Here is a 288,358-nt window from a genome sequence, read left to right as displayed (position 1 = left end):
GCATTCCATGCCACCAATCCAGGGCAATCAGTGACTTCTCTCATGTCTGTCTCAACAGCAATTTTTGGACTTTTCCTCCAGGAATTTGTTCAAACCTTTTTTTTTTTTTAAACCAGATACTTTAACTGCTCTTAACACATCCTTTGTCAATGCGTTCCAAAGCTTAACTATTCTCTGAGTGAAAAAAATATTTCCTCCTATTGGTTTAAAAAGTATTACTCTTGGCTCAAGTGAGATCTTTAATCCCATATACAAAAGTGTGATTCTAAAATAAACTGAACCAAAAATGTTTTCCAATCTGCATGCATAATAGGAATGTGCATTCATCTGAAATAAGAAAAATGTCAACATTTCTCATGCTGTTAACCCCGGACAGGGAAGCTCGTTGGCTGTGTTGTAAGGTGTGTCTCCTGGCTCGCAGGTGTATTATGCAGCGATTCAAGTTTCAAGTTTCAAGTTTATTAAATTTTAATATACCGACCATCAAACTAATATCTGGCCGGTTTACACAATTTATAAAAATAATTAAAAGTACAAGTAATTAAATAAATAATAGATAATTAGAATGTGTAGTAAAACATTAATGACTTTAACAAAACAAACTTGAGTGTGAGGATAAAAGGGGATGGGTGGGTAAAGTTACACTTTAGAAAGAAAAGGAGAAAGAGGGGTAGGGGTTGAAACATATGGGATGGGGAAAAATGTAAGACGTAGAGAAATATATGAAGCTTTGATAATAGTGAAGTAATTAAGTAGAAGAATATGCATCACGAAATAAGAATGTCTTTAAGTTTTTCTTAAATTTTTCAAGATTTTGTTCTTCTCGGAGAAGTTGTGGAAGAGAATTACACAATGTCGGGGCAGTTACCGCGAAGTTTATTTTACGTGTGTAGTAAAATTCTTTTATAGAGGGAATCAATAAGAGATTTTGATTTGTAGATCTCAGGATACGAGAAGAGTGATGAGGAATGAGAAGTTTATGAAGAAATAATGGTAGGTGTGAGGATTTTATTTTGAAAGTAAGTAAAATGATTTTATAGGTAATACGATATGATACAGGAAGCCAGTGGGCATCTTTTAAGGCTGGAGTGACATGATCGTATTTGCCGAGGTTATAAATAAGTTTTATGGCAGAATTCTGTATAAGTTGAAGGCGTCAAATATCTTTTTGTGGTAGACCGTTGAAAAGAGAATTACAATAGTCTAAATGGGTAATGATCAAGGAATGAACAAGAATTTTGATGGATTCGATTTCTAAGATTGAAGTTAATGAGCGTATTATACGAAGTTTATCCAATCCTCCGTCTTTTTGGCATTGGAGGGCTCATTTCCAAGCATTAGTTCTGTGGGAGGCGCGTGAGGTGGGGGGGGGGGGCTCCCTTAAATGTCGTCAGAGCTTTTTGCTTCTTTGGGACCCCTATTTACGTTCCTTGCCCCCTAGGGGACGTAGCCTTCTTCTTAATACCCTGGCTTAATGGTGCGCTCTCCTGGCCGGTTCTGGATCCCGGCATCTCTCTGCTCTGGGGGGGGAGAATAGGTTTTGGGGGGATTGTTTTTGGAGGGGTTGCCTTGTTTATTTAGGTGCCCTGGGGTCATCAGACTCCAGATCTTGGGGGGAATTTGGTCTGTGGGTTTTTCCTATTCATGCCCTTGCATTCCTCTCCATTTCAGGAAGGGGGGGAAGGGGTGATGGTGATTGTGACTTGCGGGATAGGGGGAACAAGGAGGGGAGGATCGGGGCTTTATGGGTGGATATAATTGACACATGTTTTGTCATGCTGTACTTTGTTATGCAGATTTTTGCCTCTGTTCATTATGTTCTGTTACTTGTTTTTTTCTTTGTTCTGCTGGTGTTTTCATGTCAATAAAAATTGTTTACAATCTAACCCCAGACAGGAAAAAAATAGTACACACTGTAGTGCACTGCTGCTCAATAATACACTCTGTTGAGTAATAGGGTGCAGCATTGAGCATTAAATTACAATATTTAAGAAATAAGGCACGCTATTAATGAATACTACAGCCTGTAGTAAAACCTTCCACGCGATGATCCCCTTCCAAAAAAAAAAAAAAAAGAAAAATGCCACAAATGAGATGGGGGACATTTTTAGTTTACACACCGCCGATGCCTAGTAACTAAAATGGTTAAGGGGCTGGAAGAGTTGCCGTACAGTGAGAGATTAGAGAAACTGGGCCTCTTCTCCCTTGAAAAGAGGAGGCTGAGAGGGGACATGATTGAAACGTTCAAGATACTGAAGGGAATAGACTTAGTAGATAAAGGTAGACTGTTCACACTCTCCAAGGTAGGGAGAACGAGGGGCCATTCTCTAAAGTTGAAAGGGATAGATTCCATACAAACGTAAGGAAGTTCTTCTTCACCCAGAGAGTGGTAGAAAACTGGAACGCTCTTCCGGAGTCTGTTGTAGGGGAAAACACCTTCCAGGGTTTCAAGACTAAGCTGGACAAGTTCCTGCTAAACTGGGATGTACACGGGTGAGACTGGACTCATTTTAGAGCACTGGTGTTTGACTTGGAGGGGCTGCCGCGTGAGCGGACTGCTGGGCGCGATGGACCACTGATCTGACCCAGCAGCGGCAATTCTTATGTTCTTAACAACCAATCATTGATTATAATAACATAACATAACATAAAAAAATTTTTCTAGACTTCAAATACCAATGAGTTCTATGCGGTTTACAAAATATTAACTACAAAAATATAATCATGAGGAGAAAAATCAGCACTTTTAATGAGGCATATTTGTAAGTATTTGAGAAAAAGCATGTATCTATTTTTAAGGCACTTTCAATAAAACATAAGGCAAATCTTCGTTCTAGGAATAGGGTGAAGCAGCGTCAACAGTCCCCAGAGCATTCCAAATCCTCTGGGTTTCAGATAAAATAGTACCATGGGGTTGGTTTAGAAATGGAGTTTGGTGTTAAATGAGTTTATCTGAGGTTTCCATGAATGAGTATCTGAGTGTCTCTATAGAAAGGTTTATCTGGAAGAATTAGACAGCAAGAGCCCACTTTTTGTCATATTCCCAAAAAGGTCACCTGAAAAGAGTAAGGGGTCTGGTTTGAAATGAAGACTTGAATGCAGCCTAAGGCTTAAACTGTGCTCTTCCCCTCAAACTATTGACCAGCCCCAAATCCAGCTCTGAGGGAACAGAATCTGAATCACAACATGTAAAATAAATAAACAGTGGCCCAAGGACTCCAAGGCACTAAGGCAGGGATAGGGAACTCCGGTCCTTGAGAGCTGTATTCCAGTCGGGTTTTCAGGATTTCCCCAATGAATATGCATTGAAAGCAGTGCATGCAAATAGATCTCATGCATATTCTTTGGGGAAATCCTGAACACCCGACTGGAATATGGCTCTCAAGGACCAGAGTTCCCTACCCCTGCACTAAAGGCTCCTTTTACTAAGATGTGCTAGCATTTTCAGCGCACACAGGAAATTACTGTGTGCTACATTGTGCGCTGCTATGCTTCTAGAACTAACACCAGCTTAATGCTTTACGAGAGATATGTCACTGTTTCTGTGGTGTTGCATTGTATGAAGAGTCCAGCTTCTTGGTGGTTCAATTTAACCTTTGTCTATGTATTTCTATTTCATCCCCCCTTTTACAAAACTGTGGAGCATTTTTTAGCGCCAGCCGTGGTGGTAGCAACTCTGATGCTCAGAATTCTATGAGCGTCAGAGCTGTTACCACCGTGGCTAAAATCCACACTATAGTTTTGTAAAAAGGGAGGGGGGTTAGTTTGTGATGACATATTCCATACTAGGCAAAGGTGTTTTCTGTGTTCTGTGTGTTCGAAAGACATGGTTTTCTGTTAGGATTGACGGTGTAGGATTGATCTGTACTAGTCTGGCTTATTTAGTTTTACAATGGGTGTATTGATGTACAGCTCACTGTAGTATGTAAGATGTTGCCTTTTCCTAGGTACTCATGTGTGACATGTGGCTTGTTACTAAAAGTCATGTTTTTCATACAAATGGGGGGGTGCCAAAAAATGATGGGCCCCAGGTGTCACATATGCTAGGTACGCCACTATTCACTGGTCACACTGATTGACAGGAAAGGACATGTTGGACAATCTTGACCAGGTCTTGCCAGACAACAAATCTGTGTATTTAGTATCTAAACAAATTTGTGGCCATGATCTGGATGGAGCCTTTGGAAAGTATTGTTTCACAAAAATCCATGCAAGGGTCTCAGATGCAGTAGACTAGTATTGGTCCCTGCTGCTTATTGATGGAGTTCTGGGAAGCCATTTTGAGGTTGGAGCAAGCACGGAGATGTTAAATCAAGGTACAATAAAAGTCGCCCTTTTACCACACCTTGATTCCCCTCCCCCCCGCCCCACTGATGTCATTGTTTGTGAAGAAAATTAAGGAAGATGTCATCAGTTCTACCATATTTTAGTTTGTTTTAACTTTAGTCAAGTTCACCTGTAACATGTGTCACTTTACTAACGAATACGAGTGTCTCATTCAGGTTGAAGTGTGACCCCCCTAATTTATAATAATGTTTTCCCCAAATGAATTATATCTGCAGTATTATTGAAAGCTTTGTTCTCTTTAGTATATTCCTTACCTCGGGATGTTGATGTTTCGTTATGTTTCTTAACACTGGGCAGACTGTCTTAATTGAAAATTGACGCTTCCAGCATTCTTTGGAAAGTGCTTTGAAGTCAGACTTCACATTCTTGTCAAGTACCAGATAATAAACATGAATACTGTATACAATAAAAGGAGCTTTAAAATCATGAAATAGCTCTTAGCAAAAAAAATAGAAAAACAGCAGAAAATTGTATCAAATATGCCACTACAGATTAATAGAAGCACTGAAAAATATGCAAATGTCTTTCATAGCTGCTAAAATTATAATGTGTTTTATATAAGCATTTTTCATCTTTACAGATATGCATTACAGTAACTTTTAAAAATAAATGATACGTTTATATCATTCTATTGTTGAAAGAACTTTCACTTTCAGTACAACTAATTCTAAAGAACTCTCCAGATTTGTCCTGAAGAGCTCTATTAAATCTGAAGAGTTTTATGCTGCTTGTGTATTTCTTCTCCTACTGAACAACAAAACTGTGTAATATGACTTAGACATAGTGTTTTCAGTATTACATAAATTTTACAAAGGAAATCTTCCTATATGTTTCATAGTCTTCCAACTTGCTGCCTAGTTGGAATCAATCAGAATTCAATTTTCTCCTGCTACAAATTCTTTTGGTAGTCAAAATTTTGACACAAGTAAGGTTAAATCTTCTCCACTGTAAATACAGTAGATTTTAACAACCATTAAAGAAGTACTCTTCTGAAATTTTTACTAAGGAATTATACTACAAATCATTTTTGGACTAGTGGAGACATTAAGGCCCTGATTCTCCAAAGTGCGTCCCGATTTTAGGCAGCTGTAGGCTTCCTACAGCTGTATAATCAGCCAATCGGGATGCACGTTTTTTTTTTTAAAAAAATGCTCCCCAGGCAGGCCTGAAGGCGCCTCCGGGAGCCTAGGGAGACCCGCAAGATGCCTAAGCTCGCCTAAGGGCCTTAGGCGAACCTAGGCGGCCCTACGCGTCTCCCTAGTAGAGGAGAAGCTTAAAATGTAGGCCAGCAAAATGCTGGTCTACATTGTAAGTAAACGCGGCCACTACACTTATCGCGGCAAGGGATCTCTCTGCCGTGATAAGTATAGCGGGCCGAGGCCTGTCCGATCGCTGGCAGGAAGGGTGCCCAATCCCTCCTGCCCGAAGACGCACCCTCCCCCCCACGACAATATCGATCGCTGGCAGGAGGGTGCCCAATCCCTCTTGCCCAAAGACGCACCCTCCCCCCCCGGCGCTAACAACCCCCAAACCTCCACCCCACCAAACTAACCTGTTCTTACGGCCAGATGGGTTTTGCCCATCCAGCCGGCAGGCACGCCTGGTCGAAATGAGGTGGGCCCGCCCCTTCCCGGGCCAATCAGGCCTTAGACTTAGTGGGGAGGGGCGGACCCGCTATGCCTAAGGCCTGATGGTCCAGGCTTCTAGAACCTCTCCCGGGCATCCTATACAGAATCAGGGCCTAGGTGTCTTGCGGGCCTCGCCTTCAATATAGGCGGCCTGCCTGGGGAGCATTTTTTTTAAAAAACGTGCATCCCGATTGGCTGATTAGACAGCTGTAGGATGCCTACAGCTGCCTAAAATCAGGATGCACTATGGAGAATCAGGCCCTTAGTGCTCCTTTTACGAAGGTGGTCAACAGGAGGCGGTAGCGGCTAGCGCGCGTGGCATTTTAGCACGTGCTATTCTGCACATTAAGGCCCTAACACGCCTTCGTAAAAGGAGCCCTTAATTTGATGATATATGAATTCATAAAAATAATAAAATGTACCTCCTTTTTACAAAGCCTGACAGCACAGGCCACTGCGGTAACTGCCTCGAAGCCCATAGGGATTTAAAGGACTTTGGTGCTTTTGCGCCACTGCTTTGTAAAGAGGGATTAGCTTCAACTATGAATTTTCAAGGAGCCTAGTGATGTAAACATTTTTCTAGTGTGTGATTTTCAATAACAGGTTAGTGTGACAGACTCTTGATGGCAATTAAATCTGAGTTATTTGTCGTATACATCAACTTATTTCAACCAAGATTTATAGCTTATTTCATAGAAATATAAAAAAAATAATGGCAGGAAAGGAACGCAGAACCATGAATTTTGTCCATATCTGTGGAGGAGGACTGGTCCAGCGGTTAGAACAGTACTCTAAGAACCAGGAAAACTAGTATTACAATCCTGCTTCTTCACTGGTTCTCCTGGGGACCACAGGCAAGTCTTTCCATTGTGCATATCTTCAGGTAGAGATGAAAGGTGCAGTGAGAGCAGCTCATGACCGAGTTGCACTGTTTATGGAGCTGAAATTGTGAGGATCCCCATGAGCCCTGAAGCAGTGGCTGAGATCACCATGAGATGATGAATTTTCTTCAGTTGGGTACCTCTATGATTACGTGAACTACATTTGACGACTATTTCTTTCACTACGGCTTTTATTTACCAGCTCTATCTTTAATGCAGAGACAGTTTTTTGTAGTTTGATTTTCTGTGATAAGGGCGTTGTTGTTGTTTTCTGCCTGTGAGGATGTTGCAAAAGTAGAGCTAAAGTCCTGCTCCTGCCCCTCCTTGATGACGCACTGCTAATGTGGGCTTTAGGCCCCCACTCCGTTGTATCATGTATAAAGTGTACAGTGCCTGCCACTTATATATGCATTCCAGCACTGCTCTGATATCTAGCAGAGCAGCAATGATGCTTTTACAGTCCTGCACAAAACAGTGGCCCTGGTTAAAGGGAGTGCCAACATGGGTGTGGGGAGGGAGCACAACCTCTCCGATATGTAGAGCAATCTTCTAGCATGTCTTGAGCTTGCAAATGAGGTCACGCTATTTCAGTCAGGCAGCCAAAGGATAGACCATGCTGTACTCAGAAATGTCTGAGAAGGAATCCAGATGGCCTCGGTAAGGTAAACCTCAGAATGTGCCCCCATGGTCCCATATCCACATGTGCCTGAACCAGTTAGCTAAGGGATAACACTTAAGGGGATGGCACACAGGCACCCAACTGGCAAAAATGTTTTTTTCCACCCTGCATCAGACCCTCCACCACCACCAAAAGAGAGTGTCATGGCATCAGAGTCTGAAACACTTCATTCCTCCAGTGCTGCTCTTAAACTATGTGGTGAAAGACCTATCGAAAAACAGGTGCTACACATGTGCTGAGAAAGACTACAGTGAATCAGCCATCTACCATGGCCACCTAAAGTGAAAAAGCAGGCAACCAAAACTCTCAAAAGCTGCCCCTACTCCTGAAAAAGGAAAATAAGAAAATGCCTTAACACATGCCACAATCATCACTGTGAAGTTATATGAACACTACCAACTCAGTTCCTGATACTGCAAATGTTCAACACATCTAAAAAAAATAGCAGTATCCTCCCAAATGCTTCTAATGGGGTTTTGCAAGATCTTCAGATGTGCCTCTCATGAGCTATAAGTTATGCTGCATAAGATTTTGTGCATGTAAATCTTCATTTGATCGAGCAATATTTTTTTAGTGATAGCTTAGTACTGCTTAGTAAATAATTGTTTAAATGATTAAATGTTTCCAAGAGATTTCAAACCACTTATTTGTTCTTTTGTACAGCGTCGGGTAGGGACATGTCTTTCCAACATGTTTTGCCAAAGATCACAATTAGCACTGTAATTCTTGATAGATTGACTCCTGATATTGAGCCCAAATATCCCAAACTTTTACTAGTACTTCCCTTCAATATATTTAACCTTACCCCAACTTTTCACTCACTGCCATCCCGATTGCTGCTTTGACGCAGCATCCTTTCATCTTACTTTATGATCTCTGCCAGTGCCTGTCAGCTGATCAGGCTCCCCCAATCACTTTTCACACTAAAGACATCCACTCAATTTCCTGATTTAAACCGAATGGTGCTACAGTATTCAGCTTGACTATCCATTTCTGTTTCTTGAAATTTGAATTTTCTCAGATTTCAATTACCCCAACATTGACTGGGTACATGCAGTGGTGTAGCAAGGGAGGTTGGCACCTGGAGTGGTGGCATCACCATGCTGTGTGCCTCCCCCCCCCCACTCTTCCTAGCCACTTGAGCACCTTCCACTCTTCCCCACCGCTTGAGCGCCCCCAGGTAACACTTGAAATGTTCACTGGTACGAGCAGCATCTTCCTCATGCTGCTCACGCTGGCCTTGGCTCTCTTCTGATGTCATGTTCTGGTCCCGTGATCAGGAAGTGATGTCATAAGGGAGCAGAAGCTGGTACGAGCAGCGAGTGGTAGCGGAAAGGAGTGGCAGCAGTAGCTGGTACGAGTAGCAAAAGGGAAGGCAGAAAGGATGAGAAGTGCCGGCGCCACCCGTAAAGATGACACACCCTGAGAAGATGTCACTTGGGGTGATTCACCTCCCCCCCCTTTACTATACCATTGGGTAAATGTAACATCAGAGCATGCTAGGGAGGCAAAATTCCTTGATGAAATCAAGGACTGTTTAATGGAGCAGTTGGTTTAAGAACCAACTAAAGGGGCACAATTTTAGACCTAGTCCTTGGTGAAGCACATGATTTGGTGCTGGAGGTAAAGTTTCTGGGGCTGCTTGATAACAGTGATCATAGTGTGGTACTTGGAGTGGAAGATGAGCATGACCACCAGGCTTCTCCAAACACCTGTTTGCTGCTCTACAATAGTAGGACAGGGCATAAAATCTGCAGCTGGCATACAGGCAGGTATGTCCTGTTTCATTTACATCTTAGAGAGTGGGAGGGGGGGGCGTGGCCACTTGAGGAGTGTGGACAACATGCCTATATCCCCCAGTGGTCATCTGGTCAGTTTGGGCATCTTTGATTCATTGTTAAAAATAGGTCTCCCTCAAATGTCCAAATTGTGCCCTAAACATATTCTAAAATGTTAGGAGTGGCAGAAAAATGTCCAAATCATAAATTTGCCCTTGTCCTGCCCACACCACACCTCTAATAAGCCCCCTTGAGCTTTAGATGAACTGCAAACAGTATAGATATCCATCTAGAGAATAGGCTTTGAAAATAGCGAATTGGAAGGATTTGGCAAGAAAACATCAATCTGCCCCTTTATTCCATTTTTGGGGGGATGGCTTTCTTTTTTGAAAATGAGCTCCATTTACCTGGATTTTCAAAAGGAATTTGATAAAGTACCTCATGAAAGACTCATAAAGAAATTAAAAGGTCATGGGATAGGAGGTAATGTCCTGTTGTGGATTAATAACTGGTTAACAGTTTATAACAGTTTATAAATGATCTAGAGATGGAAATAACTAGTTATGATAAATTTGCAAGAGGACTTGAAAAATTGCAAGAAGACCTTATGAGACTGGACACTTGGGTATCAAAATGTCAGATGATGTTTAATGTGAGCAAGTCCAAAGTGATGCACGTGGGAAAGAAAATCCCAGCTTTGGCTAAGTAATGCAAGGTTCCACATTAGGAGTCACCACCCAGGAAAAGGATCTAGGTGTCATTGTGGTTGATAGTTTGAAACCCTCTGCTCAGTGTGCAGTGGCAGCTATGAAAACAAATAGAATGTTAGGCATTATCAGGAAAGGAATTAAAACAAAAATGAGAATCTTATAATGCCTTCATATTGCTCCAAGGGGTGACCACACCTCAAATACTGTCCGCAATTCTTGTCACCACATCTCAAGAAAGATAAATTAGAATTAGAAAAGGAGCTAGCGCTCTTCGGCTTGGAGATGAGATGGCTAAGGGGGAGATATGAAAGAGATCTATAAAATGTAGAGTGGAGTGGAATGGGTAGCCATAAATCACTTCTTTACTCTTTCAGAAAATTCTAGGACTAGGGGACATGCAACAAAGCTATTACATAGAAACATGATGGAAGATAATGGCTAAATGGCCCATCTAGGCTGCCCATAAACATCATCCATTACTTCCTCCTCTCCCTAAGAGATCTCACGTGTCTGTCCCATGCTTTCCTGAATTCAGACACTGTCTTTGTCTCCACCACCAGGAGACTATTCCACACATCTACCACCTTTCTGTAGAAAATATTTTGGGGGATCTTGCCAGGTACTTGTGACCTGGATTGACTACTGTTAGAAACAGGATACTGGATTTGATGGAGCTATGGTCTGTCCAGGTATGGCAACTCTTATGCTCTTGTATAAATTTAAATCTGAGCTGTTTATAGCATCAATTTAATACATTAGAGAAATTACCTGAGAATGTCCAATATCTTGAAAATAAATCAAAGTTACCAGGACATGTTTCATGATCAAATAACAAACAAATATAAACACTGTGGTCATTATAGCTAGATATTGACACTAGAAAATGACACAGGGACAAATTTTTCCCCATCCCCGCAGGAACTCAATTTCCACGTCCTGTCTCCATGAGTTTTGTCCCTGTCCCTGCCCCATTCTACTACACCAAAAATACAAACAAAACCTGAAAGAAAAAAGAAAAACATACTACTCAAAGCAAATACGAGAAGGATCCCAAGACCCCAAAAAGCTATTCCAGTTACTAAAAGACATCACACCATATCTAACCAATAAAAACTCCTCCCCCCCCTCAGCAACCTTATTAGCCACATACTTCAAAAATAAGATCACAAATATTAGAGCCATGTTTAATGGAACACCTACTCACCTAGAAGAGATCTCAGCTCCCCCCACAGAGAAAGAATCAGTAGCAGCAGACAGAAACTGGTCCCACTTCTCACCTATACAATGGTCTGACCTCAACAAACTATACAACAAATACAGCCACGCTGCCTGTGACCTTAACCACTGCCCTCCATACCTATTGAAAACCTCCAGTATACTTTTCCGCACCCTACTCCTACAATGGATACAAACTCGACTCACAGACGGACAGTTCCCACAAGAAGACCTCAGCGAAATCATCATTACTCCGATCCTAAAAGACCCCAAAGGAGCTACGAACCAACCTTCCAAATATCTGGGTATATTCTGGCTGCCAAAGTTATCCAGGTACCACTGATATCCAATGCTTGAACCTGGATAACTAGTCAGCTAAAATTAGATCACTGCTGAATATTGGTAGTACCCAGAGAACTTCTTGCTTCACCCTGGTTCTTCCCTTGGACATCTGCAATGCTATACAGATGGCACTGAAGTGGTCAGTGAAGGTTTCATTGGCATTAGCTGGATTATACTGCTGAAAATCAGTGGCTGATCCCAGTTATCAACACATCCGTGTAGAAGCTGTCCTACACACACGTGCCGCTGAATATCGACCCCAAAGCTTCTGTACCCTACAATTGTCTTAACCCAGTACTTCATATGCCCTTCGTCCTATAGCCCAGGCCAATCAAATCTATTACTCAGGTAGACTGGCACCTTTCCCTCCCCGGTGGTTCACAAACTCAGATCAACCATTAGAATAGTCAATTTTGTATTTCTACACAGCAGCCCCATGCAGTACAAACAGCTGTTCCGAGACTTGAACAACTGGGGGAGAAGAGTCATTAGGAGTGGGTTGCAAAACTATCAGATAGGACCAAATTAGATTGGGCTGAGCAAAGGACAAATAGGAGGTCCCATTACCCAGAAATACACATTATTCAGATTGGCCTTGATCCTGACCATTTTAGGTTAGCCTTATTCACATGTTTTGAGAAAATTATCAATTTGTTTCTGAAATACTTATTCTCCTCATTCCCCTTCCCTCATGAGCTCACCATCTCATAAATTATTCAATAATCTAGAATATTTACTTACACTTTGATAATTTTCTATGAGCTTCATAAGGCCTGATGCACTTCTTGCCTTTTCTAAATCATGCCTAAAAATATGAAATCCATTTACAGCATGTTTTCTCATTATTTTCCCAAAGTTTAACATCTATATTATTTATTCTCATATTTAACAGTTTAGAAATATAATATGGATTTTAAGGGTACTACTTCCTTATACAGTGGTACCTCGGTTTACGAACGTGAACTCGCATGCTCAGATGCTCAAGGCCTAGCAGAAGAAAAGGCCGATCTTCGGGCACCGGCACCAAGCACAGGACATGCCGGTGCCGGTGCCCAGATGAGGGTAAGAAGCAGCGGGGGTGGGGGTGCTGGATCAAGGCGGGAGGGGGGTGCCCAATCGTGTCGGGGGAGGGTGCTGGATTGCAGAGGGGGGCTTTCGGGGGGAGCAATGCCAGTTCTCGTGGGGGGGGGGGACACGCATCAAAGCCAGTTTCCATTATTTCCTATGGGGAAACTCGCTTTGATAAACGAGCATTTTGGATTACGAGCATGCTCCTGAAACGGATTATGCTCATAATCCAAGGTACCACTGTATTTGTAAGCATGATTTCTCATACAGTATCCCTAAGGATGAGGGGAGACTGCCATCTTCTGCCTAAAGCAATATGTTGGAAAGAACACTCAGTAGTATGTTGTTCAATTAGGATTTACAATGTCTAGAATGGTGCTCAAAATGAAAAAAAAATCTAGAATTTCACATCACCAGCAAAAGAAGCTACATTACATATGCACTGAAAGTAAAACATGCCTTGGAAATACAGACTATGCAAATATTCAAGTGAAGAGGAGGAAATATAAGAACACAAAGCAAGAAAAGAAAATGCCTTGAATATGAGACATTTATTCACATATTGGACCCCTTTTACAAAGCCTTAGTAGCGATTCCTGCATGGCAAATTTGACACAGCTCATTTAGTTCCTATGGGCTGTGTTGCATTTTCCATATTGGGACTCATTACTGCAGCTTTGTAAAAGGGACCTATAATATCTTATCCAGGAAAATTAACCCAGTTCAACCCCAGGTTCAATGGCATATAATCCCAGCAGATCTCTAGTTCTCCCTATAATCCTGATAGACCAGGATGAAGGCCTGCCTGGTCCATCCAGTTTGCCAAGCTATTTGGCCACAGCATGGCTTAATCCTAGCGCACCTTTTACGAAAGTGTGCTAGCGTTTTTAGCGCATGCATCGGATTAGCACACACTATAGTATGCACTAGCCAAAAAACTACCACCTGCTCAAGAGGAGGCGGTAGCGGCTAGCGTGCATGGCATTTTAGCGTGCGCTATTCCGCGCATTAAGGCCCTAACGCACCTTCGTAAAAGGAGCCCATAGTGTCATGTGAAGCCAGCACACAAGACAATGTGCTATTATATCTGAAAGAGTTATTGCAAGGGCAACAAACCATTTTGTAAGGAAAGTAAGTATAAGTAAGAGCAAAGAAGGTCACTTTGGTTCTCAAAAGTAGTAGCTGAGAAGGTAAAGAAAAATAACCTTTTTTAGGGATATTAAAAACATGAAGCTGGGAAAAGATTGGTGGGATCTCTAGATGACCTAGGGATAAAAGGGGCTCTCAGAGAAGACAAGGCCATAGCAGAGATATTAAATGAATTCTTTGCCTCGGTCTATACCGAAGATGTGGGGAAGCTACTGGTGCCAGAAATGATATTAAATTCTGATGAATCAGAGGAACTCAAACAAATCTCTGTAACACTAGATGATGTAATGGGTCAATTTAACAAATTAAACAGTAGCAAATTGCCTGGACTGGATGGTATACACCCCAGAGTGCTGATAGAATTGAAAAATGAACTTGCAGAGCTATTAGTAATTAGTAATTTTTTTTTTAAATCCATAATAGTACCGGAAAACTAGAGGGTGGCCAACGTGATGCTGATTTTTTTCAAAAGGGTTCCAGTGGTGATTCCGGAAATATAGACTGGTGAGTCTGACGTCAATACTGGGCAAAATGGTAGAGACTATTATAAAGAACAAAATGACAGAACATAAACATGTACTATAAGAATGGATTAATGAGAGAAAGCCAACATGGATTTAGTCAAGGGAAATCTTGCCTCACCAATCTATTGCATTTCTTTGAAGAAGTGAATGAACATGTGGATAAGGGTGAAAGACATCTGAGGAAATTAAAAAGTCATGGGATAGGATGTAATGTCCTATTATGGATTAAGAACTGGTTGAAAGACAGAAAACAGAGAGTAGGTTTAAATTGTCAATATTTAGAATGAAGAAGGATAAATAGTGGGGTTCCCCAGGGGTCTGTGCAGAGACCTTTGCTTTTTAACATATTTATCAATGATCTAGAGATGGGAATAACTAGTGAGATAATTAAATTTGCTGATGACACAAAGTTGTTCAATGTTGTTAAATTGCAAGAGGATTGTGAAAAATTGCAAGAGACAGGAAGACTGGGCATCAAAATAGCAGATGACATTTAATGTGAGCAAGTTCAAAATGATGCATGTGGGAAAGAGGAACCCAAACTATAGCTACGTGATGCTGGGTTCTGTGTTAGGAGTCATTGCCCAGGTGTCATTGTTGAGGATATGTTGAAACACTCAGCTCAATGTGTAGTGGAGTTAAAGAAAGCAAAGAGAATGTTAGAAATTATCAGAAAAGGAATCGAAAACAAAGATGAAAATGCTATAATGCCTTTGTATTGCTCTATGGTATGACTGTACCTTGAACACTGTGTGCAGTTCTGGGCTCTATATCTCAAAAACTTTATAGCGGAATTAGAATAGGTACAGAGAAGGGTGACAAAAATGATAAAAAGAATGGGATGATTTCCCTTTTGAGAAAAGGTTAAAGCAGCTAGGGTTCTACAGCTTGGAGAAGAGATGGCTCAGGAGTGATATGATAGAAGTCTATAAAATACTGAGTGGAGTGGAAATGGTAAATGTGAATTGCTTGTTTACTCTTTATAAAAGTATTAGGATTCGGGGTCATGTGATAAAGCTACTAAGTAGTAGGTTTAAAACAAACCGGATAAAATATTTCTTCACACAACATCTAATTAAGCTCTGGAATTTGTTGCCGGAGAATGTGGTGAAATCAGTTAGCTTAGCGGGGTTAAAAAAAACTTCCTAAAAGCTAAATCCATAGGCCATTATTAAAATGGCTTGGGCAAATCCATTGCTTACTCTTAGGATAAGCAGCATAAAATCTGTTTTAATACTTGGGATCTAGCTAAAGACTTGGGACCTGGGTTGGCTACTGTGCTTGATAGAACTCTAGATTTTTCTCTAGCAGTTAGAACTCGAGGATAGTACTGGGCAGACATCTACAGTATATGTCCCAGCAAAGCCAAACCAATACAAATTAATCATGAATTAATAATGAGTGTGTCTATTGGGCAGTCTGGATGGACAACTTGGGTCTTTATCTGCCATAATTTATTATATTACTATGTTAGTTCATTGCTGATTTTGCTCCATTATGAAACCTACTTTGTTATAGAGATCCATTCTTGTTAAACCAGAGTGAGGCTATTACCACACACTGCTGGATTTGCTCATTTGCATTTTCTGCAAGTTGTGATTCCTGTAATTGGCACAGGAAACAAATAATCCAAAGACACTGTTGCAAATGAGCTTCAAAGATCACCTAATACCCTTCCCTATACATGAGCATAGGAAAGGATTCAGTATGCCGACAGCCTTTGATTAAAGAGCGAGCCAAATTCTGTTCCTGCTGCCACATGGAAAGATCGCTGAGAATTACAGCATGTTCACAAGAGGGTTAATATAACCCTATGTTATCATATGTATGCTTAAGTAATTTGGGCCTGGAAGGTGTCTCCTCCTACTAGCTTTGGCAGTGTATTAATTGCTTGAATGATAAAATGGTAATGATAGAACTGCAGGAAGCAGCCAATTGAATGAACAAACACCACAAGTCTGCTGCCGTTTACTCACTGATCTCAGGAGAGGCATGGCTTCTTCCAGCCATATAACATTTCCACGCTGAGCACTGAATTTCTGCCAAGAGCAGCAGCACTTACAGGCTGACCAAGATCAAAAATGGTCAAAATGATTCACACAACAAAGAAGAAATTGTGCCACTCCATGTCAAAATGTACAAAACCATCCGCAAAACAACCCCCTTTCAAGCACGAACAAAAGGAAGGAAAGAATTCTAGACTTTTACATGTGGGAAATGGGAAGGTTGTAGCCTATCCAGAGATGAAAACAAAAACAAAAACTGTGGATACAGATGTTCTGGAGATAATTTATTAAACACTGACATATAAAACCATGAAAATTCAATTTAAAAAGTACAATGATAAAAAAATACTGTGATAAAAATACGGTCCGTTTCTCAGCAAACACGCCTTCCTCAAGGGTCCTAAAAGGAAGAGGTAATAATGATAAAGAGAAAGATAAAAAATGAAAAGATAGAAAGATTAAAAAGAAAGATAAGAAGTGACTGTGATGCCAACCTGGAGCATACATATTAGTGTCTATACTCGACTGCAAGATAAAACAAGTGAGCCAAGTGTGACATGCTATATACAGAGGCTTGAAACATCGACAAGAGACATGAGAGGAAAAAGTGCCTTAGGTGTGTATTAGAGTATAAACTTAAGCACAGGAATCTATTAGGTGCCTAAGAGAAGCCATAAGAATGAAAAGTTAATAGAATGAAGAAACCATGGTGCATGTCTGATTTTAAAAACATGAAGAGTTATGTGACACAATGTAATGACGAGAAGACATTATACATACCAATGCTTTGCAACCTCACATATAAAGAAATGGACTCAAAACAGTCTATTGTCTTTAAACTATATAAAAAAGACATTATATTCAAACATGAAGAAACCATAATAGGACATGAACACATAGAATAATGCAGTTAAAATAACAGAATAAAATGACTTGGTTCTAAGACAGTAGACAATCTTAGCTATCAAATTACTAAACAAATCATTTCATATTGTAGCCTATCCAGAAGCATATTTCATCCAGCACTAGGTGAAAAGGCTTGATTTTGGTCACAGGCCCCTCTGCCTTTGAGATGGGGCGTGAATCATTGCCCTTACATTTAGGGCTCCTTTTACTAAGGTGTGCTAGTGTTTTTAGCGCACGCAAAATATTAGCACGTGCTATAGTGCGTGCTAGCCGAAACTGCTAGCGCGCCTTTGTAAAAGGAGCCCTTAGGCATGCCCCATGAGTTTAGATTTACCCCCTCTTTTACTAAAGTGCGCTAATCGAATTAGTGTGCGCAAAACGCTAATGTGTCCATAGACAACATGCACGCCGTAGTATTTAGCGCATGTTAAATCGATTAACGCGCCTTAGTAAAAGAGGGCCTTAGTGCGCTCCATTTCTAGATCTGAACTCAAGGCAAATTGCGTATTCAGACACGAGTTATGTGCCTGTTCAAATGGTTTCACAGTCTAGTTGGGCTTGAAGCAACAGAGGGTGTTCTATAAAAACCATGCAAATGTAGCAAACCAATTTTGTCAATAATATCCCAAAGCATCATTCTAAGGATTTTAGCTAGGGGTGGTACAATAGCTATATACACAATATTATCAATACTTTCTTGGCTCTAAAGTGATTAAAACAATGACTTTTTTCTTGAATATTTTTGGAAAATCTTGCAGCACCCACTCAGCTGTATGTAGAAGCCAGCCTGCTCCCATCCTGGTGTCACAGGGAAGGTGGAGGGGGAATGCCAAATATATTTAGGAAGTGTGAAGTTCCTTGTACTAAGTGGTCCTTTTAAGTGGGGTAAGATTTTGCACTTACCATAATGTAGCAGAAAATTTTAACTTCAGATTTGATTTGATATATCAATTAGTTCAACAAGGTTGGTAAGTGTAAAGTACAATAATAATAATAATAATTTTATTCTTATATACCGCCAAAGCCGTGGTAGTTCGAGGTGGTTTACAACAAACAGCAAATACAGGTACAATGTAAGATCATCAAAATACAGGAGAGCATGGTACAGAGGTGAGGCAAGAGATTTTGGGAACAATTTGGTTAGGGTGGAGAGGAGAGGCTTGAGAGGACTTGGTTACAAATTGGTTAAACAAGTTTGTTTTTACAAGTTTTCTGACACTTAAATAGGATGAGGAGTGTGTAATAATGTTACCCAGCCAATCGTTCAGTTGACCTGCTTGGAAGGCAAGTGTTCTGTTCAGGTATCTTTTGTAACGGCAGGCCTTTAGTATTGGGTGGTTAAATAGGTGTAGTCTGCGTGTGGGTCTGGATAGACATTCTAAGTTGAAATGGGGAACCAAGTATAAGGGGGCCGAACCTAGAATGGATTTGAAACAGAGGCAGACTAATTTGAACACCACTCTCGCTTTGAGGGGCAGCCAGTGGAGCTTTTGGTAGTAGAGAATAGGTGTTCCCATTTTTTAAACCCAAAAATCAATCGGATTGCCAAGTTTTGGATGATTCGGAGTCTTTGTGTGCTGGCTCTTGGGGGTATGTTCTGCAGATCTCTTGAAGTTACCACACAGGAAAGTTCTACTTCCAAGACTCCAGCTCCTGGAATTCATGACCAGGGTCTCTAGCTACCTTTGTTTCAGTGTCCTCTGCTCTAGCTCAGTGGTTTCCAACCCATTCCTCAGGTAAAGCCAGCTAACCTAGTTTTCAGGATAGCCACAATGAATGCACACAAGATAGATTTACAAGGCAGGAAGTTCATGCAAATTTATCTCATACATATTCATTGTGGCTATCCTGAAAACCCGACTGGCTGGTGGTGCCTCATGGACTGGGTTGAGAACTACTGCTGTAGCTGGTATTCCAGCCTTGGTTCTCATACTGACAACTCTAGTTCTAGAGACTCCAGCCATGGTTCTTCTTGTTTTCATACCAGAAAGCCTGGCTCCAGAGACTTTCTATGGTTGTCTCTGATTCTGTACCAAAGATCCTTACTCCAGTGTCCATGATTCTGAACCTTACCTCAAGAGATCCTGTATTCCTGAATCCAGTTCCCATGATTTCAAGGCTGATTCCAAAGACTCTTTTACTAGTTTCATTAGATCTGGAACCCATGTCAGCCCCACTAGAATGTTACTTATTGTCCTTATCCTCCTCTTCACCCCATAACAAAAAAAAAAACCTGCAAGCATGCCAGAGGAAGTCAACGGTGATGCTTTTTCATAGCTCCAAATTTGAACATATGGGGAAATTTCTATAGTTTTAAAGTAGTGATCATAAACCTCAATCATACTATGCATCTATTTTTCTCCAAAGTGACCCATTGAGTAAAAAGATACAAAAAGTGTGGTATGGAACTTATTTGTTTCACAAGATAGAGGGATGTAAACTGATAATCCTGCAACATTTCGACCTGAGAGCTATTTGCATCATTTATCAATAAGAAGGTAATTAACCCCATAAATCACATACCCCACTTAGGTACTTTTTTGGCACTTGCAGTTTCGAGAATGTGCAGCATGGAAATCAATGCCCCCCCCCCTCCCAACACACACTTTTATCAAGCTGCACTAGAGGTTTTTAGCACGGGCCTGCAAGGTAAGTGCTCCGATGCTCATGGGAATTCTATGAGTGTCAGAAAATTTACCGCGCCAGCTCATGCTAAAAACTTCTAGCACAGCTTGATAAAAGGGGTCCTAAATTTGTAAAAAAATATATATACTGCCCAATTCAGTAAAAAAAAATTTTGATTTGATTCAGCTTATTGAATCGATTTTTTGATTCGATTTGATTTTTTCTGCCCAATTGGGTGTTTTTTTCAAACATCCTGGTGGGTTTATTTTATAGCTTCTTTACCCCCTTTGGCTTCTCCTAACCACACTGGCGCTGTGGTGTAAACAAAATAAAGATACAAAAAGGACTTTTCCTCTTTCTGTTAAATCCTAGCTCACGTTTGAGGTCTAACACCAGCTCTGGCAGGATACACTTTTCAAATCTGACATATTGTAATCACAAAACAGAAAATAAAATTATTTTTTCTACATTTTGTTGTCTCGTATTCAAATATTCAAATCTTGTTGGTCCCAAGCTCTGGTTGGCTTCTGATATCTTGCTTGCCAGGGTCTCCTTCTTTCTTCTTTCTCTGTGCTAATCATCCATCTGTCATCTCTGTCCTCCCCTTCCGTTTCCCTTCCCTCCCCCAGAGGTCTGGCATCTTTCCTTTTTTTCATCTCCATCCACAGATTCACCTTTTCTCAACTACCCTTTCATCCAGCATCTCTCCCTCCTTCCCCACAACCCCAAGGTCCACTATCTCTCCCTTTCTCTTCCCAACTACACTCCTATACAGTATCTTTATTCCCCACTTCACATCATCCCTTGTGTCCAACTTCTCTCCCTTTCTGTTCCTTCCCTCCCTAAATCCTATTGTCCATCATCTCTCTCCCTCTCCTCTATTTTTAGACCTATTATTTCTTCCCCCCAAAGTCCGGCATATACTTGTCTTTGACCCCCCTTCCCTCCCTCTATGTACTTCTACATCAGGGCACCCCTCCCCTGAAGGTCTGTCCCCCTAAAGGCCTGTGCCACTATCCTTGAAGGCCTGTTTCCCCCTTGAAGGCCTATCCCCCCCCCTTAAAGGCCTGTCCCCCCTTGAAGGCCTATCTCCCCCCCTTGAAGGCTTGTCCCCCCCCCCCTTAAAGGCCTGCATCCCACCCCTGAAGGCCTGCCTGCCTGTCCCCCGTGAAGGCCTGTCCCCCCCTGAAGGACTGCTCACCCCCCCTGAAGGCCTGCCTGATCCCCCTGGCTTCCCACTGGTTTCTGGCTTCCCCTCTGGCCTCCCCGCATCGTTTACCTTATAGGAGGAGCCTGCAGACAAGATCACATAGAAACATAGAAACATAGAAGATGACGGCAGACAAGGGCCATAGCCCATCAGGTCTGCCCACTCTACTGACCCACCCCCAAGTCTACTATCCTAGGGATCCCACTCCTGGCGAGAGGTTCTCTTGGCTTAACCCTCTAAGGGATCCCACTGGGCATCCCATTTGTTCTTAAATTCTTGCACGCTGTTTGCCTCGATCACCTGCACCGGGAGCTCGTTCCAAGGATCAACCTCTCTCTCGGTGAATAAATATTTTCTGGTGTTGCCATGAAATTTCCCGCCCCTGAGTTTGAGCGGATGCCCTCTTGTTGCTGAGGGTCCTTTGAGAAAGAGAATCTCTTCTTCCATCTCGATATGGCCGGTAATATACTTAAACGTCTCGATCATGTCTCCTCTCTCCCTACATTCCTCGAGTGAGTACAGCCGCACTCGAAGAACGTAGGGAGAGAGGAGACATGATCAAGATGTTTAAGTATATTACCGGCCGTATCGAGATGGAAGAAGAGATGGAGCTGTTTTCTCTGCCGCTTTCCTGCCCCTCCTCTGACGTCAGAGGCAGGATCACAGCAGAGGAAACAGCTCTGAAGCAGTGCAAAGTTCGCTGGCACCGCGATCTTGTCTGCAGGCTGCTCTTCAAAGGTAAATGGTGCTGGGAGGCCAGGAGGGGAAGCGGGAGGCCGGGGAGGGGGGGGGAAGCCGGACGCCAGGGGGGAAAGCAAGACAGCAGCACTTCCTGACTGACCCTCCTCCCTTGCCCTATAAAGCAGGTGTGGCAGCAGCCGGCCAGCAAGATCAGCGCTGCCGCTCCTGCTTTAGGGGGCGAGGGGGGAAGGTCAGCCGAACCAATTTTTTTGTTTGATTTAAACTGATTCGAATTGATTCACCTGAAGTGATTTGGTGAACCAATTCAAATTGTGAATCAGGCAGCACTACTACTGACCCTATAGTATGCAACATTTTAAAAAATGAAAGTTGCTCAAATTTACCCCTCCAAATTTTTACAGCCTTTATATGTTATTTGTAACCCCACTTCTGGTACCTTTTCATGCAGCAAATTATGTTAATCTAATGACTCCCTAATATCATACCTGGAACTTCTAGACTTGTGCTTAAAAATTTTCTTTAAACATAAATTGCTAAAACAGCTACCTTGAACAAAATGTTTCTCCAGTTTGACAGAAGTGCTTTTCAGTCTTGCTAAATTAAAGGACAAGAGACATTTGGTTTTCAACGCAGTGCAAAGCAAAATTAATGAGAATTAGTACATAAAGTACATTTTTTGAAATGTGTGAGGTTTTTATGCCGATGAGGGTCAACCTATAGCGTGTGTGAGAAAACATAATTCCAGATGGGGAGTTCTAAGGCTTTTCCTCCCACATATATTCATATAAATATATACGTTTTTATGCATGTATATGGTTTTATAGCATTCATTAGACACTAATCCCTTCTTTTATGAAACTGCGATAGCAGTTTCTAGCACAGGGAGCTGCACTGAATGGCCCGCGCTGCTCCTGATGCTCATAGGAACTCATTGAGCATAGGGAGCAACGTGGGCCATTCAGCGCGGCTCCCCGTGCTAGAAACTAGTGCTGCCCAATTCAGGAAAAAAATTTTGATTCGATTCGATTTGATTCAGTCTATTGAATTGATTTTTTGATTCGATTCAATTTTCCTGCCCAAATGGGTGGTTTTTTTAAACATCCTGGTGGGTTTATTTTATAGCCTCTTCACCCCCTTTGCCTTCTCCTAATCACGCTGGCACTGTGGTGTAAACAAAAAAGACTTTTCCTCTCTCTATTAAATCCTAGCTCACGTTTGCGGACCAACACCAGCTCTGGAAGGATACACATTTCAAATCTGACATATTGTAATCACAAAACAGAAAATAAAATTATTTTTCCTACCTTTTGTTGTCTGGTCATTTTTCAAATGGTTGTCTTCTGATCAGGCTCTCCTTCTTTCTTCTTTCTCCGTGCTAATCATCCATCTTCCATCTCTGTCCTCCCCTTCTGTTTCCCTTTCCTCTTTTTCATTTCCTTCCCCCCGCAGCTGCAGCGATGGACCCCCACCATCCACAGATCTACCATCTCTCCTTTTCTCAACTACCCTTTCATCCTGCATCTCTCTTCTGTGTCCCTGTTCCTATTTTCCTCTTCAGTACTGTCCCTGTTCCTATGCTCCCTCCATGCTCAGCATCTTATCTCTCCCCATATCCAGCTTCTTTCTCTCTTCCTTACCTCTTGTATCCCATTCCACAGGTACAGGCTTTCTCCTACTATCGCTCCTGTCATCCTGCACCCTGTCCACCTACTTTGGAGCAGTATCTGTCCCTCTTGTACTCTTGTGGTCTTGCATTTCTCTCTCCCTCTCTCCCCATTAGTCCAGCACCTCTCCTCTGCTTTTCTCCCCCTCTTTTTGGTTTGGTTTCTCTCTTCCCTTCACCCCAGGTCTGGTATCTCTCCTCCCCTCTCTTACTCCTTCCTCCTCCTCCCTCTGCACAGGCATGCCTCCCTGCCCTGAAGGCCTGCTTCCCACCACAAAGACCTGTTCTCCCCACGAAGGCCTGCTTCCTCCAGGAAGGCACTTTCTTTCTTCCTCCCTGCGCAAAGGCCTGCTCTCTCCACGAAGGCCTACTCCCCCCTGCCGCGAAGGCACATTTTCTCCTCCTCCCCGCAGTGAAGGCCAGCTCCCCCCCCCCTCTGCAAATGAACGCCTGCTCCCTCCGCAGCCTGCACCTTCCCTGCTCTTACCTCCTTAACGCTAATAGGACAGTCTGCAGGCTCACTGGTAAAATAAGATATGATAAGAATTGCCGCTGCTGGGTCAGACCAGTGGTCCATCATGCCCAGCAGTCCGCTCATGTGGCAGCCCTCCGGTCAAAGACCTGCACCCTAATTGACCATTTAACTCTACTCTCTGTTTGCTATATATCTTTTAAATAGATCTTAATCCATAATAGAACATTACCTCCTATCCCATAACTTTTTTTAAATTTCCTCAGAAGTCTTAGAAACATAGAAACATGATGGCAGATAATTGCCAAATGGCCCTTCCAGTCTGCCAAGCTGCAGTAACCATTATCTCTTTCTCTCTTCGAGAGATCCCATGTGCCTATCCCAGGTCCTTTTGAATTCAGACACAGTCTCTGTCTCCACCACCTCTTCCAGGAGACTGTGGAGACAGTAAGGCAATAACGCACTTATAAGGCCCAAGGCAGCTAGTTAACCCCATCCTAAGGCCCAGACTCCCGTAATAAAGCAGCGGCACGGCTATAGAGCCCAGTACTGACCGGTGGTGACTCTCTGCAGTCTCAGCATGTCTTCGCTGCAGCTCCTCCTCCTCGGTCCGTGGCAGCAGCGGGTTCCCAGAGGAGCTCCCGCCTTCACTTGCATGTCCGTGGCGCTCTCCATTGCCGGCTCCTGCGAGAGAGTTGGCGGTACTGGGAGATGAGCAGCTCATCCTCCAGGCCTGAACCTGCCTCCCGGGTCTTCTTTCAACGGAGTTAGTTTTCCAGGGCTCGGGCCCAGCAGAGAGGATGCTCTCCCGCTATAACGCTCCGTCCTGTGTTATAGCGATCCCTGTAGCTGCCCATGGTCCTCAGCGGCACTTTCTCTCTGCCGCGATCCTTCCCCTGACGTCAGAACAGGGGCAGGATCGCGGCAGAAAGAACGTGCCGCTGAGGACCACGGGCAGCTGCAGGGATCACCATAACACCAGCGAGCCTGCAAGCTGCCCTATTAGCCTATAGGAGGTAAGAGCGGGGAAGCTGGGGGAGGCCTTTCTGACCGACCCTCCCCCCTCAAGCAGGAGCAGCAGCGGATGGCCAGCAAGAGGCAGCGCTGCAGCTCCTGCTTTAGGAAGGCATGGGGGAAGGGTCAGCCATTGAATTGGGAGGCCGATTTTTTAAAAAAACTGAATTGATTTGAATCGATTCACCTGATTTGAATCGGTAAATCGATTTGAATCGTGAATCGGGCAGCACTACAAGAAACTGCTATCACAGTTTTGTAAAAAGGAGACCTAAGGTCCTGATTTTATAAAACATGCCTACAATTAGGCATCTAGATTGACGCACCTAGCTGATCTAGGTGCCTAACTTACCTCCCCCCTTTTTTGATAAAACTGTAATGTGTTTTTTTAGTGCCGGCTGCGGCAGTAACAGCTCTGAGTTGTTGCACCGTAGTGGGCACTTTAAAGTGTGCTATGGTTTTGTAAAAGGGGGGGAAGGGTTAATTTTTTATTTATAACATTTTATTGAAGAAATCTAATAAATATACAATAAAATAGTCAGTACATTAAAATTCACCATATTAATTTTCCATCATATGTCTATCATTCCTTCAAAATAAATTTTCAAATTACCTATTACATCTCTCAATACACTCCCCCTGTTACCTTCCCCCTACCTTTTCTCCCCATTCACCTCTCCCTCATTCCCCCCCCCCCATTGTTTTAATTTTAATTACAACATTGTAATAAATTAAACAAAAATACAATTCAAGTAATTCCACACATATTAATATCATCCCTCCTATTCCCACCCCTACCCTAGAATGAAAGGTGACATCAAATACAAAGTATTAAAAAAAAAAAAAAAAGAGGCAAAGAACATTTCCAAAGCTTCAATGTAAAGCATTAAGAATCATACTTCTTGCTCTAGAGGATAAATTTTGTATATAAGAGTCCCAAATTTTAAAAAATAAATGAGTTCTTCTAGGAAATTTATGAACCTCCCAAACCTCAAATAAAATTAAACGATGAAATTTTTTAATTGACTTAATTGGCAATGATATTTGAAAACACCATTAAAAATGATTTAAAAAATAATTTGTCAGTAGGCACCTAACTCAGTTGACACCTACCACTTTGATGTAGGCATCTACACTGAAGCACCTACCAGCAAATAGACATGTTTAGGTGCAGATTTGGGATGAAGTTTAGGTGTGGATTGAGTTAGGCACTGTATATTAGGCCAGGAAAACCCTGGCTTAATATACTGGCACCTAATGTATACACACCTACTGGTGCCCAAGTCAATTTAGGCACCTGTAGGCCCAATTCTACAAAAGGTCCCTAACTTTGATTTGCACTTGGCAGAGCAGCTCAATTCTGGTCCTCGAGATCTACAGGCAGGCCCTGTTTTCAGGATATCCACAATGAATATGCATGAGAGAGATTTGCCTGCACTGCCTTCTTGGTATGCAAATCTCTCTCATGCATGCTCATTGTGGATATCCTGAAAACCTGGCCTGAATGTAGATCTCGAGGACTGGAAGTGCTGCTTTACTAGGCGCCTACCAAGTTAGGCACCATTTATAGACTCCGGGCCTATGTTTGCTACATTTGATTTCACGGTGAATCTTCATAAAGCAGGGCTGCCCAAGTCCAGTCCTTGAGATCTACTGGCAGGTCAGGTTTTCAGGATATCCACAATGAATATGCATGAGAGAGATTTGCCTGCACTGCCTTCTTGGTATGCAAATCTCTCTCTCATGCATATTCATTGTGGATATCTTGAAAACCTGGCCTGTAGATCTTGAGGACTGGACTTTGGCAGCCCTGTCATAAAGTGTTTTGGATTGATATTATTGATTCCACCGTCCTTTGTGTTAGAGATTCCCACATCAAATGATGAGAGAGTTTGTCTAAATGAGAAAGCAAAGTGTTTCACCCACAGTGTCATTTTCTTATACTTACAAGGCAAACCATCCTTTATATTCTAATTAACTTTCTCTGTGATGCTATTACTTTCGTTGCATGCCAGCAGCTACAGAAGTTCAATCTCAAGAACTCCTTAGGGAAAAAAAACTAACACACAAACATTATACCACTGTATCTTCTCAGTCTACCAGGATTATGTCCATTAACATAAACTTCTCAAGAGTTACTTTCAAACCAAAACACAAATATTCTCTGGGGAGTCAAGTCAGTACACATGGAAACCTTCATATAAGAAGCTCCCAAAGCTCCCTTTCTTCTTCATTAACACCTTTCACGTTAACAATGTCTTTCCATTAAGATACTGATTAACATTCAGTACATTAACACTTTCCCGACTTTTACCACATCAGAATATAAAACAAGTTAAATTCTCTCTGCCTCTCTGCTGTCTCCCTCACTGTCAGGCCAAGGCTCAAAGCCTAATTCCGGTGCTAAAACACAGATGCAAAACTTGATTAGCAATGACAGTAACCAAGGGTTTCCTTTGCATACAACTCTATTAAATGTGTGTTATCTTGAAATCTAGGTAAACAATATAAGCTTCTTTAAAGAGTGTGGTAAGTAGAAATTATTTTTTAAAAAAGGAGCTCTCAGTTTTATTCCCTACCTTTCCATTCCTCAGATTCATAGTGCTGCTAAATTCAAATATGCATTTATCTTTGTGGCTATTCAGTCAGTAGGGTACAGGCATTTATTTAAGTCACTCTCCTTGAGCTCACAGAGGGCCCCGTTTACTGAGATGTGATAAGTGCAGATACAATGCCCTAATTACTAAAAAATTGTGGTAACTAAAGGCACCTCAATGTTAATTACTAGGGGCATGCCCAGCATCTTCTCATAAAGTGAATGCAGAGGTTCAATATACCACCTTTCTGTGGTACAATCAAATCAGCTTTTATTTATTATATATAGGTACTCTTTCTGTCCCTAGTAGACTCAAGATTTTTGGTATACTTGGGGCAATGAAAGGTTAAGTGGTTTGCCTAGAGTCACGAAGGGCTGTAGTGAGAATTGAACCCAGTTCCTCAGGTTTTCAGTCTACTGCACTAATCCTTAGGCTTCTTCTCCACAAACGAGCTTGACCTCGGTCCCGGGTAAGATGATGGAAGCGCTGATTAAAGACAGCATCTGGGAACACATCGAAAAAAATGGGCAGCTAAAGTCGAGCCAGCATGGCTTCTGCAAGGGCAGGTCATGCCTCACAAACTTATTATACTTCTTTGAGGGGGTAACAAGCCAGGTGGATAAAGGGGAATCCATAGACATCATTTACCTTGACTTCCAAAAAGCCTTCGACAAGGTGCCACTGCTACGGAAGCTATGGAACCATGGGGTACAAGGGGAGATCCACCGATGGATCAAAAACTGGCTGGCGGACAGGAAACAGAGGGTTGAAGTAAAGTGCCATTACTCAGACTGGCAATGGGTCATGAGCGGAGTTCCGCAGGGGTCGGTACTGGGACCGCTCCTGTTCAATATATTCATTAATGACCTAGAGGCAGGAACAAAATGTGAGGTTATCAAATTTGCAGATGACACCAAGCTATATAGCAGGGTAAATAACATGGAGGACTGCGAAGATCTCCAAAAGGATCTGACAACACTAGAACAATGGGCCAAAAAGTGGCAAATGAGCTTCAACATAGGGAAATGCAAGGTCATGCATATAGGGAAAAAGAACCCGATGTTCACTTACAAAATGGGGGGATCACCGCTAGGGGTGAGCAACCTTGAAAAAGACCTGGGAGTAATGGTGGACACAACATTAAAGGCGTCGGAGCAGTGCACCTCAGCCTCAAGGAAAGCAAACAAAATGTTGGGTATCATTAAAAAGGGTATCACGACCAGGACGAAGGAAGTCATCCTGCCACTGTATCGTGCAATGGTGCGACCACACCTGGAGTATTGTGTTCAGTACTGGTCACCGTACCTCAAGAAGGACATGGCAGTACTTGAGAAAGTCCAGAGAAGAGTAACTAAACTAATAAAGGGCATGGAGGATCTCTCATATACTGACAGACTGAAAAAGATGGGGCTCTTCTCCCTGGAAAAGCGGAGACTTAGAGGAGACATGATAGAAACCTTCAAGATCATGAAAGGTATAGAAAAAATTGACAGGGACAGATTTTTCAAATTAAGGGGGACCACAAGTACAAGGGGGCACTCAGAGAAATTGAAAGGGGAGAGGTTTAGAACAAACGCCAGGAAGTTCTTCTTCACACAGAGGGTGGTGGATACATGGAATGCGCTGCTGGAGGATGTGATAAGCAGGAGCACGCTACAGGGCTTCAAAGAAGCTTTGGATAGGTACTTGGAGGACAAAGGGGTAGAAGGGTATAGATAAGAATAGAGGTAAATTATAGGGATAGGTTTAAATGGTAAGCTATAAAATTAGTCAGGGACCACTGCTCAGGCAATGGGCCTGATGGGCCGCCGCGGGTGTGGACCGCTGGGCGGGATGGACCTATGGTCTGCCTCAGCGGAGGCAACTCTTATGCTCTTAACCATTGCATTGCAGATGAGGTAATTAATATCACACATCTAGGTGGCTTGAACTGCTCCACAGTAGTTGCTGTGTTAAGTAACTTACACTCTCCTCCCATTCAGCCTCCCATTCTGCCAATTCACCTACAGTACAATACAAGAAGATAATAAAATCTATCTTGGATTTTTTTAAAAAAAATGATATCCTACAGGCACCACACTCTAAACCAAGAATGTCCAACCTTTTAGCTTCCCTGGGCCGCATTGGCCGAAAAACATGTTTCTGGGGTCACACAAACGTGCAAACGCTGCAGCAAGACAGAGGAGGGAGTCAGCAAGATGGTAAACACCCGGGGGCAGCAGAGGAAAACACTGCATTGCCCTTAACCGGGGCCGCACAAAATACTTCACGGGGCCGCAGGTTGGACACCACTGCTCTAAACTATATATTCTTGACAGTATGGACAGGAACAAGTAAGCAAACTGGCCAAACCAACTGATATATTTCTGCTATTGTCTACTGTGTCACTGTGTAATGATAAGTCAAAGGGGCACAGAAGGATGTGTGGAAAAGCCTAACTAGATAATTGACCCTGTGTAGGGTTACCATATGGCTCCAGAAAAAGGAGGACAGATTAAGACATCTGGGTGTTACTTCTATTGCTTTCAATAGGGCCTCTTCCATCAAACTGCGCTAGCAGTTTTTAGCACAGAGAGCAGCCTGGGCCATTCAGCATTCCCCCCACCCCCACACCCCCCCGGGCTACAAACATGCTAGCAGAGTTTTATTTAAGAGGCCTTTAATCGGTCTTCCTTTTTCTGGAGCCACATGGCAACCCTATCCCTGTGATGCACAAGTTAGAGGAATTAACAACCCCAAGGAGAAGTTCTGTTGTGTCCCAGAGTCTGTTCTGGCTTTCACAGATTAGCTCTCTTTAATCTTTTATACTATGCAAATAACAAAAAGGGGTCCTTTTACTAAGGCGCACTAGCCGTTTTAGCGCACGCTAAATATTAGCGTGCGCTAAACGCTAGCACGTCCATTATATTCTATGGACATGTTAGCATTTAGCGCACTCTAAAACGGCTAGCGCGCCATAGTAAAAGAACCCCAGAATGCATTGCACTTGAATTTCCATCTCAGTTCTCCACTGCTGCTTAATTTATTTAGTTTTACAGCCCATCTTCCCCAGGAGCCCAGAATGGGTGACAAGGATACGTACACAGAAGTTTTCAGGATCAATTACACACATATTATAGGAGCAATAATGAGCTACAGGCTGAGTGTGGATTTCTGAAGCAATATCAAGCGTAAGATTGGGAAGGCAGCAGCCCGGACTGGTAGCATTACTGTTTTATTTTATGAGGAAAACCAGATTTTTGCCTCACCAGTAGCTCTGGTTCATATTTAATCTGATAATTGCAGTGTACGGATGTTCATTTTCAAACGTTTGAATACCTGCAGTGTGTATATGTTGAGAAAATGTCACAATTGGAAATTAAAATCCTTCCAAGCATGTATTTTTACTTTCTACCCCCCTGGGATTCTGAGTGGGAGTGGGGGGAAAAAATAATTAGAAACGGATTCAGCCTATTGAGATCACTTGCTCATTTCTTCTTTCCTTTACGGATGAAATGCCAACTACTGCACAGTTTCAGCTATAAAAGTCGCCATGGAAGCAATTCTACCACTAGGCACCTTTATTTAGGCACCCTGGTGCAGCACGGTGGGAGCTTATTTTATAATGGTATCTCGGTACCGAGATTCTGTTAAAGAATTCTAGCATAATCTGACATCAGTGGACCTAACATTTATGTACACCAACCATTAATGACTTGTGAAAGCAGAGCAGGGTTTGATTCAGTGTATATTATAAAAGGCTTGTTATCAGCTCTTGAATGTCTCCTTTGGATAATGGTTAAATGTCTTATATTGCATAATATTTTAACTGCACTCCACCTAGAATTGTATATAATGAGGTCTAGAATTGTTAAATGAATAAATAATCATAAAAAAATAAATAATCCATAGATAGAAACATAGAAAAATGACGGCAGAAAAGGGCCATAGCCCAACAAGTCTGCCCACTCTACTGACCCACCCTCCTAATTCTACCCTCCTAGAGATCCCTGCCCTAATGACCCATCCCCTAACCCATTCGTGCACCAACGTGGCATGAATGTGTGTAAACTTGCAGTGTTCTGTAAGTTATGTGTGTGACTGAAATCACAGATCCCTCTGTCGTGGCTCATCAGTCAGAGCATGGAACCTGTGATTTCAGATAAGTCTGCCTTTTAAGTCATTTTTGAACCATTTCTATATGAAAAAGTGATAACCTGTGGATACACAGCTGAGTGAAGATTTTTGAATTTCAACTGAAATATATTGAAAATACGATGATTGGGTGGTGAGGCGACAGTTCGCCCCTCATTTTTGCCTCCATGTCTCTGAGCACTGGTTTCATTATAAGTTGATATGATATCTAATAAATATTATTAAATATATTAGAGTGATTTTCCATCAGATTTGCCATAGCTCCTTTCATCACTCACATAATATCCTCTTTACTGATTCATCTGACTGAGGTACTGTGGCCTGGCTTGGCCACTGTTGGAAACAGGAGACTGGGCTAAATGTACAATTGGTCTGACCCAGTGTGGATGCTCTTATGTTCTTATATATTTTTCAAGTGATCCAAAGAAGTGGTCCCCAACCCTGTCCTGCGGACCACCAGCCAGTCAGGTTTTCAGGATAGCCCTAATGAATATGCATGAGGTAGATTTGCATGCCTGTCACATCCATTATATACAAATATCTCTCATGCATCCACATGGCTATCTTGAAAACCTGACTGGCTGGGGGTTCTCCAGGACAGGGCAAAGCCAAGTTCTATATCCTTGGCACTCCAAAGCAAAGCCAAGTTCTATATCCTAAACCAGGGATCTCAAAGTCCCTCCTTGAGGGCCACAATCCAGTCGGGTTTTCAGGATTTCCCCAATGAATATGCATTGAAAGCAGTGCATGCACATAGATCTCATGCATATTCATTGGGGAAATCCTGAAAACCCGACTGGATTGCAGCCCTCAAGGAGGGATTTGAGACCCCTGTCCTAAACAGAGAGAATATAGAAAGGAATTATGTTCCTTGGCTAATTTCTAGATATTGACTTGCCTGTTTTTGTAAAGGAAAAATTACTGTTACTTGTTAAAATTCATGATCAAAATGAAATTTTGCAGTCAGTCAAAGAAGTTCTGTGTTCAATTCTACTTTCAAAGTAATGTCACAGAAGGTCTTTGAGTAATATTAGACAGTCAGGTTGCATTTTGCCTACATCTGTAAGAAATAACCAATTTGAAAACAATAGCACCAGGAAATGGAAAATCACTTGTCAGATGAGATTCTGCTTCCAAAGCTGCCATTATTATACAAATATATTCATCAGCTATGTTTCATATACATTCCTGATAACAAGTCTTTCAATAGTTCTATGATGAAATGCAGGAGGAATCTTTGTGTATGAAAATGTGTATAAAAGTATGTAATTTCAACAGGAAATATTCAAAGCTATTTTTCCTCTCCTCAAGGGTTTCTTAGTTCTAAATGGATCAAACTTTTACAGCATGCACATTTTGGAAAATAACGGCTAGTCTGTCTTCCCATTCCTACTTCTTGTGCCTCTCAACCTCTTACTAGCTCTTCCAGATCTTTCATACCATCTCTCCAACCCTGCCTTTGCTCGTCACTTCTTCCCTTCTCATCCCCTCACTACATTTCTGAAACTTCTATGATCTTCTCACCCACTTCCTACAGATTTTATTAATCTTTTCACTTACTTTCTCCATGTTTTTCTTTTGTGCATTCTCTCCCTCTAGGCACTACTTCTTCCTTTTAACCTGCTCTCTCACCCTTTTCCAAATACTTTCCCCTTTCCCCCTCCACTCTTTCTCCTATTCTTACCTACTCCCTTCCTCCTTCCAGGCACTATTTCCCCTTCTCACTCATCCATCTCTTTGGAAGCTCTCCTTTTCTCATCCCTTCCTATCTCTTAAGGCTCTTTGCTCCTTCTCACCCCTTTCATCTAGACATTTCTTTCATTCCCACCCTTCCCTCTCCATGCAGACTTTTCTCCCCTTTCCCATTCCTTCCTTAAAATATTCCCCTTTCTTATCCTTTCCCTCAAGGCATGCTTTTCCTTCTCATCCTTTGCTTCCTGAAGCTTTCTTTTTCTCATCCCCTCATTCAGATACTCCCTCCTTTTAATATAACTTGTAAAATGCTTAGAAATCTTTATTTGCCTTTAATCAAAATTTTAATAAACTTGAAACTTATCCCATTCTAATTCTTATCCCCTTCCTTCTGATACTTTTGCTCCTGTTCTTAGCTCCTCCTTCTAGATAATTAGGGCTGGTCTAAGATGGAAGGATTGTCTTCCCCTTTTCTCTTGGTCATCCAACTTATGTAGTAGGTATGTGCATCAAGTTTTTAAGGGAAACTATGCATATATTTTCCCTCTGAAAATTATGGGGTCAATATTCAGAGCGATTTAACTGACTAAAAAACAGCTCCTGGAAGATTAAGTCACCTGTTTTTGGGCTAACCACAAATTTTCAGATGCATTTAGCCAGTTAATTCTGCTGAAAATAACCAGTTAACGCTGAACTGAAAACTGGCTGTTTTGGAGGCACTCTGGGGGCAGAGTTGGCACATGCTCAGTTAAAGCCGATACTTAGCACTTACCTGGAAAGAAGGCTAAGACTGAATGTGTCTAGAGTCAGTATGTTTTCTTACTTAGGTCTCCAAGAGTGGAATAATCTTCCACTATACTGTATATACGTCAGCAGACAAATGTATGCAGTTTTAAAAGATTGTTAAAAAGACATCTTTTCTGTAAGATGAAATATAAGAATTGAATATATAATGCAATTTGTTTGGGCGCTGGTCACTACTTGAAATTTTTATAATGTTTGATATGTGTTCTGTTTGTGCAAGTATTTTGTTCTGAGGCACTTTGGCTAAGGCAGGATACAAATAAATAAAGCTATAAACTATAAAATTGCCCCTCCCCTTTTTACAAAACCGCACAAGAGGTTTTTAGTGCCAGCCAATGCGATGAATGCTCTGCGCTGCTATGACAGACATAGAGTTCCTATGACCATTGGAACAGTATATCAGCTGGCGGTAAAAACCTCTTACATGGTTTTGTAAAAGGGGGGGGGGGAGTAACTGCATAAATATGGCCATATTAACGTCAGTTCTATCTTTATGCGGTACCCCATAGCCACTGGTTCAATACTGAATATTGCACTTAGCCTCTAGAAACCAAGAAATTCAATGCTGGCATTAAGGCCCGGATTCTCTAACTGGCGCTGTTGTTGACAGCCACCTTAAAAGCGGCCACCGATCATGTGTCAATCACGCAACAGCATTGGTTAGAGAATCGTTGATCCGGCAAAGGTAGGTGCCAGAAATGTAAGCCAGGGCTTTTCAGGCCTACATTTCCGGCACCTACTTTTGATGTGAGTCGCACCTCCATAGGTAATTTATGACACGCCCACAGTGGTGTTAGGTGTTGTAAAGTGCCTACAGAGGCACAGTTCTGATGCCAGTTTTTTTGGTCTTGGTAGGCACCTTGAAAATCAGTAAAAACTGAAGTTTAAACAGCATTTTTTACTGATTTTAGGCATCCTACCAGTGCCTAAAAAAATGGCACCATTTGGAGAATCTGGACCTAAATTTCAAGGTTTAATGTCAGTGGCTGAATATTGAGACCTAAATTTACAATTACTTTTAATATACCCAAATTTTCAGCCTTATTTTATAAGATATGAAAATGAATGTCAGTTTCTTTCCAACCCCCTCCTTAAAAATGTCTTTGATCATATCAGATAACTTATGCCCATAAAATATTTATATATGAAGCCTGACAATTAAGTTCACAAACTTGCTTCCGTGTGCTTATTGTGGCAGCACTGTACAAAAAACTTGTTAAGGTTTCATAATCTTGGTATATCAGTGTCTCACAGCTTTGTTCATGTCGACGTGTGGTGGTGTCTTGCTGAGTGACACTCATTAATATTGTATGATTTTGTGTGCCATCACAAGAATGTCAGAGCTTGAATTAGAGCAACGAACAAACATTAAATTTGTTGTTAAACTTGACAAAAGTAGAAGTGAAATCAGAGATATGTTAGTCCATGTTTATGGGGATAATGCTATGAAGAAAACGGCAGTCTACAAATAGATTTTTCTGAGGAGAGAGGAAGCGTCACTGCTGAAGAAAGGTCAGGGCAGTCAGTAATGAGCAGAACTGATGAAAACATTGCAAAAATTCATCGAATTGTGCATCAAAATTGTCGACTGACTGTGAGAAGTATAGCAGACCAAGTAAACATCGATAGAGAAACAGAAAAATCTTAACTGAAAACCTTGGCATAAGAAAGATGTGTGCAAAATTGGTCCCGAAGGAGCTCACCGATGAACAAAAGCAAAGGAGAGTTGAAGTTTGCCAAGATCTTGTGAAGAGACAAAACAATGTTTTGGGCCATGCTATCACTGGTGATGAAACATGGGTGTACCAATATGACCCTGAAACAAAGAGTCAAAGTGCACAATGAAAGTCAGCCAATTTTCCACGAACTAAAAAGTTCTGCCAGTCTAAATCAAGAGTCAAAACAATGTTGCTAATCTTTTTTGACATCAGAGGGATTGTTCATTATGAGTATGCTGAGGCAACAGAGCTGCTCAGGAAATTGGACTTCTGCCAGACTTATTTGATTTTGGTTTTCAATTTTTTTCTTCCAGTTTATGAATTATTTTAAATTTTATTCCATTGTTTTTACCCCTATTCTTTTTATTTTATTAACTGAATTCTATTGTTTAACGGTTCCTCCCTTCAATTCCTTTATACATATTACTTTAATTCATTTAGATATCATTTACATAGATGGTGCTCCTATCTGTAAAGTTAGGAATTTCTATGAAATATTCTACATGTTTCTCTCCTTTCTTTCCTGCCCTCCATTGTCCTCCCTACCCTCTTCTAATCCCTTCCTCTGTAATGTCGCCTAGAGTTCGTATAGGTATGTGCGATGCACAAATGGAAGAAATAAAATAAAATAAAAATATGTACTCTCAGTGAGGGAGTTTTTAACCAGAAAATAAATAACTGTATTGGAACACCCTCCCTACTCACCTGATCTGGCACCCAATGACTTTTTTCTTTACCTGAAGATAAATGAAATATTGAAAGGAAGACATTTTGATGACATTCAGGCCATCAAGGGTAATACAACCACAGCTCTGATGAGCATTCCAGAAAATGAGTTCCAAAATTGCTTTGATAAGTGGACTAGGCACTAGCATCAGTGCATAGCTTCATATTGAGATTCAGCGATGATGTAGCACTTTTTCTAGGATGAGTTTGCAAACTTAATTGTCAAACCTTGTATGTGCATAAAGTAATGGTTTATCAATGAAATGCAAAGTATGCTTCACATATGGAAAAGGCCTTTTGCAAAATTGTACAGTTAACCATATATCCATTTAAAGGGGGTAATTTTATAAAGTTGTTGCATGTATTTGGCTACATGTGTGTGTAAATTTTCTCATAAAAATACAAACTAGTGTAACATGCATATGATGGTATATGCTTTGCTTGTAGGAGTTATGAATAGGAGATGGTACAGAGCATGAGTGGAGCTCCTTTAGTATGCATATAGATTATAAAGTGCTTGCTTATATGAATAATCTAGAAGCCTACTCTGGAGCCTGTTTAAATGTCCATGCCTAAAAGATAGGCATGATTTCCACTACTTATGCTAGTATTTTATAAAAATACAAAGCCAATATATCTTTAGAAGATAGTACCTAGATAGGCAAGGAGGAAAGTGACCATCCCCTACCGTTCATCACTGCAATACCATCACCCAGCCAGCACACCCAAGACCCGGCCACTAGACAAACCAGCTCCTCTTCAGCCCAATAAAAGGACCACCAACTAGATAGGCCTTCTCACTGGTGGGCCCCACCACAGGGCCCCACCAAAGGGCCCTTTGTGTGGACCCCCGTGTGGCCTGAGGAAGAATGAGGGGAACGAGACCACAGAACCAGGGAAAGCAGGTACAACTAAAGCTAACTGTCATCTGACAAATTCCAGACTTCAAGCCAAAAAGGGAGACAACTGGTACCTGTTCTTAACCATACTACTTCCAAACTTTTATTCCACCAAAGAAAGAGCCTAAAACCAGGCACAGGATTACCCCTCAATCCTAGATCACTCAGCTTCTGAAGGGGCACATATATTCTTTGTAAGTTTTTCTATTCCTGCTTTTGTAGCAAATAAAAAAAAGGAACTGCTGAAACAGTTTTCCAAGAAACCACAAGGTCTTTTCTTTTTGTGTTCTGAGCTCTGTGTCCCCATTTTGTTCTGTAGTTGACTTGTTTTGATATATGTTAAAAAAGAAACATTGCTAGACCTTAGACAAGACATTATTATATGCTATAATGGAAACTTCCCACTATTCCCACCTTTATGTTTGTTACCTCTTTCCAGTTGCTTTTATGTATCCTGTTACCAAATATGGTCTTTCCTACAGTCATATGCTGAAAAAACTGACCCATGTGAAATGCTATAAATATGTATGCAGTACTCTGAATAAACAGGACATTTCTTTGGCCATGCAACTGCATGTGTGTTTTTTCTTTCTAATGAGATGCCCCCTCCCCCCCCCAATGCATCGATACCAGAGACGACAGAGTATGTGTGTGAGGCAGTATTGGAATCTGAAGCTTTTCAGCTTCTGCCTGCACCATGAGAAATCCCGCTGAAGCCAATCCACAAACCATTCGTAACACCTCATTCCCAGTGGCTGAAGTAATAGTAGGCAACATAAAAAAGTAATCTTCTCACCTAGTCACAATAATAGGAGGAAAACTAGGACACTGAAGCAAGTTAAGCTCCTCACAGTGGAATCTCTCGAAGACTATGTACCAATAATAACATAGTAGATGACGGCAGATAAAGGCCCGAATGGTCCATCCAGTCTGCCCAACCTGATTCAATTTAAATTTTTTTAATTTTTTCTTCTTAGCTATTTCTGGGCAAGAATCCAAAGCTCTACCTGGTACTGTGCTTGGGTTCCAACTGCCGAAATCTCAGTTAAAACCTACTCCAGCCCATCTAAACCCTCTCAGCCATTGAAGCCCTGTCCAGCCCATCCTCCCCCAAACGGCCATATACAGACACAGACCATGCAAGTCTGCCCAGTATTGGCCTTAGTTCAATATTTAATATTATTTTCTGATTCTAGATCCTCTGTGTTCATCCCACGCTTCTTTGAACTCGGTCACCGTTTTCCTCTCCACCACCTCTTCCAGGAGCACATTCCAGGCATCCACCACCCTCTCCATAAGTAGAACTTCCTAACATTGCTCCTGAATCTACCACCCCTCAACCTCAAATTATGTCCTCTGGTTTTACCATTTTCCTATCTCTGGAAAAGATTTTGTTCTACGTTAATACCCTTCAAGTATTTGAACATCTGAATCATATCACCCATGTCCCTCCTTTCCTCTAGGGTATACATATTCAGGGCTTCCAGTCTCTCCTCATACGTCTTCTGATGCAAGCCTCCTATCATTTTTGTCGCCCTCCTCTGGACTGCTTCAAGTCTTCTTACGTCCTTTGCCAGATACGGTCTCCAAAACTGAACACAATACTCCAAGTGGGGCCTTACCAATGACCTGTACAGAGGCATCAATACCTTCTTCCTTCTACTGGATGCGCCTCTCTTTATACAGCCCAGCATCCTTCTGGCAGCAGCCACTGCCTTGTCACATTGTTTTTTCACCTTTAGATCTTCAGACACTATCACCCCAAGGTCTCTCTCCCCATCCGTGCATATCAGCTTCTCACCTCCCAGCATATACGGTTCCTTCCGATTATTAATCCCCAAACGCATTACTCTGCATTTCTTTGCATTGAATTTTAGTTGCCAGGCATTAGACCATTCCTCTAACTTTTGCAGATCCTTTTTCATATTTTCCACTCCCTAAAGTGCCAATACCCTAATCATAAATTATCTAATAGCCAACAGCCAAGCTGGCATAATCTATATCATGGAAACGTGGATTCCAGCTGAATATTCACCAACCTTGATAGATTTATGCCCTCCAGGATACAAGATAATACACTCAACAAGAAAAACAAAAAAGGTGGTGGTCTCCTATTAATACACAAAACATTCCTCGCAATAAACATCCTTGATAAATGAGCAGACCCGGACCTGGAGTACATGTTCTGCACCCTGAAGAATCACGAGGGAGGAAAAGATGTAGACTTTCTGCTAGTATACCAACCACCTGGCAGCTGGTGCACGGTGGAGGACAAACTTCTTGATCTAGTCTCCCACTGTGGTATGCTCTATTCTAACTTGGTAATACAAGGAGACCTTAACCTCCACCTGGAAATATACAATGACCCCAAAGTGCGCACCTTCAAAGAGCTACTCAAACAATTAGATATCCATAGTCCACCTCCAGTCCTGACACATAAAGATAGCTACAGTCTTGACTTTATCTCTACTCATCCATAGGACTAAACTTCCCACTAGTAGACCATATCATATGGGAATCGTTAAGATGGTCAGATTACCATTTCTCAAACTACTACCCGAAACTGCCTAAAACTTCTGTGCAAAAAACCAAAGAGACAACACAGGTGACAAAGAGAAGCAAGATCCCAGCATAACTAAGGATAAAAATTGATATATTTTGTTACTCTGAAATGTTAAATGTAGACGTAAATGCAGAAGATCCATCAAAACTGCTTATGAGTAGCATGTGCAAATATAACATAATGAATACTGTACAAAATGTGAATACAGTGGAACATGAATTAATGTTACAGAAGTGACAGCAAATATTTCTGACTAAGGGAAGCATTTTAATTTAGAGATGGAGACTTGGCTAACTAATGAAACTGACATGGATATTAAATTAGCAGGAAATGCGGAGGGATTTATTGACCACAAGGAATTTATATTCTCTGACACTTAAAGAGGTGAGAACACTAAAGTGAATATGTCCTGAAAGGAAGGTCAACTCTGTTTTACTTATGCTGCTTCAGTTGTGAAGTCAGCAAAGATGACAGATCTGATCCACAGGGGATGCTGGTCCATTTTCTACCTGTGCTTTTGATAAATCAGATCCCAATTGTTTTCTTCTGGAACAACCCTTCCAAAGAAGATTGGTAACCATATAAGCTCTGATCCAAAGTTTTCAGGCAGGCTTATATAGAAATAAAATGAATTATCTTCAATATACTAATTTCCATTGTTTGGTATTTGCTTATAATATTCTTGCAGTCTGCAATTGCCTATGCAATATATTTTTTCTTAGGTTTAAACAAAATATTTTTAATAGGTTCTTATCTGATAAGTGTTTTTAACATTTGTATTAAAAACCATTTGCTTATTTCTGGTATTTATATTCTAGTTGCATAAAAACATAACAATTGTTATATTAGGTAAGACCAAAGGTCCATCAAGTCCAGTACCCTGCTTCCAACAATGACAAAGCTAGGTCACAAGAGCAGAAGCCAAAGGAGTAGTAAGGTTCCATGCTACCAACCCCAGGGATAAACAGTGGCTTTCTCTGTCTACTGTAACAACAGTTTATGGACTGTTCTTCCAGGAATTTGTTCAAAACATTTTGAAACCCAGCTATGCTAACTGCTTTTACCATATTCTCTGGCAAAAAGTTCCAGATCTTAATAGTTCACTAAGATGCTGGCATGCTAAACCAGCTGGAACCAGTTTAGTAACCATCATTAAGGGCATGATAAGTTTTGAGAATCTGTTCTCAAGTGCCCTTGGGATGGGCCCCAAAGTGATGGGTTAGGAAATGGAAGGTGACAGAGGGTAATGGTTAATCGAGATCACTGAGGAAATGTATGTTATCAATGGTGCATCTAAAGGTTTGGTTCTTGGGCCTGTACTTGTTAACATTGTTGAAAGCGATATTGCTGAAGAGCTATCAAGTAAGATTTGCCTCTTTGTGAATGATACCAAAATCTGCAATAGATTAGATACCCCTGATGATGTGAATAACATGAGGAAGGACCTAGTAAAGTTTGAAAAATGGTCTGAAATTTGCAGCTAAGATTTATTGCTAAGAAATGCAAGGTCATGCATTTGGACTGCATAAACCCGAGGGAATGATACAGTTTAGGGGGTGAAGAACTTTTGTGCATGAAAAAGGAGCAGGACTTGTGTGTGACAGTATGTGATGATTTTAAGGTGGCCAAACAGGTTGAAAAGGTAATGGCAAAAACTAGAAGGATGCTACGGTGCATAGGAAGAGGTGTGGCCAGTAGGAAAAAAGGAGGTATTGATTCCCCTGTATAAGACTCTGGTGAGACCTAATTTAGAATATTATGTACAATTCTGGAGATCACACTTTCAAAAAGAAATAAACAGGATGGAGTCAGTCCAGAAGAAAGCTACTAAAATGGTTGGTGATCTTCGTCATGAGGCATATGGGGACAGACTTAAAGATTTCAATATGTATACTTTGCAGGAAAGGTGGGAGAGGAGAGATATGATAGAGACATTTAAATACCTAAGTGGTATAAATGTGCATGAGGTCAATCTCTTTAATTTGAAAGGAAGTTCCAGAATGAGAGGCCATAGGATGAAGTTAAGAGGTGATAGGCTCAGGAGTAATCTAAAAAAAAAAAAATACTTTTTTTACAGAAAGGGTGGTAGATCCATGGAATAGTCTCCTGGTAGAGGTGTTGGAGCCAAAGACTGTGTCTGAATTCAAGAAAGTATTGGACAGGCACATGGGATCTCTTAGGAAGAAGAAGAGATAGTGGATGCTGTAGATGGGCTTACTAGATGGCTGTTTGGCCTTTATCTGCCATCATGTTTCTATCTTTCTATATGTCAATTTATAACTGCCCTGTCGATATCTATGTTGCCTTTTTACTTCTGTTGATGTTTGAGTTATTGACAAAAAATAGTTGTTTCCATGCACATAGCTATATAATTGGTGCATACTTGCACATTCCTGTATGAATTTTAGTAAGGTTTTTCATCGGCAGATGTTTTTCTCAGATACAATCTGAATTAGACAAATTCCGACCTAAATGGCACAATTCCAATTCTATGTTCTATCTAAAATTGGGTTGTTGATCTTTAGATAGCTATAAGGTGACTCAAGTGTATAGTTTTTAAATTGTATTTAAAGAATCATTTAAGATATCATAGCTCATCATGACTCTAATAATGTCCTATTAGCAGATTGTAAACAAACCATCCATGTAAGAAAGAGAAAACAACAACAACAATTTATTATTTCTACAATGCTACCAGACATGCACGGTGCTGTACATTGTACATGAAAGAGACGGTCCTTGCTTAGAAGAGCTTATAATCTAATCATGACAGACACACAGGATAAAAGCCAGCAGAAACTAATATGCTCCTTTTTGCTTACTGTGATCCATCTACTCAACATATCTACCCTGCTTCTGAGGAAATACACAAATGGGAGACACCCACTGAAAACATTCTCTAGTGCAGGGCTGCCCAAGTCCAGTCCTCGAGATCTACTGGTAGGCCAGGTTTTCAGGATATCCACAATGAATATGCATGAGAGAGATTTGCCTGCACTGCCTTCTTGGTATGCAAATCTCTCTCATGCATGTTCATTGTGGATATCCTGAAAACCTGGCTTGCCAGTAGATCTCGAGGACTGGACTTGGGCAGCCCTGCTGTAGTGGATAAAAACAATAGGATCACCTCAACAACAAGACCAGGATCCCCAAAGTCCCTCTTTGAGGGCCGAATCCAGTCGGGTTTTCAAGATTTCCCCAATGAATATGCATGAGATCTATGTGCATGCACTGCTTTCAATGCATATTCATTGGGGAAATCCTGAAAATCCGACTGGATTCGGCCCTCAAGGAGGGACTTTGGGGACCCCTGAACAAGACCCTATCTAAATCACAGCAAGAGATCAGTTTCAAAGAGAGGAAAAGGGCTCAGAAACCTGCTTAGAAGCATAGACGCTCAAAAAGGCTGAAACTTATTGGTTCTGGATTTTCATCATGTCAACACCATTAAGTCTAATTAACAAATCTTATGTTTCATTTTAAATTTTGAACAATTTATGTGCAAGTGTTGTACTGCTATTATATAGAAAAATCAGCACTTATCTTATTCAACTCTTCACAGCAAAATCAAGTCTTATGGGGCCCATTTCACAGGCAAAGCCAGCTTCTTCAGGGGGGTCAAACATAAAATGACTGTTTGTAACGAGAACAGCTCTAGTCACAGCTTTCTGTGAAGAGAAACTGAGAATGATGTCTTCCACATTAACAGAGAATGGTGTCATCTCAGGAACTGCACCGATTGTAATATAGCATGAATATACTTTGCTATCACATGCACTGTACTCCTTCAATAAATACTGTATATACTTGAATATAAGTTGATCCGAATATAAGTCGAGACCCCCATTTTCCCCCAAAAAAGGAGAAAAAATGGTTGACTCAAATATAAGTCTGCAGCTTAATATTCAAGTGCCATGCACTGCCAGGATATGCACCCAGTGTTCCCTCTGTCATGCCCTCCCCTGCAAGGTTCTGCCCTCAGCCCCCCTCCCTGCCAAGTTATGCCCCCTGCCTCTTTCCCTCCCTGCCCTGCATTCAGTCCCATTCCCTACCAGGCTGTGAACCAAGCCCCCTTCCCTTCAAAGCTCTGAATACTGTCCCCCCTCCCTGCCAGGCTCTGAACACTTTCCCTCCTTCCTTCCCTGTACCCTCTGCCCCCTAAAAAGAACCAACCTTATCAGTGATGTCACAATGGCTTGATTATCCCGTACTCCCCTCTACCCTCTAACCCAGCCAGCAGATTAACTGTTCCCCTTAACTTAAACCACCTAGTGGTAGACCGGGACAAGAAGGATCCCTCCCGTATCCTGCCCCGGCTGACACTAACAATTACCACCCTCCTTCCTTCCCTCCCTCACATACCTGTTGGTTCCCTGGTGGTCCAGCGTGTATCCCGCGCTGAAATCCTCCAGAAGATTGCAAATGTAAGTAGCCAGCAGCGCACCCAGGTCGGCATGCAGCAGCGAGCTTTTCATTCTGCTGGCCCTGCATTGCTCCTTTATAGGCTGCCGCAAGAACTGCGAATCACACGAGAACTTGCGGCAGCCTATCAAGGTGCGGTGCAGGGCCGGCAGCATGAAAAGCTTGCTCCTGCATGCCGGCCCGGATGCGCTGCTGGCTACTTACCTTTACAATCTTCTGGAGGATTTCAGCGGGTGATACACCAGGTGGACTACCAGGGAACAAACAGGTACACGAGAGAGGGAAAGAGGGAGGGTGGTAATTGTTAGTGTTGGCCGGGGCAGAAGACGGGAGGGATCCCTCTTGTCCCGGCCTAAGGCAGGCCTGCAGGAAGTCCAGGAGGGTTTCAGGTGGTCACTGGGGGATGACCCAAATATAAATCTGAACCCCCATTTTTGGGCTAATTTTTTGGCCCAAAAATCGCAGTTTAAATTCGAGTATATACAGTACTTCATCAAGTACTTCTCATTAAATATTTAACCAAAAGTAGTAGCTCTGTTTGAGTAAAAGTTCTAAAATCATTGACTTCTAGTCTTTTCGTCCTTGACAAGAATTGAGAGTGAACTAGATCAGACTGAATGTTCCATCACTATAGTAATGGCCATAGAAAAAAAAAAAAACACAAGCAGACTCTAGTAATAATCCCTTAGTGCAAAGAGCAGCTGTCCAGCATTGCTGATTATACACTGACAGGCACAATACATGCTGTAAGATCACCCAAATGTCCCACTATAGCTCATTCTCTCTACTCTCGCTTTGTTCTTGGTTCAAGCCATTGTCCTTGGATCAGGTCAGTCTGTACCTTTACATTTCCCACTTGTCCAATATTAAAAATGTCAACCAACATATATAAAGAGAGAGAATTTTTATATTTTAGAGTGATCATAGATCAACTTAGTTTATCTGTCAGTGATCATGCATCCATAACTGTATGCAGTTAAGAAAAATGTAATAGTTCATTAATGTCTGTATGTTTGTTTGTTTTTAACTATGGTGTTTTTAAAGGCAAAGTTAGCAGTATAAAGTCTTTTTTTAGCACATGTTGGTACGAGAAAGGTGGAAGAGGGGAGATATGATAGAGATATTTAAATACCTGTGTGGCATTAGAATATAAGAATAGCCTTACTCGGACAGACCAGTGGTCCATATAGCCCAGTAGACCATTTTCACAGTGGCTAATCAAGGTCACTAGTACCTGGCAAAAACCCTAATAGTAACAACATTCCATATTATCGATCCAGGGTAAACAGTGATTTCCCCATCCCATGTCTATCTCAATAACAGACTATGGACTTTTCCTCCAGGAAATTGTCCAAACCTTTTTTTTAAACAAGCTATATTAACCACACTTACCACAACCTCTAGTAATGCTGGGTTCAACTTCCAGACAAGCACCCAAAATGTAAGAGTTTTGGAGGGGTGATGGAACAGCTAGTCAAGGGACCAACGCGAGGGGACGCCACTCTCGACCTAATCCTCAACGGATTAGGGGGACCTGCAAAGGAGGTGGAAGTAGTAGGACCTCTAGGCATCAGCGATCACAACATGATCCGGTATAAATTAGAAGTAGGGACCTCAAGGGTGAAGAGAACCACATCGACAGCGCTCAACTTCAGGAAAGGGAACTACGATGCTATGAGGAAAATGGTGAGAAAGAAACTCAGAAACAGCTCTAGAAAGATGGGGAACGTAGAGGAAACATGGTCCCTTCTCAGGGATATGGTGCAAGAAGCACAAAACCTGTACATCTCCAGGTTTAGGAAGGGGTGCAAAAAAAATCGAACAAAAGACCCAGTATGGATAACAAAAGAAGTAAAGAAGGCGATAGGTGACAAGAAAGTGTCTTTCCGAACATGGAAAAAGGACCAAACTGAGAAAAACCGGAAGGAACACAAAAAACACCAAAAGGAATGTCACCGAGTAGTTAGAAATGCTAAGAGACAATACGAGGAGAGGCTTGCTGGGGAAGCAAGAAACTTCAAAGCGTTCTTCAGATACGTGAAAGGGAAACAACCAGCGAGGGAGGAGGTGGGTCCATTAGATGATGGAGACATAAAGCGAGTGGTTAAAGAGGAAAAAGAGGTAGCCGACAGGCTAAACCGGTTCTTCTCGTCAGTCTTCACAAGTGAGGACATCTCCAATGTACCGGAACCCGAGGAGACCATAAGTGGGGATCAGGAGGAAAAACTGGAGACCATAGAGGTAAGCTATGAGGATGTCCTCCGACAGATAGACAGACTGAAAAGTGACAAATCACCAGGCCCGGACAATCCACCAGGTACTGGGTTCAATACCCTCATAGAAGGTTCAGTAGGAAGTGAAATTAATGACAAGGAAAGCCAAGAGTGGTTGCATAAAGAATATAAATAGGCTTAATATTACAGGAAGGCAATGTTTAGAAAGATACATTAAGCATATACTGGGTTACAGATATACAGAAAGAAATAGAAATAAGCTTTACAATTACAGAGTGGTTAGAGACTGCTTGTGTGTGTGTGAGAGAGAGAGAGAGGACAGTTTACCTGCATTAACATGTGTCTGGATAGGTGAGAGGCTGTGTCTGTGAGAAGACAGGGAGATGAACAAGAGTCCAGAGGAAATAGAGAGAGAGAAGAGGGAGGTGGTCCAGGCTCCAAGGAAAGAGTAAAACCAGGGTCCAGAGAGAGAGAAAGAGAGAGAGAAGGGGATACACCTTGAATTTATAAGTTTGAGACTTGTTCTAAAAATAGAACCTATTGATGTTAAGTATCCCTGTCTTTTGTAAACTGAAACAATGGTAAATAAGGTGTGGGGCATGAGAGACTGGAAAAGAAAAGAGAGAAAAACTGTCCTTTCTAGACGGTTAATTTCCATTATCACTCTGACAATGGTTTCTGATTAACCACGCAGCTGAGGCTGCTGTTCATCCTAAGCACCAGACATTAGCACATCTTAACACCTCAGGGCTGTACCAAGGTCTTTTGTTACTTTTAAGCACTGATAATTTAGATATAATTTAGGCATTCTGAGGCTGATGGTCTATCTGCACTTACATCACCCAAGATCAGAGATGAATGATATAATCTCCCATAGGCCTCTACTGACATTGGTTAGGCCAACAGAAAATGCTGACAGCTAGCAAAGTAAGCCTGGGATGACAGAAAGTATCTTTCAAGTGAAAGGAAACTTCAGAGTGAGAGGGCTCAGGAGTAACTTAAGGAAATACTTTTTTGCAGAAAGGGCAGTAGATGCATTGAATAGTCTCCCGCTAGAGGTGGTTGAGACAAAGACTGCGTAAGAATTCAAGAAAGCATGGGACAGGCATGTGGGATATCTTAGGGAGAGAAGGAGATAGTGGATACAGTGGATAGGCAGACTGAAGAACACCAGATTCATTTGGTATGATATAACATTAGATGAGCTAAGGCCACCTGCTGGTAATATTTATTGGATGGTGCTGTAGGTGAAAGGGGGGGCAGAGGGTGAGGGGAATATATGAGGTGATGTCAAGGATCTATAGAATGAGGATTGACAAGTTTATAAGAGGATGTAAGAAAGGGTTAATAGAGCTTGTAAGAATGGAAAATGATTGGAGAGGTTTTTGAGGTGATGGGGTGGAACAGTCACGGGTTTAGTCGGATATTTGTGGCAGGTTGGAGGGAGTTCTATGAGGAAAGGAGAAGAGTAGAGTAGTCTCTCCAGGAAAAATATAATCCTTCCCTCCCTCCCATGTGTGCTGGTGGTATGTTTTGTGTCAGTGTTTTTGTTTTTTGTTTTTTTTTTGGGGGGGTTACAGGTTTTATGTAAACTTGGGTGGGTTTGGTTGAACTTTTGGGGTTGGGGAAGGTCGAAGCTTTGGGCGGGGTGGAAATGGGGTTTGGCCCAATTGGAGCTGGGAGATGAGCAGTTAATAAATAAATAAATGTAACACTCATAGGCAACACCACTGGCATCACTGTGGGTCATGTTTGGGGGGAGGGGAAACATAACATAAGATTGTACTTATAAATCGCAAAACCGTATGCAGTGAACAAAAGATTAAAAATAATATAACCTTAAGGATATAAATTAGTTTGCTAAATATTTTGATTAAAGATGAGTTTTCAATTGAATTCTAAAGTACTTGTAAGAGCAAGCACTATGCAACAGTGGCCTAAATTCCCTGTCATAGAAAGCAGCCTGAAATGCTAGTGTATGTTCCAAGGATTTCTTGCTCTTACAACCTTGAACAGATGGAAAATTAAACAATACATGTGATTCTCTCCTATGTTTATAGAATGCCATGAGAAATCTATCAGTCATACAGTTTGGAGCAATACCTTATGCAACTTTGTAACAAAGACAACCCAGCTAAAACAAAACACACACTACCACTAGAAGCCAATGCAACTCACGGTAGAAATGAGTCACATGATCATATTTCTTTAGGCCATAAATTAATTTGACCCCCATATTTTGAACCAGTCTAAGCCTAGCCATCTCTTTCTTGGTACATGTCAAACAGACATTGTTACAATAGTCAAGAAGACTTAGAAGAAACGACTGAACTAAAAGTTTAAAGGTCGGAAACTCAAAATATGATTTTATGGTACGCAGCTTCCACAATGTGTAATAAGCCTTTTGAACCACAGCATCTACTTGCTTTTTCATGGTCAAGTGTTGATCTATAACAACTCCCAATATTTTAATTGTTGGATTCATGGTTCATATAAAATTCTAGGTGGAGACGCAACAAAGAATTTGGTCTTATCATGATTTAATTTGAACTTAAATTCTTTCATCCATGATTCCATCAGTTTCAGTATAGACTCAATTATTTGGGTAATATGAGATATAGTTGTATTACAAGGAATGATGATCATAATGTCATCGGCATAACTAAACAGTCTGGTATCACCATGGATCATGTTTGGGGGGATGTTATAAGTTTAAAGACTGACACCGAATTGTTCCCTGGGGGTGTGTGAAATATGCATTGGGGGTTTGTTGGTTTTGGACATAGATTGTATTGTAAGTGGAAATAATATTAAGATAGATAATAAAGCTGTGACCAATAAAATTGAGTTGTGTGATGATTGATTGATGGTGTTTACTTTCAGTTGCAGGTGACGGAGTATGAATGCTAATGTTATGGGTGGGCCATTTGGTCTTTATTTGCCGTCATGTGTCTATAATCATGGATATCTTATTCCCCTTCTTTATATTTCTTAGTTCTTCACTAATCCTCTCTTCTCTTCCCATTCTCCAGCAAGAATCTCCCCATTCTCTCTCCTCCTTCCATCCAGCATCTCCCTTCTTTCTATTCCCCTTTTCATCCAGTATTTTCCTTCTTTCTCTCCCAATCCTTCCATCTAGCATCTCCCCCTCTTTCTCTCCCCTCCCATGTCTACCCTTTTCATCTTTTTTGTTGTTCCCTCCCCCATGTCTACCTTTACATTTTCTGTTTCCCCCTCCAGAGCAGCAGCGGCAAAACAATCTTTATCAGCTGCAGTCTTCCTTCATGTGCTGTTGGCTCTGCCAGTTCCCTGACCCAGAACAGGAAGTTGACATCAGTGGGGGCACATGGCCGGCAGAATCAATAGCATGTGTATGAAGACTATAGGCCTATGACTCTTTTAGGTTGTTTTGCCTCTACTGCTGCTGGTCAAGAGAAGCAGCAGCAACAGCCTGGGTGACAGTGGAAGGGAGATGAGGAGATATTCCTGGAGTATGTGTACCGCATGTTGAGAACCCTGACCTAGACTACGATACTTGATTTACAGTACTAAGCTTTTTCCCCAAAAGCATAATATGAAGGGGGAGGGAAACCTATGGGAAATAGTTTATAGTTTATTGCTTATATTCTGTCTTTATCCAAATCAGGTCCTATGATTTCAAGGTACATGTATATTCTGCATGTCTTTACAAAACTATTACCAATAACTAAATCTTATTTGCTGTAAATCTTAGTCCAATCACACCACACACAATATAATCATTTTATTTTCCTATAGTCCTAAGAAATGTAATCTCCTCAGACATCTTTCAGGCTTTGTTACATGCATTGCAAATGTTACACTCCAACATATACAAAATTGCTTTGTTTGAGTTGTAATCTAAGTCTTTGGTCAAATTGTAATTAAATCAGCAGAGTTAAGTGCTGATAACTGATGAATACGGTTGATTTTTAGACTAAACTACAATATAGTTTTCTGGAGGGGTTGATATTTTACATTGTACTGGTTATTTGTCAGTTGCAAAAAAAAAAAAAAAAAAAAAAAACACACATCAACAAAACACTAGAGATGAATTGTTGCAAAGAATAACATTCAATATTTAGAGCCACTGTGCCTAGAAATTTAGGCCCTCTTTTACTAAGGTGCACTAACTGATTAGCGTGCTAATTGATTTAGCATGTGCTAAACGCTAACGCTTGCATGTTAGTCTTTGGACACATTAGTCATTAGCATGCGCTAATTTGATTAGCACATGCTAATTGGTTAACGCACCTTTGATCCAACCTGATCAGCTTCTTTGACTGGGTAACGGGGAAGCTGGATATAGGGGAGTCCCTGGACATCGTGTACCTGGACTTTAGCAAAGCATTCGATAGCGTACCACACCGCAGGTTACTGAGCAAGATGAGTTCTATAGGATTAGGTAACACATTGACGAAATGGGTTGGGAGCTGGCTTGGAGGTAGGCTCCAAAGGGTGGTGGTGAACGGCACCCCCTCCGAAATGATGGAGGTGATTAGTGGAGTACCACAGGGCTCAGTCTTGGGCCCAATCCTATTCAACATCTTTATAAGAGACTTGGCAGAAGGGCTTCGAGGTAAAATAACATTATTCGCCGATGATGCCAAACTGAGTAATGTAGTGGGCAAATGCACAACAGACAAAGATTCAGTGCCCGACAACATGATGCACGACCTACTCCTACTGGAGCGATGGTCTAGGACATGGCAACTCAACTTCAATGCCAAAAAATGCAAAGTTATGCACCTGGGCAGCCAGAATCCATGCAAGTCTTATACCCTTAATGGCGAGATCCTAGCAAAAACGGTAGCAGAACGAGACTTGGGGGTAATCGTCAGTGAGGACATGAAGTCTGCCAATCAAGTGGAGCAGGCTTCGTCCAAGGCAAGACAAATCATGGGCTGCATACGAAGGGGTTTCGTCAGTCGTAAGGCAGAAGTCATTATGCCATTGTATAGATCCATGGTGAGGCCCCACCTGGAATACTGTGTGCAATTCTGGAGGCCGCATTATCGCAAGGATGTGCTGAGACTGGAGTCGGTGCAAAGAATGGCCACCCGGATGTCTCGGGACTCAAGGATCTACCATACGAAAAACGGCTTGACAAATTACAGCTATACTCGCTCGAGGAGCGCAGAGAGGGGGGGGACATGATCGAGACGTTCAAGTATCTTACGGGCCGCATCGAGGCGGAGGAAGATATCTTCTTTTTCAAGGGTCCCACGACAACAAGAAGGCATCCGTTGAAAATCAGGGGCGGGAAACTACGAGGTGACACCAGGAAATTATTTTTCACTGAAAGAGTGGTTGATCGCTGGAATAGTCTTCCACTACAGGTGATTGAGGCTAGCAGCGTGCCTGATTTTAAGGCCAAATGGGATCGGCACATGGGATCTATTCACAGGGCAAAGGTAGGGGAGGGACATTAAGGTGGGCAGACTAGATGGGCTGTGGGCCCTTATCTGCCGTCTATTTCTATGTTTCTATGTTTCTTTGTAAAAGATGGGGGTTAATAATAAATACATATTAATGGACAACATATACAGGGTAATTGCAAAGCTTTAGTTTAATTATTGGAAGCATCCCAAGTATCTTACAACATAGTTGTCACAAAGACAATGCGCTTAGGGATGGGTTTCTGTAAACAGCACGGTTATCAGCAGCTGCCTAAAAAAATGGGTGCCGATCGTGTGTCAATCACGCAACGGCACTGACTTTCATCAAAGGCAGGCACCAAAGTCTACATTTCAGGTGCCTACCTTTGACGAATATAGCATTTACAGAGGCGCCTTAGAATGATAAAGGTGATAGGCTCTGGAGTAATCTGGGGAAATACTATTTTGCGGAAAGGGTGGTAGATGTGTGGAACAGTCTCCCAGAAGAGGTGGTAGAAACAGAGACTGTGTCTGAATTCAAGAGGGCCTGGGATAGGCATATGGAATCTCTCAGAGAGAGAAAGAGATAATGGCTTCTGCAGATGGGAAGACTAGATGGGCCATTTGGCCTTTATCTGCCATCAGGTTTCTATGTGTCCGGCATTAACCACACCTACTTCAACTTTAGGTGTTTTAAGACACCTCCATAGTTGCAATGAAGGCGTCATTTTTCAAGAACCTGGTAGGCACCTACATTTTTTTGTTTTAAACCATTTTTAAATGTCTTTGCCAATTAAATTAGGCACTGTTTATAGAATATGGGCCTAAGTGCTTTACAGTCATGCAGACGCATTGTCCTGCATCATTTGCAGTGTTAACAATTAACATGCAGTACCACACCACATATTGCCACTTAGTCTATGCTCCATTCCTCATTGCTCAGTGAACAAAGGAATTAGCATATATTCTATAAGCAGCATCAATCCCGTCAGTCACGTCACAGATAGGCGCTGGAAAAGTAGGCCATGGTTTTCAAGGCCTACATTTCTGGAACCTGTGATGAGCATCACAACTACAGAGGCACCTACCAGTGCCTAAGGGTACTTCTGGCATTAACCAGGCCTATTTTACCCTTAGGCACCTCCATAGTTGTGGTTCCGGTGCCCTTTGTGGAGGAGCTGTCTCTTTATAACAACTGTTTAATTCCTTTTAAATGACGCAATCTATCCCAATATGGCTGCTCTTATATTCTAATCTAACCCAATTAGAAACGATAATGCCTGATCCCTAAAAACATTTTGGGATATGCACATTTCTTTTATAATGCACCTGAGATGAAATATGCCATCCCTTTTTCTAAAACCTTGACTTATATTCAATTACACATTAAAATGAGTGAGCCTGGAAACTTCTTGTTTGTTTGTGAAGAAAATTGTATTGAAACCTTTAACTTGCTCCACTGAATCATTACTTGGGCATACTGATGTTAAAACAGTTGAGGGTTGTTTTTTTTTTTTTTTAGCAAACTCTTTAATATAATTATCTTCTCTGAACTAGTTTCATAATACGATTGATCTAAGGTTTAGTTTCTATCACTGCCTCATGGTTCAATCCTTCTGATACACAATTAAAACTTCTCTTTCTGTTCCCTCACTGAAACCTTATCTAGCACAAAATCAATACCAAATGAAAAAAAATGTCTGAATCTTAAAATATCCAACTGCAATGTAATGAAAATTTACTAAAGAACAGACCCTGCTTTATGTTAGATGACAAGCCTGGAAAAAAAAAATAATTTTATGAACTTTTTGAAAATTTCACACTTTTGAGATCAGTAACTATTTTGTTGAGAAATTGTAGCTCACTGTAGAATGTGAATCTCATTCTAATGTATTAAAATGAAAATTATGTTTTCATTATATGAGCTAAGACTGTCTTCCATCTGGTACAAGCCAACCACTGAAACAATATTACTGTAACTTGGAATCATTATGTTTCAAATAATACATTTACAGTAATTATAAAACATAATATGCAATAAAGAAGAGTTTGTTCTCTATTCCATTCACCAACAGAAGCCCCATAAAATTCTGATGAGTTGAAAAACTCCAATCAAAATATTTAAATGTAGAAGTTTTGTTAAAAGTGCCATACTAAAACATAATGATTGTTGATGGAGGAGATTGCAAGATTACATGCTGAGAACTAGTGAGAAAATGTAAGGAATATGATTTGTGCAATCTATAATCTTTGTTCTAAATGGCTGTGGCAATCTCTTTTTCTACTTGTCTTTCAAAACTTTCGAAAAGTTTAGCCCAATTTCTAAGGATGGTGGAAGTGCACCAGCAGAATGATAAAAGAGGTGGTAATTCTAGTTCTACTGGAAGAGATGGTGGAGACAGAGACTATGTCTAAATTCAAGAAAGCCTAGAATAGGCAAATGGGATCTCTTAGAGAGAGGAAGAGATAATAGTTACTGCGGATGGTCAGACTAGATAGGCCATTTGGCCTTTATCTGCCATCATGTTTCTATAACCACAAAGCTCTATGACCTCACAATATAAGTGTTAAGAGTCTTGGCCAAGAGGGAGAGGAGGAGATAGTGGATGCTGAGATGAGCAGATTGGCTGGGCTTTATCTGCCATCATGTTTCTATCCTATTGATTGGACAGAAGTGGTACTGCTGCTCCTCTGTGTCACAGATAGATTTACACTTCCTTCCACCACAAATGTTTCACAGATACTGAAGATTAAAAAAATGAACTGCCCACACCTCCTACTCTTCCTTCAAGCCACTATCTCACAGACTTTTTACGTTGTGGCACACTAATCTTGGGGCCATGGCTGGAGGGCACCCAGATATGTATGGACATCGATGCGTGATGTCATCTCATTGATGTCTGCACATGTGCGGATGTCCTCCAGTCATGGCCCTGAGTCTCCTATTACCATCAAAGGGTGGGGGAGGGGGGTATTACAGAAGGAGAGGTGGGGATAAGGAGCAGAGGTGCCGGTGAGGAGGAGAGGTGCAGGCATTGGCTGACTGACTACAGGACAATCCTGCGAGAGACACGTCCTGTAAGCTGTCAGCCGGCACTGGTGCCTCTTCTCCTCACCAGCATCTCACAGCAAACGATACACTGCTCCAAGCCATAACAGCTTATGATTCATTTTAGTAAACAGATGATGTCCTCATTTATGCAATACATATGCTTTTCTGATTTGCAACAATAGCTTGATACATACCAGAATCTAAAGCACAGATTAGTCATTTTCATTGATGCTCCACATGGCTTTCAATGCCCAAAATATGAGGACAGTTTGTAATATTTCATAATATATTATTCTCTATCAGGGTCACTTTAACAACTTAACAGGGTCATACATAGAAATCGACAGCAGATAAGGGCCACGGCCCATCCAGTCTGCCCACCCTAATGACCCTCCCCTGCCTTTACTTTGCGAATAGAACCCACGTGTCGATCCCATTTAGCCTTAAAATCAGGCACTCTGTTGGCCTCAATCACCTGAAGTGGAAGACCATTCCAGCGATCCACCACCCTTTCGGTGAAAAAGAATTTCCTGGTGTCACCGTGCAGTTTCCCGCCTTTGATTTTCCACGGGTGTCCTCTTGTTGCCGTGGGACCCCTGAAAAAGAAGATATCTTCTTCTACCTCGTGAGATACTTGAATGTCTCGATCATGTCTCCCCTCTCTCTGCGCTCCTCGAGCGAGTATAGCTGTAATTTATCTAACCGTTCTTCGTACGGGAGATCCTTCAGTCCCGAGACCATCTGGGTGGCCATTCTCTGGACCGATTCCAGCCTCAGCACATCCTTACGGTAATGTGGCCTCCAGAATTGCACACAGTATTCCAGGTGCGGTCTCACCATGGATCTATACAAAGGCATAATGACTTCAGGCTTACGGCTGACGAAACCCCTGCGTATGCAACGTATGATTTGTCTTACCTTGGAAGAAGCTTGCTCCACTTGATTGGCAGCCTTCATGTCCTCACTGACGATCACCCCTAAGTCTCGTTCTGCAACCGTTCTTGTTAGGATCTCGCCATTAAGGGTATAAGTCCTGCATGGATTCTGGGTACCCAGGTGCATAATTTTGCATTTTTTGGCATTGAAGCTGAGCTGCCATGTCTTAGACCAGCTCTCTAGTAAGAGTAGATCATGCATCATATTGTCAGGCATTGAATTTTTATCTATTGTGCTTTTGCCCACTACATTGCTTAGTTTGGCGTCATCAGCAAATAATGTTATCTTACCTCGGAGCCCTTCTGCCAAGTCCCTTATAAAGATATTGAACAGTATCGGGCCCAAGACAGAGCCCTGGGGCACTCCACTGATCACCTCCGTCATTTCAGAGGGGGTGCCATTCACCATTACCCTTTGAACCTACCTCCAAGCCAGTTCCCAACCCACTTCGTCAATGTGTCGCCCAATCCTATGGAACTCATCTTGCTTAGTAACCTGCGATGAGGCACGCTATCGAATGCTTTGCTAAAGTCCAGGTATATGATGTCCAGGGACTCTCCAACATCTAGCTTCCCCGTCACCCAGTCAAAGAAGCTGATCAGGTTGGATTGGCAGGATCTCCCCTTAGTAAATCCATGTTGACGGGGATCCCGTAGGTTCTCTTCATTCAGGATCGTATCTAATTGGTGTTTGATAAGAGTTTCCATTAGTTTGCTCACTATTGATGTGAGACTCACTGGTCTGTAGTTTGCCGCTTCTGTCTTAGAGCCTTTCTTGTGGAGTGGAATGACGTTAGCCTTCCTCCAGTCCAACGGGACGCTACCTGAACTAAGGGAGAGGTTGAAGAGCGCCAACAGCGGCTCCGCTAAAACATCACTCAACTCCCTGAGTACCCTGGGGTGCAGGTTGTCCAGTCCTATTGCCTTGTAAACCTTGAGCTTGGACAGCTCAACGTGGACACTGTTGGGCGTAAATTTGAAATCGCTAAATGGGTCAACTGAGTCAGCCCTTGTCTGTAACTGAGGGCCATGCCCTAGAGCTTCTCGGGTGAAGACAGAGCAGAAGTATTCATTTAACAGTTGGGCTTTTTCTGAGTCCTTTTCCACATAGTCTCCGTCTGGTTTCCTTAGACGTACTATTCCCCCTGAGTTTTTACTTCTGTCACTGATATACCTGAAGAATGATTTATCTCCCTTCTGGATGTTCTTTGCTAGAGATTCCTCCATGTTGAATTTAGCCTCCCTGACTGCTGTTTTCACGGCTTTTGACTTGGTCAGATATTCTGCCCTGGAGTCCTGTTCCCTTGATTGTTTGTAAGAGGTCTTGGATCAACTTTTAAAAATGGCCTCTTTTTCTTTCCTTCCCCCTCCCCCTCCCATTATTTGCATGTTAGTTGCTGACAGAGCTTGACTGTTTCTAAATTTGCAAGTTTTTTTTTTCTAGAAATTGCTTTAAGGACTTTGAATTGTATCTTCCTCCCTCCCCCACCTCCAATTAAGCATTGGGCCTGCAGCAGCTGTCACATTTGACTGTTTGAAAAAAAACAACTAGTTTCTCCGCTCCTAAATTTCTGATATCCTCTATACAGTTTCTCTGCCCATTTTATCCCAGTTGTATGTAACATTTTCTAGAAGTGTTTGATTTGTTACTATTTCAGTTGTAAGTTAGACCTGAAAATATCTGTCTTTGCATTGTCACACAATAGTTCCTCATTCTCTACTGGACTATTACATCTGAAATCTGCTAAGACTTTCTCTAGGGTCTTACAGTTCAGAGCAATGTTTTGATAGGAAATTAAATGAAGCCATTTTATAACTGCTGTGGGTGAAAGTATATGAGTGTTAGTTTCACAGTGAAGAAAGGAGCGTCTCTTCTATTCACTTGAGATATAATTCAGATCCTTGATGAGTACATACATACCGCCCATATAGAAAGAACTGATGCACCACATAGATTAAAAACTGATTGATCCAACCTTTCCCTTTGTGGAAATAATTTTATGCACAGGGCATACGCTAGCTAGGAAGGTTCAAGTCATGCCCTCTCTGAGTAGTTACTTAAAATGATGGTAGAATTAAGGAAGCTAGAACATAAGAATAGCCTTACTGGGTCAGACCAATGGTCCATCAAGCCCAGTAGCCCATTCTCACGGTGGTCAATCCAGATCACTAGTACCTGGCTAAAACCCAAAGAGTAGCAACATTCTATTCAGAATCCTAAAGAATAGCAAAATTCTGGAATCCCAAAGAATAACCAAAGATTCCGGAACCCCAAACAGTAGCAACATTCTATGCTACCGATCTAGGGCAAGCAGAGACTTTCCCCATGTCTTAATAACAGACTATGGACTTTTCCTCCAGGAATTTTTCCAAACCTTTCTTACAACCAGCTACACTATCCGCTTTTACCACAACCTCTGACAACGTGATAAGAACATAAGAATAGCCTTGCTTGTAGTAGAAAGCAAAGGCCTAATGCCTAGAGTAGTGTTTTAAGAACCAGGGAAGTCAGGGTACAAATGTCACTTCTTCCCCTAAAGATCCCTGTAAGCTTAGGGGCTCTTTTACTAAATTTTATTAAGCACTAGCATGTGTTTACCATAGCTTAAAATGGCTTACCGCAGGATGCACTCAGGCATTCTGTGGTAAGTTCCAAAACTGCATGTACTACCCAAATGCTAAAAAATGATTTTTCATTTTTATTGGAGACAGCATTTCTGGAGGTGGAAAGTAGGCATTCTTCTGCTAATAAGTTAGTGCATCTGCATTAGCATGCACTAACTGATAGCGCTGGATTACTGCATGAGCCCTCACCAGATACCAAATAGGTGTTAGTAAGTGCTCCAGCAGTAATTTTTTAAGGGTCACGCACTAATGGCAACATTAGCACATGGCCATTAATTGAAAAAATTAGGAAATTTACCATTTTCTGGCTGCTTTAAAAATGACCTTAACACAGGGGGAAAACCTATGTAGAGGCCACCTTTCACTGCAGCTTAGCAAAAGGATACCGTAGACAAATTATTTTGTCCTTTATTGCCTTTAGTAATCAGTGGCATAGTAAGGAGACAGGGGAGGTGGATTGCCCCGGGTACCATCTTGGTAGCGGTGCTGGCACCTATCTTACTCTCCACCCTCACTCTTTCCCTTCCCCTCCCCCCACCATGTGCATGCCTTCCTTTCCCCTCTGTATCTCTAGCGCCTCGCCAGCACGAGCTGCATTTCAAACCTTCGGCTCTTCCTCTGAAGTCACTTATCGGTCGCAGGACCGAAAAGTGATGTCTGAAGGAGAGCCGAAGCCAGCCTGGGCAGAAGGTTGCTCACATCAGCAAAATTAAAGAGGTACAGGGAAAGAAAGGGGTGTGCATACGTGGTAGAAAGGGTCAGGAAGGAGCGGGGTGGCAGAGAAGAGGACCGGGGGAGGGGGTGCCATTTCCCCGGATGCTTCCCACCCTCTCTATGACTGTGTTAGTAATAATGTGAAGATTCATTAAGGGCCCTTTTAGTAAGCTGTGTTAGGCACTAATGTATACCTAATGCAGCAAAAAGTGGAGTACCAAGGGATACATTATAGCATAAGATGGTAATTTTAGAATGTATGCACGTTAACCGCGTGATAAATAATTTTGTGGGAGGTTTTTATGAAAGTTAGTACATCTATATTACCATGTGCTAACTGGTTATCATGTAGATAACACAGGATCCCTTAGACCCGAATTATATAAATGGCACCTGAAGATAGGTGCCTAGATCAGCACGCCTAGCCAATTTAGAAGCCTAACTTAATTTTCTAAATTTGCTTAATCAGCGCCGTTAATTGAAAAACATCATTAAATATCAATTTTAAAATGATTTTTAAAATATAATTAGCCAGCAGGCACCTACTCAGTAGGCATCTACTTGGAGGAATATACCAGAAAGTAGGTATGGTCAAAGGCAGATTCTAGGTGGATTTTGGGCATGGTTTGACTTAAGTGCCTACTTAGACGCATTCATTTAGACCAAGAAAACCCTGGCATAAATGGAGTGTACTTAAGGGTGCTACTGAGTTCACTCTAGAACAGTGGTCTCAAACTCAAAGCCTTTGTAGGGCCACATTTTGGAGAGCCTGAGAAAAAAATAGTTAATGTCTTATTAAAGAAATGACAATTTTGCATGAAATAAAACTCTTTATAATTTATAAATCTTTCCATTTGGCTAAGTCTTAATAATAATAGCTAAAGAGACTTATGATCAAGAAACTGTTTTATTTTACTTTTTGTGACTATGATAAACATACCAAGGGCCTCAAAATAGTACCTGGCGGGCCGCATGTGGCCCCTAGCTACAAGTTTGAGACCACTGCTCTAGAAGCCTTATAGGGGGGACCTGCCTTGAAACAGCCTGGTCAATGCAAAACATGAATTCATGTCGGAATCTAACTCCCCCAATGCGTCTTTAAAGATAAATGCTTAAGAATTTCAGTCACAATATAGAGTAAATCTTGTTCAAAAATTCTTTAAAAAATCTTTAAGACAAAGTATAAAATCTGGACTGATGAAGATGTGAGGTTCATGCATTATGCTATGCTGAACAATATACCTTTGACGGTCCAAAATCACTAAAAGTTACACTTTGAGTTTTTCTGGGTCCACAGTTTGTGTATGTCCTTTATTGGAATAAACAAGACCTTTTTATATCAGTGATCCTTTGTAGAGTGTTCATTGTCCGTTCCCACTGTCTTTTGTGTGATTTTGAACCCGTGGGGTTTTTTTTGTCCTGTTGGACTTTTGGTGTTTATGTGCAGTTTTTCTGACTGGCATGTTAGCTCATGGCCATTAATGGAAAAATTAGAAAATCAGGGTTTTTTTACAGCCATGGCAAAAGGGCCTTATTATGTGGGAAAGACTACCATAGGCATGGCGAGGTCTATTTTTACTCCAGCTTAGTAAAATGACGTGGGCTAGCCCAATTACTCTCTGTGAGGCTTATTTCATAACTGTGGAGCCCTTTGACTAAAGTGTGGTAAATCTGGGTTTAATGCATTTTAATGTGGAGCTTTCTCAGTCATGTCATAATGTTCCCATTAGTTCATGCTACCTGCTAAAAAATAATGCAGGATCTTTCACCACCTCAAACTTAGCACAAAAGGAACTATATTAACTCTAGATTATTCAGTTAGCATGCTCTAATCCTAGCAGGCTAGCTGGCTAATTTGGAAATGGTAACTTTTACCTCATCCTTCTCTGCTGCATTTATTGAGTATAGTGTTCCATTTAGACATAAAACCACCATCAGAGATGAACATCTTAGGTGCCCAATGGATCTGGTTCCTTGGGGATCATATGATTTTTAACATATTGAGCCAGTGTATCCCATGCAATTCCACTCTAACTAATTTTTGATGTGAGATTTCCAATTTTTGGCAAGATTTTGTGGATAGTTCTTTGTGGAAAAATATAATAGACAACTTTTTCCTCAGGACACTCACCTCTACATATATATATATGTAGATGAAGATGTGAGGTTCATGCATCATGCTATGCTGAACAATATACCTCTGACGGTCCAAAATCACTAAAAGTTACACTTTGAGTTTTTTTGGGTCCACAGTTTGTGTATGTCCTTTATTAGAATAAACAAGACCTTTTTACATCAGTGATCCTTTGTGGAGGTGAGTGTTCTGAGGAAAAAGTTGTCTATTATATTTTTCCACAAAGAACTATCCACAAAATCTTGCCAAAAATTGGAAATCTCACATCAAAAATTACATATATATATGTAGAGGTGAGTGTCCTGAGGAAAAAGTTGTCTATTATAATTTATAGTGTATGGGTTAGCAGGTGCAAACAGCCAATAAATGGCAACATGCTTTAATGTGCTCTGTGGTGGCCTGTTAATATGGATTAACTGTCCATTAAGGACTCAATTCACTTTTGTATGCTGTATGCTTTACTTGAACTAACACATCTGTTAACTCATTAACACATGTTGATAAATGACACCCTTAGATTGTAAAGCTTCCAGGGCAGGGACCTACCAACTGAACCTAAATATGCAATTTGCCTTGAGCTCAGAAATGGAAAGGCAAGTCATTTAAATGAAAAATCCAAAATCCAAACATGAAACCCACAGGTAACAAAATGCAAGGAAATTCACCTGAGTCTCCTGCTTTTGAAATGGCTAGCAAAAAAAGGGGAAAAGGTAATCATATAGTCATGGAATAACTCACAATCAAAAAAAGAAGTAAAAAAAATGTATTGTTTGAATTCTGGCTTTGTTATGCATGAAGATAGAGGAGTGAACGTATTGACACCTTTATGCAGTAAGTAGGTATGTGAATGGCTCAGAGATCAGAGCAGCCAATCCTTTGGACCTTCTAGCTCTAGAGTAATGAGATTACTTTTCTTCATAGAATACTATCATAACCAGGTATATAAGTGTATGCTAGAGGAGTGAACACATACTCCATCCATAGAGCTACTATATGAGAGCCGCTGAAAAGTTCTCAGCCTAACCACGAAGAGAATGATGTGCAGCCATGAAACTTACAAGTTATTTCACACTTTTCTTGACACTTTTCATTCAATGAGACAAATGCATCTAGCAAAGGGGCACAAGTATAAAGAAAACCAAGCCATTGTGATATCACCGATGAAGTTGGCTCTTAGGCATTGGTGGAACGAGACATTATGACATCACAATACAAGGGTCGCTGAAAAGTTCTCAGCCCAACCAAGAGAATGATGTGAAGCTATGAAATTTATGTTAATGCGGACAAAGATCCAAGATGGCGGCAGCATAGTGGAGCGTTTCTGAGCTAGAGACCAGAGCTCCTGGTGTTACCTAAAAAAATGCCTCATTCAAAAAGAAAGGGGAATGTGCGGCCTGAACCCTTGGCGGCAGCCACTTCCCTACCTGCTCAGAGATCTATGCGAAGTTTTGTCTTCACTTCATCTCCACAAGTGCCCGGAGTGCAGTCTGCTGTATCCTCGGCGGAAGGAGCCGTCGAGGAGCTAAACTTCGACGTTTCACTCTCTCCTCTAGGTTCTGTTCCTCTGCCGCCTCCAGCTCCCACCGCTGCACAGCTGGTGGTTCTTGGTAAGGAGTGCTCATCCGGGGAAATCCCAATCCAAGGGGCAACTGCCGTGAGAATTGGAGAGGAGCATGGAGAGCTGGGACGAGTAGTACAGGCTTCTCCCCAGCTAGTGAAACCGGCAGAAATTACTCTGGAGAGCATTTGGGAAGCTCTCCATACACTAAACTCCTCAATATCAAGGACTTCAAATGATGTTTCAGCTTTAGTAAGTATAGTTGATACTCTGGGAAAGAAATTGGATGGGACTAAAGTAGAACTTTCTCAAGAATTAAAAAAGGTATCAGACAAGACTGAGAAACTTGAAGATTTAACGTCCGGGATGGTATAAGAAAGAGTTGCTCTAAATAGGAAGATTGAACAAATAGAAAATTTTAACCGCAGATTGAATATAAGAATTCTCAATTTTCCTAAAACTCTGGTGATGACTCTCATTGATTTATTGAAAAAATACCTTTCTGAAATTTTGAATTTTTCCTCTGACAATATCCTGCCTGTAAACCATATTTACTACTTGCCAAAGAAAAAAGAAATGGGACCGGATCCAGAGAATTTACAATTAAGTCCAGCTAATGCCTCTTTAAATATTATGAATTTATTAGAATCTACTATCACTGAAATGAAAGAGCAACTTTGTTGGTGCCATTTTGTGGTAAAAAAAATCTGGATATTTCCTGACGTTACTGAACAGTTTAATTTGAATTGTGGGATAACTGTTAAACCATGCCTTAATAATTGTTTTCTAAGATAGGAATCTCCTCATTAATTGCACTTGGATTTCTTGAATCTTGCTCTGATTGTGGTCTAAGAAAAAATCATATAGATTATGTATTTTTGTTTAATTTCCTGCTTGCACAATTCATTCTGTATTTCCTAACAAGTATATTCTTGAATATAATTTTCAAAGTCTTAATAAAAAATTTTTTTTTTTTAAAAGAAATTTATGTAAAAATGCCACATTTTTCATTTAATTTAATATAATTGAAATGAAAAGTATCAAGAAAAGTGTAGATTAACTGCGTGATCTGGATAGCCCCTATTTCAACCCAGACACCCCCACCTCCCTATAACCCATTCAATGATTGAGAGACCACACATATATATAGTTTGGAATATAGCCGCAGCTCAATTTATTAAACAAAACAGAAAATAAATAATTTGCATATATTAACATCCTCAAAACAGTAAACATCAATATAACAATATCAGCAAGCTCCTCCCGAGCTACCCGGTGTAACCATCAATGAATTGCCCCCGACCCCGCCATAAACAGCAAGAGTCTGAGGGGTGGCATGCCCTCATGCCCCTTTAACCGGGTCAATAGACCCCCAGGCACGGCTCCCAGCTGGCCCACCGCTCATCGCCGGTTGAGCCCCAGCACCCAGCAGCTCGGGAGACCGTCAACCCGAGCTACCAAGGCCACCAATAAAGGGCGGGTAGGTGGGAAAAAAAACGCCCTGGAGGACCCCGAAAAAGCTGAGTCCTCCAAGGTCCCGGTTTTAAGCCCTCCTCCGTGCCGCCCATGCTTTGGCTTAACCAATCCCGCACCAGCTTAATGGCGTGAAACGTCCTTTCACTGTTCCACTTCCTATTCCTAAACCTCCCTCAGCAAACCCTGCCTCATGGGCGACCTAGGGCTCCCAGCCCCGTGTTATCCTTCGCCCATCGAGACGGGCTCTCGGGCTCCTCTTAACTTGTAAGATTTTTGGCTCCATATCATCTTCTTGGTTGGGCTGAAAACTTTTCAGCGACCCCTAGTAAATGCATGTGCACATAAGTGCTCATTCTGCTCTGCCCATGTGAGCACCCACTTGCAAAGTACAAAGTATCAAAGATATGCAAATAGTTACAGAACAGTACATTGTTGGTTATAATTTGGCCAGATATATACTTTATGTGTGTGTAAATGACTGGAATACCAGCACTGAAGTACCTACATCAGTGGTTCCCAGACCTGGTCCTGGAGGCACCCCAATCAGTCAGATTTTCAGGATATCCATAATGAATATTCTTGAGAGAAATGTGCATGCAGGCAAATATCTCTTATGAATATTCATTGTAGATAATCTGAAAACCTGAATGGTAAGATGCGTCCAAGAACAGGTTTGAGACTCACTGGCCTACATGGAAGCTAACTTTAAGGGCTCCTTTTACTAAGGTGCACTAGCGTTTCGCTCCGCGAAAAATACTAACGTAAGCTCTATGGAGGTGTTAGTGTGTAGCACGCGTGGCAATGTAGCGCATGCTAAAACCGCTAGCGCATCTTAGTAAAAGGAGCCTTAAGTGTCTCCTTATAGGTCCTTATAGGACCTCTTTAGAGTTTTTTCATAGTTCTAAACCTTTCTCCAAGAGCTGATTGCTGGGAGACAGATGGAAAGAAAATTCACATTAAGGCTTTTTTTTTTCTCCTCACTGATCACATTAATTTTTGCTTTTTTGGAGGGTATTTGGGCAGGCTGATATGGCGTTTTAATATCAGCACTTAAATTCGTGCTCCCTTGGTACACTGGTTCCTACTTTATAGCAATATGAAAACATCTGTTGCCAATGCCCTAGGCCAGCATCTGTAGTCTGTTATTGCTAAGAGTTTGATTCAGTTAATTTTTATGTTACAGCAGTGCATGCTTTAAAACAAAAGATATACTTACTCTTGTTAGGCTTTGTACAGCTTTGCTACCCCTCTACAAGAGCTTTAGTTTTGTAAATGGTTTCAGCTAGTCTGTGTGTGAGTGCTTAATAAACTTTAGGTTCATTTCTCTCCTTTGACTTCGTGGGTATGAGTTTGCATTGTTTGAGAATTGCTTCAAATATTAATAGGTTTTCTTCTGCTGTACTCCATTGAATTCCTTTAAATATTAGCTCTTTTAACCAAATTGTCTTTTTACAAAACAGTCTAATCCAGGGCTGCCCAAGTCTTGTCCTTGAGATCTACTGGCAGGCCAGGTTTTCTGGATATCCACAATGAACATGCATGAGACAGATTTGCATACCAAGAAGGCAGTGCAGGCAAAGCTCTCTCATGCATGTTCATTGTGGATATCCAGAAAACCTGGCCTGCCAGTAGATCTCAAGGACAAGACTTGGGCAGCCCTGGATTAGACTGTTTTGTAAAAAGACAATTTGGTTAAAAGAGCTAATATTTAAAGGAATTCAATGGAGTACAGCAGAAGAAAACCTATTAATATTTGAAGCAATTCTCAAACAATGCAAACTCATACCCACGATGTCAAAGGAGAGAAATGAACCATCTGTCTCCCAGCAATCAGCTCTTGGAGAAAGGTTTAGAACTATGAAAAAACTCTAAAGAGGTCCTATAAGGACCTATAAGGAGACACTTAGGGCTCCTTTTACTAAGATGCGCTAGCGGTTTTAGCATGCGCTACATTGCCACGCATGATACACACTAACGCCTCCATAGAGCTTACGTATTTTTTGCGGAGCGAAACGCTAGTGCACCTTAGTAAAAGGAGCCCTTAAAGTTAGCTTCCATGTAGGCCAGTGAGTCTCAAACCTGTTCTTGGACGCATCTTACCATTCAGGTTTTCAGATTATCTACAATGAATATTCATAAGAGATATTTGCTTGACTTAATACTCATCCTATCTCCTAATGGGTTGATTTTTTTATGTTTTTTAGTGCCCCTAGCCTTGATAAAGCTCTGCGAAACGCGTTGGCAGAGGGGAGTATTGAATTGAACGTTGGAATAAAAGATATGTTCCACCATTATTTACAATGGAATGAAGATATAGCTTTTTAAAGATAAGTTCTTTAAAAACTTCAGATAGATGCACCGATAAATATGACAGTGGAAAAATTATTTAAAAAATTTTGTTTATAAAAAAAAGTATTACATTATAATGATTGGGGATGTATGAAGAATTGACAGACAGTTGAAGCGCTCTCGCTTAGACTGGTCATATCTGACACCCCATTTCATACTCACTAGAAGTGTAATTATATATTTTTGTTCACTTTTCTGTTTCACACTTTACGTTTGAGAGTACAGTTAATAAAGCCCATTTCTTTAGGCCATAGATGAGGTGAACGGCGGTGTTTTGGATCACTTTTAGTCTCCTGGTAGTTTTCTTCGTGGCGTTCAGGTAGATAATATTACAGTAGTCTAGAATACTGAGAATGGCAGATTGCACTAGAAGGCAGATTGCACTAGAAGGCAGATTGCACAATTTTATGAAATATCTGCAGTAACACACATAACATAATTATCTAATTACCTGCTAACTAGCATAACAACCATTTAGGGCTCCTTTTACAAAGCCGCGTTAGTGGTTTAACACGCATAATAGCGCGTGCTAATTTTCCAGCTGCGCTAGCCATTACCTCCTCCTCTTGAGCAGGCGGTAGTTTTTCGGCTAATGTGGGGGTTAGCACATGCTAAAAATGTGCGTGCCATAAAGCCGCTAACGTGGCTTCATAAAAGGAGCCCTTAATAGTTATAATTTTTTGTTAATTGGTGCTAATTGGCACAGATTTACTGTTATGCATGTAATTGCACTTAATTGATAGTCTATAACTAGGAGTAAAATGTCACCGAAAAAATAGACTCATGGCGCTATTATATAAACCATCTCCAGAGTTAGACATGGTTATAGAACCACATGTAGCACCTGCCCACACAACTAACATTTATATGCAGGTATTTATGCCAATGAAACCAGGCCTAACTTAAGTTGAAAACCCTGTTTAAATAAAAAGCATTTTAAAATGAAAAATGGTAGTGCCTACTTTTGCCTTAAAAAAAATGGTGCCTGCATCATGCCTGATAGCTGCCATTGACTCATGTTTGAGTCCTAACAACTTGATGAGCATCATCAAGTTTTTGTGGTATAATACAGAAGTAGATTGTCGGGTCTTTCTTCTTCACAGTATAAATTTGATGTTATCACTGTTGGTGCATCAAACACAATCCTCTGTCTCCAACAATGCCAAGCTGTTGCTGCCCAGATGGGTGGTACATCGTTAGTCTGACATATCCATTGAAACCTGCCCCCCCCCCCTCCCTTGGGAAGCCCTGCTGGTAGTGAAATTACCAAAGGCATAGATTTCGGCTTCTCAGATGCACATAAGTCCCAATGGCACGACAAGCCCATATTCTATGACAGAGGTACTTTACAATGCTTAAAACCACTGTAGGCATGGATATTGCTTGAAGTGGCATTAGGCATCATAAAGTGCCTTCATAGGTAAAATTCATGTAAAAGGTAGGCACCAGAAATATAGGCCTTGAAAACCATGGCCTTCATTTCTGGCACCTACCCTTTCTGAAGCAGTGATTCTATTATAAATGGTATGTGATTGACACACAGTCAACGGCCATTTTTAAGATGGCCTCTGAAAACAGCACTATTCATAGAATCCATGCCTTAATGTTTATACTTAAGTTGTACGCATATTAGGTGTATCGTATAATATTGCACCTAAACTTTTAGAGCACCCACAATACGTCCATGTCCCCTTTAGAGATCCGCACATTAGAATTTACATGTACTACTTTAAAGAGTATGCATAGGAAGTTGTACATGTAAATTCTAATTAGTGCCAATAATTGTCTGTTAATTGGCAATTATCAGCACTGATTGATCAGTTAGCCAATTAAGTTCTACATGCAAATTGACAATGTACACAGATTTGTACATGTAACTTTGGGTGCAGTAGATAGAATTGGGGGTTAATGTGCATATCTATAGCACATAAATACAAGGAAGTGTGGATGTGGGAAGGATATGGGTGAGTCAAGTCCATGCGCAGAACTTATATGCTAATGTTATAGAATGCTACATTTATATCAGCCATTGATATAGGGCCTGTTTTACAAAGCCACGCTAGCAGCTGCAGCGCTGTAACGGCCCCGAAGCCCATAGAGATTTAAGGGGCTTTAGGGCTGTTGCCAAGTGGCAGCCGCTAGCACGGCTTTGTAAAACAGGCCCATAGTGTAAGTGGTTATGCCTAAATGACAACTTACACTAGTATTCTATGGTCTTTATTTTAGAAGTTGTATTTGTGTTTTGGACATCTGAAAAGTGGCATTTAGACATCCATATTGCATACATGTTAAAATCCTTTTTTTTAATATATATATATATATATATATATATATATATATATATATATATATAAAGTTAGGTTATGGACATCTAAATCTGCAGTATGTCCATATGGCAGAGGGATATGGTCTGGGTATGTTTTAAGTGGAACTAGGGAAGGGCCAAAATATGGATGCCCAACTTTATAACAAATGACGGCAGATAAATTCCCATACAGTCCATCCATTCTGCCCAACAGTCACATTGATTATCAATTCATGATTAAACCAACAATCCAAAAACATTTAACAAGCTAAATTCAATTGGAGGCAAGGTGGGAGAGGGGAGATATGATAGAGACATCTAAATATCTATGTTGCATAAATATGCATGAGGTGAGTCTCTTTCAATTGATAGGAAGCTCAAGGTTGAAATTATTGGTTGATAGTTGAAGCTCCCTTTAACTATAGTTAAAGCTGTGCACTAGAGGATTAATAGGTGATAGGCACAAGGAGTAGTCTAAAATAAACCTACCTTTTTACAGAAAGGGTGGCAGATGCATGGAATAGTCTCCAGTAGAGGTGACAGAGACAAAAATTGTGTCTGAATTCAAGAATGTGTGGGACCGACACATGGGATCTCTTAGGGAGAGGATATAGTGGATGCTGTGAATGGGCAGACTGGATGGGCCATTTGTTTTTTATCTGTCATCATGTTTCTATGATGTCTCCCTCTCCCTAATTGAGATTTATATCTCATAGAATAACAATATGCATACTTACTTAATCCTGATCTGTCTTGGCCTATTTTTGGACACAGACCATTGAAGTCTGCCTGGCACTGGCCTTAGTTTTGCCAAGTTACACGCATTCGGCATGTGACACATGTAATCAGACCCCCTTCTCCAGCTCACATGCTTAAGGAGCCCAATCTCATTAATTTTTAGCAGTGGTTTTCTCCTTCCCTGTGGCTCAGGTATCTCTCCCCACTGCCCCGTTGATTGCAGCACCTTTCTCCCTCATCATTCTCCCCCAGCAATCCAGCACCTCTTCTTGCTGCAATAAATTTTTGTATGCAGTGCTGGCATCATCAGCAATACCAGGCTGCTTCAGCCTATCCTGAGGGCCTTCCTTCAGCTGTGTTCCAGCCCTTTCTTTCCTTGTGGGTAGGATAAACTGAAGCAAGACCCCTGGGATTGACTAAAACAACCTGGTATTGTTGACGGTGCCTGCCCTGCATAAAAATCAAACTTGGCAAGAAGAGATCCTGGATTGCAAGAGGAAGGACAAAAAATGTGAGAGGTGCTATAAGGGGAGAAGGGGGGGGGGGCAGGAGACAATGAAGGACACAGGTACTGCATCGGGGGTGGGGTGGGGGCAGTGAGAGAGACAGGTATTGCATTGGGGGCATGGAAGAGCATAAATGTTGCATCAGGAGGGATAGGGAGGGAGAGAGGTACTGCATTAAGGGTGGGTTAAGAAGAGATAGAGGAGCTACATCAAGATAATGGAAGGAGATAGGAGTTGCATGGGGGGGTCAAGGAGGGAAGAGGTGCTGCATCAGGAGGTGCAAGAAGGGTGAGAGGTACTGCATTAGTGTAAGTCTTTTTTTTTTTAATCTTTATTCCTTTTTATTTCTTTCAACAAGTGTACAATATTATTACAATTAATTCACATAACTCACTTGACATTCTTATACAATATTATTATACATGTTTTAATTCCCCCCCACCCACCTCCCATCCCTTCCCATATCAATAAAATAATCTATCCAAACATATACATACTTAGACATCCCTCTTCCTTAATACAATTAATCATACTTTAACCTATCCCTCCCCCCACCCTTTCTTCCTCAAACTCTTTTTTCATTTTATTATATACATTAATGCACAACAAATATATCTCATCATAGTACATATATCCCCTAATATTTCATAACAACATATTTCCAATAATTTTACCCCCTTTCCTTTTCTATTCATACATATATACCATGTTTCTTATATCCATTAATCAGTTGAAATATACCGCTATTTAATTGGATTATCCTATCCCCCCCACCCACCCCCATTTCTACAAATTATCCCCTAAGGAATTGTCACAAGGTCTTGTCACAAGCCACCGGATACTCAACCGTAAAAAGTTTTAGCAGAACATTCCAATGTTCCACACAATTAACTGTAAACCGATCTGGTAGTGCTGGGAATGGGACTGGAATGCAGACCAGAGTTCCCTAAGTCATTGTCACATTATTGGCTCAACAAACAATTTAACCAGGCTTTCTTTGGAGCAAATTTAATTTTGAGAGAATGGCTACTGAAAGCTACAGGCTACTAGGCTCCTATTTGATTATATGTAGGGCTGCCCATTGATTAATTACAGCTAAAATTTTTAATTGTATAAAGTACCCCCCCCCTTCACATTTCCTTCTATACTCGTATAGTGGCAAATATAGACAGCAGAAGTAAATTCTCAGAACTGAAATGTTTTAATTACCAAAATGAAAAGAAATAATTTTTCTTACCTTTGTTATTTGATGATTTTATTTTTCCTAATAATTTTATTCCATCTTTAAAATCATTGCCTTTAAAAATTGTCCTGAAATTCCCTTCTTTATGCCCAATAGACTGCCAGACTCTAGCACATTCCACAAAATGTTCTTTATTAAATGTCAGCAAAATAAAAAAATGAACATAGCTGTACAGTTCCTTTTTAAACATAGATTCTAAGCAATCCTGATCCAACAATGTATTCTTGTTAAACAAGAGTGCTTTATCTTAATACCCTTCTTCAACAAATAGAGTTTTAAAGGTAAACTCTAGCTTCCTCTTTTCCCAATGCTGCACAGAGTCAAACAGAACTCCTTTAGGCAATACAAACGATAAGGAATCAAACCCTTTTTCCATTTCCTTAGGGCTTCCTATTTTCTATTATTATTACTAGTCATTTCTACTACTACTTTCTCATGTAAGACAACTTTGTACCACCCAGAGTTTTACTGTTCCGCACTGACTTTTGCTTAAGGCTTTTGTTTTCTTCCTGTGCATTCTTGCCTCAACCAGGGGCATACTTCTAAGTCAAGTTCCCTTTCCCCTTTACAGGCAATGCACTGCCTAGGAGATTAGCTTCTTGCCACCTTTCCCTTAACTCTTAACACATCTTTTCTTAGCCAGGCAGCTGTGTCTTTTGTATTGCTTAAGGGCTGATTCCTATTCCAGCTTCCCTTACTCCCAGACATACAGCCTATCACTGGAGATCCTGACCTCTTTTTCCTCCCTCTTTTAAGAAATCCATCTTATTCCAGGGCTTCACCCACTGCCCTGCTTCATAGCTCCTGATCCAGCCATTTTCTCTATTTTCTGCCTTCTTCCTTTATGTCAGCAGGCAACTGTTTTAACTTGTCTCCCTCTGACCATTTACAATGGTGCCAATTAGCACCAGCTGGAGAGAATTGCTGCTTACTCAGCCCCTCCCTAAGACTGCCCTAGCCCTGGACTGTAGGCCTCAGTGTTTGCTGAAACATGTAGTTCAGCCTAAACAAACTTCGACTTTCTTACTTTTAAACTGCTGGACATGTGTTAATATATCATAATGTTTATCTTTGCTGGAGCAACAAGCAACCTTGGTGTGCTTGTCACAGTCTATAAATGTAAATATTCTTTTCAATTATATTAATTATAGAAAAAAAATGTCAAACTCATCTATCCTCAATAAATAGCAATAAAAATTTTTCAGCTATTATTCATCTTATTTATTATGGAACTCCAACATGAATACACGTTTCAAGGAGCATTCCATACAAAATACCAATAGATACTATTAATCAACTAATAATATTACACAACTTTTCCAAACTTTTGCCATCCCAACCTACCTTTTGGAAACATCAACGCCATACTTTATCTTTTCTCAAAAATGGTGGCAGCATCTCAAATACCTCTTCAAATAGATTATTATCACATGATTTCATCAACCAATCAGAGATCCACACTACAGATACATCACTTTTTCAAATCAACGCCATCTGCTTCAGCATTCAAACCATATTTCATAGCCATATTTAATTTATATATCCACCTTTGCTTATGATAATTTAAAAATCTTTCATAATGGCCATCCTCTTGTTCTATCATTCATCAGCTAAGATCCTCAACTTAGTCTTTCTTTTCTTGCCAATGCGATACAAGCAGAGCTTGTATCATATCAATTGTAATGTGACATTTATGTTCTAATGTCTTTCACTCCTACCCACATATACCAAATTGCAAGGACACACTACAATGTGTATCACCTGTGAACTGGTGCAGTCAGTATGAGATCTAGCCACAATCTTTAAGCAAGACTGAGGGTCTACCCATTCCTTACCAACTATACTCAAAGCACACCATTGGTAACACCCATAGCATCCGTGTTCTCCACTCATAGTTTCACTCGTTTCACTCAATTTAACCTTTCTCAGACATTCCCCTATATTCTTAGGCCTTTGATACTCAAAAACAGGTACAACTGAAAAAATCAGATGCACCTGCACCACTTGCCAATGTTTTCTAATTAAAGCCACTAAGGGCCAAATTCTGTAATGGATGTCTAACTTTAGGCATCCACAGTGTGGACGTCCATTGACTTATACATCCAAATAAAGTGGATAAAAAGTTAAATTAATGACTTTAACAAGCCTTAACTGGAACTTAGATGTCTAAATGCTGGATGTGATTCTACAAATAGACGTCCATCGGGAAAAGCTGCGCCTATAAAACAGGCATGGACATGGCTTCGATTTGGACAGCCATTTAGAGAATCACATGCTGCTCAATGACTGAATGTGTCTACCTAATAGCTAAAATGTAAGCTTTGCAAAACCAGGTCTACTTTTGAGTGTGAGCTGGGTACTAGGTAGACGCGAGTTAGATAGACGTGACATAGGCAACACTTAGGCGTGCTATAAGTGTCCATTTATGAGTGAACTATGCTTTTAATTTGGGGGTATAAAGGACTCCAGGTTGATATTAAGCTCAAAATACATGAAAGCATATGAAAAAATATATATATTGCATACTAAACTTCTATTTTTGTGGTAAAGAGAACTCCTATTTGATAATGCTAGAAAAATATTTTTAAAAATGCATTATTTAAGCAAAGCACATGAAATATATATATATATAATAAAATGCTAGAGCGTGCATGCGTCTCGGAAATTCATGCGGTGTGGCGCCGTGAGTTGTGCTTCTGTGGCAACATTCTAACTTCACGGCGCATGCGGGGGCTGAAGGTGCGCGACTGTGCTCTCTCCCTGCCTCGATGCATCACCGCCCGCCCTCACTCACCGCTGACTCTCACTCGCTGCCTGCCCGCGTCCTCGCCTGCTGTCACCTCACTCGCCGCCGCCAATCCTCTTCAGAGCAGCCTGCGATTGTGGCCGGCTTTAAAGAACCTCGCAGGCCGCTCTCCAATCTCAGTAGCACGATCCCTCTGACGCACAGGATCGCGTCAGAGGGAACGTGCTACCGAGTTGGAGAGCAGCCTGCGGGATTCGCTAAAACTGGCCACCACGATCGCAGGCTGCTTTGAAGAGGAGCAGGCCAGAAGACGCCGGGATGGAGGGGAGGGTAAGAAGGGGATCAATACCGGGAGCCAGGGGGAGAGGGAAAGGGAAAGGGGGCTGCTTTGGGGGGAGGGGTGTGCTGGGGGGAGACAGAAGGGGCCATGGATAGGGAGAGGGAAAGGGGGCTGCTTTGGGGGGGAGGTGTGCTGGGGACAGCTTTGCTCTGGGAGGAGACAGAAGGGGCCATGGAGAGATAGGGAGAGGGAAAGGGGGGAGGTGTGCTGGGGACAGACAGCTTTGCTCGGGGGGGGGGGGGAAGACAGAAGAGGGCCATGGAGAGACAGTTAGGGAGAGGGATTCTAGCACCCGTTAATGTAATGGGCTTAAAGACTAGTATATATATATCTATCTATCTATCTAATATAATAAAACGGTAAGCCGCGCATGCGCAGTTCCTAGGGGTGGGTCCGTTTTCCGTGAGCTGCAGCTAGGAAGTGGCATGCGCGGCTTACGGTCTGGCCTCGTGGCCAGAGTGCATATGTGAAGGACAGATCGTGAAAGCACAGCCGGCGACTCCCCCCCTCACTCACTGCCAAAACCAACACCTCCTCCTTCTCGCCGGCTCACCCGCTTTTAAATGCTGTCTTAACGCTGGCTTTGCTGTCTTCTGTCCACTGCGGCCCACTCTCTCTGACTACTTCCTGTTTCCGCTAGGGTTGGCCGCAGTGGATAGAAGACGCCAAAGCCAACGGCTGTAGCCGCCGATCTCCGTTCCTTTGGGGGGAGGAGGGGGGTCTGGGAGTAGAGGGATCGCGGCCACTCAGTGCCCCCACCGAGGAGCCCAGCAACTTTCCGCTGTCATTTGCCGCCCCCCCCCCTTCCTTACTGCGGGCCCGACTGGTGATTTAAGCAGCGTGTCAGCAGTCTTCACACGCTGCTTCGGGCCCTTCTACTGCCCTGATTTGCTCCGGACGTGCCACAGTAAATCAGGGCAGTAGAAGGACCCGAAGCAGCGTGTGAAGAGTGCTGACATGCTGCTTAAATCGCCAGTCGAGCCCGCGGTAAAGGAAGGGAAGGGAAGGGGGGGCCGCAAAGGAGTCGGGCCCACGTTTGTAATCGCGACTGTGGGAAGGGAAAGAGGGTAGAGGAAACGCTAATGCAGGCACAGGGAACTGGTGTGGGGGGAGGGAAATGGAAAGGGGAGGGAATGCAGCTTTGCACAGACAGACAGAGGGAGGAAGGGACACAGAAAGACACAGGGACAGGTGCACAGGGAACTGGTGTGGGGGGAGGGAATGCTACTTTGGACAGACAGACAGGGAGGAAGGGACACAAAGACAAGAAGAAAGACACAGGGGCAGGTGCACAGGGAACTGGTGTGAGGGGAGGGAAATGGAGGGGGAGGGAATGCAGCTTTGCACAGACAGACAGAGGGAGGAAGGGACACAGAAAGACAAGAAGAAAGACACAGGGACAGGTGCACAGGGAACTGGTGTGGGGTAGGGAATGCTGCTTTGGACAGACAGACAAAGGGAGGAAGGGACACAAAGACAAGAAGAAAGACACAGGGGCAGGTGCGGGACAGCGGGAGTCGCATCAGGAGGGGTGCGGGATGCCGCAGAGGGAACTTTTCCAATGGGTGCAACTGGGCGGCTGTCGGGAGCCTCTGATCAGGGGCAGAGCAAGGTAAGTGTATCATAGGGATAAGAAGAAGGATGTGGGGAGAAAAAGGAAGGGACGCCTACTGCTGGACAGGGGGAGTAGGAAAGTGCTGCTGGACAGAGGGGAGGTAAAACAAAGGAAGAAGGCCTGCTGCTGCATAAGGAGAGCTGTGAAGGGGTGATGGTCGACACAGGGGAGGTAAAAGGAAGGGAGAATGGACAGGGGGAGCAGGCAAGGGGTGGTGATGGACAGCCAAAGAAAAAGAAAGACAGAAAGAAAGAAAGCGGCTAAGGAGAGAGAGAGAAAGAAATAAAGAGAGACACACACACATATATTCTAGCACCCGTTAATGTAACGGGCTATAAGACTAGTATATATATATATATATATATATATATATTGCATACTAATCTTCTATTTTGGGGCTAAAGAGGATTCCTATTTTATAATAGAAAAATATGTTTAATAATGTATTACTCAAGCAAAGCACATTAAAAAAATATATATTGCATATTAAACTTCATTTCTAAAAGGTTAAGAAAATAAAAGGAAATACACTACTCAAGCAATGGCTGCAGTAGTTCAGAGCAAGTGGACATGCCTGGTGCACAATCTTGACATACTTGTGACATCATCAAGATGCACCTAGATGGCAGAATGTCACTACAAAATAAACAAAATGCACTGCTTCCATCTTCCAAAGATCATGGGTTCAAATCCACACAACTCTCCTTAATTCCTTCATAGCTTCTTTTTGGTCTCATAAGATAGTATGGATTGTGGACTTTACCATTTACATTAGCACTCTGCCCTTTCCAGGGTCCAGAGGGAAACTTATTTTTACCCTAAGATGCCTATGATCTCACATGGCAGGAATCCCTGCCTAAAAGAAAGTGCCTTTGGCTCTGTGGTTAAAGGCACTGCTTCCATGGGTGGGAGGAGAAGTCACGGCACGCATATGGGGGGAGGAATGGGAAGGAGAAGTGGAGACAGAGAGGAGGACAGGTGCCGACACCCCCACCAAGATGAAGCCCAGGGTGGCTCGCCCCCCACATCTACCCCACTCCCTTACTACACCACTGTCTGATGTGCATTTTATAAAAGCAAGAAGGAACCTTTCTGGGCTTGTAATATAAGGTTGTTTTTATGTGGCATCATAGAATAAAAATGCAAACAGTAATAGCCCGAGAACAAATGAGCTCTGAGCTGTTTTTGTACACTGTCCACATACTGAATATTCTAAAAACCTTATTGTTGCTGCACAATACAATATTTGCAGAATATAGTGATCCAAAAGTACATTTATAGCACTTTGCTCTTTTCATGAAGGATGATGGATGGTTGTATTTCTCTGGACTTCATTGTTCACCATGTCTCTCTGAGTAAATGCTGAACACCATAATAAATTCGCATCATATATTATTTGCACAACCTCTGTCTGATCCTGAAGGTCGTTTGGCTATGAAGGCTGCTAGCAATCTCTAGCAAGACTTTGTCTGTTGTCTAGCTGTCAATTAAAGTGAAATTTGTCAGTTGGTATGGAACCAGGATTCAGGTGAATATGGAGCATTACTGGCTGTTTACTGATTTATGATTTTCCGAGAGGATTTTATAGAATTTAGCTCACTCACAAAATAACATTTTTCTGCTGTTGTGACTATTATTTCAAAAGTTTCTCCACTTACCTTTGATTATCCTAAGTAAATAGAATGAAAATCAGCCACTGTTTGTTATGCTTTTCACTTTGGATTCATCATTTGCTTGGCCCATTGTAGCTACTCAATGCTGTTCAGTGGTAATATACCACTAACACTCTGGGTTTATGTTGTTTAGAATCAAGCCATGCTGAAACATAGTAAACAAAATACAAAAGTGTAATCTAAGCATAATTGATGTAACAGAACACTTTCCCGTACAATACTCTAAGGATTAAAAAAAAAAAGACTTCAGTTTCTGTGGCATATAAATGCAAGACTAGTTATAACTCTCACCAAATTCTTTCAAGAAATGGAAAAAGGGCAAAACTGAAGAGAACTGGAAAGAACACAGGAAATATCAAAAAGAATGTCACCTCGTGGTTAGAAAAGCAAAAAGAGAATATGAAGAGAAACTAGCCAGGGAAGCACGGAATTTCAAACCGTTCTTCAGATATGTCAACGGGAAGCAGCCGGCTAGGGAGGAGGTGGGACCGCTGGATGATGGAGATAGGAAGGGAGTGGTGAAGGAGGAGAAAGAAGTGGCGGAAAGACTAAACATGTTCTTTTCGTCAGTATTTACAAAAGAGGACACATCTAATATACCAGAACCTGAACAAATCTTCAAAGGAGACCAAGCAGAAAAATTGACATCCATGGAAGTAAGCCTTGAAGACGTACACAGGCAGATTAGAAAATTAAAAACTGACAAATCACCGGGCCCGGACGGAATATACCCTAGGGTACTGAAAGAACTAAAGGAGGAAATAGCGGAACTACTAATCTATCCCTGAAAACAGGCGTGATCCCGGAGGATTGGAAGATAACCAATGTTACGCCCATCTCTAAAAAGGGTTCGAGAGGTGACCTGGGGAGCTACAGACCAGTAAGTCTGAGCTCGGTCCCAGGGAAAATGGTGGAAGCACTGATAAAAGATAGCATTAAGGAGCATCTAGAAAGGAATAAACTTATGATAACAAGCCAACATGGATTCTGCAAGGGAAGATCATGCCTGACAAACTTATTGCACTTCGAAAGAATTAACAAACGGATGGACAAAGGGGACCCCATAGACATTGTATACTTAGACTTCCAAAAAGCCTTTGACAAGGTACCCCATGAATGCCTACTTCGGAAACCGAAGAACCATGGGGTGGAAGGAGACGTACACAGATGGATCAGAAATTGGTTGGCGGGTAGGAAGCAGAGGGTAGGAGTGAAGGGCCACTACTCGGACTGGAGGAGGGTCACGAATGGTGTTTCGCAGGGGTCGGTGCTTGGACTGCTGCTATTCAATGTATTTATAAATGATCTAGAAACAGAGACAAAGTGCGAAGTAATAAAATTTGTAGACAACACCAAACTATTTAATGGGGCTAGGACTATAGAAGACTGTGAAGATTTACAAAGGGACCAGAACAAACTAGGGGAGTGGGCGACGAGATGGCAGATGAAGTTTAATGTAGAGAAATGTAAAGTCTTGCACATAGGAAACAGAAATCCGAGGTACAGCTACACGATGGGAGGGCTGTCATTGAGTGAGAGTACCCAAGAAAGGGACTTGGGGGTAATACTGGACAAGACAATGAAGCCATCGGCACTGTGCGCAGCGGCCGCTAAGAAAGCAAATAGAATGCTAGGTATAATCAAGAAGGGTATTACAACCAGAACGAAAGAAGTTATCCTGCCATTGTATGCACCCGCATCTGGAGTACTGCGTCCAATATTGGTTGCCGTACCTAAAGAAGGATATGGCGATACTCGAGAGGGTTCAGAAGAGAGTGACACGCTTGATAAAGGGTATGGAAAACCTTTCATACGCTGAAAGATTGGAGAAACTGGGGCTCTTTTCCCTGGAGAAGCGGAGACTTAGAGGGGATATGATAGAGATTTACAAGATCATGAAGGGCATAGAGAAAGTGGAGAGGGACAGATTCTTCAAACTTTTGAAGACTACAAGAACAAGAAGGCATTCAGAAAAATTAAAAGGGGACAGATTCAAAAACAATGCTAGAAAGTTCTTCTTCACCCAGAGGATGGTGGACACCTGGAATGCGCTTCCAGAGGGCTTAATAGGACAGAGTACGGTTTTGGGGTTCAAGAAGGGATTGGATGATTTCCTGAAGGAAAAGGGGATAGAAGGGTATAGATAGAGGATTACTATACAGGTCCTGGTTCTGATGGGCTGCCGCATGAGCGGACTTCTAAGCATGATGGACCTCTGGTCTGACCCAGCAGAGGCATTACTTATGTTCTTATGCCTCTGCTATAAACATAAATTCAAAAGAAATATTTACCCAATATACCATAAATAATATGTAATCCTTTCTAAGGTTAGCTGATGATCTAAAAAGTGAAATCATAATGCATTCATTTGCTCCTCTCCATTTAATTCCAAAGGAGCCTCAAATATTGCTTTATAGTAAGTTTAAAAAAGTGCAATAATCAAGCATGAAATTTCTAATAAATAAAAAATCACATTTGGGAAAATACTTCAAAGGGCATTTTTACTGAATGTTTAAGGATTAGCTATAGCCATGCAGTTTTGTATATTGTTTCAAAAATCCATATTTCTTTTTAGAAAGTGTGCACAACTTTGCAAGTGTCTCTATTACAGATGCTTTCAGTGACTCAAAGGCTGATTAACTTTGATTAAAAACAATAAAACTCATTTTAATTTCTACCACTAAGGCCTCATTCACATGGAGGGGAATTTTCGATAGGACATCTAAGACTAACTTTAAACATTTTCAGACACCTCTTATTGTAATCTGCCTAGAACTGAAAGGTTAAGGTGGAATAGGAAAGGAAGCAGGGAGGGGAGGGGTCAAATCAGGGGGATGCTAGGAATTATTTTTTAAAAGGTATAGTTAACAAGACTAATAATGTTATAATGTCTCTGTATTGCTCTATGATGCGACCTCACCTGGAGTATTGTGTTTAATTCTAGTCGCCATATGTCAAGAAAGATGTAACGGAAGTTGAAAAGGTTCAGAGGCTCCTGTGAAGATCAGAGGAGTCAGAAGTGACATGGTATAGGATCTGGAGGATCAACTGTTTCTCAAAGCTCTATTCTAGCCCTTTCTCTCTTTAATATCTTTCTTGCACCTCTCCTTACTCTCATTCAGTCATACCATTGTCTCACATTCTGCTATACTGATGACATCCAGATCCTATACCATGTCACTTCTGACTGATCTCTCGCAATTTAATGGCTGCCTACACAAGGTTTCTTCCTGGCTCCTTGACCACTGTCTTCATCTCAACACTACTAAGTTAGGTATCTTTCTTCAGTTGCCTATATTGTTTTCCCCACTGAACCTTGTAACTACTTGAACCCTGACAAGTTATTCTATCGATAAATCCAGATATCTTATACTTGTATTTCTATACCACAACATGTAATTTACTTAAATCGTTGTAATGTAATTCTCTCGGTAATGTCCTGATCTCTTTTTACTGTAATCCGCTTAGAACCGCAAGGCACAGGCAGAATAGAAATCACAAATGTAATGTAATGTAATGTAAATGTATAGCCATTCACATCCCCAACCCACAGATTCCCATGCCATTACCTCCTTCCGTTAATAACTCTCATAGGCCTTTCAGGACTTCATAAAAATCTTTGGTTTCACCTTCAACTCTGCTCTCACCTTCAAACTTCACATCAACAATGTTCTTCATACTTCTTTGCCCTCCATCATGTGTAGGCCATCAAAAGCACTGTTATCCTCCGCTGCCATTTGTTCTTTTCTTTTAGCACAACTCATCACTCACCTTGACTATTGCAATTCACTCTTCCAATGCAGTCCCTCAAGAGACTGCAGCTTGTTCAACCCAGTTTGTCTCCTTCACAATTTGAAACCTTTTGATCATATCACCCCTTTCTCTAGCAAGAGCACTGACTCCCATTCTCAACACACATTCAATTAAAATATTTTAGCACTTATATTGAAGGGTTATCTCCCTCATTCCCCTGACCTACCTCACTCATTATTCTAAATCAGGGGTCTCAAGTCCCTCCTCGAGGGCCGCATTCCAGTCAGATTTTCAGGATTTCCCCAATGAATATGCATGAGATCTATGTGCATACACTGCTTTCAATGCATATTCATTGGGGAAATCCTGAAAACCCAACTAGATTACGGCCCTCAAGGAGGAACTTGAGATCCCTGTTCTAAATACTGATCCCTATACCCTTCATTCACTTCAATTAGTTCTGCTTGTGATTCCTTCTTTGCTCTTATTTGCCTGGATGCTATTTGATCATCCACAATCAGCTATGCAAGTCCTAAGCTCTGGAACTCCATTCTGCTTCAACTCCAACTGGGATCCTCCAATATTATTGTAAGGGTATAGTCTTTATAAGCTTATTTTGCTGTGCAAGAAATCACACAAAAACATTGTCTCTCTTTGTTATCTGTAACTATGACTACTGGCTGTGGAATTTCCCACTCCCTCCCTGTGTTCATGAGAAATGAAACTTATCTTTCCCTATAAATACTACACCCATTATTAGCTTGTGACTATGCATGTACAAATGGGAGGATTATAAATATGTGTGGTTCTTCTGAATAAAATCATCATCTCTTTGACTATCTGTGTTTGTGTGTGTTTTCTGTCCCCGGATGCATCCATAGTCAGGACAGCAGAACAGGCTAATATAAATTGGGACCTTGTCGTTTCAGCTGGGGGCTTGTCCAGGATGGAGATGGTGCCAGTCTAGTGAGTATCTGTTTTCTAGTGCTCACTGGTCTCTGCCCTCTTCCACACCCTTATTTGATTATTGAGGCTTTTGACAAGTCTCTTGAGGTTGTGGTGATTTTGGCAACCCCACAGATATCTTGTCCTTTTGGGAAGGACTGATTTAACTAAGTACTTGTCCTTTTGGGAAGGACTGATTTCACTAATTACCTGTCCTTTTGGGAAGGACTGCTTTAACTAATTACCTGTCCTTTTGGGAAGGACTGATCAAACTAATTCAAATGTACAGACTCGCCTGTTCTGTTGTTTTGAGGAAACTTTCTCGCATGCGCTTTTTTTCTTTCTATAGCATTGCATATTCCGGTGTCTTGTGTCTTACTACGTTGTATTTTGTTATGGGTCAGAAAGGCACTAAGGATCCTCCCCTTCCTAAGAAAGACGAGCCTTGTAAAAATGAAACAGGAAAAAAACCCCAAAACAACATAGAACTGCAGCTTTGGTATCTTTTAAATCTGTTTGTGCTCTCTATTGAGCCGAGTTGTGTGTCTGACTTACGTTACTGGTTTCTGTCTGTGCAGAAAAAAAAATGGCATCTGGATTTTCTTTTGTTCACTTGAAAAACAGTTCCCCACGCTGTGCCTCTGGGCAGAAGTGCGAGCTTTCACCCCTCCTCCACAGAGGATTGATTGCATGGCTGAGGGCATGCAGAACAAAGGATTCTTCTTTAAGTAATTTCAGAACTCAGGTTTATTTGCATTTTAAAAGGGTTTATTGAGACTTTGTGTAGTTTGACTATGTTGATTTAAGTTAAACGGGCTTCTGGGTTTTCTTTTGTTCACTGAAAAAAAAACGCAATGAGAGTTTTCACCCCCCTCCTTTCCCAGAAGGCGGGGTTTTGGCTGTCTTTTTTTTTCTTCTTCACAGAGTTTTTTTCTCTAGGAGGAAAGGGGGAGAGCGAGGATCCTATCCTGCAGTGATAATGACAGTGTGTCTACTTACATAAGAAAATACTACAGCACTTTTGACTAGAGTTGAAACATCTTAACCTACAGTTCCAGCACTGTGCACATTTTGAAGTTTGAAGAGGAATAGGAGTCAAGCACTTTTTCGTTTATGGTTTTAGGGATTTCAATATATTTTGCCTAACATAAAAATAAATAAGGTATGCTCATTAGTTCTGAATTGGTTCCGGCTTTACACAGTCATGCTTGGACTAGACTAACTCTCCTAATCTTATGGTTTAGCGACATTTATATAAAATCAAAGGTGCTTTAAACACCAAAGAAAAAAAAGTTGAGGGCTTAGTATTTGGAATTTAATTGAGTTTTTAACTTGGAACCTTGGTCAAAGAAAGCACTGGGGAGATGGAAGAAACAATTTGGGGTTAGAAATATGGGAAAGGTTGTAGAATGTGGATTTGGTGACAGGATAGTGTACGTTGCTAAAAATGATGTGTTATGTGTTGAAAGGTATGTGCTTGTATTCTGTCCTTATTATAGGGATATTCTAGTTGGAATAGGCAGGTGTGAGTAAAGTTCCAAGTTATTTTTGTTTCGGTAAGCTCTTTGGGGTAGGAACTGTATAAAGCAACTATGAATTGACACTAACTCATATGTTCTCGTGGAAAGTGCAATTTACTTTTGTTTTACACTATACTGTACAAGTCTCTTTTGATGCAGCTTGTTGGCAACTGATTTACCACCGGTATCTGGCAAGGGGCGTTTCCCCTATCACTTTTATTTTTTCATAACAATGGGTATGTGTTTCCTTATGATGATAATGTGAAGTGTTTCTTCTCTTTTCTCTTATCAAGCAGTTGGAATACATACATAGCTATCTTGGATCAGTTTTGGCACAAAGCATCTTTTGCTGAACTAAAAGAAAATAAATAAATAAATAAACAGGAAGAAGAAGTTGTGCTTCAAGTAACCTTGAATTGACACTGCAATACTTCATACTACCTCTGTACCTAACCCTGGACACTGTATTGTGCTTTACCTAGTAAGATCTGCCTATTTCTGTAGATTGAAGCCAGTTGTGTCTCTGATTGCATTATCTCTTATGACTGTGTGACTTGACTGAAGACATGCCCTATGAATAATCTTTGCTTACAATTTAGTTGGAGTCGGATGACAGCGGCAGCCTTGGGAGACCCTTGATAAAGCACTTTTTGTGCGAAACATGTCGGGTCTGACTCCCGGGTTCAGCTGAGATAAGTATTGAACAGCTATTCAGACATATATATTTAAATAACAACATAAAATGTAAAATTATTCAAAAACTATTTATTAAAAAACTATTTATTCACGAAGACAACATATGCAACTATAGCATAAAATGAAAAACTAAATGAACATAAAAGTAAATCAAACAGACAGCCAATGATGAAGTGCCACAGTAAACTTCCCACAGTATAAAACTATTACAGTGGTGGAGAGGTGGGGCTGAGGCGTCTTTTTGAAAACTAAGTATTGATATTGTACAAATCCAGTACTTATTGAGAAAGGCTATGAATAAAATAGGCAGAGCAATGGAGCCCATTGACTAAATTGTTTGTTTTCTCTTTCAGAAGTTCAAGCATACGTTTAGACTTCAGACCCTTTTCTGATTAATGATTATTGTACCATGTGTTACATGAAACTTTACTTTGCTAGTTCTATGTTCTATGATGTTGTTTTCATAATCGTGTTTATTTGCAGATTTAAGTTCAGCCCTGACTCCATGATGGATGACAGCTAGTTTAAGGCCTACTGGAGCTCTATTTTTGTTTGTGCCATGTACGGTAATCTCTGTGTTGTCTGTCTGTTTGGTTTGTGGGGTACCCCGGAAAACATACCATTGGCCATTTTTGGAGTTTTTCATCCCCATTTTTTGCATTTTTGTTGTTTCCTATCTAAATTGCACAATATCTTTTTTGGTTCTTGTTTTCATGGCCTGAGCGCTACTTAGTTAGGGGTTATATTATTACGACAAAGGTTCTATAGAGTGTTTATTCCATGGTGCCCACTGGATCTGCTCAATTCACACATTTCTGGCATAATGGGGTTTTTTGTGCCCTACATTGAGTATATCTTTATGGTCTCTTTTGAATTGTTTACTAGTTGTGTGCAACCCACACCAACTTATCACCCTTTATGATACCTGAATTCCTTTCAAGCTGGTGTGTCTCTCCCTGTCTGTGCAGACAACTTTCTTTCCGAGTATGGACCTTACCAGTTTAAAGAGACTGATACCCCTGCAACACCACATCCTAACCTTTTCATTTCTTGGACTGGAACTGTTTACAAGTGTTTGACTGTAACTGGCAGTTTGTGGTTTATCACAACCCCCACCTGGTGCCTTTAGCAGGTGCTGAGGGCCCCCTCATTACCCTCCTCGCCCAGTGCCTTTGTATTTTGATGCATGCATGTTATTTGATGTTGCTTATGGTCATGGTGCTGCCCCTCATACTGTTCCTCAATTGGCAGCATTATTGTCTCCAATGTGTTCTCTAGCTTAATGTCTTTCCAGTAATGTCCCTATGCGAACACCTTCACTCCTGGAGGAGCCTGTCCTTTATGGGAATGTGTCTCATGTGCTATTTTCTGTTATGTTTCCTCTGTTTTTCTGCACATATGAAAGTAGATTTTGTTTTTCCTATCACAACTAGGCTGGGTTTGAGTCTCTTATTCCCCTTATTACTATCAATCAGTATGTTGATTGGATTCATTACATTTATTATAATCAGCAATGCTTTGTGAACTACACTAGGGCCGCCTTGCAAGATATTGCTGATCAGTTAGGCCCCACTTCTCAGATGACTTTCCAAAACCGCATGGCCCTGGATATGCTCCTTGCTGAGCAGGGGGGTGTCTGTAAAATTCTCCCCAGTACTTTCTCCTGTTTCACCTTTATTCTTAACAATACAGTTCCTACGGGTAAGGTTACTATGGCCATTCAGAAATTAGAGGACCTCTCTGCTGAGCTCAAACGTAACTCTGGTTTATCTAATCCTTGGGACCAGTACTTTAGCTGGATACTAGGATGGGTTAAACAGTTAGTGTTATAATCTTTATTATTATTTGTACCCATGTGGGACACATATATTCCTTGTAAGTTTTCTATTCCTGTTTGTGTAATATATAAAAAAACCCAAACAAAACAGTTTTCATTCTGCTGAACAGCTACAAGGTTATGTTCTGAGCTCTGTGTTTTATATCTTTTTCTGAAGCTAGCTACTTGTGCCAAGGTCATTCCTCCTCATGTCCTGAACCCCGCACAGCTGAGTGATCCTGATTCTCCTGTAGACAAGAAAAAACACATTTTGTTAAGAATGAAACATTTGCTCAAACCTTAGGCAAAAGGACAGTTTGCTGAATCTATAGACCAGACTTTTAATGTCAGCAATTGTTTTATCTGTGGTGGGACCGGTATGAGAGAACAGTGGCTATGAACACGGCTGGATATGCTAGACCTGCCTTCACAGAACCTATCTTTCACATCGGCCCCACGACTTCCACTGTGGGCCTTGCGGACTTCCATTATTGCATCTTCAAGTTACCAGGACCTCCTCTTCAGCACCTGCTCCATGGAACTTCCTACGCCTGATGGCCAGCTCCTGATGGTTGCTATTGGCTCTGTGGCCTGTTTGCTTACCCTTGCCTGCCTGCTCACTGGACTGTTACATGTGTACTTGGATCCATCCAAGCTCTTTTCTGCTACTGCTGGCCAACGGCGAATGCCTGGGAGCCCCTGTGTTCGATGCTAGGGGTTGCCAAAAGCAGTTAGCACTTTCCACCCCATACAGATTGGAAAATGGGGTGACAACTAGCCTGCTGAATGGATAATTGCTGCTTATGGACCTGCTACGTGGGCCAAAGATGGCTCCTGGGGTTGTCGGACCCCAATCTACCCGCTCAACTGCATACTTCACTTGCAGGCTGTTCTTGAACTTTTGCACTGCCATGTACCAGAATCGCCTGTCTCTAGATTACTTGCTGACTGCGGAAGGTGGCGTCTGTGGCAAGTTCCACCTTTTTAACTACTGCCTTGACCTTGATGATGATGGTACCGTGCTCGAGGAAGATGTGGACCGCATCACCACACTGGCTCATGTTCCTCTTTGAACCTGGCGTGGCCTCCCTGCTGACTGACTCTTTCGCTCTTGGCTGCCTGCCTTGCCTGGTTCCTGTGATTCCGTGTTATTGTCAACTCTGCTGTTTCTCGCTCTACTGTAGCCCTGGCTAGTACCTACCGGTCCCTAACACAGCTCCCGACCTTCCCGGCAGCTATGACCCCCATGTTTGCTGTTCTTGGTGATTTGCACATGTGAAGGCATTATTTATTATTTATACTTCTTTTCTAAGGTTTTCTCTCTATATATGTGATCTCAGATACCTGCTGCCGTTTGGTTATGACGTCATCTTCATGATGTAAGGGGGGATTGTAAGAGTATATTCTTTATAAGCTTATTTTGCTATGCAAGAGATCACACAAAAACATTGTCTCTATGACTACTGGCTGTGGAATTTCCCACCCCCCTCCCTGTGTTCATGAGAAATGAAACTTATCTTTCCCTATAAACTACACCCATTATTAGCTTGTGACTGCGCATGCACAAAGGGGGGGAGGGACTATAAATATGGGTGGCTCTTCTGAATAAAATCATCATCTCTTTGGCTATCTGTGTGTGTGTGTGTTTTCTGTCTAAACTAAACTAAACTAAACCTTAAGTTTGTATACCGCATCATCTCCACAGAAGTAGAGCTTGGTATCCGTAGTCAGGACAGCAGAACAGGCTAATATAAATTGGGACCTTGTCGTTTCAGCTACCTTCAAGTCTGCTCTCAAAACGCACCTCTTTACTCTTGCCTACTCCACATCTTAACAGATGATACCTCTGCATTTACGTTCCATTCTGCTTTATTTCCGTTCCCTTAACTTATGTATTTTTAAAATTGCATTGAAACAAGACCCATGAAATATATTAAGCTGTGGTAAATAAATAAATAAACTTATGGTTTATGAAGAAAAAATCTCAAGGACTCCACCAATAGCAGTGTGAGCTGGACTTCCAGTGACATCATTAGTTACTAAGGGAGAGTATCAATATAAGAAGTAGGAGTGTCACTTGTAGCCAGTATATAAATTAAGGAAGGAGTCTGTAAATCAAGGGAGGAGTCTAAAATTGGAGGGAACAGCTTAGGGTAGAAATACTGTAGCTCAGAATCAAACCATGTCTTTGGTTTCTGTTTCCTGGCCTAAACTCTTGTATGAGGGAACACTCTCATGCCTTTTACCTAGCCAGTTAAACACGGCATCTATAGTTAGCTCTGCTGTACTTACCCCATTGAGTACCATATAACTAATTAATTGTCAGTAGCCAGACAGGTGATAGAAGCTGAAGAGACGTCTGCCCTGTCCTGAGTATAAGAGGAATGGAGAAGCACATCACCTCTTTGTTAAGGAGAGAGAGAGGATGAGCTATGCTAATAAATTATTTCTAACAGGATCCTAATCCACCTTATTCTTAGACTTAGGCACCACTTAGGATAAATGTGAATAGAGATGTTGGATGGGGAGGGCAGAAAGGAGGGAAAGAGAAAAGTCACATTCAGGGAGAGGGCAGAGAGTAAAAGTTGAACTCATAGAGGAAGAAAGAGAAATGTTAGTTGGGGAGGGAATGAGGCCCAGAGGAGAGGAAGCATGCAGGAGGCAGAGAGAAAGAAATGTTGAAGGGATAGGAGGGAGAAATGTTGGAATGGGAAGGGGGCCAGAAAGGAGGAAGGGAGGGGAGATGGATTGCAGGAACTAGAAAGGAGGAAGGGAGAGAGAAATGTTACACTGCGGAGAGGAGAGATGACTCAAGGAAGAACTGTTACCAGCAGTTCTAGAGTGAATTGTCCCATCTAACCCCAAGTTCTGGAGACTCAGGACCCACCAGTCTCTCATCAAAAGAGAGTGCCAGTTCTGTAAGTTCATTCCATCATTTATTATTAAACACTGCTGACTGCTACATTTGTATAGATATTGGATGGATATTGGAGATATTGTAGATATTTATTTGTATTGAACTCTGCCTTAAGAACTGCCTCTGCTTATAACTGAACCATCATTTGATTATCTAAATATCTCAAGTAAATTTGAATTTGCTCAGAGCATAACAGTTCAGGAACATAGGTAGAGATATGTGTGGCCATAAAAGGTACAAGAGAATCTGGTGTACTAATGGTGCACCCAATCCATTGGCTTCCCTTGTTGGCACAATGCAAGTGAAGAGGGGAAAGGGAATGAGAACTTGTATACCGCCTTTTTGTTGCTTTGGCATTTGAAAGCTGACATTCAAAGCGGTGAGTACTGGAGGATTAAGTAACTTGCCCAGGGTCACGAGGAGTAGCACCAGGATTTGATCTCACAACCTCAGGGTGCAGAGGCAGCATTCAGCCTGTGAGCTACAGCCCTTCCTCTATAGGCAAAGGCATATGGGGAAATGCTGCATTTCAATCTTGCCATGCTCCTGAAACAACTGGTAACATAGTAACATAGTAGATGACGGCAGATAAAGACCCCGAATGGTCCATCCAGTCTGCCCAACCTGATTCAATTTAAATTTTTAAAATTTTTTTCTTCTTAGCTATTTCTGGGCAAGAATCCAAAGCTTTACCCTGTACTGTGCTTGGGTTCCAATTGTCGAAATCTCTGTTAAGACTTACTCCAGCTCATCTACACCCTCCCAGCCATTGAAGCCCTCCCCAGCCCATCCTCCACCAAACAGCCATATACAGACACAGACCGTGCAAGTCTGCCCAGTACTGGCCTTAGTTCAATATTTAATATTATTTTCTGATTCTAAATCTTCTGTGTTCATCCCACGCTTCTTTGAACTCAGTCACAGTTTTACTCTCCACCACCTCTCTCGGGAGCACATTCCAGGCATCCACCACCCTCTCCATAAAGAAGAATTTCCTAACATTGCCCCTGAATCTACCACCCCTCAACCTCAAATTATGTCCTCTGATTTTACCATTTTCCTTTCTCTGGTGTGGTACTGAATGAGAGAGTGAGAAACTTGCATAATACTTCTAGCCTCCTGACGTAATCCAGTCCCAGGCTTTGGTCCCAAAATCTATAAATAATGTTAAGTGTGAGATTTTGGTCTGATTTCGGGCAACTACGCAGCCGCCTAGGTAAAACTAACAAAAGACTAGGAACTCCAATTACATACAGTACAATATATCTTTTGGGCATATTGCATTAGTTTACTTGTGTCAGTTCTTCTCTCTGTTGTCTTAAACCCTTGGAAAACAACTTATTTATCTTTAAGGAATGTGTCAGAAGGCCACAACTTCTATGTTTTTCAGGGTTTCTTATATGACAGCATCCTATGAGCAAGCAATGCAGAAAACAGCATTTTTGATGATAACATGTTTTCTGAACATTTTCATAGTCACAAGCTCACAAGCTTCTTCATGACTTCTCTGCAGCATTGTTTTTTCATGTTCCTGACTTCTTACTCCATCTCACTACCTTCAAAAATGCTAGAAATATGAGAGGAGGAAGGATTATGATTTGCTGTGGCTACATCTGCCCAGGAACAGTATGCAGTAAATTCAGATCGTTTCAGCCACTTTTCTTTCAGGATCTCACTACCAGAAATAGAGGAGAAGAGAAACGCAGATGACCTGCCAAGTGGTTCCGAATGAGGCTTAAGAACCAGCTCTGAAGAATGTCTACAGTTCCAGATAATAGATGATGGCCTGAGAGCCCCCATTTTTTTTTTTATACTGACAGTTTTTGATTAATAGATTAAAGTTGAAATAGGAGGTAGGGTAATATGTGTGTGTGTGTTAATATATATTTTTTCCTCTATTGTGTCCCCTCCTGAGGAAGCTCCTTTATGCAAAACTCAAGTTTGGGGGTGGGGGGTATCGATGAAATAGAGACAACACACTGAAGTCACTGGTATTGTTTGACTTTCACAAGGTTGCCACAACACCATCTATAAACCACAGGAACTACAGATAAGTTATTATTTCATCAGTTCATTGCACACACACAAAAAAAATATTTTCAGAGTAATGTAATGGGGGTTGAGACAGTGAAGATTGTGATGGTCCTAATGGCAACCGATGCTGTGTTATTTCACTTTGCATTTGGGTTGTGCATCTGAGCACTTCGCATTATCACTTTTTGATGTGTTTTGTGAATGTTTAATTTGAAGAAAAACGTTGGTGATTATTGCAAGCATGTAATGATATCACCAAGTAATTAGTTGATTAATAGATTAAAAACAAAAACTGTTCTACTGTATGACACTTTCAGGACTAGATTCAAGAAAGAGTGACAGCATTCAGGTGCTGGGATAGAACTTTCATCATAGAATACTAGTGCAAGCCAGTCCACAGTTTTGCAACTAACATTAGACACAAGTTATATCCAAGGCTGGTGTAAGTGCTCACACCTAACTTTTGCCAGTTAGGTGCGTAACTTCTTTGTATAACTTGCACATCTAACTCCTAGAGATGCCCTTGACACACCCCATGCCCTTTTCCATATTAACACCCTGAAACTTCTAGAATAGTGACCAAGGGCAATTCCATATTTAAATGCTAATTGGTGCCAATTAATACCAATTAAGTTTGCTGTGGCAGATATAACACCAGAAAATCCAGAGCACCTCATTTTGGAGCCCTGGATTGAACTGATTTGCCAATTTACCTTGTGGATTGCAATTGGTTTTGCTTTGAGCCAATTTACCTTGAGGATTATCACACGGATTACAATATAGTCACATTGAACTGACCTGTTTGGTGTACTGTAGTATCCTTTGTTGGGGGACTATCGGTCCTGAGGAAAAATAACACTTTCCTTCTGAGTTGCCTAGGACCCTTATTTAAGCACCCTCTAACAGGATCTTACACTCAACAGGAAAGTGAAACACAAGTGGATCTGTGTGATTTAAAATAGCCTGTTTTATAGATGTACAGCAGAGGTAAACAGCTGTTATGAAGAATTTAAATATTGTTCATCAAAAATTAGAGAATGCTAATAGACAGAGACGGGCATTTTCGATATGACGCCCAAATCCGAGTTTAGACATTTTGTGAAACATGCACAAAAATTAAGTACAGAACATGACAATTTTCGAAACTAAAACTATCAGATGTGCTTGTCTTCACTGCATCTATCTTTTTGAACCATTTTAGAAAAAAAAAAAAAAAAAGAACACACAAAAAAAGACTTTGGGATGTAACAGAAGTCAGCATTCTTAGTAGATTAGCCAAACAAACATCCCAGCAGAGCAATGGGGCACTCTATGGGACACTGCAGTGAACTTCATATAAAAGGCCCCTGGTACAACCCCCTTATTGTATGGTGAGCCCTCCAAAACCCACCCAAAATATAGTGTACCCAACTGTACATCACACCAATAGCCCTTAGGCCTACAGGTTTCATAGATCATTTTGGACCCTTGTTAGGTTACACAAATTAGATAGTTCTAAATCTAATAGATGCTGGCACTGTCATCTAGACATAGGGACATTGGATCATTTGTTGTTCTATTGTCCTTTGATATTCAGTTTTTGGAGGTCAATATGGGGAATGATTAACCTTATACTGGAATCAGCAATCCCTTTGACGTATGAGGCAGTTATATGTGGAACTTTGCTGTTCATCAAGCCTCCTATGGATCGCTTGGGTGGGGGGGATATATTTTTTGGTTCATTTCTTGATCAAATTGTTGGATGAGAGGAGAGGGATATTTATTATCTTCTTCATTATTGATGGAATTTAAGTGCTTATTTTGTAATGAATGTATGTATAATTTATGGCACTTTGTATTAGTTTTGAAAATTAATAAAGATCTATAAAAAAAGAATCCCTATGGGTGTCGAAACAATTACCATGTCCCACTGCGATAATCACCTTTGTAAAAGGGGGCCATAATAAATAGATCCCTAAATAAAGCAGAACATTTGATTGATCTAGGGGGAAGTTATCAATGTGGGCTACTGCTAAAATGAGTTATCTTACCAGAAGTCATTTAATAAAATGGGAACCTGTTCTGAAATAGTACAAAATTTGATAAAAATAACCTGTCTTAAGGGTAGCCCATGCTAATAACTCCCCCTTGATACTTTTTCTTTTCTTTTTGGGTTTTTTCCCCCCATACTATGGGCTCCTTTTACGAAGGCGCATTAGGGCCTTAACACGCGGAATAGCGTGCACTAAAATGCTGTGTGCGCTAGCCACTACCGCCTTCTCTTGAGCAGGTGATAGTTTTTCAGCTAGTGCGCGCTAATCCAGTGCGTGCACTAAAAATTCTAGCACACCTTTGTAAAAGGAGCCCTATATTTTGTTAATTTGAAGTTTTCAGCTTTATAGTTTCCCATCATTATTTCTTTATCCCTACATCTGGCATCTCTTGGAGAAATTCATTCTATAAATTAAATTATGGGTAACTAACTTACTTTGAGCATTTTCTATCCTTCTCTTCCTCCTTCCCCCCCACCAATGCTGCAGAGTTCTTTAGGATCTCTCTTATTGTCTACATCAGTGTCTCTCAAACTGTGTGCCATGGCACAGTAGTGTGCCCTAAAGAGATTCCGGGTATGCCACAAGAGATTTCAGAATTTTACTTTAGTTTAAAAAAAAAATTCCCTTCATAAGTATACATTAGAATAGAAAGCAAGTACATTGCGCACACAAGAATCTGTCAATGTTATGAGTGTCTGCATGCGTATCCCCCCAAGAAGGTCTCTCCTATCAGAAACCGCCCACAAACGCTCCTACAGCCACTTCATCCCCCATCTCTGGAACCAACTCCCCCCACAAATCAGACTACAGAACTCTATGATGACCTTCCAGAAAGCAGTAAAGACCCTCCTCTTCAACTGAAATTCTAACTGCAAACTATCCCTTGCCCCCCTTATATTCCCCCTCCTTTCTGCACTCTCCTATACTTAAGTTGGGTTCATAGACAACAGCGCGAAAGACAAAAGCGCGCGCCGACAATTGAGCGCAGCGCGCACCACTGCACTGCTCTAAATTACAGTTTTTAGGGGCTCCGACGGGGGTTTTTGTTGGGGAACCCCCCCCAGTTTACTTAATAGACATCGTGCCGGTGTTATGGCGGGTTTGGGGGGTTGTAACCCTCCACATTTTACTGTAAACTGAACTTTTTCCCTGAAAACAGGAAAAAAGTGAAGTTTTCAGTAAAATGTGGGGGGTTACAACCCCCCACACCCCCCACAACGCCCCCACAACTCGGCGCGATGTCTATTAAGTAAAGTGGGGGGGTTCCCCCCACACACCCCCGTCGGAGCACTAAAAACAGTCATTTAGAGTGGCGCGGCGGTGCGCGCTGCGCTCAATTGTCTGGGCGTGCCTTTGTCCCGGCGCGCTTTTGACCTGACACCCTTAAGTTGCTGTATAGTCTTTGAACTGTCCAAAATGTACTTAAGTTACTGTATAGTCTTGTACTGTCCAAAATGTTTTCCATTGTGAATATTGGCTTGTAACCCATTCTGAGCTACTGGGAGGAAGGGATAGAAATCTAAATAAATAAATAAGGATGCAACCACTCAGACAAGCATCAGTCTTTGATGCAATTGGTCCTTGAAAAAGCTAAACTTACATGCTGTTGTTATTTTTTATGCAGTAGTTAACCTCCTAACTTGAGCATCAAAGCAATGAAGGCTTTGTTACCATTTTGATCTTCCTATATTTGAGAACTTGGATTTTTAGCTTTGACAGAAATTATTATTATTTTTAATCTTTATTGATTTTATTAAACATATCAAAAGTGCAACACATATACATTCAAAAATTAAAAAAAAAACAGCACTTACATACTTGCAAATTACTGAAATCTCTTTACCCACCCATCCCCCCTTCCATTCCTTCCTGGATGCGCATGGGAACTAAAATCAAACCTGACGGGTGATACTAATCATTAAGGTCTTTAACAAATGACTCCAATGGACTCCAAATTTCTTTAAATTTCCTAAATTGACCAGATTTCTCTACTAGCATTCTTTCATAATGATAATATAAGAAAGGGCTCCTTTTACGAAGGCGCGTTAGGGCCTTAACGCACGGAATAGCGTGCGCTAAAATGCCACACGTGCTAGCCGCTACCGCCTCCTCTTGAGCAGGCAGTAGTTTTTTGGCTAGCGCGTGCTAATCCGGTGCGTGCGCTAAAAACGCTAGCGCACCTTCGTAAAAAGAGCCCAAGGTGTTCCCACCAAAAAGTAAAGTTCAGCCTATCCCAAATTTTTCCAATTTCTGGTAATTAATTGTATAGAAACCCCAGTCATAATAAGAAAAAGTCTGTCTTTGGTTTTGTCAATTGGACTTTTTGATTGTAATGATGTCCTAAATAAAATCACATCATATGACAGCGGAATAAAAACACCTAAGACAAAATTAATTTTACCCCAAATTGATTTCCAAAAATTGAATATCAATGGACAATAAAATAAGAGATGATCCAGTGTCGCTATTTCAAGATGACAATATCAGCATCTATTTGACTTTGTATTATCCAGTTTTTGCAGTCTGACAGGAGTCCAAAATATTATATACTAGCTGATGCCCCGGCGTTGCACGGGTATTTAATTATAGCAATAACACTGTAAATGGATTCAAATAAAGATACTTTATAGTGGTGAATGAAATTATTTTTTTACAGCTTAATAAAAAGTACAATATTCAAATTATAATGTGAAATATTTGACAAAATGATTACAATACAACTAACGCAAAACGTGATTATAAACAACAATTTTAGTTTCACCTCCTGGAGCAAGAACATATAAATTCTTGGGTGAACCCACCCTTGAGCAAGCAACATAGAGTTGTGGGCCGTGAGACCCCCAGAACATATCACCCCAGGTAGTGAGGGATCTGCATACCAAGTTTCGTTCAAATCGGTCAAGCCGTTTTTGAAGTACTGTGAGAATGGCAGCTTTTTACATTTTTTCCATTGACATGAATGGGTGAAATCTGATTTTCTGTTTGTAGCTCCACCCACGTGTGCAGGTGGGCCGCGAGAGCCCCAGAACATATCACCCCAGGTAGTGAGGGATCTGCATACCAAGTTTCGTTCAAATCGGTCAAGCCGTTTTTGAATTACAGTGAGAATGGCAGCTTTTTACATTTTTTCCATTTACATGAATGGGTGAAATCTGATTTTCTGTTTGTAGGTCCGCCCACGTGTGCAGGTGGGCCGCGAGACCCCCAGAACATATCACCCCAGGTAGTGAGGGATCTGCATACCAAGTTTCGTTCAAATCGGTCAAGCCGTTTTTGAAGTACTGTGAGAATGGCAGCTTTTTACTTTTTTTCCATTGACATGAATGGGTGAAATCTGATGTTCTGTTTGTAGCTCCGCCCACGTGTGCAGGTGGGCCGAGAGACCCCCAGAACATATCACCCCAGGTAGTTGGAATTACTGTGAGAATGGCAGCTTTTTACTTTTTTTCCATTGACATGAATGGGTGAAATCTGATGTTCTGTTTGTAGCTCCGCCCACGTGTGCAGGTGGGCCGCGAGACCCCCAGAACATATCACCCCAGGTAGTGAGGGATCTGCATACCAAGTTTCGTTCAAATCGGTCAAGCCGTTTTTGAAGTACTGTGAGAATGGCAGCTTTTTACTTTTTTTCCATTGACATGAATGGGTGAAATCTGATTTTCTGTTTGTAGCTCCGCCCACGTGTACAGGTGGGCCGCGAGACCCCCAGAACATATCATCCCAGGTAGTGAGGGATCTGCATACCAAGTTTCGTTCAAATCGGTCAAGCCGTTTTTGCGTGATCGCGGCACATACACACATACACACACACATACACACATACATACCTCCGATTTTATATATATAGATAATAGAAAAAAACAAAGTTTGTCGCATAGATGCTGAAGCCGTGCAACACATCCTCCTAGTCCAAACCCTTGGCCATTAAGTAACAGAAATATTTTGTTGTGTTTCCATACACCAAATATCTCTTAAACTTGTTTTTTGGTTTGTTGGAGAGATATTCATATATTAATTTATACCATTTGGAGGCCTGGTGTCCTTGAACCTCCACTTGGAAACATATGGAGGAGTGTGTGGCGCATGAAGGAGAGTGTGGTGCAGTGGTTGGATCTACAGCCTCAGCACCCTGGGGTTGTGGGTTCAAAACCCCGCGCTGCTCCTTGTGACCCTGGGCATGTCACTTAATCCTTCATAGCCCCAGGTACGTTAGATAGATTGTGAGCCCACCGGGACAGATAGGGAAAATGCTTGAGTACCTGATTGTAAAAACCGCTTAGATAACCTTGAGAGGCGGTATATAAAATCATAATAAACTTTATGGCTGGCAGACTATGGGCTAGTTTTACTAAAGTATGCTAGTGTTTTAGCATGCTCAAGATGAGCACGCTAAATGAAAAATACTAACGCAAGCTGTATGGAGGCATTAGCGTCTAGCGCATGTGGCATTATAGCGCATCCTAAGCATGCTAAGGTAAGACCGCTAGCGTACCTTAGTAAAAGGAGCCCTAAGTTGACTTACCAAAGCATGCCACACAGGGAACAGAAATTAAATTGAAAACAATGAATGATTGCAGATGGTGGATGATGAAATGCGTGTTTGCTTGTCTGCATTTTGAGTTAATTTGCACTCAAAAACAAGCACATCTATTGCATTGATTACCAATTCTACTTTAGTTTCACCATTGTTACAATTACCCATACATGGCTTAAAGAACTTTAAATAAATAACTCTCACATTAAATTTTTTGTTGGTTTTGCAATTTTATAATTTCAATTATAATGTGCCAAGAAAAACATTTGTTCTGTTTAGTGAGCCGGAGCTAAAAAAAAACTTTGAGAGACACTGATCTACATCATTGCTTTGTATAAAATATTTCCAAACAGAAAATTAAGTACTCCCACTTACAAGTGAAAATATCTATGAAAGTATGCTAAAGATTTTATAAGACCAGTACTGTAGAGAACTCCATATACTGCAATTTTTTGGATAACGATGCAAGTTTCTCTGTTTATGCATTTGTCCTTTCTGAAAATTGACTTTTCCTGGAGGACACATTAAAAGGAGAAAATAACAGGTATTCTATTCTTGTATATTTAATTAGGATAAAGAGGAAGTGTAATAAAGAGTATTCATTAATCTTAGTAGGGAAGATTTTCCATTGTATAAGTTTTGAAGTACGCTCATTTTTTGAATATGATGATGATGAATGGGTGTCTGAACCTTGCAGTGTGACACCTTTAGAAATCTGGCAGTCTGCCTGGTGATTAGGGAGATGAAAACCAAAGACAGGGACAAAGGCATGAGAGCTGCAAGGAAAAATAAACAGGTTGTCTAGGATCTGTAAACCATAGCTACTCAGATGGGAATTATAACACAGGAATTCGCACCACGCTCAGATTGGTCACAATAAAATACACCAACTCAGATATATAGTGGCAAAAAATGGGCCGCAGCTTTATTTTCATTAAGAACAAACTTTAATAAAATCAACTTATCAACATTTTCAAAAACGGTGTAGCTTATTCTCAAAATTCTGGAGCTACTCGGTGTCAAACTAGCTCCTCTTCCAAAATTCTCCCACATTCCCCAATTCCCTTACAGCAAGACTCGCGGTGCCGCAGAGTCCAGCCGCCACATATGGCAGTATCGCACATGAGCAGTTACAAAATTTAGTCACCAAATCTGTTGCATAGCCACACTGATCCAAAATTGTTTTCCCAACATAGCATTTTTTCCACAACAAAACTGCGACCAACCCTCCCCTCCCCCCCAACAAAACCCTCAAAATATAGAAGCCCCAAACTAGGGAAGGGCGGGACAATTTTCCCCACCAACCTTAACCTTTCCCACTCCCTCCAAACCCCTAGTTCTCCACTGGCCAACAATTCTCCTCAGAAAACTCCTCCAATCCCAGAGCCTCTTTTCCCAGCCAATCCTTGCTCGTTCTCACCTACACGTATCCCTACCTCTTACTTCCACCCCTACCCTTACCTAACTTGCCTAACAACCCACCACCCATCCTTCTACCTATCTACTATTATTTAATTAACCCTTACCCCTCCAAAACCATCTTCACTGGCTCATCCAGCGTTATAAGCCCGCAGATTAATCTGCAAGCCACTTTCTGAAAGGAAATGATTCCTATATCTGGGCGTCTTCCTTATTCAAACCTTTAGCAGAAAGTACTTGTCATACAAATGAGAAAACTGCTAAATCTGAAAATGAAATCCTGGATCAGTTTATAATTTTACACCACTGCTTTTCTTCTTAATGAAAACAGATTAAATAATAATAATAATTACTCACCTGAGCAGGTATAGGGCTGTCAGACTCTGGTTTCTTGGGCCGCTGTTTTTGACGAATGGGGGCGCTGGAACTGACAGAAGTTGGCCCAGAGTTGTTGAATTTGCTCCTGTCCAGTTGTTGAATTTGCCCCTGCCATTTTGGTGCTCTGGAAGGGAGAGGCAGCATTTTGTTTTTTCTCTTTTTGTTTTGTTTTCTCCTTCCCCCTCTCTAGCCCTGATGACCATGGCAATGTTTTTTCTTTTTTTAAATTTCCTCTGGAAGCCACTGTCCACTGTTTGCTGATGCCGGGGATGCTCGGAGGAGGGCTTGAGAGCGCATGCATGCATGGCTGCACATGTGCAGAAGAGGAGGTAGTTTGGCGTCGGTAATACGCGCTAAAAACAGGGCTGTGCCAGCATGCCGAAAAGTAGGCTAGAGTGAGCCTGGCTGCTGAGGGAGGGCTGAGAAGAGCAGAATTAGGCCCAGATCAGCACCAGAAGGCTGTTGGGGACCTGGTCTGATGATGGCCAGGTCCCAGAGATTTAGGTAGGCCAGATAAAGGCCTGGGCTAGTTGGGATGGCTTGAGACATGTGTGGGAGCTGCAATAGCATGCCAATTCATGGGGGGGGGGGGTGCCCCAAATACAGTGTAGGATGTCCCAGAGGAGTTCTGGGTTTTGGCCCAAAGTGTGGCTGCATCAGGATTCTGGCAGGGAGAAGCCAGGATCCCAAAGTTATTTTAGAGGCCACAGAGGCCAAAAGAAATCATGCATGTGCACAGCTAGTGTTCATGTGCATAGAAGGGAAAAGCAGACAGAAAAAGGCATGGGTTTGGAGGCGCAAAAATTACCACTTAAGCTCACCCAAGGCTATTTCCGGACAAAACCACAACCCACACCCAGCCTTGGGCTAACTTAGGTGTCCCTAGGCATCTCCCTGCACCCGTAACAAATGACTACAGTGTAGGCAGCCTGCCTCTTTTTTTTTAATGTGCATTCTGATTGACTGTCAGATGGTGGTAGGACTCCTACCGCCACCTACAATCTTTCCCTGAATGCTTCAATGTTTAGAACACCATTGGTAGAGGACATCAAAGTGTACATGTTTATCTATTAGTGAAATATGTTACATTTCTGTTATTTTCCACAATAAAGTGCAGATATTGAAGGTTCATTTAATAAAATATTGCTACATTTTTATGGGCATAAGAACATAAGAATTGCCGCTGCTGGGTCAGACTAGTGGTCCATCGTGCCCAGCAGTCCACTCCCGCGGTGGCCCCCAGGTCAAAGACCAGCGCCCTAACCGAGACCAGCCCTACTTGCGTACGTTCTAGTTCCATAGGAACTTGTCTAACTTTGTCTTGAATCCCTGGATGGTGTTTTCCTCTACGACAGCCTCCGGAAGAGCGTTCCAGTTTTCTAATACTCTCTGGGTGAAAAAGAACTTCCTTATGTTTGTACGGAATCTATCCCCTTTTAACTTTAGAGAGTGCCCTCTCGTTCTCCCTACCTTGGAGAGGGTGAACAACCTGTCTTTATCTACTAAGTTTATTCCCTTCATTATCTTGAAGGTTTCGATCATGTCCCCTCTCATTCTTCACTTTTCAAGGGAGAAGAGGCCCAGTTTCTCTAATCTCTCACTGTATATTTTTATCAGTGTTTCATTGCTGAGTGAGAAAACAAAAAAGTTATAGCTATAATACAAAGAAATGTGTTCCGTTAAGCAAAAATAATAGCAAATTTTAAGAAAAAAGGATCTTTATGTAATCAGTGGCTTTGAGTGACCACAGGATGAACTTTTTATTATTATTATTATTTCTGATCAAGCACAATCAAGTTCCTGTGAAAAACTTCATTGCGCGGCCAACTCTAGTACAGTCATAGAATGGGATCATTTACATGCATAATCCAATTGGTATTTAATTGGCAATAATTATCAGCAATTGGCTTTAATATGCACTACTTGGCACTAATTAGTGCAAGGGAGGGACAAGAAGAAAATTATGTAGAGCCATGAAACTTACAAGTTATTGTCTTATTAACTTATACAGGCAAATCCAGGTATTGAAGAGTGCCAAGGATGGACTGTTGAATAATTAAGCTGATACTCTGTTTTTGAAACAAATATGAATATCTGAGGTGTCTCAAGCGTGAAGAAGAAGTTGTGAAACATGGTCATGTTGGAGAGGCTGTTCTTACTTTGATCAAATTTAAGATAAGTCTTTGATATACTTTAAAACTAAGCTACGGATGACAATTTGAGTGAAAAATAAGAGATTTAATTCATGATTATAAAAGAGAACAATTTAATGGACTTATGAAGAGCTGGGCTACAGGACTGAGCATGGAAGAGACTCTGCTCATGGTAGCCATCTAAAGATCCATGAGAAACGTTTATAATAGTTCTGACTGATATTAAGAGTTTATTGATTGCATTTGTGAATCGGTTAGGTTAGAGCCATTAACTGCAGGTTTGACATAGTAGCTAGGTGGGAGCATTTACAGCAGCCTTTGGCTGGAACTGCTGTTATAGTACTAAAGCTTAGTGATCCTTAGGCAACCTTTATTGAATCTACCCCTTATTGTCAAAATATAGGAGTGTAGGGTTATTGGCTATGATTTAGGACACTGCTTTAATAAAGATCAGTTTGAATGAATTGAGCTCTCTGTTCTCTTAGTGCAGTGTCCCACAAACATTTTGACACTGGTGCATATTAAACTTGGTGTCGCGGTTGGAGGGCATCTGGAAGTCCATGGACATTGACGCAGTGATGTCACACACATGCATAATGTCATCACATTGACATCCACACATGCACGGAGGCCCTCCAGCCACTGCCCTGAGCCTATTTCTGCACCAGTAGGGGTTACTGACGGAGGAAATGTGCGTGGAGAGGAGGAGAGGTTCCAAGCGCCGGCTGACAGTCTACAGGACATGCGTCTTGTTGCGAGAGGCACGTCTTGTAAGCAGTCAGCCGGTTCCTTTCCACCTCGCCGGCATCTCGAGGCACACCTGGAATCTTAGTGGTTCATCCCTTCAACCTAGACAATCCATAATGCATAATGTAGTTATCTCTACTTCTTCCTTTATCCACTGGTGGGACAGTGGCTGTTCCTTCATCTCCTTTTTTAAACTCCTTAAGAAGTGTATTTCCCAAATCTGCATAGCTAATAGTTTATGGATTTTTATGGATTCATCTAAGATGAAAATGGATCAGTGCCTAGATGTTAAATCAGAACCTGGGGCTTAGCATTAGGGGGATTATGACAAAAATCAGGACACTAAGATATACAGTAAAGCCCAATATGGTATGCTTCTTTTTGTTTTCCATTAGACAGCCACTAGGGTGCTGTCAGCAACAGCTGAAGGAAGACAGCCATAATGAATTTCAAGTCTCTCTTCAATCTAATGTATTTTCAAGTGCCGTTTGAACTGCTGAAGAATAATTCTGAGATAACCCCTTACAATGCTGAGATTTATTGGTTTTGTTATCATTTAAACAATCCTAAATGAAATGTGAATGATTTTTCACCGTGAGATGGAATAGTTGCATCTCCTGGTCATCTCAGCAGCTTATAGGGCATACATTTAAAATTACTTGTTAAAAAATAGAAACAAATTCCTTTAGCCCAGCTGTGTACCACTCATCTGCCCATTCATTGCCTACTACAAATAAAGACATCTCGTGGTCCATCATGCTTGTTTCATTTGATTGTAAATCATTCTTAGATGCAAAATGTACAGAGATAAATAATATAATATTTGATCAAGTGAGCAATTTAAATTCATGTTTTCTACACTTAAAACCCAAAGGGCTTGCTATTTTAGCATTAAACAGTTCACTAAGAAAATGTTTTTTTTTTTCTTCTCCTGCCCATCCAGCTTTGTATTTCTTTCTACTGGCAAACATATTTCAACATTTATGAGTTGGTCTTACCATGATTCTGCTCTATGCAAGGGTCACTCTCAAGTAATAGAACTACCAAAAAATATTCTACGATCCACATTTATCAAGTCTGAGAGCATTAGCTAGAAAGATGCAGGAGTCAAGCATAGAGTGAAGAAGATTAAAAAGCCCATAATCAAGTAGGCCTTTACCAAATATATTATGGGGACCACATAGACAGTTTGGTTTTAAGATATCCACAATGAATATGCAAAGGGTAAATTTTACAAATACTATTTTTCAGAGTGGGGCACTTTTACTAAAATGCGGTAAGCACTTAGGCCCTGATTCTATTTGCGGTGCCTAACTTGTAGGCATCATTGAGCATAATTGTCAATCATCTGCTAGGTGCCCTTTATAGAATTGTGCCTAAGTGGTCTTAGGCATCGGTAGGCATTGAAACCTTAGGCACATTCCCATTTAGCTAGGGTCTTCTTGGCCTAAATGAGTGCACCTAAGTTAGGTGCCTCCTGGTGCCTAACTCAAACCACACCCAAACTCCACACAGAATCTGCCCCCTAACCATGTCTACTTTCTGGTAGGCATCTCAGAATAGATGCCTTCCTCAAAGTGGTAGGTGTCTACCGGTACCTTCCAGATAACTTTTAAAATTGTTTTTAAAATTACTTTTTAATGGTGCTTTTCAATTATCAGAGCCAATTAAGCCTAATGAAAAATTAAGTTAGGTGCCTAGATCGACTTGGCACTTAACATCAGGTGCCATTTATAGAAACTGGGCTTTAGGGCTCGATTTTATATATGTTGCCTAAAACATCAGCGCCAACTAGTGGTGCGCTAAGTGCAATTCTATAAAAGTCCAAGCAATTGGGAGTAGCGATGGTCCATCCTCTGCTTGCCCTCTGTTCCAGAGGGATCTCTCATCCATGAGGGGGTAGGAGCCCTCACTTTAGAGTGGCAAATCCTACTCCCCTCCCAGCTGTTCCCCCTCCCCGCTTGTGTTGGGTTCCCCCCTCCTTTTCTTCAGCACTATCCCTGCCACAACTCGTGGCAGAGATACCTCACTTGCTGCGAGTTACCCACACCACCAAATGCCTCATGCTGCGGCCATTCGCATTAATAAGGTGTCAATCCTGTCGGGCATATTACTAATGAAAATGTCCAAACCTATGTCTGAAAGGTGCATCCCATCTGGTCGATATAAGCCCAGACAATCTTCTGTAATTAATTCATGCCCTATAGTGGTGCCCCTTAAGGAGTATATAAATTTGCACATCCACTTGTTCAGTTTTTGTCTTGTTTTATCAACAGATTTGTGTGATCTCTCGTTTCTCCACACCCGACGAGGTATGATGTGGGACAATACTAGCCGCGTACCTCTGCACATGTCAGCTATCTCCAGCATGTCACGATGCATCTTTTTTATTAGTTCAATACTGTGAGTAGATGTGATATCATTACCTCCCAGATGTACTATGAGTGCCCACGGCTGAGGTCGGGTCAATAACAACTCAGAGATGGATGGCAGCAGATGGTCCCACCTCATGCCTCGCATTCCAAACCATTCCAGCGTGACACCGGATGCGAACTGGCCCAGGCCTATATCCGCATTGCGGGATTGCACTTTCCTGCTCGCCCAGTGCACGTAGGAATGGCCGCAGATCCAGATTACTTTCGGCCCTAAACAAGACAAAATTGGGACAAGATTGAATTTTTTGTATTACACCAGATGGGGTCTAACGTAAAGCTGGTATCGGTTAGACCTCCATCTGCCGATCTCCTGAATCGTGGTGCTTGGTAAACCCGCTTGGCTAGCTGTGGTGGCTGCCCCAATTCTAAATAAATGTGAGCTATAATGTTTACTGCTCAGACCTATGTGTTCTAGAACTCTAGTGAGTACCCTTGTGAGTGCATTGGAATGGCAGAGTAGGTGTACTGTCACTTTTGGGTAGTCTGACAATGCTCTGACCGGGCACACGCTGTTGCCCGATATTGCCCGCAGTGTAATTCTGCATCTTCTTGCCATCTGGTCTGTCTTGGACCTACGTATGTGTATGTACAAATTATCCTGTGTCAATTCAATATCTCCCCGCATTAGCCCAGTAGCCTGCCGCGTATTGGGTGGGACCAGCTCCCCCAGCCTGAGGGCTCCAAAAAAGGCTAAGGTGAATGCAGCCTTAAATAAACAGATCTCCAGCTGGGAATAACATATTATGGGAAGAGATCGCAGCAGCGCTTCTAGAATGGCTAATGTAATGGGTCTTCTGGCATCCGGGGTCCTGGGCCGCTGTATTGCTCAACCCTTCAGTATGTGACGTATAGCAAAGTGATTGGTGGGATTATTGACAGCTAGTGCCTTGGCAATAAACCCAATTCCCGCTATACGGGATTGCACATTGGATAGTGATGCTCCGCACTCTTTCAAGTGGAGCATGTATTGAAGCAACACCTCAGGGGATGAAAAGGATATCTCATGTAGCCGGTTATCTGTGCAGACTTGCAGGAAAGAGGAAATCCCTGCGTAGTATTTCCTCTGTGTTGCCTCAGTTAGGGATGCGAAGATCATTTGCCATACGTGGGGGGGCCATACTTCCAGAGCTCTGGAGGCAAAGGGGTCCTGTGTCTGTTTGCAGCTGGGGCATAGCGACGAAAATCCTCCATCTTGAAACGAGAAAGAGCATCCGCTATGTTATTTTTTATACCCGGGAAATGCAGAGCCCTGAAATACACTTTAAAACTAGTTGCCTCATAATGGATACCACCCCTTGCAATATAGCATGTAAATGGTTCACTACCTCCACTACCGCCGTGTTGTCTGATCTAAAAACAATATGATGATTGGCTAGCTGGGGAGCCCATAATGCAATAGCAATGAGTATTGGGAAAATCTCTAGAAATGTAATATCCCGAGTAATGCCGGTTTCATGCCATAGCACGGGCCAACGCTCAGCGCACCAGGCCCCTTGAAATAGACCCCAAAACCTGTACTGCCGGAGGCATCGGAGAACATCTGTAACTCGTCGTTTGTCTCCGGATGCCTCTGCCAGAACGCTAACCCATTGAAAGATTGCAAAAATTTGCACCAGACTTGGAGATCCGATCTCATCTATGCGATGACTCTTATATAATAATAATAATAATAATAATTTTATTTCTTATATACCGCCAAAGCTGTAGTAGTTCGAGGCGGTTTAAAACAAAGAAGGGCTGGACAATCAGCGAATGAGTACAATCAGCGAGTACAGATACAATTAATATATGTAAGCAGGGAATAGGAGCAATGTAAGGGGTCAGAAGAAGGGAGAGTAAGAAGCAGAGGAAAGATAAAAGAGATTTTGGGGGACAGGGGTCGGGTAAGAGGTCTTAGGTTACAAATAGGTTAGTTTTTAATACTTTTCTGAAGTTTAGGTAGGATGAGGAGTGCGAGATAGTATTGCTCAGCCAATCATTTAGATGACCTGCTTGGAAGGCAAGTGTTCTGTTCAGGTATCTTTTGTAACGGCAGGCCTTTAGAGATGGATGGCTGAAGAGATGAGCTCTGCGAGTGGGTCTGGATGGACAGTCTAAGGTGAGATGGGGAACCAAGTATAAGGGGACCGAACCAAAAATGGATTTGAAACAGAGACAGCCAAACTTGAACTGCACTCTTGCTTCCAAGGGTAGCCAGTGGAGTTTTTGGTAGTAGGGAGTTATGTGTTCCCATTTTTTTAGCCCAAAGATCAGTCGAATTGCCGAATTTTGGATGATACGGAGTCTTTGAATGGTTTTTTTGAAGGAATGTTTTTTTTTGAAAGACCCCAGGTGGATAATGTTGCAGTAGTCGAGTAAGCTCAGAATAGAAGATTGCACCAGTAAGCGGAATGAGGTTGCATCGAAGTACTTTCTGATGGTTCTTAGTTTCCTTTTTTGACTAGTATGTCAGTGTGGTGACTCCAACGCACCACAACTGTCACTAAGGCCATTCTCCGTGAGAATATTCTACCCATGGGAATAATACGTGATGCAAAGGCTAAGCGCCCCAATAGCGATTGAATTTGCTTTAGAGTAGCCTTCTTCATTCCTGCAACGGTTACTATCTCTACATAGAAACATAGAAACATAGAAGATGACGGCAGATAAGGGCCATAGCCCATCAGGTCTGCCCACTTTACTGACCCACCCTCAAGTCTACTATCCTAGGGATCCTCTACCCTCAGTGGTCTCAAACTCGTGGCCCGGGAACTATATGCGGCCCACCAGTATGTTTATCAGAATCACAAAAGTAAAATAAAACAGTTTCTTGATCATATGTCTCTTTAGCTATTAAAATATTATTAAGGCAGCCTAAAGGAAAGATTTATAAACTATAAAGAGTTTTACCTCATGCAAAATTGTCATTTCTTTAATGTAATGTAATGTAATGTAATTTATTTCTTATATACCGCTACATCCGTTAGGTTCTAAGCGGTTTACAGAAAATATACATTAAGATTAGAAATAAGAAAGGTACTTGAAAATTTCCCTTACTGTCCCGAAGGCTCACAATCTAACTAAAGTACCTGGAGGGTAATAGAGAAGTGAAAAGTAGAGTTAGAGGAAAAATAAAAATAAAATAAACATTTTAACAAGACAGCATTGATCTAAATACTTTGGAAGGTAGAAGAGAGGAGAGAAAGGAATAGAAGCAGAAGGGGGAGCCGTTGAACAGTAGAATTCTGGAGAAATTTAAATGATAGAAATAGAACAAAACAAAGACAAAAGGCAGAACAATAGATAAGATTAAAGATAAATCATAAGCTGGAAAGAAAAATAAAATAAAACTTTGTCTTCAATCCACGGTTTCAGCGTCAGTGATGAAGTGGAGCAAGTAAGTTTAGGAGGAGCGATTGACGTTTTCTGAAAGGGCTTCTTCAGGGAAGACATTATCTATTTTTGCTGAAGCTCTCTAAGTACCTACAAATCCAAAATATGGCCATGCAAAGGGTTTGAGTTTGAGACCACTGCTCTAGAGGAAGATAATTTGCCAATGTATACAGTACAGCTATGTCTGGCTTTGGAGATAATGAGGCTACATCTGAGTATGCCTTCCTCAGGCAATTCGTGAGCTGTAACCAGCAAAATTGTTGACTGATGGGAATGTGATACCATGATGAGAGACCTGCAAAACTCAACCAAGACTGGAGATGAGTGACATGCTTTAATGTCCATATACCGCATTGTTGCCAAGACAGCCAGGATACAGTAGCATTTTGAATTTTGATTTTAGGATTATTCCATATGGGAGCTTCAATAGAAACAGCCCAGGTGTTATCCATCAAATTATCCACATGTGAGAGAACCACTTTGGCTGAGGACAAGATAAGATTTGATTTGGTAGAAGGAGATAGTTCAGAACCAGCCAATATTTGCAAATATTGTGCACCATATTTAATCTGTTTGATTAGTAACCAACGGGGAGGATCATCCATTGCATTGGGAGCAATCCAAAGTGAATATTGGCGCATTATAAAAGAAACATGATATTTAAAAAAAACAAGGAAAGTTAACTCCACCAACTGACTTGTTAGCTTTAAGCTTACGAATACTGACACGTGGCTGCTTGTTCCATAGAAACCTAGTGAGAATCGTATCAAGATTAGAGTAGAATGAAGGCTGAAACAGGAAAGGGAGCATATTTAATACATAGTTTATTTTTGGTGAGATCATCATTTTTATGGTTTCTAATTGGCCCCACCAAATTAGTTTAAGTGGAGACCATCTAGATGTGAGATCCTTGACCATATATATTTAAGATGTATTCCGAATTATAGGATCTAGAGTCTTCCAGAGTGGGACCAAAGTACACACCTAAATACTTACTGTCTCTTTTACAAAGCCGCACACCAACAGCCCCGAATCCCTTTAAATCTCTATGGGCTTCGGGGCCATTAGCGCAGGGCAGCCACTAACGTAGCTTTGTAAAAGAGGACGTTAATCTTGGTATCAGACCACTGAAATCCATATTCAGCATACTCAATCTTAGTTTCAGGGCAGTTGATATCTACATTTTATTTTTATATGCTTTCATGACAGCTTTTTATTTTTGTTTGTATTAAAGACTGAGCAATTAATGCTTGCAAATGTGGTTATCTCATTTCATTTTCATTTTATGTCTCATCTGCATTTCAAGCCTTGACAATGATGTTTTGGATAATTACTCATTTGGTACTTCCAACCATTCTGGTTAGTTCACTGCAACTGTCCAGCTGACTGAAATATTAATGGGAGTGTATTTATTTCTTCATTTTCTGGCCACCCTTCATTTACTTTAAGTACTGGCTATTATTTTTCTCAATGCTGTCATCCCCGGAGTGTTTGATCAATATGTTTTTTGTTTTTGTTTTTCTGGATAGACATAGTTAAGTTATCTACATATGTCATACAGTTGTCCTCATTGCAGTATGTTCACACAAGTTGATCTATAATTGCTTTCATGTCTGACTCTGTATTTTTAGAAGTTGATATTACTTAAAATGTCCATAGGGTATCATTTGATTAAAAGGACTAATTAAACACTTGCAGTATTATTCTGCATTGGCCATCTGGATATACTGTAAGCATAATGGTTGCATCATTCAGAGCCTATTATAAAACTAAAAGTTATCAGTGGTACATATTTGCATTTGCAACTTGCTCAATGATATTTATAGTAATTAGTCATGATACTTATAGAATCTAACAGCTTTCATCATATGATGAAGCATCTGCCAACATGTTAACAGCTTATAATGATCAGAAAATAACCGGCATAATCTTTTGCTTCTCCCCATTATCAGACTGAATATTACAACAAGCTCTAGGGGCAGAAGCTGGCAAGCCTAGAATCAGAAGACCCAGCAAGCCAAAAATGTCTTTCCATAGCCATCACTCTTCAGTAATACATTAGAATGAGCATTTTGATAATATTTCTAAGTGGGACTTTGTTCTTAATTGACATTGAAAATGTCATTCTCTATTGCTTTATGGTGCAGAAATTATTTTTTTAAAGCCTTATCTAAAAGCTATTTGATGTTCTGTTTCATATGTTCTGAGAACCAATCAAAATGCCATGAAATCTATCCAGATTTTCCCTTGCACACTTTGTAAACTGTATTTCGCTGCTGAGCATTTTATCGGGTTGTAGCTGACAGCATTTTAGTTTACCAAGCAACAATAAAACTTTGCAGTTCAAACATTTGTTCTGAAAAGATTGAAACAGTTTCTGCTAGACTGAAGCTGCAAAGCGCCTGTAATTTCCAATTCACAAAAGTGTCTAGTCTCTGTCTACCTATGTGGCTTTGCAGCAAGGTGCCAAGGTATAGGATAGTCCTGAAAATTTAGCTTCCTACTGTAGAAATACCGTTTTATCTTTGCTACTCTTACAAAATATAGAAGAACAGAGGGCCATATTCTATAAATGGGACCGTGTTAGGCAGCAGTAGATGCCATACTGTTGCCTAATGTAATTGTCTTAATTGACTTTAACCGGTGCGGTATTTGACTGTGTCAATTTAATCCCCCTCCTCCCTTTTTACAAAACCACAATAGCAGTTTTTAGTGCAGGCCGGCATGCTGAATGCTTTGCAATGCTCCCAACGCTCATAGGAATGCTGAGTGTCGAGAGCAGCGCAGAGCATTCAGCGCACCAACTTGCGCTAAAACCACTATTGCAGTGTTGTAAAAGGGGGGAGGGATAAAAGTAGATGCCAAGACTCATCTATAGTGTGGGCGCTGTCATTGTATTTACAGCACGACGTCTAATTTTTTTTCTGTTCAGGGACCAGAATTATGAAATTTGCTTCCAAATGATCTCAGATTACAAACTTCACTTAATATTTCTTTAAAAAAAATAAATCTTAAAACATTTTTATTCACTGATGCCTATTCATAAGCATATTTAGAATTTATTTTATTTAAAAAGTACTGCAGAACATGCTAGTTGGGGCATACAGACCTAATTTCTTGTGTTATCCTCCTTCCCTTTGTCTTTTCTATCACAAATTGTACTTCATCCCCTTTTTCCATTTTATTTTATATTATGTTTTTATTAGATTTCTTTTTTTTACTTATTTTATATATCAATTTGTATTGTAAGCCGATTTGATTTGTAGGATATCAAATAATAATCATAAACTTGAAACTTAGGGCCTGTTTTACAAAGCCGCGCTAATGGCTGCCGCTTGGCAACAGCCCTAAAGCCCTTTAAATCTCTATGGGTTTTGGGGCTGTTACCACGCGGCTTTGTAAAACAGGCCCCTAATGGTGCCTTATGCCTAGGTGGGCATTGTTATTTTATTTTAGCATTTATATACCACTTATGCCTAAGTGGTTTACATTCAAGTACTCAAGCATTTTCCCCTACCTGTCCTGGTGGGCTCACACTCTAGTGTACCTGGGGCAAAGGAGGATTAAGTGACTTGCCCAAGGTCAGAAGGAGCAGTGTGGGATTTAAACCTATAACCTCAGGGTTCCACACATTCCCCTAGGTTTTAGATGTGGAGCGGGACTTAGGTGCCATTAGGCACGATTAATTTAAGAACTTGGAAGCCTGCGATATGGCCAGTAAAATGCTGACCTACATTGCAGGCATCTAAGTTTTTTCTTAGGTGTCATTAGCAGTGATGCTGTTAATGGCTTCTGAGTGTGACTGACATGCAGCTAGCGTCCATTTATGTAGACATAAGAACATAAGAACATAAGCAATGCCTCTGCTGGGTCAGACCAGAGGTCCATCATGCCCAGCAGTCCGCTCACGCGGTGGACCATCAGGTCCAGGACCTGTATAGTGATCCTCTATCTATACCCTTCTATCCCCTTTTCCTTCAGGAAATTATCTAACCCCTTCTTGAACCCCAATACCATACTCTGTCCTATCACACCCTCTGGAAGTGCATTCCAGGTGTCCACCACCCTTTGGGTGAAGAAGAACTTCCTAGCATTGGTTCTGAATCTGTCCCCTTTTAATTTTTCTGAATGCCTCTCGTTCTTGTAGTTTTTGAAAGTTTGAAGAATCTGTCCCTCTCCATTTTCTCTATGCCTTTTTCATGATCTTGTAAGTCTTATCATGTCCCCTGTAAGTCTCCGCTTTTCCAGGGAAAAGATCCCCAGTTTCTTTAATCTCTCAACATATGAAAAGTTTTCCATACCCTTTATCAATCGTGTCACTCTTTTCTGAACCCTCTCGAGCATTGCCATATCCTTCTTAAGGTACGGTGACCAATATTGGACACAGTACTCCAGATGCGGGCGCAGCATCGTCCGACACAACGGCAGGATAACTTCTTTCGTTCTGGTTTCTTGCTAATACCTAGCATTCTGTTCGCCTTTTTAGAGGCCGCTGCGCACTGTGCCAACGGCTTCATTGTCTTGTCCACCAGTACCCCCAAGTCCTTTTCTAGGCCACTTTCACCCATTACCAGCCCTCCCATCGTACAGCTGTACATTGGATTTCTGTTTCCTACATGCAAGACTTTACATTTCTCTACATTAAACTTCATCTGCCATCTTTTCGCCCACTTTCCCAGTTTGTTCAGGTTCCTTTGTAAATTTTCACAGTCCTCTTTAGTCCTAACCCCACTAAATAGTTTTGTGTCGTCTGTGAATTTTGTAACTTCGCACTTCGTCCCTGTTTCTAGATCATTTATAAATACATTGAACAGCAGTGGTCCGAGTACCGACCCCTGCGGAACACCACTCATGACCCTCCTCCAGTCAGAGTAGTGGCCTTTCACTACCACCCTTTGCTTCCTACCTGCCTACCAAATTCCGATCCATCTATGTACATCTCCTTCCATCCCATGGTTCTTCAGTTTCCGTAGTAGGCGTTCATGGGGTACCTTGTCCATCCGTTTGTTAATTCCTTCGAAGAAGTGCAATAAGTTCGTTTGGCACGATCTTCCCTTGCAGAAACCGTGTTGGCTTGTTTTCATCAGTTTGTTCCTTTCTAGATGCTCATCAATGCTGTCTTTTTTCAGCGCTTCCGCCAACTTCCCCAGAACCAAAGTCAAACTTACTAGTTTGTAGTTCCCCGGGTCGCCTCTCGATCCTTTTTTGAAGATGGGCGTAACATTAGCTATCTTCCAATCCTCTGGGATCACGCCTGTTTTCAGGGATAGATTGCAAACCTGCTGTAGCAGTTCCGCTATTTCCTCCTTTAGTTCTTTCAATACCCTAGGGTGGATTCCGTCCGGGCCCGGGAATTTGTCCATTTTTAATCTATCTATCTGCTTGTGTACGTCTTCAAGGCTTACCTCCATGGATGTTAATTTATCTGCTTGATCTCCCTTGAAGACTTTTTCAGGTTGGGTGTGTCCTCTTTTGTAAATACTGATGAAAAGAACATGTTTAGTTTATCCACCACTTCTTTTTCCTCCTTCACCACTCCTTTCCTATCTCCGTCATCTCCCACCTCCTCCCTTGCCGGCTGTTTCCCTTTAACATATTTGAAGAACGGTTTGAAATTTTGTACTTCCCTGGCTAGCCTCTTTCATATTCTCTTTTTGCTCTTCTAACCACGAGGTGACATTCTTTTTGATGCTTCCTGTGCTCTTTCCAGTTCTCCCCGGTTTTGTCCTTTTTCCATTTCCGGATGAATTTTTTTAAATCTCCTATCGCTTTCTTCACTTCTTTAGTTATCCACGCCGGGTCTTTTGTTTGGCTCTTTTTGCATCCTTTTCTAAATTTGGGGATATACAGATTTTGCGCCTCACTCACTGTGTCCTTGAATAAAGACCAGGCTTGCTTTACAGTCTGCAATTTTTTTGAGCTGTTCCTAAGTTTCTTCCTTACCATTACCCTCATCGCTTCGTAGTTTCCTTTCTTGAAGTTAAAAGTTGTCGCTGTGGTTCTCTTTCACTTCAGTATTCCTACTTCAACTTGATCATATTGTGATCGCTGTTTCCCAACAGTCCTACTACTTCCAGTTCCTTTGCAGGTCCTCTTAGCCCATTAAGGATTAGATCCTGAGTGGCATTCCCTCTCGTCGGTTCTCTGACAAGCTGTTCCATGAAGCAGTCCTGTATAGTCTCCAGGAATCCAGTCTCCCTAGTGCATTTTGAGTTTCCAAGATTCCAGTTTGTCCCAGGATAGTTGAAGTCTCCCATAACAATCGTGTTACCACTTTTACATTCTCGCTTCATCTCGGCTTCCATTTCTTCATCGTTAGCTTTGGTTTGCCCAGGTGGATGATAGTATAGGCCCATCTTTATCTCGGGCCCTTTCCTTCCCGGTATTTTAACTCATAATGATTCCAATTTGTTGGTCATCGCTGCTTTTTCTACTCTGGTCAAGTGTATACTTTCTTTTATGTATAGGGCTATTCCTCCTCCTTTCTGACCTGACCTTCTTTGCAAAAGAGTTTGTACCCCAGCAGTGCTATGTCCCATTTGTTTTCTTCATTCCACCATGTTTCAGAGACCCCTGATAAAGGTACCATTTACAGAATCCAGCCCTATATTTTGTTTCTTTATAGACACATAGGGGTAAAGTCTCAAAAGATCACTGACATTTAGGTGTCAGGATGATGAGCACTAAGTGCAAATTCTATAATGTCCATGGGTCATTCCCTACTCCTAAGGCCACTTTTTACTGCAACTTAATAAAAAAAAAAAAAAAAAAAAAAACCCTTAGTCCACACTGATGCTATTATCTTGTGGGGAAAAAATTGTTGTTTTTTTCTTAAGTCGAATTTTACCAAGTTTAGGGATCCTTTTACTAAGGTGTGCTAATTGATTTAGCGTGTGCTAAATGCTAAGGCGCTGATTATATTCTATGGGTGCCTTAGCACTTAACGCAAGCTAATCTTTAGCGTGCCTTAGTAAAAGGACTCCTTAATGCATAATATAGTACATGTTATCTATTTATTAGAAATTATTTTAAACCATAGATCTACAATATTAAGAGGGTATGTATTGAGGTGTGTTACAGTTCTAGTAATTATGTTTCTTTATTTGGATTTATCAAATCACCTTTATGAAGAGATTCACTCAAAGCAGCGTACAGCAGGTACAAGTTAACATAAAAAGCACAATTTTGTTAACAGCATAACAATAGCAAAATGGTCAAATATAAACAGAAATACGATAAATGAGGTACGTAAAATTGGAACTGGTAAATTGAAACCTAAAAATAGAACTAATATGAAACAGTATCAGAAATGCCTGGGGCGGTGGTGCCCCTCCCCCACCCTCATCTCCACTGCCATCTCCTTCCTGCCACACGTACCCCCCTTCCCCCATACCTCTAGTCGAAGTTGTTGCTCACAGCGGTCAACAACATGTTCCTTATGACCCCATTCTCTTTCCTTCTGACATCACTTCCTATGTGTGGCACCTGGAAGTGACATCAGTGGAAGAGCCGAAGGGGTCAGGAAGAGTACGTTGTTTACTGCCGCGAATAACTTCAACTAGAGGTATGGGGGAAGGGAAGGGCCCACGTGTGTGGAGGCGAGTAATGGGAAGAGGCAGAGGAGGAGGGGTGCCAGTGCCCCCACCAACATGGCACTCTGGGTGGTAGCCCCCCCCCCCTTTTACTACTCCACTGATTGAGACTATCTGGCTATGCTGTAGCCTGAGGTTGCCCAAGTCCTGCAGATCATTCAAAGATGCTGAAGTTGCATATGGTGCCAAGGCTCAAAGCTGCTGGTACACTTCTGATAAACCGTGGCTGCATGCTTACCTATTAGGCGCAGTTCTTGTATGAGGTCCTCCAAGCCTTGCTTGTCTGTCTATGCTACATCCGAAGAGAAGTTTGACTGTGGGCCCTTTACCCTGCTTCTGGTTCTTCTCACTTTGGGTGCTGCTCGCTTTTCTTTTGCCTGCTGAGCTTTCTGGGCTGGGGCTATAACTGTGGAGACACTACTAAGATGGAAGAATATAATATTAGATGCCAGCCACCAGCTGTGTATTCCATCCTATAGGAGCCCAGTAAGCAATGAACATTTTTACAAAACCACAAGTGAAAAGGCCCAACCTCCCTCATATTTCCTCCCCCTTGCAATAAATATGAATTTGTTAATTCATATTATATTTTTATTATTATTATTTGGGATAGCACCACCACCCTACTTTCCCCTTGTATATGATTCTAATTTTGAAAATCGGGTCTCCATATTATCCAACTTTTTGCCCTGGGCTTCTGTACTAAAGCCATACTCTGACGGTTTTACTCCTAAATCAGTCACTTGAACTTTCACTGTATTAAACTGTTCTACTAACACTTTCCCAAGATTATGTATTGCTAATCAGATTCCAATGTTAAAACAAACAATTTTCAATATTTAACAAATAAAAAAAAAGGAGAAATCTTGTATTCAGATGAGGAAGAATCTTTCACTTCCACCTCTGGTTGTAAATCTGCAGGAGTTGAAGTGATTCCACCACTCCCATCTGTGGCCACAAGTCTCACCATTCCTTGAACTTTCAAATCTACACCTGCAGAGTGGGGAGAGGGCTGTCACTGCTCCTCAGGGTGGTGTTTTAGCCCTCCAAATGTTACAAAATATAAAATGTGGCCCCCCCGATAGAAAAAAAAGTTTGAACAAGCCTGACCTAGATAATTATCCAGCTATCCATCCTTTTGTTAACTGGATAGTTATCTGCTTATCACTCCTAAATATGTCTGAGATCTTTCCAGGATTATAGGTTGACAACTCCTCATCTCTCGATGGCCCACTGGAGTACAACAAAGGAGAGATCATATTTTTGGTTAGCACCAGTTCTGTGGAATAAAGTACCAGAAGAGATCTGAGGAGAAATGAAATATAAAAAATTCAGGCTGTTGTTAAAAAGCCATTTCTCTTGGGAACATATGGACTGATAGTGTATCAGTGAATGATCTTATCTTGATTGAAATAATAGGTTTTTCTGTTAAAATATTGATTTCTTTATTCTATTTTATGATTGCAAACCTCCTAAATATGATGAAATGTAGTGGTGCATCAAGTTATTTTAATACCTGGTTCTAATTTGGTTGTTAGCAGCCAGCCTTTAAAGAAAGACTGACTGCCACTGACTGATTATTGTCCCTGAAATTTATTTGCATAATAGTACACATTGTTTGCATATCTAGTTGCTAACAACAAATCAAAACATAAATTACTGTATATTTGAAATCAATCAAACCTGTTTCATTGTGTCTTTTATTTTGTTAAAAAAAAATGATGACACATCCATAGCATGTAATACCTGGGAAAAAAATCCCTTATATGAAGAAAATAATTTGTATAATATCAGTTGTTTCCTTCAGTCTACAACATTCATTTTCTCAAAATTCACCCACAGGTATGCAGATTTACCTACTTTTTGAGTCAATTTAGTTGGGATGTTTTTTTAAGGAAACGTATATACACTATTAAAATGACTTCCAGTTTGGAACTGACACTCATTATTAAAAGCAGTTATTAACACTCCACTCACATATTATGAGAGTTTGGACAAAACGTATTTGACTTCTGCAAATTAATGCTAAACCATCTTAGACATTAAAATAATGAAACAACGCTCTATAAATGAGAATACTGGATAGATATTTAGTTCAATACAGCTAACAAAATCTTTTAAGATTTTCATTAAATAGCTAATTTAGAAGCTTAAGGATTACTTCTACTGAAATATTCTTTAACATATTATGAGTTTAAAACAGTAATAGAAAATTGTAAGAAACTTGCCATGCTACTTCTTCCTTAGTACCTTAATCTTAGTGACAGAATATCTACCAGGTATCCTTCATCTCGTTTCCCAATCTCACCTATATTTTATTAAATATACCACAACAACCAGCAAGTTCAGAGTGGTTTACAATAAGAACAGAGTAAGTTTGTATGGTTTGTATGGTCTGTATGGTTTGTCTCCCCCACCTCCTTTCTCATTGTATTTATTTGGTCAAGGATGTTTCAGATTGGTTTTCAGAATCAAATTCCACTTGGGTAGGGGTCATTTTTAAAACAGCTAAAGGCATGAATTTTTTAGTTAGTGTAAAATTCAGCTATGTAAAAAGACATCAAAAGGTCCTCCTGTATAGATCAGCTATAGTCTGACAGACTGAAATCTAAACATTCCTGCTATGTCTGCCCTTAATTCCACACTTCAAAACAGACTAAAATTGTTGTATGGTTTGAGACCAAGAAGTGTTTAAAGCAAATAGTTCTTTTTCTACATAATAGCAAAGTTGCTTTCTCCATTTTGTATTGAATGATAAGAGGATAATGGAAGTGTTTTTGCATGATATAGTGATCATTCTGTGGCTTTTTGTGTTGACCAACTTAAATGTTTTGAGAACCTTGGGACACAGAGATGATTATACTTTCAGTCTCGTGTATTTTAGTGTGACCAAATCTTCCCAACCTTTTGTCTTGGGAAAAAATGATGGACCTGCCAATTGCTGAGACTAGTGACTTGTGCTGTCTCTAGTATTGTGTATAAATGGAACATTGACGGCCTTTTTTACAAATCCATGCTAGCGGCTGTGCTGTGCTAATGGCCCCAAATCCCAAAGAGATTTAAAGGGCTTTGGGCTGCTGCCGCATGGCAGCCGCTAGCGTGGCTTTGTAAAAGAGGCCTTGAGTCTGTAAAACATGGGATGGAAGGTTCCCTTCCCCACCCTTTTTCAGTGGAGTTACTAATATGGATAGAGCACAGTAACAAAACCCTTCACATTAATGATGAACCTTTAAAAAAAAAAAAAAAAAGAACAGAGCAATATAACATTGGGGATATACAATTTCCAAAAACATTAAAAATGTTTAACAACACTAATAGTACAAAGCATTTATTAAACAGATATGTTTTTACCTCATACCTAAAAGACAAGACCCATCAGAGAAACAACGATCCAGTATTTTGCTCCAAAACTACACAGTTTGAAATGCCAGCAACTTCTCTATATATCACCAATTTTGGTCGACTACAAATAGCTGAATAGGCAAAATGATTAGTTCTACGTGTTGCCCGCATCTTATCTGGTTGTCTTATTGGGCAACCAAATAAGATGTGGCTAACCCACGCAAAATATCAAAGAGCACACAAGCAAATTTAAGCATCACTCTAGCTCAGGGGTGGGCAACTCCGGTCCTCGAGGGCCGGAATCCAGTCGGATTTCCCCAATGAATATGCATGAGATCTATTTGCATGCACTGCTTTCAATGCATATTCATTGGGGAAATCCTGAAAACCCGACTGGATTCCGGCCCTCGAAAACTGGAGTTGCCCACCCCTGCTCTAGCTTGCACAGGTAACCAATGTAGTCTGTTACATGGTCATATTTCTTCAATGAAAAGATCAGCTGGAAGGCTTCTGACTCAGCCGCAGGACCCGCGTAGGAGCCGCCACCCGTGGCTTTGTGCAAATAAATGACTGTAACAGGAAGGAGGAGGGAGCCAGCCAGAAGGTAAACACCTGCCTAAGGGAGGCACGTACTTGAGGCACAAAATGGAGGGAGGGTGAGGGGTGTATTGGGACTTGTGAGGGAGACCATTTGGTCTGACCCAATATGGCTATTCTTATGCCCTTTGCAGAGTTTTGTATTTCTTACTTGATGTACTTCTTTGGCACTAAAGGGGAGTTTTCTGTAGCAGTTACTGAGATGAAATTGCATCTGCCTTGACATCTCTGAAAAAAAGCAAAATATAAATGATAGTTAATTAAAATGTTCTCTGCATACAATGTGTTTTCTGTGGATTATGTGATTAACATTATGTATTGTTAATGAGATTATATTGTGTATGTATATGAATAATGAATGGGAGAAATGGCATTACAATTGGTACTATTATTATAGAGCAGGGTCTGGAGTGAAGCTTTGGTGGGGTTTAGGTATGGTTCCCCCCAACAACAAAAAAGCATTCCACTGCCTATGGTGCACTCAATTAGGCCAAGAAAATTCAGCCTAAATGGAGTGCACCTAAGATTTCAATGCCTACCAGCACTTAAGACTGCTTAGGCACCGCAAAGCACAATTCTATAAATGGCACCTAGAGGATGATTCTATAGCCTACAATATTAATGTCAATGACAAACCATCCTTGTGAAAAGAATGATGAACTGGAGATATACTTTTCTCTTATGTTCTTTTATTCTTATTTTCTTATTTATTTACTTTCCTTTTATATTAATGGCATTTATAGACCATCAATTCAATTTTTCATATCCAGACGGTTATGACTCAATAGGGATACGAAAACCTCAAGTGCTCACAGCAGTCTGATTTAAAGAACTTGTCTTTGTCAGAACTGCTTCATGCAAGCTATCATTGGTTTCTTCAGTCCCCCTATGCTGACAATACTGTAACTTTATTATCTTAAATTTAATATCTTTTATTTTATTTTATTGAGTATCTGTCAATAAAGCAACGTCATAATCTTAATCTTAATCATAAATGCCTAGCCGCCTTTTACTGGACCCGAAAGCTTTCAGGCATTTCCAAATACTTAGCTTTAATGCACCAGTGGTTAACGTTGGTGCTTAATATTCCCAGTAAAAGTGACAAGATGTCAAGATGTTCCGGATTTTTTTAGATAGGGACTGGTTCAGATGTTTATGAATAATTCAATTGATAGTCTTTAAATGTTATTAATCTAAGAGGAAAGTAAATAAATAAGAAAAAATAACATAAAAGAAAAGTATTTCTTTAATTCATCATTCTTTTCACAAGGAAGGTTTGATCTAGAGGATGATTTACAACTACGCTCAATTGCGTCTAGGAGTTAGGCTCTGTTTATAGAATCAGGGCTTATATGTCTATGCCCATTTTCTGCACTCTGGGCCCTCTATGAACTAGGAACTATGGCCCTGATTCTCCAAAGTGCATTCCGATTTTAGGCGTCCTACAGCTGTCTAATCAGCCAATCAGGATGCACGTTTTTTTAAAAAAAATGCTCCCCAGGCAAGCCTGAAGGCACCTCCGGGAGCCTAGGGAGACCCGCAAGATGCCTAAGCTCGTCTAAGGGCCTTAGGCGGGCCTTAGGCTGAACCTAGGCGGCCCTACGCGTCTCCCTAGTAGAGGAGAAGCTTAAAATGTAGGCCAGCAAAATGCTGGCCTACATTGTAAGTAGACGCGGCCGCTATACTTATCGCGGCAAGGGATCTCTCTGCCGCTATAAGTATAGCGGGCTGCGGCCCCCTGACCAGGAGGGAGCCCAAACCCTTTGCCCGAAGATGCACCCCCCAACACTAACGACTGCCCCCCCGACACTACTGACCGCCCCCCCCCCGACAATATCGATAGCTGGCAGGAGGGTGCCCAATCCCTCCTGCCCGAAGATGCACCCCCCCGGCGCTAACCTCCCCCCCCAAACCTCCACTCCACCAAACCTGTTCTTAGATGGGTCTTGCACGTCTTGAGCCGGCAGGCACGCCTCGTCGAAATGAAGCGGGCCCGCCCCTTCCCGGCCCATCCCACCGAAGCCTAAGACCTGATTGACCCAGGTTCTAGAAGCCTGGACCAATCAGGCCTTAGGCATAGTGGGTCCGCCCATCCCCATTTAATCTAAGGCCTGATTGGCCAATCAGACCTTAGACTTAGTGGGGATGGGCGGACCTGCTATGCCTAAGGCCTGATTGGTCCAGGCTTCTAGAGCCTGGGCCAATCAGGCCTTGGGCTTCGGCGGGATGGGCCGGGAAGGGGCGGGCCTGCTTCATTTCGACGAGGCATGCCTGCCGGCTCAAGACGTGCAAGACCCATCTAAGAACAGGTGTGGTGGAGTGGAGGTTTGCGGGGGGGTTAGCGCCGGGGGGGGGTGCGTCTTCGGGCAGGAGGGATTGGGCACCCTCCTGCCAGCTATCGATATTGTCGGGGGGGGGATCGGTAGTGTCAGGGGGGGTGCGTCTTCGGGCAGAGGGTTTGGGCACCCTCCTGGTCAGGGGGCCACGGCCCGCTATACTTATTGCGGCAGAGAGATCCCTTGCCGCGATAAGTGTAGCGGGCCGTGTCTAATCTAACCCGTTTCTCTAACCCGCGTCTGTAACATGGACGCCGGTTACAGAATCGGGGTTTAGTTTAGGCCGATTCTGAATAGGACGCCTCTCCCGGGCGTCCTATTCAGAATCAGGGCCTAGGTGTCTTGCGGGCCTCGCCTTCAATATAGGCGGCCTGCCTGGGGAGCATTTTTTTAAAAAAACGTGCATCCCGATTGGCTGATTTGACAGCTGTAGGACGCCTACAGCTGCCTAAAATCGGGACGCACTTTTAGAGAATCAGGCCCTATGAGCGTCAGGAACAGTGCGGAACATTCAGAACTGTTCCCTACACTAATAACCGCTATTGCGGTTTAGTAAAAAAAGCAGGGGGGGTGTTAAAGTGCACAACAATGTATCTTGCTGAGGTCAGCTGAGCTCACTAGTGTTGAAATATGTTCATCTGTATGGACACAAGAAAAAGGAGAAAATTCTAAAATCAGACAATGTCAGCACACCATCTTAATCAGGATTCTGAAACCAGGAAAACTTATTAGTTTGTTAGTATTGCCCACAAATAATAATTCAGATTGTTTTTTTAGATTACTAGTAATAATAATATAAAAAAGGCCCTGTACTAAATAATCAGATTATAGGGAGCCATGGAACTTTCTATCATAGATTACTGTAACAGTCCAATTCCGGCATTAACAGATGTTTCTGTTATCTCTCTTTTCCAAATGTCTTTCTGAATATTGGAATATTCTGAAGTAAATCTATTTTTAAGGATATGTCTAGGACTATAACCTCTATAAAAACTTATACAAACAAAAAAATGAATAAATTGAGAGGTTCACACTGATCTTAAAATCTCTGCATTTTCTCCTGATATTCTATCTACCCAGTTTAAAATTTTGGTTCTGGCCTATTAGCCCTCACAGCTGTGTTACACTCTCCCTTAGCTGTCCTCTTCACTGTATGTTCACTATGACAAGACCTCCTAGCCATGCCAACTGGTAAGGAACTGTACCTCACAAACACAAGGAAGAGATCCTTCTCAGCTTTTCCTCCATCATAGCAGCAGAGGTTGAGAATTGGCAACCTCCCCCTTTCCACTTGCTAACCTGTGAGATGTTTCCAGGTTCAGTCTCAATCCTAAGGAACTTTTTGCAACTAAGTTTATGAGGGCTGTTCAAAAAGTGACAGTAATAGGTGGGTAGCAGGCAATTGGCAGCCCCATCACAATAACGCACCTGCCCATTCTTCACATTTGATACAGAGTTTCCTGGCCAAACACAGGCTCCCTACTCTCCCGACATGGCTCCGTGTGAATTCTGGCTTTTCCTCAATCTGAAAATGCCCCTGAAAGGGACCAGATTTTAGTCAAGAGAATTCATCATGCAGAATGCGACTGGCCAGTTGTGAGCAATCTCAAAAGAGGCATTCCAGCACTGCTTCCGATAGTGGTAGAACACTTGGAAGAAGTGTGTGGCAGCCCAAGGAGAGTACTTTGAAGGAGATTAGTATAAGATTGTTGTATCTGAATAAAAAAGTCTGATACTTTTTGAACAGCCCTCGTGTCTAACTTCATATCTCCATCCATCCATATATCCGCAAATCTAAAAATAAATTTAAAATCCTTGCGGTTTATAATAAAAGTGTAAGGGGGAGGGAGTAATCCAATAAAATATGAAAATACAATGAACAAGACAAAACATAATTGGAACATATGGAAAAGCCTTTCAGCACTATAGAAATTATAAATAAATAGTAGCACTAGAGATTTCAGGATTCTGTTCTCTCCTGATTTTCTTCCTATCTCTCCTACTGCATTTTCAAGAATATGCTATGGTGGATCCTCCTCCGCTGCTATCCTACTATCAATCGGTTTACAACAAGGCTCTGCCCTAGGACCTCTCCTTTTTTCCTCTATACATGCTCCCTCAGTGCATTGATTCCCTCCCATGGTTTTCAGTATCACCTTTATGCTGATGACTCCCAGATCTACCTCTCTGCATCAGATATCTCTGCAGGAATCCAGACCAGTGTCTCAGCCTGCCTATCTGACATTGCTGCCTGGATGTTTCACTGCCACCTGAAACTGAATATGGATAAGACTGAGCTTCTTATCTTTCAATCTAACACTGCATCCCAGTTCCCCATTCTCTATTTTTGTGGACAACACTCTAATCCTACCTGTCTTATCTGATCACAGCTTTAGCGTCATCTTTGACTCCTCTCTTTCCTCATCTGCTGAGAGTTGTTGCTTCTTCCTCTATAATATTACTAAAATCTGACCTCTCCTCTCTGAACGCACTACCAAAATCCTTATCCACACTCTGATCATCTCTTGCTTAGATTACTGCAACTTGCTTCTCTCAGATCTTCCTCTCAACCATCTCTCTCCTCTTCAATCCATCCAAAATTCTGCTGCAGGACTTATATTCGCTGCATGACTGACTTATATTCTGCTGCATGACTTGCACTCACATTACTCCTCTCCTCAAGTCACTTCATTGGCTCCCCATCCATTTCTTAATACAATTCAAACTCCTCTTACTGACCTCCAAATTCATTCACTCAGCAGCCCCTCAATATCTCTCCTCACTTATCTCCCCCTCTATTCCCTTCCGTAAACTCCATTCCTCGGGTAAGTCCCTCCTATCCATACCCTTCTCCTCCACTGCCAACTCCAGACTTTGCCTCTTCTATCTTGCTATGCCATATGCCTGGAACAGACTGAGTCATTATGTCAAGCTCCATCTCTAGGAATATTCAAATCCAAGCTGAAAGCTCACTTTTTTGTGGTTGCTTTTAACTCCTAACTTCCACTCACCATAAGATACGTCCATCTTACCATTCAGTCTGCGAGAAACTCCACAATATGTATATGTCCTGTTTGTCTAAATTAGGTTGTAAACTCTATTACATGTTAAATGCATATGTACAGTGCTGCTTATGCCTATCAGTGCTATAGAAATGATAAATAGTATTAGTAGTAGAAGTAAAGGACTGATTACAATAATATCAAGGGGTCATTGGGAGAAGGAAGAAAACATTAGGATTTTTGAAAGCATATTTATTCAGCAAAAGAAAATTTGACCATCAGAGACCATGTGTTAAATAGTTGTGAAAAATAAGCTTTTAATTATGCTTTGAAACTTATCAATGAACTTTCAATACGGAGATAGAATGGAAGGGAGTTCCATAGAATTGGAGCCATGACTGAAAAGGATGAATTTCTGTGTTTATTTTGCTTTTATAAAATAGACTTCTAATGTAGGCATCATATTATAAAAACCAGGCAATAAGGTCCTGATTCTATAAACAGTGTCTAACTCCTGGGGACTGTTTGGTGCAGTTGTCAATCAATTGCTAGGCGCCATTTACAGAGTCATACCTAGAGACATCTAAGCATTCTTAGGCATCGGTAGACATTGAATTCTTATTAGCACTACCATTTAGACCAGGTTTCCTTGCCCTAAATCAGTGTATCTCACTAGTGTGCCTCCTGAGATTCCAAGTGTGCCGTGGCACACTGAGGATGAAGAGAGGTGCCTGCCAGCTGATTTCCCTACACGGTACAGCACCAGCGCTGCCCAATTCGCCGAAGGCCTGCATGTTTCCCCCTTCTCTCTAGCATCCTCCAGCTTCCCCCCCTGGCCTCCTGGTCTTAACTTTAAAGCTAATTACAGCAGCCTGCAGAGGATCGTCAGTAGGTGAAATTATTTTGTTATCACTATAGTGATTGAAATGTGTCAGTTTTGAGAATTTATATCTGCTGTGTATATTGTGTGTATATGAAAAATGAATGGAAAAAAATTGCATTACAATTAGTAAAGGGGATGGGATATGGGGCAGAGCTTGGGTGGGCCTAGGGAAGTCTGTGGTTGGGGTACTCATTTGATATTTGTTAGACTTAGGGGTTACTTAACTTGAAGTAGTTGAGAAACACTACTGTAGGCAATCAGCTGGCGCCAGTGCCTCTCCTTCTCTCCAGCCCTCTTCCCTGCTGGCACCCCCTACTGGCGTCTCAGTGCCCATCTGGATGGCCTTTGCACATGCATGGACTTCTGGGTGCCTCAAGCCATGGCCACTATCTTTAGTGTGCCCCAGCTCGAGAAAGTTTGAGAGACACTGCCCTAAATGATTGCACATAAGAGAGGCACCTACCGGCACCTAAGTCAATCCACACCCAAACATAAGAATATCCTTACTGGGTCAGACCAATGGTCCATCTAGCCCAGTAGCCCGTGTTCATGGTGGTCAATACAGGTCACAAGTACCTGGTAAAAACCCAAATAGTATCAACATTCCATGCTACAGATCCAAAGAAAGCAGTGGTTTCCCCCATGTCAGTCTCAACAACAGTCTATGAATTTTTCCTCCAGGAACTTGTCCAAACCTTTTTATAAAACCAGCTATATTAATCGCTCTTATCACATCCTCTAGAAATGCATTCTTGATAAATTGGCCATATACATAGCAAAATGCATCTGCGGATGATTACAGCCTCTGGATGCCATCTAAAACAATGCAGAAATGTTACCACTTAGGCAGTTGGAACTGAACTGAGCTAGTGGGCTTAAGAGCTCTACTGTATAGTTATACTGTACTACTATTTATGTTGATGGAAAGTTCTAGAAAGTTCTTAAATTTACTCTAAGAGGCCCTATTACTAAGGTCTATGGCTAAAATTAGTGCAGAAGCTACCTACTACCGATTTTGGCCTGTGGCAATTCATAAATTACCATGGATCAAAAAAGCACAGCTCATAGGCATGTCTGCCAAGAGGCAGGTTTCTGTCCACATCCTCTGTGGCAACAGCACATCTGAAAAGCACTTACTGCCTGCATTTTTGCAGGTAATAATGCCTCCTGCACTAACCCAGCACCACTGAATTGTGGGTTTGCAAACCTACAACACACCCCTTCCTCTGCCCATCTCTGCTCAAAGCCTCAGTAAACTTTACCACCTCAAGTTTTCAAGTTTATTAGGTGTTTATATACTGCCTATCAAGGTTTATCTAAGCGGTTTTACAATCAGGTACTCAAGTATTTTCTCTCTCTATGCTGGTGGGCTCACAATCTATCTAATGTATCTGGGGCTATTGAGGACTGAATGACTTGCCCAAAGTCACAAGAAGCAACATGGGGTTTGAACCCACAACGCCAGGGTGCTGAGGCTGTAGATCCAACCATAGTGCCACACACTCCTCCACCTGAATGCTGCACAGTAATTTTTTTTTTTTTTTTTACCACAGCGGCAAGTGCAATGAAACTGTGGTATTATTTGTCACATGACAATATCCTTCCATGCCGTAGTAAAAGGACCCTTAAGTTTTCTTAGCTTGGAATCAATCTGGATGTTCTGCAAAATAACTAAATTTTAAAGTATTGATGTCCTGGTCACAAAAGCAAAGTTTGAGGGAAATGATAGCCATTTTCCAAGTTTTCAGGTTTATTAGATTTTTTTCTACCTCGTGACTTGGTGAGAACATTCAGGGCAGCTTACACTTTATAGTGTAGGAAGATATATATAGTGATTGCTATAGTCACAGTTAGGTGTAGTAGGATACATACAGTAGCTGCAATGGTCATAGTTGGGTATAAAAAACTGGTAAATGGGGTGGACAGGGATGAATAACATAGTATAAAAGAAAAGAAGGGGAGGAGATAAACATATGGAGGGCTGCATTATATATTGGTGAGAGATTTAATGTGCATCAGAGGTTAGTGATCGCAACGATAGTGGTTGGGAGTTCCATAGCTTTGGGACCTTGATTGCAAAGATGTGGGATAGGACAATAAGGAGTTGTTTTTCCACTGATCTTAGGTTCCTGGAGGGTATGTATGGAGTCAACTGACATGCAAGGTATAGTGGTTCTTCTGTAGTAAAGACCTTGAAGGTTATTAGGAGTATTTTGTTTGTGGCATAGGTAATTAAGAAAGAACACTTATTATCCAGGAACATAGTGTTATCAACAATGATTAACCCAATTAAAAAAAATTAACCCCCCTCTTTTACGAAACTGCAATAGCAGTTTCTAGTGCTGGGAACCGCGCTGAATGGCTCGTGCTGCTCCCAACACTCATAGGAACTCAGTGAGCATCAGGAGCAGCGCAGGCCATTCAGCACGGCTCCCCATGCTAGAAACTGCTATCGCAGTTTCGTAAAAGGAGGCTTAAGTTTTTTCATATCTAGCCAACCTAGGCACCTATCTAGATGCCTAATTGTAAGCATCTTTTATAGAATCAGGGCATAAATGTATTGCATTCATCGCCATCTGGTATTCCTCTTCCAGAGGCCAGAGTTGCTATGTCTATAAAATCATAGCTTCTGCCCCAGCTAGTAACTTAAATACCCTTCAAGTACAGCATAATATCTCCACGTAGCTCACTTCTTCAGATCAGATATACAACATCAACTCTTTCTGATCACAGATGCTCTTATTGCATGGTTAGAAAAATGAATCATTCAACCACTTTTATGATCTCTTACTGAAAGGAGTAATCTATCAATATAACTGGTACAATTTATTGACCACCTAAGGCCAATGGCAGAAAATAAATAATACAGATAAAACAGAAATTGATGGCAGATAAAAATCTCAAAATGCATTCAATCTGTTACATCGTTACGAATTGCAACAGCACAAATCTGTGCTATTAGCCTCTGTTTCTCACCTCTATGGACCTTCTTTCCTCCTCCATGCTTTTTAAAATTCCCCTGTCAACTTCACTGAATAGTTGTTCTATGCATTTATCATCCTTTCTGTGAATACTTTCTTCACCTATTCCTGTCCCCACTCACCATATACAGTATTTTAAATGTTGTTCTAGAATTGCTTTCTATTTAAATTATTTTCTTTTTTTTTTTTTGCACCTATAAATAGCTCATTTGACTGGCAAAGATATATATGGGAGTGGAATAGAGTTTGCACTGTTCACAAAAGAAAGTATGAATAACTAGAAAAACTGAAAGTGGATAAATCCATGGGCCTAGATGAGACACATCCAAGGATACTGGAGCTCAGAGGTTCTGGTGGGCCCTCTTAAAGATTTTGATACTCATAGATCTTTGGATACAGGGGAGGTTCCATGGGATTGGAGAAGAGCAGATGTGGTCCCTCTCCACAAAAATGGTAACAGAGAAGAAGCGGGAAACTACGAGAATTGTGGAGGTGCTGCCAAAGGAAAGAATAATGCAAGTTCTAGAATCCAATGTCAAACAAATATGATTGATTTATTTGACTGCGTTACCAGAAAACATGATTGAAGGTACATGCTAGATGTGGTCTGTTTGGATTACAGGAAAAACGTTGACATGGTTCCTCACAGGAGGGTTGTGAACAAATTGAATGGGCTATAGTTAGGGCTCAAGGTAGTGAACTGTTTAGAAACTGTTTGAATGACAGATGTGGTATGGAATGGAATTCACTCAGAGGAAATAAAAGCATATAATGGAGTGCCCCAAGGATTAGTACTGAGACTGATTCTATTCAACATATTTGTGAGTGATATTGCCAAATGGTTAGAAGGGGAAGTTTGCCTCTTTTGCAGAGAGCATTTGCAACAGAGTGGACACCCTTGGACAACATGAGAAGTAATTTAAGGATGGTTTAATGTTTGATAGTTAAAATTTAATGCAAAGAAGTATAAAATGATGTGCATGGGAGTGTAGAAACCCCAAAAGATTGTATTTGCTAGGGGGTGAGAGGCTATTAAACATAGACTGAGAGAGAGAGACCTTGGGGTTGAAGAATATTAAGACAGCTAAACAATGTGAAAAGGTGGTAGCCATAGCCATAAGAACATAAGAATAGCCTTACTGGGACAGACCAATGGTCCATCAAGCCCAGTAACCCATTCTCATGGTAGCCAATGCAGGTCCCTAGTACCTGACCAAAACCCAAGGAGTAGCAACAGTCCATGCTACCGATCCAGGGCAAGAAATGCTTTCCCCCATGTCTTTCTCAATAACAAACTATGGACCTTTCCTCTAAGAAATTGTCCAAGCCTTTCTTTAAACCAGCCAGAAGGATGCTAGGCTGCATATTCAGTAGAATAAAAGGAAGTGTTTTAAGAAAAGTGTAGATAATTTCCTTGAGAAAAAGTTCATAGTTTGTTATTAAGAAAGACATGGAGGGAGCCATTCCTTTCCCTAGATAGGTAGCATGGAATATTGCTACTTCTTGGGTTTTGGCCAGGTACTAGTGCCCTGGATTGGCCACCATGAGAATGGACTACTGGGCTTGATGGACCATTGGTCTGACCCTGTAAGACTATTCTTATGTTCTTATTCTCTTAGGTGTTAATGTCCCTGTACAAGTCCTTGGTGAGGGCCCATTTAGAGCATTGTGTCCAATTTAGCAGGCTGTATCTCATTAAAGACATTAAAAGACTTGAGGCAGTTAAGAGAAAGGCACTCATGCTTATTTATAGTCACATGTCGCCAATCACCAATCAGATGTCAGAATAACTCTTGCAACAAAGCAAGTTTCCGCAATCAATTTCCAAGCTGAGCCCCACTGGAGCAACTGCATTCAAGGTAAATATCCACCTCTGCTCTTTATAATTCAGCAGACAATCCCTGTCCCCTTCTACCCAACCTCCCTCTTCATTCTATCTTCACCATCAGGGGTGTCTACTATGGATCATTCTCAAAGAGGCAAACCTTTCAAACAGCCTAAGGGAAAATTATTTGATGTTAGTTCCCTAGTAAGCTGAACTCTTGCATCTGGAGGAGTAAAGAAAGGGAGGAGGAGTCATAGACATTATGACTCATACTAACTAGCATGAATTTATAATTCTTTATTTCACACCATTTAGAATAACCCAACTTTGACTAGACTCAAAGCCACAGCTAAAAGAGTGAGCGCAGTATGGATATATATATATATATATATAAAGATAATTATACAGTATAAGTAGCAATATTAATTATGTTTTTATTATATGTAAAGAAAAAGTACAATTCTATTACTCAGTAAAATGCTATCCTAGAATGCTATCACAGTAGAAGCATGATTCAATAAAGGGTTTGTGAGATGCTTTTATAGAATCGAGTAGGTGCCTATTGACCAATTTTTTTTTTTCAATGAGTTGTTAAAGTTTATTATTGAAGCTATTAAGGTGGTTTGAGCAATTAAGGCAGGTGCCTAAATCACACTTTGCACCAATTTTTCCAGCACTGAGTATGAAGATCCATTTACTGAATCCAGCCCTTTATGGGTCATGGTGTCATAAGGTTATGTCCTATGAAGCAAAGATATATTAGCTTAGATACAATATATATAATTCATCCTTCTAATAGACTCTATAATAATGATTCTGTAACTCAGAGAATACAGGCCTATTTATTTTATCCATTGGGTGGCCTAATTTTCTGGTTTGAAGAAAATGTAAGCTGTACTGAAATAACCTTGCACCATGATTCTTTTTTTATGTGGGGTGCAAAGTGGTTCTGCTTACAGTTTTTGGATTTTATCTTGGTATGTTATTGGATGTTTGTTTGGGGGGCTTAAGTACTTGTTTTTTCATGCTATTCTTTGTATGGCTTTGTTAATTTCTCAATAAAATCGTGAGGGGACAAATGATTCTTAACATATCCCATGACTTTAGGGTAAACATTCAACCTTTCACATAGACATGTTTTAGCAGCTTGGATCAATACTTGCTGATAGATCAGTTCTCATATCAGTTCAGGCCTAGTAAGTAGCAAAGCCTAATGACCTAATTTCCTATCATTTGTAGCTCCTAATACAACTCTAAAACTAAGCATAACAATATCTCTGTTTTATGAGTATTCTAATATATTCCTATTTATGTTTGCCATTTATATCATGCTTATATTGTGTTTAGGGTTACCAGACATACGGATTTCCACGGACTTGTCCTCCTTTTCGAGGATATGTCGGAGGGTCCGGACTGCTTTTCAAAACTCGGCACTTTAGGGGTGGTTCCTTCTTCACACCTGAAAGTTAGGCCTCTCCCTGATGTCATAAAGCCTGAACAATCTTTCCAACATGAACCATTGTCTGTAAGAAGAGAAAAAGAAGTCATCATCTCTGCCTGCCAGGTGCATTCTGGGTGTGTTTCTCCAGTCAAGGACATCTGACTATGCCTACATGCGCAGCCCGTGTGAATATGGGGGAGGCATGAGCTTCTATGCTGTTCTTATCTACTAAGGCGCCTCTCTCTCAAGGCCTATACGAGACTTTACACAAAGGCTATTGATCCAAGTTCTGTTTCTGGATTGGTCCTTGGAGGTCATCTGATGAAAACTAAGGAGAAGGTGGCTAATTAATTACTAATCTATGATGGGATGTAAGGAAGCTTGGATCTTCGCATAGGTTTCTCTACACACCTTTTCTAATAATCATAAGAACTGATAAGTTACCTCTTGTGATTAGCTCTCTGTCTGAGAGTGAAGAAAACAGAATTGCCTATCCAAACAGATCTGGTTTCCCTCATACAAGGAACTGTGGCTGACAGACTGTACAGTTCGCCTAGTGAATAATGGACTCTTGCTGACCGGAAGGAATTCTACAACCTGTTACACTGAGGAAACGGATGAATTCCATCTCCCTAGCCTGAAGGGTGAGAAAGGAATTATATATATTTTCTTTAGTGAGGCTAGATAGAGATTTTATTGGTTTTCAGGAGAGGAGATGTTAATTATTCTTGGTGATAAACTGTAATAGATTGCTGCTATAATCAGGACTTATTTTTATAAGGAATTACCTAGTATGTAAGAATTAGTTGTATTTCCTCATTTACTTAGCAAGTATTGTGTGATAATTATGTACTGAGTTATATATGTATTCAGATATTTTGTGAAGAATAATTAGTTATTATTTACTGCTGGCTTGTGAATGATATTTTTTTATATCTATAATAAAATTTTTTCATATAGCTTTGGTCTCTGTATTCATATAAGTAGGCAAAAATTACTGAATCCGAGAAGGTGTTTATGGGTTGCCCTAGAAACTAGATATGCACGTGACTTGTTTATATAGCCATAATTTGTTATATTCATAAACCTACCTACAGCACTTTATCCGGGTTTTGAAAAGCTTCCTCAAAATCGCATCAGGCATGCAAGGATGCCCCACGATGACATCATGCGTACATGCATATGCGCAAGACATCATTGTGTCACATGGACGCATGTATGGATGCCCTTCTGCCCAATGAGAACAGGCAGCGGGGGCAGGGCTGGGGCAGGGCTAGGGCAGGATTGGGGATGGGACTGGGACATAATAAGGTGGGGGATGGATGGAACTGGGCGGGCCTGGGGCAGGTCTAGGGGTCTGGATTTTACTAATGTAAAATCTGGTATCCTTAGTTGTGTTTGTCATATCTCTGTTATATGAATGTTCTAATATGTTGTTTGTCTCTGTATTAATTTGTATAAATTAATGCTTTGTTTTTAATTTTTTATACTATGAATTGTTGTTATACCCTGTTATTTTTTAATATATTTATTAGATGAACACCGCTTTGAAACCCAATTTGGCGCAAACTTTTAATAAACTTGAAACTTGTATTAAAATATTTAATTTGTATTGCACAGACGTATCTTATCTGTGTTATCGTGGGACTAGGGAGATGCGTAGGGACATTTAAGCTTGCCAAAGGCTGGGCATTGCGTGGTTTCAACTGGAAGTGGCCTTTAGCGAGTTTCTCCATGTTTCCATGATGATTTTTGCTTATGATCATGAAGGCATCATCATCACAGACAAATTTCCATGTGGAAAAAGTATCACAGCAGTGTATTATCGTGATTTTTTTGCAAAAAAATGCACAAAACCTGACCTCAGTTGCTCTTGGCTGGGCCACTCATTCTTCACGACAACGTTCGCCCGCATATAGGGAATGTCATTGAAAAACTACACAAATACGGCTGAGAAGTGTTAACTCATGCTCCCTACAGTCCAGGCATGAGACCACCAGACTTTGACCTTTTTCCAAAATTGAAACAACCTATGCGTGCATATTGTTTTGCATCTCTGGAAGAGATTTCTTCCACTGAAACCCGAGCCATTTGGCAACTGAACAAAAATGGTGTCTTGAATGGAATAATGAAGCATCCCGGACATTGGGATTCATTCATTTCAAAGCAGGGAGACTATATTGAAGGATTGTAAAAAAAACTGCTTGAAAAAAAATAAAACATGTAAATTTTAAAAAATAGTGTGCCTTTTTATTTTTAAAATTAATTGTGTATTACTGTATATTTTATATTTCGATTTTGGATTCAGTTTATTATGTTTTGACCGCACTTTGATGTACAAGATGTATATGCTTGGTAATATTATAAAATTCTATAAATAAATAATAATAATAAAAAAAAAAATAGTGTGCATTATTTATGAAATGACCCTCGTACATTAAGAAATAATAATGTAGACTAATGCAGACTTAGATGGGCTCTTTGGGGCTGATTCTGTATAGGATGTCAGTCTCAGCAGCTGTCTAAGAAGTGGATGAGAATCACACACCGGTGTCCTATCTATCTTAAAGAACAGACACCCTATCTCCTGAATCTCTAACCAGTGCTCATGTCACCGGCACTGGTTACAAAATTACACCTGCCTGATCACAAAGATAGGCAACTTAGCTGCCTATCTTTGCAGAGGAATCCCTTGCCATCAGCTGATCATGGCAAGGGAATCCTGAGATAAGCTGAGTTGGCTTTGGGGAGTCATGCTGGCTCAGCTGATCATGGGGAAAATACTCCTGCCACAATAAGCTGAGCTGGTAGTGGCATCTACTTTTAGTGCATATTACCGCACAGTGCATTGATACATCCTGTAATAAGTTTCAAATGTGCATGTGCTACCTATGTACTAAAAAGTATTTTTTTAAAATTTTTTTTAGCTGAAGGAGCATGTCTGGGGTTGACAGTGAGAAAAGTGGTACTTGAACTCTGACTTCTTTAAATCACAGCCTGCTCCTCTAACCACAAGGACTGCTTGTCCACCCCATGGCCATCCCCCACCCCATCCCCTTTTCTAGTCTTCTCTTCAGTGTTTATATCTTCTGTTTTCTTTATGAAGCATAACTAATTAGACCCTTTTATTAGTTTTTGGTCTGAAAAATCTGGGTCAGACTGTTGGGATTCTGCCAAGTCACATTCAATGCAGGTCTCTCTTGGCTGAATTTCTGTGTAGATCCATCAGCTTGTTAAGTATTTTCTTTATAGATTTAAGTACATAATACAAAATCAGTCAGCTGTAATGTTGTGTAGAATGAGATTCTCAGATTTTGTACCTGTTTTACTACTGCTCTTTTCTTTTCTTTAAAGTATAATTAGCAATAATCAGGGACCCTAAAGTATTTCCATGAGAATACTGGTTATACATCTGTTCTCGTAATTGTAGCTGAGCATCCATAGAACCCTAAAAGTAACAAGCATTTGCACTACTGCAAAAACATATGGTAACCCCCTGCAGAGCTAACAAATGTTTATTGCAATCATATCCCTAGAACAATAAACCTTATCACAATAGAAATAAATCCTGTTTAAGAATGTGATTCACCGAACTTGCATAAACACTGCTCTTTGATTGCACATCCCTTACTATCATGCAAACATTATGCATCTCTTTATTGCTTAATGAATGTTTATTTTTGTAATATTTATTATCATGCATTTAGGGCTGGATTCTGTAATAGTACCTAAATCAGAAGGCACCTAGAAAAAAAGGCACCGGCCGCAGGTCAATCATGCTTCGGTGACATTTACACAACTGTGCCTATCAAAAAACGTAGGCGCCGTTAATGTAAGACAGGGTTTTACTGGACCACATTGCAGGCACCTACGTTCTTTGGAGCATCGTGCCTAGCGGCGCCTATCTCTGTCTGCATTCCCAAACACGCACACTTAGGCATTAGGTGCCGCTAGGTATCATGCGATAGGCGCCTACCTTTTATAGAATGATTTAGGTGCCTTTAGGCCAATTAATAATTTTTTTTCAAGAATGAGCTTGTAAAAGGTCATAATTGAGACTATTAAGGTGGTTTGGGCAATTAAGGTAGGTGCCTAAATCAGCACTCAAAGGCGCTTAACTTTAGGCACCTCTTATAGAATCTGGCCCTCAGTGTAAATTTTTAATACATTTCTGTGCTTTCTATGTTAGTCTGCTTGCTTGCATGGAAATAAAGGCTAATATTCAACTTGGGTAGTCAGCCTGTTTTTTTTTTTTTATATTGGCCACCATGGCTTAATCCAGGGATCTCAAAGTCCCTCCTTGAGGGCCGCAATCCAGTCAGGTTTTCAGGATTTCCCCAATGAATATGCATTGAAAGCAGTGCATGCACATAGATCTCATGCATATTCATTGGGGAAATCCTGAAAACCCGACTGGATTGCGGCCCTCAAGGAGGGACTTTGAGACCCCTGGCTTAATACAATCATTATTTTCAATTAAGAACATAAGAAGTGCCTCTGCTGGGTCAGACCTGAGGTCCATCATGCCCAGTAGTCCTCTCACATAGCGGCCCAACAGGTCCAAGACCTGTGCAGTAATCCTCTATCTATACCTCTCTATCCCTTTTTCCAACAGAAAATTGTCCAATCCCTTCTTGAACCCCAATACCGTACTCTGTCCTATCACGCCATCTGGAAGCGCATTCCAGGTATCCACCACACGTTGGGTGAAGAAAAACTTCCTAGCATTTATTTTAATTTAGTGACCAGCACTGAATATGTACATTTCTTAGGGATTTGCATACATTAGGGGAGCCTTTTACCAAACTGTGGTAAAAAGTGTCCTTAGCGTGTCCTTATATGGGTTGTTCCCATACTCTAAGATCATTTTAACCACAAGGGTAAAATGGCTGATTTTTCTATTCTCAATATTAATGGTCAGGGCTTTCATTTTACCACCAGTGCATGGCGATTAGTACATGAGTTCCTACTGCCACCTATTTTGTACATGGTTAGGACTCATGTGATAACCATGTGCTAATCAGTTGAGACCCCTTTTGCAAAGCCACGGTTGTGAGTGAGTCCTGGTGCGGCTAATATGTAACAGCCATAGGAACTAAATGGACTGCATCGTGTTTGCCGCATGGGAATCGCTATCGCAGCTTTGTAAAAGGGGCCCTTAGTGCACAGCATTGTTGTTGCACTAATTGATTAGCGCAGAGCACACCCACTCTCTGACCCCAGACCCACCCCAGCATTAAAACATAAATTGTATTTTTTAGTGCATGGGTAGCGTACACTGATCCTGAAATTACCCCAAACACATGCCTTGCAGTAAGACAGTTTAGCTGCAATAAGCACGCCTAAGAGCTTACTACACATTAGTAAAAGGACCCCTTAATTTGGTATCATGGTGATTCCAGATACAGAATGCAACTTAAAACAATTTTCAATGCCATCTACCCCTAGTCACGTAATCTGGTGATTTGAAAATTGCTCTCTCAATCCATTTAATAATGTATGTTAGGTTTCATAGCACACACACCTTTAATAGGATTGGAGTCATTCCACAGGGTGACATATTTAGGGCAGATCTGGACAACACAACATATAAATGGAAATTGTTTTCAGCAAAAAATCTGCCATATCAAAAAACAGGTGCAAAGTCTGCAGGTCCTTTGCAGTGGTATATCTAGGGTATGTGATATCCGGGACCTATCATTTTTTACACACACACACACACACACCCCGGCCCATCATTTTTTGACAGGCCCAGCCCATCATCTTTTTGACACACAGCGCTTTGTATGCCACTGCTACAGTTCGAAAAAGGCAAAGAAGCCAGCGGGAGCTGCAAAAGTGTCCTTTAAGGAACACCCTCCTGATCTGGCTCTATCCTGCCCCCTTCGTGACACCACTGGACAGCATTCTCAGCCATTGGTTGACCTTGGCTGGGTTGCAGCACCCAGGCAAGGTTGACCAATGGCTGAGAACGTTGTCCGGTGGTGTCACGAAGGGAGCGGGATAGAGCCAGATCGGGAGGGTGTTCCTTAAAGGACACTTTTGCTGCTCCCGCCGGCTTCTTAGCCTTTTCTAGGGCGTAGGGGTGGACTGGCAGCCACGCTGAAGTGCAGGTCCCAGGAGGTTCCGGACCCAGCCGGCTGTGTACCCCCCCAGCCCTTGGTACACCACTGGTCCTTTGTAGCAGTTGACCGTATTCAAATTCAAGCTCTTTGCAAACTTCTCCCATAGATTTTTATTTGTACTGAATCTTCCAAGATCAAACAAAAATTATTAAACAGTTTTATTAAATTCCCTACCAAATGGATCATACTGTATATATGGCACTGTGGGCATTTTTAAGATAAAGCAAAATTCCCTTGTAAACTGTTTTAAAGTTTATTCACATTCTATTTAAGTGAATTGATTGACAGCAAAAGAAGGAAAATGTATGAACAAATTTACAATGCAAAGAGCCTCAAAACCTGTCTAGAATTTCTTCCTCCAGGTATATGGGGCAATTCATTACTGGTGTCCAGCTGCTTGTGTCTTAATGCGATGTGAAAGCCCCCAGAAGTTTTGGGGAGATAAAAGAGTGGATTATTTTGTTGAAGCAATCTTCAAGCACAGGAAGGCAGAGCTTATACACTCCTGCAGTGTAATATGTTCTATCAGTGGGTAACCAGACAATTACTATACTCGACTAAAGGGAACTGCAGGAGGTGGGACATTCACTGATGGGTAAAAATCACCCACCACTATTATTTACACATATAAATAATAATATCATTCAAAGCTGAAAGGGAAGAATATTTATCTATCTATATATCTACAGTATATATACTGTAGGAAGGTAGCTAGAGGGGCATTTTCAATAATGTGTCTAAGTCCAACTTTGGACATACCCACAAGACGTCCAAATGTTGGGGTTGGGAAATATCCTATTCAAACCCACAAGTCATCCAATTTTTTTTTTAATGACCTGTTCGGATTTCTTGGCCTTTAGGACTTCTAAATTTGCTGGCAATTTTTGAATACAAAAATGCCCATATTCAAAACGTCCACATCAAGTCCATTTGGATGTGGGAGGGACCAGCATCTTAATGGACTGGCCATGCAGACATCCCAACAAGGCAGTGAGGCACCTTAGGGGGCATTGTTGTGAATTTCACATAAAGACTGCCAGGTACATATTTCACCAGAACCCGCTTTTAGTGCATGGCAAGCCCTCCAAAACTCCCCCAAAATCTACTATACCTGTCTACCACCCTAATAGCCCTTATGGCTGCAGGTGTCACCTATTTGGCAGTATGTTTTGGGTGGGTTTTGGTGGGATCACACTTTCTACCATAAATGGAGTGGTTAGAGTGACATATGGACGTGGGTCCTTCTCTCTATGGTTCACTACAGTTCTAGAGACAAGTATGTCCTATTTTATTTACATCTTTAGGGTGGGGGGGGGTCTGTGATCATTGGGGGAGTATGGAGGGCCATACTTTCATTTCGCCAGTGGTCATCTGATCAGTTTTGGTACTTTTTTGACCCTTATTCGCTTTTAAAACAGGTCTAACTCCAAACATCTGGACATCTTGAAAAAGTTTTGATTATCCCTGTAAAACATCCAAGTGCTAACCCCACTCAAATCCCACCCAAACTATACCTGTTATACTCACCCTTAACATTTAGACATCCTGGAGGATGAATGCCCTGCAATACATCTAAAATGTTAGCTTTGAAAATTGGCACTTGGACGTTTTGGTGATTAAAACATCCAAGAGTCGGTTTATGCCATGATTTTAAATGTTTTTCTCTTTTAAAAATGAGCCCCATATTTTTCCTTTTCACCTTTGAATGGTATTATTTATATGTGTAAATAATAGTGATCAGTTATTCTTATCTATCATCCCTTCAGTAAGTTGATTCAGGCAGCCAAAAGCAAAAGCTATTTTAAAAGGTTTTAAACTTTTTATCTGTAACCCAGATGAAGCTAACACTGTTCTCCGGGTACTTGGTCAAAGCTGCTTATACCATTTCAGGCGGGTGTCCTTGTTTTGTAGAGTTAACTCTTGGGCATGGCACTTTTTAAGACATTTTAATTTCAGATCATCATGAATTATCCTAACCACAGTTGTCTGGCTTATTCCTGCTTCTCATGCTATTTGGTGAGTTGTTTGGTATGTTTGTGGCATGCCCTCCAGACTTGTTACAAGATCATGTACAACATCAATGTGTTCTTGTGTGCGAATCAAGCACAATCATCTGCTGCCTGGCTTACGATCCACAGTAAAAACTAAAAAATAAAAAAGGAGTATATAATTACTAAATTGCTGGTAACTCTATTCAACCAATACAATTATTGCCAGCCTCTTCATAAATACTAAAAATAAAAAAAAAATTTATAAAAAGATTTTTATTTTAAATAAATACTAAATAACGTATATGTGAGAGTGTGTATAAAATAAAATAAATAATTTATATAAATATTGAAAAGTGCTCAGTGTCTTATCTCTTACATGCGAGCCACATGGACATCACCAAGGGACCATCATTCCACCTTTCAGTTCCTATTCATTGATTTATTGTATTATAAGAATGCAACATAAAGAAAATGAAAATATATATATATATATATATATATATGTATATATATTGCACTTATCTTATGAAGTACTCTACTTCTGTGGCTCTGCAGATGATCTAGTCAGGTGATATGTTGTGATAATTGATTTCTAGATTGGTGCAAAACAGTGCAGCAGTGCAACATCGGGAATATTTCCCACTCCTATATTGGAAAGCTACGATCCACAGTGCCACATCAAGGCAATGTTTGTTCCAATCCTTCTGTGGGAACTCTTTCAACAATTGTTGACTGCTGTAACCTTTTAACAGTACCAAGTTCTTTATCAGAATTCAGTCTTCTGCAGTGAAAACAGTTTTGATACAGAAATTGTTTAGAAACTTTCTGCTTCTGCTGTGTTGCGATGGGAAATATTTACAACATTTTACATAAAGCTTCTTTCAGGACACGATACACTAAGGGGGTCCTTTTACTAAGGCATGCTAGCCATTTTAGCGTGCGCTAAAATGGCTAGCGCGCCTTAGTAAAAGGACCCCTAAATGTCATAAGAATCGGCTGAGTTCTGTGGAAGATACAACAAAATACATTTTGGTGCGGTTCAGTTCACAGTGTGTATGTGTGTATATATATATATATATATATATATATATTGTAGAAGGCAGCTGGTCCCTAATCCTCAGCACTGCACCAGCTAAGCAGAACTACAAACAAAAAAAACAAAACCACATGTTTTGTTTCCCCATACTCTGGGTGTTGGAGCAAGTGTAACCAAGTTCAGTCCAGTGCTTCCACCAAGCACTAATTTATTCAAAACAACAGTTTCAAAACAAAGCATAAACTTCTTGTCACAAATGAAAGGCAAGTTGCTACACACTGAGTCTGTAATGTAAATGCAGGATTACTTTTCCTCTTGATTCCACTTTCAATTCAGCAACTTGCCTACAACTCCCACGATTCTTAGATCCATCAAATATGGTGGCTTTCTGCCACACTTTATGCACTGGTGCTGTTCAGACAGTTCATTATAGGCTTTGTTAATTATGTTTGAATCATGTATACACCATTTTCCTTTGCACTAAAGCTCTCCTAATCATGCTACAGAACTGGTCACTGAGTCCTTTACAGGAATTGCCTGGACTCAGAGAGAGGGCAAATCTGCCTGGCTGTACCCCTCACATTAAACAAAACTCCTTGGATTGGATCTTTAAGCCTTAGCAATATTGCTGTTGTGCTTATCAATTAGAGAGGGACAGAGTTATGGATTCCCATCCCCCACAGTAAATCTTATGGGAACTGTAACTGCTCTGAGACGTGTCAGCTTTACTGCTCAGTGTTTCTCACTGTAACCCACATTCAGACTAACACCATACTCATTTCTTATGTTCTAGTCCTCTGGCTCCCACTGCATTTCATTATTTTCTAAGAAGCCTATTGTATCACATTCCCCCTCACTCATGCACATGTCACACTCTTCCTGAATATTACTTTCCCCAACACCCACCCAACACTCACCTGACATTCCCCAATACACCCAAAATACCCTGATACCCCCATACATTCACCTGACATTTTGGAACACCTACCCAACACTCCCCAATACCCACCTGACACTCACCTGACATTCCCCAGCACACCCCGACACCCTCAGACACTTACCTGACATTCCCCAACACCCACCCAATACTCCCTAATACTCCCCAACACACCCTGATACCTCCATACACTCGCGTGTCATTTCCCATCACCTACCCAATACTCTACAACACCCACCCAACACTCACCTGACATTCTCCAACACTCCCCAATATGCCCCAATATCCCTAACATTCTCCAACACCCACCCAACACTCCCCATCACCCACCCATCACTCCCTAATGCTCCCCAACACAACCGGATACCCCAATATTCCTCAACAACCACCCAAAACTTTTGAACACCCACCCAACACTCGCCTGACACAACATTTTCCAACACTCCCAGACATTCACCTGACATTCCCCAGCACCCACCCAACACATACCCGATACCCCGACACTCCCCAACATACCCAGACACTCCCTCACACCTCAATGTGAGAGGGGCCTTTGGTATTTATTCATTCAATTCATTCAATTTTCTATACCGTTATCCCAGGGGAGCTCAGAATGGTTTACATACATTTATTCAGGTGCTCAAGCAGTTTTCCCTGTCTGTCCCGGTGGGCTCACAATCTATCTAATGTACCTGGGACAATGGAGGAATTAAGTGACTTGCCCAGGATCACAAGGAGCACCGTGAGTTTGAACCACAGGGTGCTGAGGCTGTAGCTTTAACCACTGCGCCACATTCTGGCCAATCAAAGTTGTAGGGCACTTCTAAATGCACTGGGAAAGAGGCCTAAGAATCCAGTTGGCCCAGGTGCCTAAGGCCCCTCATATGGGAGAGGCCTTAGGCATCTGACCCAATCAGTGTCTTAGGCTCTTCCCTGGTGCATCCCAGAATGCAACGTGAAAGGTAAAGCTTACAATTTTGAAAGAGGCAGGAGGGAATGGGCATCCCTTTTGCTGGCCATCTCCTAAAGGTAGAGGAGTTGGGAAATGTCAGGGGGATGTTGGAGAGCGTTGGGGAGTATTGGGGTATGTCAAATGAGTGACAGTTGGGTGTTGGGGAGTATCAGGGTGTGTTGGGGAGTGTTGTGGAATGTCAGGGGACTGTTGGGTGGGTGTTGGGGAATGTAGGGTGAGTGTCTGGGGGTGTAAGGTGTGTTGAGGGATGTTGGAGAATGTTGAGTGAGTGTCAGGTGTTGGGGAATGTCGGCTGGTAATTGAGGTGTGTCAGATGTTCGGGGGATCAACGGGGCCAACAGCAGGAGGAATTGGGCACTCCTCCTGCCGCCAACAGTCGGGGGTGTGGTTCGGGGCTCCGGCAGGAGGGAGTGGGCATCTCTCCTGCCAGTCAACTTATGGGGGGAAGGAGGGGTTCGGTGGTTCCCTGTAGCTGTTCAGCTGGTCACAGCAGGGAGATTCCCTTGTCACGATCACCTCAGTGGCAACACAATTGTCTAAAAGGCACCTGTGACATGGACGCCATTAGGACAGTTGTGATTCTCAAAAGATGATTAGGCGGCTGCTGAGACCAGGCATCCTATATAGAATCAGGCCCTTTCTGTCTCCACCACCTCTACTGAGAAGCCATTCATGCATTCACCACACTTTCTGTGAAAAGGTATTTTTTGAGGTTACTTCTGAGTCAATCCTCTTTCACTTTTATCTTATGCCCTCTCATTCCAGAATTTCCTTTCAACTGAAAGAAACTCACCTCATGCACATTTATGCCATGTAGGTATGCCAAGAACTGATGCTGGAAAACCTTACTGTACTAGCACAAAACCAATCTCTTTTTAGATCTGTAAGTCATCAAGTCGCTAGGACTCGAGCTCAAGTCAATGGCATCTAACAACATCTCTATCATATCTCTCCTCTTTTGCTATAACTCCAAAATATACATATTGAGATCTTTAAATCTGTTCCCATAATCTTTATGATGAAGCCTGCCAACCATTTTAGTAGTTATCCACTGGACCAACTCTTATGAAGGTGCAATCACTAGAATTTTATACAATATTCTAAATGAGGTCTCACCAGAATCTTATACTGGGGCATCATTACCTTCTTTTTTCTACTGGCCATTCCTTTCCCTATGCACCCAAGAAACGTTCTAGCTTTCACCGTCACTTTTTCAACCTGTTTGGCCACGTTAAGGTCATCACATACTATCATATTTCTCTTTCAACATAAAAGTTCTTCACACCTTAAACTGTACTGTTCCCTTGGGATTTTGCAGCCTAAAAACATGACCTTGCATTTCTTAGCATTAAATCTTAGGCCTCCTTTTATTAAACTGCGATAGCAATTTTTAGCGCCGGGAGCCACGCTGAATGCCTCGCTTTGCTCCCGATGCTCATAGGAACTCTATGAGCGTCGGGAGCCGTGCGGGGCATTCAGCACGGCTCCCTGCGCTAAAAACTGCTGTTGCAGTTTCATAAAAGGGAGTATTAGTTACCAAATTCTGGGCCATTCTTCAAACTTTGCTAGGCCCCTCCTGATGTTTTCCATACCATCAGTGGTGTCTATCCTATTGCAGATTTTGGTATCATCTGCAAAGAGGCAAATCTTACCAAACAGTCCTTCAGCAATATCGCATACCAAAATGTTAAAAAGAACAGGCCCAAGAGCCAAACCTTGCAGCATACCATTGGTAACATCCCTTTCTTCAGAGCAATTTCCATTTACCACTACCTCTGTTGCCTTCCATTTAACCAGTTTCTGACCCAATCCGTCACTTTGGAACCTATTCCAAGGGCCCTCAGCTATTTATTAGATACCTATGTGGAACACTGTCAAAGGCTTTACTAAAATCTAAATATAATACATGTAGCGCTCTCTATTCAATTCTCTCACCATCCAGTCAAAGAAATTGATCACATTTGTCTGACAAGATTTACCTCTAGTGAATTCATCCTGCATCAGATCCTGTAGTCCATTGAATTTCAGAAACTTCACTAAGCTCTCTTTTAAAAGTGTTTCTATCAATTTACTTGTCACAGAAGTATGACTTACTGGCCTGTAGTTCCCTACCTCTTCATTGCTTCCACTGTTGTGGAGAAGGCCCACATCCACCCTTCTCCAGTCCTCTAGTATCACTCTCAACTCTAGCTTTGAAGAGATTAGCCAGCAGAGACTCGAGAGCTTCCCCAAGTACCTTCAGTACCCTCGGATGTACAGAATCTAGCCCTATCACTTTGACCACCTTTACTTTGGCTAACTCCTCAAGAAAACAGTCCTCTGAAAATGCTCAGGGTCTACCACACTACTATTTGCATTTGTCTTCTGTGGTCCTGATCCCAGCGCTTCAGCTGTGAACACAGAACAGAAATATTTGTTAAGCAATTCAGCCTTATCTTTACCAGCTTCCACATCTTCCTCTCCTTCACCTTTGAGTATGAATTTCTTATTTTAAAGATGTAAGTTATTCAAGTTTGCAGCAGAAATAACTTCCCAGTATTAGTCTGTGACATAAATGAGGAATAGCATTACTAATCAGGATAATACAATTAATTTCATAGGTCAAGTTTATTTTTTAATTAGAATGGGATCTAGAAAAATTAATTCAGATTTTTGGGTAGAGTGGATTAATGAAACCTGATGCAGCTGATAAAACTGAAATCCTTTATTAATAGAGCCCTCTAATGAATGAATATCATTTGCTAAGAACACCCTACGTATATATTCTACCTATTTATAATGTACAACATCATCCCAAGCTGCTCTATTGTATCAATTTATGCATTTAAAATATTTTTTACCTGCATTATCTAGTGTTTCTAAGCAGGGTACAAATAATTAAGATATACACAATAAAAATAATACAATACAAAACAGAAAGACATAACATCTGGAGTAGATAATGAGAAAGAAGGAAATTGGTATGATATAAACAGTAGCCACCTAGCCCTATCAAAAATTAAGGGTGTGCATATGGAAAAAAATTTCAACTGGTTTTCAATCTGTGTTGCCTTTTTCTCTTCTTTTTTTTTTTTTTGGGGGGGGGGGCAAGGTCCAGTCTATTTCACACTTTTTAAATAGAAAATTAAACACATTTAAAAAGCTTGTAAAAGTGTAATAATTGGCACAATACTCATATATTCATAGGGTTAACGGGCTAGATTCACTAACCTGCCCGTTCGTGACCGATCCGTTTCCGATCCGGGCAGGTTGATGTATTCTGCAACCAAGAATATTCTAATGGGGGCAATCGGAGGCACGCCCCCATCTGGCGACACGGATCACTAGGTAGCGATCCCAACACATGTGCAGACCATCTACTTTGCCTGTAGATGGTCTGTGCATGTGTCTGCTATCTGTTTTTTTTTGTTTTTATTTGCCCTGACTCTCATGCCCTCTCTTGCCCTTCCCCACAGTGCGAGCTTTTGGCTTTAACCCACGGGTTAAAAACACGAGCTTGTGCTGCAGGAAATTGCGGCAGAGAGCAGGAGAGTTGGGGGAGGCAGAGAGAGTCGGGGCAGGCAGAGAGCAGGTCGTGGCAGAGAACAGGAGAGTCGGGGGATCCAGAAAGAGTTGGGGCAGGCAGTACTCCGAGTGGAGCCTCACCCAAAAAATAGCAGAGCAAAAAGCAGAGAAACCTGATCGGGGCAGAGAGCAGGGTAGCCATAGCAGGAGAATTGGGGCAGAGAGCAGTTTTTTACACAAGCGACTGGTCCTCACCAGTCACTTGTTCTTGATAGGCCAGCCAGTCGGTGTGTCATGAAAAAACTGTTGTGAATCGCGTCCTTCCTGCTTTGCATACCAGTTCCCCTCATTTGCATGCATGGATCGGGAGGTGATCGCTACACAGGTTAGTGAATCGGGTCGGAGGGAAATTGGGTCGCAAAGGAGTCGCAAACCGATCGGTACATGATCAGTTTGCTTAGTGAATCTAGCCCAATGTGTCTTAAATCAATTTAGGACACAGAGAAATTTTAAAGGCATACTAACGAACCAAATTGGCGTTAACAAATGTATTCCCTACTAATCAGGGAAAACGAAGAAATTTTGCACAGGTTAGCATATGGGTATGGTTTCAGCTAGGATTTTACAATTAGACAATAAGCTATAACGAAAGTGTAAAGCTAGTCCAGGTGATGGTTGAAGAGTGTGAGAAAGAAATGAAGCTTGTAGCAGAACTGGGAGTGAGATCACAAAGGGAAAACAAAATGATTGCTTGATCTTGAAGAACATCTTTCTTTTTTCACAACATAATGCACCTTAGTATAGGGTTATCATATGGCTCCAGAAAAAGGAGGACAGATTGAGACATCTAGATTTTACTTCCATTGCTTTCAATGGAAGTAAACCCCAGATATCTCAGTCTGTCCTACTTCTATTGCTTTCAGTGGAAGTAAAACCTGAATGTCTCAATCCGTCCTCCTTTTTCTGGAGCCATATGGTAACCCTACCTTAGCAGGTCATCAAAGATCAAGTGCAAATTGCAATGTGTCTTAGATAGGAGTCCAAATCTCCTGCATCTGAGAAAAGAGGCTGCTGATAGCACTGCTGGCATCAAGAGATCCAGATAAATAAGAAAATGCAAAATAATCATTCTGGTGCCTGCTTCTTGCAAAATCGGCTGATTTGTCCTTATCCAATTAAAGATAGAAAACAATTTGCTCTATCAGGTGCAGCAGAGTGTACAAACAGTGTCCGTTAGCATCTGCTTTGAATATAAAACTGTACAATCAACGCAAACAAACTATTTTTCAATTTGAAGTGCTTTATTGTATTTCTATAGCAAAAAAAAAAGGACGGGTGCTGGAAATGACAAATTGCAACATCCAAGCCTTCTTCACAAATTACTCATACACCTTAAATAAGTGGAACGGCATAAAACTCTCTAGCGAATGATTACGGTAAACTTTTAATAAGCCATAGTGACATGCCTTATTGTTTGGAGGACCATGCTGTCTCAGAAAGAGTAGTATAAAATCCCCAGATAGTAAGGCACATCCCTACTGTACAGAGTAGGATTTCAGATTCTATTCCGAGTGATTAGAATGTCCTTATGGTCTCTTCACCTCACAAACTTTAAAGAAACAGGACATGTGAGGATGGACTCTGCTTTTATTTTTCACATATCAAAGCCATGAAAATAACTAATAGAAGTTTGCAATAGTTATACCTTATCTGGCTCTAGGGAATGCATCGCTTCTTTACAGTGTCTTTCTCTGTATAATGCATTTTTGTCACATCTATCGACTTCATGATGTTAATAATAAGAAGCCAACTAATGTGACTGTTATACAATATATCAAACATGGAAAATGCAATGGCAGCTACATACAGCAGCTGTATCTATGCCGTGGGGGATTGGAGACAGGAAAAGGTAAGAACAACACAGGTTTGTTGAGGAGCTATGGCCCATACACAATGAGGTAATGTGTGTACAAGGGGGGGGGGGATTGTGTGTTCTCAGTAGAGATATATTTGGGTATCTTCTAGAAGGAAAAGTCCGCATTAACATTTCAGACTGAAGTGCTGCTGATAGCAGCATATGAAGAATCCATATTCTGTTTCAATTACTGACCGAAACCTGTCTCACAAAAACACCTGTTCAACTGATTTTTGTTTAATGAGTTTGGGAAGGTTTCTCTCTCTGATCTCAGAGTAGCTCTATCATCCTGACATTTAATTTTGTTCTACTTAAAAAAAAAAAAAAAAAAAAGTCTTATAAATATAGAATCACTTAGCATCTGGTATGTGATCTGCTAACATCTGTCTCCACCATTATAAAAGACAAGAGATGTGCAAAATTCATTACCGTTTGCTCTTCTCTTCTTTTCTTAAATCACAGGCTAATATTATTGATACTAAGGTGTTTAAACTGCAGAACCTCTCCAGTGCTTTAATGAGGTCCTATGCTCAATATTCACAAAGGAAGATGAGAGCTAATAATATAGTAATGCAAGTTACTTCTCTCACCTTTTCTTTCTCCTTGTAATATAGCTCCATTACAGCAAAACAAGCTAGGGATTAGAGTATAATAATTATCTGCAACCAAAAGAATGACTGGCAAGTGAATAAAAGACAAGTCAGTACTATAATGCAATAAGCCCAGCCTGACATCACACTAGGTCTGCATTTTGCTGCATAAGTATAATGGAAAGATCACAACGCCCTTCAGTCTCATTCCACGGGACTAAAGTCAAGGATGCATCAACCTCATTAGTCCTTCTTAGCCACCATTCCAATCTGAATCACCATGGACTGAGAAATGTACTGTGAATTCTTCTCTGTTTCGGTGATTGCTACCTTCTAAATGGATGCAAAAAAGGTCAGGTGGCACAGCCAGCAAACATCTTCTGCCTAGGAAAGCCAACCAGGGTACTGCATCACACTTTGTTCCTTGTAAATATATGACCCAAACTTTCTTCAGCAGTTCTACAAGCCCTGAATTCAATCATTTGTACATATTTGTGAATTTTGAATTTATTTATGTATCCTATACTTGCAATTTTTCTTTTCTTTTCTTTTTTTTATTCGTTTCCCAATAAACTTCTCTGGTTTGGAACAAAAACCCAGCATGAACTTATATTTTCAAACCTTCTTGTAAAAGTAAAAATGATATCTTATTTATTTATTTTGATTTATATCCTGTCCTCCCCAAAGAGCTCAGATTGGGGTACAATTTGCATTCACAATTCTTTATAGAATTTGCCTCAAAAGTAGCCATACACAATTTAACATCTGAATCAGACTTTATACACTAGATGAAAGCTGGGTGGTCTCAGGAGATAACTCCATAATTCTGCAGAAAACTGGTCAGATCAATGCCAGAACACATAAAGACTGTTATTAAATATTTTTTAAAAGACATTACTAAAAATACTGGTATCTAACAGATATAGTCTGGCATTAAAGTATATTTAAACATATGGCTACAAAGGTTTTGCGATCAAAGAGAAGAACACCCTGCCTTAAAAGTACAAAAAATCCAATAAAAGGCAAGGTAGACGTCTATTCAACCAATGGGTAAACTGTATTAATGAAAAAAGCTTTTATTCCTAGTTATAGTCCCAACTAGGATCCAAGTTTCGGCGCTATTAAAAATGCCTTCCTCAGGGAACACTGTAAATGTGAGCCTCTAAAACATAGTGAGGAGCTGACACCTGTTCTGCTTGTAACATAGTAACATAGTAACATAGTAACATAGTAGATGACGGCAGATAAAGACCCGAATGGTCCATCCAGTCTGCCCAACCTGATTCAATTTAAATTTTTTTTTTTTTTTTTTTTTTCTTCTTAGCTATTTCTGGGCGAGAATCCAAAGCTTTACCCGGTACTGTGCTTGAGTTCCAACTGCCAAAATCTCTGTTAAGACTTACTCCAGCCCATCTACACCCTCCCAGCCATTGAAGCCCTCCCCAGCCCATCCTCCACCAAACGGCCATATACAGACACAGACCGTGCAAGTCTGCCCAGTAACTAGCCTAGTTCAATATTTAATATTATTTTCTGATTCTAAATCTTCTGTGTTCATCCCACGCTTCTTTGAACTCAGTCACAGTTTTACTCTCCACCACCTCTCTCGGGAGCGCATTCCAGGCATCCACCACCCTCTCCGTAAAGTAGAATTTCCTAACATTGCCCCTGAATCTACCACCCCTCAACCTCAAATTATGTCCTCTGGTTTTACCATTTTCCTTTCTCTGGAAAAGATTTTGTTCTACGTTAATACCCTTTAAGTATTTGAACGTCTGAATCATATCTCCCCTGTCTCTCCTTTCCTCTAGGGTATACATATTCAGGTCTTCCAGTCTCTCCTCATACGTCTTCTGGCGCAAGCCTCCTATCATTTTCGTCGCCCTCCTCTGGACCGCCTCAAGTCTTCTTATGTCTTTCGCCAGATACGGTCTCCAAAACTGAACACAATACTCCAAGTGGGGCCTCACCAATGACCTGTACAGGGGCATCAACACCTTCTTCCTTCTACTGACTACGCCTCTCTTTATACAGCCCAGAATCCTTCTGGCAGCAGCCACTGCCTTATCACACTGTTTTTTTCGCCTTTAGATCTTCGGACACTATCACCCCAAGGTCCCTCTCTCCGTCCGTGCATATCAGCTTCTCTCCTCCCAGCATATACGGTTCCTTCCTATTATTAATCCCCAAATGCATTACTCTGCATTTCTTTGCATTGAATTTTAGTTGCCAGGCATTAGACCATTCCTCTAACTTTTGCAGATCCTTTTTCATATTTTCCACTCCCTCTTCGGTGTCTACTCTGTTACAAATCTTGGTATCATCTGCAAAAAGGCACACTTTTCCTTCTAGCCCTTCAGCAATGTCACTTACATACATATTGAACAGGATTGGCCCCAGCACCGAACCCTGAGGGACTCCACTAGTCACCTTTCCTTCCTTCGAGCGACTTCCATTAACCACCACCCTCTGGCGTCTGTCCGATAGCCAGTTTCTGACCCAGTTCACCACTTTGGGTCCTAACTTCAGCCCTTCAAGTTTGTTCAACAGCCTCCTATGAGGAACTGTATCAAAGGCTTTGCTGAAATCCAAGTAAATTACATCTAGCATATGTCCTTGATCCAGCTCTCTGGTCACCCAATCAAAAAATTCAATCAGGTTCGTTTGGCACGATTTACCTTTTGTAAAGCCATGTTGCCTCGGATCCTGTAACCCATTAGATTCAAGGAAATACACTATCCTTTCTTTCAGCAACACTTCCATTATTTTTCCAACAACTGAAGTGAGGCTCACCGGCCTGTAGTTTCCTGCTTCATCCCTGTGACCACTTTTATGAATAGGGACCACATCCGCTCTCCTCCAATCCCCAGGAATCACTCCCGTCTCCAGAGATTTGTTGAACAAGTCTTTAATAGGACTCGCCAGAACCTCTCTGAGTTCCCTTAGTATCCTGGGATGGATCCCGTCTGGTCCCATCGCTTTGTCCACCTTCAGTTTTTCAAGTTGCTCATAAACACCCTCCTCCGTGAACGGCGCAGAATCTACTCCATTTTCTCGTGTAACTTTGCCAGACAATCTCGGTCCTTCTCCAGGATTTTCTTCTGTGAACACAGAACAGAAGTATTTGTTTAGCACATTTGCTTTCTCCTCATCACTCTCCACATAAGTGGAGAGATAGATTCTCATGGGAATGGGGACTCTTGAGGGAGGTTGGACTTGACGAGGGAGGGTTCTTGAGTGGGCAGTCTTGTTGGGCTGTTGGCCCTTTTCTGCCATCATACTCTATGTTTCTATGACTTTCCTCCATGCTGCAAAAGTTTTGCTTCAGAACAGAGATGTTGCCTAATGGTTAGTGCAGGGGACTATAAACCAAAAGAGACACAGGGTCAAACCCCGTTATAACTCTTTTTATTTTTTGTAAAAGTGGTCCTTCCAGGACCTGAAAAATACCTACTCTACCTTAATGTACATGACTTCAATAGCCTTTAGACTTTCAGGTGTCTTATATGTTATATTTTTAGGTAGGGTAGATATTTTTCTGTTTCTGGAATTTTATTAATAAAAAAAAAAGTTGACATGGGATTTGAAGCCTTGTCCCTTGCTTTATCAAGTCACTATACTAACCACTAAGCTACTTCTTTAACCTGCTAATAGCTTTCTCCAGAATGTCCATAATATCTGCAGCTAGCGTAGAGGCTGGTATTTCTTTCCAATTTCACTTTCAGGAGAGAGGGAAGGGGACAGTAACCACTGGAGAATTAAGGAGGGGTCATGCCTTGATTCCTCCAGTAGTCAACTGCTCAATCAGAGCATCTTTTTGTAAATTGTAGGTAACTAAAAGAGGTCTAGATAAAAGCATTCTTCTTTTTAGACATGGACCTTTGTTCCCATTTGAAAATACATGTTGAAGATGCTACTTTTGGGTCCCCCTAGTCCCAAAGCAGACCCACCACACCCTTCCCCTTTCCTTGAGATTATTCTATTTAAAAATGTTCAAATAAGTTATATACTTAGCTTATCATGCTACTGGGTTACATGATCCGACATGTTTCGCAACAATTTGCTTTATCAAGGATCCCCCAGAGCTGGTCCACCGTCCCCACAGGTCTACCCTCCCTCCCTCCACGTGGGTCTGGCCTCTTGGACCCCCATTACTTACCTGATGCAGCAGCAGTGATCCTGACCTACCAACCCCTTCTCCCTCTGTGCACCAAAGCAGTAGCAGCAGTCCTGACCCATCAACCCCCAATTCCTTACCTAAAGCAGCAGTGGCAGTGCTGTAAACAGGCTGTTCGCGGCCAGCCCCAACAGGGCCTTTCCTCTACCGCATCCGAAGTGATGGATCAGGACTGCTGCCACTATGCTGAAATGCTTCCCTGCTGGGTGGTTCCTCCCTGAGATGCTTTTCTGCTTGGCCATTCCTCCCTGCTCGGCGGTTCTTCTACTGCGCATGCGGAGGCACGGAGTTTCAAGTGTGCATGCGTGGCTAGGGTTTTATTATTATAGATGATGTGACACGGAAAGTTGGTATATCAAATCTCTTCCCCCCTTTACCAGCTTCCATTCAATATCTGCTCTCCACTTTCCTCCAGCAGCTGCCCACTTTCTTCCTCCCCACTTCCTTCCAGCATTTGCACCTCTCTCCTCACCACTTCCCTCCAGCATCTGCCCCCTTTCATCTCCACTTTCCTCCAGCATCTGCCCTCTCTCTCCTTCTTCCTTCCAGTGTCTGCCCCTTCTCCTCCCCACTTCCTTCCAACATTTGAAAAACTGAGTTTGGCTTCTTCATGATAATGGGGCATCCTATATATGGAAATTTAAAGTGTACAATCCTTTTGCACCAAATTAATTGTGAATAATGATTTTCTGTACCATACACCCACTTTTCTTTGAGAAAATAACCAGCTAAGTGATGTGAGAAATTCTCCAGTGATTAAAGTGTAAGATAAGAAAGCTGACTTCAAAGCATGAAAACGATTGCCATTACAAGCAAATGAGCCCAATAAAATTACAGAACTAGCCAAATCTAATCACTAATACTATTTCATATATTTACCTGCATCAGGGAAAAACTGAGAACAACTCTCACCAAACATGATTTTCAAGTAATCCTTCACTTCAGTGACAAATTGAATAGCCATTTCCCATCTCCCTGAGACACATTACCTATAGACAAACTCAAAGATCCTGTGATTGCAATCACAAGTGAGATGCTGCTGGCATTAGTGAAAAGCCTTATGTGCCAGTCTGCTGGACTGAAAAACATAAATCAAACTGCACAGCAGTCATCATAAAGACAAGCTGTACCTGTGGAGACAAGCCCACCCTGAAAAGCTCTCCCGCCAAGCAAGCAATATCACAACTGAGAGTAAAATAAAGCATTTACAAGAGAAAACCGTTGTTAAGAGACCACCACCATGATTATCTGAATATATTTTGCTACCAGAACTCTAGAAATTTACCTGTATGTAAATGAGGTACTATGGTAGCTTGTCAAACACTAGTATCCTGAGAATAAAGGTATAAATAACCTGTTCCTAGATAAAGATGAAACGTTGCATTTCTCAGTTTTGAGAATATGGCATATTTCATTGCTGGGATACATAATCCAAATGAGCTTTTCTGAGGACCTGTCGATCATTCATTTTAGAAGTTAAATCTAAAGAGATCTCTCTCAAAGGGCTTCTGATATACTGTATTTATCTGTAAAATATTCATCCAAATATCAGAGCTCTGGAAAAGAAGTCCTAGAACTAATGATAGTTTATTTTTCAGTGCTTGTTTAAATAATGGCATTATCCCAGGGATGCATCCCTACGTAGGCTTACTCAGGCTCAGAGACCCAAAGATTCCAGGAAGGTGGGGAGGGGGAATTCTCTTTATCAAAATTAGCTTTCTATAGCAACCTATCTGTAGTCTATTGATTGTGTTTTTTAGGAATGTGATAAATCTATTTGCTGAAACCCTGACATTAATGCTCAGCCAGGAAGGGGGATGGGAGCCCTACTACTACTATTAATTATTTTGCTTATACAGAGAGCACTTGTGTGTACAATTGGGTGTTCAGGGATCATTTATACACATAACATAACTATACACCCCTCCCCCTTTTACTAAGCTGCAGTAGAGGTTTCTACTGCAGCTCGCAGTGCTAAATGTTCTGACACTGCTCCGACACTCATGGAAGAACCGCCGAGCAGGGAGGCATTTAAGGCAAAGTGGCAGCAGTCCTGATCCACCACTTCGGATGCGGTAAAGGAAAGGCCCTGTCGGGGTGTGGATTTGGGAGGGATATGGGCAAGTCCAGCTGCAAACTATCCCCTCTAAACTCTCTCCCGCCAACAAACCCTAGTTAGTGACCCTCTGGTCCAATCTACTGTATTACCTCCCCAGGAATTTCCTATGAATGTCCCCACCCCAAGCTGTCCTTAATTTACCGCACTGTCCAGCCTTGTCATCATGCTACTGTATTATAGTATATTGTATTGCCAAACGTACTGTCCAATGCAACATACTGTGAATGTTAGCTTGTAACTCGTTCTGAGCTCCCAGGAGGACAGGATAGAAATCAAATTAAATAAAGAAATTGAACACAAAGGGCCTGATTCAATGAATGGCGCTGTTCAGCATGGTTGTCAATCAACCACTAGGCATCATTTATAGAATTGCATCTAGTGGCCCCTAACTCAGCTTAGGCACCGGCAGGCATCATAATGTTAGGCTTTGGAATATTAGGCCAGGCACCTAACATAGACGCCTACCGACGCTTAAGTCATACCATGTAGAGAATGACACAGGGAAAAAATCTGTCCCCATCACTGCCCTGTCACCGGACCACTGTCCCCTTCACCACCCCATCACCGCCATCCCATTCACCGCCCCGTCCCCGTTTCTGCAGCATCCACCCTTCCCTCTTGCCACCTCACTGCCATTCGGCGCCCCTCACACGGTCCGTGCATCTCCCTCTCTCCCCCTTACCTTCTCGACGCGTTTTAAGGTTTCAGAGTACTTGTTGAAAGCCGCCGGAGCCTACGTGTATCACATGCATGTGTAGGTGGAAGCGTCTCTTCTGACGCAACCCAACCGGAAGTTGCGTCAGAGGAGAAGCTTCTGCCCACACACGCACGCGATGCACGTAGGATCCAGCGGCTTTCAACAAGTTCTCTGAAACTTTAACACACGCTATAAAGGTAAGGGGGAGGGAGGGAGAGAGATTCATAGGAAGGTAGGAAGGAGGGAGGGGGACCGCGCGTGATAGGTGACCTTGCGTGTTCCCTCCCTTAACTGCGGAGACAAGGCCATTCACCGCTCTATGGAGCAGAGGATGGCCTTGTCCCAGCACCTGCAGTGAGTACATTCCCCCCTCCACCATTTTGCCATGTTACCTGCGGCTATCCATGGGTAACATCCAACGTGTAATTCTCTAATACCATGCCTATTCTCTTCTTGTAATCATGGCTACTTTTGGGGTAGGTGCAGGTGTGCAGGTAGGCAGGGGTAGGCACCTTGGCTTAGGCACCGGTAGGCGTCGCACTGATTTCCATGTGTAACCATGGCAAACCCAACCTGTAAACTGCCTATGCCCAGCGAATTAGGATAAACGTGTACTGGAAAACCTGCACTGCAAGGATAATTATGGTAAATTGTAACCGGTAAACTGTATTTTATGTATGTTAGTATTAGACCCCATAGTATGTGTCAAATTAGGATAAAAACTTGTATCGTAAACTTGTACTGAAATTATGGCAAATCCAGTGCAAATCATAACCTGTTAACTGAATACTATATATGTTTAGCGCAGGCCAGCATGGTGAATGCTCTGCGCTGCTCCTGACGTTCATAGGAACTAACCAAAACCTTTCTAAGACATAAACTCCCTCATTCTATAACAGGTTGCCTGACTAAGTTTGTAGAACACAGTCATTAACATGCATAAGGGTTAGAAAGCTCAACTGTTATTCTCTATGCGCTGAAATGGCTTAGCATATAATTGTAAGAGTGCGTTCGCAGAGGAGAAGCATGGGCAGGGCACAAGCAGGACTGACATTTACATACTTAAAGAACACTATAAATGACATGTCTAAATGACAGATTTAGGCACTAGCATTTATGTCAGCCATAGCCTGGCATATTACTATTACTATTTATTATTTCTAAAGCGCTGAAAAGCATACACAGTGAGGTACATTTTAACATACAATAGACGGTTCCTACTCAGAAGAGCTTACAATCTAATTTGGACAGGACATTTCGGGGTTGGGGAGATTATGGTAGAGGAAATGATACAGTAGGTATAGGTATCTGACAGCAGTGACTGGGAGTTAGGAGTTGAACACAGATTCAAAAAAGTGGGCTTTTATTTTATTTGTTTTATTCTTTATTCAATTTTTAAACTACAGAAGTGCACAAAAATAATACATTTACATAGAATATTAAAATAAAGCACATTAAACTTATAAAAATTTATATAAAAAAAAGAAAATTATTTCCCTCCCCACCCTTCCACATATTAATCCACAAATAGATACCTTCAAGAACAATCAATATATACCCCTTAAACCAATTCCAAAATGTACCCCCCCCCTCCCCCACCCTCCCATCCTGGATGTGCATATTAAAGGGACATCTAAAGAGATCAGTCTTTACAGTATTTAGTTAATGGTTCCCAGACATCCATAAATTTCTTGTAAATTTATATATATATATATATATATATTTTTTTTTTTTTTTTTTTTTTTACTAATTCTGCTTGCTGGGTTGTGCATTAACTGCCAGTCTCACAATATTTAGTAATGAAGGAATGCTATATGAGTATATTATTGGAAGTTTATTTCTTGGTAAAGCCACAGTTTCCAGTTTGAATTTTGTGAAACTAAATAAGGGTCAGGAAGCTTTAATTTGTAGAGAAATATATATATATATATATATATATATATATATATATATATATATATATATAAAATTTTTTTCTCTCTCTTCCTGTCAGTAGTATGAGAGCTGATCAGTATAGGAGGAGGGGGTCTTAATGTATTGTATTTGGGAACAAGAAAGTTTAATTTCTATTAATTTATTTTAATTAAATTTATATTTGTTAGGTTTCAATCTACATAATTGTAGATATTGTTATTAACAATAACTTATTATTAATGCTGCTCAATATTATTAATCAAAAGTGGTCTTTTAGCTTGGATTTGAACACTGCTAGGGAGGGAGCATAAATGTTAACCCTTAAATGTAGTAGTGTTTATTTATTTATTCAATTTTTTTCTATACTATTCTCCCAGGGGAGCTCAGAATGGTTTACATGAATTCATTCAGGTACTCAAGAAGTGTTGATGTCAACTTACTCTAGTATTGCACAGTATAGCAGCAATTACATGTGTAATAGATTACGTACACTACTCACCTAATTGGGCCACCTAAATGATGATGCCCAGTTACAGAATTGCCCTCAAAGTGGTTTTGCATGTAAATGTAATTATATTATAAATTTAAATCTATCTCCAGCATGCCGCGTCCACATTTCATGCGCTGACTCTCTTAGAAGGTCACTGAGTGTTTCATTGTATATGCTTCTCCAATTTTTTTATTCTAATCAACAAAGGTCAACATTTCTTTACACTCCCTGTAACATCGCTTTCCCCTTTCCACCTCTGTGCTAGCTGTTTGCCCACAATGTTTACTCCTTAAAATCTTCACAATATAAACAATTTTAATTTACCACTAGAGTATCAAAGTCATTTATCATTCAGGGAGAAATTGATCCTTCTGCCTTTCTGTGACTTCGGTTCTACGCTGAAGATTTCTGCCCCGCTTCAGATGGTCACAGATTATTTTATTTTCTCTGCTTTCCTCAGCACATGGAAAATAATATCTATAAGAAGTTGCTCTGCACTTTTTTTGTTTGTTTGTTTTTAATTACAGAGGACGTCGTCATAAAATCTGCAGTTTCTCTTTATGTTTTTCAAGTGTCAGCTACATTCTGACAACCTTTGCTGCAATCCGCAGTTTAATGTTGGGCTTGCTTTTGGTTGATCAAACTGTAATTACACTTGTAATTAGAAAGGAATATGATTTACTACTTTTCCTGTTAATTGTGTTATTTTAGATAAACACATTTCTCTAATGTGCTTGCACTCTTTGAGCTCCTGCCACAAAGAATAACTCATTGCATATAACTTTTTGCACACTGGAAAAACTTGGCTCGTTCCTGGTTATGTGAGGTAGGAGGACACTGTATGAACCTTGGCAGGGCTAGTGTTAGAAATGTTATGGTTCATGATGGTCATTTGGAAGGGGGGAATCATAGGCAGCCGGCAGGCTTCACTTTCTTATTTTGTGGGCAGGTTTGGTGCTTGCTATGGCACAGGAGCCCAGTTGTCTTATTTGCACCTCTACCCCACTCCATTTTGGCCCTGAGCCTCAAGATGGAGGACAATTGGGGATTTCAAGGTGCTGAAGGGACTTTGTTTAATCCGTGAGCTTATTATGTTTGTAATGTTTTTGTGTGTGTGTGATATTATTGTGACTGTTTCTTTGGAAGCTTCATTGAATGGATTGGGCTATCTGTTGACCTTATGGTTTGGGTTGAGTTGGATGGAGTCAGCTCTGCTCTGCTCATCTATTTTCTAAACTAATGTAATAGCAGGAAATAAAGGAAAGGTCATTTGCATGCAAGCTAAGTTAGACTGGGTTCTCCAACTAGGTTAGTATGGGGAGTTTGTTCTTTAATTAACTTAGGGGCCCTTTATTCTAGGGTTACCATATTTTCGTTAAATAAAATCCAGACCCATAGCCATGCCCCCAGGCCTGCCCCGTTACACCCATATTACGCCCCAGCCCCACCCCCTCAACCTGTTCTCGTCAGTCGGAAGGGCATTCGCATATGCACGGTTGCAACACGATGATTTCACATATGCATGCACATGACATCACCGCATTGCATCTGCGCATGCATGAATTCTTTTCAAAACCCAGACAAAGTGCTGGGTTTTGAAAAGCCATCCAGATGCCCAGACATGCCCTCTAAAAAGAGCACCTGTCCGGGTAAATCTGGACAACTGGTAACCCTACCTTTATACTAAATTGTGGTAAAGTTCTACATCTAATTTTTCCTTGTATGGAAGGCTAACCTCTAGCAGTAGCATCACAAGACTATCACTAGGGTCACTGGTGCTACTTTAGAACCCAGAGCCAAATGGGACAGGAGCAGAGGGAGACTGGTTACAACAGCCCATCAGGAATGGCCCCTGGGTAAGACCTGGCAGTTCTTGGGAGCCCAGAGGGTGAGTGGATCAGATTGAGGCATGGTGGAGATTGCACTGGGAAGGTAGTAAGAAAGGATTGGGATATTGGGGGGAAGCTATGGTGATTCCAGAAGTGAAACCGCACTAATGGCAGTCATGACAGCTAACGCATGGTTCCGCTACATGCACCGTCACCATTGGCAATGCTTACGACTTGCTCATGTCAGGCCCAGTTTCTATCCCTACCTCTGTTAAACAGCTACCATGGTTTTCTCATGGCTGGCTTAACATACAGTAGACCTTAGCTGAATGCAGTTTAGTAAAAATACCCCTTAGATTCTTTGAAATAAAATAATATATTTTCAGATTAAGTATTAAGGTCCCTTGTTCAAATACTTGTTCAGCTTGTAGCAGTAAAGAATACTATAGCACATATGGCAATCTGACATACAGGTTATATTTAAGTTCCCAAATAGCAATGACTATTATTCAAGAAACTTCATATCTGAATGAATAAATGAATAAATTGCTAAACTTGAGACAAAGCAAACAGATAATCTAATTAGTTACCTGTCATAATTAGCACTCTTTGGAGTCCTCACTAAACTGCTACTTAGTAAACCTCACATATCTTTTCTTTACAGCCAACATACATACATATGCCACCTTGGAGATCATAAGGGGTAGATACTGACATTTGAAACAAACTGACTTTTCTTCACCTTGGACTATGTAAGAACTTCAGTTCAATCTAAAGAGGATGACTTTACTTCCCTTTTGGAACTTTCCTCAGCTCTTTTTTTTTTTTTTTTTAAATAACCCATTTCAAAAAGCAAAACAAATACAGACTGAATCTAGGAACAGTCCATATTTCAGCAGATCATTTAGCTACTTAATCTCTTAGAAGGTCAGATACATTAGAACATTTGCGCTAATCCAACAGAACCTTTGGCTTGAGATATAGGAAGTCAGGGAGACTAAAGTGGGTGGAGTTTAAGGGTGGGGCTAATCCAGAGTGGAATAGGGTATGATGAGGCAAATGTAAATCTTTGGGATCATGATGCCTGCGCCTTTGGGAGAACTTTTGGACACAGCAGAGCAGGACCCCTTTACTGTGTTTCTCTGACTATCTTTATAAAATAGACAACCCATGCTCCCCAGAGTAGCTTTTTTATTCATTTTTTTATTGAAAGCAAGAACCTGTGCTTGTCTCTTTCTGTTCTATTGTCTATATTTAAAAACTGTGAACCGTTTTGATATCAAATGTTGGAATAAACTGAACAAACTTGTCCCAATAGCACACAAATGCCTACACAAAAAAATCACATCTCTTTTGCAATTGGTGTAAATGTGTACATGTACTCTCTACTTGCATTTGTTTATTTTATAAAATATTCATGCATTTTGCAATTCCACCCCTAATCTGCCTAAACTATGCCTATATGCAACACAAATATTATTACCATGCGAACTTCTGCACATATATTAATGCTGCACAATTTTATAAAAGACCTTTACAGCAAGAAAAACTGGCTTTGCATGTGGAAATTCTATACAATCTTTATAAAAATTTCTCCTGTATTCCTTGGGCTGGAATCGATGCTGAGCCCCGATGCCAGAACCCCGCCCCCTCAGCCACAGAGTGCTAGCTCACCACGGGGAAGCAGCCAGTCCGAAGAGGCAGACTCCATTTCCCGGGAGGCTGAATCGAGTGAAGCACTGGATAAGAACATTGCTGTGGATAAAATACCAAAGGGCCAAGAAGAAAGACAAGACATACATGGGGGAAAGATACTGGGAATAGCACAAGCTAGATCAATGCCTAAACCTATTAATGTTACCTTAGACTCTTTATGGGAATTGGTAGCTGCATTGGGACAGACTTTGTCACCACAAATAAAGGACTTAGAAAATAAACTTTCTGAACAAAGGGAGGAATTAAATGGATTTAAACAAGATATAATAGTTGTTAAAAAGAAGGTAGAAAAATTTGAGAAAGAGATTTTGGAAGTAAAGGAGGTACAAACAACTTTAATTAGAGATAATCTTAATTTAAAAAGAAAGATGGAAATCTTAGAAAATAATAATTTAATAATAATAATGAATAATCTTAGAATACTGAATTTTCCAAAGGTATCCTTATTGTCTGCCAAAGAAGCTTTAAAGAAATATTTTTTGGAAGTACTTAATGTTCCAGAAGATGCTTTTCCTCCCATTTCAAAAATATATTATGTTCCTACAAAAACTGTAGAGGAACAACGCCCGGTAGAGGGTGAACAGATGGACTTAACCACGATCCTGGAAATCTCAATGAAAGAGGTAGCTAGGCCAGCAACTTTACTAGATACAGTCGTCCTGCTACCCGACAAGAACTGGATATTAAAGTTATACTTCAAAAATAGACATAAAGAATTTATGGGACAGAGAGTTTTAATATTTCCTGATATGACAAAAGAAACCCAGAAACGTAGAAAACAGTTCTTGCTTCTCAAACCAGGGGTTACTGCGATGGGTGCCTTATTCTTATTACGGTATCCATGTAAGTGCATAGTAAAGTATAAATCTTGTAATTACCGTATTTAAGACGACCCCCAATTTTACAGTTAAAATATAGAGTTTGTTATATACTCGCCATATAAGACTACCCCTTCTTCCGCACACCTTCTGCACAACAAATAAAACTTAAAAGAACATCAGAATTTATTTCAACAATTTTAATTATTCACTAAAGCTGAATAGAACAATAAAACCATGGGAGCTGCCATGCTATTTGTTTTCTAAACTGTTAACCAAACTGAAACTGTCAATGATAGAAGGAAGATAACACATAGAGGGAGAGAGCAAGTGCGGGCAAGTCCCTAGCAAGTTTGCTGGCATGACAGTTTTCCCTTTAAAAGCCTTCAAAAGCCTCCTGTTCGCCCCCGCAACTTCCTTAAGGGCTAGACTCCACACACGGCCGCATGTGCGAGAGACGTAGTAAAGAGAAAAGGGGTGGGGCCAGAGCGCCGCTGCTTCCCGCTGCGCAGGATGAAGGAGCTGGCACCCTTGTCGCACTGATGTCCCGCCATGGCCCCGCTGATGTCCCGGCAGGTTTACTAGTACCGTAAGCACCGTAAGGAGGTAAGGAAGGAGATGTTAGGGCATGTAAAGTAAGGGCATGTAAACAGTACCCGGCGTATAAGACGACCCCCGACTTTGGGGAGGATTTTAAGGTACTGAAAAGTCGTCTTATACGCCGGCAAATACGGTATGTATTTTTTGAACCTTCACAACTAACGGGCTTTCTTTCCATGGAACGTCTTGAAGGGGAATTAGTAACAACTTAGTTAATTAGTTTTATCCTGTGAATTACTCTCAGCTATCCGCCTGATTGATAAAATATTCATACTTAGTTTTTCTTTTCATTCAACTTTACCATCTTGGATCCTTAATATGGGACTCTAAAATTTGATTAAGCAAATGAGTTATTCTTTAATTTTGTACTTAGTTTCTTTTTTTGTAATAGTGCTGATTGCTTTGATCATATTCTGTACAAGAAGTTATTCTTGATAATGTTTAATACAAAAAATAAATAATTTAAAAAAAATAATAATTTCTCCTGTATATCTACACATGTTCATTCTCCTGGTCCTTTAATTGCAAACCAGGCACAGTTCCTCTGTATGTTTGCTTTAACCATCTTCTGTATTCCCTCTGAGTTCTCTGTACACTGGAAAGTTCCTTGTATTTTTGATAACTTTGTAGCTCCTTGTGGTATGCATGGGATATTGACACAGTAAATTGACTAGATCCTTTATAGGCATAGAGAGATCCACCAGTCCTAGATTAGATTAGATGTTTTCTGCAGGATTTAGATGTTATTATTCTCTAATGTCTTCTAGGGAGTATAGGAGGCATTGACATCACCCAAACTTCAATAGCAGTTAGAATGTGTGAGGTACCTGAATGTCCCTGATGAAATATTAAAAGTATATATGAAGAAATGGAGAGTCATGCTGAGGCCATAATATTATTGGACTTGTTGAAATAATTAGTGCCGATATGTACAAGTATTGGTGCTCTGTATGTTATTAATAAAGAGGGTAGTACCTCAATACATATACCCCTGCTGTCTGTAAAAAATGCCAATAATTGTGCACGCTGTTTTGATCATATTCCCAAATTGTGCATGCAATTTAATTGAATTATGAGCTGATTAGCACCAATAATTGTTACTTTTATTCACAGAAAAGACAGGAGAAAGTAGTTGAAGCCTGCAATATTGCTTAGAAAATCCCAAACAGCAAATGCATGGGACATGAATAGCGTTACCACTATAGCCACTAACACGTTTCCAGTAGAAAAAACATCCCAGAACCTAGATAGACAAACATGGCTGCAAATATCCATTAGAGATCTCCATTCATGCTGCTCACATGCCATATATTCAGTGATGTGTTGTATACATCATACGAGGGGATCCCTGCAGGGAATGCACTCTAGAAGTCTTTTGTGAATCAAATAACATGATTTCAGTAGGTTACATTATCCTAAATCAGCGATAGGGAACTCCGGTCCTCGAGAGCCGTATTCCAGTCGGGTTTTCAGGATTTCCCCAATGAATATGCATTGAAAGCAGTGCATGCAACTAGATCTCATGCATATTCATTGGGGAAATCCTGAAAACCCGACTGGAATATGGCTCTCGAGGACAGGAGTTCCCTACCCCTGTCCTAAATGAAAAATGTTCTTCCAGTTTATGCAGAAACAGCTGCAACAAATTATAAGGCAAGGCAGCTTGTTCGTAGACACATTACTCTTTTATAGAACATTAACAATACAAGAAAATCATGTTCTTACTGCAGGAACTTTGCTGTTACTATCCCTGCAACACAAACAATAGAATGGCTAAAGCAAATGTTAAGTATTGCAGAGCATCCCACAGTTTTAAAATCTTTTTTAAGTTGGAGACCATAGATTTTGTATTTTAATTAATCTTTGACCTAAGCATAAACATAATCATCACTGTGATGCCGTTGATGACCCTTAGGCTGTGTGGCATTCTTTAGTGTCAGAGCAATTTAAAATAGTGCTGACAAGAATTAAGTAGCACTAATGTCGACTTTAAAATGTCTGTTGGTTTTATCAAGCAGTGTACTCATCGGCCATTTACTGCAGTGAAATTCCTTGGCTTGCAGTATTCTCTGGAGATTCATCTCTCAAATTCTGAAATAGTTTTCCCAGTGAATAAATACTGCCCTCTTCTGCTGAATAGTTAGGGTACTTCAAAAGACTTTTAGGACAATTTCAAATCAGTCTTCCCCATGAAAGGGCTCTAGGTGCATTACTAAAATTTAATAAAAAATAGCATAGTATCAATGTGGGACTATAAATACATATTAATATGATTATACATCTATCACTTTAATAGTTCTCAGAATAAAAGACAGATTAAATAATATATTACTCGGTCCATAGCAGGTTAGATTCCTGGTGCTTTGAAAGATAAAATAACACATATTCAGGGGGCCAAATATTCAGAAAATGCTGAGCTCCTATATCAATGCTCCTAAGGATAGGTTCATGTGCCAGACTAGGGAGCATAACTTTGCAGCTGAAAATTCATCTTAATTTAGGAGCTTAAATTTAGGCCTGCCATTTGTTTGTCTAGATTTATGAACCTAATTTAAGAGCCTAACGCTGAAAATCAGAACTAAGCACCAAACTTAGGCCTTCTTTTATTAATCTGCAATAGAGGTTTCTATCACAGCCCAGGGTGCTTAATGCTCTGACGTTCATAGGAATTCTATGCGCGTCGGAGCATTTAGTGCTCTGGGCCGTGGTAGAAACCTCTACTGCAACTTAGTAAAAGGGGGGTTATTTTCCCCACCCTAAAGTCACCCCTGTTGCCACCCATATTTTTTGCTACTAAATTTAAAGAGTTTAGGGGTCAATATTCAGCCATCAGCAGAGAGTTTTGCTGATTACCAATAGCATTATTCTCGGACATTCAAAGCTGGGACTTGTGTGGGCTTCAGTTTTAAATATCCACTTATTTTTTAAGCTGGCTGACAAATAGTTGCTTAAGTCGATATTCTTCACTTAAGTATCTATGGGTTACTACATAAAAATAGGAGGGGCATTTTTGTGGTCCATTTATGCTGTAAACCTGGCCACTTACAATAAGGGCTGAATATCGGCCAAGTGCTGACTCTGCCTCCAGAAGTAAGCCAGTTAGGTGCCGCTGAATATTTGTTGTTAGTCCTGGCCAAGGGATTTAATTAGTCAGTGGCTCACTATATCATATCAGGCCCTTAGTGAAATTTTGAGCAAAAATGTAAAATTTTCAAAGAAGCCAAATTATCAGCATAACTCTCAAAGGGTCTCTTTTACAAAGCCACGGTAGTGATGCTGCCACGGTAAATGCACCAAAACTCATTCAATTCCTAGGGGTTTTGGTGCATTTCCTGCATCAGCACCATGGATTTTAAAAGGGGCCCAAAGTTAAGAGCATAAATCCTTTGACTAGTGGGTTCCATTTTTTGTTTGTTTATTTAGAATTGTATTCCTGTATTTTTCTTCTGAAAATTATACTATACTTCCTAATACCAATTTCCTATGTAGTGGTGGTAGATTTGGATGGTGCTGGTAGCAAAGCCCAAGGACTCCTATTACTAAGCTACGATAGTGTTTTTAGCGCACGCAGGATTTTAGTGCGCGCTAAATCCACGCTATATGGCATTAAGGTCTAGCGCTCAATGCTGGCATTAAGGTCTAGCGTGTGCGGCAATTGAGCGTGCACTAAGCACGCGCTAAAACCGCTACCGCAGCTTAGTAAAAGGAGCCCCAATGGCACATGTCTAAATAAGAAACTAGATGACTTATAGCAGGATTCATCTTGAAATAACATAGAGTGGCAATGGCTAGTTCTAATGTCTGCTTGCAGAATTTTCATCAACTGTATGCAAAGATTATTTTAAAAAGTCAGATTGCAAAGTATGCTTTATTTGATAATGGATTCTATCAGGTGACTGAGAGATCAATAGATTAAACAGGCAGCATCCTGATGTCTTATCTTTTTTTATATAATGAAAAAATAAGTGTAGACTCTTTTTAAACAGGCTGTTCTTTATATTGTGATAATCAATGTTTTCTTCAAAGCATATGGAAAAGCAATTATGTTAAGCAAAATATCAGTTCTAATAGAAAGGCATATGAGCAAAAGATTCCTGGACACAGATAATGGAGCTTTATTGTGTTCAAAGTTCTGAAATGCCAAAAAGAACAGAAAATGAGATGTCTCTTTTGGACATGGCTGAGTCTCTTAGTACAGTGAGTTGTTTTTACTTATTTAAACCAAAATACCACTAGCTAGCTCATTAGCCCAGTGGAAAATAATGGGCTGCTCTGCAGGATTCCTGGGTTTGATTTGTGAATGCAGCTTTTGCTTTGCTAGGTTGGCCTGATCTAAGGGTACTAGACAAGGGCTGAACAGTCCCCTATGGAAAATGAATCACATTATATCATTAGACCAGAGGATCTCAACACATGGTATGCGTACCCTTAGTGGAGCCACAGTTGTCACCGCTGCCACCCTTGCAATTAATTTTTCAGTCTTGGTCCCGTGGTCCCTGATTCTCCCATGCTAGTCTGTTGCTTCAGTGGGTTAGTGGCAGCAATTCCTAAATGCTGGGTCCCACCCTATGTTAGAACTTCCTGTTTCTGCCCCAGTGGGATGTGACAGAGGAGAGGCTTCCAGGCTAGTAGCAAGAAACATGTAGTAATTGCTGCCGCTAATCCATTGAAGCAAGAGGGAGCATGTTAGTTGTGAGTGGGGCTGGATTTGGGGGAGGGAAGGAAGGAAAGAAAAATGTTGCAGGAGGGATGAGAGTAGTGAGAGAGAGAGAGAAATGGACATGAAGGGGAGGGGAGGGATAGATGGTGCATGGGGTGAGAGCATGTTGTGAGTGGGGTTGGAGAGAGATGAACTGGGGGTAAGAAGGAGAGATGGGGATGGGGCAAGGAAAGAGGAGGGAAGGGACAAGAAATGAGAGAAAGCATGCAGGAGGCAGAAAGAATTGGACTAATGGAGAGAGAGAGGGAGAGATATTGGATGGGGAGGGAAGAAGAAATATCACATTCAGAGGAAAGGGGGAGTGGGCAGAGAGTAAAAAGTTGGACTCAAGGAGGGAGGGAGAGAGATGTTGGTTGGGGGAGGGAATGAGGACCAGAGGAGAGGAAGCGTGCAGAAGGCAGAGAGAAAGAAATGTTGGACTGGTGGAGGGAAAGGTGGAAGAAATGTAGGACTGGGAGGGGGGGGGCTGAAAGTAGGAAAGGAGGGGAGATGATGGACTGCAGGGGGAAGAAAGGAGGAAAGGAGAGATAAATGTTATACTGGGGAGGAGAGATGACTCAAGGAAGGGAGAGATGTCAGATTCGAAGAAGGGTGATGGAAGGAGGGAGAGATATCAGACCACTGGAAAGAGATGGGGGAGGGAAGGAGAGAGAGATGACAGACCAGGGAATGGAAGGAAAGGAGGAAAGAGAGGTATGCCAGAATGTGGGAAGCAGAGGGGAGAGATGCCAGACTACTGGGAGGAGGAAGGGAAGTAGGGAGATGTCAGATCACTAGCAGGTGGGAGGGAAAGAAAAAGAGAGATGTCAGACCACAGAAAGGGTGAGAGGGAGAAAAAGGAAGGGAAGACAAGAAAAAGTAGATTTTGAGAAGAAAGCAGAAAAATGGAAAAAAAAATTGAACGTTAAAAGTTAATGCCAAAGATGGGTGTAGGGCAGAAAGTAAAGAAGGAGAGAAAAACAGCCAGTGGATAAGAAGGTCCTGGAAACATAGTTAAGAGCACAGACAGAAGGAAGTTCAACCAGAGTCTGGGAAAAGAAGATTAGAAAAATAAAATCATCAGACAACAAAGGTAGGGAAAATGATTTTATTTTCAGTTTTGTGATTGAAATATGTAAGCTTTGAGAATTTACATCAGCTGTCTATATTTTGCACATATTTGTCTATTTTTCTGTAGCAGTTACTGAGGTGACATTGCATATTTTAAAGTCATCTGCCTTGACCTCTTTGAAAAAAACAGAATATAAATAGTAATTAAAATTTTCTTTTCATACAGTGTAATTTAATTTAGTAGTTACGATTTTGTATTGTTAATAAGATTATTTATGTATTTATTTGTTCATTTTTATAGCCCGTGGAAGAAATTGCATTACAATTAGTATTATTATTATGGTAAGAGTTAATCTAGAATACCGCTAATACCAGACAATACACATCAGTATTGTTAGCCCGACAGACTTGAAGGACTATGGCCTCAGAATCGGAGCCTACGCACAGCAGTGGAAATCACAGACTGAGGATAATCCGCGTAGTACTACAGCTCCTGCTCCAATCATTGGCCGATGTATATATTTTTTAAAATAGTTTTTCTAAAGCATTTCAATAAAGCTAGACCCTATACCCCGAACTTCAGAAACTTTTCCAGGGATACTGTGTATATGTAATAGCCAGGATTTGAAAAAATAGACCAGAAAGACTTATCTTGTTGCTGACTTGTCTTTAAAAATAGATTCGGTCGCTAGTGTCTGTTTGCCGACGTGGCCAGCGTTTCGCGGGAATTTTAAACAACCGCTGCGTCAGGGCCACCAGGACATTCAAAATCACAGGCTCAATCAGTTCACTCGGTCACAAATTTTCAAACCCCATTATTATTATTATTATGGGGCAGGATCTGGGTGGGTCTGCGGCAGAGCTTGGGCTGTTGGTGGTCGGGGGTACTTGGTTGATATTTGTTAGACTTAGGGGGTACTTGGTTTGGGAAACACTGTACTAGACCAGTTAAAATGAGAAAAATACATAGGTAATTGTAAAAAGTGATATAGTCTTAGCAGGACTAGTTGCAATTAATTCAAAAGCCCAATGGGGCAGAAATAAGCTTCTAACCTCTTAGGTGTGGCCTAAATATTTGAAGCTAGAGAATGATATGGGGACAAATATATCCTCATCCCTGTAGGATCTATCTCCATCCATGTCTCATCCTGTTATGCCTATGGCCAGGGGGTAACTGAAACTCAGCATACTACGTGACGTCTCCTCAAGTCTGCTTATCTGACCTTCTGACCTCAGTGACATGGGTGTTGCCAAAACAGAGAACAAAAGGACAGTAAAACCAGGTTGACCAGGTGTCCAAGTGAAGACAGCTGGTTTCTGCAACAAGTATTCTTATCTGCTATCCTGACCTCCGTGACCTGGGTGCTGCCAAAACAACAACAAAAGGACAGTAAAACCAGATGGAAAGCTGGTTTCTGCAACAAGTCTGCTTATCTGCTATCCTGACCTCCGTGACCTGGGTGCTGCCAAAACAAAGAACAAAAGACCAGGACCGGGTGTGCCTGAATCGTAGTGAAGGACGCTGGTTACTGCAGGATCAGCTGTATAACTATGAACTCAGCAGTTTTCACCTTATATAAGAACGGGACTCTGCCCCTAACATTAGAATCCAAGACGTTGCAACCATGGGACAGTCCTTTGGTCCACCCACCTATCAATTGCAGGGATTCCCATTTGTGAAGGATGGTTGTTGCCTGAGATCACGGTGAAGCTATTTTATTCTTATATTCATATATATATATATATATATATATATATATATATATATATATATATATATATATATTAAAAGGTTATTGTCTATGCTTTTATATTGTCATAAGTGGCGGAACATATTGGTACCAGAAGTGGGGTTGATCAATGTGGTCAGAAAAGCTACCCAGAAAACAAGGGGTTGAGGAGCAGGCTCCCAATCCCTCCATTCCGGATTGGAATGACAGTATAGGTAAATTAATGGCCACTGAGTGGTCTGTAGAAGCAGGATTATGTGAATCCTGTACTTTTGGAAGTGGGGATCCACATGAATTATGTGCCTCCTTACAAAAGGTGAAAATCTCAAAAGGAGAAGAGCAAGAAGGAATTTCTAGACAAGGAAGGATGATTTTGTCAGCCTGGAGGAATTTGCATGAAGCTAAACATGAGTTACAATTGAAATTAGGAGATCTGGAAAAGAAAATGTGTAATCAACAGCATGCCATTACAATGCTACAATGTCAGAATAAGTTGTTAATGGATAAGGTAGACACCTATCAAAATGTAACAGAAAAGGCAGCTGTGCGATGTGCACGATATAAATACAAGAAATGGAGGCGGAAAGTGAGTTACAGAAAAGTTAAAATCTTAATTTATCATCTGGCGGATGATTGGAATCCAAACAAACGGGATGGGGATATTTGGGATTCAAATTCTAATAACAGTGAGGAGGATATATGTGTTGAAGGAGAACAGGCAGAAAGTTTAGAAGCAAAGCCTGTGAGGAGACAAAGATTACAGGCAAATCTGCAGATAGGAGAAAATCTGACTAGAAATAATGTTATGGAGGATGTTACTCAACAAGAAGTGATGGATATGATGGCACGCTTTACACAGCAGCCTGGAGAACCACTAATACAATGGGTAATTCGGGTGCAGGAGCTGGGCGCAGCAGGGATTATGTTGGATGCCACAGATGCCCCTAAATTTGTTCAAATTAGTCAAGAAGTAGCAGTACAAAATGTGTTACGGGAGGATCCTTATCCTGCAAAATATGCCCAATGGTCTTTATTAGAGATAATTAGTAGGGGTGTCACGAGGCGATATCCACTTGAATCTGATTGGCCCTCAAATGATAAAATTTGGTATACATTAAAAGATGCTCAAATGAGAATTAAGGAGGAGGCTATGAAGGTAGCCTTAGTAATAGGTCACGCTGACACATATATGTCATTACCTTTTACAGTGTCCATGAGAAATAAAATTATCAAGTATGCTGCACTGGCATACAAACAGCTAATGATAACTTTGTTGATCAATCAAACAGACAGGACTATTTTGGAAGCCTTAGAAGCGGTCCGACAGTTAGGAGATCGGGGGAACTGGGGACCTCAAAATACTTTTGATAAAAAGAGAAAAGGACAATCCAATTCAAACAGGGCTAATCGGGTGTCTCAGAGGAATATGTTTTTGGCATTAATAAAAGATGGTGTAAAGAGGGAAGAAATAGATGGGAAAGATACAGGGACGTTATGGGAAATGTACAAAAGTAGAGGACTGGGAAATAAATCTATATCTCAAGCACAAGTGAACAAAGGAGAGAGGGAGGATATTTTGGTGCCAACGGCTCCTCCTGAGGAAACTGCTTCCATTCTTTATCCTGATTTTAAAAGGTGGAAGTGTTGGGAGGATCAATGATGTGAATGCCAAGCCTCAGTGTTTGCCTGGACCAAATTAGAACAGCGTCTGCATGTAGAGATAAATATTTATTGGAAATCTGGGGAGCAAAAGGTACAAGCTGTAGTGGACACTGGGGTGGAGGAATATAAATATCAGGATTGGGGGGGAAATTATACAAGCGGTACAAAAAAAAAATCCATTTAAAAATTGGACAATTACCAATTTGGGAATATACTGGATTGATCAATGAGATTCCTTAAAATATAATAGGGATGGATATCTTAAAAGGGGTAACATTACAGCTTTCAATGGAATCTATAGTTTTGGTAAATTGCCAAATATTCCTATGAGATCAGTAGTGGTGGGGAAATTATCCAAACCAATAGTAGTACCGATCTCCACTAAAATTGTAAACATGAACCAATGCATTTTTTATTATTCCTATAGTGGAGCAATGTCCAGAACAATTTGCATTCACTTGGCAAGGGAGGCAATATACATCTACCAGACTACCACAAAAATACTTACATAGTCCCACTTTCTATCACAAGATTATAGCAGAACATTTAGATAATTATACCTTACATGCAGGAGTAGAACTATCACACTATATTGACTAAGTGGGCAAAAGGATGCCGAGAGGTGATAGAGAAAGTTAAACAGAAGATTGTAAACTTCCCTTCTCCCCAAAGTAAAAAAACAAACTTGGGCCTTTTTGGATTCTGGAGGCAACATATATCACATCTGGGGTGACATATGGGGTAGGTTGGACAAATAAAAGAGTAGAAATATTGCTAAGTGACCTTTATAATGTATAAAGTTTTGTTAGATAGTATAAGGAAGTTGCACTCCAAGTGATTTTGCAAATGTGTCTTTTACCTCAAACTCTAACATTGTGAACCACTGTACCTTCACGTAAACCTCTCTTGTATGTTTTATAGATTAAAACGTCCCTGCTTGCATTCTCTTATGATTGTGTGACAGAGCTTGGAAATGGAAGAAGATAGAAAGGAGACCAGCAAAACTATAGAGCAATTAACTTAAGTTTCTATCTCTCTTTCTTTTAGAAGCTTAGCATCCAGACATGGTCATTAGAACCAATTTCACTGTGCCATATTTAAAATACTTCCAGCACTTGTGACCTGATAGTGGGAATCCAATGGATACCAAATTTGTTTATGACTCTTTTGATTAATAGTGTGCTTATTTACAGAGAAAATTCAACCCTGAATCATTGCCGATGGAAGAAAGCATGCTGGAGCTCTGTGTTTGTCTGTTTCTGTTATGTGTTGTCTGTTTTAGTTTATGGGGTACCCCAATAAACATCGCGCATTGGCCATTTCCAGAGTTTTTCCACCCCTTCTATTAGTCCAAATGATACCATATCCCTTTCCAAAAAAGATTCCCCCACATACAAGAAAGTTTCTTATGAAAACCATGCTCACAATGATTTTATGCTATGGCTCATACAGCCCAATTATAATTTAGTTAGGGGTTATATTATAAGAGGATATCTGAAGAGAAAAAATTAGAAAGCTTTATACCTGGTAAAATGGTGCTCATTGGTATTTGATATTTACTAAATAAAATAAAAAATGGTCTCTCTTTATTTAACCTACCAGGTATAAACAGTGCAGTGCACATCTCTGACATAAGTTATTTTGGTATTACCATCAGTACGTGTTTATGGTCTCTCTTAAGTGACATAATAATTATGTCCAGAACATAAAAAGGTGTATTTTCTGAATGTCCTACTGAATACCTTTAAGTACATTAGTGTTGTTTCTCTTATCTCAAACAAATACTACCTTACACACAAGTATTGTGTCACATGTTATCACATTCTGTACATAAAGTGGTTTTTCTCCTTTTTCTTTTTCTTATCTTCTCTTTTATCACTATTGGTGTTTATTGTAACTAAAGCATTGAAGCTAAACAGTCATGATGAAATATTTTCCTTGGAAAATCACGTACTGGGAAATGTTATTCCATATAGACTTTCATCCCTTTGTGATAGAATTGGTCAGCTCTGCTCTCTTATTCTTATGATTTGGCTAATATGCTGGGTTAAGAGAAAATTTCACCAGATCGAGAAGATGATGACATGCAACCAGACATACAGTGCCGTGCCATGATGCTATTATGTGGCACCGACTTGGGAATAGAAGTGAGCCTATATCCTGCCGCTTCACATTAGGGCTAGTCTCTGGGGGTGGTGCACTTGACTCTTACGTGAGTGAAGGCATGTGAGTGGCATAGCAAGCCTATTGAAACTGGAGCATAGCCAGACCCTAACCTAAGCTGCTAAGAAAAACGGGATACCAGATAACTGCAGTCATCGATGGTGAATATGAAGCTACCCTAAATGTATGTAAGCCATGAGTAAGAGTATAAATATAATGTTAATAAGATTATTAATTTCCATGATTCCCTATACGTGATACTTTCAAGTAAAATGCCTAATTAGCAAGAAATATTAGTGAATGCAAGAATACCAGGTTTAGAATATAAGGAAATAATTTATGAATGGAAAATTAATTTTCCTATTTTACCTAAATGTAGAACCTGAGGTATAGTAAATACTATTGTTTCTGAAATACAGGCTGGCAAACAAGCATATTTTGGCTCCAGAGTAGCAGATGTATTGAGATGGGAAGGTGAATGGGTGCCAAATACTGTACATAATCATGAACTAACACTACGATATGATCAGTTAATGTTACATGTCGTCAATGATAACTGTGTTTTGTTTTTTATACCACAAAGAATTAAATTTATCTCATTGATTTAAAACCACACCCTTAGATAGAAAATGATGTAATTTTGAAATGAAACAATGTGTCCTTTACGGTAATGCCTTTGACATTGGGACCCCAATTAGGGTTTCCCACTTATCATGGGCAACAAATAGATGAACAAAATAAAACAAATGTGTCATCTATGAACCATGTTCTTTACAACATACCTACAATTTGTGCCAAAGGACCATTCCACCGCAAGGTTATACCTTTATACAAGAAATATCACATAAAAATGTTTGTGTTGCTAGCAGTACTGTTGAACTTGTGATTCCTGCTATTCAAGCTCCCTTTTCAGTATGTTTATGTTAAATGTAAATATTAATTTTTCTTTTGCCGATGTACTTACTCCAATTATTTTATTGCCATCTATAAAGAAAGCCATGCAAAATATCGCAATCCTATAGATACTGCATTTTGCAATACTAACTTGCATTCTGTGGCAGATCACATTGAAGCTACCACTGCACACCATTGGTGGGATGCTTTTACTCTTCATCCCTTACTCTATATTTTTGTTTAGCTATCCTTATGTTAACATTTCTTAATTGTGGGTTTACCTATTGTGTATACAAACGGACACTCTCTCCCTTTATTTGGATGACTTCTTATTCGGAGGTGCAGACTTGAGGATCCAGGGGTGGACTGTTATGCCTATGGCCAGGGGGTAACTGAAACTCAGCATACTACGTGACATGTCTCCTCAAGTCTGCTTATCTGACCTTCTGACCTCAGTGACATAGGTGTTGCCAAAACAGAGAACAAAAGGACAGTAAAACCAGGTTGACCAGGTGTCCAAGTGAAGACAGCTGGTTTCTGCAACAAGTCTGCTTATCTGCTATCCTGACCTCCGTGACCTGGGTGCTGCCAAAACAACAACAAAAGGACAGTAAAACCAGATGGAAAGCTGGTTTCTGCAACAAGTCTGCTTATCTGCTATCCTGACCTCCGTGACCTGGGTGCTGCCAAAACAAAGAACAAAAGAACAGGACGGGTGTGCCTGAATCGTAGTGAAGGACGTTGGTTACTGCAGGATCAGCTGTATAACTATGAACTCAGAAATTTTCACCCTATATAAGAACGGGACTCTGCCCCTAACATTAGAATCCAAAACGTTGCAACCATGGGACAGTCCTTTGGTCCACCCACCTATCAATTGCAAGGATTCCCAATTGTGAAGGATGGTTGTTGCCTGAGATCACGGTGAAGCTATTTTATTCTTATATTCATATATATATATATATATATATATATATATATATATATATATATATATATATATATATATATATATATATATATATATTAAGAGGTTATTGTCTATGCTTTTATATTGTCTGTGTGCTTTTCTGAGTGTCACTGATCATCCCATTTGACAGAAATAAGTGGCAGAACACATCCCCACAAATTCTGTCCCTGTACTTGCCTCATCTCTGCAAGATCTGCACTAGCCTCGAACACTTTAAAATCATAAGTGTTTGAGGCTTGTACAGATAGATCCTGCGAGGACAGGGACAAATTTGTCTTCGTGTCATTCTCTATCTGAAGCTTTTATACAGACTGGAATCTACTGTCACTGTCACAACATTGGGGGTTGGAAGGGGGTCAATGACCACTGGAGGATTAAGAGGGGATTTAAAGGGCTTTGGGACTTTTGCCACATTGCAGCCTCTAGTGCGGCTTTATAAAAAGAGTGGGGTGTTCGTCTTAACTTAGGTCTAAATAAAAAAGTACTTCTTTTTTCCTCTGGACACTGTTTTTTGTTCCCTTATAGCTGAAAACTGCCCAGATTTTTAGCCCACCCAAGTCCCTCCCAAAGCATGCATCCAACACTCCCCCTAGTGATTTAGACAAACTGCAACATAAAACTTCCTAATTCTGAGTTTCAAAAATTAAAACTTAGAAGTTTTTGCAAAAAAAAAAATGTCTATCCACCACTCTGTACCAGTATTTATAAGTTTGTATTGATGTAATTTCTAATGGGATAATGGTAAATATATTACAATTGTAACAATCATTAGGCATATCAAAGTCTCAAGCTTATAAATGGTTGCAGTTGAAACAGGCCATTTAGAAAGGGTTCCCTGATTGGCGCAACTTAAAAAATCAGTATAGTTTGCCGGACCTATGTTTCCAGACAGATTTGCAAGAGCATCAGGCCGCCAAGTGGTATAAAATAATATCGGAATATTTGAATAAAAAACCTAAAACTAGCCTAAAAGACATTTGGAGCAATGAGATTAAGATACTCAATGGCCACGGATTTGGACTTGGAGGATGAGATGTACAGCATCAGCATCTATGAGACAAATTTGTTTTTTTTTTCTTTTGCATAGAGTTTTTAGACCCCTGTTCATTTGCAGAAGTTAGATAGTTAAAAAATCTAATAGATGCTGGCACTGTCATCTTGAAATAGGGACATTGGATTATCTGTTGTTCTATTGTCCCTTGATACTCAACTTTTGGAGATCAATATGGGGACAAATTAATTTGATATTGGAATCTTCGATTCCGTTGTCTTATGAGACGGTAATCTGTGGGACATTATTGACAACTAGACCTCCATTAGACAAGTATAAAAGTAGGCTCCTAATTATTATGTCAGGGATTGCCATGCAGATGATTACTAAAAATTGGAAAAATTGGGACAGGCTTAACTTTTCCTTTTGGTGGGAGTCTTTATGTTTATGTTATAAATTTGAAAAAATGAATTCAGTTATATTAGGTCATTATAATTTTTTAAAATTAATATGGGGCCCATTAACGAATTTTGTTAACTCCGAGTAGTCGTGTATTGTTTTATTTTTAACCTGGATGTGTGTTTTGCACACACATCCAGGGAGGGTGGGAGGGAGAGGGAAAAGGCATTTTGTATTCTTTTTGATTGGTTTTAATGAAAAGTGTGTGTGAGGGGGAGTATATTTTGTATTGATATTGATTGAATATAAGTGCTGTAAAATTTAATGCACTTTTGAATGTTATGTGAAAATTAATAAAGAATTAAAGAAAAATAAGTTTTTATCTTTTGAAAATGAGCGCCATAGATATCTACAGTTCTATGTATCTTTTTATATCTATATTTACATATCTCTGCGTAGATGTTGATAAATAGATAAGCACAGACACATTGCTAAGACTTTCTAGGTCTGCTAAAAACACAGAGGCAAGGCTTAAATCAACTAGGACTTTTCTTTAAATATTATGAAGAAGCAAACCCCTGGCTAATTTTAGTTCTCCCAACATCACCCTTCCAGTCATGGTACATGGGCTTGTCATGCCACTGGGGCTTGCTTACATCTGTGAAGCTGAAATCTATGCTGTCAACAGTTTCACTACCAGCAGGGCCTCCCAAAGCAGACTGGTTTCTGTGGAGAGGTACCACCCATCTGGGCAGCAGCAAACGAGTAGTGTTGGAGGCGGAGGATCAATTTTGATGTAACAATGATGACAACATTGAATTTATATTGGTCAGAAGAAAGGCCTGATAATCTACATCTGTATTCTGCCATGAAAACTTGATATCATTATCAAGTTACTAGGATTCAAACACATCAATGGCATCTAACCTAACCAACATAATGATCCTTTAAAAATGCACAGTTGAACATCAGTCTTTTAAATATTAAACTTTGTTTGTATATATGTAAATTAGGGCAGCTTTGAAATGCCATTTATGAAAGTACTTGAGCAATTTGAAAACTGTCCATCCTTCCAATCAATATACCCTGATGCATCCTTGAATTTGCATGGCTGTCAGGATCTATTGTTTTGTTTTGACAGCAGCAGTTCCTTGCCATCTTGCCCCAGAAGATGCCACCCTAGGTGGCTGCCTAATCTGACTGATAGTTAAGCCAGCCTCATGCACTAGAGGACAAATAAGTTCTCTAGGGGAGATGGAAAAGTCTCTCATAGTTCAGGAGCTGCTCAAGTTTAACTACAAATGATGTTAAAAACAGATACCATTTGGGGTTTAAATAAGCTTAATGTGTCTGAGTACAAAACTTTACACTAATATCATCCACCGAGGACGAGAGAATGTAATTTTCTGTTGCAAAGGTACAGTGTGTTACCTTTAATGTTTACAACATCTACTGAGGTTAAGACCTGAATTTAAGTGCTAAAAGGCTTCTCAAATGACTACACTTAGATAACTACACACTATTCAATTATTGCCATTAGATAACAGGTTTCCTTTGGGAATACAAATTGTAAAAGAAATGTCTTAGGCTTTTGCAATTTAAACTTAGAGATAAATTTTGCTGTTTGATGTGGAGCAATAGCCAGCCTTAAACCCTAAAAATAGAAGTTTGTCCTACCTTCTTAAGATGTGTATACTTTTGCTGTAGTGTTTTAGTATAGCATGTGAACATTATTCATTGTAGAAGATTAAAAAAAAAAAAAAAATCTAGTTCAATGGGTTTTTGTTCTGAATTTTGGCAAAATTCTTACAGTTTGTCCCTATTACATGGGACAGCCTTTGCTGTCTATACAGTATGCCCAGAGTTTTTCATGTCTGTATATGTGAGTTCTGTAGATTGAACCAAGTCCGGTGGCATAGTAAGGGGGGTACAGTTCACCTTGGATGCGTTCTTACTAAGGGCACGGCACCCCCTGTTCTTCTAAGCCCCCTGCTCCTCTCCTTGCCGCACGTGCATGCCCCCTGCTTTCCCCAGTACCTTTTTTTACTTCCCTGATGTGAAGATGCTACCCACGTCAGCATCGGCACTCTCTCTGATATCACTTGCAGGACCTGCGCCAAGGAAATGACGTCAAAGGGCACGCCAACACCGACATGGGCATGCTGCTCATGCCAGAGAAGTTAAAAAGGTACGAGGAAAGGGGGTACGCGCACGACAGGTGGAGTCGGGGAAGAGGGTGGGGTTGGGGTACCACCACCCTGGACGTCACTCACCCTTACGCCAGTGACCAAGTTCAATGTTTATAAGATTCCCAGTGATTAGCCTTTGTAAGCATCTGTGCTGCTCTCAGTGCTTGAAGCTTGTCTGTCTTTGGGCATGCTGAGAGGAACAGATTTCCTTCTCCCCCCCCCCCCTTTCCAAATGTTCTCTGAGAAGAAGGAGCAGAAGGACATGGCAATCGACTGTTAGAGCTGACCCTTAGTAGCAGTGGTGTAATGAGGATATGAGGTGCCCAGGGTGGTGGTGCCTCCCCCATGCCCTCCTCTCTACCCCACCTCCTTCTTTGCCAACCTCCCTCTCCTTCCATGCCACACTCGCACCCTCCCTTTCCCATCCTATACCTCTTTAAATCTTCGCCAGCATGAGCAGCTTCTCCAGCCTGCTGCTCCTTCTGGCTTTCCTTCTGATGTCACTTCCTGGCCCCATGACCTGGAAGTAATTTCAGAGAGAGCTAGGTCAGCGTGAGCAGCAGGTTAGAGCAGTTGCTCACGCTGGTGAATTTTTTAAAGAAGTACAGGGGTGGGGAAGGGAGGGCATGAGTGTGACATGAGGGGCAAAGAGGTGCAGGCGCCCCTATCAAGATAGCACCTGGGGCAGTCTGCTCCCCCCTTACTACACCATTGCTTAGTAGTATTCCAGTGCATTAGAGAGTCTGAACACTCTACATTGACACAGCACACAACATCTTATATCCCAATTTAAAGTATATACTGTATATAAAATTGGATATACTGTATGTATTAATGTATGTGTTCCAGCATAACTCTGAAACACATGGACAGATTTCAACCAGACTTGGTATACATATCAATTACTATCTGGGGAAAAATACTGTGGGGGTGGGAAGGGGTGACATGTAAAGAATTATTGAAAAAGACAGATATTGCTTTGACCAATTGTGTGAAGCTTGGGGAATGATGTTACACAATGCTGTGCTGTCATTGCTGTAACAATGCCTCCAAGGAAATGTAATGTAATTGGCAAAGTGCAATCAAAGCTACATCTAAAGCTTCAGAGACAGTCCAGCAGCATAAAGCCTGACTACAGGATATGAAAGAGAGAACTGCTACATCAAGAGCTTTAGAGACAGTACAACAGCATTACGCCCGACTACAGGATATGAAAGATAAGTGTATAATCCATAGATTTTGGGCTCACTGAGACATTTCTGATGCCGTTTAAGTCCAAGTTTAGCCCCATAAAGAGGGCCATTCTTGCTGCAGAGATTGGGATATCCGGGCAATGCTGGGTGATCAGCTAGTCAAACATAAAAGATCATAGTGGTTTTTCATCTTGTGACTGGTAACTGGTCACTGCTGTAATCTACCATTGCTACTGCTGTCAACTGGAGCAGGTGTGAGAGTAGCTCTTTTATTAGCTACTAGCTGATGCCCCGGCATTGCACGGGTATTTAATTATAGCAATAACACTGTAAATGGATTCAAATAAAGATACTTTATAGTGGTGAATGAAAGTATTTTTTTACAGCTTAATAAAAAGTACAATATTCAAATAATAATATGAAATATTTGACAAAATGAATACAATACAACTAACGCAAAACGTGATTATAAACAACAATTTTAGTTTCACCTCCTGGAGCAAGAACATATAAATTCTTGGGTGAACCCACCCTTGAGCAAGCAACATAGAGTTGTGGGCCGCGAGACCCCCAGAACATATCACCCCAGGTAGTGAGGGATCTGCATACCAAGTTTCGTTCAAATCGGTCAAGCCGTTTTTGAATTACTGTGAGAATGGCAGCTCTTTACATTTTTTCCATTGACATGAATGGGTGAAATCAGATTTTCTGTTTGTACCTCCACCCACGTGTGCAGGTGGGCAGCGAGACCCCCAGAACATATCACCCCAGGTAGTGATGGATCTGCATATCAAGTTTCGTTCAAATCGGTCCCACAGCTTTTTACATTTTTCCCATTGACTTGAATGGGTGAAATCAGATTTTCTGTTTGTAGCTCCGCTCACGTGTGTAGGTGGGCCGCGAGACCCCCAGAACATATCACCCCAGGTAGTGAGGATCTGCATACCAAGTTTCGTTCAAATCGGTCCCACAGCTTTTTACATTTTTTCCATTGACTTGAATGGGTGAAATCTGATTTTCTGTTTGTAGCTCCGCCCATGTGTGCAGGTGGGCTGCGAGACCCCCAGAACATATCACCCCAGGTAGTGAGGGATCTGCATACCAAGTTTCGTCCAAATCGGTCAAGCCGTTTTTGAATTACAGTGAGAATGGCAGCTTTTACATTTGTTCCATTGACATGAATGGGTGAAATCTGATTTTCTGTTTGTAGCTCCGCCCACGTGTGCAGGAGGGCCGCGAGACCCCCAGAACATATCACCCCAGGTAGTGAGGGATCTGTATACCAAGTTTCGTTCAAATCGGTCAAGCCGTTTGTGAATTACAGTGAGAATGGCAGCTTTTTACATTTTTTCCATTGACATGAATGGGTGAAATCTGATTTTCTGTTTGTAGCTCCGCCCACGTGTGCAGGTGGGCCACGAGACCCCCAGAACATATCATCCCAGGTAGTGAGGGATCTGCATACCAAGTTTCGTTCAAATCGGTCAAGCCGTTTTTGCGTGATCGCGGCACATACACACACACATACATACACACATACATACCTCCGATTTTATATATATAGATATATGGTATATAAGTAGAGTAATAAGGAAATACAGGATATACCTTTAAATAAATCTACTCAGATTTGTAGCAATTTTATGACAGTTTTGTAGAATTTCTTCATGCCCTAGTTTGTAACAAATAGGGTCTTTTAGAGACTACTATAATTTAATTTTTGGAATATTACAACCCACTTTGTTTATGAAGGAGGCACATCTAAGGAATAAAAGACTGATACATTCAGATAAAAGGCTCAACGATATTCTGGTGGACTTCTCTTCTTCGGTCATTAATGCCAGCACTCCTGTTGATAAATGAACTATCTGGATTTTCTTTTAAAGTTTCCACTATTCTGTTGTCTGTTCTCATCGCTGACAATTTACAGTAGCAATAAATTCCTGGGCAGAGAACATAGATAGCAGAGGTTAAATGTTATAAATGTTGACACCATTTTTAAAACATAAATAAAAAACTTCTAATTATGTTCTGTAAAATATTTCAAAGTGCAGCATATGTAGCAAGTATTGGTGATAGCTGCACACTACATGAAAAATCACTTTAAAGTTTATATTATTAAAAATTTTACATGGGCTCTACTAATTCCTCTGCTTTCCTAATCATAGCCATCTCAGCAAAGACATCATATCATATATTAGTTTATCACTGTGAAATGTAAATACAGGTCACTGTTCCCTTTGAGTGGGAGTCCTCCACCTACAGTCTTGCCAGTGGGGGGTGCTGTTTCATTTTCAGTTGTGAGAGACAGATAAACTCTGTAGGACTCTAGGAAACCTGCCTGTCCCTAAAATTGAAAACACAATATTGAAGGACCCCCCCCCCCCCCCCCGACAGCATTGCAGTTGGAGGATGCCCACTCAACTTAGAGGGAACAGTAACATAGATACAATTTAAGAATAAATTGAGAGGTAAATGGTAAAGGGGTTAGCTTGGCAATGAGGTGGGAATCTGAACTTTTTTCTCCACTCTCACTTCCACTGGTGGGGTACAGAAAGGGGAAGGCACACTTTCTGTTTCCATCTACTTATGCTTTATTCTCTCTCATAAACACACACACATGAGGCGGCAACCTCAGGCTGCACTCTTGAAAGAGTGGCATCTTGCTGCTCCCCTTCCCGGCATCTAATGCTTTCACCCTTCTCTCAACAATAGGCATTTTTCTCATTCTACCCCCACTCTCCCCCCAAACACACACATACCCCGACATTGCATCTACTTTTAGTTTCTTTAAAAGTTCCCAGACTGCAGTACCAATTCCCTGTCACTGGTCCCAGCATCTTCTCTCCACTGCGGCCTGATCCAAACAGAAACAGGAAGCTGCCAGAGAGGGTGGGCTGCAGTGGAGAGAAGACACAGGGACTGGCAGCAGGGAACTGGTACTACCGCCCGGTAACTTTTACAGAAAGCTAAAGGCAGACGTTGTGGCTGCAGTTGGGGGAGGGATAGAATGGGAAAAATTCCACTTGTGGAGAGAAAGGTAAAAGCATTAGATGCTAGGAAGGGGGCGGTACAAAGGGCTAGCAGCAAGATGCTGCTCCCTGAACAGTGCCACCTGAAGATAGATATTGGACTCAAGGGGAGGGAGTTGGAGAAGGGAGAGATGGACTCAAGTGGGGAAAGGAGGAAAAGATAGACTCAGGGATGGTATAATGGAGGGAGGGCTAAATGTCAGTTATGGCAGATGAATGGAGAGGACGGAGGAGCTACATGGAGGACAGGGAGAGATGGCGGGAGGGGGGTAGAAGGGGGATAGGGAGAAATAGACTTTAGGAAGGATGGAGGTGGTAGGAGAGGGAGAAATGGCCTTGGGGAAGGATGGAGAGGACAGGAAAGGGAAAGATGGCAAAAGGGGTGAAAGGGTGTCAGGGAGAGATGGCAGAGGGTGTAAAAGGGGGAAGGGAGAGATGGACTTGGTGAAGGGGGAAAAATAGGGAGCAAGAGAGATGGACTTGGTGGAGTAGAAAAATGGGGAGAGAGAGAGGAATAGGAGGCTGGGGAAGGGGCAAGATGGAAAATGGGAGAGTTAAGGGGTGAGAGAAGAACATAAAGTTGATAGGTAGGTGAAAAGTAGAAAGGAGTAGGGTGAAATTTGAGCGGATAAGGGCAAAAATTAAAAAAGGAAAGAAAGAAAGAACTAAAAAGGAAAAATCAGTATGTCAGAGACATACTGTATATTGAAGAATCAAGGCAGAGGAGAGAGGAGAATTCAAAAAGAAACAACAACCACTGGAAACAAGAAAGACAGAAAAGCAGACAAGTAACTGGAACCAGCATAACAGAACATGAAACCATCCAGAACACAAAGGTAGAATAAAGTGTTTTATTGGAATTTATTAATTGAAATATGTTAGCTTTGGGAAATATTAATTGCAGATGTCTTTGTACTGTATTCAGTAAAAAAATATGGATCCCCTTTTCAGGTTTTGTATTTCACAAAGTGTCTGGTAGTGGAGAGCTTTGTGTTGCTATTGCTCAGATAACATGAAAATCAGGATGGATTTTTTTTTTTTTTTTTGGTATGGTGACTTCCATGCACATTGTGGTGAGGTAGAATATCAGCACCCATATAACTAATTTTATTATGGTTTGTTAAACTGAGCTTTTCTTTTGCTTTCTTTCTCATTTTGCTCCTTGTTTGAGCATTATATTATCTCCTTTGTGTTTTTCTGCTGAAAAGCAGTGTGGGGAGAAACACGGTTCTTTAAGTTTGTCTGGCAGGATCTAATGTTTTGCTTTTAAACATGGGTGACCTGGGCCTAAAAGGAGTGGGGTGTGAGGCTCTGCTGTCATTTTCATCTTAAAATTACTGTCCTTGGCCAACAGTGCATTGCGGAACCTCTTTCAGAACCAAATGCTCGCCTCCTCAATATATTATTTTTAGCTATTAAGAACATACATTGAAAGAATTTATCCAATGTAGAATTCATGGTCTGGTGGAACACTGTATGCATCACTACAAGGTTTGAAGGGGCAATCGCAGGAAAACATCAATCCACTGGCACATTTCTTAAAATCTGGAGCCCTGTCCAAAATTACTGCGCTTTGGACCATTGACATACAGTAATTTAAAACATAGAGGGAAAAAATAAAAAAATAAAACGTCTAAGTCTCCTTTTGGCCTAAGACCCTAAACGTTGAAGGTAGAAGCAGGGAAAATGTCCATTCTCAAAAAAACAGTCCAAAAGGAGTTTTAAAAAAAAAAAAAATAATGGCCTGCCTCTACGTTCAGCTGTTTAAATGCCCAGACCACCACTATGTCTAAACTTACACCATATAATCAACCTAAAAAAAAGCCTAAGTCCCAAACGCCCAAAATGGCTTTTCGGCGAAGGAGGAGCCACCTAAAAGCTGAATTCTGTAACCGGTGTCTGTCAAAAACAACACCGGTTACAGAATCCAACCCCCCTCCCCCCCAGCCCCAGCAATGATCGCAGCAGGTGAGATGGCTTATCTCCCCTGCTGCGATAGCGATACCACAAAGTGCTGCCAAACACGGCACTTGGGATCACTATCATAGCAGCAGAGATGATTCATCTCTCCTGCCGCGATGGTGATTGCCCACCCCCGAACCGTGGCACTTCAGGGTAAGCATTGCGGCAGGGCATCTCCCATGCCGGCGATCCTCACCCTGAAGTGCCGCGGTTCAAGGGATGGGTGATCGCTATTGTGGCAGGAGAGATGAACCATCTCAACCGCCGCAATTCCACACCTACCCCCACAATTGGTTCGGGCAGGAGGGCGCCCAAGTGTTCCTGCCTCAGCGTCTCCCCCCCCCCGACTCAATCCGGGCAGGAGGGAGCCCAAGCCCTCCTACCCCAGCGACCCCCTCCCCCCACTCAATCTGGGCAGGAGGGAGCCCAAGCCCCCCTTCCCCAGCAACCCCCGAATCGATCCAGGCAGGAGGGAGCCCAAGCCCTCCTGCCCCAGCAAAACCCCCTATCCCCCATCCCCAATAAGATATGGGCAGCAGGGATCCCAGGCCCTCCTGCCCTTGATGCACCCCCCATGATCGCCCCCCTACAGCCAACTTTTTTTCAGGTATGGGTTGTCAAGGGTGGGGGAGTGTCGAGGTGTCAGCGGGGGGCTTATGGGGTCGGCAAGTGGGGGTCGATTGGGGGGGGTTCAGGGGGCTGATTATGGGAGGAGGTTGCGTAGAGGGTAGGAGGCCCTGTGATCCCTCCGTCCCATATCTTAGTGGGGGTGGGGGAAAGGGGGTTTCGCTGGGGCAGGAGGGCTTGGGCTCCCTCCTGCCCGGATCGAGTGGGGGAAGGGGGTCACTGGGGCAGGTGGGGCTTTGACTCCTTCCGGATCAAGTCGGTGGGGGATCGCTGGGGCAGAAGAGCTTGGGCTCCCTCCTGCCCCATCCAATCGGGGGAGGGGGGATTGCGGCGGGAGAGATGGCTCATCTCTCCTGCTGTGATAGTGATCGCCCACCCCCATGAACCGTGGCACTTTGGGGTAAGTATCGCTGGCAGGGGTGATGCACACCCCAGGGGGGTCACGGGTCGGCAGGGGGGCCAATCGGGGGCTCGGGGGGGCAGTCATTGGGGGGAGGGGGTTGTGTCGAAGGCAGGAGGGCCTGGGATCCCTCCTGCCCATATTGTAGTGGGGAGTGTGGGGTAGGGGGTTGCTGGTGCCAGGAGGGCTTGGGCTCTCTCCTGTCCCGATCCAGTCTGGGGGGGTCACCGGGGCCAGGAGGGTTTGGGCTCCCTCCTGGCCCGATCGTATTCGGGGGGGGGGTCGCCGGGGCCAGGAGGGTTTGGGCTCCCTCCTGGCCCGATTGTACTCGGCAGGGCGGGCACGATAGCCGGGGCAAGAGGGCTTGGGCTCCCTCTTGCCCTGATGTCATCAGAGGTGCCGCGGCTGCCACAGGGAAAGAGGGCTTGGGCTCCCTCTTGCCCCGATGTTGTGTGTGTGTGTGTGTGTGATGTATCGCTGCAGGGAGATGCCTCATCTCTCCTGCCGCGATGCCATCACTCCTCTACCCGAACTGGTGCAACCCGTGGCAGGAGAGATAGGACATCAGTCACAGTCTTCAACTAAGAAGATAAGTACATTGCTACTCTATTTCCTTATTATTTTTTATATTTGGAAACACGTGAAGTTTTTTCTGACAATTGACTGTTGTGGAATTTGTCTATATGTTTTTGTGGTTGTAACTTCTTGTGCCCAAAGCTGAGTGTGATTCCTGGCACCACACCTATTCTATAAAAGTAGGGTTACCATATATCCAGGTTTTATTTCAATTGAAAGCAATGGAAGTAAGCAGGACAGATTGAGATATCCGGGTTTTACTTCCATTGAAAGCAATGGAAGTAAAACCCGGATGTCTCAATCCATCCTCCTTTTCCTGGAATCATATGTAACATTATATAAAAGGTTCAGCACCAATTTACACTTTGATTCTTTGATAGTTACCCAGGACTGTCTTAAAAATGAAACTGTGGAGTTAATATTCTCTAATTGATAGCTGTAGGTTCTCTTTCAACCCTCTTGGTTGAGGCATGCAATTCTAGAGAAACTGATGACGAAACGAGAAATGTAGAGCAAGTTAGTCTGAGTCATCTCGTGAATGTTTGCTTTGTACATAGCATATGCTATACCATTTATATGCAACTTAAATGTAGCACTTTGAATATGGTATCATAAATTTCATGAAAGATACCTGTCCCTTATAGTCATTCTTACCCTAAAAGATTGAGCCAATCAGAGTAGATCTGCTGTTTTATGGTAATGAGATTGCTCTAAAGACTATTTTAGGCACAGGTTTAAAGCTATTTCAAACATTAGGAAACAGCAGACTAAAATAACACCAACAAACCAGAGAAATTGCACTTATTCAGGCAGCCATGACTGCCCTACGGACCTGTATGGATTTCAATATCCAGCATTTATTTATCAGTTTTTGACTTGTCTTCAATTGTGGGGTCTTTTTACTAAGGTGCGCTAACCGATTTAGCATTCGCTAACTGATTTAGTGTGCTAACCAATTTAGCACGCATTAATTGATTAGCATGTGCTACATGCTAAGGCGCCCATTATATTCTATGGGCACCTAAGCATTTAGAGCATGCTAAATCAGTTAGTGCACTTTAGTAAAAGGACCCCTTTACTTTTTGATGGATCTCTCCTTAGGGAGAAATTGTCTAACCCCCTCTTTTACGAAGGTGTGCTAACCGAATAGCGCTCTAATCGAATTAGCACACGCTAAATCCTAATGCGTCCATAGACTAACATGCGCATGTTAGCATTTAGCGTGTGCTAAATCGATTCATGCGTGCTCCTCATTTAGTGCACCTTAGTAAAGAGGGCCTAAGTTCCAAGGATACTGAGTTTCCTGTGGTAAAAATATTGTCTTGAAGATAGGCAGATATTTGTAGTTGAACAGTCTCTCCTTATTCAGAAGTGATGTATTCAGAATAATATAAAACTTTCTGAATTAAAATAAAAATGAATTGAATATGTTTATGGTGATCCTTTTAATGGTGATTTTTATTCCCTGGAGGCAATGCAATAATCTTCTTTTATTTTTAACTTGAGAAGCCATGCTGTGTGTAAATTTATCTAATTAACATTTTAAACATAACTACCCTCTGATCTGTAAAGCAATTCCTGATCAATGAAGTGTGCTAATGACACCAAGTGTCATTAGAAAGGAAGATTTAATTACAATGTACTTAGTTCTCAAGTGCATAATATATTTACCCAAAAATATAATGAAAGAATGACAAGAATATTTTGATCCTACTTGAAATGAATGCTAATAGCGACTGTAGAATTATTAATCAACAATACAGTGTAGAAGATAATTTCCAAATAAGATCAAGAACTGATTTATTACAGAAACTATTTCCTTGAATGAATTCATACATATACCAAAAGCTAAGAATGAAATAATCAAAGGTTTAAACTACAATCTCATGGCATCCATTTATTTGGGAACTCAGGTAATAAGAATCTTAACACTAAAGAATACATGCTTTGTTTAACCCAGGGGTGTCCAATGTCGGTCCTCGAGGGCCGCAGTCCAGTCGGATTTTCAGGATTTCCCCAATGAATATACATGAGGTCTATTTGCATGCACTGCTTTCATTGTATGCTAATAGATCTCATGCATATTCATTGGGGAAATCCTGAAAACCCGACTGGATTGCGGCCCTCGAGGACCGACATTGGACACCCCTGGTTTAACCGATGTCTTATGTCTCTGTGATGTCATCAGGATGACAGGCCTAAAATATTAAAAGATTTTGTAGATGGCATCCATATTTATGCCCCAGTAACAGATTATAATATGAATGTATTGGAGATGTCAGTCCGATTGCTTAGACCACAAATGTAATTGAATATTTGTAAGCAAACAAAAGCGAGGTTCAGAAGACAATAATAATAATAATAACTTTATTTTTTTTATACTGCAATACCAAAACAGTTCTAATATCCTAAACCAAATAGAACTTTGGATGAAGGCCTTCAAACTCAAACTGAACACAGAAAAAAACAAAAAAAAAACTAAATTCTTCCTAGCCTCTCCCAACGAGCAGATTAAAGACAACATGATCCAAGTGAACGGCAAAAATTACGAAATTGCCCAATCTATTAAAATACTAGGGATTACCCTTGACAGACATCTAACACTAGAAAAACACACTGATCTAATGTTCAAAAAATGCATCTCTACTCTTTGGAAACTTCGCACTATCAAAAAACTCTTTGACGAGTCATCCTTTCGTCTACTAGTACAAGCCTCCATCCTGAGTACTCTGGACTACTGCAACATCATATTTTTGGGAGTTTACAAAAAATCACTCCACAAGCTAAGACTAATCCAGAACACAGCAGTCCGCCTCATCTTCGGGCTAAAAAAATGGGAACATATCTCCCCATATCTCCAAATTCTTCACTGGCTGCCAGTAGAATCCAGAATACTTTTCAAGTTCGCCTGCATCAGTTTCAAAGCCATCTTCGGAATGCTTCCAACTTACCTAGCTTCCCAAATCCTCACCAACTGCCCACAAAAGATCTCCCGCAGAACTAACCTCTTCACTTACCCATCCCTGAAATCATGTCACTACATGAAGTACCTAGACAGAATGCTTTCATTCCAAGCAGCCAAACTGAACACATGGCTAGCAAAACCAATACTCGAGGCCACATCATACACTGACTTCAGAAAGTCTCTGAAGACCCTTCTCTTCAACAACACCTAAGTTTCTCCCCCTCACCCAGCTATATCCCCTCCAAATGCCCACCACACCCTTCCTTCCCCCTCCAACGCTTATGGCTGGGTTCCTTTCTTACTCACATTGTTTATTTCCTCCCGTAATTCAGCGTTTAACTCTTGCATCCTGTTCAAATTGTAATATCCTGTATCTTACTGTAAAAATCCTGTACCGGTCCACTCTGTAAATCACTTTATCCTATGGTAAACCTCCCCGGTACCTGCTCACTTTGTATTAACCTGTATCGTATTGTAAACTTCTCCTGTTCCTGGTCACTTTGTAATATCCTATTCAATTTGTATTAACCTGTATCGCATTGTAATCATCTCCTGTTCCTGTATCTTGTCCCTGCTCTCTTTGCAATATCTTCTCCTCTCTGTAAACTTCCCCCATTATCGCTTCCAAATTGTAATTCCCTGTATATTATTCATTGTAATTCCGACTTATTATGCACACTCTTCAACTTAGCCTATATATCTCAAATCCCTGGTTCCAATTCCTAGCTTATTTCCTGTTCCAAACATATGTATCTTGTTGTAAACATATGTCTCCTGCTGTAAACACTGCACGACCTTCTTTGTAAACCTTCTTTGTAAACCGCTTCGAACTTATGGTATAGCGGTATATAAGAAATAAAAAATTATTATTAAGTGGTTTACAATAAGAGAAAAACTGACAGCAAGTGAAATACTGTCAATGCAGGCAATAAAAGAAATACAAGAAGTATCGAATAGATAGCTCTTTATAGATTTTCTAAAAGATTGGTAGGAGAAACTAGTTCCCAAAACAAATTTATTAAATACAAAAGCTCTGGATCAATGCACTGAAAAATATAACTAAAATGGACCATGTTTCAGCACTATTGTCTGCATCAGGGGTCCAGTTTTCTTGCAATCTGGAGCTGAATGCCATCAAATATGCAGCTTGCACCACTAATCGCTCATTGCCTCTCAGTTCTGAAATAGATGAGCACATACCGACTTCTTGGTAGAAATTGAACATTTGTAAAACAGATGTCTTGCAGATGGTTAAAAAAAATGTCCATTGGAAGATGTTCGGCTTGACACTATGGGGATCTTTTATTACGGTGTACTAACCGATTTAGCACACACTAATCTTTAGCATCCTAAAGCAAATTGAGCTCTGGATGATAGCCTTTAAATTGAAACTCAACACAGAAAAAACCAAATTATTCTTGGCAACTCCCAACGAAAAGATAAAAGAAAATACGATTCACGCAAACGGTCGAGAATACAAAATCGATCACACCATAAAAATACTAGGCAAGCACATAACCCTGGAAAAACATACTGATCTACTGTTCAAAAAATGCATTTCGGTCTTATGGAAGCTTCACACCATTAAAAAATACTTTGATGAATTGTCTTTTCGCTTACTAGTACAATCATCCATCTTGAGCACTCTGGATTATTGTAATATCATATACCTAGGAGCTTATAAAAAGACTAATCCAGAACACTGCGGTTTGTCTAATCTTCGGTTTAAAAAAATGGGAACACATTACCCCTTACTTCCAAAAACTCCACTGGTTGCCTGTGGAATCTAAAGTTCTCTTCAAGTTTGCCTGCATTAACTACAAAGCCGTTTTCGGAATGCTACCAGCTTACCTTGCCTCTCAGTTCACTCTAAACTGTTCCAACAAGAGCACCCGCAGAATACATCTATTCAATTATCCCTCCCTGAAATCATGCCAATTCAAGAAGTTCTTTGACAGAATGTTATCATTCCAGGCAGCTAAACTGAGCACATGGCTTGGAAAACCCATACTAGAGGCCATTTCTTACGCTGACTTTAGAAAACTACTGAAGACACGTCTGTTTAACAAAATCTAAATCTCAAAGATGTCCTACTTATCTCATCTTCAAAGCATGTTCTACCTATCCCATCATCAATTCCCAACATCTGTCCACATCTTAATCACGCCACTGTAATACCTTTCAATCCTTAGAGCTATCTGATGAACTCTTTCAACCGTTATTGTATTTCAGAATGAATTGAGTCCATGTTTTGAGCCATATATTGATGTGACTGTTTTAGACCATTTGCACATATATTTTATTTGCTACTATTAAAGAGGGGTTTGAAAACCAAGTACGCTCTGCTCTTTTACTTGGATTTGGCTTCTTCTTGTGCAGAGGTAACTGTCTCCTTTGTGGTTGCAGGTACCATTGCAGCCCATAATATGAAACTTGGGGGTTCTTTTATTAAGGCACGCTAACTGATTTAGTGCGCGCTAAATGCTAAGGCATCTATTATATTCTATGGGCACCTTAGCATTTAGCGCATGCTAAATCAGTTAGCACACCTTAATAAGAATAGCTTTGGTTATCTGAATGAGCTCTGAGCTAGCTAGGACTTTGAAATTTCCCAGGATGTAAAATGAGTATCAGTTTCCAATTGCAACCTTTGATATTACCTTCTGATTTGACTATTGTAAACCCAAATGTCTGCCATCTCTGGGCTAGAATATTGCAATATAGTCTGTGAAAGTCTACCACAGACCTTCAAAGGGAGATTACAATTAATTCAGAACGCAGTGGTTAACATCCTTTGTCTGTTTCACTGTTTAACAATCATACTTTTGATTAATATGTGTTATTAATGTGTCATTGATACAATATTTTTAGGGGAAATGTCTTATAAAATGTTTTAATTTGTGTTTGTTTTTGTAACTTGCCCTGGAGCAATAGGATTAATAAAAATATATTCTAATAATATTCAGGTCCATGGTTTCTTGCCTTTTGAGCCCTTTCTCAGTTATTAGCCGGCCCACCCATATAATAAAATGCTTAGAAACACACAGAGGGACTTTTACTGAAGATAAGTGCAAATTATCTGCATCATGACCCACAGGAATAAAATGAGTCCTATGGCAGATAACATGTGCCAATCTTTAGTAAAGGACCTCCATAATATGCTAGCAATAAGGGTGTGCATGGAAAAAATGGGTCATTTTCAGACTGTGTACCCTTTCTTTGATTCTTCTCACATATTTCAATAAAAAAATTCAACATGCCTTATACATTTTTAATTGATGGTAAATCAACTTAGTTAATATTAATTTGTAAGCTAATGTGTAGTAAATTAATTTCACACCTGCAAAATTTTTAGGGCACCTTAACATACCAAATACACATTAATACATACACATTCCTAGATATCAAGTAAAGACAGTGGGCTCCTTTTATCAAGCCGCGGGGTTAACGCGCACAACATTTCATAACACGCTAACCCCCGCACTGTCCAAAAACTACCGCCTGCTCAATAGGAGGCAGTAGCGGCTAACACGGCCGGCGGTTTAACGTGTGCTATTATGCTTATGTCAGACACCGGTTAGAGAATCATGTTTTTAGGTGGACTTGTCTCTCTCTGCCTAAAAGGTCTTGTTTTGAGTATTTGGGACTTGGGCGATTTTTTTTTAGAATAGGGCTTAAAGGTGCACATAGTGGCATTCTGGTTGATTAAACTCCTGAACATACAGGTAGGCCATTCTAAAAAATAATTTAAAAAAAAACATTTTGGATGTTTTTTTTCGAGAATGGACATTTCCCTGCTGTCTACTTTGTGTGCTTAGGGCCTTAGGCCAAAAGGGGACTTAGATGTTGTTTTTGATTATGCCCCTCTAAGAATTTTAAGTGATAGAGAAATCTTTTTAAAACTTTTTATTTAGTAGCATACTAAGCTCATCTATAAAAATAGCATTAGGGAATTCTCTACATTACTCAAAAATTTGGAACCACAGGTCCTCTAAAATGATAATGGCTAAGCAATAATTAGTAATTCATTGGCTCTCAGATGTCACACAATCAGATTTCAAACTAAGTAGATATTGAATTATGTATAAATACATATTCTGAAAACAATTAATTTTTAAATTCAGCAGGTAGCATGATAAGCAGGCAGAAATGCATAAATTATTCTAGCAGTAAAGTATTTATTCCACTCTCTCAGTCAGGCATATTAATAAATAATTTGAGCCAAGGTTGGGACCAGGTAAATTTAGTACTTGTAACAGCGAGAACATGTTTTACTGCAGGTTATCCCTGGTCATCCTGAGAAGCTTTACTATCAGCACTGGAGATGATTGCCTTGTTTTCTGTTTTATGAGAGCTTGGATCAAAGCAAGCTTTCCAATATATCAGAGCAAGGTAAGTGTTCTGCTGCACATGAACCTCTGAGCCATGCTCAAATCAAACAGAAGTGATTTAGCACCAGGTACTGTATATTAAAACCATGTAATGGGTTGGTTGATAATACATCATTTACCAAGCCGCATAAGTACTCAAAATCCTGTGTCTGGTTGCAGAATGACATGAACTCAAGTCAACAGTGATTAATGGGAGGTCATCTATACTCAGGGGAAATAGTAAAACACAAATCTAATATTTACTACAAATTTTAAGTAAAGGTATGATGGAAATTGCAGAATGTTATATCTACTTTGAAAGGAATTTATATTTGAATTTGTATTCAAAACTCTAAAACTAAAAAACAAAGGCTCAACATCAAAGCTACTTATCTGGGTAGCAGCATCCACTACCCAGCTAAGCAGAGCTGATCAGGGCCATGCCCAGATTTTTAGCAGCATTATTCAGAAAATACCACTGAAAATCCTTGCAGATTATTAAAGCTCATAATTGAAGTCGGTATACTAATTAAGTTAGGTGCATAGTACTGGGATCCGCACCCAATTTTGGGTGTGAGGAGTTCAACAACTGAAACCAGGTATAAAATCTGGTGCACATGTTGGATGCAGATCTATAACATTGCACATTTTAAGGAAACACTTATGACCTACCATTCCCCTTCCATGACCAGCAGATCCATACAGAAGCATGTAGGTGCTATTGTATAAATGGGAGTGTAAGTGTGTTTTCATGTAGCTCTGCTGTTTCTTCCCCATTCGGCTCCTTATATCAGTTAGAATGCTTTTCTGTGATGAATTTGGACACAGAAGTACCACCTAATGATCAATGCCATATATAGAATTCCGCTGAGTATGAGGGGGATTGTTAGGGGTGAATAGTCCTTAACATTTCATTTTGTTTCAATTTTCTTGCTTATGGGAATTTTTCTTTTGTTTTTGTTTTGGGCAGTGCAAATAGTGCAAATAGTGCAATGCAAATAGTGCAGTCAGTAGTCTAACCATTTCCTGAAGAGTGCACATTCTTTCCTCAGAATGTATGCTTTTTTTTCCCCAAAAAGTGCTACTCTTTCCCAATAGTTCATACATTCAAACCATCAGGAAACAGTGTGTGTGTACTCTTTATACATGGAGGGGCATAATATAAAAAAATCGTCTAAGTCCCCTTTTGGCCTAAGGCCTTAAACATTGAAAGTAGAAGCAGGGAAAATGTCCATTATAAAAAAAAATGTCCAAAAGGAGTTTTTTTTATATAATGGCCTGCCTCTACGTTCAGCTGTTTAAACACCCACAACACCACTACGTCTACACTAACACCATATAATCAACCTAGAAAAAGCCCAACTCCCAAACGCCCAAAACAAGAGCTTTTAGGCAAAGGAGGAGCCAGTCCTTCGCCTAAAAGCTGGATTCTGTAACCAGTGTCTCTCAAAAACAACACCGGATACAGAATCCCCCCCCTACAACGATCCAGGCAGGGGGGAGCCCAAGCCCTCCTGTCCCGTGGCACCCCCGAGCCCCCGACTTGATCGGGACAAGAGGGAGCCCAAGCCCTCCTGCCCTGCTGAAACCCCCTACCCCCACCCCCACTAAAATACAGGCAGGAGGGATCCCAGGCCCTCCTGCCCTCAACACAACCCCCACACGACTACCCCCTGAATCTCCGATCGGCTCCCCCACCCCCCTCCCTGGGGGGGCGGGCATGGGGGTTTGCATCGAGAGCAGGAGGGCCTGGGATCCATCCTGCCTGTATTTTAGTGGGGGTAGGGGCCAGGGGATTTAAGCAGGGCAGGAGGGCTTGGGCTCCCTCCTGCCCCGATCGTGTCGGGGGGTTCGGGGTGCCACGGAGCAGGAGGGCTTGGGTTCCCTCTTGCACTGATATCAGCAGGGGGGTTGTGGCTCGCCAGGGCAGGAGGGCTTGGGCAACCTCCTGCCCGGATCATTGTCGGAAGGGGGTGATACATCGCGGCAGGAGAGATTGGCCATCTCCCCTGCCGCGATGCGATCACTCCTCTACCAGAACTGCCACAACCCGCGACAGGAGAGATTGGGCATCTCTCCTGCTGTGGGTCACAGCAGTTCAGGTAGAGGGGTGATCGCATCGTGGCAGGGGAGATGAGCCATCTCTCCTGCCACTATGGCTGCTGTGGGGGGTGGGTAGGTTGCCGGGCTGCTGAGCTGATCGTGCCAGCCGTCATCAGCTCAGCGGCCCCTTTATCGGCACTTATACCTGTTTTGACTTGGTCTAAGTCAAAACGTATAAGTGCCGACTAGGCAACCTGTCAAATGTTTGGTTATCTTAATAAACCTCGAAAATCTTTATGAAACACACTAAATCCTTGTGAGATGGCTAAAACACAAGACAAAGTGTCCAAACTGGAACTATTGGAGAAATATCATTAGGATCTCAAGCGCTCACAGCTAAAAGCCCGATGTATTTTTCAAGCTAATAACCATAGGTGAGCTATCATTGGTCCTGTGAATTCTCCTATTTTAATTTATTTTTTATCAAAAACTATTTCTATAAATAAATATATATATTTTTTAGTATTTTAAATATGATATAACTCCTATTTTGCTTCATAAAAGCTGCATTGCAATTCTTTCTTTAATTCATATACTGCTTTTCGATTGATAGATAGTATTCTCTCACTTAAAATTGTAACTTAAAGAGTACTTAGCTTCATGACGACGGAAGATCTCCATTTCGCTCATTATTTTTTATAAGAGCTTCATCAGGAAAAGCACCAGCATTACCACTGCAAATGAAACAACACAGCGCTCAAACTTCAAATACTTAACATATTTTACTATAAATACTTGTGTTAAGTGCTTGCATTCAAGAATACTATATGGCGGTCCTTCCGGTTACACTTTTAAATATCCTATTTCTCTCCAACGTTTTTCAGGAACTCCTTAACATTTTAAAGCACCTTTAAAACTTTTTTATATAAAACTTATTTTTAAACTTTTTTCTTTGTTCCTAATCAACTACTACCAAACCGCTAAACCTTATGTCTTTTCTATCTTTTTTTACAGCATCTATGGGTTTACTCCAATTCTTATTTCAAAAACATGAAACATGCGATTTACGCACAGCATTCTGTAATCGTGAACTAAGCTTACTCACCACATTTGCTAATGTTAACCGAATTATAAAGTTAACATGTCGGAAAACTGCGGATCGCAGAAGCACAAAGTGCATATCCTTATTTCTCGCCGTCTTCAAAGACACCCAGCTCAAAACTAGTTTTTAAAAGATGTGAGGGCGTCTGATGTCACATCCGCTTCCGCCTACTTTGTGCCTACACTATGTCATTAAAACTAAGCCCTCAATGGATTATTACTCAAAAAAAGACCTGCCAATTGATAGCTATATTTAAACCTTGCGGATGTAAACAATGTAGGCAGTAGGGGGAAAAAACTGCTACAATCTGAACAAAGATGGATTGACCACCTACATTGTTTACATCCGCAAGGTTTAAATATAGCTATCAATTGGCAGGTCTTTTTTTGAGTAATAATCCATTGAGGGCTTAGTTTTAAGCTAACCGAGAAAATATTTAAAATTGCTTTGAGAAGTCAATCCAAGATCTTTTGGGCTGTGCATAAAAAATAAGCATTGCTAAAAAATAAGCATTGCTAAAAATCAAAATAAGTATTGCCAAACAATTTTTGGTTCTACTTTGGCAAAATTCTCTGTTGACATCTATGGTTGGCGATTTATGTTATTTATGTTGTTTTTTTTAAAAAAATTTCCAATTGAAAACGCTTATTGTGAATAACTGCAATAGGCGGTTTATGGTTTTCTACAAAATCTTCCATTTGACAATACTGACTGATACATTTGCTTGAATGACATAGTGTAGGCACAAAGTAGGCGGAAGTGGATGTGACATCAGACGCCCTCACATCTTTTAAAAACTAGTTTTGAGCTGGGTGTCTTTGAAGACGGCGAGAAATAAGGATATGCGCCGCAAAGCAGAGAAATATATAGGGGAGGTTACCAGCGGGGTAATGTGGGCGGGGTCGTCGGCGCCGCCGCTTTGCGGCGGCAGTCTTTCAAGAGAACGAGAGGGCCTGTAGAGAGTGGAAAGGACAAACATTAGAGAGGTAAATGAAAAAAACAGTAGACAGTTGTTAAAATGGATAAAATTATCAGTAAATCAAGTTAAAATAGATAAAATATAAAAATATAAATACCTGAGGTAAGAGTTACATACAATGTAGGTAAAATAAACTTGAAATGAGTTAAAATTAGAATTAGATAAATAAAATTAGTAAAACCAGTCAAGTTGAAATTTTAGCGTTGAAAGAATAAATCAGCAGGCATAACAGTCAAACAAAGGTTTGGACAAGTTCCTGGAGGAAAAGTCCATAGTCTGCTATTGAGACATACATGGGGCGGTAGAATGGAATGCTGCCAGGTATTTGTGACTTAGATTGGCCTCCGTGAAGATGGGAGCTAGACAGACCATGGGACTGACCCAGTAAGGCTAGTCTTATGTTCTTATGTTAACCTGGGACACCAGTCTGGGATAGGGATCAGGAAGTGATTAACAAGCACAGCAAGCAAGGTACTGCCTAAAGCACTTGCCTTAATATTCACTGAGATTGTGGCAAGGCAGTGGAACCCACTAGGTGGTAGAGAAGGCTGATGCACCCTCGTTATAAAGAGAACTGCCTACAAACCTTCTGTCCTAATAGGCAAAAGCCAGAACTTTAAAGAAAAGAGGCTTAGATGCTGAAAAGGGCTTTCTGAAAGAATGATGTTAAAATGGGCAAGAAGCCTGAAGAGTCTGAGGCTGTTTTGAACCATGTAATTGTGTGACTTGCTGGGAGTGAGAAATTGCCAGTATTTTGGAACTGTGAAAAAACAGTCTCGTTGAAGCAAGGATTTGCTAATTTTTGTCTTTGGCTCAGGCAAGAGTCTAATAAAAGGACATCTGCATAAAGAGGTTTTGGATGCAGAATTTACTCTTGGGTATATAATTCTGATTTGGCCACTCCAAGGTTTCTGCTCGGCTTGGTTTTTGGCATCCTGCCACAATAGGCATTCAGGTTAAGGATTGCAAATGTCTTCAATTAATACAAAACTGCTATCAAGCTCAACATTTGTCACTGCAAATTTGATCATATCACCGCTTTATCTCAGCAGACATCTGACACCTTACTTTCCCTCCAGATCACTCGGATTTTCTGACCAAAATTATTTGATAGTCCCTACTTTCTGTGAAATCATATCAGACATCATTCATAGCACTAGCTTTATTGCTCCAAGCACCTGAACACCAGACTCAACTTTTCTCATACCTTAGACCGGGGCTGCCCAAGTCCGGTCCTCGAGATCTACAGGCAGGCCAGGTTTTCTGGATATCCACAATGAATATACATAAGAAAGATTTGTCTGCACTGCCTTCTTGGTATGCAAATCTCTCTCATGCATATTCATTGTGGATATCCTGAAAACCTGCCCTTCCAGTAGATCTTGAGGACTGGACTTGGGCAGCCCTGCCTTAGACTATAGTCTTCCTTAGATAAATTTAAAATTGAACTCAAAACATTTCTCTTTTCCGATGCATGCAACTGATCCCTTTCTCTTTCTTTTGAGCGGAACTGATCCGGACCATCTGAATACAGAAATTATACCATATGCTTTACCCCCACTTTATTATCTTTTCAGATATTGTAGTAGATTCCCCTTTTCTCACTGTCATGTCTAGTCTGGCATACTCCTCTCTATTCTTAGTATAAATTGTGAGCCGCTTACAGATGCCAAATATAGACAGGATATTAAATATTAAATAAAAACTTGGAAAGTTGGTAAACTTGGTAGGCACCACGCTGATTTCCACACAAAACTTTAATTAATTGTTTTTTTAAATTCCTTATTAATTGGCCTTTAATGGCATTTTCAGTTATCACGCTATTTAAGCCATTTATGGAATCAGGGCCATAGTGACGTGAATTGCGATTACTCTTAGGCCCTTTTATAAAGCCGTGGTAGCAAGTCCCGGTGGGCTTCGTCACATTCGCCACGTGGGAATCGCTACCGCAGCTTTATAGAAGGGGCCCTCAGTTTACAAGTGAAAATGATTTATAAAATTACTCTCTCAGACTAAAGAAAACAGAGCTTCAGGGTACAGTTGCTAAGTGCTTAACACCATTGTTTAACGGTAATACTTTGGTTCTGTTAGACAGTCATTTTACAATTCTATATACTCCGAACGAAAGCAGGACCAACAGTAATGGGTTTATGTATAGGATGCCAATAAAAAAAAAAAAAAAAGACAGCAACAACATCAAAGGATGCATTTAATCTCTTATTTCTTCCATGTGATGGACAACGGACCAGTCCTTTCCTATTGTTCTTGTCTCATTTGCTTTATTTCAGAGTACAAAGCAGTGAGGGATGTTTTCAAGGCCTGCATTTTTCAAACCTGTATACATTATAAGCCTCCTATTATATTTCATCATGTAGTTAAACATACTGCAAGAATACTTTATTACTTCTATACCTGCCACTGGTTCTGCAGTGAAGCTGGGGAAAGGACAAATCCATGGAATTGAACTGAGTCATTTACATCTCAATAGAATGTGCAGTAAGCAGCCACTTCATTTCATTCCACACTTAGAATATTACAGCAAGAATCATTATACTATACCACAGCAATTAGACAAAAAGAAATGGGAGACAGGATAGATGGATCCTTTATTAGCATTATGCAGCATAATCACATGATTGGTTTTAGATGTTTCTATTTAAATTCATGTAATTCTTACATTTCTTAAGATAAAATATGTCTATTACAATATTCATGTGCTGCCAGTATGACAAATACAAGATGAATCAGTCATTTCCATAGCTTCGTGATTGTTCATTCAAGTCCTTGCCTCCACCATTCACCTGACATTGGGATTTTAAAAATTCATTTCCCTAAGCTGGGTTGTTCATTTTTAAGAAGCTTTGTTTCTCTGGGCCAGCTGTTATAGTCATTTACAAACTAACTTTTTTGTATTTTTTTTAGTGTTGCTTGCTCTATCCACTCATTTTCTTTTCAGCTTACTCTGTTCATACTTCCTTTCTGGCCCAGAAGTTTTAATTTATGTAACAAATGTCAGCAAAAAAAAACTGTAGAGTTTTTTCTATTAACCAGTGTTGCTTTCATTGATTAATAAATATAATGTATTTCTAGGTTCTTCCTCTGAGCCCTGTGCAAAATGTGAGCTTTTACAGTCTGAGTGTATGGTGCAGTGGTTTGAGCTACAGCCTCCTCACCCTGAGGTTGTGGGTTCAAATCCCATGCTGTTCCTTGTGACCCTGGGCAAGTCACTTAATCCCCATTACCTCAGGTACATTAGGTAAACATAGAAACATAGAAAATGACGGCAGAAAAGGGCCAAAGCCCATCAAGTCTGCCCACTCTACTGACCCACCCCCTAATTCTACCCTCCTAGAGATCTCACCCCTAATGACCCTTCCCCTTAACTCTGCCCTCTTAGAGATCCCACATGGGCATCCCATTTACTATTAAAATCTGGAACGCCGCTGGCCTCTATCACCTGCACCGGAAGCTCATTTCAATGAGCAACCACCCTTTCAGTGAAGAAATACTTCCTGGTGTCGCCATGAAATCTCCCACCCCTAAGTTTTAGCGGATGCCCTCTTGTGGCCGAGGGCCCTTTGAGAAAGAAGATATCATCTTCCACCTCAATGCGACCGGTGATATATTTAAACGTCTCAATCATGTCTCCCCTCTCCCTATGTTCTTCGAGAGAGTATAGCCGCAATATATTCAGCCTCTCCTCGTACGAGAGATCCTTGAGCCCCAAGACCATCCTGGTGGCCATCCGTTGAACGATTCAATTCTCAGCACATCTTTACGGTAATGTGGCCTCCAGAATTGTACACAGTATTCCAGATGAGGTCTCACCATGGCTCTGAACAATGGCATTATGACCTCGTGTTTCCAGCTGACGAAATTTCTGTGGATACAACCTAACATTTGTCTTGCTTTGGATGAAGCCTTCTCCACTTGCTTGGCAGTTTTCATGTCTTCACTAATGATAACTCCTAGATCTCGTTCTATTGTAGTCCTAGCTAGGGTCTCACCATTTAAGGTGTAAGTTCTGCACGGATTTTTGCTACCAAGGTGCATGACCTTACATTTTTTGGCATTGAAGCCCAGCTGCCTGGTCGAGGACCAATGTTCCAACAAAAGCAGGTCCTGCGTCATACTGTCGGACAGATTGTATTCACTTACTATGTTACATAGTTTGGCGTCATCAGCAAATAATGTTATTTTACCTTGAAGCCCCTGAGTTAGGTCCCCTACGAATATATTGAAAAGGATTGGGCCCAAGACTGAGCCCTGTGGTACTCCACTGGTCACCTCCGATATTTTAGAGAGGGTACCGTTTACCATCACCCTTTGGAGTCTACCACTCAGCCAGTCATTGACCCATGCTGATAGAGTTTCTCCTAATCACATCGATTTCATCTTGCTCAATAATCTACGGTGTGGGACGCTATCAAAAGCTTTACTGAAGTCTAAGAACACGACGTCCCTATCTGTCCCAGTAAGCGTGTGAGCTTACTGGGACAGATAGGGAAAAATGCTTGAATACCTGAATATAGTGGTATATAAAAAAATAAAAAATAAATAAATAGTGTATTTCTAGGTGCTTCCTCTGAGTCCTGTGAAAATGTCAGTTTTTACAGTCTGATAAGCGACAGGGATAAACAGCCACTGGACCTTACTTTAAAAGAACATTCTCTCATTCTCAGCCTGTTGAAAAAATATTAATTAAGACGCCAAAACTGCTTAAATAAATTGGCATGATCTCTCAGGTCAAAAATTAAGTCCATAGCCATACAGAAGGTCTCAAAAATGTTCTTTTCTTCACAGATTTTAGCACATCGTCTGTAATTTTTACCTACTCAAAATTCAAAACTAGAACTAAAGATTTCCTCCAGGGCTGGTTGGTTGTGTGGCATAGTGGTTAAAGCTACAGCCTCAGCACCCTGAGATTGTGGGTTCAAACCCACGCTGCTCCTAGTGACCCTGGGCAAGTCACTTAATCCCCCCCCCCCATTGCCCTAGGTACGTTAGATAGATTATGAGCCCACCGGGACAGAAAGGGAAAATTGCTTGAGTACCTGAATAAATGCATATAAACTGTTCTGAGCTCCCCTGGTTGAACGGTATAGAAAATTGAATAAATAAAAAAATAAAATAAATTGATTGATTGATTGATTTAAGTCATTTGTTATATCACCATTCACTAGAAGGTAGTATAACAATTTATATAACTGCAGATTGTTGTTAATGTCAAGATAATACACCACAAATAAACCATATAGGGAAGGAGAGAAGTAAGAAAATTATAAATCCAAGACAATAAACAGCTATAATACATATAAGGGAGTATAGACAATTGGAATGACTGAATTATATATAGTAACTTATAACCTAGTGGCATAGTAAGGGGAGTGTGGGTGGGGGTGCGGTCCACCCTGAGCAAGGGTACAGCACCCCTCCTCCTCTCTGCCCCCCCTCCCCCCACGCTCCTCTCCTTGCCACAAACGCACACCTCTTGCCTTCCCCCATACCTAAATTTTAAGAGCAAGTCAAAAAAGGAAGTGTGGTAACAGGAGGGCTATGGGCGGATTGTGGGCATGTCTCAAATTTACACATGTAATTAAAGAATAAGGGGCATCTACTCCTAACTTAAGGTGCAAGGATTTGCGCCACATTTCTGTTGGTGCACATGGCCATGCCTAAAGTTAGGCACGACTCCGGGGCATAAGCACTATTCTTGCAGGACACAGAAATGGGGGAAGGAAGCTAAAGTGATTGAATGCTTAAACGCCCACGTGTATTTTCCCACATGAGCTCTGCTTACAGGTGCAGATGGGCAGGTAATTTTGTTGTGGACCTTGTCATATACCTAGGTTTCTGGAAAAGTGTGAGGTCCTTCAAACTGAGCTTTTGGAAATTGTCTGAAACTAACAATAATAAATAAGGTGAACTAATAAAAATAATTAAAAGAAGCAGGAATAACATATTTGCAAGCTCATACTTTGAAGAATCTAACTATTCTGCTTCTTTTGAAGAACCTATTCACTTTTTTCAAGATATAGAAGCATTCATTTGTATATAGGAGAAACAGAAAACATCTAGCAGTGACATGCTAGCTCAGTGAGCTATTGTGGGCCGGACTACTAGGCAAAGAAGGTACAATAAAGTGCTAAAGCATTGCAAAGCATGTACAAACATAGAACATAGAAACATGACAGCAGATAAAGGCCAAATGGCCAATCCAGTCTGCCCACCCACATTAACCATTATCTCTTCCTTTTTCTAAGAGATTCCACATGCGAGTCCCATACCTTCATGAATTCAGACACAGTCTTTGTCTCTGCCACCTCTACCAGGAGATAATTCTATGCATCTACCACCTCTTTTGTAAAAAAAAAAAATAATTTCCTTAGATTACTCCTGAGCTTATCACCTCTTAACTTCATTCCATGCCCTCTCACTCTGGAGTTTCCTTTTAATTGAAAGAGACTTGTCTCATGCGTATTTATGCCCCATAGGCATTTAAACATATCTAGCATATGTCCCTTTCCCCACCTTTAATCCAAAGTATACTTATTGAGATTTTTAAGTCTGTCCCATACATTAGAGCACTGAGCATTTTAGTAGCCTTCCTTGGGACTGACTCCATTCTGTTTATGTCTTTTTGAAAGTGCTGTCTCCAGAATTGTACACAATATTTTAAATGAAGTCTCATCAGAATGTTATACAGTGATATCAATACTTCCTTTTGCCTACTGGCCATGCCTCTCCCTATGTACCCAAGCATCCTTCTAGCTTTCGCTGTCACCTTTTTAACCTATTTGGCCACCTTAAGATCATCACATACTATCATACCAAATTCCTGCTCTTCTTTCATGCACAAAAGTTCTTCACCCCCCTAAACTATACCATTCCCTGGGGTTTTTGCAGCCAAAATGCAAGACTATGCATTTCTTAACATTAAATCTTAGCTGCATATTTCAGACAATTCCTCAATCTTCACCAGGTCCTGCAGATTTTGGTATCATCCACAAAGAGGCAAATTTTTCGAGACAGCCCTTCAGCAATATATTTAACAAAAATGTTATATAAAATAGGCTCAAGAACCGAACATTGAGACACACCACTGGTAACATATAATCTAATCTAATCTTCCATTTGTGCATTGCACATACCTATACAGGCTCTTTCCTCAGAGCGATCTCCATTGACCACCTTCCACTCAACCAGTTCCTGACCCAGTCCATCACTTTAGAATCCATACCAAGGGCACTCAGTTTATTTATTAGATGCCTATGTGGAACACTGTCAAAGACTTGGCTAAAATCTAAATACACCACATCTATGCTCTCTCTCTCTAGCCAATTCTTTGGTCACCCAATCAAAGAAATTGATCAGCTTTGTTTAACAAGACCTGCCTCTAGTGAATCCATGTTGCCTCCACTGGTTTAATCCACTGGATTCCAGTAACCTCATTATTTTCCGTTTTAAAAGAGTCACCTAGACATAAGAATATAAGAATAGTCTTACTGGGTCAGACCAATAGTCCATCAAGCCCAGTAGCCCATTCTCATGGTGGCCAATCCAGGTCACTAGTATCTGGTCAAAATCCAAGGAGTTGCAACATTCCATGCTACTCATCCAGGGCAAGCAGTGGCTTCACCCATGTCTTTCTCAATAACAGATTATGGACTTTTCCTCCAAGAAATTGTCCAAACCTTTCTTAAAACCAGCTATGCTATCTGCTCTTACCACAACCTCTGGCAATGCATTCCAGAGCTTAACTATTCTCTAAGTGAAAAAAAATTTCCTCCTATTGCTTTTAAAAGTATTTCCCTGTAACTTCATCAAGTGTAACCTAGTCTTTGTAATTTTAGATGGAGTGAAAAATCGATCCACTTGTACCCATTCTACTCCACTCAGGATTTTGACTTCAAACTATCTCCCCTCAGCCATCTCTTTTCCAGAGAATAAGTACCTAGCTTGGCGTATATACAAAAATAGAGAAAATGTTTCCACAGAAAATCAAGCAAACATAGTAGAAGTGGCAATCCAGAGAGAGCACTGATGCCACAGAAGTTTATTGTTTATTTGAAGTTCCAAAACACCTGACTATTTCAATCTATATATAGAGAGAAGTAAGGAGATTACATGTGTAAATTTGAAAAATGCCCACAATCTGCCCATAGCCCTCCTGTTACTACACTTCCTTTTTTGACTTGCTCTTAAAATTTAGGTATGGGGGAAGGCAAAAGGTGTGCGTTTGTGGCAAGGAGAGGACCACTAGGCTATAAGTTACTATATATAATTCAGTCATTCCAATTGTCTATACTCCTTTATATGTATTATAGCTGTTCATTGTCCTGGATTTATAATTTTCTTACTTCTCTCCTATATATGGAGCCAAAACTTGACTGTATTTGAAATATGATAATCTGACTAAGCAGCCTGACTTTGGGAACAAAACTGATTAATACAACCAGTGAATCAAAGTATATCCATTCAGAATATCTCATGGATGGCTCAGTACATAAAACCGGTGTACCGTTTCTTCTATATCTCATTTTGCATAGGCCATGTATTTCCCACACTTCTTTCTCTTGGCTATTAGTTCATGGAGTTCATTGGTCATTTTTTGGGAGAACGTATCAGCAAACTCCACTACCCTATGCACAGTGTTCTTCAAGTGCATGCCCATGAAAAGCTATAGGATGTTATGTGGGATATAAACAGCATTTTGAAAGGATTTTTTCCCACTAGATTCCAAGGCCTACACCTCTTTTCCTAATGGCACAAGGCCCACAACTCTTTTTCCTAATGGCACCAAGAAGTGAATCTTGTACTGTTGGACCTTTGGAAAGTTGCAGCTTTTTAAATCCTAGAGACTCTTAGACTTCATATATAGAAAGGGGGTTCTCTCACATTCTCATCTTTGTCCTTTAGGATTCTGTAAATGAATACTGTAACCATGGAAATTTTCCAGTGATTCTGCTCTGAGTTCTTCCATTTTTCTCTAAAGGAAATGGAATGGTCTTTGTTATCTTTCTGATAAACTCAGTGAATGAAAACTTTTTTGCAGGACATTTATGTCTCTCATATTGTGGTAGGGATCTTCTTCAGATGCCCAGAAGTGCTTTGTTTCAGATTTTATTACCACCTGAAAAAAAAGGGGAGGGATGTTAACTTGAATGTAAACAGATGGTTCATATTCAAGTAATCTTCTCTTTCATTCCTTCCCTCTCTCCCTCCCCTATGGCATCCAGCATTCTTGCTATTCCCTCCCTTCTCTGAAGTATCCTGCACCCACCAACTCTGTCCATAGCCCTCCCATCTTCTCTCCAGTGAAGACTGCCAGTATGAAGACCACTTGGGCTGGAGCATAGTAGGATTGTGCTTACCCCAGTTCACCACTAGACCACCATGGCTGTAAGGTAGACTCATAAAAGGGCCTACGGTGGGTCCAGGAGGAGGGAGGCTGGGTACATAGCTGACCAGGGCAGGACACCTCAGGGAAAGGAAAGAACAGCATGAATGTCAGGCAAATCTGGATCCAATTGGCAACCTTATAATTGGCTAAGTCACACATGACGGTGGCAGATGGGAAGGCACATACTTGCACAGTAAAACAATCTCAAAAGCTTTGTATAAACAGGCTCTATTAGTTGACATCACCCACATGTGAGGCTAAACTATCCTTCTTGTCTTCAAAGAATTCAGGTTATTCATGGTTTAGATAGCCTTCCTGCTAATTTACTAACCTCCCACTGATTATCTCCTAATAGTCCAAACAAATACTTTTATAACTCTCTTCAGAAATCTTAATTTTCTGATAATAGTGCTTGAATTTAGTGAGAGAAGGGACAGTAAAAATAAAGGACAAGCACATCACACGTATTTTTCTCTAGCTTACTCTTCAAATATGCTTTCAGTAAGAAGAAAATATTACTTTGGTAAAGTAGTTTCAGAGTCTTAAAGAGATTTGACCTGAGGCTTCAAAAGTTCAGTATGAACCAGTGCAATCTAATAGAAGAGGTGGTTCTTGTGTTCATTCTAAAATTTATGAGAAAAACATGAACCACTATGCTTTTACAGTCTGCTGGTCTGAACTGAACCATCTACAAATATCCATTACAGATTGTTATGTGGCCTCTAAATGACTTCAAATTATCTGTTCTATGCTATTATGGCCAACCAAATTTCTTGTAAAGTAATATTCCCTGGAACTGTACCAAGAACATACTGCTTAGTTCTCTTCTATTCAACAATGACTTTCTGTATCTTCAAAATATCAACTGGAGACAAGAAACTTCTAATATAAACCTTTTAGCAGAGGCTAAAAGAACACCCTCGTTGGACTGGTGCCAGACCTATACTTAGTGCTGCATTTGCTCCAATATAATCAGTGACCAATATCGCACATAGAGAATGACATGGGGACAAATTCTCCCAGTCCCATGGGATCTATCTCAATCCCTTTCCCATTCCTGCAAGTTCAGTCCCTGTCTCTGCCCCACCCCTGCAAGCTCTGTCCTCATCTGCACAAGCCTCGAACACTTTAAAATCATAAGTGTTTGAGGCTTGTGCAGATGAGGACATGGGTTGAAGGGATGGTCCTAAAAGATAGATGCATAAAGCTCTAAAAAAATCTAGAAAATGGTCATTTTCGAAACAGAAAGTTAAACGCCTTTTCTGGTTTGAAAATGGTAATTTTCTTTACTGGATTTTTGGACAATTTCCCCCAAACATCCAAAATCATTTAGATGTCATAATGAAAATGTATAAGAGCATAAGCATAGTCTTACTGTTTCAGACCAATGGCCCAGGAAGTTTACCTCCCTAGCATTCCCTGATGTAACATTTAGCCAGTCAACGTTGGGGTAGTTGAAATCACTTATATATAAATATCTTTATCCTCTTTTATTGAGAAAGGGGATGATTTAGCGCCTGTGTGAATTAGTGCCTGCAATCATGGATTTGTGGATATAACTTACAAGCCCTGGATGAGGTGATAGCAGTAGGCGTGCTGGCCAGCTGTTGGTGACTGGACCTCATGATTTGAGCTAAGTACTGTGTGGATAGAATATCGATTCAGACTGTTTGAATTTTTCAAAGGAGTGTTGGACCTTTTGAAGGCTGAACTTTTTCTAAGCTGTGGGGTTTCCACTCCAACATAGTGCTACCACAGGACTTGTTCTCACGTGGTTGCTGTTTTGTCTTCCACGGTTGCTAAATCATGTCTTTCCTTTTTGATGGGTCTTCCCTATTGTTGAAAGAGGAGGAAAATTAAATGCTGCTGGAGTTTTTATCTGACCAACGATGATTAAGGGGCTTACTCGCTTTCAGTTTATGCTGTTTTGATTAGCACCTTTACAAAGAGTGAGGTCCTTTTTTCTCCACCAAGTGTTATATATTATGACCCTTCTTTCTCAATACAAGAGGATAAAGCTATTTATATATAAATAATAACATTTATCCTTTCCTAGTTTTGATTGGTAGTTGAAATCACCCATTATTATACTGTAGCCCAATTTTCCAGCTTTCCTAATCTCTGAAAACATTTCTTCATCTCTCTGATCATTCTGTCATGGGGGATGGTAGTATAAAAATCAATCTCTCTCCTCTGCTAAGTTCATTTAACCTGTACCATCTTTTAATCTTTGTACCATCTTTTAATCTTTGTAAACCGCATAGAACTTCACGGTTCTGCGGTATACAAGATGTTATTATTATTATTATTATAATAACTCTAACTTCATATTCTTTCCCTTCACACATGGAATTTCTATCCATATGGATTTCACACTGCTATCTGTGTTGTGCAGAATATTTATTTTGTTTGATTCAATTGGCTCTTTAACATATAATGCCACCCCCTTCCAATTTGATCTAATCTATCCTTGCAATATAATTTGTACCCAGGTAACACAGTGTCCCATTGATTATCCTCCTTCTACCAGGTCTCTGAGATGCCTATTATATATACCTCATCATTCAGTGCTATATACTCTAACTGTTTTATTTTTTAGACTTCTAGTATTTGTATACAGACACTTCAAATTGCATTTATTTCCTTTTATCTACAGGCTGCTGAGAAGATGACTGGGATAACTTCCCATCTTTACTCTGCTTTCCTCTTGAGCACTCTTGGCTTTATTTCACCATTTTTGAAACCTCTCTAATGGGACTCCCTAACTGTCCTGATTCAAGAGGTACTCCATCTGCTCCTGGGCATCTCTAAGTACATCTATTAATATTAACATATCTCTTGGAGTAATTATTGTAAGATGGGGGAAGATAAAAAAAATGTAATTTATTACTTCTCAAAAAATTCTCTAAAGATTCACACTTTCCTCTCAGACTGATCACATCCTTGACAATTGTATTTTACAAAACTTGAATTTCTATAACATCCTTTTCCAGCTTGCCAACATGATTAGTTAAAATATTCAGAGTTAAATCATCTTTGTCAACCCTTTTTCCGGCTTCTGAACTTTTTGTGCTAACCCATTAATCTGGGTAACAACAACAATTTATTATTTCTATAGCATTACCAGGCACACAAAGTGCTGTACATTGTACATGCAATAGATGGTTCCTGCTCAAAAGAACCCTAGATCAGTAGTGTGGAATGTTGCTAATTTTTGTTGGGGTTTTTTGCCAGGTACTAGTGACCTTGATTGACCACTGTGAGGATGGGCTATTGGGCTAGATGGACCATTTGTCTGACCCAGTAAGGCTATAGTTATGTTCTTATGCCTACTCTAGTTGCACATCAGGGTTCCAGGTAGGTAGGATTTGAGTAGCACAGCTGATGTGTTGTTTCTCCACTGCTCATTCAGAAATAACTCCAATAGAAAACCCCACAAGTTATCACTGGCAAATAAGAAGATTTCAGCTGCAGAAGAGATATGCTAACATTGGGATGAAGACTGATATCCAGCCTGAAGACACAGTGGAACTTCCACTACCTGCTGATGCCTCATACAGGCATGCTCCCGATTCTTCATTCTGTGTTTCAGGCTTCTTCATCATGAATTGATCTATCAGACCCTGTGCATAAATATGGCTCTGTTGAGAAGAGCGAGCAATAGCTTCCCCCTGTGTTTAACCATAGTAAAAAAAGGATAAAATTTATCTTCAATAGGAAAGAATGGAAGAGAGCCACAGAAAAGAGCAGCCATCTTAGATCAGGATCAGCTAGTGTTATTCTGGATGGGCCGTGGCCCTTATCTGCCGTCTATTTCTATGTTTCTATGGGATCTATTCACTGAGTTAGGTGGGGAAAGGTCATTGCGGTGGGCAGACTGGATGGGCCGTGGCCCTTATCTGCCGTCTATTTCTATGTTTCTATTTATATACCAATGAAGTATTTTGTATCTGTTTGTATGCTTTATATCTCATTTCTGCATCTTCTTTAATAACACTGGACAACAAATTTTTCCAAAGATTTTGCTTCCTTAAAACAAACTGGTGATTATGATAGACCCCTTCAAAATAAACACAAATATAATTTCCCACTGACTGTATCACATAGGAGTTTTGAGAATCACGATGGCATCTTTAATTGACTATAATATATTCTAATGCACAAAGGTTCTGATAGTTTGACGTGATTATAAGCATTTTCCTGCTGATTTTTATTTATATTTATTACATTACATTACATTAGTGATTTCTATTCCGCCATTACCTTGCGGTTCAAGGCGGATTACATTCAAACTAAAAACAAGAATTACATTCAAAATTTGAAAGAATAGTGCCCAACAATAGTCAGCCAGCATTGATGGGATTCCAGTTGCCCTGATATATTTTTTCCATAGTAGCAACATCCTGGTGAAACCTTTTGCCTTGTTCATTGCTGACTGCACCAATATTTGCGAGAAAGAAGTCCAAGTATGAATGTAGAAAGTTCATCTTCAGTGACATGTTGCACTTCATGGTTTTGTATGCTCTAAGAAGTTTGGCAACAGTTGAATATAGTTTGGTGCTCTGTAACTGCCAAGAAAATTCTCAACAACATCCTTGAATGCTATCCAGGTGATTTTTCTGACTTGACTAACAAATCTTCAAATCTCTCATCATTGATGATGTGTCTGATCTGTGGACTGACAAAAATGCCTTTCTTAATCTTGGCGTCAACTATTCTTGGAAACATCTGCCTTAGATAAAGAAAACCTTTGCCTTCCTCGTTCATCACTTTTACAAAATTTTTCATCAGTCCAAATTTTATGTGAAGAGGAGGCAAATCCCTGTATGTGAACTGCTTTTATATAGCTTTTTCAGGCAGCATCCATCAAGCCAATGTACAAGCATGCCCAGGCATGCTCAGACTGCATCATTTCTATGGACGTGATGGAACCTCCCTGAATGTACGCCTGGATAAGGTATAACGTGATCCAGCAAGGTATAACGTGATCAATAGGCCTATTACACCCTGAATGGTGAGATCCTAGCGAGGACTGTAGCAGAACACAACTTGGGAGTGATCATTAGCGAAGACATGAAGTCTGCCAATCAAGTGGGGAAAGCTTCATCCAGGGCTAGACAAATCATGGGCTGTATCTGTAGAAGTTTCGTCACCTGGTCCGTACCAGGGCCATAAAACATTTAGTATCTGAAACTCAGTCTCAGTCACCTTCACAGTCACTCACAGTTACTCCAGAGCTTGGGCGTAGGCCGGGGCTGGACAAGTCTGGTAGACCAGAAGAAATGCAGATCTTGGTGCTCCAGTCACCCATTCAGTCTCCCCAGTCTGTTGGGATGAAGAACAGACAAGAGCCAAGAGGTAAACTGGAATTAATTGAATGGTTTATTAACTTGCTTGTAGGTAGAGACCTTCAACTATTTACCTATTCACAGGTGTCAGTCATCAGGTTCAAATACTTTAATCTTTCCTAAGTGTTTCTTCTCTATCCCAACTCCCCAGCCAGTAAAGAGTCATAAGAACATAAGAATAGCCTTACTGGATCAGACCAATGGTCCATCTAGTCCAGTATCCTGTCTTTGCAGAGGCCAATCGAAGGCACAAGTACCTGACAACCCCCTCTCCCCCCCCCCCCCCCACACAAAGTAGCAACATTCCATGCTACCAATCCAGGCCAAGCAATGGCTTCTCCCATGTTTGGTTCAATAACAGACTATGGACTTTGCCTCCAGGAAATTGTCCAAACCTTTCTTAAAACCAGCTATATTAACCATTCTTATTACAAACTCTGGCAACATGTTCCAGAGCTTAACTATTCTCTGAAGGAAAAATATTTCCTCCTATTGGTTTTAAAAGTATAATTTTATAGATATCAAGCTTTTATTTTGCATCAGGGTATGTATTGGATCCTTCCTTCCTGAATTTATGAAACATCTGGATAGTCACTTCATCTCAACTACATGTTGAGTATCAAGCTTACCAGACTATAACAACAATATGATTTTTCAGTCAACAAGGAAAACGCTAAAATTTATTGATCAGTTAATTCCAGTCCCGATACATAAAACCACCAGTCAGTCCCTATGGTTGAATTCCAAGATATTAGTAGGCAATTCTAAAATCCTATGGAGGCATTGGTTAAAGGCAGGCATTCGAACATTAAGGGCTCCTTTTATGAAGGCGCACTAGCGTTTTTAGTGCACACACCAGATTAGTGCGCACTAGCCGAAAAACTGCCACCTGCTCATGAGAAGGCGGTAGTGGCTAGCGCATGCGGCATTTTAGTGTGCGCTATTCCACGCGTTAAGGCCCTAACGCGCCTTCGTAAAAGGAGCCCTAATAATTATTGATGATAAAATGGCTTCTTTTTTGCAATTTCAACAATCATTTGGAATTTTGAAATCTCAAGGATATAAATGGATGCAGTTAAGGCAGGCCATTCAGAAAACGTTCCCTGCATGGCGTGCTTTAGTAAATCAACATAGCTTGCGGGCCATATGTTTCCAAGTGGAGGCTCATAGTCACCAGGCTTCCCAATGTTATAAAATCATATATGAATATCTTTCAAAGGAACCAAAATCAAGTTTGAGAGATATTTGGTCTATGGAAATACAACAAAATATCTCTATTATTCAGTGACCACGGGTTTGAACTCGACGGCTGTGTTGCACTGCGTCAGCATCTATTAGACAAACTTTGTTTTTTCTATTATATAGGCGATTTTGGACACCAGTCAGATTACAAAAATTAGATAACCCCAAATCAAATAGGTGCTGGCACTGCCATCTTGAAGTAGGTACATTGGATCATCTTTTATATTGCTGTCCATTAATATTTACTTTTTGGAAAACTATTTGGGGCAAAATTAACTTTGTCTTAGGTGTTAATATCCCACTGACATATGAGGTGATCTTATTTGGGACATCGTTACAATCCAAGAGTCCAATTGACAAAAACAAAGATAGACTTCTGATAATGACTGGGGTGGCCATACAATTAATCACCAGAAATTGGAAGAATTGGGATAGGCTGAATTTTACTTTTTGGTGGGAAACACTTTGTTTGCATTATCGTAATGAAAAATCGTTAGCAGACCAATCAAGGCAGTTTAGGAAATTTAAGGAAATTTGGAGTCCATTGGAATCATTTGTTAAATATCTTAATGATTAATATTACTTCCAGAGTTGATTTTAGTTCCATGCATCCAGGAAGGGTGGGAGGAAAAGGGAAGGGGAAATAGATAATGGGATTAAGCAATTGGCAAGTATGTAAGTACTATTGTTTTGAATTCTTGAATGTATTTCTGTTACACTTTTGATATGTGGAACCACGGAGTGGAAGGCGACATACAAAGATGGGTTAGGCACTGGTTGGCGGGCAGGAAGCAGAGGGTGGGGGTGAAGAGCCACTACTCAGACTGGAGAGAGGTCACGAGCGGTGTCCCACAGGGGTCAATACTCGGACGCTGCTGTTCAATATATTTATTAACGACTTGGAAACAGGGACAAAGTGTGAGGTTATAAAATTTGCAGATGACACCAAATTCTGTAGTAGGGTTAGAACAGTAGAGGAATGCGAAGAATTACAAAGGGATCTGAACAAGCTGGAGGAGTGGGCAAATAAATGGCAGATGAACTTCAATGTGGAGAAATGCAAGGTCATGCATGTAGGGAAAAAGAACCCGAGGTTCAGATACAAAATTGGGGGGGGGGTTGGTACTGGGGAAAGTAACCTTGAAAAGGACCTGGGAGTGCTGGTGGACACCACAATGAAGCCAACAGCACAAAGCGCAGCGGCCTCAAAGAAAGCAAATAGAATGTTGGGTATCATCAAGAAGGATATTACAACCAGAATGAAGGAAGTTATCCTGCCACTGTATTGAGCGATGGTGCGCCCACATCTGGAGTACTGTGTCCAGTACTGGTCGCCGTACCTGAAGAAGGATACGGCGATACTTGAGAGGGTCCAGAGAAGAGCTACATGTATGATAAAGGGTATGGAAACCTTTCATATTCTGACAGGCTAGAGAAACTGGGGCTCTTCTCCCTGGAGAAGCGGAGACTCAGAGGAGACATGATAAAGACATATAAGATCATGAAGGGCATTGAGAATGTGGAAAGGGACAGATTCTTCAGCCTATGGGGCACTACAAGGACAAGAGGGCATTCGGAGAAACTAAAAGGGGACAGGTTTAGAACCAATGCTAGGAAGTATTTCTTCACTCAGAGGGTGGTGGATAACTGGAATGCGCTTCCGGAGGGTGTGATAGGAAAGAGTACTTTACAGGGTTTCAAAGACAAATTGGATAAATTCTTGAAAGAAAAAGTTATTGACGGATATAGATAGGGAAGATATAGGATAAAGAAGGGTACAGTCAGAAGGATATAGATAAGGAAGGATAAAAGGGATTGAAGGATATAAAGGATCACTTACAGGTCATGGACCTGATGGGCCGCCGCGGGAGTGGACTGCTGGGCGCAATGGACCTCTGGTCTGACCCAGTGGAGGCAAATCTTATGTTCTTAATATAATCAATAAATAATGTTTTTTAAGTATATTCTTGTATCCCCTAGTCTTTGTAATTTTTGATGGAGTAAAAAATCAATCCACATGTACCTGATCTACACCACTCAGGATTTTGTAGACTTTAATCATATCTCCCCTCAGCCCTCTCTTTTCCAAGCTGAAGAGCCCTAACCTTTTTAATCTTTCCTCATACAAGGGGAGTTTCATTCCCTTTATCATCTTGTTTGCTCTTCTTTGAATCTTTACTAATTCTATTATATCTTTCTTGAGATAAAGCAAACATAGTAACATAGTAACATAGTAGATGACGGCAGATAAAGACCCGAATGGTCCATCCAGTCTGCCCAACCTGATTCAATTTAAATTTTTTTTTTATTTTTTATTTTTTTTCTTCTTAGCTATTTCTGGGCGAGAATCCAAAGCTTTACCCGGTACTATGCTTGGGTTCCAACTGCCGAAATCTCTGTTAAGACTTACTCCAGCCCATCTACACCCTCCCAGCCATTGAAGCCCTCCCCAGCCCATCCTCCACCAAACGGCCATACACAGACACAGACCGTACAAGTCTGCCCAGTACTGGCCTAGTTCAATATTTAATATTATTTTCTGATTCTAAATCTTTTGTGTTCATCCCACGCTTCTTTGAACTCAGTCACAGTTTTACTCTCCACCACCTCTCTCGGGAGCGCATTCCAGGCATCCACCACCCTCTCCGTAAAGTAGAATTTCCTAACATTGCCCCTGAATCTACCACCCCTCAACCTCAAATTATGTCCTCTGGTTTTACCATTTTCCTTTCTCTGGAAAAGATTTTGTTCTACGTTAATACCCTTTAAGTATTTGAACGTCTGAATCATATCTCCCCTGTCTCTCCTTTCCTCTAGGGTATACATATTCAGGGCTTCCAGTCTCTCCTCATACGTCTTCTGGCGCAAGCCTCCTATCATTTTTGTCGCCCTCCTCTGGACCGCCTCAAGTCTTCTTACGTCTTTCGCCAGATACGGTCTCCAAAACTGAACACAATACTCCAAGTGGGGCCTCACCAATGACCTGTACAGGGGCATCAACACCTTCTTCCTTCTACTGACTACGCCTCTCTTTATACAGCCCAGAATCCTTCTGGCAGCAGCCACTGCCTTATCACACTGTTTTTTCGCCTTTAGATCTTTGGACACTATCACCCCAAGGTCCCTCTCCCCGTCCATGCATATCAGCTTCTCTCCTCCCAGCATATACGGTTCCTTCCTATTATTAATCCCCAAATGCATTACTCTGCATTTCTTTGCATTGAATTTTAGTTGCCAGGCATTAGACCATTCCTCTAACTTTTGCAGATCCTTTTTCATATTTTCCACTCCCTCTTCGGTGTCTACTCTGTTACAAATCTTGGTATCATCTGCAAAAAGGCACACTTTTCCTTCTAACCCTTCAGCAATGTCACTTACATACATATTGAACAGGATTGGCCCCAGCACCGAACCCTGAGGGACTCCACTAGTCACCTTTCCTTCCTTCGAGCGATTTCCATTAACCACCACCCTCTGGCGTCTGTCCGACAGCCAGTTTCTGACCCAGTTCACCACTTTGGGTCCTAACTTCAGCCCTTCAAGTTTGTTCAACAGCGTCCTATGAGGAACTGTATCAAAGGCTTTGCTGAAATCCAAGTAAATTACATCTAGCATATGTCCTCGATTCAGCTCTCTGGTCACCCAATCAAAAAATTTAATCAGGTTCGTTTGGCATGATTTACCTTTTGTAAAGCCATGTTGCCTCGGATCCTGTAACCCATTAGATTCAAGGAAATACACTATCCTTTCTTTCAGCAACACTTCCATTATTTTTCCAAAAACTGAAGTGAGGCTCACCGGCCTGTAGTTTCCTGCTTCATCCCTGTGACCACTTTTATGAATAGGGACCACATACGCTCTCCTCCAATCCCCAGGAATCACTCCCGTCTCCAGAGAGTTGTTGAACAAGTCTTTAATAGGACTCGCCAGAACCTCTCTGAGCTCCCTTAGTATCCTGGGATGGATCCCGTCTGGTCCCATCGCTTTGTCCACCTTCTGTTTTTCAAGTTGCTCATAAACACCCTCCTCCGTGAACGGCGCAGCATCTACTCCATTTTCTCGTGTAACTTTGCCAGACAATCTCGGTCCTTCTCCAGGATTTTCTTCTGTAAACACAGAACAGAAGTATTTGTTTAGCACATTTGCTTTCTCCTCATCACTCTCCACATATTTGTTCCCAGCATCTTTTAGCCTAGCAATTCCATTTTTTATCTTCCTCCTTTCACTAATATATCTGAAAAAAATTTTATCTCCCTTTTTTACATTTTTAGCCATTTGTTCTTCCGCCTGTGCCTTAATCTAAGGCCTGATTGGCCAATCAGACCTTAGACTTAGTAGGGATGGGCGGACCCGCTATTCCTAAGGCCTGATTGGTCCAGGCTTCTAGAGCCTGGGCCAATCAGACCTTAGGCTTCGGCGGGATGGGCCGGGAAGGGGCGGGCCCGCCTCATTTCGACGAGGCGTGCCTGCTTGCTCGACGTGCAAGACCCATCTGTAAGAACAGGTTTGGTGGAGTGGGGGTTGTTAGCGCCGGGGGGGTGCGTCTTCGGGCAGGAGGGATTGGGCACCCTCCTGCCAGCGACCGATATTGTCGGGGGGGGGGAGATCGGTAATGTCGGGGGGGGGGCGATCGGTAGTGTCGGGGAAGGCGGTCGGTAGTGTCAGGGAGAGGGGTGCATCTTCGGGCAGGAGGGTTTGGGCAACCTCCTGCCAGTGATCGGTCAGGGGGCCACGGCCCGCTATACTTATAGCGGCAGAGAGATCCCTTGCCGCGATAAGTGTAGCGGGCCGTGTCTAATCTAACCCGATTCTCTAACCCGCATCTGTAACATGGACGCCGGTTACAGAATCGGGGTTTAGTTTAGGCCGATTCTGAATAGGACGCCTCTCCCGGGCGTCCTATACAGAATCAGGGCCTAGGTGTCTTGCGGGCCTCGCCTTCAATATAGGCGGCCTGCCTGGGGAGCATTTTTTTTTAAAAAACGTGCATCCCGATTGGCTGATTAGACAGCTGTAGGACGCCTACAGCTGCCTAAAATCAGGACGCACTTTTAGAGAATCTGGGCCTTGGTGTACAGCGGCAGTCAAAAGGCCTAAGCTGCGTTTAGATACATCTAAAACCCATTTCGCTTATCAGCACCTGGACGACCTGTCTTTTAGGTCGTCCAAGTTCTGATTTAGGCGGGTTTTTAGACGTATTTCTATTTTGATTATGAACCTCTTAGCTTTTGCATGCCATCATTTATGGGAAGGGATGCATGCTAAAAGGCCTCTTTTTTTTTTTTTAGCTTAGAAATGTAAATTTGATGGTGCTGGTAAAATGCTATACTTATGCCAGGATTTTTGTTAATATTATTGTTAATATCGTCAGATATATATACGTATACTAAGGTACAGAGACTAAATAAAGAAAAGAAATAATGATACTTTTCTAATCACTCAATAAAATCAAATTGCTAATGTTGCAAGTAGTCAGAATATAAGGAAAGAAAACTCTGACAGCCTAGAATACCTCTGAAAAATCACCCCCTTTTATCAAGCTGCAAAGCTCAAAGTGATGCCTTTCCTTTTTTTATATATATTTTCCTTTGTACAATGGCTTCTTCTGATGTGTATTGTGCCAAGAACATAAGTGTTTTTCCCACAGCCTTAAATCTTTTATAAAAGGCTCAATATCTAGACAGCCTTTGCTAAAATTTATTTAAAAAGTTGATGTCCTGTCTTGGACATCCTTTTCTGCCTGGATACCCTATACAAATTTAAGACACATTAGCTATAACACTGTCAGGTTCACTACCAAATATTACTAACTTGTATTTGTTTGCTTATGAGCATTGTTTGATGCTCTACAGACCAAAACATATATCAATGAACATTTCAAACAAAAACGTGGACAAGAGTGAGATGAATAGTGCAGAATATGAGCACTGACAAAGACTCAGAGTGTTTGTTATATATAATTCAGTTGCGTACAAACAATGCCCAGAATTTTTACAATGGATTAGATGAGGCAGGCAATAGCCAGAGTGTTCATTTTGCTCACTTTAGAAAATTTGACCCCTTGGGTATGCCAAACTCCAGGCGTCTAGAGCAGGGGTGTTAAAGTCCCTCCTCGAGGGCCGCAATCCAGTTGGGTTTTCAGGATTTTCCCAATGAATATGCATGAGATCTATTTGCATGCACTGCTTTCATTGTATGCTAATAGATCTCATGCATATTCAATGGAGAAATCCTGAAACCCCGACTGGATTGCGGCCCTCGAGGAGGGACTTTGACACCCCTACTCTAGGGATATGCATTTATTAGCAGGAAGATTTCGAATGTTTAAAAAAAAAATCATGCTAAATTGACTTAATGCTTGTTAATCTATGAATTACTGAACAAGTCAATTAGCACTTTTTAAAGTTATAACATATTAAAATATATTTATGAACCCCAAAAATCAACCAAAAAAACCCCAAATAAACCTTACCAAAATTTTTTTAAATTGAGGTAAAAAGCACAAACAATCCCAAAATAAGTGAGATATTTGAGGCCCCTTTTTATGGCACAAATGTTGTATGTGTTACACATACACAATATGCGCCATTTAAAAAAAAGAAAAAAACACCCAGCGCTGATGGCCCTCCCCAATGACCCCCATGAACTGGCACTATGACATCCCTCCCCCCCAGGAAGCAACAATGGCAGGAGGGATGACTCCTAGCTCTTGCCTGGACGAATACTTCATGCCATGCCCCCACCCAGTCATAGACCCCCCTATGCCACAGTAGTTCTCAAATACGAGTGGAAAACTTACTCTAAAAGTAAATTTCAAAGAACTGAGTTTTACGTCAAATTAAAACACTTGATAAGAACATAAGAACATAAGAAGTTGCCTCCGCTGAGGCAGACCATAGGTCCATCCTGCCCAGCGGTCCGCTCCCGCAGCGGCCCATCAGGCCCATCGCCTGAGTAGTGGTCTATATCTATCTATACCCTTCAATCCCTTTTTCTTCTAGGAATCTATCCAAACTTTCTTTGAAACCATTTAATGTTTTCTTGTCTACAACAGCCTCTGGAAGCACGTTCCATGTATCCACCACCCTCTGAGTGAAAAAGAACTTCCTAGCGTTTGTTCTAAACCTGTCCCCTTTCAATTTCTCCAAGTGCCCCCTTGTACTTGTGGTGGTCCTTAATTTGAAAAATCTGTCCCTGTCTACTTTTTCTATGCCCTTCAGGATCTTGAAGGTTTCTATCATGTCTCCTCTAAGTCTCCGCTTTTCCAGTGAGAAAAGTCCCAACTGCTTCAACCTGTCGGTATATGGGAGATTTTCCATTCCCTTTATCAGTTTAGTTGCTCTTCTCTGTACTCCCTCAAGTACTGCCATGTCCTTCTTGAGGTACAGCGACCAGTACTGGACACAGTACTCCAGATGCGGCCGCACCATTGCACGATACAGCGGCATGATGACTTCCTTCGTCCTGGTCGTAATACCCTTCTTAATGATACCCAACATTCTGTTAGCTTTCTTTGAGGCTGTAGCGCACTGCGCCGATGCCTTCAGTGTTGCGTCTACCATCACTCCCAGGTCTCTCTCCAGGTTACTGACCCCTAGCGGTGTTCCCCCCATTCTGTATGTGAACATCGGGTTCTTTTTCCCCACGTGCATGACCTTGCATTTCCCTATGTTGAAGCTCATTTGCCATTTTTCGGCCCACTTTTCCAGCTGCGTTAGATCCTTTTGGAGATTTTCGCAGTCTCCCCTGGTTTGAGCCCTGCTGTATAGTTTGGTGTCATCTGCAAATTTAATAACCTCACACTTGGTTCCCGCCTCTAGGTCGTTTATGTAGATATTGAACAGGAGCGGTCCCAGCACCGACCCCTGCGGAACTCCGCTCGTGACCCCTTTCCAGTCTGAGTAATGGCCCTTTACGCCAACCCTCTGTTCCCTGTTCGCCAGCCAGTTTTTGATCCACCGGTGGATCACCCCTTGTACCCCGTGGTTCCATATCTTCTTAAGCAGCCTTTCGTGTGGTACCTTGTCGAAGGCTTTTTGGAAGTCAAGGTAAATGATATCTATAGATTCCCCTTTATCCACCTGGCTGTTTACCCCCTCGAAGAAGTGCAATAAGTTTGTGAGGCATGACCTACCCTTGCAGAAGCCATGCTGACTCGGTTTTAGCTGCTCATTGTTTTCGATGTGTTCACAGATGATGTCCTTAATCAGTGCCTCCATCATCTTTCCTGGGACTGAGGTCAGGCTCACTGGCCTGTAGTTTCCTGGGTCTCCCCTTGAGCCCTTCTTGAAGATGGGTGTGACATTTGCTATTTTCCAGTCCTTCGGGATCTCTCCGGTTTTTAAGGATAGGCTGTATATTTGTCGAAGTGGCTCCGCTATTTCGTTTTTTAGTTCCTTGAGTACCCTTGGGTGAATGCCGTCCGGACCTGGAGATTTGTCGCTCTTTAGTCTGTCTATCTGCTTGAGTACATCTTCTTGGCTTACCTCTAAATTGACCAGTTTTACATCTTGGTCTCCTTTTCCGCTCTCTTCAGGTTCTGGGATGTTGGTTATATCTTCCCTCGTGAAAACTGACGTGAAGAACTCATTTAACCTGTCAGCTATTTCTTTCTCTTCCTTTACCACTCCCTTCCTGTCTCCATCATCCAATGGTCCCACTTCTTCTCTTGCCGGTTGCTTCCCCTTGACATATCTGAAGAACGACTTGAAGTTTGTTGCTTCCTCTGCCAGTCTCTCTTCATATTCTCTTTTTGCTTTTCTAACCACTCGGTGACACTCCTTCTGGTGTTCTTTGTGCACTTTTTGGTTCTCCTCTGTTTTGTCTTTTTTCCATTTTCTGAACGATGCTTTCTTGTCGCTTATCGCCTTCTTCACTGCATTTGTTATCCACACTGGGTTTTTTGTTCTGTTTTTTTTGCACCCTTTCCTGAACTTGGGGATGCACAGGTTTTGCGCTTCGTGCACAGTTCCCTTGAGTAAGGTCCAGGCTTTTTCTACGGAATCCATCTTCCCTATGTTACCTTTGAGTTTTTTTCCCACCATTTCCCTCATGGCATCATAATTTCCTTTTTTGAAGTTGAGTGCCGTCGTTGTGGTTCTTTTCCCCTTTGATGATCCAATTTCTAGCCTGCACTGGATCGTGTTGTGATCACTGTTACCTAGCGGGGCTAATACTGTCACCTCCTTTGCTGGCCCCTCTAGTCCGTTGAAGATTAGGTCAAGAGTGGCGTCACCCCGTGTTGGTTCCTTGACCAGTTGCTCCATGAAGCAGTCCCTCATGACCTCTAGGAATTTGGTCTCCCTTGCGCAGTTTGAGTGCCCAATACTCCAGTCTATCCCTGGATAGTTGAAGTCCCCCATCACCATCACCTTTCCGCTTCTGCATACCTGCCTCAGTTCTGCCTCCAGGTCCTGGTCGATTTCTTCAGGTTGTCCTGGTGGGCGGTAGTACAGACCCATTTTAATGTCTGCCCCAGTTCCTCCCTGTAGCTTAACCCATAGTGATTCCAAGCCATCCGCCTGTACTGTTGTTTCCATCCTAAAATCAATGTGATTTTAACATTTCAGCAAGATGTCAGGTTCAGGCCAATTTTATATCATGAAGCCTATAAGTAGGTGCCTGGAGGAAACCTAATTTCCTTCACAGAATACTAGTCAGGGTAAGACTGTAGTTTATTATATAACTCCAAGTATGTACAGGGAACCATACATAGTACCATGTTTTGGTGAAAATGCACCTGCCTCAGGGGTCAAACCACTCTACAAAAGCAATAAATAGAAAATCACATGTATGAGTTACATTAGAAAACCAAATCAAAACCATTTAAAAATGTATACAAAAACAAATTTAAAATGAATTAAATTAAATTAACACCTTCCCTTTTATCAAGTTATGCTGCCAAGCAGTGCGAGCTAAATGCCGAGCCACCCATAGGAATAGAATGGGTGGCTCAGCATTTAGCTCATGCTGCTCAGCAGCGCAGCTTGATAAAAGGAGGATTAATAAAGCTATACTGCTAAAATGTATAAAATATGAAAAGCACAAATTAACTCCACCCCCCTCCCCCCTTTTACAAAACCGCAATAGCGTTTTTTAGCGCAGGCCGACGCATAGAATGTTCTGCACTGTTCCCGATGCTCATAGAGTTCCTGTGAACTTCGGGAGCAATGCAGAACATTCAGCGTGCCAGCCTGCATTACAAACTGCTGTTGTGTTTTTGTATATTTTCAGTTGATTACATTCTCAATTAATTCCATATGCAAAACAGTCCCACAATAATAAAAGTACATAAAATATATATTTATTGCAAAAACAAGTAAAACCAAAACATACATAGCCATAGAGAGCACAGTGATAAGTTTATAAGTGTGAAGGTGATGTATAAGAAAATATAAAGACTAACCTGTACCAAGATACATGGAGAGGAAAGAAAATGATGTTTTTGTAGGCAATGTATAGCATTTAAACAACAACAACAAAAAACTCTCTATAAAGCTAGGTGCCTAAATCCCATAGCAAACAACCCATTTTTAGATGGTTTTGATTTGGTTTTCTAATGTAACTCATACATGTGATTTTCTATTTATTGCTTTTGTAGAGTGGTTTGACCAAAGTGTAGCCAAAGTATAGTCAACAGCATTTAATTTTCTTGAAAACAGAAGAATGCCCCCAAAATTCAACTGCTTAATACTCTTGGCTCCAGCATTTGGGCAATAATTCTCCTGTGCATTTATTTTCTTTTCATTAGCCTATTGCTAGCACATATATCACACAATGCAATTCTGTTCTGAGACATCAATTAAAGGTGTCTTTCTTTACATAGCACTCTCTCATTGGTAATAAATTGCATTGTGGGAAATAATGAGAACTTTTGGGTAAACACATTTGTACAGTCCATGCTAATTAAGTTTTCATTATCAGCAGAGGTAAAATAACTGAAGGTCAAGAACCAATATCTTTAGCATCTTTTTCTCTTAATGTTTTCACTAATTAGAGGTTATTTAACCTCATTCTAGTTAGATAGTGTTTCATTACAAAACACAAAATCTTATTTGTTGTTGTCAGTCAAATCCAGGCTTGTAATTATCCAGGCTTGCTTTATGGCCTTCTGATAAATGTGGCAGTGATAAATGTCGCATAATGTTTCTTTAACAAAATTTCACTAAATAAGAATGTTTATTTATTGATTAAATTTTTCTATACCATTCTCCCAGGAGCTCAGAACAGTTTACATTAATTTATTCAGGTACTGGAGCATTTTTCCCTGTCTGTCCCCGGGGGCTCACAAACTATCTAATATACCTGGGGCAATGGGGGGATTAAGTGACTTGCCCAGGGTCACAAGGAGCAGCGTGGGTTTGAACCCACTACCTCAGGGTGCTGTAGCTTTAGTCATTGTGCCATACTTTTTTAAAAAATCTTTTATAGTAAAAATATTAAGAGAAATGTTACTGAACATAGCAACAATGCTTTTAAGTAGCTAGATAGCATCTTATTGTGTTACTAGAAACTTTACTTCATGAACATTTGGGTCATCTCCACTATTGCTTTCATTTAGCTATGCATTCTTATGTAACCGAGACCTTGCATCAAATACTAGGAAGTAAACCAGATTTCCTGACCAGGCCTCAAGTACCCCCAGATGTTCTGTTCAGTGAAGAAATCAAATGTATTGACTGCCCCATCTGAGTAAAACCAGAATAAGTAGCTCAAGGCCCCACTATCCACACTATTTTTTAAGTCTAAAATAGTGTCAGCAAGCTATGAGCAAGTGACACATGAAAAATGACTGAGTAGAATTACTGGACTGTACAATGACCGGGCAAAGTAAACGCTCCAAAAGCTTTTCTGAAAGTATTTTAAGTTACGGTAATCTAATGACCCACATCTTGTTGGCTGAACCTTTGTTCTGCATTGCCTTTTGAGCAAGTATAGCTACTGTACAATTTATTCTCTTAGAGGTTTCAAATTCTTAAAGGAGAAATTCCCAGAGTTCTATTACAGACATACAGTAACAATTCATATATAATAATGAACATGTAGCAAACCAGTAATTTCATCAGCTTCTCTATGAAATGCGAAGGAATCTTATTTCTTCATCTAGAATACTGATACAGCTCATAGTTTATAAGCTGTCCCATACCCAAATTGTCTGTCTTCTGGTACTCAATTTCTTTTTCGATATGTAGTTTGCAGTGATTTCCCATACTATGGTAGGAATAAGCACAGGACACTAAGGTCCAGATTCTATAACAGCCGTGAAAAGTTAGGCAGTAGTAGCCACCCTACTGCCACCTAACTTAGGGCTAGTTGCACTAAAGTCAGCAGTCAACGCTAAACCTGTTTTCACAGCTATAGCAACGATCGCTTTTACCGACCCAATGCACAAAATGGCCTACAACGTGTTTTTCCAATCGATTGCCCGTTTTCCGATCCAGATAAAACCAGAAAAACCAACCGGTCTAGACCTGTCGGTAACTGTGTTACCAAACAGGATTGCCTGTTTTACTTTTTTTCCAATGGTACAGATATTTTGCATGGGTTACAAATGCAAAATATCTGTCCCATAAAAAAAAGAAAAAAGTCCCGTGCCACCGATGATGGCCCTACCCAACGAATGTGGCACAGGGAATCCCCTACCCCAAGAGAGAAAACTGGCAGGAGGATGCCCAATCTCTCCTGCCAATAGAGGCCCCCTCACGAACTATCCCCTCCCCCTAAAAATGGCAGGAGGGATGCCCACTCCCGTCTTCTACCAGATACTTACCCAAATCTCCCCCCACTACCCGAACCCCTCCCATACCTTAGTTAAACATTGGGAGCTAGAGGGAAGCATGGTCACTTCAGTTCTTATGCCCGCCTGTTGAAAATGAAGGGTCTTCCCTTATCCAATGCACCATGTGATGTATAGGGAGGAGTCTAATGAACTGATTGGCTCAGATGCCTAAGGCCTCTCCCAAGGGTAGGGGCCTAAGGCATCTGAGCCAATCAGGGCCTTAGGATCCTCCCTCTGTATCCCAGATGCACAGGGAGGGGCCTAAGGTCTGACATCATGGGATAGGAGGCAATGTTCAATTATGGATTAAAAACTGGTTATTGGATAGAAAACAGAGGGTAGGGTTGAAAGGCTATTTTTCTCAGTGGAGTAGGGTAGATAGTGGTGTGCTGCAGGGATCTGGGCTGGGACTGGTGCTATTTAACTTATTTATAAATGATCTAGAAATTGGAACTACGAGCAAGGTGATTAAATTTGCAGATGACATTAAATTGTTCAAAGTTGTTAAAATGCATGTGGACTGTGAAAAACTGCAGGAAGACCTTAGGAAATTGGAAGACTCGGCATCTAAATGACAGATGAAATTTAATGTGGACAAATGCAAAGTAATGCACATTGGGAAGAATAATCCAAATCATAGTTATCAGATGCTAGGGATCATTTAGGTGGTCAGTACTCAAGAAAATGATCTAGATGGCATTGTAGACAATGCGCTGAAGCCTTCCACCCAATGTGCGGCAGCAACCAAGAAGGCAAACAGGATTCTAGGAATTATTAGAAAAGGGATGGTTAACAAGACTAAGAATGCTATAATGGCTCTGTATTGCTCAATGGTGCGACCTCGCCTTGAATACTGTGTTCAGTTCTGGTCTCCTTTTCTCAAAAAAGATAAATCAGCACTAGAAAAAGTTAATAGAAGAGCGACCAAGAGTGTTCAGCTTGGAAAAGAGATGGGTGAGGGGAGTTATGATTGAAGTCTACAAAATCCTGAGAGGTGTATAACGGGTACAAATGGATCAAATTTTTACTGCATCAAAAAAATTTACAAAGTCTAAGGGACACTCGATGAAGTTAAAGAGTAATACTTTTTAAACTAATAGGAGAAAATATTTTTTAACTCAGAGAATAATTAAGCTCTAGAACGCATTGCCAGAGGATATGGTAAGAGAAGTGAATGTAGCTGGTTTTAAAAAAGGTTTAGATAAGCTCCTGGTGGAAAAGTCCATAGTTTGTTGTTGAGACAGACATGGGATGGTAGCCTGGAATGCTCCTATTATTTGGGGTTTTGCCAGGTTCTTGTGACTTGGATTGGCCTCCGCAAAGACGAGATACTGGGCTGGATGGCCAACTGGTTTGATCCAGTAAGGATGTTCTTATGTTCTTAGAGTAGTAGATGGTTGAGAAGGGTCAGTGGCGTGGGAGGTCCAGGACTGGGTAGGGCATGACACTGGGTATTCGTCCAGGCAGGAGGAAGCAGTCATTCCTCCTGCCTGTTTTGCTTCCGGAGGGGTGGAAGGTGTCACAGTGCCAGTTCATGGGGGGTCATCAGCGCTGGGTGATTTTTTTTTCTTTTTTTTTAATGGAGCAGATTGTGCATGTGTAACACACACACAACATTTGTGCCATAAAAAGGGGCCTCAAATATCTCACTTGTTTTGGGATTGTTTGCGCTTTTTTTTCTCAATTTTAAAAATTTTTGGTAAGGTTCATTTGGGGGGTTTTCGTTGATTTTTGGGGTTCATAAATATATTTTAATAAGTTACAACTTTAAAAAGTGCTAATTGACTTGTACAGTAATTCATAGATTAATGAGCATTGAGTCAATTTAGCATGATTTAAAAAAAATATATATATTAGAAATCTTCCTGCTAATAAATGCATATCCCTAGACCAGGGCTAGGCAATTCCGGTCCTTGGGAGCCAGAGCCAGGTCAGGTTTTCAGGATATCCACGATAAATATGCATGAGATAGATTTGCATCTCAAGAAAGCAGTGCATGCAAATCTCATACATATTCATTGTGGATATCCTGAAAACCTGACCTGGCTCTGGCTATCGAGGACCAGAATTGCCTACCCCTGCCCTAGGCAATAGTGCTAATCTAGTATTTACTATTCCCCAGTGTACAGGGTGATATTTACAAAGGCTGCTTTCTAATTCTAACAAATATAACAGTCATTGTACAACATTTGTGCATTGATAAGAAATGAACAGTTTCAGTTTGTGTTGCTGATGAGCTGGCTTGGTGTCAATGATATGGTACAGAATGGCTAGTTATCTGTAGTAGAAAGGAAAGTGAAATGATAGATATGAGCAGCAGCTCAGCTCATCTGAAATTGGCTTATGCCAGTTGGTGGCTGTTTTGAATGCCCCCTGTGAGCGTATAGTGCTGTGCAGCTTTAGAAAGAGAAAATCACATTTCAGTTAAAATTCAATGCTAATTCCATATAGCAAAGAAAAACTTTTCAGTGCTCTGTATTAATATAGGTAAAACTGTCTATGCATCGGTTCTTTTTCCTCAAAATAAAAGATTTATTATCATTTCCACCCATGCTTGAATATTAAGTTTGACCCCAACCGGGGTTGCCAATTGGTTCCAGGTTCTCCCGATAGAATTGATTCAGTTCTGCGTTTATCCTATTTCATGCAGTGAATTTTAGTTCTCATTTCCCAACTGCATTACCAGAAAAGCTGAGTTTGAATAACCATTATTTTTTTCATTCAGATATCGTGAGCAATGTAATGTAATGTAATGTAATTTATTTCTTATATACCGCTACATCCGTTAGGTTCTAAGCGGTTTACAGAAAATATACATTAAGATTAGATATAAGAAAGGTACTTGAAAAATTCCCTTACTGTCCCGAAGGCTCACAATCTAACTAAAGTACCTGGAGGGTAATAGAGAAGTGAAAAGTAGAGTTAGAGGAAAAATAAAAATAAAATAAACATTTTAACAAGACAGCATTGATCTAAATACTTTGGAAGGTAGAAGAGAGGAGAGAAAGGAATAGAAGCATGATGAAGTGATGAAGTGGAGCAAGTAAGTGTAGGAGGAGCGATTGACGTTTCCAGAAAGGGCTTCTTCAGGGAAGAGACTTGGCCGACAGTCCCAGGATGCCTATGTCTCCTCCCCTGAGATGTTCTCCCATCCATGCATTCCCTCCCAGACACACTGCTCATGCCCCAGCCGCTCCAAGGAGGCTGCCCCAGATGTGCTTGCAGTGAATGCAGGATTCTCTCCTCTGCGGGAAAGCCGCTCGGAGCTGACAGTCGATCTTCTTAGCGGATTGCAGGGGGGAAGAGTTCACACTCTTGGTAGTATCGGGTCTGTGTGCTCTCGGTGGTTGTGGTTGGTCTCGTTGGGTGATGCAGATATTTTTTGACATTGAAAACTAGCAGTTAATTTTGTGACCCCCAGAAGAAGCCTTTTGGTCTAATGGGTCCCGTTGGGACACGGCTGTATTATAGATAAGTCTCTTTTTTTCTAAAGTCTTTGGGGCTCATAATCAAAATAAAAAATGTCTAAAAAGTGGCCTAAATGAGTACTTGGATGTTTCTAAAACCAGCTTAAACCTGTCCCCTGCCTCTAAACACATAGAGTGAAAAGAGGCGGGGAAAGGGCGGGAGGGGGTGGGAGGTGGAATGACCAAGAAATAGCCATACAGTAGGTATAACCAAAGGTTTAGGCAGGTTGCCTAGTCGGCACTTGTACGTTTTGACTTAGACCAAGTCAAAACAAGCATAAGTACTGAAAAAGGGGCCGCTGAGCTGATCACGGCTGCCGCGATCAGCTCAGTGGCCCCAGCAACCTGCCTACCCCCTGCCGCAATGATCGCAGCAGGAGAGATGGCTCATTTCTCCTGCCGTGACTGCAATCACCCAGCTCCCCGAACCGCGGCACTTCAGGGGGGTGGGCGATCACCATCGCGGCAGGAGAGATGACCAATCTATCCTGCCACGATCTACCCTCCCTCCCAGCAACAATCAGGGCAGGAGGTAGCCCAAGCCTTCCTGCCCTGGCAAAACCCCCTACCCCTCCCCCCCGACACCCACTAAGATATGGGCAGGAGGGATCCCAGGCCCTCCTGCCCTCGATGCACCCCCGCACCGATTGCTCCCCCCAAACCCTCGCTCGGCCCCCTCCAAAGCCCGAGACCTCCCCACCTGCCCACTCCCCATGTCCAACACCCCCCCCCCCTTACCTTAACAACGTTGGCCAGACGGATGAGTTCCTAACCTGGCCAGCCAGGCCGATTGGCCCAGTCGTCTTAAATCCCGCCCACAGTTGGGACCTGAGGCACCTGGGCCAACCAGAATTGGCTCAGTTGCCTTAGGCCCTGCCCTGCAAGTGGTATGGCCATTTAAACTGCTAAACGTAGAGCTAGGCTATTCTCAAAAAAATCCCCTCATTTTGGACATTTTTTTTTTAAATGGACATTTTCCCTGCTTCTAATTTCAACATTTAGGGCCTTAGGCCAAAAGGGGACTTAGACGTTTTTTTTAATGATGTCCCTCCACATCTCAAGAGTTTCTCAATATCATAACCTTCTTGGTTTGGAATTTTTATGATTCTCTTGTTATGTTTTTTTAGACTATTATCTTTTTAAGATATAGGCTTGCTATTCCTATATAATCAACATATTTGAGTTTGACACTGCTACATATAGGTTACAAAGTAGTCAATGTCATGGTGGTATGGGAGATATTGTCACAAGTAGAATCTAAGTTTGACACTTTATTTTGTGTTTGGTTCACACACATATTCACAAGAGAGGTTTTTTGAAGAATCCATGATTGAAATCTGGAACCAGTCAGACTTGAATTTATTCCTGGTTCAACACAGTTCTGAGCAGGTTTCTGAGATTCTGTTTCCTCTCTTTTAATATAATTTCTGTTACTTTATTTACCAAAGTTGAAACCATACGTGCAATGGAATAAACCTAGCACTGGATCAACCTTGTCAGGGAAACCTGGAATGATTTATAGTGCATAATCCTTTGTTGCTATTATTCTTGTGTTACTTTTGCTGTCATTATTTACTTGTTAATAAAGTTTTTTAATTCCCATGTTTAGGGGGTTAGTTATTAAGATGCAGTAAAAGTCAGGCTTTTGCTGCACCTTCAGTTCCCTCAAAAATAACCTGCATACCTTAGAACCACAGTCAGCTGGTAGAAAAGGGGGTGCTTTGGGTGATCAATGTTGGGAGCATCAAGGGCATAATATATTAGAAGGGCATTAGGATAATTGGATATTTGAGGGATATTGGAAAGGAGATCTGATAGGGGAGCATCAAGGGGTCATTATTAGGGGGTTATTGGGAGGGGGATCAGTTGGTGGTCTATATCGGTGGTCCCTGACCCTATCCTGGGGACTTTTTCCATTGTATGGAAAATGTGTAAATAGTAGATTTTTCAATTAAACAAAAAGCTTCTAATTAAATATTATTGTAGTAATTATACTGTTATAGAAGAAGCTTTATTTATTATAATCCCCACTGATAAGAAATTCTTGGTAATTTCTGTGGACAGACTTTGCCAATAGACATTTTAATAAACATTGGCTTTAGATAAAGAGAAGATAGCACATGGAAACATATAAGTTTGAATCAAGAGTGTAGAACTGTCTGAATATTTAAAGGATTAATGAAAAATGAATCAGCGTGAAGCTAATCTGTGAAGGAGGATGTCAGGGGTGGAGAATAGGCATAGAAGCTCTATTCAGTTAATCAGATGAAATTAGTAAATGCTAACTGAATAACACTGACTTAATGCAGGAGCCCAGACCATCCTCGGGCCTGCCCTTGTTTTTCTTGGCCTGCCCTGCCTGAGCATAGCCACAATTCCCTGGGGCCTTATTTGCAGCTCAGCATTACCTTCCCTGCAGGTCCTGCCTGGGTTTATTTCAACCACATTTCATGGTTTTTAACATGCATTAAGATTTTTCAGCCTTCTGCCCAATCCTGGTCCTGATTGGGACCTAATCCTAGATCTGTACTGCTCAGACCCCAAACCCTTCCAGAGGTCCTTTTCTGCTTCTGTCAGCACCTGCCTTGAGCCTAAAAGCCCTGCTGGAACCCCAGGTAAATATTATTTTATTATTTTTCACTTGTGTGCATTAAACAAGAGCGTGAGTATAGAGCACCTTGGGATAGGAAGTAATCACTGGCCCTTCCAGATATGGGATTAAACATTTCTGAAATCTCAGCCTCATCATTCAACCATAAACATGAAGGGCATCGTAAAGCAGATGTGAGTTAGCTGGCATGTAACAAACTTGGCAGTTAATATGTGAGCAGAATTGGCTTATTCTACAGACAAACAGATTCACCAAAGGAATAGAACAGACATTTTTTTGCATAAGACTGGTCTAGAGATGAAAAGGGCGAAAATGGTCAGTATGGAACAGTTGCACAAATAGAGCAGGTGCAGGTTCAGTGGGACAAATGTGTAGATGAATGGTAAATCTGCAGCATCAGTATAGAATAGACAACTGCAGATAGTTGTGTGCAAGATAAAGTAGCATTAATTAATTGGTAGATAGGCAGCACATAAGTCACTTGAAGTAAGGTTATCATGCCGCTGTACCGGGCCATGGTACGCCCCCACCTGGAATACTACGTCCAGCACTGGTCGCCATACTTGAAGTAGGACACAGTACTACTACTTGAAAGGGTCCAGAGAAGAGTGACTAAAATGGTTAAGGGGCTGGAGTTGTTATACAGTGAGAGATTAGAGAAACTAGACCTCTTCTCCCTAGAAAAGATGAGACTGAGAGGCAGTGGCGTACCTAGCATATGTGACACCCGGGGCCCATCATTTTTTGACCCCCCCCCCATCTATATGAAAAATATGATTTTTAGTAACAATCCACATATCGCACAAGAGTGTACCTAGGAAAAGGCAGCATCTTAAACACTGCAGTGAGCACTAGAACACCAACACATACATTGTAAAACTAAACAAGCCAGATCCCGCCAGTCAATTGATCCTGCAGTCAATGCCAACTGAAAACTATGTCCTTTTCATACACACAGAACAGAGATACACCCTCGCCCAATATGGAATAATCACAAACTAAAAATAGAAATATGTAGACAAAGGTTAAACTGAACCGCCAAGAAACTAGACTCTGCATACAATGCAACACCACAACACCACAAAAAAGAGTAGCACATGTCCTCTAATACTGTGCAAAATATAAAGACAGTAGATGTAAATTTGCAAAAAACTGATACATAACAATCACCACTTTACAAATTAACAAATAAAAATAAAACAAATAATGAGAAATAAGAAAATACCATTTTATTGGACTAATCCCCGTAAGCTCGGTCCCCATTCCTGCAAACCACCTGATTCCTTCCACACAAGCCTTGAATTGTTTTATATTGAACCTATTATATTAAAGTATAAAAAGAAACAATATTCTGTACAATTGTCAATTTATAAATCAGCATCTTCTCTCCACTCTCTCTTCCCCATTTCCCTTCAGCGTCCTCAGCCCACTCTCTCGCCACTTTCCTTCAGCACATGCACATAAAAACAAGCAAGTAATTTTATATCATTTTCATTCTATTCATTCATAGAAATTAAAGTCTAAATAATGCCAGTCACATAACAAAACATGATTTTACAAAAATAATTCCCTGCACAGTCAAGCCTGCAAGGATTACTAGATGTCTTTCAGCAGCTACCCTCCCTTCCCTTACCTTTGTGGCCAAGTCAAAATGATCTACCAACAATAAAATTTTAAAAATACAAAGCACACTGTACGCAGAGAAAATGTTAATTATCATTTATATTCCGCGGGTTTTCAAAGAGGTCAAGGCAGATGACTTTATGCAATGTCACCTCAGTAACAATTATACAAAAATAGAAAAATATACCCCCCTCCCTTTTTACTAAACTGCGATAGCGTTTTTTAGTGCAGGGAGCTGCGCTGAATGCTCCACATTGCTTTTGACGCTCATAGGCTCCTTGCACTAAAAACCGCTATTGCGGTTTAGTAAAAGGGGGCCATAGTGTAAAATATAGACAGCATATGTAAATTCTCAAAACGGACACATTTTGATCACTAAAATGAAAATAAAATCATTTTCCTACCTTTGTTTGGTAATTTCATCAGTTTCTGGTTGCACTTTATTCTTCTGACTGTACATCCAATATTTCTTCCCTTCTTTCAGCCTCCTTTATGCTTCCTTTCCTCCAGACCTCATTCCCTCCAACCTTTTCTTTGTTTCATCCTGCCCCCTTCTTTCTTTCTCTCTCCATGCCCCATTTGTTTCTCTATGTCTGTCTTTCTCTCTCTCCATGCCCCCATTTTTTTCTTTCTTTCTTTGTTTCACCCTGCCCCTTCTTTCTTTCTCTCTCCATGCCCCCTTTCTTTCTCTATGTCTGTCTTTCTCTCTCTCCGTGCCCCATTTTTTCTTTCTTTCTTTGTTTCACCCTTCCCCCTTTCTTTCTTTCTGGCTCCCTGTCCCCCCTTTCTTTCTTTCTCTCTCTCTGTGCCCCTTCTTTCTTTCTCTCTCCATGCCCCCTTTCTTTCTCTATGTCTGTCTTTCTCTCTCTCCGTGCTCCATTTTTTCTTTCTTTCTTTGTTTCACCCTGCCCCCTTTCTTTCTTTCTCCCTGCCCTCCCCCATGCCACCGCCATTGGGAAACATGCTGCTGCCAACACCACCGGGGAAAGTTTGCCACTGCAGATATCGGGAACAGGCCGGCGCCGAGTTCTCCCTCCATGCTTTTCTTCCCCACGGGGCCGACCAACTCTCGCTGCCTGACATCAATTCTAATGTCAGAGAGGACGTTCCGGGCCAGCCAGGCAGCGATTGTCTGGCCCAAAATGTCCTCTCCGATGTCAGAATTGATGTCGGATGGCGAGAGTTGGTCGGCACCGCAGGGAAGAAAAGCAGGGAGGGAGAACTTGGCGCCAGCCTGTTCCCAATGGCTGCAGTGTTAGCCTATTCCCCGGCGGCAGCCTATTCCCCGGTGGGTGGCCAGCTGTGCACCCCCTTGGGGCGTGCACCCGATGCGGACCGCCCCCCTGCCTCTTCCTTGGTATGCCACTGCTGAGAGGGGACATGATTGAAACCTTCAAGATAATGAAGGGAATAGACTTAGTAGATAAAGACAGGTTGTTCACCCTCTCCAAGGAAGGGAAAATGAGAGGTCACTCTCTAAAGTTAAAAGGGGATAGATTCCGTATGAACGTAAGGAAGTTCTTCTTCACCCAGAGAGTGGTGGAAAACTGGAACGCTCTTCTGGAGGCTGTCATAGAGGAAAACACCATCCAGGGATTCAAAACAAAGTTAGACACGTTCCTGTGGAACTAGAACGTATGCAGGTAGGGCAGGTCTTAGTTAGGGCACTGGTCTTTGACCTGGGGGCCACCGCGGGAGCGGACTGCTGGGCACGATGGACCACTGTTCTGACCCAGCAGTGGCAATTCTTATGTTCTTATGATATTGCAAAAAAAAAAAAAAAACAACCCACAGGATGCTGGAGAGATCGACTGCGTAACAGTCTAAATTGTGTAAAGACAATATGAAAGTCCCAGAGCCCTGAAGAAACGGCTGAGACCCATGAAACTTTGGCTGCATACGAGACATCATTAAAGTCAGACAGCACAAAATTGAAATTCCAATTGAAAAATTGAAAATTTAAAAGGCATTTAGTCACTCTAAGTGGAAGTTTTTTGAGCCGATGATGTGGGCGGAGGTGGTTTGAGCTTATGCTCTACCAAAGACCTGAGGCTTTTTCTTCCGTTAGAAGTGACTTTTCAGTAGGAAAAAAAGTGGTGCACTTGTTATTTATTTATTTATTTAAACTCCACTTTCACCTATACTATGGGTTCCTTTTACAAAGCCGCGCTAGCGGTTTTATCGCATGACCGGATTAGCGCGTGCTAGCCGCAAATCTACCATGGCTAGTAGTGGCTAGCGTGTGCGGCAAGTTAGCCACGTTATTCCGTGTGTTAAAACCCTAGTGTAGCTTTGTAAAAGGAGCCCTATATGTATTAGTTTCACTGTAAAAAAAAAAAACCAAACATTCACTGATGTTGTAAGGGTGGGAAGCGCCCAAGGCAGTGGCCCCCCTCCCCTCCTTGCCCTCTTCTTCACACTCTGCTCCCCACCCCCACGCCCCCGGCCATGTGCACGACCCTTCCTTTCCCTGTACCTGTTTAGCTTTCCCGGCGTGAGCAACATCTCAAACTTCCTGCCCGCGCTGGCATTGGATCTCCTTCTGACATCACTTCCTAGACCTGAAAGCAATGTCAAAAGAGAGTGCTGAGGTCGGCATGAGCAGCAGGTTGGAGCTGCTGCTTGCACCAGCAAAAGCCAGAGGTATGGTGTGTGTGTGGTGGGTGGGGGGGGGGGGGGTGAGTGAAGGCACGTGCACAGGAGGGAAGGAGTTGGAAGGAGCAGGGAGGGGTGGAAAGGAGGAGAGGTGAGGGCACCCTCAACATGATGGTGGCTGGGGTGGTCCACCCCCCCCTTACTGTGCCACTGCATTCATTTTATTCATTGTTAGAATACACAGTTCTTGGCGCCATTATCAACTTTTGCTCGCCAAATAACACTAAGTTATGAACGTGGCTGGCTTAATTTATAATAACTCTTGCAGTATGTTTGAGAATTCTGGCCATGTAGTAAGGGGCAAGCAGTTGTTTCCAGCAGTAAAATTGTTGATTGGTTTTAGTAGCCTACTGAGAATAGAAAACCACATTTCTCTTTTACTATTATGATAAAATGTCAGAAGAAATGCATGAAATCTTAAATAGTCACTGGAGACTGCCATTCCTAACATATCAAGGCATTGCTAAGATGGATGTTAACATCTGGATTTTGTCAAAGAATAACATCTTGTTAAATATTCAAAAGAGTACAGGAATAAATTATTTTAATTTCTAGATAGGGAAAGAAAAATGTGCGGGGGTGGGGGGGTTGGTTACTGGATGTTTCTGGCCTTTATAAGGTATTTATTGTATTGGGTTTATGGCAGTTTTGCTGGGACCAGAGAACATGAAGTATCTGCCCAGCTAAAAAAAGCCAAAAAGGATATGGAAGTAGAAACTTAGGGCTACATTGTAGGTGCCGCTCTGTGCGGTTTTCAGTCACTGCTAGACATCCTTTATTGAGTTCCACTAGCAACACTTAGGTATGCTTAGGCATTGTTAAGGCATCCTAGAGGTAGGTGCTGGCTTTACTTGGCCTAATTTACCGATGCCTAACTTAGATGCCTAACGATGCCTGTAAGCCATGCCTATTCTCTGCCCCTAACCAAGCCTATAATTCAGATAGGCATCGTTAAGCATCAGAGGGCACCTCAACTTAGGCATTGCTTTGAGTTGCATCTTAGTTTAAAAAAAAATTTTCAATTAACTTCAATGGCACCTAGATTGGTGGTGCCTAGCTGATTTCGGCACGGAATTGGCTTAAGTGGAATGATTATTGAAAACACCATTCCATTAAAAGCAAGTTATAAAACACTTAAAATGATTAATTAAGGTTCAGCATCAAAACTGGCATAGCGCCTACTGGCGCATACACTGAAGCTCCTACCGGCACCTACCAGCATCTACTCACAAAGTAGGCATATTTAAGGGCGGAGTTTGGGTATAGAAAGCATTATGTGTTGGTATTTTAGGTCAGGAGAAGGATATAGCCTAATATATTGGTACCTAATATTATGATGCCTACCAGCGCCTAATTCGATTTAAAGTAGGTTGGCACGATTCTACAAATGGTGCCTAAATTTGATTGACATAGTATAGGCACCATCTCCCTAAGTGCCTACCAAATTAGGTGCCAATTATAGAATCAGGGCCGTAGTCTGTATTGGTGAATGAAGAAGCAGGACTAAGGACCAAATGTGTTTTACTTGTTACAACTGTGACCATGATAGACATCCACTGAAACACGGACCTGTCAGGTCTCTTAATAAATTCATCTATTGATGTTCCTGCGTTCTGAAGGCTCCTTGTCCTTCTGTGTTTGTGCCTCTGCTGCTTGTGCTTTGGATTCCCTCTCTTTGGATTTCAAGCAGTCATGGATGCAATACAAAGGCTAGCTGATGCAAGACTTTTGGCTCAATCTCATCAGAGCCTGAGTTCTAGGAAAGCCCCCAGAACTAATTGCATAAGCTTGCATCTGCTCTCCATCTTTCTCCTTCCCCTTATCTCTCTGTGGACCAGGAGAATTCCAGCCTGCAGGAATAAAGTAAATGATACATCCAATGCTTTTGAGCCAGTGAAGGGCTCAAGGACCCAGGACCTGCCAAATTCCTGCCCCCTCCTTTGAGTTATTAACTCAGGAAATCTGTATTGAAAGGTGTGGAGTAGTGGAGGGACATAGCAAGGAATCAACCCATTTTTAAATTTAACTCTTTTTTTCAGCCACATTGTGGACTACAATCATGTGCTTCTGGTAATCCCTGGTTCCAGCTGGCAGCACTGTGTTAATGCTGCAGATGCCAGCAAAGCAGGTGGACCAGAGGAAGGGTTTGAGGGAGGGAGAAGAGGAAGCAGGAAGTGGTGCTGGTCTCAAGGAAATGTTGAGGGAAAAAGAGAAGATGGGGATGTGCTTGTCTCCATGGCAGGAGAAGAGGGAGGAAAAAGACTTTGCACAAATAACAACAACAAAATACTACTGTGGCCCTATGACATATATCCCGAGTGCTGCTGAGACACAGTGGTGGAGAACAATTGGGTTGCAGCCATTATCAAGTCCAGTTTTATTGCTCTTTGACACTTTTGCATTGTCTGTAGATATGGCTTCTTACAGTATAATGCTGTAAGCATATAACATTGGCCGAGCCTTCTGGAATATAATGGGGGGGGGAGGGAAGAGTTAAAATGAATATTGTTGGAGGGGTGTAATAATTTTTGTGTTGGTGGGTAAGGAAAAAAGGAGTCAGTGAGGAATGGAGGATGGGTTAAAAGGAAAGGAGTTAATAGATGGGATGATAGAATGGGAGGTGGGATTTTGTTGAGGAGATGTGAGATGGGATTGGCTGAGGAAGAAATTTGTGAGGAGAATTTGGCAGGTTTCAGGCATTTGGAGGAGGGAGGGAGGGTGAGAGGATGTTGGTGTAGTTGTAGAAATTGTTCCCGCTCTTCCCTCCCTTTCCTTTTCTGAAGAGGGTGGTTGGCGATTTTGGTGAGGGTGGGAGGTACTTTGGGTTGGTCGCAGTTTTGTTGCAGAAAATCATATGTTTTGGGTTGAGTTTTAGATCAGTGTGGCTTGGAAAAGATTTGAGAGCTGATTTTTGATCTGTTCATGTGCGACACCGCCATGGGTGGCGGCAGGACTCTGTGACATCATGAGTCTTGCTGGGATTGGGAATGGGGAAAATGTGAGAAATTTTGTGAAAGGAGCTAGTTCGACACTGAATAGCTCCAGGACTGGAGATTGTTAAGCTAGAATGAATTTTATTGTATTGTTGTCAATTTTTAAATATTGTTGAAGCATTGTTTTGATGAAAATCAATAAAGCTGTGGCCCGTTTCTGCCCTACTTGATGTGTTATGAATTGTATAATTGGATGTGAATGAAAGAATGGTGTGAGTGTCAGAGTTATAAGACTATGGAGAAAGGTCGAGACCAACATATTAGATGCGGCCATGGTCATGGACAAGAATAGATCAGCATCTTTCATGCTCCATTAGACTCTACTAGATTACCAGGAAAATAGGCCTGAGAGGTGGTTTGGGGCTTGGATTGTCAAGCAAAGGGGGCTGTCACACATGGGTGAAGTGCACAGTTATACAAGCAAATCATAGAATATTATGAATGTGCATATTTTGGCAATATAGGCACAAGCATTTATTCCTGCTCTATGGCATGTGTAAGTGTATATGCTTAAAATATACAAAGGTATTTGCTCTGCTACATACCATGTTTCCCCCAAAATAAGACTTACCCTGAAAATAAACCCTAATCGGGATTTGCCGGCACTTCTTCCCCCCACCTCCCGGCGTCCCCGCCGCCATGCAGTCATCCTTCCCTCACATCCGAACTGCCAACCAAGAGTGAGCCCTATATACCGGTACCTCCCTCCAAATCAGCGTTGGGCCGGCAGCATTCTAAAAAGGCTGCTTCGACCTTCTCCGCCTGTGAATTCTCTCTGCCGCATTACTAATGACATCATCAGTGACACAGCAGAGGGAATTCACTGGCAGACAAGGCCGAAGCATCTTAACAAAGTGCCGGAGCCTTGAAGTTGTGTGCGGCTGCCGGAAAGTCCTCCTCTGATGCAACTGGAAACAGGAAGTTGCATCAGAGGAGGACTTTCCAGCAGCCGCACGCAACTTCAAGGCTCCAGCAGCTTGTTAAGATGAAAATTAAAATAAGCCAGAAAAGGGAAGGAGGGAGGGAGATGCCCAGACCATGATCTTCAACGAGATCCTCAGTTAACTACGGGGACAAGGCCAGTCACTGCTCCACAGTACATCCCCGCAGAGCGACCATTTTCTTACATCACCATTTCGGCAGGTTACCTGCGGATAGCCATGGGTAACACTCACCATGTCATTTTCTACATTGTAACTTCCTGAGTAACTGACCCAACCTCTTGTAATATAATCCAACTTTGAACTGAATAGCTAAAGGTGAAATAGAAAACCTGATTAACATAACATAACATGTATGTTTTCAGATCCAGTTCATTTAGAAAAGTTTCAAGATAAATCTGTTCCTTAATTTAATTAAAGTATAATTTGATATTTCTAGAAGCTGGAAGAAGATGGGTTAGGATACTTCAATTTAATTATTGTAATTGTATTGCCTGTCATTATTGGAATGCTTAGTTTGCTATCTTTTTTTAAATTATTAATTATACCTTTCAGAGTTGTTGCATTCTCTATGTTGTGGACTAGAGATGGGACATTTTTCCCTTTTGTTTGGAATGTAATTGCTGGAGATTTTCAATTCCTTTATTTTCTCCCTTACTGTATTAATGTAATATTATAAGTGCTTAAATAAAGAAAAAAAGGAAAGGAAAGGAAATCCATGCTGGGGCAGAGCAAGGTTGATTTATCCCATTACCCTGTCCCCAGTAATGGACAGTCCAGGTCACAAATACTCAGCAGATCCTAAAAAGTCAAATTATTTATTGTAGTTCATTTTCAGTGATTGACATTGGCTCTCCTAGGTTTACCTGGCTAATAAAATTTTACAAACTTTTCCTCCAGAAACTTGTGCAAATCTCATTTGGATCCTGCTGTGCTGGTCACCTTGACTGCATTTTCTGGCAACAGATTGCATAGCTTCATTATACACTTAATACATTTAAAAAAATGGCTATGATCATTATTAGTAGTTATTAAACAGCACATCGGGTTGTCATTAGAGCAGTTTACATAAATCTCATTTTACCCTCTGAGATTCAGTATCTAGTAGTCAACTACCAACTCGCAACCCACTTTGATTAGTCTAAAAAATTCAGCTTCTCTGCTGACAACTGTCCCCAGGCAGTACAATTCTATGAATAAGGAAACATTTAAACTTTGAATAACATAGAAAGAATTAAGAGAGAGAAGTGATTGAGTCAAAAAGTGTGTTACTTCAGAATTATATTTCACTTTGGTCTGAGCTGCAGAATTCATTTGCTGGTGGCAGTGTTGTGTGACAGGCTGTGCAGATGTAGGATGCATGCTCAGTGGTGTTATTAGGGGTGACAGTGATTCAGGGGTAATAGTCATAAGCAGGCTTTTAAGTAATCCGTCAGTGACAAACCGGCAAGTCCAAAACTCTGACTTCTGAGTATATTATGTGCTTATATATGTGGAAGTCCTGGAACATTTCTATTTATAGGAAATTGTCTCAGATTAGATATAGAAATCATTCCAAGAGTTTTGAAAATTTTTGATAGGATTGTAAACTGAATTATTCTAAAATGTATCATAAAAATGTACCCCCCCCCCCCACCCCATGGGCTTCTGCAGCGGTAGCACTATCGGGCTTTGTAAAAGAGGGGGATAGATTGAAAACATTACTAAGAGGGGTGTTTTATAGTCATATCATGCAATATTTGTCCCTTAACATGAATTAAAGGGCAATAATGCACTCTATATTACCATAACAAATGTTAAATTAAATTATTTTATGAGACATAGTAATGAGATGCAAAGCATGAAAATGCATGTAAAACACTTCATTAACATAATTTCTACTGCTGCCTTCCTCCTCCGTCCTTATGAAGTTGCCCTCTGCCTCCTCCCCTAACAAAAAAAACTCCATCCTATAGACCAGTGGTCCCCAATCCTGTCCTGGTTGGACCACCAGCCAGTCAGGTTTTCGGGATAGCCCTAATGAATATGCATGAGGCAGATTTGCATGCTTGTCTCCTCCATTATATGCAAATCTGCCTCATGCATATTCATTAGGGCTATCCCGAAAACCTGACTGGCTGGTGGTCCAACCAGGACAGGGTTGGGGACCACTGGTCTATAGGATGGAGTTTTTTTTGTTAGGGGAGGGGGCAGAGGGCAACTTCATAAGGACGGGGCAACTTCATAACTTCATAACTTCACTTAGGGCTCCTTTTACTAAGGTGCGCTAGCGTTTTTAGCTCGCACTAAAGATTAACGCATGCTAACCACGCGCTAAATGAAAAATACTAACGCCAGCTCTATGGAGGTGTTAGCGTTTAGCGCGTGCGGCATTGTAGCGCACACTAAACGCGCGCTAAAAATGCTAGCGCACCTTAGTAAAAGGAGCCCTTAATTATAAACTCGTATTTTCAATGAATACTAATACTGTATAAAATGAACCTTTACCAATTCCATATATGTGTTACAGATCTATCCCCAGTGTTATATAACCCAGCCTAAGCCAGGTAGTCTTTTAATAAACCACATATAATTCCTTGCCCTCTTGCTTTAAATTCCGCTCTCCAACAAGACACTGTTTACAAGTCAATATTGAAAGATGATCCAGTAAATTTCCACTTACCTGTTCACAAAATTTTTATGGGCTCTTAGGGCTCCTTTTATTAAGCTGTGACAGCATTTTTAGCGCACACAGGATTTTAGCGTGCGCTAAACCCGCACTATGCGACTAGAACTAACACCAGCTCAATGCTGGTGTTAAGGTCTAGCGTGCGTGCGCTAAGCGCACTAAAACCGCTATCACAGCTTAGTAAAAGGAGCCCTAAGTATTTTAAATGTTCCACTGAAATCGAAATTGCTTGTATTCAATACTTTACATAATGTTCTGTAGCAACAAACAACCAGCTCGACACCAGATCGTGTTTCGTTGATATGATCCATAACAATTGTACTATAAAATATAAGCATCGAAGTAACAGTGACCTGTTTACTTTTTAATCATAGAATCAAATAACATTAATCGTCTTAAAAACTTATTAACATACCTAAGTATAACTTTATCCAAAACTTTTTAGCAGCTAAAGGACCAAGCAAGACTCTCACTGAGAACTGCAAATGCATGACGGGGTACTGAAAAGTTTTTCAGACCAATCAAATTCTTAAATTCTGAGCATTATTTTGCCAATGTAGTTGAAAAGAGAGTATTATCTTATTTTGATAAGTGCCAATTTGTAGAAATTAAGTTCTATATTTTTGACATTGTTTCAGATCATTGATTGAACCATATCCACATCATTCTCTCCATGGTTGAGCTGAAAACTTTGTGAAGAGTTTCAATCTCTGGTAACCAGAACTGAGATTGTCATGTCATAATGCTTCATTCCACCAATAAGAGCCAGCCTCATTAGTGATGTTGGGGGGCGCAAGAGGGTGCAGAGATAAATGGCAGCTTGATTACAGCGCTGCAGCAAAATTAGATTAAAATTGATATTTCATCAGAGTTTTCTCTCAACTTATACGCTAATTCCTGTCACTGGGGAACACATATTATGTGTACTACCAAAGTTAATAAGAGACATAAACCGGAACCTTCTTCGCCGAATAAAAAAACAGAAGACAAGGATGAGGCCGACACCATCCACACGGTCCTTGCTGAAATTCATGCCATGCGTGATACGCTTAATGAGATGTGGGATGAAATAACTGAAATGAGATCTGATTTAGCTTCGCTGAGAGTGGATTTCTCACAAATTCGGCTGCGGATGGGTGAACCGGAAGCCAAGCACACGGGCACTCAATCTTCCGTCTCCACGCTACAACGCTGGCCCTGGTCGAAAAGGAATTAGAAGAGACAAATTTGAGATCAAGACAAAATAACTTAGTGATGTCACAATGGCTTGATTGTCCTATTCTTGGCTCACTTTTATTACATATGAAGAGGTACTGAAATGTTGCCAGGCCAAACAACCAACTTCCTAAATTCTGAGTGTTATTTTATTTTGTTAAGTGACAACTTGCAAAAAATAAATTCTAAGTTTTAACATTGTTTCGGATCATTGATTGAACCATATCCACAGCATTCTCTATATGGTTAGGCTAAGAACTTTTCAGCACTCTCTCATACCAAAACAAAAAATGTTTTCTAGTAATCCCTTGCACCATCTATTAATTGACATTACATCTAATGATTGGATCACTTCATAAATCGTTACAGAAATTGTACTGAGAAATAAAAAAAAATCTTTCAATTTCAACTAAAATTCTACAGTTATTTACAAGTTCTTATGCATATGGATTTAAAATTTCCACAAACAAAAGATAGAGAAAAAGGATGCTTCTTTATAAAACCATCAATGAAGGGCAGGAGGAACAACAGTCTGCTTGCTAACTAAACTATATAGAATTCTAGAGGATGTTTGTACAACACTGAAATAATGACTATGAAACCATGGAACAAAGACAAGGTGCTAGACACATTTTTTTAGCCCCCTCCACAATGGAATATTATCAAGTTTGATGAAGGTACAGTAACTTCTCTAAAATGGCTTTCCACCCATCCTGTCCTTTTTGTACTTTTAATTACTATAGTCAAATCTGCCTCTTGCAAACATAATTATATAATGTCAAAAAACAGTAGTTGGCCAGAAGTCAGCATGGCATGTAAGGACAAAAAGACTAGGAATCAACTCAGTAAAAATAATAATAATTAGATACCCTCAAGGACTATTTGGATACCATTAAGTAATGTCAGGTTTCAATTATTGCACCATAAATTAGTATTTTCTGACTACCACACATTTGAAAAGATGGCAGCAGTGGGTCAAAAAACAATAGAAAGGAAATTGCTTTTGAAGAGGTCACCTAGCACCTAAAACTATTGGAACTACTCTTAACATTGTATATGTGCAAGAAAAGTTCTCCCTATCAAAGTTACTTCAAGGACTCCGAAGTGTTAGTTATAACAGTGACTCTAGTGAGAGGGCCATTTGTTCAGATAGTCTCCGTTCTTTTGCAATGCCTTCTAATGAGCACTGATCTATTTCATCTTTTGTCTGTTGACAGAAAAAAAAATGATTGCACCTCTACCATATAAGATAAATCACTGAATATGACATTTCAGTAATATGGTAATATAAGGTGACAAAACTTTTCTAGATATTTTAGTGATGAGGGAATATAAAAATAGTACTCTGGGACTTACAGGTCCTTTTAATTAACTATGGATTGGTCACTGTGGAACAGGATATTGGGCTATATGGACCATTGGTCTGGCTATATGGCTATGCTTATGTTCTTGTGTTCTTATGTCTGTGCATACAGGTTCTGCATTAATTGTTAAGGAGTGCTTTGCTTCCTCCTACAAGTTAGTACAGAGAAAAATCTTTTTCTGTGCATCTAGTGCACAGCATATAATGTAAATGTATTTTATACTTATAAATATATGTAGTCAGTCCCTTGTAAAATTACCCCTCCCCCCATGTAAAGTCACATGATGCCAAGTAACCTTGTACTTTTAATTCAGATGTGAGTATGCTCAGAAACATAGGGCTCCTTTTATCAAGCTGCGGTAGGGGTTTAATGTGCGTTAAACCGCCTGCTGCACTAGCCGCTAACGCCTGCATTGAGCAAGCGTTAGTTTTTTAGCCCGCCGCGGGGATAAGCGCGTGCTGAAATGTCCAACACGCTAACCCCACAACGTGGCTTGATAAAAGGATTCCATAGTTTAGACAGATTGTGGGTGGAATTGTGATTTACATTCATTGTTTATAGAATATATGGTAGAAATTCCCTTACATGGCAGACTGGCCCCTCCTAGTGTATCCCAGAATGCACTACCCAGGATAAGGTGCTGCCATTTTGAAGAGGGTAGCATCAAAGACCAAAGTGAGTGGGCATCATTCCTGCCTCTTTTGAGGTATAGAGGTTTGCAGGGGGAGGGGGGTGGCTCGTGAGGGATTAGGGGGTAATGGCTTACTACTAAATGCCAGAGGCTACTTTATTTAATTCGGGTCAAATGAGGGAGGGAGGGTCAGGTTGGGCTAGTTTTTTGCCAGCCATTTGCTTTTTTTAGAATGTTACCCTGACACTTATGCACTAACAGGAAGGATGACGTTTTTCAATGAGCTGTGGATTACTGCCATTATCTTAAAATGGAAATAATTTGCATGCTCACTGAATAATGCATCTTGCAGTCAAGTTTTAGCTGAAAGCTTTTGGAAGAAGCCATTTAATCAGTAGCTCTACTGCGCAAATTTCTGCATTGCCCCCTCTGCAAACCAAAATCCCTTTTCCTGGGGTAGTTATTCTTTGGGGGATGAATTATCAGTGTCTAATTGCTCAGGATACCTGCTGTTGATACCTGCTTTATTAATAAAGTCTAGAAGGTGACAGTTGCTCAGGAATAATATGGAATGTAGGTAAGTTTCAGATGATCTGGAAGCCCTTTCTCTAATGTTCTGACCTGTAGGAGGCTTTCTGGTAAACCTCTATTTCTATTTGGTCAACTCATTCTCTAGTATTGTTTTTATGCCTGCTTTGTAAATATTATTTTTAATTTAAATCGCTTAGAAATTATATAAGCGTTTAATCAAATTTTTAATAAAACTTGGAAACTTAGTATGATCAGTTCATTCCTCCAGCCAAAATTTATTAGTTATTCGATTGTTTAAGCAAATGAGTTTTGACGATATACGTCAATCCTGCTTCAGTGTTCTGGCTCCTCTCAATATTATCTCCCTATAAAGATCTGTCTTGAATTGTCCCTCCCAAAATTCAGATCAGCACTAAAGACTTACTCCCCTCTTTTACAAAACCTGATAGCGCGGACAAGTGCAGTAACTGCCCCCGAAGCTCATAGGGATTTAAAGGGTTTGATGGCTTTTGCTGTGCAGCAGCTGCTAGTGTGGCTTTGTGAAAGAGGGAGTTACTGGGGTAAATATTCAGCTAGCAGTGGTAAAAATTTTGCTGACTGCCAGTCTTATTCCTGGATATTTGATGTTAGAAAAAACTAAACAGATACCAGGAGCAACACTAAAATTACTTGTGTTAAAGTGCAAAATACAAAAAAATCTCCACAAGTTTAATTCTTCAAATATATTTTTTTTAAATATCATGAACAACAAAAAGAAAAAGAACATTCAGTTGCGAATGCCACATAAAAATGTGCTAACAGAATGCTAAATTATATATAGTGCTCAGTCATCAACCAAATAGTGTCATAAAAATGCCAGCATCGGTTGTACAGAGGGACCATCATAGCACATGGAGAGTCCCTCTCACTGCCCTCCAAGTAACATAATATAAGACTATTAGATGTATTATATAGTAAAAAATGATGAGTATAACCGTTACTTATGTGACATTCGTAACTGAATGTTTTTTTTTTTTAAATATATAATCTTTATTCATTTTTAATACTTTCATTAAGTGAAAGTATTAAAAATATTTTTAATACTTTCATTAAGGAAAATAATATATTTTACACTTTATACATCACCTAAAGTCTTTACAATATATAATGAGATCAACATATTTCCCCCGTAAAAATTATTATATATAAAGTTATTGATAAAGTAAATTCATACGCTTCCAAATATGCAAATATTTAATTGTGCAAACCCCCACCCAATCCTTCCCACCCACCCAACCCATCCCCTCTTTTTTTGTTGTTGTTCATGATATTTTTTTTCCAAATATTTGAAGAATTAAACTTGTGGAGATTTTTTTTATATTTGATGTTAGGCCACATCTAGGCTTCAGCATTGAATGTCTGTTTTGTTTTTTTGTGTGTGGTGCTGGCTAACGCAGAGCCACAATATTCAGCACTTAAGCAACTATGAGTTAATGTATAAAGATAAGATAGCCTTTTATGTGGCCCCATTTATGTGGTTAACCTGACTGGTTACGTGCGGAATAGCAGTACTTGACCAGCAAAGTGCTGACTCCACTTTCAGAATGCCCCCAAAATAGCTGCTTTTCCCTTAGGCTAACCACTCATTTTCAGCGGCAATAACCAGTTAAGTGCCACTGAAATGAGCAGACAACCCCGGACAAGTAATTTAACCAGTCAAGGCCATTTCTGACTGGTTATAACACAAAACATAAGAATAGCCTTACTGGGTCAGACCAATGGTTCATCTAGCCCAGTATCCCGTCTTTGCAGAGGCCAATCCAAGTCACAAGTACCTGGCAAAAAATCCCAATAGTAGCAGCATTCCATTGATAATCGATTTGACTATTTTTGTCAGGCATTCCAATATTCCTGAATGGGGCACTTATTTTGGTTTGGTAAGAGTCCCTCTGGAATTCGCAATATCCAGCACAGTCCTCATGTGTCTTAGTTCTTAGTTTTTAAGTACAGTATAATGATTATAATGTAGGTATCCTATCATGCCCATGTGTGGCACAGTGGTTAGAGATACCCTCAGCACCATAAAATTGTGGGTTCAAATCCCATGCTGCTCCTTGTGACCCTGTGCAAGTCACTTAATCCCCCATTGCCTCAAATACATTAGTTAGAGTGTGAGAAATGGGAAAAATGTTTGAGTACCTGAATGTAAACCACTTAGACCAGGGGTAGGGAACTCCGGTCCTCGAGAGCCGGATTCCAGTCGGATTTTCAGGATTTCCCCAATGAATATGCATGAGATCTATTTGCATGCACTGCTTTCAATGCATATTCATTGGGGAAACCCTGAAAACCTGACTGGAATACAGCTCTCGAGGACTGGAGTTCCCTACCCCTGACTTAGACTATTAAAATATTATAGATGTTTTATTGCAAACAATTTTGATATCCAGTTTTATACAGAGATATATCAAAATAAATTGAAACAATATTTTCTGTGGGTAAGCCTTTACATTGCTGGGGCTATATAGCAATGCAGAGAAAGAAGAAAGATGTTGCTGGGTATCTGTGTATGGGCAAGAGTCCGAGATGTCCTTTCTGTCTCTGTCCATAGATCAGTGGGAATGGGAGGGGAGGGAGGAGTTTGTGGGTCCACTTGAGCATCCTGTTCTTGGTGCTGAGCCTGTGTTGGCTGTTTATTTTGGCTTTTCTTTTCCCTTGCTGTAAACTCGCAGTGCGATTTAAAGGGAAATCACGTGTCTCCTTCTTGGGAAGAGTCAGCTGTTTTGCTACATGTGAGTCCCAATGACATAGAAAAAGGTGGAAGAGAGGTTCTGGAAGCCAAATTTAGGTAGAAAATTGAAATCCAGATACTCTATGGTACTATTTTTAGAAATGCATCCTTTTCTATTAAAAAAAAAAAAAAATAGGTGCCTAGTCCAAAGTGCATATTCAAAAGTGGGTGGGGTTAGGGGCAGATCGTGGGCATGTTTTTGAGTTAGGCGTCATTGTGTACACAACTTAGGCACAGACATTTAGGCAAGGAAACCCCTGGCATAAACGCAGCGTGATTAAAGTTAGGACGTTTAGGAAAACCTACACAATGCGCCTAAGAAGCGCACTTAGTGCCGCAGTAGTCAGCACCAGTTTTTTAGATGACATATATAAAATCAGGGCCTTAGGTGCTAACATTTATACCAGCCACAGGACATGACATAAATGTTAGCACCTAAGGAGGAATTCATCAAGGTGTGGTAAAGGTTATTTCTGTGGTCCAGGAGCATTGGGCTGTACAAAGCCATGACCCAATGCTCCTGGGCTAAACAGATGAAATCCCTCCTGGACCCAACCCCTCCAAATACTGACCCTCCCCCTCTTACCCCAACCCCCTATGTAGGGCCTCCCCAGCTCCCCAATACCCCTAGTAGCTATCTAAAAAGTCCATGGTGGTCCATGGGGGGGGGGTCTGGTGGAGTCCAGGGGGGATCATCCAGGAGTGATGGCATGTCATTTTTTAGACCTGTAATGTTAGGAAAATTTCTTTATATGGAAGTATGACCTCTAGTGGTAGACACGTGAGACTGCTGCTAGGGGTACCATTTTGATTGTAGCACCCTGAATCCCACTGGAGGACCCCCTGGACCACCATGGAATTTTGAAGTAGCCACTATAGGGTTTGGAGGTGTCAGGGGCCCTACAAGGGGGATTGGAGCCATGGGGCAGGGAGTCAGTATTGCTGCAGCCCAGGAGCATTGAGCCATGGTTTTGTGTGACTCAATACAATAACCCCAGCAAACAGCTAGGGTCATTTTACCATCATTTTTAGACCCTAATGCGACTTGCAGTATATCACCACAAGTATTCTCTCTCCTTTTAGAATCTAGCATTCCCCCTACATAGTCCAATATCATCCTGCCCCTCCACAGTGGTCCAACATTTCCTGTCTTCCTCTCTCTTAATGCAGTCTAATATCATTCAACTGTCTCTCTTCTCCCAAACCTCTAGTACTTCAGTACACCACCTCTCTCTCTCTCTCTCTTCTCCTTCCCCATGCCGTCCAACATCTTCCTGTCACTCTACAGCATTTCCCTTCCCCTTCTCTTCCCCATATTACAGTCCAACATCCCCTTTTCCCTTCACTTCCCTTTCCATAATCTCTCTCCTTCCTTGGTACTCCTGTACCATTGCAGCAAGTCATCCGCAGCCAGACCCAGAGTTCATCTGAAACAGGAATGGCTAAGACTAAAAGCAATGCAGCAACTTTCATTCTATACCCATGTGAAAGGCCTGCTGTGTCCCCCCCCCACCCAGTCTACACAGGAAGTCAGCATCAGCAGGGGTGTCAAAGTCGGTCCTTGAGGGCCGCAATCCATCCGGGTTTTCAGGATTTCCCTAATGAATATGGATGAGATCTATTTGCATGCACTGCTTTCATTGTATGCTAATAGATCTCACGCATATTCATTGGGGAAATCCTGAAAACCCGGATGGATTGCGGCCCTCGAGGATCAACTTTGTCACCTGTGTAATAGTGGTTAGAAAATGGTAAGTCTCCCATGTGGGCACAGTGAAAGGATGAGATTGGGATAAGGCAGGAGGAAACAGTGATGGCCTGTGTTCTGTGCAAGAAAAGTCGTGCACTAGAAAAGGTAAAGAACTAGATTCAGTAAACGGCGCCCAAATTGGAGCACTGAAAAAAATGAGCACGGAGAGCTATTCTATAAACGGCGCTCTGAGCTGAGTAGCATTAGGATGCCAGGATTCACGCACAACACTGAGTATGAGGATTTATACCAATTAAAACCTGGTATAAATTCTCACATGTAAATCAGACATGGATCCCCTGAATTCTATAATAATGTGTGCATTTCTAGTGAATGCCTCTGACCCCACCCTCCCATGGCCACACCCCCTTTTCAATTGCATGCTAAAAGACTTACATGTGCATCTTTATAGAATAGCGCCTGGTAATTGTTGCTCATTGGTGTCAATAATTGATCGTTATCAACCAATTATTGGGAAAACTGGATGGGAGCCATATAAAGAATCCAGGGGAAGTATGCATGCCCAAGCCTAAATGCGCACACCTTAGATGGAACATAGAAACGATACATAATCTTTTATAACTGTTATCAAGCTGCACAGGGTGCAGCTTTTTCTACATGGACTTTTGGTAAATATGTGCTCAGTTTGATTCTACCCTTCCTCCAAAATATCTTATTATTTCTTTACAAATGAGCTCTCTCTAATGACTCCATAAAACTTAAGTACCCAATTAACATGGTTTCTATTTCTAATTCTTTTTATCTATCCTGAATGACTTAGCTATTAAGACAATCAGGCTTTTAAAAAGTTTGCACCCTGGCAAAATGGCTGGGCACTTACTGCACTATAGTTTTGTTATAATTGGAATATGCAATCCAGAATGCTAAAGGCATTTAAACTAATAAAATCATTAACATGAAACAGCCACCCAGAGACCAGGTTCATAAATGTGCATTTTATTTCATTCGCCACTTTGTTGCAGTAATATGAAATTCAGTTTGTTCCCAGTGGTCTTGATCTTGGCTGATAAAAACAATTTAATAATTTATGTACTTCAAAAGTACTTCAGTCCTAATTTGACTTAATAGCTGTCACCGTTTCTTAAGGCATGAACAATAGCATTAGGCGGTTCAGTATAGATAGCATACAAACCTCATTAGCATTTTAAAGTGTTTTCACCTTTCAGACTAATTAAGAACATAAGAACATAAGAACATAAGCAGTGCCTCCGCTGGGTCAGACCACAGGTCCATCTTGCCCAGCAGTCCGCTCCCGCGGCGGCCCGAACAGGTCACGGCCTGTCTAAGTCACCAGAAGGGGCCTCCTTGCCACCTTGGTTTCCCATTGAGTCTTATCTTCCCATCGAAGTCCTAACCCTCTGGTCTTGCACATGCACGACCTGGTTGGATTTCTATACTTATTACTTGGTTTGCTTTCTATACCTGTGTTACATCCCAGCACCTCTCTCAGTATCCCATGATCCCCCTATCCTTCAGGAATCCGTCCAATCCCTGTTTGAATCCCTGTACCGTACTCTGCCTGATCACTTCCTCCGGTAGCGCATTCCAAGTGTCCACGACCCTTTGGGTGAAGAAAAACTTCCTTGCATTTGTTCTGAACCTATCTCCCTTCAGTTTCTCCGAATGCCCCCTCGTGCCTGTTGACCCCTTCAGCCTGAAGAATCTGTCCCTATCCACCCTCTCTATGCCCCTCATGATCTTGAAGGTCTCTATCATATCTCCCCTGAGCCTCCTTTTTTCCAGAGAGAAGAGCCCCAGCCTATCCAACCTCTCGGCGTATGGGCAGTGTTCCAGCCCTCTTACCAGTTTCGTTGCTCTCCTTTGGACTCTCTCAAGCACTGCCATGTCCTTCTTGAGGTACGGCGACCAATATTGAACGCAGTATTCCAGATGTGGACGCACCATAGCTCGATACAATGGCATGATGACTTCCTTCGTCCTGGTTGTTATGCCCCTCTTTATGATGCCCAGCATCCTGTTGGCTTTTTTCGAGGCTGCTGCGCACTGTGCAGATGGCTTCAGTGATGCATCCACCAGCACACCCAGGTCTCTCTCAAGACTGCTGTCTCCCAATAATGCCCCCCCCCAATTTGTATTTGAACAACGGGTTCTTTTTCCCTATATGCATGACCTTGCATTTTTCCACATTAAAGCGCATTTGCCATTTGTTTGCCCAGTCTTCCAGCTTGTCCAGGTCCCTTTGCAGGTCCTCACACTCCTCCCTAGACCTAACTCTGCCGCACAGTTTGGTATCGTCTGCAAATTTTATAACCTCGCACTTTGCCTCTTTTTCCAGGTCATTGATAAATATGTTGAAGAGTAACGGCCCTAGCACCGATCCCTGTGGCACACCGCTTGTAACTCCCTGCCAGTCAGAGTATTGTCCCTTTACTCCGACCCTCTGCAGTCTACCCGACAACCAGTGCCCGATTACTTTAATCTTATTGTTATAAGCTTCATATGATAGCCGTTCTCTTTTGGAGATAAATAAATGCTGAGCATCCATAAAAAGAAAAATGAATGCAGGGGTTTGTAATATCAGCACGCTTAGTCAATATTGGGGATTATCATAATTTGGCAAGAACAATTAGAATATTTCAAAAGGCGTGTATAATAGGATATAAGTGTATTATGCAATTTTGGTTATCAAAAGAAGCGCCTAGTTTTTGGCATTGGAGGAATCAATTTCATCGTCTATTGTTATTTGAGACTTGGGAAGTTAGGCGTTCGGCTAGGAAAATTCTTATGTTTTTGGAAATTTGGGATCCGTATATTCAGAATCTTTCAACTAAGGCAAAAAGTTTAATTCTTAATGATTTACATTGAAGCTATGATTATTTATCTAAAATTCCAGTTATTTACTTGTATTATTCTTTATTTATGTCAACTTTCATTGGGTTTTGGGGGATTTAGTATGATTCATTCAATAAAAAAGTTATAAACTAAATTTTGGGGGAGGATAGGGGGGGAGAGGTCAATAAAAAAAGGGAAGGGGTAGGAATTAGGGGGAGGGTATTGAGAGATGTAATGGGTATTTTGGAAATATATTTTGAAGAAATGAAAGATATTTGATGGAAATTAATATGATGAATTTTAATTTAATGACTATTTTATTGTATTATAATATTGTATATTTACTGATTTCTTCAATAAAAATGTTATAAATTTAAAAAAAAAAGAATATTGAAAGCTGTAAATGCTGCTGTACATCACTGTTCACCTTCACAGGCTTCCAACCTTCTTTTACATTTCAACTGTTTAGAATTTATTTGGTTTCCACATATTCCACAGAGCAAGATAGTAATGTGTCATAGCACAGTCAGCCTTCCATATCCATGGATTCAACCAATCACAGAGCAGACCACAGCTCACTCTCGCCTCCCCCCCCCCCCCCCTCTTCTACTCCACATAACTTGACAGCCAGTTTTCAGTCCTGCAGCAACAGCAGCAGCCATACTCAAAGACTGCCTGTGGCCTGCACTGGGTCTTTCCCTCCGTCCCAGCCCTTCCCTTCTGATGCAACTTCTTGAGTGAGCCAGGTCAGAGGGAAAGGCCTGGTGAGGATCTCAGGCAGCCTTTGAGTACGGCTGCCACTGGTGCAGCAGGCCCAAGGATTGGCTCTAAAGGTACACTGGGTGCGGGGGGAGGGGGGGGGCTGAGAGAGAGAGAGAGAGCAAGCAAGGGAGGGAATTAAGAGAACTTGAGTATATGTGAAACCAATCCTGGAACCAATCCCCCCCAGATACTGGCATACTAAGGATAGAAGGCACCCAGGGCAGTAGCAACCACCCTCAACATCTTTGCCACCCTTCCCCCATACCTCTTTAGCTTCCCCGGTGTCAGTAGCATCTCCAACTTGCTGCCCACACCAGCATTGGTTCTCGGATGTCTAGGCTCATAACAGACTTAGACTTATTTTTTATTATGCCACTCCACGCCACTAATTCTATCCCATTCAGTGTAGAGAATGGCATGGTGACAAAATTCATCACCGTTCCCGTCCCCGTGGATAACCGCGGGAAACCATCTTCATGTCATTCTTTAAGGATAGAGGGAAGAATCAGAGTATGAATGGCCACAACCACTGACCCTCAAGCTTTGCTTTGAAGAATGCCAGTGTAGAACGACCGAGGTTGAAATAGACACTAGAAAATGACATGGGATTATTTCCCGCGGTTATCCGCGGGGACGGGAACGGTGATGAATTTTGTCACCGTGTCATTCTCTAATTCAGTGTCTTCATTAGTGTTTTCTGTTCCATGCTATAATATATATTGTCACAAACCCGGCACTGGAGTTAGGTTTGTGCCAAGAAAAGGACAAAAAACCCTAACCTTTAGGAGAACGGATCAATGTGGCAACCCTTCTAACAGCAGACAGCAAGAGCAGGAACCCTGGGAGGAGGGGAGGCAGAATGAGTTTAGTAACTTTTCTAAGCCTAGAGCAGCCCCTAGCAAAAAGCACCCTAGTAGGCAGGCTCTTAATCAGGCTAGCACTCAGCTGCTGAAGCTAATTGAGCAGCAGCAGAAGGCTCAGCAAAAGCCAGCCCATCCCCCACTCAGGTTAGGGCGTGGCTTTCTCAGGTCTGGTCAAAGCCAGCAGAACAAGCTTGGAGGAGGCAGTCTGGATCCAGCAGTGGAAGGAGACTCTTGGCCAACAAATGAGATCGAGATGGAAGACTTGGAAGCTGTCCCCTTGGTGAACCAGCCGGTCTGCTCTCAGTCTGAGGAAGAGATGGACACTTACCTGGAACCTGAGGAAGTGCCTATGGAACTAAGCTAAGTTTGATTTTGGCTTTTTGGATTGCTGACTGTGTTTTGTTTTTGAATGCTGAGACTTGTGCTGGGAGAGTGAGCATTACCAAGCTCACTACTGAGGGACTGTGCAATCTTTCAGAGGAAGTATGTTTTGTTTTTCTTTCCTCTGTTTGGAGAACTGTGCCACTGAATGTTAGTAGGAATTGAGGGGAGAATCAACAGAAAATCCTCGGGTTGGGATTGTGGGGCCAGTATTAGCAGCATTTAATTGTGGATTCAGCAATTCCCCGCCTCCCCCAGTTTACTGAAGCTGGTTGGAGAGGCCTGATTGAAGCCAGGTAACCTCAGTGTGCTTTATTGAGAGCAATGAACTTTCATGAAGGACTGCTACAAAGACTGTGCAAGTTTATCAGCTCCTGTTTTTGCAGTTTTCCTTTTCTTTTGTGAAAAGCTGATTGAGGACTGTTGTACTTACCCGAGGAAAGGCTGAGTGCAGTCTCAGGCAAGACCAAGTTCTGTTTATATTTGTTTCTTGTGTTTTTGCCTTAAACTTTTGAGCATTAAGCACATGGCTGAATGAAGCTAGGTTGTGCATTAAAGACTTATTATTCTGAGGAGAACCAGGCTGTTCTGAACTTTATTTTGGCTCCTCATATTAGCACCAGCAGGGCCTTCAACCCGTGAAGGCACGCCAGTGACTGCATTTTGCACACCTCCCGGTAGCCATTCTGACTACTCGGTACCGGGGGTGCGACAATATTAATATCACAGATATATACAGGTATGCATATAAGAACCAACAAAACCAATTGCTGACCTGCTGTTAGTGATCTGTAACCTGTCGCTAAAATTGTCTGTAGTACCTGAAGATTGGAGGGTGGCCAATGTTACACCGATTTTTAAAAAGGGCTCCAGGGGAGATCTAGGAAATTACATACCTCATTTCAGTGCCGGGCAAAATGGTAAAAACAATTATAAAAAATAAAATTGTTGAACACATAGTCAAACATGATTTAATGCAGGGATAGGGAACTCCGGTCCTCGAGAGTCGTATTCCAGTTGGGTTTTCAGGATTTCCCCAATGAATATGCATGAGATCTATTTGCATGCACTGCTTTCAATGCATATTCATTGGGGAAATCCTGAAAACCCGACTGGAATATGGCTCTCAAAGACCGGAGTTCCCTACCCCTGATTTAATGAGATGGAGTCAGCATGGGTTCATCTCAGGGAGATCTTGCCTCACCAATTTGCTTGACTTCTTTGAAGGTGTGAATAAACGTGTGGATAAAGGTGAGCCGATTGATGTAGTGTATCTAGATTTTCAGAAAGCTTTTGATAAAGTTCCTCACGAGAGGCTCCTGAGAAAATTAAAATGTCATGAGATAGGTGGCAAAGTTCAGTTGTGGATTAGGAATTGGTTATCGGATAGAAATCAGAGGGTAGGATTAAATGGTCATTTTTCTCAATGGAGAAGAGTAAACAGTGGAGTGCCGCAGGGGTCTGTACTGGGACCGGTGCTATTTAACTTATTTATAAATGATCTGGAAATTGGAACGACAAGTGAGGTGATTAAATTTGTAGATGACACTAAAGTGTTCAAAGTTGTTAAAACTCAAGCGGATTGTGAAAAATTGCAGGCGGGCCTTAGGAAATTGAAAGAGTGGGCATCCAAATGGCAGACAAAATTTAATGTGGACAAATGCAAAGTGATGCACATTGGGAAGAATAACCTGAATCACAGTTACTAGATGCTAGGGTCCATTTTGTTGATTAGCGCCTAAGAAAAGGATATGGGTATTATCGTAGACAATACGATGAAACATTCCGCCCAATGTGCGGGGGCAGCCAAAAAAGCAAACAGGATGCTAGGCAAAAAGGGATGGTTAACAAGCCTAAGAATGCTATAATGCCCCTGTATCGCTCCATGATTCGACCTCATCTGGAGTATTGCATTCAATTCTGCTCTCCTTATCTCAAGAAAGATATAGTGGCAGCAGATAATGTTCAAAGAAGAGCGACCAAGATGGTAAAGGGGATGGAACTCCTCTTGTATGAGGAAAGACTAAAATGGTTAGGGCTCATCAGCTTGGAAAAGAGACGGCTGAGGGGAGATATGATTGAAGTCTACAAAATCTTGAGTGGAGTAGAAAGGGTACAAGTGGATCGATTTTTCACTCCGTCAAAAATTGCAAAGACTAGGGGACACTTGATGAAGTTGCAAGGAAATACTTTTAAAACCAATAGGAGGAAATTTTTTTTCACTTAGAGAATAGTTAAGTGATGGAAAGCGTTGCCAGAAGATGTGGTAAGAGTGGATAGCGTAGCTGGTTTTAAGAAAGGTTTGGACAAGTTTCTGGAGGAAAAGTCCATAGTCTGTTATTGAGAAAGACATGGGGGGAAGCCACTGCTTGCCCTGTATCAGTAGCATGGAATATTGCTACTCCTTGGGTTTTGGCCAGGTACTAGTGACCTGGATTGGCCACAGTGAGAATGGGATACTGGGCTTGATGGACCATTGGTCTGACCCAGTAAGGCTATTCTTAAGTTCTTATGTTGATCTTATTAGACACAGACATTTATTCCCCTTCTGAAATGGAGAATGCATATTTATTTTTTAGTCCCATCCAGAATATACACAGACTATGCCCTCTTGTCATATGTACATTTTCCAGTTTTAGATTTTTTTTTTTTGCAGGGCCACTGAAAAGTTCTCAGTCCAACCAAGAAGAGAATGTTGGGAAGCACTTTTCTTGACACTTTTTGTTTCATTTCATTTCATATCATTTCATATCAATACCAGTTAATTGAGAAGCAGAGCTAATGCCGGACAGATTTCCGCAGTTTGTTCCCTGATCATCGCTGGACAGATTCAGCTTCAGTAAGTTGGAGAACAAGGCCATTGCCAAACGGACTTCTATGGTCTGTGCTCTTATCATGGCTAGACAGCTAGGCTATTCTTATGTTCTAATTTATACTGTATATATTTACAGAGATATCACAAGCTTGAAGGATATGATTTCATCTTCAATTTGGCTCTAGCATGCAGTAAGCAAAAGAACCTCTTCATCTTTAGAAGGCATACAAAATTAGAGATATTTTCAGAGCAGGTAAAATTATTTTCATGTTTGATCTAAAGATCCTGAACCCAAAGTTGTATATATCAAATATAAAATATGGGGATAATTCCCAAACAGGATACTTTTGTAAAATTTATTTTCATAATACACGCAAAAAAATTTGTAAAAGTACCAAATTGATTCTGAGAATTGATCTTAATGGCAGACATTCTCTTACACAAATTTACACCTGCTCTGAAAAAGGAAATAAATGTGTGCATGCATTCTGTGTTTTTGCATGCTTGTTCTATGAAATACATATTTACAAGGTAACTGCAGCCTTCCTCTGCCTGAACTAAGCATGCAGGGTTTGGTCAACCTGGTTACTTGTACATGTGTATTTGGCTGTACAGATCTAGGTGGGGCCAGCATTCTTAGTAGACAGGTCACACAGACATCCCAGCAGAGCAATAGGGCACCCTAAGGGAAACTGCAGTGGACTTCACATAAAAAATCCCAGGTGCACATCTCACTATAGCCCCCTAATATTGCATGGTGACCTCCCCCCCCAAAAAAACCCACTGTACCCAACTTTACATCACACCAATAGTCCTTTTGCCTGCAGGTGACCCCTATATGGGGTACAGTGGGATTAGGATGGGATTTGGAAGGTTCACATGTTCCATTACAAGGGTAGTGGTTAGAGTGGGGTATGGGCCTGTGTCCCTATCTCTATGGTTCACTATACCATCTACTAGGCTACGTCAGGAACCTGCTTGCTGCTCTAATAGGAAAGGCCATAACATCTGAAGCTGACATACAGGCAGGTATGTGCTGTTTCATTCACATCTTTGAGGAAGTGGTATAGGGTAAGTGACCACCAAGGGAGTATGAAGGCCATACTTATGAAAACCTCCATGGAGTGGGTTTCTGACAGAGCTTGAAAAGAAGAAAATCTTTGTGTATAGCTGGTTTAAAATCAGTATTTATCTGTTTGCATTGGAACTGAATGGAACAGTCGTGACTGCCTTCTATTTGTGATGCAGGAGAATTGCATCCAGTTCACATAGGTTACATGGCAGAAGCAGTTGGATAACACCTTATGCAAATCATGCACTGAGGGATGTACACACAGACATTTGGGAAGAATGTTATAACTTTTAAGGGACTATTTCATGAATGTGAATAAACCTTGCGGATCCAAATGAACGAGGGATATAAATTGAGAAGAGCTGAATCAGAATAGAGGAATTGGAAATCCATTACCCATGAGTTCAATGGAGGGAGAAAATGGTGGGGAGGCATACTAACCTCATGTAATGTATAGGGAGTTGAGCTAGAGTTGGAGTTTGGTGGAAATGAATTTTATACTGCACAGAGTTATATCTATGCATTATACTCAATTAAAAGATAGCTCTCTAGAGGGAAAACCCTGTTATTGGCTACTGTAGAGCTCTTATGAGAGCTGATATTCTCAGTACCAGCAGAGTTATACTACTGGAGGTACTCCTGAAGAAGAGAAGATCAACAGCTCTTGGGAGCTGGAAGCTCAGGGTTGAAGAAGAAAAGGCTAGCAGTCCCTGGGAGCTAAGCCAAGGCATGCAGCCTTTGGTATCAGCTCAGGGCAGAAGAAAAAGGCCAGCAGAGGCACTATCAGTGCCTAAGGGCCTGGAAGGGTAGAGGCAGCCCTACTACTGGTGGTTGCAGAGCCCTGTTGAGAGTTGGTAGACTGAACCCCAGCAGGGAACTACTCCAGAGGCTCCTTTTGAAGAGGGACAAGGCTACCAGAGTGGAGTTGGCACTAATATCCCAATGAAGGAGCAAGACTACTGGAGTGCAATTGGCACCAGTAGCCCAATGAGGGAGAAGGTTCCCTAGAAACAATCAGTGGAGGGGGAGAACTCTTGAGAGCATAGCGGTCCTCAAAGCTTAAAGGAGACTGGAAGAACAGCAGCCACCTAACCCTGAGAGCTTCAACAGATGGGTGAGATCTTGGGGGACTGAGTGAGGGGAGAATGGAAAGGAGAGGAGGGATTTAGGCACACAGCCTACCTATTGACTAAACAGAAATTTGGGAGGAGCTTGCTGCTACAGTGTTGTCACAACTGAAAGAGTTTTAAAGGTTCAAAGGACTGTGAGCTAATGGTTTTGGATATCTGAAACACAAACTATTAACTGCATAAATATTGGTTTAAGTGTGTGCATATCGAATCTGGAGAAAGTTGTTTGTGATAAATGGCATTGTGATTAGTCCTATGTACATAGTTTTAAATAAACCTGTTGAATATATTAGCCAAACTTGTTCACAGAAGTTTGGGGGGATTTATCCTGGGGGGCGAGGGTGATCCCACCTGCTAACGCTTCTTTTCCCTTAGTTGAGGCTCCAAGAGCTAACTAAGTGAGGGACCGATGGAGATTGCCTTCTGGGGACTATAACCAGGCCGGGCCCTGGACCCAAAGCTGCCCTGAAGGGGGTATTACACTTACATCCGGTCACTTTGGGCACCTTTTTGACACGTATTCATTGTTAAAATAAGTCTAGCCCCAGATGTCTAAATTGTGCCCTGGTTGGCAGAAAAATATCCAAGTCATGAGCCCACCTTAGCACCGCCTGCACCATGCCTCTAACACGCTCCCTTGAGATTTAGACGAACTACAGATGAACAGCATAGATATCTGTCTAGAAAATAGGTTTCATACATAGCTAATTGGAAGGGTTTGGTGATAAAAACATCCATCTGCAGTTTCATGTCACTTTTTTGGGTGTCTTACTTTTTTGAAAATGAGCCCCTTAGTCACATGGAGGGGCATAATCGAAAGGAATATCTAAGTCCGTTTTCATCTAAGCTACAAGTCGTCCAAAGTAAAAAAACAGCCTAGGACACATTTTCAAAAAATACGTCCAATTTTTTTTTTGTTTTGAAAATCATCTAACTATACGTCCTGCTGATCTGATCGTCCAAGCTGCTAAATCATCTATCTTTATACCACATTTTCATCCAACTTTTCGTCCAAATCAAAAATGCCTAGAACAAAGCCTGTTGGACGTGGGAGGGGTCTGCAAAGTGATGGACTGAATACCCAGACATGGTACCTAAATAGTGGGGGTACCTTACAGGGCACTGCTGTGAACTTCACAAAAATGGTGCCATGTCCTCACCTCATTACAGCTCCCTTATAGGTCATGGTGAGCCCTCCAAACCACCTCCAGAATCCTCTAGACCCACTTATCTACCACCCCAATAGTCCTTATGGCTGCAGGAGCCACTTATATGCCAGTAAAAAAGGTTTTGGGGTATATAGGGGAATGTACATGTTTAAGTATCAATGCAGCGATTACAGGGGCTTATGGGCATGAGTCCTCCTCTCCATGAGTCCCTAACCCACCCTTAAGCCACCTCTGTGCTGGATGACTAGGCTTTCCTATGCCAGGCTGTCAGGTGATGATGGTCTGGAGGCTGAAGTTTAAAGATGTGATTAATATTTTTAGGGGTGGGGGGGTCGGTGATCACTGGGGTAGTGTGTGGGGTCTGTTTTATGTGTTTGCAGTGCTTATCTGGTGACTTTAGGTGGATTTTTGTCCAAGTTCCGTCGATCCTGGGCTGTATATTTTTCGGTTATACATGCTATACAACTAAGTCTAAGCCGGCCCACATCCCGCCCAACTCCTGCCCTCGACACTCCTCTTGAAACGCCCCATTTAGCTTTGGTCATTCAGCGGCACTATGAAGGCCTAGGTCATTTAGAAATACGTCCAAAACCTGTTTTTAATATCGGCACTTGGACATATTTGGACAATGTTCATCCAAGTGCCGACTTAGGCCGGTTTTTAGACATTTTTCTCTTTTGATTATGAGCCCCATAGCCCTTAGAACTAACCATACTTTTAATGGAAGTAAAACCTGGATGTCTCTCAGGAGCCATGTGGTAACCCTAAATCCCTAAAGGAGATGAAGCGGGTTAACTGACGCTCAATTCCCTGATGAAGCTTGGTTGTGAAACAGGGAGCCCTGTTGGATACTGTGGAGATAAAGTGCAAGGGGTGAGGAATATTTAGCCGCTGTGCCTAGTACTCATGCTCCACTGTGCGGGTTGTTCCTGCTTCCACATCTCGGCACTACTACAAAGATCATTTTGAATACTACATTTTCAGATAAGTGGTGGTATTTTGATTTATTATTAAGGACTACATAATTAAGAGTTCATTTCCACTTATGTTGGAGTTTTTGACCAAGGATGTGTCTGCTGGTCTCAAAGTTGATATTTTGAGACTGGCTTGTCTATATGGGAAGTTTTTTGTTACCCCTATTAGACACTGAGGTCTTTTCTTCATTTTTTATGTATTGATGTATAGATGTTTGTAATGCTGGATATAATTGGATGTTATTTGGGGATATATACTTTTTTGGGGCATCCTTTCTTGGTTGGGAGTTTTATTGTAAACCCTAAATCTACTACATGATAGTACAAAGAGCGTGTTCGTTGTTACATGCATACTGTGCAAGCTAGAATATTGCAATTTTACATAACAGCAATGTACTTTCACAAAAAGTATGATTTACAACCTGCATTGACAGCAGATATGAAGGAGCTTCCAGCAGCACAGTCAACTGTATAGCACACTTGAATTAATCTCAAGACTCATCTTTTACTCTTTTTATTCCAAAAAGATTCTATCCTTTTCTTCCTACAGTGGATATTATTTAATAACATGCTGTATAAATAACTCTTTCCGCATCTTCATCTTTTCCGTTTATTCATTTTTAATCCTACCATCTTGGTCAGAAGTTAAATTATTCCATCCTGGCTCAGTTTTTTGCTCATTTCCTGTCACAATATTACTGTCAATCTTATTCTTAATAGACCCACAGCCATATTGTTATCCTTGGTCCTGCTGTCATTTTCATTCCCTGTAAGACACCATTTAAATAGTGATTTCAGGGTTTTTCGGCTAACACTTCTGTTTTCATAAGAAGCTAAAAGATGTTAAGTACTGCAGGCAGGAGCATCCTGAGCCAGAAATGTGTCCTGAGCACACGCCCCCAAGCACTCCCGCCCCTCCCACTGCATCACAGCATATCCTGACCATGCACAGGAAGCCATTGGACAGGGCACAATTTTGGCACTCCCATCCACATCGCTGTACATACTTTGCTACAGCCCTGATTGCAGGTTATAATTGGAGAAATGAGATTAGAATGTATGGGATTTCCCAAGAACAGGTTTGTCCATTGCTCTGCCTCTTCAACATTATTCTAATATGGAGGCAATAATAGTGTTTGCTGTACTTGATCAGATTATAGGTATATGCTCTTCAATCTCCCTGGCAAGTAGCTCTTCTGACTCTTCTCCCAAGGCACTGGAAATTAATCAGGAACATAACCTTGAAAGGTCATTTATTTGGGGTACTTAATATGGTCCAGATTTTATAAATGGTAAAACCAGGCCTGGGCACCTCTAGGCAGGATTCTATAAATGGCGCTTAGCTGTTGATTGACAACCGCGCCGTGTGGCACCTACAATTTAGGTACTGCTAGGTGCTCTTTATAGAATTCTGGCCCTATATACCTTTAATTTTTTTAGGTTAAAAGCAGAGCTCAAAACCCTGGTACCCATTACTTAGAAATGTACCCTAGAATTTTGTGCCCCAGTAAGTGTTTTTATTTATTTATTTTTTAAAATTTATGTAACATGGGGCCTCTTTTACAAAGCCGTTAAGCGCGGGCCGCTGTGGTAACGGCCCCGAAGCCCATAGAGATTTAAAGGGCTCTGGGGCTGTTGCAGCGCGGCATTGTAAAAGAGGCCCATAGTATCTGCAATTTTGTGCCCTGGTAAGATGTTTAATTTAGCACTCCTTTTATCAAGCTGCGTTAGGGTTTTTTAACGCCGGCCACAGCGATAACAGCTCCGACACTCATAGGAATTTTATGAGGGTCTTAGCTTTTACCACTGTGGCCGGCGATACAAAACCCTAATGTGGCTTGATAAAAGGGGGGGCCTTGTTTATCTTTACAATCTACCAGCAAAAAAAAAGGTCTATTCTGTTCACAAAAGAACACAAAACCAGCACATAGGGTTTTTTTTATACATGGTTTGAAAATGTAGATTATTCAGTGCAAATCAGTGAAAGAAACTTCTACTTTAATATAGTCTGAATTTAATATTTTAGACAGCACAACATACAAAAACGTACATGAGCATGAATACTTTACAATGCACATTATATCATAACCTTGCCATCCATCCATCATTTTTCCATTGAACTGTCATGTAGACATCGAAGAAAATAAATGCAACTATATTTAAGTGAGCAATCTTACTGCACCTAATATTGTTCTGCAGTACATTAACATTTTTACATTTTGATCTACATGAGATGATTTGTCAATCAGCTATTCAGTCACAAAACACAGTACTGAGATATTCTGGGTGTGCTCATCAAGACTCAGTCTGTTCAAACATACTTCCTAGAACAATGTTTGAATTTTACTGTCCTCTCAACCAATCAAAATTCTATCCAGAATGTAAAATTATGCATTTTTATTGCAAAGACTTAGGGGTCCTTTTATCAAGCTGCGGCAGGGGTTTAACGCACGTAATACTGTGCGTTAAACCGCCTGCTATGTTAGCCGCTAACGCTTGCATTGAGCAGGCGTTAGTTTTTTAGCCAGCCGCGGGGATTAGCGCATGATGAAATGTCTGACGTGCTTGATAAAAGGACCCCTTAAAGTTACATTCTACAAAAGAAAGCCATCTGTATACTGCAGAAGTACATACAGCAAGAGTCATTTTATACTGTTTACAAGTATTACTGTAATATTATTATTTCTTTAGTCCTCCTAGATGTACACACTACTGTACATTTATATGAGTACAAAAGGGATAGTCCTTAGTGTACCGTATTTTCACGTAGATAACGCGCACCCGTGTAAAACGCGCACACGGGTATAGCGCGCGGGAAACCGACATATATTTTTTTTAAAAATTGTATACCGCGCACACTCGTATACCGCGCATGCTGCCCGACTCTCCCGTCACCGCCCGACTCTCCTTTCGCCCGCCCCGACTCTCCTCTGGAGACCCCGACTCTCCTTTCCCCCTTGAAGTCCTGTCCCCACCCTGAAATCCTGATGCCCCCCCGACGTCTGATTCACCCCCCCGAAGGACCGCTCACCCCCCCACCCCAAAGGACCGCTCGCACGCACCCGCACCCCCACCCCAAAGGACCGCTCGCACCCCCACAGCCTCCCGACCCCCCCCCCCCCATCATGTAGAAGCTCCTACCGGTGTCCTGCTGCTTCCTCTTGGCGGTCCCGGCCCTTCTGTGAGCCCTGCGCCTGCGCTGCTTCTTCCAGCGGTCCCACCCTTTCTCTGATGTCAAGCCCTCTTGCCCCGCCGACTCCCCGACACGATCGGGGCAAGAGGGAGCTCAAGCCCTCTTGCCCCAGCCAACCGCGGCACCCCCGACATGATCGGGGCAAGAGGGAGCTCAAGCCCTCTTGCCCCCCCAACACCCCGACATGATCGGGGCAAAAGGGAGCCCAAGCCCTCTTGCCCCGCCGACTCCCCAACTCCCCGACAATATCGGGCCAGGAGGGAGCCCAAGCCCTCCTGGCTCTGGCGACCCCCCCCCCGCTAGTTGTTCGGGCCAGGAGGGAGCCCAATTCCTCCTGGCCCTGGCGACCCCCCCCCCCCCGCTAGTTGTTCAGGCCATGAGGGAGCCCAAACCCTCCTGGCCACGGCGACCCCCCCTACCCCCACCCCGCACTACATTACGGGCAGGAGGGATCCCAGGCCCTCCTGCCCTCGACGCAAACCCCCCTCCCCGCCAACAACCGCCCCCCAATAACCTCCGACCGCCCCCCCAGCCGACCCGTGACCCCCCTGGCCGACCCCCATGACACCCCCACCCCCCTTCCCCTTTGTGTAGTTGGCCGGACAGACGGGAGCCAAACCCGCCTGTCCGGCAGGCAGCCAACGACGGAATGAGGCCGGATTGGCCCATCCGTCCCAAAGCTCCGCCTACTGGTGGGGCCTAAGGCGCCTGGGCCAATCAGAAACATGGCTTATGAACAAGGGGGTCCCATTCTCTTGCAAAAAAAAAATACTCAGTGGGATATCCATCAGTCATGACTCCTTAAAAGGGGAGAGGGAATCAAGATAATTCTTAATTTAAAGGTAACCAGGTTACCATTGCCAGAGATATAAGATTCTGAATGTTTACTGGTGAAGACAAGAAAACATAACTTTCCCAGCCGTATTTCTGACATACCTCCTGCCGACCTATACTTCCATTAGGAACAGCTCTCTAATTAACTTTTTTTTATTGAATGAACTTATTGAATGAACTCTTCATTTAAGATTCCAGAGCTAAGACTGTTGGGTGATTTTAATTTACATCTTTATGATACAAGAAGCCTGAGAGTAAGAGACTTTCAATCTAGTTAGAAATCCCTGGAGCTATGGCTTATAATATGTTTCCCTACTCATATTAAGAAGCATCTGCTGGAACTAATTTTGGCCACTAGGAAGTTTGATGGTCAAAGTTCTTCATAATATACACTCCTTTCCTGTCACTTTGTTGGACCATTTTGTTGTCTTGTTTTAAATGGAAGGCTGTATTCAAGCTACCTGGGCTAAAGGGAAATTAGGTCCATTATTTTTAGAATCCATATTGATACCATAGCATTCCAGAAAATGTACCTGACTGTGCATCCTCAAGGTCTATGTTCTGTCACTTAGGAAGACCATGGGACTGAGAAAAGGGGTGAAGGTAGGGACTAGAAACCAAGAGCTAACCAGTCTCCACAGGAAGTTGCATAACAGAAGCCCTTGCTGAATCACAAAACCAATCCCTGGAGATAAGTGCAGAGAAAGGAAACCACCTGAACTCAAAAAAACAGGTCCCCTAGCTCCTCTAAAGTAGTGAACAATTATTCTTCTCCAATCCAGTAGCTGCATGAGGCTTAAGGCCTTTCTACTGCACTATAAGAGGTGGAGGTTGAGAATCTTCCAGTTGGAAGGCCTTCCAACTGTGTAAGAGTCTTAAAACTGCACTACATGTTAGTTACTCCTTACTTGATCGAGTCGCATTGGCTCCCCATTACTCATTGCATCACGTATAAAATGTTGTTGCTGTTATTTAAAACTCTATCCACAAATGAACCATCATTTATAAATCGGATGCTTATCCCATATAATTTATCACGCACTCTTCGATCTTTAGCACAAGGATTACTGGCAGTCCCTTCTTTAAAAGTGGTAGGTACCAGACGTCATCATGACATGTTCTCAATAGTGGCCCCCCAGACTTGGAACTCTTTGCCACAATACATAAGAGATGAAAAGGAACTCAGTCTCTTTAAAAATAAATTAAAAACTTTCCTTTTTAAAGATGCTTTTAGTCTTTAACAAAATACTTTTAATTACTGTAGTTAAGTCATCCCTCCTTATGTTTTTTCCTTGAATGTTCCCTTTCTTCTTTTCAAAACATTTATTATGTAACTTCTCCCCTTTTATCATTATGTGTTCTTGTTTTCGTCTGATTATGAGTCTGTTTTTTACCTCTTATTTAATATTACTTGTATGTTTTTTAAAATGCTTATATCTTATTGTAATTCACTTAGTAAATTATGGATAGGCGATTCATCAAATTAATAAAATAAACATAATGGAAGAAGATACTGAATTGGTGTTATATATTTTTACTTGTAGATTTTACCTGCTGGATTGTCTTTCCCAACCTAATTGGAGCAGAACTATGTGGATTTAATTCCTGCCTGTAGGTGGCTGTAACTAAAAAAAGAAAGAAAAACTATAAGGGTGGTGACAGGAAGTCAGGCTCTTGTGATATCCTTGACCTATCATAGATAAGTGAAGAAGGTGGCTTGAAAGGAGACTAGCTCTCTATTTGTGAAGATTTTTGGAACAAATGTTTTGGATTATGGTGACCTGTTGAGTGAAATTAAGAGATAGACTTGATTTCCAGGACCTCTGGGGAAGACCTGGCCCCCTCCTAGGGAGATTGTTAAGACTCAGAAAGGGGGAAGACATAACAGTTTCATTTAGAGGACAGAGATTCTGTGCCCAGAGAGATCTTCACGATCACTCAGCTCATGCCCAAAGGTGAATAGCATATTACCAGAGGCCTTCACAGTCCCTTGGCCCACACCCACAAGTAAGTAGCACATTACACTTCTATGGATTATATAGTGAAGGCATTGGAATAAACCTTATTAGAGCTCTCCCAACAGAAACAGAAGGTGACAAAAAGATGGCAACACTCGGGCCATAGTTCAAAGAAAATATACATTCTAGAATGGGAGATGGGTAGATTGGAGCATAGCTGGAGGAAAAAAGTAAATGAGGTTTACAAATCTGCTTGGAAAATTAGGTTTTAAAAAAATCAAACAATTGGTCTGCAGACTGAAATAGGATTCTGCAATCCAGTATCTTGAGGAAGGAATTGATGTGTAAAACTTAGAAGAGGGTATCCCTAATAGCAGAGATTTCTATGAAAAAAAAATAGTTGATACACAGGAGACCCTGTTGAGAGGATCAGTTAATTCATTGCCATCAATGTTAATGGAGATATCACCTCTAGGGAGGATAAATTTTATATAGTACAGCTTAGAAAAGAGTATTTCACATACATTGATGATCCAGAAACTGCTTACAAAGATTTGAAATGCTCCTCAAAATTAGATTGTACCCTACCAGTCCTAGTTCTGCTACATTGAATTCCCATAGATCCACAAGTAAGGTTTATACTACATATTATGTTTGATATTTCAGGCATGTCATTTATTTAACAATTTCTATACTGCTCAATCACAACATTCTAGATGGTTCACAGGAATATTGGGACCAGTTGTTTTGGATATATTTTTGATGTAATATATGCACTTTGTTTTTAGATTTTTGCTTTTGTGATTTTAATAAATTCCTATACCTTGTACATTTTCTTGCAGTATTGTTTTGTTTCGCAATCACCATGGGCCAAGCTAGGGGTAGGAAACGAGGATTTCAATCCAGTCAGATTTTCAGGATTTATACAATTAATATGCATGTGATCTATTTGCATGCACTACCTCCATTATATGCATATTCATTAAGGAAATCCTGAAAACCAGACTGGATTGCGGCCCTTGTTCCCCACCCCTGGTCCACGTCATCATACACGTATGAAACATAGTGGCCATGAGCTGTGTGGTAAATGCATGGCAGATGCCAAGTATACTCCCACATTTACACACAGACTATGCTAACCTCATCTTAATTTTTGTTGTTGACATACAGTAGAGCAAAAACCTACCTCACTTTAGTAAAGCAGCCCCATAGTGTATAATCTTATACTATTACCTCCATTGAGTTTATTATTACCATATATCTAAAAGCCATTGTTTCAGTCACAAAATTCTTATTAGTGTAATTACTAGGCTCAGCACTGTTCCTTCTGATGGTTTCCTGCTCCTTATTTTATGCTCATATGTAGACACTGCTCCCTTTTTGCAGGATATCCCTTGTCAATTATTTTATGAATAACTATTCTCCAATATTAGAATCTACTTACAGTGCCTGTCCTATATAGTTTTCCTGCTTAATTTTCCAAGTAATGCTTGTTGCAAGTTTCTGGGTTTCGCTGCGTCTTGTCAGGTAGAAGCTGACGTTTCAGCCCCCATGATGTGGCTTTCTTCAGGGTATACTGTGAGGTCTGCAGTTTGTCTTTGTAAATAGTGGGTCCACTGACCTGATTGGGAACAGGGCAGTCCGTTGGTCATCAATTTGAATTTTGGTAGGAAAATAAGTTGGTCTCTCTTTTTCCCATAGAATGGAAAAGTCTCTGGTGAATTGAAGATGTTCTCCTCATGAATCTGGGTTATATGACAAGACGCAGCGAGACCTGGAACTGGCAACTAGCACAATGGCAGTTGCGGAAACCCTGAGAGAACATATTTCCATGTAATATTTCTTTCTCTTTGTTTTTTTTAATCTGCAGGTATATAGAGTGTAACTTGTACAAAAAGGCTTACAGTTTACAAAGGAAATAGGTAAATGTAGGAATTATGTCTGTTTCATTGGAAACCTGTGTTGTTCTACTAATGTCATATTAATGTTTTCTTTAACTGTGTGTTTTTTAATCGCACAATTAGGTTTTATTTTGTTTTGCTTTTTGTTAAATGCATACGTTTCTGTAAGTGCTATATTTTTCTCTGTGTGTTTGATCATCCATGCTGGCCTATATATTGGTTATAATTCTTTTCTCTCTACAGAAAAATGCTGACTTGAGTGGGAAAGCTTAAGAACAGCCTCAGTGGGCCCTCCCTGTCTCAGCTTTTATTGATGGGCAGCAATTACCATCGGGAAGAGTCGACAAATCCAAGAATGGTGACTTTGCAAAGTAATGTAGAGTCATTTCAGCTGACCGTTTATTAGAAAGAATCTCAGCAGAGATTTGAAACGTGAGATTCATTAGCATGTGGGGTTTTTTTGTGTGGTTTTTTTTTTTGTTGTTGTTGTTCTTAATCTTTTCAAACCTGAGCCCGGGATTAAATTTATGGTATCAGCAGGAAATGTAAATCGCTGCAGACACCAACAATGTACACTAGTTTTAAACCACAGGAAGAAAAGCATAATCTAGAGCAGTAAGTACATTTCTGTTTAAATTGTATGTATTCTGCCTGCATATGGGCAACAAAGCTATCAAATGGCCCATTATTCATCTCCCAGCTTCTGCTTCTGAATGAATGAATTAAGCTATGAACCTTGTTTAAAGATGTTCTAGAAGTAAGGAAATACTAAGATGCCTGAGGGGCACTTAAATTGTCCCTGCATGTGGTGAAATATTGAATATAAAACCAGAGCTTGCCAATAATAAATGTACTGTTGATTTAGCCAGTGCAGGCTTAAGTTTATTGTGTAATGGAATACGACACACACACAGTGCTGCAGTCACATGCATGACTTAGTGTTACCAAGGAAAAGAGAATGGGTTCTGTTTTTGTATCCTTTTGCAAAATATAGTTATTTGGGGGTTAGCATTACAAGTAGGCATTGTTACTGCTGGGCATCTGAGCCTAAACTCTAAATCTTCTTTGCAATGCCCACATTTCCTTTCCATGCTGGTGCATGCAGCTGCTTAGAGAGGAAGGTTTTTCCTACCCTCCATACTGCCTTTTTGTGGTGAGCCTGTAACCCTCAGTGACCTGCGAGATGTACTGATTTTACAGTATGCTACCCTTCCAATTTAGTAGCATTGGAATGAGAAATGAAGATTGATTCTGCCATACCAGTGGGGATCTCCATGCCCCTCCAGCTGAAAATCCCCTAGATCACCTTTGCCATGCCATCAGGCATCGCCAGACCCTGACAGATGGAGATTTGTGCCTTTGCTATGCCAGTGGGGATCAATTAGGCCCCACCAGCAGACAACCTTAACGATGAAGCCTCACTTCTTCTGTCAGCTGTACAGTTGATAAATATAGGAGGGACAGAGAGTATGGAATTGTGTTATTGGTAAAGGAAGAGAGTTTGGGGTAGAAGAAAAATGGTTACTGCGGATCGGCAGGCTGGATGGGCCATTTGGCATTTATCTGCCATCATGTTTCTATGTTTCCATGAAAAGCATAGTGATATGTAATTGTTGGAGTGGAAAGATCATGGGGTGATTGTATGGGGGAAGAGCGAGTTAATGAGTGAGTACGGGGGAAACAGCTTGAGGATGAGTGATTGTGAAGAATGACTGGGAACAGGCCCAAGAACAGAACTTTGAGGCACATCACTAGTAACATCCCTTTCCTCAGAGCAATCTCCATTAATCACTACCCTCTGTCGCCTTCCACTCAACCAGTTCCTGACCCAGCCCGTCACTTTGGGACCCATCCCAACGGCATTCAGTTTATGTATTAGACATCTGTGTGGAACACTGTCAAAGGCTTTGCTAAAATCTAAATACACCACATCTAGCGCACATCCTCTATCCAATTCTCTGGTCACCCAGTCAAAGAAATTGATCAGATTTGTCTGACAAGACCTACCTCTAGTGAATCCATGTTGCCTCTGGTCCTGTAATCCACAGGATTCCAGAAACTTCACCATTCTCTGTTTTAAAAGTGTTTCCATTAATTTGCTTACCACAGAAGTCAGACTTACTGGCCTGTAATTCCCTACTTCTTCCTTACTTCCACTTTTGTTTAGAGGGACCACATCCATCCTTCTCCAGTCCTCCGGTACCACTCCCAATTCTAGAGACTCATTTACTTAGTATGTTCCTCAGTGTCTTTAATCTCAAACTTATGCATAGATAGTATATCCCCCATGGTCCTCCCTCTTTTATAAAAGACAATAGGACTCTCTTGAAATAGCTGTAGAACTGACCAATACCGTTTCAAAATAGCAAAAAAAAAAACATGCTAAGGGGAGTATAAGGAAGGACCCAAATCAGGAGACCATCTTGTATCTCTCTGCTACTTTCCTGCAGAAGCAGAGACCTTTAAGCAAAATAGGCACATAAATAAGCTTTACGGATAGCCATTTTAGGGTACCCACGTTCTCTAAAGCGATGCAATAATATTACTGCCAGTTTCTCAAACTCCTCCTGGGTAGAACATAACTTAAAGATCCTCAAGAATTGACTAATGGGAATATTGAATTTCATAAAATATGGATGATAACTAGAAAAATGTAGGAAATTATTACGTTCTACTTCCTTTCTATATAAAATAGTTCTAATCTGATAATCAGCACCCCTTATTACCGTATTTTCACCCATATACCGCGCACCTGTGTAAAACGCGCAAACGGGTATAGCGCGCGGGGAACAGAAATTTATGTAAAAATATTTTACTATAGCGCGCACACGCGTATACCGCGCATGCTGCCCTGACTCACCTTTCGCCCGCCCCGACTCTCCTTTCCGAAAGACCGCTCACACCCCCACCCGAAGGACTGCTCGCACCCCCACAGCCTCCCCCCCTCCCCTTCCCGCATGGAGAAGCTGCCTACCGTTGTTTCCGGATGCCAGTGAGCCCAGCTGCTTCCTCTGCCCCATCTCTGAGCCCTGCGCTATGCTGCTTCCTCTTCCGGCGGTCCCGCCCTTTCTCTGACTTTTACATGTATTTATATATAAAAAAATTTAGTTGCATAATTTGTTTTTTTAACATGCATCTTATTTATTTTATTGTCATTCTTAAATATATATGTTACCTAATTTTATCATTGATGCTTTGCATTATTCATTGTTGAAATTAATATGCTGTCTTTATTAACATATATTTATTTATTTACTATTCCTTTGTTGGTTTTGAATTATGCATATATTTGCTATGCTTCATTTATGTTTTTATATATTTTTATATCTCTATATATATGTTACATTTTATTAATTTATTCAGTATTTATTAATTTATTCAGTAGATTCATGTTTTTAAACTATAGACTCTTGATGCAGGCCATTTGGCCAAAATACGTACATGTCGTTTGTTTGTTTTTTAATTTATTTATTCATTTTAAAAGCCATAAGTAAGTGCAAAATATAATACAATCATATAAAAGAATCTTAGCGCTTTGTGGTTGCCTTTGCTGTTTTCCCCTTCATGAGACTTTAGTAGATTTGTGGACAGTGTGGTTTTCCTTGGTTGTATTGGAATTTATGTGTGGTTAATTTGGTTTATGGAGTGTGTGTGAATATGAGTGGCTATAGAGGTGTTTGGATGAGCTAGAAGAAGTAGGGGTATTTTTGTTATGTTTAGGTGTGGTCAGAATAATGGTGTGCACAGTCAAAAAAGGCTCATAAACTTGGAAGTAGCACAACAATAATATTGTCCCCCAATGAAGGCTATTTGACAGCTGAAATGCTCCAAGATTAATTTGAGCGTCTGATAGTTCATGGTCCCCCAACTTTGGTTCGGCTGGAAGGCTACTGAGATAAGTGTTGTTGCTCTTCTATAAAGTACATATTCAGAAGCACATAATTAATAAATGGATTTTAAGATTTAATAATACAATAATAAATAAAACAATATTTAAAGATTGATTAAAGGGTTGTACCCCCCAGTTAGTTAGATAGCTTTTTTAATTAATTAAAAATAAATAAATAAATAAATAATTAAGGTTAGGAAGGAGGTTTTGAAGTAAATGATTACATCACATGCATTCAGGATGAGGACTTGAAATAACATCTAAGTCACAGTTCTTCAACCGCCGGTCCGCGGACCGGTGGCGGTCCGCAGAAAATTCCTGCCGGTCCACACAGGACCGGCGAGATGGAGGCCATTAAATTTCCTGCCCCGGTGGTGTTCGCGGAAATCTTCTGTTCTTTCCAGCCTTGGGCGATCAAGACAGGCTGCCGACGTCGGCCATTCCCTCTGTGAGTCTCGCCTATGCGGAAACAGGAAGTTGAAACAAAATAGGCGGGACTCAGAGAGGAAAGATCCCGATATCGGCAGCCTGTCTTGATCGCTGCCCCTGCCTAGTCGCCGAAGAGGGCCGTGGGGAAAGTGCAGGCAGAGAGGAGATGGTCAGCGTGCACGGGGAGGTCAGCGTGTCGATTGGGGCCATCAGCAGCATTTGTGCTGAGAGTCTGCCCACATGCAGGATGCGGCGGGTAGGGGCCTCTGTTTCATCTTGGGCAGCAGGGCCTGCGGTGCAAAGCTGTTTTTGCCGGCTTGGGGGGGGGGGGGGTCGCGAATGTGCAGGGCACAGCAGGAGTAAGATCATGGGGAGCCTTCAACAGTGGCTGTCTCCTCTCCTAGCAGCTCTGTACTTACCAGGGCAGTGATTCACTTTGGATCACTGCTGCAAGCAAGTCCTGAGAGCTGCTGGAAGGACCTCACCACCCCGCTGCGGAACCTGAGCTCCCTTCAGTTATTCCGCAAAAAACTGAAAACCTGGCTTTTCAGTAAATTGTAGCTCTATCCTTCCCCCCTTTCTCTCCCCCCTTCTACACATAAGTTCATGTAATCCTTTTTCTTCTTCTCTACCCACTATTTTAAGTTCTTGTAAACCGTGTCGAGCTCCATTCTCATGGAGATGATGCGGTATATAAACTTAAGGTTTAGATTAGATTAGGAAGCCACTGTTGGAGGCTGGGAAGCTGCTGGATAAAGGGAGAGCTGCTACTGGACCTGGAGGGAGGTAGAAGGAGAGATGCTAATGGGAGGGGAGGAGGGAAAGGGATAGGAAGAGAGTTAATGTTGGATAGGGGGAAGGAGGGAAGGGAGAAGGGAAAAAGGAAAGAAACAGGTGGCAGGGAGATTACAGGAGGGGAAGGGGGTCAGGGTGGAATGGAGAGATCAGATGAGGGAAAGGGGAGAGACAGAGGAATGAGAAAGTAGAGAGAGATTGATGCTGGAAAGGGGGTCAGCAGAGAAATGAGAGAGGGATAAAGATGCTAGATCTGGTGTAGGAGAGATAAAAATGAAGAAAGCAGTGAAGCTGGAATGAATGATGTAAAAAGGAGAGAGGAGGAAAGGGTGGAGATGCTGGATGGAAAGGGGAGAGGGGCATAGAAAGAAGTCAGATACATATGGAAGGGGGAGAGGCCAGACAGTGGATGGAACGGGCAGACGCTGGAAGGAAGAGTGGAAAGAAGATGAAAGCAGAGACCACAAAAGGTAGAAAAAAATCATTTTATTTCTATTTTGTCATTACAATATATCAGATTTGAAATATATATCCTGCTAGAGACATAACTGGGGACTGCAAAGCCTAACACTATTCCTATCATGTGTGACTGCAGTATTCTGTTAGCATGATATTTCTGTGTAGCATTCTGTAATAATTTGGCTTGTTCAGTTTTCTTGATAGTAGAGGGGTTATATGTGAAGGGAAGGGAGACAGGGGTTTTGTTGGTCCTTGCTCTGAATATTTATATTTATAAAATGACAATTATACAGAATATTGTTTCTTTTTATACTTTAATAAAATACGTTCAATATAAAATCATAACTGAGGCTTGTGCAGATAGGATCAGATGGTTTGTGGGGACCGAGCTTGCGGAGACAGGGCGAAAAAGTGTTTTTTTATTTCGGTCTTAGTAGTTTGCCGGTCCACAAAATAATTCTTTTATTTTTGCCGGTCCACGGGTGTAAAAAGGTTGAAGAACACTGATCTAAGTTATAAGAGGTCTCTTTACTGAGAAAATGCATATTTTATGATACTTCGATCTCTATTAAATTTGGGGATGAGTTCTATTGTTAAATTAGGGTATCATCTAAATGATTAGAATAGTGGGTGAATAAGAGTGAAATATTAATCATTTATAAATTAGGACACTGATGTGCAAAAGAAGATTGTTTAAAGTAAATATATATTATCCTTTATACCCCCTTTCTCTTTGCTAATAGATATTTAGTTGTGGGTTGGATAATCTAGAAGTTGATCCGTGTGTGTGGTTGTTAGTCATCCCCCTCCCTCCTTTCTTTCATCCTTTGTCCCAAGTCTGTGCCCCCTTTCTCCCTTCTGTGTCCCAAATTCATGCCCCTCCCTCTTTCCTTCCTTTGACCCCAGTTCATGCTCCCTTCCTTTCTTCTGTATCTCAATGCGCCCCTCTCCCTCCCTCCTATGACCCAATGTGCCTCTCTCCCTCCCGCCCACCCTCATTTGAGTCCAACATCTCTCCCTTCCTTCACTCCTCTCCCAAGTCCTATATGCTCCCTCTCTCCACTGAATCTGAAATGTCACTCCAGTGGAAGAAGCACCTTTCTAACGGCCAGTGTGCCTGCTGGTTGACTCTCTCGGCCGTGTCCCCTCGCTGACTTCTACTCTTTCCCACCACACATATACTTTAAATTTCTTGTAAGTACAGCATATCCTGATGTTGGACCGGCGTCTTCCCTCCACTGTGACCCACCCTCTCTGACAACTTCCTGGTTCCGCTAGGGCGGGCTGAAGTGGAGGGAAGATGCCGGGACCAATGTCAAGACCATGAATTCTAAATCAGATCTTTGCTGCATATTAAGAATTGCAATACCAACCAGGATGTCACCTCTGCCGGACAACACTTTGGAAAAACTGACCACTGCACCAATGATTTTTGGGAGGGAATACTAAAAGGTAACTTTAAAACAATCCAAGAATGTAAAACCTTTGAAATCAAAATGATAAGGTATTTTGACACCTACCAGACAGGACTTAACAGAGATCTGGGCTTTCTTTCCCACTATAAAGACATTTAAAACTGCTCTGCCACCTTTCTGTCTCCTGCTCATACTCCCACTCCTCCCTCTTCCTATCCCCAAAATGCTTTCATGTTTTCCTTATATATACTGATATCTATCAACATTTGCTTTTTTCTGATTTGAAGAAGGGTTGCCTTTGAAAGCTCATCATAAAATGCATTGAGTTAGACCAATATAAAAAGGTTTCACCTTATTTCCTTTATTTTTTGTTTTATTTCTTTATGCTACCTTTTGCTGCTTTGCTTTGAAATCATTAGGAGATGTAATTATCCTGAGATCTCTTTCCCATTCTGTGGAGAAAAGTACTCACCTTCAATCCCTTACTTTTTTGCATCCAAAATTCATAACTATGCATGTTTTAGTATTTAAACTTTGTTGTAAGGCTGTCTTAGATCATTGCTCAGATCATTTCCTCCCTCTGTTCACACTTGTATATATGTCTTAGCATCATTCCCAAAAGTAAATTCTTCCAATCCCTCCATATTTTGTCAACAACCATGTTGAACAGAATTGGTTCCAAGACTGATTCCCACAGCAATCTATATATTCTCTCGCTCTTTCTTCAGTGCAATCTTTGTTTAGCACCACATTCTGCCGGCTATCCCTCAACTGGTTTCTAATCCAGTCCACCACTTCAGTTTATTTATGAGCCTCCTGTGTGGGGTAATACAATACATACATCCAATACAGAATCAATTAGACATCCTCGTAAATTGCTGAAGTATCCTGAAATAGTTGTCACTCCTCTTTGTGTGACGCCTATATCAGCTTCAGTGAATATTTTACAGACTGAGACTCTAATATCTAGGGTCCTAAAGAAAAATAATTTTTCCATAGGCATAGAATAAGAGAAACTCATTTTTAATTTTCCATAAATGTCAAATGTAACTGAATTGACCCATAGCATATTGCTATTGCACAGCATAACATTGACAGCTGTAGACCTACATTACTGATTTATAGATGAGATTCGACTTATTAAAGCTTGGCAGTGCATTCTGTAGAAATAAGTAATGACACATTTGTTGAAGATACTAACATGACTCAGATAATTTGAAAATATATTTTCTTTCACATTGGACTAGAGATGAAGGACCCTATGCTAAGAAAAGCTGAGATTCTACATTAAGCTCCTAAATTTGTGACCTATTTTCAGTCAAACTGAAAGGTTCATAGCGTATAAATCATAGTAATGTGGAGGAGCATTATCAAAAGGATGTCCAAGTCAGAATAGAGACGTCCAGGTCATAATGTCCAAAATAGATATTTTCCAACAGGAAATGCATCAAGATTTGTTTTTTGGAAATACAATATGTGAGATGGATGTCCATATGCTGGGGGTTACCCAGCATGAACAGCCATTTTTCAAAAGGAACAACCAAACATATGAACAACAACAACAAAAAAACCAGATAAGGACACCTATTTGGCAGCAGTCTTAGAAGAATGGCCATAGACATTTTTTGCTGCGCAAAGGGCAGCCTAGTGGTTAGTGCAGTGGACTTGAAATAAAGGGACCTAATTTCAAATCCTACTTTAACTCTTTTACCACCCCCCTCCCTCCCCCCCCTGCCCTTTATGAAGCCATGTTAGGCTTTTTAAAAAAAAAAAAAAAAAAAAATCTCTGGCCATGGCAGTAAAAGCTCTGACACTCATAGAATTCCTATGAGTGTTAGAGCTAATACTGCCACGGCCAGCGAGATAAAAATTCTAACACGGCTTCATAAAAGGAGGCCATATTTTGTAATTGTGAGCCCTCCAGGAACAGAAAAATACCTTCCGTACCTGATTCAGGCTTGCAGGTAGCTTATCAAGCAGGCAAAGTTCAACTATGGCTACATGATCAGATTCATCAATCTGCATCTTATTGCACTTTTAGAAAATCGGTTAAGACCTATTTGTTCAAAAAATTTATTTTGATTGAAGTCTATGATAGTTTCTTAGTGTATTTTCATTATTGAAATATTGTATTGCCTTTCTGATTGCTTTGTATTATCACTGGAATGTCCAGTCCTTCTTATTCTGTGAACCGCCTAGAACTTTTTGGGTGTTGGCGGTATAGAAAAATAAAGTTATTATTATTATTTAGGTACAGTAGGTATATTTCTGTTTCTGGCAGGCTCACAATTAAAGAAAATTGAGTTAAAGTTGAATTTGAACCAGGGTTTCTTGGTTAAAAGTCCCCTAACCTTAGCTTTGCTCCCTGAGGACCACCAAAATATTTCATGCTTACACATACTACTCAGTTTGTAAACCACCTTGACCTGCTTATTCAAACTGGATATTAAACATTAAAAATGAAGGATATATTTAAAAACTCATTTTATTCAGGATTGACAACAGCAGCAAATTCCATACATGAGAATCTTGGCTAACACATGTAAAGAGATTATTTGTAGTTATTATATTAAGTGGGCAAGATTGAAATTAATGCATTTACAGGACATGCACAGCATTTCACTCAACTGTTTTGAGGGCTGCAATGGAGGACTTCAGGGGGCTACATGCGGCCCTGGGGCCACACATTGGAGACCACTGAACTAGGCCATTCTAAAAAGTATTTCCTATATTCCACATTCATATTCATGAGATCCAGTTTGCAAAATGAATAACTTGAGTAAAACACTCCATTATATTCCTTCAAACCAGCAATTCCTTCAATAAACACAGCTTAAGAGAAAATCATTTTCTTTTTTCATATTTCTTACAAATTTATTTTAAAGTCATAGACTATCCTTATACAAGACTTTTTCCTCAATGAATCTGTATTATTGAGTGCCAAGCACTTGAGTAAATTTACATCATGCAGTTTTTGAACAGCCCATCATTTCTGCTGAAGGTCATTGTGATATGAAACAGATGTTATTACCCTGTCCATTTTCTTCCCTCAAGCATTTATTGTAGAAACCTAAATGTATCTTCATGTATAAGGCAAGCTAAATAGAAATACCACAGAAAAATGGATTTAAATCTTGCAAATGTTCCCTTGTTCTTAAAACCCTGTTCTCTTTCCCAGATAATCTCCATGGAGAGGCTTTCAGCTCTCTGCTAACCAGGTGTTCAATCATGTCTCATTTTGTCCTCACAAAACATGGCCTCTTCTGAGAATTGTCTAGTTGTTCACTGCTGGTCATAAGTCACATCACAGAGAAACAAAAGCAGTTATCTAAAAAATACTGTCACGGCACAGATGAAGACAGTATCACAGAACCACATGAAATTATTCTCTTCTTGCAGTAACTCTACTCCTTTTCATTTAATAGGTAACTGGTTTACATTCTTACCATAAACACTGGCCATATATTCTAATAAAGTATAGATATTTTATTTATATACCACTTATATCCTAAGTGGTTTTACATTCAGGTACTTTAACATATTTCCCTATCTTTCCCTGTGGGCTCAAACTCTATCTAGAGTACCTGGGGCAATGGGGAGACTTGCCCAGGATCACAAGGCGCAGTGAGGGATTTGAACCCACAACCTCAGGGTATTGAGGCTGTAGCCTCTGCACCACACACTCCCCATTTTAAGTTATTTTTATTGACAAAACCAGCTATTTTATGATAAATTAAGCAGAAATCAATGAAGACTATTTAGCTTAAAAACATAAAAGGGAAAAGATAACAGCTTGTGGTAGTTTTCATGATTAGCAAAGAAATCATCAGGTCTGTTTGCTGAATCATGAGTAAGGGCACCTTTTACAAAGCCACTGTAGCAATTATTTTGCGGTAAATGCTATGAAGCCCACTAATTGAATGGACTTCAATGCATTTTCCCCAGCAGGATCGCTACCGCAGCTTTGTAAAAGAGGCACTAAGTCATCATGTTCCAACCAAAGTCAAATTTTCTTTTATTGCTGTTTATCTAAATATTGTCCAGAAATGATAGCAATTTTTGGTTGACATGGAGGGGCATACCGTATTTTCACGCAAATAACACGCACCCGTATAAAACGCGCACACGTGTATAGCGCGCAGAAATCACGATGATAAGCACAAAAACTTTGGTATAACGCGCTCACGATTATACCGCGCATGCTGCCCGACTCTCCGTTCACCCCCCTGACTTCCGTGCACTGCCCCGCCTCTCCGTGCGCTGTCCCGACTCTCCGTTCACCCCCCCTGACTTCCGTGCACTGCCCCGCCTCTCCGTGCGCTGTCCCGACTCTCCGTTCACCCCCCCCTGACTTCCATGCACTGCCCTGACTTTCCGTGCGCTGTCCCGACTCTCCGTTCACCCCCCCTGACTTCCGTGCACTGCCCTGACTTTCCGTGCGCTGTCCCGACTCTCCGTTCACCCCCCTGACTTCCGTGCACTGCCCCGCCTCTCCGTGCGCTGTCCCGACTCTCCGTTCACCCCCCCCCGACGTCCGATTCATCCCCCCCCCCCGGCAGGACCATTCGCACCCCCACCCCGAAGGACCGCCGACTCCCCGACAATATCGGGCCAGGAGGGAGCCCAAACCCTCCTGGCCACGGCGACCCCCTACCCCCACCCCGCACTACATTACGGGCAGGAGGGATCCCAGGCCCTCCTGCCCTCGACGCAAACCCCCCTCCCCCCCAACGACCGCCCCCCCCAAGAACCTCCGACCGCTCCCCCAGCCGACCCGCGACCCCCCTGGCGACCCCCACGACCCCCCCACCCCCCTTCCCCGTACCTTTGGAAGTTGGCCGGACAGACGGGAGCCAAACCCGCCTGTCCGGCAGGCAGCCAACGAAGGAATGAGGCCGGATTGGCCCATCCGTCCTAAAGCTCCGCCTACTGGTGGGGCCTAAGGCGCGTGGGCCAATCAGAATAGGCCCTGGAGCCTTAGGTCCCACCTGGGGGCGCGGCCTGAGGCACATGGGCCCAACCCGACCATGTGCCTCAGGCCGCGCCCCCAGGTGGGACCTAAGGCTCCAGGGCCTATTCTGATTGGCCCACGCGCCTTAGGCCCCACCAGTAGGCGGAGCTTTAGGACGGATGGGCCAATCCGGCCTCATTCCTTCGTTGGCTGCCTGCCGGACAGGCGGGTTTGGCTCCCGTCTGTCCGGCCAACTTCCAAAGGTACGGGGAAGGGGGGTGGGGGGGTCGTGGGGGTCGGCCAGGGGGGTCGCGGGTCGGCTGGGGGGGGCGGTCGGAGGTTCTTGGGGGGGGACGGTCCGTTGGGGGGGAGGGGGGTTTGCGTCGAGGGCAGGAGGGCCTGGGATCCCTCCTGCCCGTAATGTAGTGCGGGGTGGGGTTAGGGGGTCGCCGTGGCCAGGAGGGTTTGGGCTCCCTTCTGGCCCGATATTGTCGGGAAGTCGGCGGTCCTTCGGGGTGGGGGGGCGAGTGGTCCTGCCGGGGGGGGGGGGGGATGTATCGGACGTCGGGGAGTCGGCCGGGCAAGAGGGCTTGGGCTCCCTCTTGCTCCGATCGTGGATGCGGGTGCGGGTGGGAGCGCGTGCGAGTGGTCGTTCGGGGTGGGGGTGCGAGTGGTCCTGCTGGGGGGGTGAATCGGGCGTCGGGCGGGGTGGGAACTATGTTTGAAAACTTTCGTATACCGCGCTCACGCATATAACGCGCGAGGGGTATGCGCGGTAGGTAAAAACGCGTATAACGCGCGCGTTATATGCGTGAAAATACGGTAATTGAAAGGAACATCTATGTCCATTTTCTTCTAAGGCGCAAGTCGTCCAAAGTAATAAACAGCTTAGGACACATTTTTGAAAGATATGTCCACATTTTTTTTTTTGTTTCGAAAATCGTCTAAGTATGTGTCCTGCCAATCTGATCATCCAAGCCGCTAAATCGTCTATCTTTATACCACATTTTCATCCAATTTTTCATCCAAGTCAAAAATGCCTAGAACAAGCCCTGTTGGATGTGGGAGGGATCTGCAAAGTGAGGGACTGAACACCCAGACATGGCACCTAAATAGTGGGGTACCTTCCGGCCATCCGGCCAATGATTTTAAGGTACCGGGGGGATTGGGGGTGGTGGGATCGAGGGGTCGACGGGGGGGGGTTTCGCGGGTCGGCAGGGGGGCCGATCTGGGGTTTGGAGGAGGCAATCATGGGAGGGGGGGGTGCGTCGAGGGCAGGAGGGCCTGGGACGTTTTTTTTGATAATGGACATTTTCCCTGCTTCTACTTTCAACGTTTAAGGCCTTAGGCCAAAAGGGGACTTAGACGTTTTTTTTTATTATGCCCCTCTTAGGATATAAGTGGTATATAAACAAATATAGTAATCTACAGCAGGTGTAAATGGGAGCATCTAATACTGAGGTCCCCTTTCACTAAGCCGCTCAGAAGTATGCCATGCAGCAAATGCTCCAACGCCAATTCAATTCCTGTGGATGTCAGAGCATTTACCACGCCGGCTTGTTCTGTCAAGCTTAGTAAAAGGGGGTGAGGGGGAGTGTCCAAGTGTTCATTAATATTCAATAAGGATACTTCAGCATCCCCATAGAATAGGATCTCATCCTATGTCTACATGGAGTACCCTATTATAGAAGTGCCCCCATACTGTAATACATGTTGCCTAAGTCAAGGTACACCGGTTGCATACCACTTTCTGTGAATCGTTTTATAAAAGCAGTTAATATATATTAATAGATAAAAATAAAATAATAGGTTATTAAGAATTTTTTTTTTGTTTGTGGCCAAGTCTAAATTACTATTTTTAACTGACTTATTTATTTTATTTCATGAGCTCTGATATAATTTTACCAAAAGCAGAATATCAAGTTTTAATACATATAAACACAGAAACCCTTGCACATTTCTGAAAGGATTTTTCAAACTGGGTGTAAAAGATGAAGATTGAAGTGTAGAAGAATATCAGATAGAAAATAAGCAACTGGGCAGACAGGATAGGCCAACTGGTCATTTTCTGTGATTACCTGCTGTGTTGCTATGGAAGCAGGGTGGCAGCATTGGTAGATAAATCCCCTCATCCCAAATTAAAAAAGGATTTATTGCCAGAAGTACCCAGGGCTTGAGGCTTAATATTTTTTAAAAAAGACTAAAACTCTCATTTTTCAGTTTGTCCATGGACTAATTCACATTGTACATAT

Source organism: Geotrypetes seraphini, chromosome 4 (assembly GCF_902459505.1).
Source record: "Geotrypetes seraphini chromosome 4, aGeoSer1.1, whole genome shotgun sequence".
NCBI classification, from domain to species: Eukaryota; Metazoa; Chordata; class Amphibia; order Gymnophiona; family Dermophiidae; genus Geotrypetes; species Geotrypetes seraphini.
This window is presented reverse-complemented; position numbering follows the sequence as displayed.